This window comes from Ovis aries, chromosome 5 (genome assembly GCF_016772045.2).
Source record: "Ovis aries strain OAR_USU_Benz2616 breed Rambouillet chromosome 5, ARS-UI_Ramb_v3.0, whole genome shotgun sequence".
In the NCBI taxonomy this organism is placed as follows: Eukaryota; Metazoa; Chordata; class Mammalia; order Artiodactyla; family Bovidae; genus Ovis; species Ovis aries.
The window spans coordinates 23779928-24068285 of NC_056058.1; the positions used below are offsets into that span (position 1 = coordinate 23779928).

General features: G+C 39.4%; 2 protein-coding genes across 6 annotated transcripts; both read right to left on the minus strand.

Annotated features, from left to right (window-relative positions):
* Positions 1-6764: 6764 nt before the first annotated feature.
* CCDC192 (coiled-coil domain containing 192) lies at positions 6765-218562 on the minus strand. 3 transcript variants are annotated; one of them, XM_027969970.3, is made up of 7 exons: positions 218504-218562; positions 209306-209357; positions 182860-182967; positions 152684-152815; positions 151741-151797; positions 66685-66817; positions 6765-7103 (listed from the first exon to the last, which is right to left on the minus strand). In XM_027969970.3, exons 1-7 carry the CDS (start codon positions 218506-218508, stop codon positions 6817-6819), a joined length of 774 nt encoding a protein of 257 aa, XP_027825771.1. In that variant the 5' UTR covers positions 218509-218562; the 3' UTR covers positions 6765-6816. The 3 variants fall into 3 exon arrangements, with proteins under 3 accessions (XP_027825771.1, XP_027825769.2, XP_060272325.1); XM_027969968.2 differs by lacking the exon at positions 218504-218562 and having other exon boundaries at positions 209306-209457; XM_060416342.1 differs by lacking the exons at positions 209306-209357; positions 218504-218562 and adding an exon at positions 183594-183598.
* A 42877-nt stretch (positions 218563-261439) lies between these two features.
* CTXN3 (cortexin 3) lies at positions 261440-276378 on the minus strand. Of its 3 annotated transcripts, XR_009600830.1 has the most exons (6): positions 276285-276378; positions 275192-275244; positions 273749-275092; positions 271124-271339; positions 270708-270800; positions 261440-262638 (listed from the first exon to the last, which is right to left on the minus strand). XR_009600830.1 is itself a non-coding variant. In XM_060416344.1 (4 exons), exon 4 carries the CDS (start codon positions 262546-262548, stop codon positions 262303-262305), a length of 246 nt encoding a protein of 81 aa, XP_060272327.1. In that variant the 5' UTR covers positions 262549-262638; positions 270708-270800; positions 271124-271339; positions 273749-274019; the 3' UTR covers positions 261440-262302. The 3 variants fall into 3 exon arrangements, 2 of the variants coding, with proteins under 2 accessions (XP_060272327.1, XP_027825774.1); XM_060416344.1 differs by lacking the exons at positions 275192-275244; positions 276285-276378 and having other exon boundaries at positions 273749-274019; XM_027969973.2 differs by lacking the exons at positions 273749-275092; positions 275192-275244; positions 276285-276378 and adding an exon at positions 272228-272302.
* Positions 276379-288358: the final 11980 nt, after the last annotated feature.

Genomic DNA, 288358 nt, shown 5'->3' on the forward strand with positions numbered 1-288358 from the left:
AAAATCATTCTGTTAGAGGATAATAAAAGGCATGTGCATTTATTTTTTAGTCATGGCCTGTTGAGATGGGGGGACCCCCTGAGTAACACAGTTTCCTTAGGATGCTGAGTTGTGAACAAATCTGTGTAAAAATGTCTGTACTGTGATCGCTAGGAGAAGTCGAATTGGGAGTAAGAACATCACAGTCAAGCCTAATTCTAAAACTTACTAGTTGTATGACTTCAAGCAATTCATTTGATATGCTCTAAACAAGGAGTCAGCAAATTTTTTTCTGCGAAGGCCCAGATACTTAGACTTGCTCGCTGTTGGTCTCTGTCACAGCTACTCAACTCTACAACCATAGGCAAGAAACCAGCCCAGGGACACCTTTATGGCTAAGCATGGATGTGTTCCAATAATATTTACCTTATAGACAGTGAAAATTGAATTTCAAATAATTTTTGTGTTATGAATATGATTTTTTTTGTTCAACCATTTAAAAATGTAAAAAGTTTTTTGTTCAACCATCCTAAGTTCACCAGTCATGCAAAAATAGGTAGCCAGTAGGATTTGGCTTTGTAGCCTTAGTGTGCTGACCCCTGTTCTGAATTGAATCTAGCTCTAATATTTACAGCTTAGTTTTCCGGTCTATAAATGCTAAATATAGATGTCCCTTAATTGTTCATTTTTGCTTCTCTGTGTGAAACTGAGAACTGATGCCACTGGTTGCAAAGGAGAGTTTGTAAATGAAATAAGTAGAACATCTATAGATGGGCTTTCTCCCTTTAGAAAATACCAGTTCTGGTAGTCATCATTTACCTACTTACCTGAGATTTGTTGTGTGGGTCAAATGACTTTATGCTATCAGAATTTCATTCTGCACAGCACACACATACAAAAAAGAAAAATTCAGAAACTGTTCTGAGCTGATGAGGAAGCTGCAATGAACTCCTGGTTACTTCCTTTGGGTCTTTTTTTGTGCTGTCTCTGTCCTGCGTGTGGAAATATGCATTACCTCTGAATGTAAAATGAAAGTTGAATACAAATCTATCTGAAAATGTTTTAAGTAACTGAAGGTAAGATGTGCTTCTGCACAACAAAGGAAAATATAAGCAAGGTGAAAAGACAGCCTTCTGAATGGGAGAAAATAATAGCAAATGAAGCAACTGACAAACAACTCATCTCAAAAATATACAAGCAACTTCTGCAGCTCAACTCCAGAAAAATAAACGACCCTATCAAAAAATGGGCCAAAGAACTAAATAGACATTTCTCCAAAGAAGACATACGGATGGCTAACAAACACATGAAAAGATACTCAACATCACTCATTATTAGAGAAATGCAAATCAAAACCACAATGAGGTACCACTTCACACCAGTCAGAATGTCTGCGATCCAAAAATCTGCAAGCAATAAATGCTGGAGAGGGTGTGGAGAAAGGGAACCCTCCTACACTGTTGGTGGGAATGCAAACTAGTACAGCCACTATGGAGAACAGTGTGGAGATTCCTTAAAAAATTGCAAATAGAACTACCTTATGACCCAGCAATCCCACTGCTGGGCATACACACCGAGGAAACCAGAATTGAAAGAGACACATGTACCCCAATGTTCATCGCAGCACTGTTTATAATAGCCAGGACATGGAAACAACCTAGATGTCCATCAGCAGATGAATGGATAAGAAAGCTGTGGTACATATACACAATGGAGTATTACTCAGTGGTTAAAAAGAATTCATTTGAATCAGTTCTGATGAGATGGATGAAACTGGAGCCGATTATACAGAGTGAAGTAAGCCAGAAAGAAAAACACCAATACAGTATACTAACACATATATGGAATTTAGGAAGATGGCAATGACGACTCTGTATGCAAGACAGGGAAAGAGACACAGATGTGTATAACGGACTTTTGGACCCAGAGGGAGAGGGAGAGGGTGGGATGATTTGGGAGAATGACATTCTAACATGTATACTATCATGTGAATTGAATCGCCAGTCTATGTCTGACGCAGGATGCAGCATGCTTGGGGCTGGTGCATGGGGATGACCCAGAAAGATGTTATGGGGAGGGAGGTGGGAGGGGGTTCATGTTTGGGAATGCATGTAAGAATTAAAGTTTTTAAAATTTAAAAAATAAAAACTAAAAAAAAAAAATATTAGACTATAAATCAAAAGCCCAAACATTGAAATTTATGGTGACAATATACAAAATTGGACCTGGTGTACACATTGTATTTCAGGCAGGGATTCCAGACCATTTATTCACAGGGCAGTTGAGATCAGTGTCTTAAGCAGCCTGCTTTAAGACAGAAGGAAATAGTGGGGCCCAGGGCAAACGGTACAGTGCATCTTCACTCTTCTTAAAAGTATTTACTTTAAAACAAAACACTCTGGGCAAACAAAAGCTAAAACAGAGTTCTGACCAAACCAATAAATTGATCAGTTGAATCTGGACAGGTTTTTGACTCCTCTTATGGAATAAGTTGGAGAAAGAAGGTGCCCATGGAAAATTGTTTTTCCTGTGAATGGAAATGAGGGCTGACCTGAGAAAGAGGTGGAGACAATGAATATCTTTGTTACGTAACTGCGTAGAGGTGCTGAGTGTTGTGAAAGTTGTACTGGCCTGGAGGCCTGGTTCTGGCATTTCCTACTTATAAACTTGGGATTAATTACTTAACTAAAACCTACCTCATGAAAATAATCTATTTGAAAATGTTTGACTAATCATAAATTGATATGTAAATATTAGTTATGCTCCTATGTATGTAACTGTTGGCTAGTAAATGCGGGTCCCTAGCAAGATAATATGGCATCCACTCTAGCTATTTATTGTTTCTTTCACCATCACCATACCAACTTCATTCAAATAGGAGCTGGGCAATAAGGCACACCTTTTTATTACAGGGCCAAGGATTATATTATCAGCTTTTCTCTTTTCACTAGAACTCACTGTTTGAACCCCATATGACAAAGAGCTCATGGAAGTCTAGCTCTTTCTCTCTCATTCAGCTGTCATCCTTTGCCTGTGATTATATCATTCTTTGAAAAGGTGACATCAGACAATAAACTCTTATTTAAGCTTATTTGTGGTTTTTAAGAAAATCAATTAAAGGATTATTAGACAATACATTCTGTGATATTTTCCATCCAAAAACAAGGGATTGGGTATTACTGGATTTGAGCACTAAGGGTTGTTCTTTGTTAAATAAAGAACAAATTTAAACATTTGGAACGGAAATGGTTAGACATGAATTAAATGTCATCTTGCCACAGGTTCATGTTATTGGGAATGTACTGAGTATCTAACTTAGATGCTTAATTTCTCTGGGAACCTGGAAATCAAAGCTGTTTTTAGTTTTGTTTTACTGTAAAAGTCCTAATTTCATTAGGTATGGGAAATCTCACGGCCGACCCTATCTTTTGCCATGAACTTTGTCCCAGTGTACTAGTACTTTTATTTTAAAAAGATTATTTCCTACTTGAACTTGACTTTCCTCTGTGAGTGAGAACATTTTCTTGTGTATGGAAAATCCTAACAAGATTGTGTTGTAGTGGCAGGGGAGAAATTATAGTAATCATTAATTCTTTACAATTTACTTTTTCTTTTTTTGTCTAGTTTTCAAACTATGAGAGTCAAACTTTTGAATCTCAAGCATTTTAGTTTCCAAGTCCTTTAAATATGTTTGTTTTCTTATGTCTGTTGGAAATAGTTTTGTCTCTGCAGTCCCTATACTTGATAATTGCCAGATAAATATTATTTTGACTTAGGCCTGCAACATTCATCCGCACTTCTCTACTTATTAAAGCAAAAATTCTTTACTTGAGAGTAATGTAGAAGGCAATGACAGGGTTTGGGGGTAAGCAGAGAGCATAAGAGATAACTGACACTTGACTGAATTCATTCTTTCCCAGAAATGTTTTTGTCAAAAATACTATCGTGTCTTTGCTTTTTCATGAACTTCATTAAATCCTAGGGCATCTCCTTCACATTTCTGGGTTGGTTTCTCTGATAACTTGCTTTCCTATTAGTCTTTAATAAGTCTGTTACTATGATTTCATCTTGCCATGCACATAATAATGAAATTAAATTGTTAAAAAAAAATAGAGCATTTGTTTAAGTTGATGAGTCATACCACATGTTCAATTTAACTTCCTGAGTATAGTTAATGACTGGTGAAAAAGTAGAATTAAAACTCCACCTATATTTCTACAAATGTTAAAGAATGGCTATACTTACTTGTTAATTAGTTTACTTTTTAAGATTTCCAATTAGTTTGAACCGGATACCTGAATGGTTTCCTAAATTTTCTTTAAGAACAAGGTCATGAGCATACTAACTGCCTTGTGATATTTACACCAAATATTTTAAAAGTCGGTAGACTATTTCAACAATCCAACTGGCTTCTAAGAAAATGAGACTTTGGCTTACAGGGTGCACTATAATCTGATTTTTGGTTTGTCTGAACTAGCTATTTGGCACAACCTGAAGTTTACGACCCAATTATCTGGAGGAATGGCAGAAAATGGAAATGAACTTTGAGGAGTATACAATGGCATAAATGTTCAGTAAGGACTGTGAAATTTTGTACTTATAAGTGTCTCAGAGGCCAGAGACCAGTAACACCTCTTCTCATCTTACCCCCTCCTCATAAAACTTGGATATTTAAAGAATTCTTATTACCAAGGTGTCATTAACAAAGATTAGTCTCTTTACCTTTGTACCAAATCTCTTCTCCACTTCTGATTTGGGGATAACCTAGACCCGAGTCAAGATCAGTTTCTTGTAAAGACGGGTTTGCAGGGTAATAAGACTCTTGATGATTTCTTCGTCAGTGACTGGCCCCTTAGATATGTAGAGGTGACAGGCTCCATTAATTATTAACAGCAGCTCCAGCTGTGCCTGTTACTTTATCTCCCCTGTCAGGCTACTTTCATGCTGAGGGCCAGCCATGACATCAATGAGGGGAAACTGATCTAGAAGCGAATACGCTCCTTTTTGGGATGTGATAGTTCTTTTTTTTTTTTTCTCCCCCCTCTCCGTATTTGTCATCTTAGCCTCAGGATCCCATGAGATTAAGACAATCTAGTAAAATAAAGAAATGGAGACTTGATTATCAAAATAACACATTAAAGTTGCAGAGATGATAGTTTCTCTTGGAGATAGTCCACTCAACTAATTGAAACATTTAAAGATTTCTCACAGTAATACACAGGAAAGACATGGCAATGTTCAGTCTGACTATGGTGTCAGACGCAACTGGCAGAACCTCAGGACTGGACCAGGGAGCCCTCTTTGGTACTGGAGAAGCAGAAAAGACAGTGGGGATCAAAAAGTTTGAAGAAGTACGAAGGAGGTACCAGAGAGAAGCGATTTCTGAAATGAAGGACTTAAGTAAACTTCATGGAAAAGCTTCTCTCGGAGCTGTGGGAAAGTGCTTTTCGAGTCACCCTCTGGGATAGTTGTGTATTTATAATCATGAAACTTTAAGTTGGTTTCATTTCTGATAATGGGCTACAACTGTGTGTACTGCTGACATTTCAGCTGAAAATCTGAGGTTATAAAACAAATATGGGAAGATTCTTGCTATATATGATCATAGCACCCACCGGCAGAACCAGTGGTTTTATTTTGTAGTGAACCTCGAGTCAACGTTGCAGTTATTATGAATCCAAAACCCAATACTTCCTTTAAAAAGTCAGGTTTTTAAAAGTTTAAAAACTTTGTTTTAGTTTAAACAAAGTTTAAAACTTTAAGGAGACTCTTAACTGTGTGAACTCCTGAATGATTTGTAAAGTTCTGATTTTCATGTTTGCTACAATATTGCTAGTATCTAATTATTGTACCTGAAGAATTTTGATGAGTATTTGTTGAATTGATTGAGTTAAATTGAGAAGTAGCAACAGTCAGACTCATGGAAGAGCTATAGCTGTGTGCCTGAGTCATGCTGTACCAAAAGAATAAGAATTAAGCACCAAGGTCTTAAAGTTAGTACGCAGCTGCTCTCTTTGGATGGGAAATGGTTCATCTGAAGGGAATGTGTGGAAGAGGAATGTATATGACATCTTCTATTCCATTAATTACAGGGTAGCTTTCATTTGCTTATACTCTATTTTTTAATTATTTTTATGCTGTCCACAGCTCATTGATATTTTGCTTTGGTCTTAGTGTTGCTTGTAAGGGAAAAGCGAGTGTAACCCATTTTCCCAGGGAGATGTTGTCCCAGGACACTTTTCCCAAAGGACTGCAGCTCTGATTCATCCATTCTTTTGATTGCTTTGGTTTTACTTCATTTCTACCCTTGCTAAATGCTAATGAAATACATGCGATAGAGAAATGTGTTCTAGAGGTTACAAAAGGACAGAAGTCATGGCTGTTTACTCTGCTGACAATGATTATGCTTTCAGTACCCCAACATTCCCCAGCTTGAAACTTGCCCTCCGCAATACCTTTCTGTTCACAGTTGAGCTGCATACCAGAATGGGATTTGTCCCACCCCTCCCTTGCAGTGTGACAAACCTCTGGTAAGAGGATGATGCTAAGTTCTTTGACCATCTGTCTAGTTTTGTGCTTTTCCCTCTTCCTCTGATATCAGAAATGTCTAAAAACGTAGTATTCTACTGCTGTGTGGATTATATGACAAATGTCTAAAGGATTCAGTGTTTGCATTTGAGGACCTCCCTTTGTTTTCTTTCCTTCCAATATGAACCTTATAGGATAGTCAGACCCATGAACTTGAGTTTGAGTTTACCAATGAGGAGATTGCTTGGGCTCTGGTCTTTACCTTGATGACAGTTAATAAACTTTTATTGTTTTTTTTACTGGGTATCTTTACAAATCCTCATCATAGACCACAGGAGAGGCATTATTATTAGAGAAAATTGGGGTTTCTTGTAAACATTCTGGAGAGTCCTTGACCTCTGGGAAACAATGGGCCTCCCGCTCAGCTTCCAGCTGCTGAATCTTCCTTTCCTTTTCCTCTAAAACTTCTTCCAGCTGAGTGATCTTCTCATTCTGAAGGGAAACCTGAGTCGACAACTCCATAATCAGGCTGATTTTTCGGTTACCTTCTTCCACAGGTGGGAGACCGCCACAGGACTCTTCCAGTGAGCTGTCTTCTAAGGCAAACAAGAAAAGGAAAACCTGAGCAGTTTTAATTAGATTTCCCAGAACTCAAAGAGAGGGAAGATGAAAAAGCTTCATTTCTCATGTTCTTAAAGGAGAACACAGATGTTGCATCATCTGGTCAGATATACTGAGAAAGGAATCTGAATTGAGTGTGGGGAAAGACTCTCGGTGCTCGTGAAAAAAATCTTAGAAGCCTCTGGAGAGAGAGGAGAATCAGGTTTTGCCAACTCTTTTTTTATACGCATTTAACTTTCAATTAACCATGGGAATGAGCTGTCCTTAAAAACGCAATAAACAGCAATAGCCTTTTCCTTAAGAATTTTTCACAATCTGGTAGAAATATACTTCAATGTAAATTATAATTTGACTGAAAAAAAAGTTGCCATTGCCCCTTTTGGGTAAAATAATAATGAAAAAATACAAGTTTCTTAACCCAACTTTAGAGTTGGCAAGGGTTTAATCTGAGGTGATCAGGGAAACTCTATAGCATGGTATACAGATCAATTTCTTTAGGTCTGAAGACTTTTCAGTATGTCTTAATAAAATCATATACCTCCTGAATGTAAAAGTTGTCTTTAATTTCTATCATCTAACCCCGCCGATAAGGATAAAGGCCTGAGTAAGGAAGGAGAGAGAGAGATTCCAACAAAGAGATAAAATATTAGTGGCTGGCAGCAGGAAATCCTTGAAAGTAAATATCATGAGGCCATCAGAAGTTTTAGCTATTAAAAGGAAATCTCATTCCACTAGATTTTAGCAGTATTCTCCCCCACTCCAACCGCTCTTATCCAGAAATTTCTACCATTAAAATAACCTCTAAGTTGTATAAAAGGCAGACTTCAGCTATAAGAAGCAAGGCATGTCAAGGGCTTGGGTGTCTTTGTTGGATTAATTGAACCAATAGCATATGAATGAACCTGGCACATGGTGTTGATGGTTAATTGCTATAATTGAAGGTCCAGACATTACTCAAAGCCCAGTGAAAACACACCGCACAGCTGCACCTGAAAGAAACAGAAGGTGAAGTCCAGGATACAAAAGCCTGCTACTATTGTGTCCCTACATACCTTCTAAAATGGGGCAGCTTTATCGCGATAGTCCATGCAGGCAGGGAACCATCCATCTCTCAGCAAACGAAACTAATTTGCAGCCGTCATTTTCTCAAGATCATAGAGGGAAAGCTTTGAACACCACTTTGCACAGAGAACATGATGCTCTGGCTTTACAAAGTTAGAGATCAGGCTATTCTCCCCTCACAGAAATTATTACCAGCACTGTACTATGCTTCAAGAATCTACGGAAAAATTTTATTGTACACTTGAAATCCTAACAGTAATGTTTAAGAAGATGGTAGTTTGAGCACCTTTCTTAAAAAGCAATGAAAAAAGTCCATCTCAAAGGAGCATTTAATGCGTTCCCTCTTCAATAGGTCCAGAGAAGGCAATGGCACCCCACTCCAGTACTCTTGCCTGGAAAATCCCATGGACGGAGGAGCCTGGTAGGCTGCAGTCCATGGGGTCGCGAAGAGTCGGGCACGACTGAGTGACTTCACTGTCATGCATTGGAGAAGGAAATGGCAACCCACTCCAGTGTTCTTGCCTGGAGAATACCAGGGATGGGGGAGCCTGATGGGCTGCCATCTATGGGTCGCACAGAGTCAGACATGACTGAAGTGACTTAGCAGCAGCTTCAATAAGTCTGTGCTTTCAGGCCCAGAAGAGGGTGATCATGGAGTGGGGACGGGGAGGGGGCTTTCTCATTTGCTGACTTGCCAGGCCTCACCTTTTCTCTCACTGCAGCTGTGCTACCCAAATACAGTAGCCTCTTGCCCCATGTTGTTATTAGGCAACTGGATGTGGCTGGTGTGAATGGAGACATTCTGCTGCTGCTGCTAAATCACTTCAGTCGTGTCCTACTCTCTGCACCCCCATAGAAGGCAGCCCACCAGGCTCCTCTGTCCCTGGGATTCTCCAGGCAAGAACACTGGAGTGGGTTGCCATTTTCTCCTCCAATGCCTGAAAGTGAAAAGTGAAGTCCCTCAGTCATGTCCGACTCTTAGTGACCCCATGGACTGTAGCCCACAAGGCTCCTCCGTCCATGGGATTTTCCAGGCAAGAGTACTGGAGTGGGGTGCCATTGCCTTCTCCAGGAGACATGCTATGGGTATAAAATACATATTTGATTTGGAAGATAGTTTGAAAAGAATGTAAAATGTCTCATTCAAATTTTAAAAACAGTATTAAAATGACTTTGTGTTTGTTTCACTAAAATATATTTTTAAAATCAATTTTACTCCTTTGTTTTTGCTTTTTAAAAATGTGGCTACTAGAGAATTGGAAGTATCGTATCAGCTTGCATTTGTGACTCTCATTATATTTCTCCTGTATAGCGCTGAACTGAAGTTTGCTTTTGGCTGAGTGCTCTTTGAAACGCACGTGGTTGTGTTTCCTACAGTCGGCTCTAGTTAATAGGTACAATTGCTATTTTAGGAGGGAGTCTTGCTGGTCTTCAACCATTAGCACATGAATCATTTTTCTGTTACTCCAGAAGGTGAAAGTGTTAGTTGCTCAGTTGTGTCCAACTCTTTGTGACCCCATGAGCCTGCCAAGCTGCTCTGTCCATGGAATTCTCCAGGCAAGAACACTGGAGTAGGTAGTCATTGTCTTCTCTGGGGAATCTTCTGATCCAGACAGAGATTGAACCTGGGTCTTCTGCACTGCAGGCAGATTCTTTACTGTCTGAGCCACCAGGGCCAGGGAAGCCACTCCAGAAGATGGAGGCATGGAAATCTTGGCTTGGGAGAATAGGTTCTTAGGGATTGAAATGAGTTTCAACAGGAAATGGAAGAATAGATGGGAAGTGGCAGCAAGAAGCTTTGGGAAGGTGTGACGGAAGGAATGGCAGGCAAGATGGAGAGGGCTGGGCATCATGAGGCTCAGGGACGGTGAGGAGGCATCAGAAGCATCTCTCCTTGTCCGTGCCTGTCATCTTCTTTCTCTTTGACCTCTCCTTCAGTCTATTCCAAGATTTTCCTATCTTTTCAGGAGAAGTTATTTTCTACCAATTGCACAATAAAGAAAGGAGTTTAGTGCCATTCCCAAAGGCAGACTAGTCAAAACTATTTTTTTAATGTTTTTGTAACATTTTGCAATATAGGTAGGACACTTTGTTCACTGAATTCTAATGAGAAAGGGGCAAAAATGCAGCAGTGTGGCGTCTTATAGGCTATCAGTTACTCGGTCATTTCCTCGCTCTCTGCCCTCCTGGTAGAGTGTAGTAGACGAGAAGATAGACAAAGAGAAAAAGAGCCAGGGTGTCTCGGTAGCTCAGGCTGCTGCAGCACAATGCCACAGGCTGCATGTCTTAAGGAAGATTTGTTAAATGAATTTCGTCACAGATCTAGAGTTTAGAAGTCCAGGATTAGGGTGCCAGTGAGATTAGGTTCTGTTGAGGGCACTCTGCCTGCTTTGTGGACAGCTGCTTTCTTGCTGAGTCTGCACATGGTAGAGAAGGAGATCACAAGTTCTCTGATATTTCTTCTTACAAGGGAACTAACGTCATTCCGAGGGTCCTGCCTTCATGACCTTGTCTATTAATGATTACCTCCCAAAGGCACCGTCTCTAAATACGATTACATTGGGGATTATGGCTTCTGCATATGGGTTTGGCGGGGGAAACAGTTCCATCTGTAACACAGGGAGAAGGCGGTTGGAAAAGGAGCAGAGAAGGAACATGAAGCTGAAAAGAAGGGAGAGATGGCAGGAGGCCTGTGATTCCTACTGTAATGTTTCCATGTATTAAATGAGAATGCTGATAGGGAGACAAAGAAGAGATTTCTCATGCAAGTTTATTTTTACTATTAAATGACTTCTTTACACATATAACAAAAATATTTTTGTTCCGTTTCTAAACACACGATGAGTAACAAAAGTGCTTTAAACTTTTCAGCAAAGTGAGGAACTCCAGGACTCACATCCTATTTGTATTGGAAATAGCCCAAGGCCACCCCAGTGAATTTTTCAGACTCGACCACTTCCCTGGTGGGAAGGAGTCTGCCTGCAATGCAGCAGGCCCAGGTTCAACCCCTGAGTCAGGAAGATCCCCTACAGAAGGAAACGGCAACCCACTCCAGTATTGTTGCCTGGGAAATCCCATGGACAGAGGAGCCTGGTGAGCTACCAGTCCATGGAGTCGAAAAGAGATGGACACAACTGAGTGACTTTCACTTCACTTCACCTCACCCCAGTGAGTTTTTCAGACTCTACCACTAGTCTTCCCATGATCTGGTCTACACTGCTCTTCTCCACTCTAGGCTCCCTCATCTGTAATAGGAAGAGATGTGTGTCCCTAAAAAGTCTTAACAACTCAACCTGCCCCCAAATCTCAAACACCTGTGGCCTTCTGTGGCCTTTGCTTCAAGCTTAGGCAGTCTTGCCAAGGCCATGGCTGCCTGAGGCATGGGGGATTCTGTTTACTGACTAGATAATCTCAGTTTAACCTCATAACCAGAGGTAAGACAGATTCTTTTCTGTGTCAGAGAGAGTAAACCTGATTAGCAACTGTCAAAATATGATGTCATCACAATTGCTCCTATTGTAGAGGTTTTTACAAGCATACATCATTTTTCAGGATTTACCACATTTCTGCCTTAAAAAGGTGGGAAGTAGAAGTGAGGCTGTGGGTCTAGGATCACGGCAAAGAGGAGGGAGGAGAAAGGGTGGTAAAAATTGTCTAGATTTAGAGGGCAGACAACAGGAGCCTTCTGCTTCCAGCTGGGCCAGGCTATGTTCACATTTCTAAGTCACCTTTGAAAGACAATGCTATTTAAAAAATAAAAACTAAAATTAAAAAAAAAAAAAAGACAATGCTTTTGGCCATTTCCAGCTCCCCGTTCTTTTCAAAATTCATTTGTTCATTTCTTCTGGCTCTGCTGGGCCTTCGCTGCTGCACAGCTTCGCTCTCGTTGCGGTGTAGGGGCTGCTCGCTAGCTACTCTCGTGTTGGCCTCCCTTCTGGAGCACAGGCTCTAGGGCGTGTGGGCTGAGCAGTTGCGGCTCCGGGCTCTAGAGACCAGTCTCAGTCGTTGCGGTGCAGCGGTTTAGTTGCTCCGTGGCCTGCGGGATCTTCCCCAATCAGGCGTGGAACCTGCGTCTCCTGCCTTGGCAGGCAGATTCTTTACCAGTGAGCCACCAGCCAGCTTCCCATTCTCAATACCCTCGAAAACTTCATGCTCTTAGCAAAGTGTCACATGAGAATCATGTCAAAAATGACAAAATAGACAACAGAGGTAATTGTAGTTTGAGTAGCTCAGAGACTTGACAGTTGGAATGTACATTTTGGGGGTGCCCAGACCTCACCTGTAGAGGAATTATTTCTGCAGCATCCCTAAATGATGATTTTCTGAGTAAACTCTTTCTGGGTCAGCTGCCAATGTAATGAACCAATGAAATTTTCATTTTGACATGAGTGCAGCTGCCTGTTGTTCCAGAACTGTCTGTCAGGTGGAAGGCTGGAGGAGGGCAGGGTACAATTTGTAACTAACCAGAGGAAAGAAATGTGTGAAGGGTGGCCAGTGAATGGCTAGAAAGACATTTTTAAAAACCTTATAAACTTTTTTTTCTCAAAAGGAGAGTTCACATTTTGATCCCTTTACTGATGTCACCACCCAAATGTGTTCATTGAACAGAGAAATGCTGAGAACCACTGATTGAGCATCTGAGTCTAATACCTCTAGCAATGGGGAAACACCCTGTTCCTAGTAATGGGAAAGCACCCTGTACCCCATTAGGGGAAGATCTTAAGTTAGGTCTTAAGCATCTTTCATGGCCCTCTTATTTATTCATTCAGAAATTAGTTCAACAACTGGGACCCTGCACACAGAGAATAAATCAGGTTTATTCATAGTTCCACCGTTGGGTAGGAGAGGCAACACTGAGTTAGGACATATAAGACTTAGCTTAAACAAGCACCTCCGCTGGGTACTCATCCATGGACATTTATTTTCTTTTTGACTTTCAAGCTGATGACCGAGGCTGCCAAGTATTTTCTCAATTAGAAAGACTCCCACCAGTGAGGTGATTACATACCTCACTCTCTCAGAGCCACCCAGGATTACTGTTTGGCCTCAAAGACTATGTCAGCTTCCTCCTCTGTACAAATGCCTGTCAGTCTGACTCACCTTCATGCTGGTCTTGAAAGCTGTATATATTTCCCAGTAACCACAAGGGAGTCCAGGTTCATATGTTGCCATAGTTAAGTTTGAAATTTGGCACATCCTTGTAAATATATCCCTTTTGCTACTTGGATAAGATCCAAAATGACAACAAAAACCTTCCTAATTTTCTATCCTTCTCTATACTTTTACAATGAATGTTTGCGGATGATAGTTCTTGGCGATGAAATGATTCACTTGTATTTTGCATTCTTGTAACACAAATGTTTTACCTCTTGAAAATCAGGTTTATCTTACTTCCTGCAGACTCTTGTATCCTCCTGCCCCAATGTTTTTATTTGAGCACAGAATACATTTGAAGTTGGTATTTGTCAATTTGGAAAAGCAACAACAGCCAAGCAGCATCCTAAGAACTGATTTTAGCTATCAAATAGTATTGGCCAGCTAAAATCTGTAAACTATAGTCTGTTATTTGCTAGGAGATTTTTATATGTATCATAAAACTCCCCATATCATAATGATAACCTGTCCTATGAAAAGATTGTGTGTTTCAGAGGAAAAATTTGAGGTGTGATTGTAGACAAGCAAATAAGCATTTTCACCCAGCAACATCCCAACAGTTCCATACCTAAGAGCTTAAAACTGTTTTAATAAGTGCTTTGGAAGGACAATATATTTAGTTGAAACCTTGATGGAAAGGCTGAAGCTCTGATGACATAGAAAGGTGCTTCAGAAAGCCTATAGAACATTCGTTGAAAAGGAAAACACTCAGGAAAAGCAAGGAGTGCTAGAGACTCTATAGGAGGCAAGTTCACTGGGCCTCAGGCAGATGCTGTGCTTGTGCCAGTCCCTGAGCCAGCGTGCAGGCTCTGGCGGATGTGGATGCTCTGAGGACTTGTTTAGTGTTTGGGTACCAGGTAGGATGAGAAGCACCAGCATCGCTCCTGTGTTGGTACGATGTTCTCACCGTGAGTCACGGGAGCCAAGCAGACTGAGGGATCTGCGGATTCCCAGCCTCCGGCCTGTGTATACTCCACAGCATAAATGCACTGTGATATGCCCATGCTTAGCCTTTAGGGAAGTGCTAAATGCACAGCACATGTAGTTGACCTATTGCTATAACTTCATATCTGGCCACACTACTTCTGCTACTGTCCTTTCAAGCTGGTTTCAATTCTGCCCAGAGAGGTGACATTAAAACATAGGTTGGGTCTTGACACTCTCTTGTCCAAAACCCTTCAGTAATTTTTTAAATTTCATGTAGACTAAAAACCCAGGTGCTTACACTGACCTTTGATTTGCTCCCCCTGTGTGTTACTGACACACTTCCTATTCCCTCATTCACCCTGCTAAATTCCTACCAATCTCTTCGCCATTCCTACCAGACCCAGTGCTTTCCCACCCCAGGGCCTTTGCATTCTCTTTCCTCTGCCTGATAATTATAACTCTGATTTATGCATGGCTTACTTCCTTCAGGTCTTTTCCTGTCCAAGGTCACATTCGCACAATGAAGCCTTCCTTGGCCATCCTGCCTGAAATTTCAACGCAACCCCCATTGCTGAACACACCGAATCCCTGTTCCTTACTTTGGTTTTCCTAACTTGCTACATCTGACTACTTTATATTTTGTTCTGTCACTAGTCTCTCTCCTCCACTAGAATAAAAGCTCTAAGAGGGCAGAATAGCTTCACTACCATATCTTCTGTTCCTAAAACAGTCTTGACATGTAGTAGGTACTCATTGTTAAGTGAATAAGTGAATGAAAGTTAAGTGCGTAAATGATACAAACCTGCCATGGTCATGACTAGGCAAGAGGTTTCAACTGGTATATCATTAAGCTGATCCCCAAGTTTTTTCATATTTTTTTCCAAACAAAGCTTTTCTCTACTGTATTTTAAACAGATAAGAAACTGTTGTGATTGCACAACATTGCACTTCACATCTCTGCATTTTTTTTTAAAATAGAAAAATGGGAAAGTTAGATTGTTTCCAGATTCATTGACTTAGATTCTCGAAGCTGTGAAAATGGTTTTCCAAGTTGGCACCTGACAAACCATACCAATATGGAGAATCTAGGTTCCTCACTGCTGACATTCTGCTCAAGCGAATCGAGGAGGACATCTGGGAATTTATTTTTCTGTGAAGTTTTTGGGGGGTGATTCTGATGATCAGCCAGGCATTTGCACTTGAATTTCTGCTGACCTACAGTAAACATGGTGATCCAAGTTTTTGGCAAAACCCTAAGGGGCAGGTCAGAAATGCTCTAGGCAAGCCTCTTCTCAACAAGGCTGCAGAGCACACAGCTGGAGGAGGGATGAGGTCTGTTACAGTCTGGGCACACTATAGTGCCGTGTACCATCTGCACATGCCAGTAGGGCAGAGGTTTTACTTGGGTGAGCGGAGGACAGCGTGTGTTAACGTACCCCGTCACTCCTTTTCAGGGCAAAGTTCCTTCCCACACACTTCAGGTGCTTTGACAAAGCACTTTTTGTGCCTCCCCGTGGTTACCCAGAAGGGCTCTGCCTGTAAATGTGACCAGCTGCCCGAATTCATCCATGGTCCTTACAGCCTTGCTTTTGCTCTGTCTTAAATCTCCTCTTGCCGGTTCTAACATGGCAAAGTTATCTCCAGAATACCAGAGAAAATGCTGAGTGTTTGGGAGTTTGTTTTTGCTTCTATTTCCCAGGGGCAAGGATGAATCCATTTCCTCACAGGCTGACCTGGGGAGGAGTCTCTCTCTTCCTTCCCGTGAGGACTGAGTGGAAGAGGAAATGAGCCAGAGGAAGGGAAGGGAGAGATCACGCCTTGGGGTGGAAGCTTGGCCACTCCCCAGCTTCCATAGGAATTTAACAGCCATCATAGGGGACAAGGGAATCCCCTCTGCAGATCTGAATCCAGGGTTTTCTTCTTGGAGCTTGCTGGAGTCAGGTGATGGGTCCAAGAAGACTGATAAGAACATTGTCAGAGAAAGACATGTGACAGTAGCTTGGGAGGAGGGCTGTCTGTATGGGGAAGCAAGTGAGGATGTCTCGACGATGGTGCCACAAAAATGCACATAGCTGGGACATGGTGGAGGGGGGAACCTCGGTGGGCAGACTATAGTGTTGTGTGCCATCTCCTACCCACACCAGTAGGGCAGAGGTTTTACTTGGGTGAGGGGAGGACAGCATATGTTAATTTACCCTGTCACTCCTTTTCAGGGCAAGGTTCCTTCCCACCCATTTAAGGGTCTCAGATTATAGCAGATTATTCTGCAGAGAGGTGCTTTGACAAGGGACCGGAGCACTGTCTGTGTTACTGCACCTGAGTTGTGCCAAGAGGAAATCAATTTAAGCAGAAGAAAGGTTTTGGGGAACCTCTCTTACCTCTTCCTATAAGCAGAGTGGAAGTCCCCTCCCATAGATCTGGCTCCTTGGAAGAGAATAATGGTTGAATGCAATGACTGACGGCCTGGCCAGAGGCTGAAAGATAGAAATGGACCCTGGCGGAAGAACAGAAAATTCTAGGGAGAGGGAGAGCCAGGAGATCGGGAGAAAGGAAGAACAAGAAACAATAGATGAAGGCTCGTTTCTACGCTTCTCTGAAGTGGAATCTGTATGGATGCAAAGTCACTCAGAGGAATAAAGAAAGAAAGTGAAAGTCGCTCAGTCATGTCTGACTCTTTGCGACCCCATGGACTATACGGAGGAATACAAGTAAAGATATTCCATCATTTGGAACATGTCTTGCACTAGGGTGACCGGCAGTGAGAATTTCTACTTCTCTTCCTGGGTAACTCAGAGGTTACCTGAGCCAAAGTTTTTATGAAATGAGGAGTACCAATTAACTTTGTGTTAATTTTCAAAAGATAATACAGTTTCTAGTGTTGGATGGTATTGAGAAATAGAATGACACTCTAGTAATAATAGTATTGGCAGGATTATTTTTCGATCATGAGAAGGACCTCTGGAGAAAGATGGGGTAAAGGAGTCGTCATTTTTGTTGACCACAACTTTGTTTAAACTTTGTAGGGGAATGGGATTTGTGGAGAGGGGGTAGAAATCATTTTAGTTTTGCTGACTTGACACTGTCTTTAAATGTCTGTGACAACAGGGCCCTTGGGTCCCATCATTTTCCGATGCAAAATGTTGACTGACTTGAGCATCTGTTTCACAACACACAGCCGCCTTTGTTCCCTCTCACCTGGCCCCTCGTTTTCTTCCTTTTGACTGATTAGCCCTGGGATGACTGTGATAACACCACTGAATTTTCCCAGCCCGCTAGATTACACTGCTAGATCTGACTCAGTGCTTCTTGGCTGGAGTTAAGGAATCCATGCATAGATGTCAGAAATTGCAAGAAAAAAATATATACACTAGTGACCAAGACTCTCTCCTTGACCAAATTTTAGTCAGACTACTCTGACTCATGTTCTTGACTAGCCTGATCCTGGACGCTTGTCCTCAAGAGGCTGGATGCAACAAGAATCCTGCTAAGTTACTTTAGCAAGAATCTCCCATCCTTGGCGTCTGATCAGTCTCAATTTCTGATCAAATATCCTCCTCCTCCACCCCAGGGTGGTGAGTAATGAGGAAAAATCTATCCATGATAGGGGCCCAGAAGCTGTTTATTATCCATGATAGGGGCCCAGAAGCTGCTTAGCCCATCAACTTGGTCTCAACTGAGAGAAACTCGGGATTTCCCAAGGGATAGAGGTCTGGATTCCAGACTCTCCTGCATCCTATGGAATCTTATTCCATTGTTGGTGCCTTCTCCTTGTAAATGTTAACCTTTTGACTGGCTCCAAGCAAGCAGCATTTAAATATACTCAGTTGCTATTAACTTGAAAAGGAAATAAAATCTCTTCACCATCTGAAGCCTCTTCAGTGTTGTGCGTCCACTGTATGACCCTTCACAGGTGTGTCTCTCTGAAGGGCTGTCTCTACTCTCTTCCCTTTCCACACACCTTCCTCCTGTTAACCCATTGCATTCTAACTTTTTGCATTTAGTGACAGTCCTCAACTTGGCTTCGCCCAGGTTACTAATGTCACCGGATTCAGTGCACATGATTCAGTGTTTATCCTGAATGACCTCTGAACGTTTGCCACTGTTGACAGCGCCTCTTCAAACCCCCTTCACTTCTCTGTTTCCTTCCAAACTTTCTGAAGAGTCCTTTAGTCTCAGTCTGTGGGCTCCTCCTCAGCACAGTTATTGCAGGGAGATCTTTACATTCCTGGCCTTAAACTTCCATCTGCAGATGATTTCATTTACTCCTTGTGGCCGTGACTGTAAACTATTTGTGGGAATGATACCCAAATTTGCAACATCAGGGCAAACCTGAGCTCTCGCACCTAGACTCCTCCCTTGAGACATCTCATAAACATCTCAGGTAAAATATATCCCAACTTGAACTCACATCCAAAATTGATTTCCTTCTGGTATTTTCTAGCTGAGTAAAACGGCATCATCATGCATCTGCCTGCTAAAGTCAGAAATCTGAGTTACCTTAATTTCTCCTTGACTCCCATGCTCTTCCTCCACCTTGTCACAAAGTCCTGTTGATTCAAACCTCTGAATGATGCTTAATTGTCTAATTGTCTCCATGAGGTCAGGCAACACACTCCTGCAACATCCCTCACATCCATGGCCTTACTATTCTTCATCAAAAATTATTTTTAAAATCTCTGTGGGATACTATTTTATCGGGGACTTTTCCAAGCTGTACAACTTGTTCCTCAGTTTTAGTCCTTTATGGTCAAAGGGCCTAAGAAGCTGGTGGGGACCGCTTATCAGATGATACAAATGGGCTTTATAGTGGCACATCTGAGCTGGAATCTACGGGATTCAATTACGACCAAGTAAAGAGTATATTTTTGGAAAGGAAACCTGAAAGTGGTTTGAGGGCATGAGAAGCAATAGCAGAGTTGAAATGGATAAGAAAATGTCAAAGGAGGGAGGCCCTGGTATCGTTAGGAGGAATAGCTCACAGAAACAAATACTGCTTATTAGTCTTACCTCCTATACAGGTAATCATATCTGCCTTTAGTTTCATAAACTCTTTCTTTCACTTTTATTTTATGCAACTGGTGTTAGTTTAAATTTCACAGTAGTAAGACAGTCGTGAGTTGTTAGCTGTTAACATTAACTGACTCGGGTGGGTGGGGACCAGGGGTATCTCTGCTGAACTACATTGGCAGCATAAAAATGCCCTGTTCCTGAGGACAGCCCAGGGAGCATGATTCTTTCAATTCCTTCTCCCAGTGGAATGTCACTGCAATTTTATCAGCTTGGTTTTATTTTATTTTTTTAATTTCAAGATGTAATTTCATCTTGAAATTACCAAAGATAATTCAACAGTGATGGAGAAATTCCCCAAGAGGGAACTCAAACAAACTATTCTTTATTTAAGAAATCTTCTGATATTTGATGCAAGTTCATAGATGTTTTCCCATTAGTTACCTATGCTGTCATGTAAATTATATGCCTTGGAAACATGATCAAAACTAATGGTAAACGAGTTATTTTCAGGTTGGGCTTAAACCCAAGGCACTTCAGAGAAACACAAAAAATTTTCTAAGAGACTAGTGAAACACTTAGCAAAATGCTTCCATTCTGATTCTGGAAAGTTTTGTATATATTTTGGATATATTGTGCACAAATTTGGAAAAAAAAGAATATTTATAACTTTTAGAGATGTCAAAGAACTTCCAAAATTATGATTCACTTTTTTTTTTTTCCATAGCCCCCTCCTCCATACTTGGAAAAGGAAGAAAAGAGGGGAGTGAAAAAGGAAGTGGGGAAAAAATGAACATTTACAGAGCTCTTACTTTATGTCATTTTACTAAGCATTTGTTTAGCAATCACAACAGAGCAGAGGAAATGTTTATGTTTAGTTTCTATAATTAGGACTGATGCCACTAGAGGCCTTACATGCGTGTTAGTCACTTAGTCATGTCCAACCCTTTGTGGCTGTAGCCCGCCAGGCTTCTCTGTCTATGAAATGCTCCAAGCAAGAGTACTGGAGTGGGTTTCCATTTCCTACTCCTCCCAGGGGATCTTCCAGACCCAGAGATTGAACCCTGGTCTACTGTGTTGCGGCAGATGCTTTACCATCTGAGCCACTGGAGAAACCCTAGAATCCTTATACAGGACCAGAAATATGTGGGCCACTTTCCAGCTTCATCACCACCACCCCCACCTCTGCTGTCAGACATTCATGTAAGTCCACATAAGCCTTGTCCCTTTAGCACACCCTTCTTATCTGGGATCGCAGCATCTCCATGGGGGCATTTTCTGAGTACTTCTCAATTGCTTACATGATATTTCTGGCTTTACAAGAATAAAACAACAAGCCAGGTGTCTCTTTTTTTTGTTTTCATCTGTTCTTAATTTCTGATCTGAAAAATGTTAAGATGGTAGGAATCCTAGGAACTGGCAATAGGATTGCCGTTAAGACTTACGGGCATTTGTCCTGGCAACCTTCCAAGATGACCCTCCCAGCGTCTCTGGGTTCTAACCACCTGGATAAACAAAAACTTAGTGATACGTTGGTGTTTAGCAGGCCAAATTCTCATTTTGTCTCTGGTTTGAGATATAGAAATGATCTAATTTGTATTATGTATGAACCGATCACTTCAAGTCTTTAAACTACTTTAAGTTGAACCTTCAAATGAGAAAGTATGCCTAAAATTGTAAAATATCCATTTTTGATAGAAAACAGACATCCTCAGTTAAAAAATCTAGACTTTAACAATCAAATCATAACAGGAAAAGTGATCTATTGGAGTCATATATAGTATATATAAATTTTATGTATTGCTTATATGTAGGTCTATCATAAGTATTTTCATGTATTTACAAAAATTTTGTTATTATAATTAACATCCAGAAAAAAAACCCAGAAAAACTTATAGGGAGATAAGGAGGAGGGAAATAGACTCATATGGTACCAGGGTCTTCCAAAAAAAAAAAAGAGTCAGGTTGGATTTAATCAATCATGTATGGTGATTTTTACTTGAGATTAGCCTCAAAGAATCAATATTTTCTGTGAATATATCAGCCAGAGTGATTTCAGCTCCAAATAACAGACCTGTGACTCTCAGCAACTTAAACAATGGGGAGTTTATTACTGCATGTAAGGCTAAATCTGGGGAATTCCAAGGTTAGCTCATTCTGTGGCTCAAGGAAGCCAGGTCGGTTTCTCCTGAATTCTCTGATTTCTCCCTATATGCAAGGTGGTTGTTCCTTTCACGGCATTGTCTAAAAGTTGGAAGACAAAGAAAGTCTTATCTTTTTAAGCATGAGGAAATCTCCCATGATGCGCATAACAGATCTGATCATATCACATTCCTAAAGCAGTCCTTGACAAGGATATAGAATCCCCATGACTGGTTAAGTCTAATAAACACTGAAATTCTAGGGTGGATGGGGAAGACCCTTGAAACACATTATCTGCCTAAACTTCTAATAAATTGGGAATCTGTTAAGGAAAAATAGTGACTTTTGTGTAGGTGACCAATAATGTCTGCCATAGTGAATAAAACTGTCACAGAAATGCCAATAGTAGTATGACATTCAGTACTGCTTTTGTTGCAAGAAAACCCTGAAAGCCCAATTCTAACTGGCTTAAGTGAATAAAAAGAATATATTGAGATAGGACTGGTTTCAGGCAAAATTTGAACCGTCCCCAAAATGCAACTGGAGGCACTTTGGCCTCTCTGCCCTTTCTTTATGTCAGTTTCTTCCCAAGCTTGATAGCCCGGTGATTAATAGTGTCTTCCAGGGATAGCCCTCATTCTTTCCATCTAATGGCAAAGAGAGTGTCTACCTATAATAACACAGAAAAATAGGAAGCTTTTCTTTCCCATAAGCCTCAGCACATATCCCTCAGTGGCTCGTATTAGATTGCAAGCTCATCTCTGAACCAGTGGATGGGCTATTCAACTGATGTTTAAGCTTCTAACATTGTAATGCATTTAAAGCAACACAGTTATGACAGTGATTTTCTGACAGAAGAGAAAGGAAGTTAGGCAGACAAGCAAATGAACGAATGAATAATGAGGAAATAAAGACCTTTCCCAGTTATTATGAGTTTCATATTGCAGTTATTTCCCTAGTAAGAGTGTCAATGGATTAAATAATTACTGTCTGGAAGACAGCTTAGTGAAAAGTATTGGTTGCTCAGTTGTGTCCATTTCTTTGCAACCCCATGGACTATAGCCCAGCAGGCTCCTCTGTCCACGGAATTCTCCAGGCAAGAATACTGGAGTGGGTAGCTCTTTCCTTCTCCAGGGGCTCTTCCTACTCAGGGATCAAATCCAAGTCTCCTGCATTGCAGGCAGATTCTTTACCATATGAACCGCAGCTTAAGATAAAGCAAACCATAAAAATAAAACTTATAGGAAACAACTAGTAATCTCCACACCAGTGTTAAAATTTTAGCAGAATAAGAAACTGGTTGTTTTGGATGCAGTGTATTGGTTTTGAAAAATATAAAGAAGTTATTCACAGTGACTTTTTGTTATTAGGGCAATTAAATATTTTTTGGCTAAAGAACTCAGGCAGAATTAGTTTAGGTTCAAATTTGGCTTTGATATTTGTTTATCATTTGAAGAGACTTTAAAATCTAAGTAAGAAGAAATATTTTTAGTGGTATGTACTTTTAAATACATAGTGATTTTTAATGTTAGGAATCTCAACATGTCTAAAATGTCTACTATTAACATATACATCATGAGGTAAAAAACATATTTGTACATTCTAAAATATACTCTTGGATACATTAATAATGAATAAGAGCCAACAAGTAAATTACATGATTCAGTATAGAAAAAGAGGGCAGCTACCAAAAGATGCAAAGAGAGGGGGAAGGGTTTCAGGGCCTACACTACATGGGAGGCCACTGAAGTAATTTCCTAAAATCCTGAACAAATCAGCATCTCTGTTTTTCAGCCTCTTCATTTATAAGACAAAAATGTCAATGTATATAATCAATGAAAAATTGTCCTGACTTTAGAACTCTATGTTAGGGACTTTGGAATTCTGGGCATATATTCTAAACTATTTTGGGACTTAATGTGTTGTTAGTTTACAAGCCAGCATTTAAGCCGTGTCTGACTGTTTGAAATCCCAGGCACTGCAACACGCCAGGCTTCCCTGTCCTTCACCCTCTCCCAGAGCTTGCTCAAACTCATGACCATTGAGTCAGTGATGCCATCCAACCATCTTGTCCTTTGTTATCCCTTTCTCCTCCTGCCTTTAATGTTTCCCAGCATCAAGGTCTTTTCCAAAGAGTTGGCTCTTCACATCAGGTGACTGAAGTATTGGAGCTTCAGCTTCAGTCCTTCCAATGAATATTCTGGGTTAATTTTCTCTAGGATGGACTGGTTTGATCTCCTTGCTGCCCAAGGGACTCTCAAGAGTCTCCTCCAGCACCACAATTTGAAAACACCAATTCTTTGGTGCTCAGCCTTCGTGGTCCAGCTCTCACATACAAGATTCTTATACTTGGTATAACAGCCCATTCTGCTGCATGTCTCAGTAGCATGTGTATAGTAAGTGCCAAAGCTTGTATCAAACTGGAGGCAGTTAGTATCTCCTCAATTAATTAATATCCCCCCAAACTACTTGTCGATCACTTGTTAATAGAAAAACAGCCAAAAGATGAGCAGAAATAGCATGGTTAACACATCTTTAGCTTTTTCAAGCTTCCTAGAATTTATTAATTCTGTTGATGATAAACCAGAAAATTACATCCTTGTATATGGATATGAGTCTCCCATATGGAGAAAGTAAGAAAAGCGGGAATTTCAATTTTAAAAATTGAAAAATAAATTCTTAAAATTGATGCTGTGTTAATGGCTGGTTTAACACATGCTTGTAAAGCCAATAGGATAACTTAAATCCTTGAATTATCATCTCTCGGCAGGGGTGATATAGGAGTGCCAGTGTGTATCTCTGCATGTGTATGCGTATATCTTTGTGGTCCAAGAATGTCCAGAGAAGGAGTAGATAATGTGACATAGGAAAAAATAGGGTAAATGACTGCTTTTCAGTGGGGAGTCCTTCGTCTGGACTTACCCCCTTGAAAGCTGCATTCTGTCAAAATAGCCCATCCAACCCCTGCAGAACAGAACTGATAGAAGTACAGAGGAACAAAGAGGAGGGGGGAGAGGGAGACTTCGCATGGCAGTGTAGCAGAGGGCAAAGCCATAAGAATGAGCAGTTACTGGGCAATTTTGCAGAGGATGATTTGGAATAATGGCACTCTCTAAAGAGCCAGAACTGTTGTATACAATAGCAAAGTAGAATCTGTTGTCAACCTCAGTGAAAATACTTTTTGCTTTGAGAGAGAACTTTGAACGACTGCTGTTAGACAAGAGAATTCTCTGTGTGAGTGTAGAAGCCCTGAAAAAAGGGAGTGATTCTCGCATTTAAGTCGGAAAGTAGGACTGTGAAAGCAGAATGGCAACGGGGCAAGATATGCACAGGATGAGGGAGGCGGTTTTTCATCCACAAATTCCTTAATGAATAGGATAGGAAGTTAAAATGAGAAACTGCAGTCTGCTCAAGGCAAATGTAGAGAACTGGAGATAGTATGGATTATAAGATGGTTTCTGGCATTCCCAATCCTTTCATCTTGACAAAGTTCTGAGTCAAAGAGCTCTTCAGATACTGTCAGAGAGGCCTGGGAATCAGGTGGAAGCACCTGCCTGTAGCAATCCAGTGTTTGGAGTGGTGAAACTGGTTAGGCAACATCATTTCCCAAGGGCTGCTGGTGAGCCTGATGCTATCAGGATGCGTCACACATTCCATGTATTTACACTGTAAATACACATGCATATCAGCATGGCCAGGAATCAGAGGAGCCCAGCTAAAATAATACATTTGGCCAAATGCAAAGTGGTTAAGCTCCCATCCATTTCCTACCAGGATATAAAAACCAATCAACATAAAATTTTGATCTCAAATTCTAAGAATTCAACATCAACAAAGAGAAAAATGCAAATAAATGGAATAATACAAATTAGTATTTGACTGGGACTGACTTGTTTTGGGAGATTTTGGAGATTTGAACTCATTTATTCATCTAGCAAAGTAGCTATTATACAGAAACCTCTAAGTGCGGCCTTGTGGATAAAACAGTGGCCAGAGATCAGTCTCCTCTCTCAAGGAAAAATGTGAATGCTTAATTCTTTTTTATTATTTACACTAAACTTGTTTGTGTCAATAATTGTTAATTGGCTCAGTTTCAAGATAAAGAATTAAGAATGCCAGAATGTAAAAGACATTTCATGATGAAGGCAAGCATCTTGAGAAATATTATAGTACATTTAAATAAAAAATACACCCCTTTGTTTCCTATTGGTAAGAGGAATATGAATATGACATATAAGAACTGTCTTTGTGTAGAACAAAATTGAAGTATAAACATTGAAAGAAGGGAGTGTTCTGTGTTAAGATTAGGGTCCCTCTGATCAATTGCTCCGTGTGCTCTGCAGGGCAAAACTTTTCGTCATCTGTGACTAGGTCTATCAATATATCAACATAGTATCTCATCAAATTATAAGAGGCTTACATGACTTAATTCATGCTAAAGTCTTATAATAATGCCTGGCACATAATAACTGTGCAAGAAATGTTAACTATATCATTATTACTGTCTCCCTACTGTTTTTAAGCATAGTCTTCAAATCAACGCTCACCATCTTCCTGTAAATCACTTGATGTTTCTGTTTAGCAGCAGGGTCAAGTAGAAGTTTTCATTTGTATAGTTTCATAATCCTATAGCTCTATTTCCAAAATCCTAAAATCTCTGGAAAATGAAAGTTTTCATAGTTTATCTGGTGGCAAAATCTGATCTGACCCGATCTGAATTCATATGGCAGCAAAATCTGATCTGAACTGATAGGAAGCTATTTTTAGTATTTATACATCCCACTCAATGTAAATAATATTTTTGAGTATAGATTATTATCCCAACCCTGTTTGAATTATCTTTCAAATTTGACAAATTCTCCTTTCTGAAAGATATTTGGCCCTAAAATTTTACATAAATTATAAAGCTGGGCTTCCTTGGTGGCTCAGATGGTATAGAATCTGCCTGTAATGCAGGAGACTAGGGTTCGCTCCCTAGGTTGGGAAGATCCCCTGGAGGAGAGCGTGACAACTCACTCCACTATTCTTGTCTGGAGAATCCCCGTGGACAGAGGAGCCTGGCAGGCTACTGTCCATGGGGTCACAAAGAATCAGACACGACTGAGCATGTAAGCACAGCACTAGTCAAGAGAGAGAGTGTAGAGGAAATTTCTATCTCTGGCTCTCTAAGGCAAGATTTATTAAGTGAGATGTGAGTTTCTCCAACTATAAACATCCTGAACCAATCAGCGCTCCAGATCCAAAACATGTGAAACTCGTTTCCTCCCTGACATTCATTATCACCAGATCAATCTTCCCTGTTACTCATTATATCTGCTACAATTTCCAAGAAGTTGTTATTTTGGTTTGGAAACATTTATCAAGATATTATAATTCTACCCCCTCCTCCAATTATTTTAAACTCTTATCCCTGTATCCACATTCATACAAACATACCATCAAATGGAGGTCAAAATAAACTCAGATTTTTGCCTGTGTCCCTTCAACCCATTCTTAATGGCGTTTCCATTTTCTTCCACCTGGGGTAAGTCAAGCAATCAGGAATGATGTCTTACCAAGCCTCTAAACTTCGTTTTTCCCTCCAGAACATGTGCTATTATGGTGAACCGTGTAAGTCTCCTATAATTCTGTCAAGTCTTTAGGCAATTTGTCTGGTTTTGTCTCAGGAAGTTGGCAGTAGATCTCAATCTAAAAGGCCTACTGTCCTTGTTAACAGCTCCTAAGATCTACAGAGTTGTCTAGGAGAAAATTCTAAGAGCCCTTCCTCTGTTTCTCCAGGGAGTCTAAAGTCATGTGCTTTAAAATTCTCCAAAAAAGGCTTAATCTCCACATCAGATTTAACCACAGTAACCACAGCTGGGTTTAAAGAAATCTGCTGTCACTCACATCACTAACAGAAAGCAGCAGTCTAGGTAGAAGTGAACCAGAAAATCTCTTTTCCAGTGCCCTTACGAAGTTTTCTTTCCCTTTTGTGGTCAAAGAGGCCTCAAGATGTAGAACTACTTAAGTCACTAAGGAGGCCAACAGTAAAGAGGTAAATGCAGGTTTATAACAGACATTAATCCAAACAAGTGGAACATTCCTGCCCCAGTGAGGTAAAGAGCCACTTTTGAAGGAAATACGGTAAAGTGGCATCTGCATTTGAATTCTCTCTGGGCTATTTACTCACTGTGTGTCCTATTTTAGCTTCTTTGGGCTTCATTTTCATGATCAGTACCATCAGCACCATTACATCTGCTTTTGCAGAATTACCCCAGGTCTTGGAAGAAAATGTACTAAACTGGGATTCAAAGTTATACCCGTTTTGATGCTAAAAACACTGATCTTATCCTTGCATCATGTGGCCTCTAGAAAGTTCGTGAACAAAACACAACACCCCATCTGCTGCTAAACAACCACGGCGAGCTGTTATTATCACATGAGAGAACATTTGGGCTGTTTAACTTGTGAGGATGGAACCTGGTATTGATCAGGGCATGGCTGCAGTGTTAAAGTTAAAACACTACCTTGGCCTAAGTAACAGAATGTCAGGAAGGGCAACCTGGAGCTGGCTGGGGTTCTTCTATGGCTGGAGGTAGATCTGGTTACATGGAACCATGTAGCAAACCTTAAGAAGTCCCACGAAAGCATCTGGAGCTCACTGACAGCTGAAGACAAGAGAAGAAACCTTTACAGACTGACTGCCCACAAGCCTTTCCAGCAGGCTTTCATGACCTAAGAGCTAGTTTTCTCCAGCTACGTATATAAACGAAGAAGCCCTCGGCTTCCTGAGATGCTTATGTTTCAAAATCTTGTTGGTATCACCTTTAAACCACACTTAGAAGAGAAAAGGAAACAACAAGGTCCTACTGTATACCTCAGGGAAATATATTCAATGTCCTATAATAAATCATAATGGAAAGAATTTTAAGAAGAATGTATACATATGTATAGCTGAATCACTTTGCTGTGTAGCAGAAATTAACATTGTAAATCAACTGTACTTCAATAAAAAGAAAAAGTAAAATACCACTTATTTTTTTCCCCTAAACCCAGGAGCTTATCTGCACTGGAGATGACAGGAAAACAGCTTTATAAACCATTGTTATATGCTGGTAAGGAGGATGCGCGATTTACACTTCAAAAGGAGGCTCCTGGAAGAACAGCCCCAAGACTGTCTCAGGTCAGTGACACTTCCTGCTGGATGCTGTTTCCTCACAAAAACATTTTTGTTGAGAGGTTGAGGTGGGGGGTAACTAAGTGGGTATAGGTCTTAAAATAAATAGCTGTGCTTATACTTAGTCCCTCAGTTGTGTCCGCTCTTTGCAACCCCATGGACTGTAGCTTGGCCAGGCTTCTCTGTCCACGGGGATTCTCCAGGCAAGAATACTGGAGTGGGTTGCCATGCCTTCCTCCAGGGAATCTTCCCAACCCAAGGATGGAACCCAGGTCTCTTGCATTGCAGGTGGATTCTTTACCCTCTGAGTCACCAGGGAAGTCCGCAAAAAGGGCTTAAAATAAGGCAAAAATAGGTAACTGGTATTAATTTCCTGTCTTTCTCAATTTTACTGTATGTTATCATCCCCCCTGTGGATCTAGAAGAAAAAAAGTCTCTCTATATCTCTATTAATAAACATATAAATTATGGAGCTCATCAATTTACAGCGCTGAGAGGAAGACATTATGTTCTGCTTTAGTTCCCCTTGGTCAGTTTATAGAAGATGGCATAGATTTAGGGTCCATCTGGGTTATAAACAAGTGATAACAGGTCCAGAATTGTGAGCACTTCCGAAATTTATACAGTAGCAAGGATTTCAACAGCCACCAGCACAGGTCAGTTACTGTCCGTGTCTGCCCTTCTAAGTCTCTGATCCCTCCTCTGGCGTGTGAACTCCCTGGGGACTGAGACAGAGCTTGCACTGTGACATGGCCTGCAGCAGTGCCCTGCAAATGTGGGCACTCCTAGCAGTGTCGTATGACTCAGGGTATGCCTTGTGAAATTTAAGAACGTGGTCTCTGCTCCTCAATCTGGTGACAGAACCGACTCTGAAGGGAAATTGTCGGGAGCTGTTCTGTGTTCTTATTGGGTGATGTGCATATACAGCTTGAAAGTCACATTTTACATAAAAATAAATATTTCAGTTGACTAACATAAGTCATTGATGGCAAGTTTGTTTCTGTCTAATAAAATTATACAACGCATGAAGCTACAGGAAGCTCACATTCCGCCTATCTTCATTTTCCAGCTAAATTAAGCTCCAGGAAAGGAAATAGGCTTCTCTCTCACAGCCAGCCACTTTTAAACAATCTCAAAGGTCTATTCCCTATGGGTTAAACTTTGGCAGAACACTGCTATTAGCCTGTATATGGGGTCATGTGAAATACTGTGATCAGACAGTCCGTGGTCCCCTGTTTTCTATTAGATACCCCCTTTCTTGTACGTCCTGCCTGGGAAAAGAACTCCCCATGGGTAATGCAATAGGAAAACAATGGGAATGGTTGAAAGTGTTGTGCTATGTACAACTATTGAAACTGTATAGTTATTCGGTTCCAAACAATTACTAGTTCAACCCTGGGAGTTTACTATTGTCTGGATTTCCCAATCACACACCCAATCATTCAGAAACGCAGCTGGAAGTTTCCTTTTCTATTGCCTCATTCTACATCAATCGCTCTCTAATAAAGATGGATACATTAACCAAGAGACCTGAGAAAGACAGAGCATTGGTTCCATTCAAGCATGAATGTTTTGTTATTTAGGAAGCCTGTACAAAGTGGTGCCACCCGTTCTTGCCCACTGAGCCTCTGCATTTTCTGTTAGTGAGCACGCCAAAGGCTTTGAGGGAGTGGGTATGCAGTAATCCAGTTTGAAGGCAGATAAAGGATTGCATCATACATCACGTGGAAAGCCCTAAAGGCATATATCATTTTGCAGATGTACAAACAAGGCAGGGAGGATCTCTCCAGCCCCTAACCTCAGGCAGAAGATGCAGATCCGAGATGACTTTGAAGCTTTGGAGACTTAGGAAGATCGACTTTTCCTTGTAACACATTCTGATTATTTTCATCTTATGGGCACTCCCTCTGACTTGTAAATTTGACATATGTCTCTTTCACACAGGCTCTTAACTTGGCAGACACAGAGGAAATGAGGAAACTGTGCCAAATTAAAATGAACACATTTTGAAAACACTGAAATTTTGGTAATGGTAGTGATGCTTTTTTGTAGGAGAGGCAAAAAAAAAAAAAGTTGAATTGAGATTCTGATCTTCTCTAAGAAGTGAACAAGTATATATTAACTATTCTATCAGGCTCTGAACTTTTCTTTTTCTCTATCTTGACCAGAAAACTTCTTAAAAAGCCATTTACCAATTAGTTCAGTAAATTTTAGTACGTTGTTGTCTTAGCATTTTGCCACGAAAACAAAAAGCTTTTCTTTATTAAAAAGAGACCAGGTGTCAGAAAATACAACTGTTGCTTCTAGTTCTTTCCTTAACTAACCAGTGACAATAGGCAAATTGTTTAACTTTATAGCTTTTATAGCTGTTGAAATTGGGACCATTATACACTAAGGGCACAAAGACTGCAAATTAGGTCGCAAATTTAAAGTTACAAAGGTTAAAAATAGAAAAAAAAATTGTTTCCTAAATGCAAACCACTTCAAAAAAAAATTGCTTATCTCAATTAGTGTGGCATACCTCAAAATTTAATTGATTTCTTCTTTCAACTGGTTTCTTATTTTCCTTTGTCGCACGGGGAAGAGATGAACTTGAACTTGCTCACTCAAGGTGACTATGTCTTTGCAGTTTAAGACAGTTTCTTTCTATCCTAACAGGATTTCAGTTACTCAGCTCTGGGGTCTTTTCACCCACTTTCTCGTATAATTTTCCATGGTTGTCTTTAAGAAGTTCAATCACTATACTACCAGGGATTGACAGAAAGAGGCCTCACACTTGTGTAGTCCTGCTGTGGTTTGCCCATGTTTTTGCTGATGGTCGTCTGTTGAACTATGTCTGGTTTCACCTGCTTTTTAGATGTTGCTTTGTAACTGGACACTGGAGGCCCTAGTCTCTGACAGAGCCCATCTTCTCTAGATCTTACTGCCATCTCCTTATACCAACCCTAGACCTCTTCTGGTCTCAGCTCTTTTGCACCTCATCCCTTACCCCAGGTCAGGACACAAAGTAACTTGTGGATTTCCTTGATGGCATGTATGAGTGATGCCTGGCAAGTGCTCTTACTTCTGGCCAGTAAGGATGGGCTCTCTCAAAGGGCCAACTCCTCTGGCTCTTGCTTCTCTCTATATAACAGGCTCTAGGTTCATCCACCTCGCTATAACTGACTCAAATCCATTCCTTTTTGTGGCTGAATAATATTGCCTTATATATATGTAGCACATCTTTATGTCTATTCATCTGTCAGTGGACATCTAGGTTGCTTCCATGTGCTGGCTATTGTAAATAGTGCTGGCAGGTGGATTCTTAACCACTAGACCATCACGGAAGTCTCAGGCTTGAGCTTTAGATTCACATTGTAGGTGGAATGATCATAAATTCCCATTTTTGTAGGTCAAACTGGTTAAATATTAGGAATTTCATGTGATTCAATATACAAAAATATGATTTTGAAAGTCTGACAAAATTCTCCTCTCTTATGAAAGCCTGATTTTCAAAACTACTATCTCCCTGTGAAACTTAAAGATCTCAGTACACTTAAACTGTTGTTCTTTGTACTGTACGCTTGCTACTTTGCCCTGTCCTGAGGAGTAACCCTCCGTCTCAGGGTTTACTCTTAATGGCAAAAAGAAAGTCAAGGGAGAAACAAAAATAAAGGTAAATTACTGAGACTAGAATTTATATCAGAGGGTGTTTCAAAAATTATTTTTCTACTACTACAAAAATTGAGATCAGGACCTGATGTTATAGTTCTAAGTTCACCTTAAGAAAGGGACATAAGCACATTGATGTGCCAAATTGTATCAGAAAGAAATGATGTTAAAATTGATTTCTGAGCTGATTTAGTTGAAGTTTTTTGGGAAAGTGAAAGATGAGACTAGAATGACTGGCACTATAGTTTTAAGAATAATGTTTCTTTATATTTCTGTAAATATTAAGATTTTTAAAACCTTTCATAAAAACTTTATTTCATTTAGTTCTTGGTAAAAAAAAAAAAAATACCCTGTAGACCTCTAAGTTTTTAACAGAGAAACTGGTTTGGCCCAAGTTAAAGAGCTGTTAAGTTACATGACCAGGGGAAATGAGTGGGCTTCGACTGTTAGTATGTCTTGAGTATTTCCCTCCTCAAAATAATCATCCGTCCTGGGAAAGAGCCATAATAGTCATGTGTCTGAGAGCTGAATGAGCTGTGAGATGTGTATAGTCAATGTGTATATAAGTTGAGGTAGTCAATGTGTGACTCTTCTACAGGAGAGCGAAATCATGGCCTATTATCTCTCTCCCATTGGCTAGAGACATAAATTACTTAATTTTTATAGTCCTCAATTTGCTCTTCTATCAAATGAAGGAGAAAAATTGGGTAATCTCTGGCTCTTCTCAAGTTGCTATTATCACCTTGGATGATTAGATGGAAAATATTCTCTTACTCTCTTTAAAATAGATTATGCTTTTGGTTTACTTTTTTTGCATTCCAGTTCTCTTAGGAAAGCTTTACAGGCTGTGAGTTTACTTTTCTTTGTCTCTTGTACCTTTTGATGGCTATAAGAATGCTGTTTTACTAAGGTCATATCTTGGCAAGTGTCTTAAATGTAAAATATTGATAGAAAAAGCAATTTTCATCATATAACTACAAGTTTCCATCATATAAACTTGACATGAAGGCATAATATTTGCATTATCGTTACCAGTTAATGGAAGAAAATAAAAAAATACTATTTCTTAACAAAATATGAAGCATTTTTATTTTCTAAATTAAAGTTCACTATTGTATTATATAAACAGCAGAAATAAAGGGAGTAGTCATTTATGTGGCTTTCCTGGTGGCTGAGATGGTGAAGAATCCGCCTGCAATGCAAGAGACCTGGATGCTTTAGGAAAGAACCCATTTCTTTTTTCACTTTGCAGAGGCTGCCCACATTCCTTGGTTCCCGGTGTCCTTCCTCTGTCTTCATCTTCAAAGCAGTAACGTTACATTTCTCTGTCCCTTTCTCATGATTGCATCATCTGACCATAGTCAGACAAGGTTCTCCAGTTTTGGGGTCTGTTTTTCTTTTAAATGTATTTGACTATGCCAGGTCTTAGTCACGGCATGTGAGATCTTTGTTGCGGCATGTGGGGTCTAGTTCCCTGACCAGGGATGGAACCTGGGCCCTCTGAATTGGAAGGACCATTGGACTACCAGGAGAAGTCCCAAGCTTTTCCACTGTTAAGGACTCCTGTGATCATGTTAGGTCAACCTGGGTAATCCAAGATAGTCTCCGCATTTCAGGGTTCTTAACATTAGATGCATCTGCACAGTCTCTTTTTCTATGTAAGATAATATTCACAGGTTCTAGGGTTTAGGATGAGAACTTATAGTGGGGTTACTATTCTACCTATCATAGCCACTTTTTATCATGATGAAATTCACTCATTTACATTTAATATTAATGACTAACTGCCTTCTTAGAATAAAACAGGTTTCTTTTTTGTTGGTGGTGTTTTTATTTTTCGCTCCTTTTCTTGCAAGGATTTTGCTACTCTATTTTTCAATTGAAATATAATAGACATACAATATTATATTAGTTTCAGATGTACTGCACAGTGATTTGACACTTGCATGTATTATGAAATGATCTCCATGATAAGTCTAGTAACCATCTGTCCCCATACAAAGTTATTACAATATGATTGACCATATCCCTATACTGTATGTTACACCCCTTTGCAAAACAGTTTTCAATAGAAGTTTCTATGTTTTTGGATTTTAGTTCTCTTAACAGCTATTGGTTTATAATTTAGTCACATAAGACCAAACTTGAGACCAAGTTTTTAGCATTTTTTTCTTTGGCCACACAGTGTAGCATGTAGAATCTTAGTTCCATGACTAGCGATCAAACCCATGCCCCTTGCCTTGAGAGTGTGGAGTCTTAACTGCTGGATTACCAAAGAAGTTCTTTAAAATATATAGAGAGTTTTCAGCATTTTTATTTGTAGTGGACAGCTATTTTTGTCTGTTTCTACCATGTAGTCCTATTCTTAGTAATATCATCCCAATTATCTTTGGGAAATCTCCCATTTTTGCTCTCAGGCTATATGACTTGGGTGGAGCTGACCCTACTCAAGGCTCCATTGGTGCCCGCATGAATCAAACATTTCCATCCACAACTTGACATCACTCAGTCACAAGGATTCATTCACAAAATTCCAAGAGAGTAAACTGCAGAACTTTCTCTAAGAGTCCTTGTCCCACTGGGTAGCTTACAGTGTAAGTTTGGAACCGCTGGTGTCCATCTTAATCTAGCAAGGGAAAGAACATGCCTGAGCATGAACCCAAGGGTTAGAAGACAAGAGACAGAGAATCCTGGTTCCCATCAACATTATCCAAGAATCTATAACTAGTCATACCTCAGATGTTTATTACAAAAGTCTACACGTTCCCTTTTTTGTCTAAGCAAGTATAATTTGTGCTCTTGACAGTTGCTACCACATAAGTCTTAACCGAAGAGGCCATAGACTTAAATACAGGTAATAAACCCACCTGCTTTAGAACAACTTCAGGTGAGGAAGAATTCTGACACACACTCTCACATTACATCACTGAAGCACTATGGTACTTCACCGGCTTGGCCTGCCCAGAATAACTGGTGTCATCATTTATAAAAATACGACTGCTGATGGCCTAGTAGATTATTCCCTCTGTGATGTCACATAAACCCGGAGAATTGTCTATAGCTGTGGCAGGTAGCAATTCTTGCAAAGTGTTGAATGCTCAGCTGAAGACCAGTCCAGCAATGCAGACGTCACTTGACTTTTCTCTGCCAAGTATGATATATGTTTCATGAATACATATGGATAGGAGGTATGTGAAAACTGGGGGTGATGAGCTAATAAGGAATGTTTGTGAAAGTAAATTGCAGAGTATTGAATAAACCGGTTGAATGAAGACAGGAAGTTTTTTAACAACCTTGTTGTGAATGTCAGGACCCAGATCCAAGAATGGAAAAAACTGTTTTATAGCTTCCTGCTGTTATGTTCTTTCTAGGTTATTTGTTTATTATTGCTAAAGATTTATATTCCTCAGCAATTATTCTCTCTCTCTCTCTCTCTCTTTTTTTTTTTTTTTTGGTAGTGGTGCACCACTGGGAAAATGGTTCTTATATATACAATTTATTCATCATTTTGGATCCCCATACTAATGAAATTGGAAAAAATCTTATTAAAATAGCAGGACATAAAAATAAAGCAATTGTATCATAAAATATGTATGTGTATAAATTCATTTATGTAGAAAGAGAAATAATATGAAAAAATATTATGTTGAAGCAATCAGATTACGGCTAATTTTTATCTTGCTTAAATTTTTGGTTAAGGTTATTAATAAAAGGTTAGGTACTATGTTTTTGGTAGGGATAATAGTCAGTTTATATGTAAGAATGTTTGTTAAACTATTCTCTGACTATGTGGCATACGGAGCAGTTTTTTTGTGGGTCATCAACTTAAAGTAGACTATTGTTAATTTTCAAGCAAATGCTGCCTTACTCCTGTGACATTTTCACCCCTGACTTCTGTTTCCCAAGGGTCAGAATTAACAGTCTTGGGAAACTGTCCTAGTTTTGGCTCTTAAATTCCCCCATGACTCATCAGCAGCTATAGAAGAGGTGACATAAAGATATTTTGTATTGACGCCTTTGTTCAGCCACCAAACAAGGACCAGGCTCTGGGAATCAGTTCTTGGACCGCTCAGTGACAGTGCTTTGGTGTGCTTAGAAGGGCCATATGCTTTCCCCAAGTTCCGAGAGACTGAAAGCAGCCATCTGCCCTATTAGAGCTGCTACGTTTCTAACTTGAATTTTTTTCTGAACTGAAGTAGACGAAGCAGAAGAGTTTTCCAGAAACGTTTCTTAGCAAGTCTGACTTTTCAGAGGCAGCTGCTCCTCCCTCATCACAAAACCCAGAAGGCTTTCAACCAGGGGTTAAAACATAAATTCCTACATGGGCCATTCAGGTAAACATGAGTGAGTGAAGGGGGTTAGTGAGGATTGTCGTGAACTCTGGCACTCACAGCCCATGGATAGGAAGCAGCCACACAGCTGTAACCATTTCTCACTGTGCATGAAAGGAGCCCTGTGCACAAGGAAGCCAAAAATCTGAAAACTGCTTGGAAACTTGTGAAACCTGTGAACTCTGGGACCACCCTAGATGCTCTACTTCATCTGATTGGGGGGTAGGCTCAGTATTCTGAATTTGTGTCTCTTACCCAAAGTAATTTTGATATAGAAGATCCCAGCATCATTCTTTGAAAAATGCTCTTAAAAGACAGTGAGTGGATGACTGAACAGAAAATGGCAGCTAGTGAAAGGGATCAGAAAATGTCACCCCAAAATATACTACTTTGGCCTGTTGACTATTCTGAGCTGAAGGGAACCGAGAAATAGCAGATGCTGGAAGGGCTCTCTACCCTTCCCCTTTCTGTCTAAAAGCAAAGCATACATTTCCTATGAGAGAGGTGTCCTCCCCACACTGCTCTTATCACTGGAGACAGGGAGTTGATGCTGAGATGAATCTGTACCAACAGATTTTACCAGGTGACCCTTATCTTCCATTAATTTCACCCATATATTTACCTTCCCACAATTTGTCACCTCCAAAAAACCCAACTCCTTTGTTCAAATGGTATATAAACTCTCAGGCCTAGCCAGTTCTTTGAGGTTTTTCTTCTTTCCTATGTTGTTCAGTCACTCAGTTGTGTCCAACTCTTTGCAACCCCATGGACTGCAGCGCACCAGGCTTCTTTCTCCTTCACCATCTCCCGGAACTTGTTGAAATTCATGTCCATCGAGTCGGTGATGCCATCCAGCCATCTCATCCTTTGTCATCTCCTTCTCCTCCTGCCTTCAGTCTTTCCCAGGATCAGGGTCTTTTCTAATGAGTTGGCTCTTCGGATCAGGTAGCCAAAGTATTGGAGCTTCAGCATCAATCCTTCCTGTGAATATTTAGGGTTGATCTCCTTTAGGATTGACTGATTTGATCTTCTTGCAGTCCAAGGGACTCTAAAAAGTCTTCTCCAACACTACAGTTCAAAAGCATCAGTTCTTTGGCACTCAGCCTTCTTTATGATACAACTCTCACATCCATACACGACTGCTGGAAAAATCATAGCTTTAACTAAACGGACTTTTGTCAGCAAATAATGTCTCTACTTTTTAGTACACTGTCTAGGTTTGTCATAGCTTTTCTTCCAAGGAACAAATGTCTTTTAATCTCATGCCTGCAGTCACCATCTGCAGTGATTTTGGAGACCATGAAAATAATATCTGTCACTATTTCCATTGTTTCCCCTCTATTTGCCATGAAGTGATGGGACTGGATGCCATGATCTTAGTTTTGTGAATGTTGAGTTTTAATCTAGCTTTTCCACTCTCCTCTTTCACCTTCATTAAGAGGCTCTCTAGTTCCTCTTCAGTCTCTGCCACAAGGGTGGTGTCATCTGCGTATCTGAGGTTATTGATATTCTTCTGGCAATCTGTGGATTCCAGCTTGGGCTTCATCCAGTCTGGCATTTCGCGTTATGTACTCTTCATAGAAGTTAATTAAGCAGGGTGACCATATACAGCCTTGACATACTCCTTTCCTAATTTGCAACCAGTCCATTGTTCCATGTCTGGTTCTGATTGTTGCTTCTTGACCTGCAGACAGGTTTCACAGGAGGCAGGTAAGGTGGTCCCATCTCTTTAAGAATTTTCCACAGTTTGATGTGACCCACACAGTCAAAGGCTTTAGCATAGTTAATGAAGCAGAAGTAAATGTTTTTCTGGAATGCTCTTGCTTTTTCTATAATCCAGCAGACATTGGAAATTTGATCTCTGGTTCCCCTGCCTTTTCTAAATCCATCTTGAACATCTAGGAATTCTCGGTTTATGTACTGTTGAAGCCTAGCTTAGAGAATTTTGAGTATTACTTTGCTAGCATGTGAAATGAGTGTAATTGTGTGGTAGTTTGAACATTCTTTGGCATTGCCCTTCTTTGGGAATGAAATGAAAATTTCCAATAAAGCTCCTTAATTTGTATTTTGTTGGTTTAATTTGCAGACTCCATTAACTGAACATAAGAGCATAGAGCAAAGCTTTTCTTTCCCTGCACTAGTCCTCACCTAGTTGAAGAGTAGATTATCTGCCGGTTCCCTCGCTCCCTCGCCTAAACCATGTAAGACTATTATCTGCCTGTGCTGTAGCACTAGGCCTCAAACACCCCTGGTCAAGGTGCATGAAGAGAGAGGTAAGAGAAAACTAAGGGTTTCTGGACTAAGTTTAGGGATGTGCCTAGTTAGTTTGCTTGAGACATTGGCCTTACTGCAAGAACGTGCTCCAATGACCTTTATAAAAAGAATACCTTGAAGGAATTTCACCGATTTTATCTTGCTCACCCTGATACTCTCATTGGTACCTCGTTTCACTTGCCATTTTTTCATGTTAAGAAAACAAAGTCACTCATTTCTCCTTTGACTCTCTGTTGTTGACCAACTGGTCCTGAAGGTGGACTCATTAGTTGGTTTGACAAAGCTTATAAATATGACAATACGGAAATTGTAAAAAATAAACATAATCAAGGGCCCTCATGGGAAGGAAGCACACAGTCTGGGCTAGGGTAGATCAGTAAGGGACTAAGTTAAAATAGGACTGGGATGTTGCAGTAGCTACAGGGTGGTGGGGGATGGGATGAACCAACAACAATGCATGGAATGGGGACAGATAAAGGTAGCAAAGGCCTGACTGATGCGGGGCACTGAGGGAGATTCTCAGAGAGCATGCTCTTCTCCTGAGTTTTCTCTGCAGCTGGCACAAAAACAACCTTCTGTCAGTCTGTCAAATATTTTTGTTTTAGTTTTGCTTGTGTTTACTTTTTGTATCTAAACTAAATGACTCTTCAGTTTTCTTTATTAATTTTCAGGCCTTTTATATTCACTTTTCTAATCAGTCAAATTCATAGGGAAAATAGTTTAAAAGATTCCCATTACCTCATATATATATATATATATATATGTATACATGCTGCTGCTAAGTCACTTCAGTCGTGTCCAACCCTTTGTGACCCCATAGATGGCAGCCCACCAGGCTCCCCCGTCCCCGGGATTCTCCAGGCAAAAACACTGGAGTGGGTTGCCATTTCCTTCTCCAATGCATGAAAGTGAAACTGAAGTCACTCAGTCGTGTCTGACTCTCAGCGACCCCATGGACCGCAGCCCACCAGGCTCCTCCGTCCATAGGATTTTCCAGGCAAGAGTACTGGAGTAGGGTGCCATTGCCTTCTCCATATATATATATATATATATATACACACACACATAATTTTTAAAAATCTTTCAATTTTGTGTTCAGTTCAGTCACTCAGTCGTGTCCGACTCTTTGCGACCCCATGAATCACAGCATGCCAGGCCTCCCTGTCCATCACCAACTCCCGGAGTTCACTCAGACTCACGTCCATTGAGTCAGTGATGCCATCCAGCCATCTCATCCTCTGTCATCCCCTTCTCCTCCTGCCCCCAATCCCTCCCAGCATCAGAGTCTTTTCCAGTGAGTCAACTCTTTGCATGAGGTGCCCAAAAAGTACTAGAGTTTCAACTTTAGCATCATTCCTTCCAAAGAAATCGCAGGGCTGATCTCCTTCAGAATGGACTGGTTGGATCTCCTTGCAGTCCAAGGGACTCTCAAGAGTCTTCTCCAACACCACAGTTCAAAAGCATCAATTCTTCGGCACTCAGCTTTCTCACATCCATACATGACTACTGGAAAAACCATAGCCTTGACTAGATTGGGTATAGCCAATTAACAATGTGTGATAAGCTCAGGTGGATGGTGAAGGGACTCAGCCATATACATATGTGTATCCACTCTCCCCCAAAACTCCCCTCCATGCAGGCTGCCACATAACATTGAGCAGAGTTCTATGTGCTATACAGTAGGTCCTTGTTTGTTATCCATTTTCAATATATGGGCTTTTAATATTTTAGATAGAGCAGTGTGTGCTATATTTAAAATAGCACACTCATTTCTCCTTTGACTCTCTGTTGTTGACCTTCCCCCCTGACAACCGTAAGTTCATTCTTTAAGTCTGTGAGTCTGCTTCTGTTTTGTAAATAAGTTCATTTGTCTGATTTCTTTTTAGATTTCACGTGTAAGAGGATGTTACAGAATGGTTTTGGTTCTCTTTTCAGCTCACTTCACTTAGGACAATCTCTAGGTTCTTCCATGGTGCTGCAAATGGCATTGTTTCATTTTTTTAATGGCCCTGTAATATTCCACTGTATATATGTACCACATCTTCTTTATCCATTCCTCTGTCAATGGACATTGAGGTCACTTCCATATCTTGGCTGTTGTAAACAGTGCTTCAGTGAACATTGGGGTGAACATATCCATTCTGACCATTTTTTTCTCTGGGTATATGCCCGGGAGACCTCACACACATATTTTTATCATCAGCAAAAACTCTTGCTAATCATTAGTACAAATACAAATGAGAGACAGTCGTGGGAATAACCACCTAAGCATTCCTTCTCTGACCTAGATTTATCCAAAATAACCACACATCACTGATGATTATTCATGCCATCATGATTTTTGTAATAGAATAAACATAATTCCACTGTGCTTGTGCATCTGAGTTTAGGGTGTCGCCTTTCTAAAAGGAACAGACACCTTCAAGAAAAAGAAGGGAAGGAAAGCTGATGATGCAGGAGCTTTCAGATGCTCTTTTCAACAAAATCCTACAACACTATTCCAGTGTGAGAGCAATGAAGAAACCAAGACACAGCCAAATCCTAGGATTAGCAGAGCTGGGAGTCGGATGCCAGTTTTTCCGTTTCTCTCCACTCTCTGCTCTTTCTCCTGAGAACTGGATCTTCAAGGCAGATGTTAAAATGTCTCTGACAAATAATGGATACACCAACATGTTACACTAAACATCTGTGGATGTAGGTGATGTTTGGAACTGCTGGGGAGTTTTCACTGGGGATCAGAAGCCATTACTTAAGTGTCCGTGGAAACATGACCTTGAGGATAATCACCAAGGAGACCTACCCACACAGTTCAGAGCTCATGCCCCTTTTATGCCTGGTCTCATTCTATGGGACATCCACACAACTAGGGAGTTTCAGTAAATATTCAAGGATAAACATGCAGACTGTCTTGAGAATTTTCTGTATTTTTTAAAACACTATGAATAGGAAGTCTGGTCCTGCAAGGTCAAGATCAGGCCTGAGTCTTTAACCTGAGCCCAACCCCGCTCCCAAGCTCACAAGTGAGAGGCGAGCAGCTACTTGCTGGGTGGGTTTGAAAGGATACTACTTTAAGGCTCCATTTTTCTATTGACCCTTTTTCTCATTCTTTGTGTGTGCATCTGTGTGTTGTGTGATCACCTTTTACAGTTATGGCTGCCAGCTGAGAGGCTGTATTTATATTCTTTAAGATTAGGAACAGGCCCTTGTCTATTTGACACTGCAGCTTGCTGACTAAGCTGGCACCGTTGTCACCCCAGAAACTCTCTCTGAAAGGTTCCTCTCCTGTGAACATCGTGTTTCCTGAGGGGGCCTGGTCAGCAGCCTCCGAGCAGGATCTGTTTTGCTGCTTCTGAAGACACCTTAAACCTTCCACCAGTCTCCTTGCACCCTCCTCTCCTCGGGCAAATGTCTCTTTGAAAGGTTGCTTTGCGGTCCTCTGTTCATCTGTGTGGCTTCCCAGGTGGTGCTAGTGGTAAGAACCCTCCTGCCAATGCAGGAGATGCAAGAGACAAGGGTTCAGTCCCTAGGTGGGGAAGATCCCCTGGAGGAGGGCATGGCAACCCACACCAGTATTCTTGCCTAGAGAATCCCATGGACAGAGGAGCCTGGTGGGCTATAGAGTCCACAGGGTTGCACAGAGTTGGACACAACTGAAACGACTTAGCATGCACGCAAGCATTCACCTGTGTATGAAACATTTCTTTTGTTTCATTGGGAAGAAGAAGTCTCTCTATGCCCTGCAAATACAGAAGAGACAAAAACATAATTCCTAACTTTTACTCTGGAGTTTGAAACTACCAGCATTCTATTACTCTTGGAAGCAAATTTCAAAACATGTCTATGACTCATTCCTCATTCACAAACTTTGTATTTTCTTCCTAAAAAGCTTGTTGACTCTGAAGAGCTTACTCCCCACTGCCCTGGAATCCAGAAGGCACCGCAGATAAAGCCAAACTGAGTTGGGGACCCGCTGCTCACAGTGCAGATTTGCCCTTGTTATGTATGATCCACATGGCCTAGAGTCACAGCGGGGATTAGAAAACCATAATTCTGTCCTATGTACTGAAGGGCTACAGAGGACGCTGGCTGCATTTCAGTCAGGGTGGCTTCTATCTTCCTACTTGCCCTCCCTGACCTTGTCCGCAGGATGGAGGGTTCTGCACAGAGCTGGGAATGGGTCCTGAACAAGGCCAGTACTTCCACAGCCTGGGCGTTTCATAACTCAAACAGTCTCGCTTGCTCGGCTGTGTTCAAGCCCATCTCCTCTCTCTCTGCCATATTGCCCCTTGTTCTTCCACCTCCCTCATTCCTGCAAAGCAGGCTACTTACCACTGCCTAAAGTAGGGCATGATTTCAGAGTTTTTCGCCCCTCCAATTACTGCATGTATAAGCAAACTATTATAAAGGGAACTCTGAATCAAGTAACTAACTCATCTCTCCCCTATTAACTGATATTTGGACCATGTTAGAAACTCTTGCAGGCCATTAAAACATTCTCTAACATATTTTAAAGCTATCCAATTCCTAAATTCCTGTGTTAATGACGAAGTTGACATTAACTCTTGTAAGCCATTACTGTTATATTGTTATACTACCCTGAATGTTAAGATCCTCCTTGATATCAAGGAGAGTCTTTTTAAGAAGTTTTATTTTATTGGAGTATAGTTGACTTACAATGTTGTGTTTGTTTCAGGTGTACAGCAAAGTGATTCATATATATATATATTGTCGTATATATTTTCATAGTTCAGTCGCTCAGTCGTGTCTGACTCTTTGCGACCCCATGAATTGCAGCATGCCAGGCCTCCCTGTCCATCACCAATTCCCGGAGTTCACTCAGATTCACGTCCACCAAGTCAGTGATGCCATCCAGCCATCTCATCCTCGGTCGTCCCCTTCTCCTGCCCTCAATCCCTCCCAGCATCAGGGTCTTTTCCAATGAGTCAACTCTTCGCATGAGGTAGCCAAACTACTGGAGTTTCAACTTTAGCATCATTCCTTCCAAAGAAATCCCAGGGCTGATCTCCTTCAGAATGGACTGGTTGGATCTCCTTGCAGTCCGAGGGACTCTCAAGAGTCTTCTCCAACACCACAGTTCAAAAGCATCAATTCTTCGGTGCTCAGCCTTCTTCACAGTCCAACTCTCACATCCATACATGACTACTGGAAAAACCATAGCCTCGACTAGACAGACCTTAGTCAGCAAAGTGATGTCTCTGCTTTTGAATATGCTATCTAGGTTGGTTATAACTTTTCTTCCAAGGAGTAAGCATCTTTTAATTTCATGGCTGCAGTCACCATCTGCAGTGATTTTGGAGCCCCCCAAAATAAAGTCTGACACTGTTTCCCCATCTATTTGCCATGAAGTGATGGGACCAGATGCCATGATCTTCGTTTTCTGAATGTTGAGCTTTAAGCCAACTTTTTCACTCTCTTCTTTCACTTTCATCAAGAGGCTTTTTCGTTCCTCTTCACTTTCTGCCATAAGGGTGGTGTCATTTGCATATCTGAGATTATTGATATTTCTCCCAGCAACCTTGATTCCAGCTTGTTTTTCTTCCAGCCCAGCGTTTCTCATGATGTACTCTGCATATAAGTTAAATAAGCAGGGTGACCATATACAGCCTTGATGTGCTCCTTTTCCTATTTGGAACCAGTCTGTTGTTCCATGTCCAGTTCTCCTATTATAGTTTGTTACAGGATATTGAATATTGTTCCCTGTGTTTACATAGGTCTTTGCTTGGTTATCTGTCTTATATATAGTAGTTCAGTTCAGTTGCTCAGTTGTGTCCAATTCTTTGCGACCCCATGAACTGCAGCACGCCAGGCCTCCCTGTCTATCACCAACTCCCAGAGTTCACCCAAACACATGTCCATTGAGCTGATGATGCCATCCAACCATCTCATTCTTTGTCGTCCCCTTCTCCTCCTGCCCTCAATCTTTCCCAGCATCAGGGTCTTTTCCAGTGAGTCAGCTCTTCACATGAGGTGGCCAAAGTATTGGAGTTTCTGCTTCAGCACCAGTTCTTCTGATGAATACACAGGACTGATCTCCTTTAGGATGGACTGGTTGGATCTCCTTGCAGTCCAAGGGACTCTCAAGAGTCTTCTCCAACACCATAGTTCAAAAGCATCAATTCTTCGGCACTCAGCATTCTTCACAGTCCAACTCTCACATCCATACATGACCACTGGAAAAACCATAGCCTTGACTAGACGGACCTTTGCTGACAAAGTAATGTCTCTGCTTTTCAATATGCTGTCTAGGTTGGTCATAACTTTCCTTCCAAAGAGTAAGTGTCTTAATTTCATGGCTACAGTCACATCTGCAGTGATTTTGAAGCCCAGAAAAATAAAGTCAGCCACTGTTTCCACTGTTTCCCCATCTATTTGCCATGAAGTGATGGGACCAGATGCCATGATCTTTGTTTTCTGAATGTTGAGCTTTAAGCCAACTTTTTCACTTTCCTTTTCACTTTCATCAAGAGGCTCTTTAGTTCTTCTTCACTTTGTGCCATAAGGGTGGTGTCATCTGCATATCTGAGGTTTTTTATATTTCTCCCAGCAATCTTGATTCCAGCCTGTGCTTCCTTCACCCCAGCATTTGTGTATGTTAATTCCAAGCTCCTGCCTTAGCCCTCTCTGATTTGTTTCCCCTTTGGTAATGATAAGTTTGTTTTTAAAGTCTTCGAGAGTCTGTTTTTATTATGTGAATAGGAAGGTCTTAATTACTAGATAGACTCAAATCAATTAATTCCTTCTGAAGCCCAGTAACTTGTGTTCCACTGTAAAAAAGAATACTTTTGAAATAAAATACATTAAATATTTTTACATCCTCAAATGGTTTTTTAAAAAGTACTGTCATAAAGTAGGACACCCATTCTAATGGAAAAGTTTGAAAGATAATAAAGGAATGAGAAAATTTCCCAAAGGCTAATCCCAGGAAAAAAAACTGACCAAAGAAAACACTGCATATGCCCTTTTTCTAAAACTGTATTATTCCATGTATATAGGAGTTTAGTTCCCGCGTGTGTGTGCTAAGTCACTTCAGTTGTAACTCTTTGTGACCCTACGGATTATACTCTGCCAGGCTCCTCTGTCCGTGGGATTCTCCAGGCAAGAATACTGGAGTGGGTTGCCATGCCCTCTTCCAGGGGATCTTCCCAACCCAGGGATTGAACCCTTGTCTCTTGTGTCTCCTGCATTGGCAAGAGAGTTCTTTACCACAGTGCCACCTGGGAAGGCTAACAGAGAATATTAAAAATCCTCCAAGGTCTTATCTCTTCTCACAAGAGTGGCCTGATGAGATGTACCAGCTTTTATATCAAGAATTGCTCTATTGTAAGTCCTCATCACCTGAGAGCCTTAACACATTCAAAACTATCCTACTGGGAATTCAGCTCAGTGCTTTGATGAAGTCTTTCTTTACTGTCTTTAATGTGGTGTTACTTCTGTAGAGTTTCCATATAGATTAATTGTGAACAGACGTCATATTCGTTTTTGGCGATCTCTTCCCTCGAAGAAACTAATTTTTTTTTTTTAATGTTTTGAACTGAATGTAGAATTTTTCTCTTTAAAATTTCTTTAAATCTGATAAATGGATTCTGATATAATACAGCACATGAGTTCCAGTTCCATTAAGTGAAAACAAATAATGCTCACATGTAATGGAACTACTGTGAAACAGTGTTTATCTTGTTTGATTATATTAAACATCTGCCTAAAATGTATAGAAGGTAAAGTATAAAACCTTGAAAGAACACAGGTTTTAGGGGGGGGGGAAAAAAGAAGTTGACTTGAAGTTTGAAAGTAAAGTTATTAAGTCTTCTGCTAGACTTGGTTCAAAAAGGAAAAAAAAATTCAATTTGAGTTGAATCTTTTAATTTTTTCCAATTCAAAGAAACCATTCTTTGGAAAGAAGAGCAGTAGAGTGGGTAGCAGATATTATATATTAGTAACCTAGTCACCGTGTTGAAAACATTCAGATTGAGCAGTTGCGTTTAGGTAATTACATTTAGAGCCCCTGTACTGCCATCCATCACGATGTCTTCTTCAGATCTGTTTGTCTGATGGTCTTGATTTGTTTTTCTTTTTATCTCCCACAAATCACAAAGCAGAGAACACAGAAAAAGAGAGAGAGGAATCAGCGACCACAGGAAATTTCTGGTTTCTGATGGAAGGGGAACAGAATACCATGATTAAGGTCTAAAGCTTAAGGGAAGAAGTGAAAGTCTGAGGAGTCACTGTAGTAAGTCACCTGTGCTATCATAAACAGATGTAAATTTCTGCATCTCAGGACAGACATACTAAATCAGAATGTCTTTAAAAAGGATCTAGGAATTTAAATTCCACTAATTCTCCAGGTAATTTTTTGTATGCTAATATTTGAAATCCAAATGAAGCCAATTTAGAGATTCTTATTCAAAAACACATACAACACCTGAATGATTAGGCCTTATTCTAAGAATATGCTTGTAACTTAAGATCAAGCTAAGTAGCAACTGATAATCAGTAATATTTTGTCTGAGTTGGCACTGCTTTTTACCTAAGTATTTCATTTCTCATGAATCTTGCTAAATATTATGTTTTTGTGTTTATTCATCTTTTAGGAAGTGCTTAACTAATACTCATTAAAGACTTTCTCAAATGGAGAGGCATAGTTGACCAGAACATCTGGGTTCTGAAGCTAGCTAGCTTCAGTATTTTGACTGCTCTGGGCTTTGGTTTTTCTCTTCTGTCAAATATCAGTTTAGACTAAATTAGGAGCTGTGAAGTTAAGGACAGTGGGTGCAACTGGCCTGGCTAATGCTTGAGGAGTGACAGGAGGTGTGGCTACTGAAAAGGGGCTGGCACTCTGCAGCTCTAACCACAGGCTGCCAAGAAAGAATTCAAACTCAGCATTGCCTGCGTGTCCAGCTTTTCAAGAGATGTTGGAAATCCTGCTTGTAAGATGAAATCTGATTGTCAAATGGTTGCTACTCATGTAACATATCTAACATAGCACAGGCCAATACTTTAAAGAACAATGCAAACACTTTGGTTGGCTAGATTTAACCTGTAGGCTAATTCATGCCCTTGTTAAGATCCTTTCTAGTTCCCAAATCCTGTATATCTTCTGTTTCACAGCTTTTCATATTGCCCAATCTAGGCACCTGGAGATAACCTAAGTATTTACTAAGAGAAGCTAGTTGCAGTGTGTTTATTTATAGGCTAAATTCTGCTTCAGTGTAGGACATTTATATTCGTTTCAAAGGGATGATGCTCACAAGGTATTTAGCAAAGCAGATGCCTGATTGTAGAAACTTAAATTGTCCGTCCTCATTTAACATGTCATGGCTAACGACTATGTCTATGTAATTGAGTCAAGATTAGATAGGACTACAGAGGGTGAGCAATCAGATTGCCTGTAGTTTTCAAGTCTATCATGTAAGTGGTAGGGCCTATGTTTCCATGTCATGTACATATACAGTGAAGATAGCTACTTAGGATGAATAAACATTTCTGCTATCTCTTTTACAAATCAAAGTCTTCAGGAATTTCTATTTACCTCTCTATATAATTCATTCAGCCTTTGAAGATTTGGGTTTTTTATCTTAAATGTTAGGTAAGTCTAATGCATTTTGTTGAATTTAAAAAACTAGACTATTAAATAAAAACTACAATGAGGTACCACCTCATACCAGTCAAAATGGCCATCATCAAAAAGTCTACAAATAACAAACGCTGGAGGTGGTGCAGAAGAAAGGAAATCCTGTTACGCTGTTGGTGAGAATGTAAATTGGTACAACCAATTACCTTAGTGGTACAACCACTAAGGAGAATAGTATGGAGTTTCCTCAAAAAACTAAAAACAGAACTACTGTTTGATCCATCAATCCCACTCCTGGGCACATATCCAGAGAAAACCATAATTCAAAAATATACATGCATCCCAATGTTTATTATAGCACTGTTTGCAATAACCTAGACATGGAAGCCACCTATATGTCCATCAACAGATGAATGGATAAAGAAGACGTGGTACATCGTATATATACACAATGGTACATATATGCTTAGCCATAAAAAGAATGAAATAATGTCATTTGCAGCAACATGGACAGATGTAGACATTATCATACTAACTGAAGTAAGTCAGGCAAATATCATATGATATCACTTATATGTGGAAACTGAAAAAGTAATATTAATAAACTTACAAAACAAACAGAGTCACAGACATAGAAAACAAACACAGTTATCAAAGAGGAAGGGAGGGATAAATTAGGAGTATGGGATTAACAGACATACACCACTGTCATATAAAATAGATAAACAGCAAGGATTTATTGTATAGCACAGGAAACTGTATTCAATATCTTGTGACAGTCTATAAGGGAAAGGAATGTGAAGCTGGACATCTGACACACAATGTTGTAAATCAGTGATAGTTAAATTTTAAAAGTCTATTGTATAATTTCCAAAACCTATTTTAGCATACGTATCTACAATATTGACATCCCATTCCCACACATGTTTAAGTATAAAGTTCAGAAAAATTCCTTCAGTTGTATTTAGTGGTGCTTTCCCAAAGTTATTAAATTTTTACCCCTTGTGTTGAACTATCCTGTTGCTATACTGAAGTCCTGGAAAATTTTAGAAGTTCCATTTGGCATTGTACTTAATACGAACTGACTCATTTGATATTTCCAGATTATTAAAGGTCTGAATATTTATAGAAGGGTTACCACCCTCTCTGCTCATTCACTCATTTTCTTTTTTTGAGAACTTTACTGACTAGGGGAAACTTTCAAGGTACATTGAAGACATACTTGGGTTGAGATGGGCATCCTTGTTCTGCCATGAACCCTAGGATTTGGGTAATAAGACCTGGCATTTGTTGATTCTCTCTGTGCCAGATGCTTTTTGAACATTAATCATAACCTGACAACCATCCTGCATTATAGCTATTCCTGTATTACAAGTCAGGAGATTGAAGCTCAGAGATAGTAAGGACTTGTCTGAGTGATCAAACTGGGATCTGAACCTAATTCTGTATGGCTCCGATGTTCATATGCTGTGCATTACTTCCTGGTGCCTCCCAGTATTGCAGAGTGGAGAGAGGGTTTCCTGGGCCCCAGGTTTCTCATCTGTAAAATACGGGAGTTGAACAATGTAATTACTGAGGTCTGTTTCACTTTTAACATCCTATGCTGATATTTCAGGGCTTTCTGTTACAGAGAGTATGACTCATTCTTAGGCGAAACCCCCTTTGGATGTTTTCAGATACCTCAGATCCTGGCTGAGATTTTCAAACAGGATGTTGACAGATATACTTAATATTAATCTTGTCTCCTGTGGTATTTGGATTCCTGCCAATTCTTTGTCACTCAAAACAATGGAGAGCATTATTTTCTCTGTTCTTCTGTTTTTGCATAAGCCTGCTCTATACTGTTTCTCTTCCTAGTCCTGAGCCATGGTTTTATATTTAACCAGACCTTTGACTTAAAAAAAAAAACAACAAACTTTATTTGCTCATTTGTACAACTATAATACAGATTTCCAAGCCTTTTTTAAAATCCACAATAATCTAGGTTTTCTTTAAAACATCATGTGAAACGATGGCACGTATTTCTAAAACTGGACAAAAGTGATAAGGTGATGTCAGAGGATCACATTGCTAGTTGCCAAGTGAACTAGCAGAGTTAGGGGAGATAAAATTTAAATTCTCTCCATATTACCTACGAATCTGAAATAGATATACACACTTGCAAGTAACAATACTTCTGATTTTATAGGGATACTTTTTGAGCTCACATAGATTAAAGTATTTGGAATTCTAAGCTGCATATCAACTAATGTCTGCGTCTTAGATACTAAGCCAATTTGTATAAAAGCTAGAAATATATGGATAGAACTGTCCTTGCTACTTCTCCCCTGGGATTAATCTATCTAATGATTAGGCTTACATAGTAACAAAACAGAACAATGACAACAAAAAATAGCTCCTTGATTATCTCAGGACTGTCTAGCTTTTCTTTTGAGATAGTAAGGTTCTAAGATTTATTCTGTAACTTAGAGGCTTTCTCTATTTTCTCTGAAAATGTAATGACATCAGATAATCGTACAACTTAATTTTGAAAAAAAGAACTTAAAAATCTTCAAATCATAATTATTGTAACCAACATTCTTTATGGTTTGTTTCAGCCTTAGTAATTTACACAACATCCTTTATTCTCATTCCTGATGATGATGGTCTGTTGAAAACCAACATTTGTTGAGTTTTCTTTATGCATGACAACAGCACTAGATATTGTGGGAAGACACAGATATGCTAAAGCTGTAATATATGCTCTCAAAGAGCTTATGGTATGGTAGGGAGGGAATGAAGCAAAATTGTTAGACAAGCTGAAAGATGATAAATACCATTAAAAGAGCATAAATAAGTGCTTAAGGGGAATCTGAAGAGCTGGGCCTTTCACCTTGGATTTGAAGATCAGGAAACATTTTGAAAGGGACATCAGGAATTAGAGGAGAGTGTTCCAGGGAAAAGAAACAAAACCAAGATCTTCATGACTTTTGTCATTTGGTCCATTCTTTTTAAATTTACTTCTGCATCCACCCCCTCTCATGCATAACTCTCACCATGGTTAACTCACATTTATCATTTAAGACTGATGGGGCCTCATCCGTCACGATTCCTCCTTTACCCAGTAGGTTAAGGATTCTAATTCAGTTCGATTGAGATAAAGTCCTCTCAAGTCCTTCTCAAGTCTTCCTCATTTTATTAAATTAATCTCCTGCCACTTATTTTCACAAGTTAGAATCCTATGTTACCTTCATCTCCTTCCTTCACCCCCAAATCCAGTTCGTCTCCATGTCTAATTCTACTTCCAAAATAACGGTTAAATCTATTTTAGAATCAGAAAAGATATATGAATATACATATGACATCATAGCAACAAATCTAATATCCCTGAAGTGGAGTAAGTAAATGAAGAGGAAAGTGGGAGGGGGTGAGTGTGTAAAGATACACAGGGGCTAGATGAAAAGTAATATTTCAATAGTCCAGGTGAGAGGAGTCGGTAGTGTGGCCCACGAAAATAGAGCTGACAATGGAATACTGTTCAACTGTAAAAAGGAATGGAATTTTAATGTGTGTGGCAACATGTGTGGAGCTTAAAAATTTATATTTTGTGAAATAAGCCAGAAACAGAAGGATAAAACTTATAAGAAGGACCTATAATGGACAGATTCACAAAAACAAAGTAGTATATAGATTACTAGGGCCTGAAAGAAAAGGGGAGTTATTATTTAATGGGAACAAAATTTTTGTTGAAGATGGTGAAAAAGTTTTAGATATCTATAGTGCTGATAGTTACTCAACATTGTAAATGCGTTAAATGCCACTGAACTGTGTACCTACAAATGGTCAGCATGATAAATAGCCCAGTATGTGTATTAGACTGCAACAGTTTTAATTTTTTTCCAGCCACCCTGTGCAATGTGCAGGATCTTAGTTCCCCAACCAGGGCTCGAATCCCTGCCCCCTGCACTGAGGGTGCAGAGTCTTAGCCACTGGACTACCAAGGAAGTCCCTACAAGAGCTATTGTAAATTAAATCCATTTTCTCCAGTTCTGTTTTCGTGGGCGACACTACCGATTCCTCTCACCTGGACAACTGAAATATTACTTTTCATCTAGTCCCTCTGTGTCTTTACACACTCACCCCCTGCCACTTTCCTCTTCATTTACTTACTTCACTTCAAGGATATTAGATTTGTTACTATTATGAAAATGCATCAAACTGTTTCCCTAAAACATCCCTATACATGCTATTTTTTTTTAATGTGCTCATCCTCTTCCTTTCTATATGCTTGACTGCTACTCATAGTTCACATTTCAGTTGAAATATCATCTCCTTCTTAGAAGGATTTTGCTGATCTACCTCGTCAGAATTCTCTCTACTCCAAAATTTATTTTATGTCATACAATTCCATTTAAATTCTTCACTGCACTTATCCTAATTTGTAACTTTTTATTTAGCTTGAGTAACAGGGAAGATGGTGGTGCACTGCCTAAGATGGGAGAATATAGGGCAAGGCCACGTTTGCAGCACGGTTAGGTTGAAAGAGAAAATATAAAATTAACCTGCAAACAAATGAATCTGGAGTTAAAGGGAGAGACTTGGAGATGCACATTTAGAAATTACTATACTAGAGGTGATATTTAAGGCCATGAGAGTAAATGAGATAATCTAGGGGAAAACTAAAGATTCATAGGAAGAAGGGCCTCTGGAGCAGGTTTAGAAGGTCTTCAAAGGGTCCATAGAGTAGAATTCAACAAATTAGAGAAGTAACCAATATGGAAGAAGAAAAACCAGGACTCTGTGATTTGACATAAGCCAAGAGTGGGAGGGAGGTGAGGAAGTGAAGACACTGCGGTTGTTTACTTTGGAATAAGAGTGGGAAAGTGGCACCAAGTGATGAGGAATCAAAGGAAGCAGAGATGTGACATGCCAACATGTTCCTATGCAGATAGGAATGAGTTGGTAAAGAGGAGTGTATGATGCAAGTGTGAGATAAGGTAAATAAGTGATGTACCTAGAAAGGTGAGAACCACGGGGTCTGGAGCACTAGGAGGAGGATAGCATCCTGAATGAGGGGAGCAACACTTTCTCCACTGCTGACAGAAGGCAACCAGAAGAACACGGGTGACAATATGCAGCAAGAATTTAGATTTGGTTGGTAGTGGAAAGGTGAGCATCGCCATTTGATGACCTGTGTATACTCAGGGAGTTACAGGTGAGGTCATCAGCTGGCTGTAAGTGTGGAGGAGGGAAGAAAGTCTGAGAAGAGACAGGAAGGGACGGAGCACTTGTCTTGGAGAGGGAGAAAGCTACCTACTGAGCAAAGATCATAGCTGTTCTGCTGGGAAAAGTTAAATGCTCATCTGAGGTCTGTAATCATACAAAGTGAAGTCACAATCAGGCGAGCTTTGTTATTTTGTCAGCAGATATGAAGAACAGAGATAGAGAACTTCTACCAGATATTTTGTCAGGTGCTGAAGAGAGCGAAGATGAATAGATAAACAGAGGTTTAAGAAATAAATCTAGGAAGATATCCTGAGGCCAGTTCATGGAGGACTGAATGTTGGGTTAAGAAATATGACCTTTATTTTACAGACGATGAGAAGCCATTGAACTATTTCTCACTATGAAAGTGACATTACCTAAATTATACTGCTGTATAACTAACCTTCCTTTAATGTAAAGCACTGAGATGGTTAACAACAGCAACAAAAAACAACCCAATATGACCACTTGTGAAGGATCAGGATTAGATAATCAAGATCTAAATGAAAGTAAGCAACAGTTGACTTGAACCAGACCACTGAAGGTTAAATTCTTAAGAGATCTTGGTGTCTTTGGGAACCAAACCAACTGGATGGGAATATCAGGCTACAGGGGAGGGAATCCTACAAGCTGAACTGGGGTGAGGCAGGATATTACTTAAAGTACTTGGCAACAGCTGTACATCAAGGGACATATTGATCAAGCACAGAATGAGTGAGAACCCAAGAGTCACCTTGCATATTGGGACCAAATAAATAATCATAAAGTTTTTGGTCATTGATAGGGCCAGAGGAGGTTAGGAAGTGTTCACGAAGTAATATGCATGATGGGCGGTGAGTACCTCAAGGCATAGACGGGCCAACACAAGGATGCTGGGTGGTAGCCTAAAGTGCTAAGTAGGACCAGGAGGCCAGCCAGTTTATAGTGTAGATCAGAAAGGACTTTGGAACTAATGTTCAGTTCAGTTTTATAGGATGGGCCATTTTAATGATAATGTTTGAATGTGAACCCTGAGTGCTAGATTTTACGCCATCTAAACATGTGTGTTTACCGTCAGTGTGTGTTAAAAAGGTGAAAAGTCATAAAATAACATAGTTGGAGATAAATCAATATCATCTTGTTAAAATATGGTATAGAGGAATCAGAATATTTTTTAAAACAATTCTTATTAAAAAATATTTTTTTATTTATGGCACATGGGATCCTAGTTCCATAAACATGGATTGAATCCATGCTCCCTGCAGTGGAAGCGTGGAGTCTGAACCACTGGATCACCAGGGAAGTCACCTGGTAATACTTGAAATCAGTCTTAGGATGTGATACTCTCCTCCTACCAGGGAGCTGGGAGCTGTGCTAGTGGTCCTACAGATATTACTGGCAATCTGAAAGTACAATCTGTTTCCTGGTAAATCTGTCACTCGGGTTGGTTTTAAATTTTTAATTTTATAAGCAAACTTTTTCCAGTGCCTAGCAGTTCATAACCATATTAAGCAACAGAGCACTAGGAATTCCATTAAGTTTTATTCAGTGTCCATCCATCCAACAGTTTATGGCCATCAAGTATCAGACACTGTGTAGGCTGTAGATACAAAGAAAAAACAAAATGCATTTCTGTTTCTCTTCAGGGAGCCCCTGGGTCTATTTGTAAAGATAAATTTATATAATAGATGTTATGATATGGTGTGCACAGAGTTTATGGGTGCATAATTCATGGAAAGGCTAGTGAGTGGGTAGGAAGATGGTAGTGGTGACGGAAGTGGTCCCAAAACACTTTCTGAAGAAGGATCAAAAGACAAGAAGGGGACACTTTAGGGGAAATTTCTAGTAGTTGCACATGGCTATAACATTTCAGTTAGGTTTGGACCTCATTTGTTTCATGCGGACTATTTTTCTTAATTTGAAATTCAATCAGTATTTTGTTTTTACTCTTGCTTAATGTTCATAAGCAATGTGTTTAATATAATGGATGTATGTAAATAAATTCAGAAATAATACATAAGATTTCACTAAAATAGAAATATATGTGTGAAATCAGTCATTTAAAAAGGATAAGAATATTAATTTATTGCCTTAAATTAAGCAAGAAGAACATTGATGTAAGTGATGCAATAAGAGACTAGTAAGTCTTTCATTTTTCTTTGGGAGTGTTTTTAAAGTAGGATCTAAGACTTTTTACGTAATATTAATTAGAATGATCATATGCTGATAATGAAGGAAAAAAGAAAACTTCAAGCAGTTTCCATTTCCTTAGAAATACCTTAGAAAGTTCCCTAAGAATTTATTCTGAAGTGAATTTTTAGCTTCTTGATGCTGCTTTATTGACAAAGAAATTAAGGTACTTAATTTTGTTTGCCAATATTCCCATATATACATTTTTGTTTAGAACCCACAGTATCTGCTAAATAAATTACTTCCCTTTGGCTTTAGATCAGAAGCAACCTCAAAAGGACAGCTTTTCTCAAATTCAATTACTGACTCTTGGGACTTACCCGGAAAAGTTATGGTTGTAAAAAAGAAAAGATTAGCCACTTGCATCTGAGACTGTTTATAGCATTCAGATGGATTATGCCAAGGTCTGCTTCTAATATTTTCTCTTCTGTGATACAATTTTCAAAGATAAGCCCTGATTCTTACTTTCAGAGTAGTCAGCTCTGTATTTCCCTCATGGTCTCCCAACATTTCTCTTGGATTTGTGGTATTAATTATATTCCACTAACCTTCATTTCTAAGATTCTAAGACTCTTATCTGCTAAGATCCACAAATAACATTAGGTAAATATGCCATTTTCACTATCTCATGCAATCCTATTTAAACTATAAATATTCTGAAAATACATTTAGGATTCTGTAGTACGGTCCTGGTTTCAAACATTTTGGGATATGAATGTAAATTTTTATTTTAATAAATGTTTTGATTTTTAGTTCTGATAATACAATCGCTATAAATATAAGACATTAAAACTTTGAAATAAGAAGCATTCTGCTTTTAAAACTCCAGGTAATCTTTTTAAAAGGTTATATATGAATTAATTAGCACTATGTATAACTACAAATAAAAATGAATAGTGTCTGGTTGTGGCATACATCACAAAAAGTAAAAGCATATGGAAATTAACTATCTTTGTCAGAAATTTAGTTAGCTATGTAGCGTAGGATGAGAGGCCTTAACACTCATCTTGGGTTAGAAAACCTACTCCCCCTAAAGAGCTATCAAAAGTGTTACTCTGGCTTGAAAGGGACTATGTTAAAAAGCTGAAGTCAGAATCCTGTCATAGATAGTTCAGTGTGATAAAAATGTTGCTATCCAATAACCTAATAAATATTAAAAATAAAATAAGATCGTGGCATCTGGCTCCATCACTTCCTGGCAAGTAGAGGGGGGGAAGGAGGAAACAGTGACAGATTTCCTCTTCCTGGGCTCTGAAATCACTGCAGATGGTGACTGCAGCCATGAAATCAGAAGACGACTGCTTCTTGGCAGGGGAGCTATGACAAACCTAGACAATGTGTTGAAAAGCAGAGACACCTCTCTGCTGACTAAGGTCCATATAGTCAAGGCTATGGTCTTCCCAGTGGTCACATACTATGGTGAGAGCTGGACCATGAAGAAGGCAGAGTGAAAAAGAACTGATGCCTTCAAACTGTGTTGCTGGAGAAGATTGCTGAGAGTCCCTTGGATTGGAAGGAGATCAAACCAGTCAATCTTAAGGGAAATCAACCCTGAAGACTGATGCTGAAGCTGACTGTAGTATTTTGGTCATCTGATGTGAATAGCCAAGTCATTGGAAAAGTCCCTGATGCTGGGAAAGATTGAGGGCAGAAGGAAAAGAAGGCATCAGAGGTTGAGATGGCTGGATAGCCTCACCGATGCAATGGACATGAACTTTGGCAAACTTTGGGAGATGGTAAGGGACAGGAAGGCCTGGACGCTGCAGTCCAGGGGGTTTCAAAGAGTTGGACATGACTGGGTGACTGATCAACAACCTTATAAATTTAGGATCTTTTAAGATTTAAGATCATGCTGGGTTTCTATAGAATGAAATAAATTTTATCCTATTGACCCAAGTCTTGTAATGCTTGTTCTGCTTTTGAGGACTCCTAAGAATTCTTGTTTTCATCCATGCATGAAACATACATGTATCTCTCTACCGTCTCTCCTGCGTTCTTTTATTTCCTCGACCTCAGAGATTCGCCTCAGAGTTATAATTGATCACTACCTGAAGATACAAATTCTATTTGTGGCTGAGAGCATTTCTCTTTTCTGTTTGACAAGTTCTATTCAGAATTCCCTGAAACAGGAAGAGGGCTCCTCTTTTACTCACTAGAAATTGCTCAGAAAAAAAAGGGATCTTGTATAATGTTGAGGCTGTCATCTTTGTGGGGCAGATGTTCTAACAGTGTGTCCAGGTTGAAATGACAGCTTGTCACGGCAGGACTTCAGGTCTTACTGGAAAATCACAGTGACATTCTCTGATCATTTCTGGGATTAAGGAAAGCATCTGCAAAAGAGCAGTGATGTTTTCAGATCTTGTGGGCACTGATTAGTATGCCAGCATGATGAACACTCTTCTCCTGGATCCAATCCATATTAAACAAATCAGGAATAATGTTGTTCCTTTTTCTTTACCTCTTTGTTTTCTCTTAGTTCTGTGTTCTTTGTCCAGTATTGAATTGTGGCTTAATTTGATTGGAAAAAATTAAAGGTGTAATAGGGTAATAATCTGTTCCAAGGCAGTATATCTTTAAAAACAAATATTCTTCCAGACTACCACATTGCATGTAGGTATCTAATGTATGCATACGAGCATAAACCTAACACAGTCCCACTGACCAGAAAGAAATCCCATGTCTTCAAACAGAAGTTTCCCACCTGTCTGGTATAGTCTGGTCCTATGCATCCTTTCTAAATTTGATTTGAAGAGGTCAAGCTCCCCTACACCCCTCATTCCTCCAAATTTAAACATGTGACTGATGTAGCCAGCCTAAAACTTCACCCTCCTATCAGGAAACATTGAGTCATTAAATAAAATAGCATTGTGGTTTCTGGGGAATACAGGAGAGAACATTTTTCACTTTTTCTACTTTGGCACCAAGAATTTTTTGTAACAGGAACAGCTGCACCAGTGTCTATAGCTGACTGACAATTGTTTGCAACCTCAAGCTCTCCAATTCATCTTGTGTTGACAAATCTCCATCTGCTTTGTTTGACAAAGGAGTGCTCAAAATTTCTCTGTACATTTCTCATTTCTTGGAAGGACGTATCTTCCTTCTCCGCTCTGGTCTGGGTTTTCTTTTTTTTTTTTTTAACCAGTATTTCCAAAACAGCACATTCTCTTCTGGTGATCATAACAGTTTCCAAGGTTAACTAGGAAACCTTTGAAATTGATCAAGCTCTAATTCCCATGTGCCTTGTCTGACATTTAGCTGGTGCTTGCCCTTTCATCCAAACTCTCTGGATACAGGAGCCAGGAGACTTAAAAAAATAATAATAATAAAGCTATTCCTAAGGGATGGACAGAAGGAAGGGAGCACCATTTCCTGATAATAGTATAATTCCAAAATTAGTCTCAGAAACAAAGGAGGGAGGGGGCCTTGACATCATTGAATTCCCACAGCTGGTATAGCTAGCAAATACTGGCTGTCACCCAAAAATTTCAGAATGGATCTTCTTACCCTTTGTTAATTATAAAACAAATAGGTTTCCAGACTTTTTGTAAGGGAGGGCTTAAATATGCAGTTTGAAAATGATAGGGAGAGAAAGAAGAGAAATTTTGTACTTTCCTCACAAGATAAAACTGATCTTCAGTTCACTTGGCTATCTTCGCCAAGTTTATGAACTTTACCTAAAATAGATTAAAGGGGACAGTGAGAGGTTTGTTGTTTTGTTTTGGTCTTCTGTCCAGAAACTTTTTGCATCTTCTCTCTGGTAATATCCTCTAGCCCTTGACCTTTGGCACATGACCCAGCTGTGGCCTCTGATAAAATCCTGTTGTCTTAGGCACAACAGGTGATGCATGGATAAGAATGTGGGACAACTATAGTCAATCACATATCTTCCTTGAGATCTCTGTATCAAATCTGTGAGAAATAAGTTATATTCCCTTTGTCATCAGTTAGTTGCTTAGTCGTGTTCGACTCTGCAACCCCATGGACTGTCGCCCACCAGGCTCCTCTGTCCTTGGACTGTCGCCCACCAGGCTCCTCTGTCCTTGGGGTTTCCCAGGCAAGATTACTGGAGTGGGTTGCCATTCCCTCCTCCAGGGGATCTTCCTGACCCAGGGATTGAACTCAGGTCTCCTGTGTTGGCAGGCGAGTTCTTTACCACTGAGTGAGGAAGACCTCTGTTGCCTTTAGTTCAGTACAAATTAAGGTTCTTTGGTTGCAAGTATTATAAGCCTAAGCAGACTGCTTTAAGCAAAAGAGAAGCTTATAGGAAGGATATGAGAACGCTCTCAAATGTTGAAGGAATGCTTAACAACCCAACCTTGTGAAGTTTGTCAGATATCAGAAGTTCAGAGACAATTTCTTCAGGGGGCAGGGCCAGACCTACAGGATGAATTAGCTCTAGATTTTTTCTGCCCTTCTTCATTCAACTCAGCTCAAGATTCACCTTCCTGAAAAAGCGACTGTGATCGGCTCAGTTTGTCACAGGCCGTTTCCTGAGTCAAGTAGGAAAGGGACAGTGTGACTGACAGTCCCAACAGACCAGAGAACAGGAGAGGCATAGTTCCCCAAAGGAAAACCATGCTTCTGTTACTAAAAGAAAGGGATGTTGTTCCGAGCAGGCAGAAACTGATGTTCACTAAAGATTGACAAGTCAAGGCAGCCCGAGGATCTTTCCTGATCCGTGCCTGCAAGAGGTCAGATGGGGTCAAAGAAGAGTCCAGAAACTGTGCTCAGCCTCACTGCCAGCCTTAGCAGCTCATACATTTCTTTTGTGCTTAAACTAGTTGCATTTTGGTTTCTGTCACTTGCAACCAACAAAGTCCTGAGTGACGCCTAGTTTTCACATGAGTTATTTTTAGTCCTATGGGTCTCAACAATGTCCTTTTGAAAATTAGAACCACTCCAGATTTGTACATAAGGAATAAGAAGGATTTTTAGGGATCTTTGTGCAATAAGATCTCTAAGCTTTTCAGGGACGCCTAGGAAGTTGTTTATCCTTGAGGGAACTTCTGAAATCAATGAGAAGGCATTGGCTTTGGGGTTCTATTCCAGGAAGTGGCTTCATTTCAGGAAGAACTCAGTGGACAAAGGAAGAGGCAACCTGAGAGGTAATCTCTACATGAGACAAGGGATTATAAAGATAAATATAAGCTATTTCCATGAGGTAAATACAAAAAAGCCTGAGGAACTTGTTACACTTAGAAAGCACACCTTGAAGTTATTATTCCTATTCTCTCATGGTCCCCACTGTTAATTTTTGGTGGTTATTGTTCTAGATGTAAAATACCCCACCAAGGAATAGCTTCTTTAGGAATTTGGTAGGAGTGCTTAAAAGAAAGTTTCTTTCTGCAAATGTAGGGAAAATTATGTGGGTGGGGAAATCTCCACCTTTTGTTTCCCTGAGCTCTTGTCCCTTTCCAGCAAGGCAGTAACACCCTTGGCAACAATAGGGAAGTGCAGGCTGCCTCTTTGTGTTTGACCAAATATCAAACCAAGCTTCATGCAGTCTGATGCCATGGGTGGTGAGCAGAGCTTATAACAAAGTCCCAATGGTTCAAACTGTGAGAGCCCAGAGTCCTCCTTGTTACTGTTTTAAGAAATTCTAGGTAGACTGGTAATTAAAAAATCTGTGTTCAGTGGTGAAAGCAGTGTGTGCAGAACTGTTGGTCAAGTAATTGACTCCTAGTCTGAGGAACACCAGCCTTTCAGAGAGCTGAGAGACAGTAGAAGAGGAGAAGGATGGCATTGTTTAAAAAACTAGACACAAATGGACAGCTATTCAAGACTAGTCTTCCTCCAATAAACAGTAACATGACTGGCTCTCTGAAAGCTTGGAATTCTACCAAGGCAAGATTTTATTTAGGCCCAAAGCATTCTCATTAAAACATACTTACACTTGACAGGGTGTTACATCCTTGCAAGGATTGTTTTAATCACTGTGTTTTCCTAACTGAGATAAAAGTCTCATAACATGAAGTTCACCATGCTAAACATTTTCAAGTGTACCATTCGGCGGTCCTCCTATACTGACAGTGTTGTACAAGTGTTGTCGCTACCTTATTCCAGAACATTTTTACCACCCTCAAATCCCATTTTTCTTAACATCTAGTTGCAATAGCAGTTTTTGTCCCAAGAAGGTTTGGAAAAGGAGTAATAAAAAGGAGAGGGGGTTTGGGTTGTGTGCCTGGGGATGGACATCGTGATAAAAGATACTCTTTAGAATGCTGGTTAGAGTTGGCTCTGGGCTTTTGTCAAAGAGATATATCTCCTGGCTTTCATGATGGTATAGGGCAGCAAGTCCTATGCTTAAAATTAATGAGATAGTGTTTAAAAGTAATTTTATGTCACTGAAAAGTCAATCCTGGGACTAGCCTCCGTCAAAACTGTCTGGCTCTGCTCAGACCCTGAGTCCTCGATAAGCTTGCCCTGGGATGTACCTGTACTACCTGGGAGTGTCATTGTCTCCTTGTTTGACTTGTTCTTTTGTTATTAATTAATTTTCGTTGCAGTATAGTTGTCTTACAATGTTGTGTTGGTTTCTACAGTACAGCAAAGTGAATCAGCTGTACGTATACGTGTATCCCCTCTCTTTTTGCCTTTATTTCCCATTAGGACACCACAGAGCACTGAGTAGAGTTCCCTGAGCTATACAGCAGGTTCTCAGTTTTATACATAGTTGTATACATAGAGTATATATGTCAATCCAAATATCCCAATTCATCCTACCACCCTCACACTTCCCGCTTGGTGTCCATACATTTGTTCTCCACGTCTGTGTCTCTATTTCTGTTTTGCAAATAAGATCATTAGATTCCACATATATGCATTAATATGTGATGTTTGGTTTGGGGGAGTGTCTTCTTAATGAGAGTAAAACCAAGAAATGACTTAACGTTGACACGGCTTTCAGTGGGACATTGGGAACTGGCCTGTAGGATAGAGACATACCTTATTTGATATACCAGCTGTGCATATTAAGAGAAAAGAGTTAAAAGGGAAAAAAAATCCAGAGGAGTGCATTCCCTTTAGTGTGCTAGCTTGAAATCTACAAACCAGGTCCTGAATGTTCTGGTCAAGGATTCAAGCTTTCATCGTAGCAGGTGACTTGATGCTGATGTGCTAGGACTCAACTCACTCAGGTCCTTTACAAAGTAATTTTCTGCTCCAAAACCAAAGGAGGCAGATTGTTTTGAAATCTAGCCTTAGATTCCTGCATACTAATGTTTACCAAAAGATGAACTCAAGCTTTGAATGGGTACAATAGGCATTTCACTGAATTCTGTGAGTAAATTAAGCACTTCAGGTGCCAGCTGTGGGAAAGAGGCAAGGAATCAGCCCTGGACTGTGATTATCTGCACAAAGTGAAAATCAACAAACAACACTCAGACTGTAAGTAAGTTTCCTGCTGTGCCAGTTTTATAATAAAGGTGTTTTTCTTTTCAGTTGAACTTTCCATTGACTTAAATCATTTATTTCCTTGGAGGTTATTTAAGTATGAAACCAGTGAAATCATTTTTATGTGTTTACATGTTTAAAAAAAAAGTTTGGTAGCTCACTGCTCCATCAAATTTGAACCTGCTTAAAAGTATCCTTAGTATTCTACGGCGTTCCTCTGATCAGAAGAGTTGAATGGCAACCTTTTATATAGTCTTACTTAGAAAATGAACCAAACTGAAAAATTGTGCACATTTGCATAGAAAGAGATTCTAATTTATTTGAATCCATCTCATTAATCTGCTTATTATAACTGTAGGCACTGACTTGTAACTAGAGAAGAGAAGTAGCTTTGTGTTAATCCAGATAACATGTAATTTAGTCAGCCCTTTTCCCCTCTTGCAATTTCACTTGTTACCATAAAACTGAACTTCAGAGTTGGCAACTACAGTCTCACATGATGAAGGCTGCAAGGAGTCTCCTTTCCCAAAGTGGTTTACTCTATTACGGAGACTGAAGTTTTACCATTGGACATTAATTTCTTGAATCATGAAGGTCTTTTGTTCATCAAGAATAATCCACTTAAAAAGTGCAAATACTCGTGGATGGGTGATTTTTTAAGCATATTATGATATTTTAGCTTGATCACTAGCTGAGAGTAGGTTGGACATGTTTCTTTCCTGCAGCAGGCTACCCCTTCCTGTAAGACAGTGACCCAGTGTCTTCTCCCAGTCCAACCTTGTACTTCTGGGATCCAGCAGTCACAACATCCTCCTATCCCACCCTTAGTTCCTTCTGCCCCTTCATCCAATGGTTGGTGCATAACCAAGCTTGTCCAACCATACTTCCCCACCTCCAGCTACAAAGATAGACTCACGGGCTCAAATAAGCACCCAAGCCAAGCCAAGACTAAGTACCTTCTCATACTTTTCCTAACTAAAGCTGGTGGGAAAACACTTTTTTTTTTTCTTCTCTGGAGAAGAAATAAGTAGGGCAACCCTTGGTTGCTTGTGGCTATGTTTTCAGTGTCTCCTGACATCCCTCTTGAGGAAATGAAAGTCTCACTGCAGAGAGAAGCAGAGAGACACAGAATTCCCTGATGGGATTTGAGTCCCTGAATCTATGAGACTCTAAGGCTGAGCGTGCCCTTTCTTAGTTTGTTTGTGTTTGTGCCAATAAATCACCCTTTCTTATAATCACCCAATCATAAGCTATTATGATTGAGGGTATCTGTCATTTGCAAACAGAGGTCTGAAAACCAAAAACAAACATTTTATTAAAGGACACAAGATTAAGCAGGGAAGGAGTGGTGTTCTGGTTAAGGAATGTGTGTGGGAGGTGGGTCAACCTTAATTGTTCGTGGTTAAATGGGAGCCATTGTGTGTTAAAGTTACCTACATCTTTTCAGACTTTACTTTCAAATCAATTGAGAGGTAGGGCATGGTGACCAAAGTCTCTGAGAATAAGAGCTCATGTTACTCTGGGGCCACAAGAGCCTTGATAATAATTTTCTGGGCTGTTGAACACAGGGTTAGGCTGTTTGGAACCCATAGGAGAGTAAAACTGTGCAAATAGACGGTTTAAGAGCTTCAGGCTATATGTCTATCTACTGACCCAGTTTCTCCAACAAATAAGAAAAGCAATACATAGTTTCTATAGGGAGTCAGGGCTTTCATCCGTAATTAACCTTGGAATACTTGACTTTATTTAAATTTATATCTGTTCATAATACTTCAGGTTTTTTTGTTCTTTTTTCCTGCACAGGTAATTTTTCCCTGCTTTAGACAGAAATACAGAGACAAAAGTGGACAAAGAAGCAAAGGTGGAATTTAATGTTTTCTAACATACCCCACAATTGTTTTAGTCCTGGTAACCCAGTAGTATCCTAATTTTTGACCTATCAAAATATCAAAGGGACGAAATCATCCTTAGATAGCAAAGGACATTATTTTTGTCAAAATGAGAGTAACGAATCAGATAGCTTGCAACAAAATCCTTTTTCCCCTAGATTCAAAGTACAGTTGAGAAATTGAGAACTTTTCTCAGATGACCAGGAAAATTTTCTCCAGCATCCTGTGCAATCATTGTCAGCTTCCTATCATGCAGCTGATTTGAAATCTGGCTATGATGCCTTAGAATAAAGACTTTTAAATAGATAATATTCTCTAATGGGTTTTACTCATTTAGGTTTCATGGTGGTAAAAGCAAATTAAGCTATATTGTTCTGTGGAAAGAGAAAACCATGTGTTTCAAGGTGATGGTGTCACATACCATTTCCATCTAGAGAAAGTGCTATTCAAAACTGAAAATTAAAGCCAAACTCATATTAAACGCTTTCCCGTACTGTCGGGATGCTGGGAGTGTCTCACTTTCTACAGCCACGACATCATCTCCTTCCTCCTCCTCCTCTATTTCCACGTTCCTCCTCTTTTTCCATAATTATTTATGAGTAATAGAGGAAGTGAGAGTAAGAACAATTGCCTGTTCCCGGCTTTGCAAGAGTGCCACACATCAAAGGAAGACATTTGTCCCAGGGAACCATAGTTTTGCAGGGATCCACCAGGCAGAGTGAGATCTACTCTTGCTGCAGAGAAATTGCCTCACTGCACCAAAGCTGTATAAGCACCCTGGGGTGACTGCCCAGGCGTGGCCACACACGTCTAGCCTGGGGCCAGGTAGCTTGCGCTTATTCTTGTAGAATCCGTAAATGTACTAATACCTGCTTCAGAGGTTATTCTGAGAATTAAATACACGTGAAATGCTTAACAAAATGCCTGGTGTGTCCTATCAAATGTTAATTTATATTATTGATGATGATGACAATTTGAGGGTCCCTGCCCTCCCCCTCCTCAAGTGTGTTTATCATCTCTGGGAGAAGCCTTGTTAAAACATCCATACCAGAGTGGCTATTAACTTTTTCGGAACCACCCTCAGCCCGTCTTCCCTGCTTATTTCTGGCTGGTTAGCCTGTTGTTAAAAGAGATTTCTTTTCCTTCCCATGCCCGTCTTGGTCTATCAGCCTGTCTACACTTTCAGACAAGCCCTTCTCCTTGCCCCACTTCAGAGACCCACCCCTGGGAGCCTTGGGTCTTCCTCCCTGGGCTCTCTATTTTCCTAACTGCCACCCAGCAAGACACTGATCAGATGTTTCACTCTATTCTTCAGCCCCCAGAGACTTTCCTTGAAGGAACTGCTTATTCATTCCCTGCTTTTCTCACGGCGGAAGCACACCCCGCCTGGAGCTCACAGTTTGTGTATGTCTCTAATCAAGCAGAATGGAGATCAGGCCCGGCCAGCATGCCTCTGGCCTGGTACGCTGCCTGGCACTGTGGCCTTGCTCTCTGCTTTGTTGCCAGTGAAGCTATATGCATCACCCAGGGCCCAGGGCCTGTGTGTAGCTGTCACGTGGTAATACTGACCTCTAGGGGCTAGCTTTCCTTCACAGAGAGTCTTGATCTTCTCATTGAGTTCCAGGACTGTGATAGCAGCCTCTTGCTTAGTTGTTGCCAAATCAGTTAGTAGCTTTTTCAGTTTCCTTTTGTGCTTTAGTTTCTTGGAAAAAAAAAAAAAAAAGAGTTTCCATCACTAGAGACAGATGCATCAAAGGAAGAAAAAGAACTAATGATGTCTGAGCAAACGTAGGCTTTAAAGGCCAGCTAAAAGAAAGAGCTCCGTGTTCACCTAGACCAAGTCCTGTTTGAGGTCCGTGCTCTCCTGTCAGAGCACTGAAACCACCAACAGTAAAAGTCTGCTCTCTGCATCATAATATCTTTCACCCTACTGAAGGGTTTTTATCTGGATCTGAACCTTGTGTATTGGCTGCTTATGTATAGAGGCAGTTAGAAAAGAACTCTAGCTAGCAGTCTGTATTTTGCCATTGAAGTACCAGTACCAAAAGCACCTGATTTTTTTTTCTTCCTGGTCTGTAAGTAGCCTCACAGGAAATAGTTATAGCCTTGTTTCTCTTGTCATTTTCGCCTTAGAGTTTGCATCCAAATAAACTCTAAAGCATTTCCATGAAATGCTGATGTTTATAGATATTTATTATGGTATCTATATAGAGAAAGTGGTCAGGGGTAAGAATATTTTTCAAGAAATTGAAATAGCAAGGACAGGAATTCCTTACTATAAAATAATCTGATTTGTGACATTGAAACCTTTGAAGGAGCTATAACCAAAGGATTCCCGTTGAGACTGTATGACTAGGAAACTCCACTTAGGGGTCTCAGAATGGATTTGTCAAAATTGCATTTCTCTGCAACTACAGAGAATCTGTTGTGAAAAGTGCTGTGTTGGCATTTTTGTGGTGCTGCCTTTCCAGTGAAAAGCTCACCTTGCCAAGTCTTTGTGGGCTGGTAATTAGGAAGCCCAGAAAATAAATGGCTAACATTTCTTATCGGCCATAAATCTTGAGATAGTGAGAGGAATGGTTTTTGCTCATCAGGGAAGACAGTGTTCCCGGATCTTTAAAAAGAGTAGACTCAAGCAGCAGGAGATCACTCTTTGTTTTGAGAGTAAAGCCAATAAAATCAGTTTATCAAAGACAGGATTAGATAGTCATAGACCTCAAGATTAGGACTTCCTGAGAGCTTAATGAATGGCATATGAACTGATAAAAGAAAATGCATCATTCAAAGGAGAATGGTGGTCTTGAAACTTCACTGAAGAGTGGACGTGGACGTGGGCAAAGTTCACTCAGCCTGTCCAGGGGAGAGGTGCCCTGAGCCACAGCCATTCTACTAGAGGGGTAGTTAGCATTCATGTGCTCATTTCATAATGCACTAGTTATGAAGCATCCTTTTGGTGTAGGACACGGTGCTGGCCAGCTGTTAAAAAGTGCTGATAAGATCTCTGCTCCATGTCACTAAGACCTTACTGTCTTTCTGTGACTCTGTTCACCCAAACCCTTCATAATTTGCGTATTATGCAGCTTAGTTCAGGGAGAAATCGAGCTGATGAAGCAATGCAGGTGCCTAAGTATTTGATAGCTGTGTTTTTCACAGTAAATTCAGTTGCTTTGAGACTCTATACCTCCCTCTCTTGTAAGTTGGTTTCCATCAGCTTATTCAGAGAACCTTGTCTCTCCCAAGTCTATGGTGCTCACACCTATGGAGGGACCTTTCCTGATGCTGCTTCAAGACCAGTTCCATGCTCAGATTTTTCACATTTTCTTTTACCATTTAGAACTTTGGGGGATGGCAAGTGGGAGGAAGTGTATAGAAAGGAAGTTTTCTTTTCTGTAAGAAAAGAAAGTGGAAAGAAAGAGGGAAAGAATGGTAAGAGGAATTCAGAAAAGAGTGCTAATGAAAAGTAGCAAAAAAGAACTGAATAATATACATGCTCAAGTGTTAGGAATTCAGTGTACTGATGAACACTGTTTACACTTAAATGTGTAAGAAAGTAAGATGGGTTGATGGATGGATCAAGAAACTGATGATAAGTGATAAATAGAAGACAAAGTGTCAATTGTAGTGTCTAGCTATGAAGAATATGGGTGTTTACTATAAAATTACATCAGCTGTTCTGTATGCTTGGAATTTTACATAATAAAACTTGGGGAGGAGAAATAACTAAGGATTCAGTTTCCTTACATTGTCCCTCACTTAATTCTTAATAGATGGCATTCAAATTCTGAAATTATGCCACAACTATTCATAGGCAGATAAGTATCCTTCCAGAACCTTTTCTCAAAGTGGGCATTGACACTAAATAAACAAAGCAAAAATAAATGCAAGTTAGTGAGAACTGATGGCTGATCACTAGGAGCTGGTATGGTGTCACCAAGAAAAAGCCTTGGCAAGCTACATTTCCATTCTAACGAGATGGCTTGATGGAGAGCATGCAGGAACTCAGTGAAAAGCGACAGTTCTCAAAATCACTTAAAATTTTCAGTTTTCCAGTTAGACAACTCTTTAAAAACAATTCATTTCCAGACCACCTTTTTGTCATTCTCTTATGATAATTATATATTTTCTGTCTCTTATTATTGTTATAATGTCTGTATATTTTCCTTATGATCTGAGAAACTGAGGATATTTACTTTGGAGAAGACCATATATCAGGGGATTATGATGGTTGACTTCCGTTATCTAAGGGGCTATTCAAGATGAGAGGAAGTTGAGTCAAACACTATTGTTCCAGAGACAGTGTGCAGAACAACGAATAGAAAACATGAGCAGGCAGATTTTGGCACAGTATGAGAAAGCACCCTCCAACAGTTAGAGCTTATATCCATAGCAAGATAGGATATGTTCTAGCAAAGGCCTCCTGCTCAGGGCACGATCAAGCAGAATCAGGATGAACATCTTCAGGCAGGCCCATAGTAACCTCTGGGGCCTGGGTCAAGAGGTAATCGGAGGTCTGACTCAGCCCCAGCTCCATCCACCCCTAGCTGCCACCAGTCCTCCTGGGGCACAGCACTTGAATGAATGGACACCTCGGCCTTTGTAAGTCTCTAAGGTGAATATAGCTGTCAGGGACACTTTAGAGATAATTCTGGTATTTGTGAGATGTTGGTTAAGAAGGCTGGTAGGTCCCCCAGAATTCAAGAATCATGGGACTCAAAGCATGTAACATGATTATTTAGCTGAAAAAGAAAGGGAAGAGGGAATTTCAATTAAAAGTTGAATAAAGGACCCAGATTGGTTGCTCAAGATTTCTCCTGGAATCTTTTGGTTATTCAGATAAATTTTTAAATGGTTTAGGGTTGTTGTCTTTTTTTCTTTTATCCAGACAGAACTACTGTATGCTATTAATTCATAGCTTCAACTAAGCCCTTTGGGCATTTCTGAAAATTCAGTTTGCCAACATGTTTTTATTAGTCATAGACATCAAATGATTTCAGTAACAATAATATTTTCCTTTGCTTTTTTGGCATTCTCTAGCCAGGCAACCCGAGTGTTGTACTTGAATCTCCTGCACTCTTGTTATGGTCTCCCTAGTAACTAGGTGCTCCCCTCAGTGATTACTGAAAGGATAGGAAGGCTTTATAGCTTAGAGGTAAATTCCTATTACCTTGCTCTTTTCCTACTTCTCCTACAGGGTGGACAGAGGGAGGAAATCATGTATTTGTGCAGTGTTTTGAAAAGGAAATATTTATCCATATCACATTGCTGAATAGCTTACATTATACCAAGTCAATGGGATTTAGGAATAATCAGGGAACTATTTATAGAAGAGTTACAACACAGAGTTGCCAGCATGGTTTAAAATTTCTTAGTCTTTCCACACACTTCGAATCATGGCCTCAAATTCTAAAGCTGGACCTTGTCAATTCTTGGCCATGAGAAATTAGGCCAGACATGACATCGCCAGACCTTAGATGCCATTTCACAGAGTTGGTGGGGATTAAATGACATAACACATAGATGACAGTACCCAATGCTATGCTTGTAATGAAGTGGAATGTCTGTCTGGTTTTTGTCATTATTCCTTGAAACATACCAAGGATAGTCTAAACTGGCCACTAAAACGCTAAGGATCTTCTCTAAAGAAGATCCTTCTCTGTCACACTTTACAAAAACTGTACTTCAGTGAAAGCAAGACTTGTGTCTTTTCTTTCTTCTCTTCCTTTTTCTCCCTCTAAATTAAGTTTTCTGCATGATTGCATTGATCTCTTCCTCACCTGTATGGGTAGACAAAACTTAATGCCCTGAAACAGACATGCAGATAGCTTTGATCCAATCTCCTGCCAGAGCTGGCCTGATGCCTAGGCATAGTAGGTGGCTGCCTTCCTGGAACGATATGAGGGTACTCTGAAGCCTGACCTCTTGCTTCCCATGGAATCTCTATCTTTGGCCTGCCAGAGCATAGCTTCTTCCCACTTTGAAATCTACCCCATCCAACCCACCTTCATTCACTTAGAGAGCAGATGTAACAGATGGGTTTTATCTTCAGGTGGCCACTAAAAAAATGCTTGCTACCAAGAATATATAAGAGAATGATCTGAAAGCAGAAGTATAGATAGGTTTCTCTTTTCATTTCTCTTCTAACAACCCATCATTAATAATGCAACTCTTACAAGTGATAATAGCATGTGGATATAACTCAGTTTAAAAATCATTTTCACATGTCTTATTTTGTTTTGTATTTATACTTCCTCCGGTGAGTATTTTAAAAGTTCAGGAGTGATAAATCTGTGCCATGTATGTTTCTTCCTACTCTATGGCAAGCCTTTGACTTGGGGATTCTTTCACATTGGCTTGCGTATATGGCTTCTTAATCCTTAACCTGCACTTCCAACAGCACTGCTCATTGATGAAACCTAATTGTCAGCTGTATTAGTGTCTCTGCTTTGTAGGTGAGAAAGCTGAGGTCCCAGAGAGCTTGAGTAGAGCTAATCATGCCCTCTTAGTAAGGAAGTAGCTAAATTGACTAGAACCGAGGTCTTTTGATTCCAGAGGCTGATTTTCCTTTTCAATGCTAATATGAAGCTTCACTAATCAAGAGCACCGTGGATTTGTTAGGTTTGTAAAGGTGACCTTAGATAGTCCCAGTGAGCAGAAGAAGAAAGGCGGTATAACAGACTTGGTAATGAAAGAGTAGCACTGAAGTGCGATGGCAAGGCCTTTATGGCATGGGTTGTCATGGTGTCTTTTGAGAACCTTGTGAAATAAAGGAAAGATTTGATGAACCCTACTAAGGACTGTCTGTGCTAGATGTTGTTCTTAGCCCTCCTAGTGATTCTCATCAGTGTATCCTAAACTGACCCTGAAGATTGTGATCATTATGTTCTGTTGATTTATCTGAAGTGACAAAGAGGGAATCAGATGAATCTTTCTTACAAAATACTTTTAATGAAAGATAAATCACAACTGCAAAATGTAAGTTAGTCTCATTTCATTTGCAGGGGAACTAGCTTATGCACAAACCCTTAGGCCTCATTACAAACTTGACCAAGACCCGGGCCCCATGTGACCACCTTTATAAAAAGTCAAGAGAGTCAGACTTCAGAAATCACAGCTGATACTTTTCAGTTCTTTGTAGTGTCTCTCCTTTCTAAGTAGCTTATTTTATGTTATAACATGCTTAGGAATACATTTTTTGTTTCCCATACCCAGAGGGTTTGGAATGTCTAATAAAAAGAAAACAAAACCCCAGTAATTAGATAAAAATCTTGACTCACTACTGGGGAAGAGTTTACCTACAGTTTTAGCCAAGTCTCATTTCTTTCCCTCTAAAAAATTATTAGAGACAAAGATGGAATTTGCCAGTAGATGTCCTAGTTTCCAGAAATGCTGGAATAAGTGTTTATGTAAGAGAAGGTAAACATAAATACCAAATAGAGAAAAACTTTGTCTTGGCATAAATTCCAATGATAAGGTAGAAATTTTTAACAATAAAATTATCCAAAAGTTGGGATTTGTTTCCCTAAAAGATAGTAAGCTATCCTTCATGTAGTTTAAGGGTCATTGTCAAGAATGCGCCAGAGAAAAGCTAACACTTACTGATCACCTATAATATGATACCATGATCAAGTGGGATTTATTCCAGAGATGCAAGGGTGGTTCCAAATTTGCAAGTCAATCAATGTAATACATCACATTAACCAAAGGAAGGATAAAAATCACAAGATCATCTCAATAGACACAGAAAAAGTATTTGGCAAAACAATGGCACCCCACTCCAGTACTCTTGCCTGGAAAATCCCATGGACGGAGGAGCCTGGTAGGCTGCAGTCCATGAGAACGCAGAGTCAGACACGACTGAGAGACTTCACTTTCACTTTTCACTTTCATGCACTGGAGAAGGAAATGGCAACCCACTCCAGTATTCTTGCCTGGAAAATCCCAGGGACAGAGGAGCCTGGTGGGCTGCTGTCTATGGGGTTGCACAGAGTCGGACACGACTGAAGCGACTTAGCAGCAGCAACATTCATTCATGATAAAAGCTTTCATCCAAGTGGGTACAGATGAAATATATCTCAAAATAGTAAAGGCCATTTATGACAAACTCACAGATGACATCATACTCAACGGTGAAAAGCTGAAAGCCTTTCCTCTAAAATCAGGAACAAGACAAGGATGCCCATTCTCACCATTTAGAATTTCTTAAAGCGAGAAGTGTCTAACTTCTGATCTTGAAGATTTGAGCCATTGGCTCACCCTCAGTACAATTAAGGAAATCAGGTAGAATCACTGAAACTTAGATGACACAGATTTGAGTGCAATAGTTGAAAACAAATGACCCACTTCTAGCATTTTATAATTACATAAGTAGAAGCAGAGTAAAAGGACATAATTTGCCCAAAGTCACAGCTAATAAAATAGAAAAAATCAAGACTCCAGGCCAGGTTTTCACACTTTCCATCTCACTGTTTTTTCCTACTCTATCATGTCTTTTTTTTTTTTTTTGGCTGTAAGAGCTGAAGGGCCAGGGAATGGGTGTATGATTGGAACCTGGAACAATAACCAAGATCCCCAAGTCCTCAGGTCCCATTGTCAAAAATAGCAGTCATCATATAGGTAAACTTCCCTTAAAAGCCTCTTTATACAGAAACACAAAGTACTGGAATCATGCCATTTTACATGATATATGAGGGTCATTGTAGATGATATGAGAGTTACATTTGATAGGAAGAATTTTTAGGTACTTGAGATCCTGCTAACTTCAAAGAAAGAAGCTAGACTAATCAACTTGCTTTCATATAGCATCAGGCTATGTGTACTCAAACAAATCCATTTCTGAGATTAACGAGTACTGCTGGTACGTTCTTTCTTTATGTGAGTCTAACCCTGGCTTGACATTCTTACCCAGTAAACATTAATCAGGCTGACAACTGAGATTTTTGAGGAAGAACCTACGGTGCAATAAATAAGTTTTCATTAGCTGAGCACAGCACAGAACAAAATTGAGTGTTCAGTAGATATCATGAAAAGAAAAAGTAGCCAGTGCTTGCTCAAGACAAATCTACTTTTGGGGCTTACCATCCCAAATCACACCCTGAGAACAGAGGGAAAAGCGTGTCGTCACACCTAACAGAGCCTGCTAGGAAGCTGTTTTTCAGTCCAACCCTCTCTGGAGACAGAGAAAGCCCAAGAGGCCAAAGCTGTATATGAAGCAATTTCAGCTTGTCAGCCCCACCTCTATAAGTGTTGGTAACATTGGCAAAGAGGCATAATGGAAGAGCCCAGAAGCCAGAGGACAGAAAATACAGGTGGTGAAAAAATTCCTATAACTGCTTTATGACAGTGCTGCTAATCTCCTCCAACATGCTTATAAAAATAATGAACAGCTTTTCCTCTGCAGTGACTTTGTAACTGGGCAGATACTTGTTTTGTTTTCTTGTGCTCAGCACTCCTTTTGAATTGACTAAGGCTGCCTTCTGGGAAAAAATTGGTAGCTATTGGCCATCTGTGACTTATCTTGAATCATAATGCAAAGGCCTGTGTTTATGGACTAGAAAATTAAGTTCCTGAAGCACCCAATTGCTTATATCATCTTGAAGGGTTTTCCTGTGTGGTAAAGAACCGAATTAAGTTAACCTTCCCAAGAAACATCTGTTTCTTTCAGAAACCCCACTCTTCTCTAAGAGCGGTGAAATTACAGGGAATATAGGCTCCGTGAGGATAACTTAACACATCATGAGGAAATCTAAGTAGAGAAGATGAAATTATCATCAGAGGAGAAATGGTTCTCATATAACATGAAATAACTTTGTACAATGTTTAAGAGAAATTAGAGAACACGCCACAGTGGGAAGATCTTTGTGATGTGTATTTTCTCCCCATGAAATACAATGTTTTAAAAAACCGTTGCTTTCTTAATGCAAAATTGAAACAGCTTTACGGCAGAAATTTAAGGTGAAGTGGATTTGACCTCATATAAAAATGTATTAATATTTATAATGTGAAAAGTAAGTGTATGGGTGAATGTTTGTAAATTGCCTAGTGGCATTGTATTGACAGTGCTCTGATTATTTTAGGATCTTCATTCTTTATAAGTAGAACCTCTGAGATGGTGATCCTTGTCAATGAATTATCAAGCAAAGGGCTTTACAGTGATATCTATTGGTTGCATATTCTATGGGTGCAATTAAATAAGCAATTTGTCTAGTCTTTAATTTTTAAATTACTTTAATCTGGTATATGTCTGGAAACAAAAATAATTTCATAAACAGTAAGAATCTGAAGTCAAATTTCTCCCAAAGAAAATCTAAAATTTCCAGTGAGGCTTATCGCAAGCCACGTTTGACAGTTAATTTGACTATGGGCATGTAAATGCATATGGGGAAATCACCAGGAATTAAAGCATCAGTCGAGCTTGACTCCTAGCACAAGGTGTGGTTTGTCTTTTTAACTCTGTCACTTGAAATGGAAGAGTCTCTTGAATGTTAAATTGGTCAGACAACACAAATTCAAGTGGAGAGAATAAAGTAATGAAGCAGTTGTTAGGACATGACAACAGAATCAGGGATCTTCGTTCACATTTGCTGAGACTAAAAGGTCTAAAACCTAAGGCAGTGTCTAATAGTTCAGTAATTATTGCTCCCTGAGCATTCTCTTTTCTTGATTTTCCTCTTCTCAGTTCCTTCTTAGCTATCCACGATAAGAAAGAGGAAGTCACATGTAAGACAGACTCAAAGAGGATACCAGGAGCCACTAAAATTGTGTCCTAGCCTTCAGTTAGAAAAGTCGAGTTCCTCACGAGGCTGTAGGTATGTACAGTTGATGTACATATTCAGTTGCTCCGTCGTGTCTGACTCTTTGTGACCCTTTGGACTGTAGCCCGCCAGGCTCCTCTGTCTATGGGTCTTCCCAGGCAAGAATACTGAAGTGGGTTGCCATTTCCTTCTCCAAAAGATCTTCTTGACTCAGGGATTGAACCCATGTCTCCTGTGTCTCCTGCATTGCAGGCAGATTCTTTACCTACTGAGCCATGAGGAAGAGCAATAATATGGTAAAGACTGGTTTGGAGACCATTTGAGGAGTTGGATATTTTGAGCCAGCTTAATATAGCAATGTTGGGATAAGATTTTTTTTTTTTTTGCCACACTGTGTGGCATGTGGAATCTTAGTTACCTGACTAGGGATTGAACCTGTGTCCCCCACATTGGAAGTATGGAGTCTTATCCACTGGACCACCAGGGAAGTCCCTAAACAGTTGATATTCAAATAAATTTCAACCATACTATCTTGATAACTGCAGATATAACCCAATGATCAAAACTGAAGTGATTTAGAGTTCATTTGTCCAAGAGATGCAATGCAAGGTCACTTTGAGGGTATCTTTGCAAAGACATTTTATAGTCCCCTCCTCAATTCTGTTCATATTCTTGATATCTTGTGAATGTGTACTGATGATGCATGTGTGATAGGTGACCTTTCCTCTAGTATTGGTGACACTGTAGTCTGTGTATTTGATGACAAGAAAACCCATGCTTCCAATACTGCAATAGAAATTTTCTTTGCTTTCTTTAGCTAAAACTTTTCAATTTGAGATCATCAGCTTAGTTTCTCCCTTAGGGTTTTTGTGCAGTTTCTGTTCTTGACCACCAGGGCACCCTATCTCATAAACCTTTAAAGAGGACCCCCAAGAAATAGCACTGGTTTGCCACACCAGAAAACTTCCATACTAAAAGGTGTCAGTCTTGCTCTGTGAAGGTGACTCAAAATTTGGAAAAACATTAGGCAATATTTGTAACCTAAATTTAGTTCCACTCCTTATATTCTAGCTGTAATTTTAGTTAAACTTTTTTGGTCTTGTCCTCTATTATTTAGACAAGCTATCTCGTTCATGTCATGAAACCACATGTCACAGATGGTGAGATAGGCTATTTGATTCATGTAGAGTTACTTTCAATAGTCCTTAAAACAAAAGTTTAATTTCAAAATCTGATGTATATGAATCGACTTTTATGCATGCAACATGATGTTGCAAAGGCATAACCCACTGAAAGAGGCATTGTGAATAATTATGCAAAGACTCAAGGCGGGGGTTCAGGGGGGGAAGGTGTGGCGGTGATGGGAACTTTTGCTATGTAGATATTTGCAAGTTTCAGGCTGCATACTGTAACAAGTTTAGACAAATGTCTCTGCTATAAGACAAGTCATCAGGTACGGACTGTTCCTTGGTTTTGTTGGACTCAAGAGTTTGTCTCTCTCATTTCACTCTCTAGCAAGGTACTTTCTCTAATTCCATTAAGAAAGCTAGCAGTGAAAAGATTTCACATGAATCTAAACTTCCAAACAGCATCTTTAATTCGTCTTGGAGTCCTGTCTGGTACACCTCTAAGCCTGCTCCCATCAACACACCCTTGTCTGTGAGATAGGTAAGGATAATGAATAGGGAGGGAAATGGGTAAACTGGGCTTAAAGCTACTTGCCTCATCTTTTTGTAGAAATCTGTGGTGTCATACTTTCCAGAGTCTGAGATTGATTGTAAGATTTAGAAATAATCAGATGAGATGTTCATCAGCAACAGGTTAAGATTTCTCAAGTTAGACAAATGGTGAGTTGTCTATTCTGGTCCTGACCCAGAAAAACCCACAGGAGCCATATTAGACTTGAACTTCCGGGTCATCCTTAGTAATAATGGGGACAACATTGGCTTCATGGAAGATCACCGGATCTGGAAATGTCATGGCCCCAGAAATGCACTCTTGGGACACCTTGGACTGAATCTGATCCCCTGCCCCCAGCTCCCAGTTAAGAATGAATACCAGTCAAGGTTCTGTGAAGCTGAAGTTCAGGAGATACGCAACAAGTAAATACTTCTTGACAATCTAAAAGAATGAATAAGGCCTTCCCTGGTGGTCCAGTGGTTAGCACTTGGTGCTTTCAAGGCTAAGGATCAGGGTTCAATCCCTGGTCTGGGAACTAAGATCCCACAAGCTGAGTGGTGTGGCCTAAACAGAAAAAGAATGAGTAGATTGAATAATATGCTCTAGTTTTGCTCAAATATCATGTGTAGAAGTGAAAACTGACATCTGCTTTCTCCAATTTCAACTCTATATGCCTTTTCTAAACTAACAGTATCAATTATTGAGTCACAGATGCACCTGGCTTTTCAACTGAAGGTATTTTTTTCCTTTTAATTGTGGAAAACACACGTGGCATAAAATTTATTATAACCATTCTAGACGTGCAGCTCAGTACTGCTAAATATATGTATATTGCTGTGCAACCAATCTCCAGAACCTTTTTATTTAGCAAAACTGAGACTCTTACAACCATTTTCCCCTCCTACTTTCTGTTCCTATGAATTTGACTACTCTCATACCCTCATATAAGTGGAATTATACAATATTTGTCTTTTTCTTACTGACTTATTTCACTTAGCATACGTCCTCACGGTTCATCCATGTTGTAGCATGTGTCAGAATTCCCATCCTCTTAAAGACTGAATAATATTCCCTAGTATATCTGTATTTGATTTTGTCCATTCATCCACTGAAAAACACGTGTTGCTGGCATCTCTTGACTCTTATGTGGAAGACATTTCTTGAAATAGCAATCATAGTAGTACAGTAATTACACTGCTTGTCTTTCCTAGATAAGCTGAAACTTTTAATTATGAATTGCATTTTCATTTATCAAAAATGTTTACTGTTTGTTGTCAACCAAGAACATTGGTGCCAAAGTAACAATTCATTTAGAAGTTATCTCATCTATTCTTTTTTAAAAATTTTATTTGCTAATTACTTCATAATATTGTATATATTCTGAAATGGTAAGACAATTTGTCTTTGGTAAGACAATTTCTATCACAGAAGTCTAAATTAGGCATTTCTTTTATGTCAGACATAGGGCCTTCATCCTTTTTTTTATGCAAGGGAAAGATCGCTAGTACTGCCAGTATGACTTAAAACTGTTAGAAAATGCAAAACCCCACTGACAATAGAGGCCTGGGATCACCAAGCTGATATAACTCAAGAATGCAGTAACCTAAGAAACAGGTACATTTTGATAGGAATTGTTGGAAAAGAAGTTCAGAGGAACAGATGCTTATCAGACAAGCTAATTTAGTGATGAGCCTCTGTTTCATCTGCCCTTTTGGAAAGGGGCTGTTAGGACTTCTCCTTCTGCCCTATAGGTTGACATCTACATATCATAATTAGCTGAGGCGCTTTCAAAAAAGTACATCAGCTCAAACCTCTCTCCACTTCCACTCAATCAGAATGGGAGAGAGTGTGGGTGTGAGGTTGGTAATCTGGTTTTTAAGCCTTCTGGTTGCTTCTGATGGTAACATCTTTAAGATGGTTTTGGATTGACCAAAGGAGAATCTAAGACAGGAGCCAGATGCTGGCCGCAAAGACAGTATGAGTGTCCTGTGGACAGTTTTTGCTCATATTCCTGAGGCCAGGCAGTAATGTGAGTTGGGGAATTGGGACAGCCCCAACTACTGTAAGCTGAAGATGGGAAGGTTTCCATGGGGTTCAGTCCACATAACATCTGCTATTTTTTTTTGTTTTTCGGTTGACTAGTTTCAGCTGTAGAAAGAAAGGGACTAGTCCCAACCAATTGGAACAAAGGAGTGTCTGGTTTTGGAGATCATGCTACCCTATGGCACTTCACTTAGGGAATTTATGAAGTGCATTGGCTTCCTTTCTTGGGGTAAATGTGAAGAGACAGGAAAGTACCAAAGACGCCAAGCCATTCAGCACTCCGGCACTCCCTCCTGCCAGACTTGGGAAAAAAACGCCCCAGTTCTTTGGGTTTCTGAGCTCCCTTGAAACTCTTCGCAAGTTATAAATGCTAAGGAAAATTCCTGTACCTGCTTTCACACTCATTGCATTGTTCAAAGTTATTTCATCAACTTTCATAAGCCTCAAAGAAATCTTACAGGAAAATTCTAAGTTCTGTTCCTAAGTCTGTTAACAACACACTAATCTGAGGCGAGTGCCTTGATACTCATACTCTAATGACAAACGGAATTTTAAAAATCACCTCAGGGTTTACATGTGGATGAATTAACTCATCCTGATTAAGTGCTTTGAGCCTCAAATGTTCGCCGTGAGCTAGGGAACAGATGCTATGAAAAGGACACTCTATGAAAATCTCCTTTTTTTCAGTTTAAAAGTTATAATTTATTTTTCTTTTTTAAAAAGTCATTCAAGATTTTTTTTTAAAGGAAATCGTGCTTCTTAAATCCCTTGATAATCCCAGTGTGCACTTAACACACACACACACACACACACACATACACACACACGCACGCACGCACACACACGGCAGAAAAAAAAAGAAACGTCATTTTTGTGGCACAAAATGCATCAAAAGTCTTGCTGGCTAGCCTAATTTTTGTGCATTAAGGCGGGTGATACCATATGTGACCTCAAAGTAATTCAGTGAATTCCAGTATATGAAAAGGAGGAATCTTAAACCATCTAAAAAAGGCTTAATGTGCGGTGTAGTTAACAGTCTTTCATCCTTTGTATTGCTTCTGTTTATTTTTTTCTGTCTGAAACTGGAGTCACACTGTGCATAATTTTAAGGAGAGAAAAAAAGATAACTAGTTGCTTCTCTATTCTTTTCTCAATCTCTTTATTTTCCAATGTGATTGTAATTACTATCATCTTCTGTGATAGAGTAAATGAGGGGAAAAACTGTAAATTAGATAAGAAATTATACAAGAGGTGGCATTTCTATCAACCTGGGAGAGCCAAAGAGCCTATCAACAAGGGTTGAATGTTTCTCATGGACTAATCCCAATTTTCCAAGTGCATAAGCTACTGGAAAACTTTTTGGTCTAAGACTTTGGAGAACATATTTTTCTGACCAGGTTAAATGTTCCAAAGTAGATAAAAGTTTAAGAAAGAATGAAGCTCATTAGAAAAGGCTGGATTTCTGAGATCATCAATAATAATTTAGTTCAACAAACATTATCTACTAAGTACTAGTCTAAACCAGACGCTATAGGTGCAAAGATGAAACATCATCTCCTCTCTTCAGAAGCTCATGTCTTATGAGAGAAGCATATACAACAAATTTCAATGTTTGTGACAGAGTATGTATAGGATCCTTTGGGAGCACAGAGGAGGGACCCTTAAGCCTGCCTGGAGGGTCAAAGAAAGTTGCCTAGAAGATATATTGCCTTAACTGAATCTTTAAAACATGAATAGGAATGAGATAAGTTAGGAAGAAAGGGGTACATAGACAAGGTCATTCCATTATTTACAAGACTGAGGTTCATAAACATTGTCTATGTAGAAATCCTCATGAAGTCAAGCTCAAGATATCAAGTTAAAAGCATGAACGATAGACTGGATTATGGATAATCTGTTATGTAGTTCTGGGAAATGTTGGTTTTATCTTCCAAAGAATGGAAGAATTTTAGGCTTGGACAAATGTAAGCTATAGATCACCCTCATGGCCTGAGGTGAGTAGAATTTTAAGGGAGAATGTGTAGATACAGGGATTTCAGTAGGAAAGCATTTCAGTGGCCCAAATGAACTAAGGAGTAATAGGAAGACAAAAATATTTAGGAAGCAATACTTCAAGTGATTGGCTTTGTGTTTGTGGGGTGGTTTAGGGTGGGGGCATTGGTAGAAATGGAAGTATCAAATTCCATAATGCAGTGACTCAGATGTAATGTCTGATTCTCAAACTTTAGTGTTGGTAAGAATTGCCTACTGAGCTTGTTAAAATAGCAATCCAGACTGGATCAAGATGACCGATTGAATTGGGGACACGTTCTTGCCGCTCAAGTCATAGGGTAACCCAGAAAAATACATTACAGATATAAAAACATATATAGAAAGTTCCAAATCAGAAAAGTGAAATATCTGGGTCTGAAAAATGCAGTGGGAAGTCAAAGCCACTAATCTTGAACAGGGGTGGAGATGAAAGTTGTCACTGTCAGTTAGAAATAGTCAAACCTTGTAACTCTTATGCACAATAAGGAGCTGGAATGGGGCTCTTCTTCCCTTAAGCTAGAAGGGGCTTTTCAGTTGGGAAAAAATGGCTAAAGCTACACACCTACCAGCTCAGGGATAATGCAAACATGTAGGAAACGGGTGGCAAAGAGACAGTCTGGAGAAATATGAGCCTCAAATCCAGCATCCATGTAGGCTGTGTGATTGTGATTCACACTTATCTTCTCAAACAGAAGCTGTTAGCCAAAAATATTTTGTAAATGGTTCAGAAATAATGAGTTCCAAGAGGCCAACTTGAAACTGAGTGTTTGCAGCTCCCATGGAAGTCATTCCCACTGAAGCTGGGATGTTCACAGGTGAAATCACAAAGCACAAAAGCTGACTTACTGCAATGACAGAGAGGACGTCAGTGTACCCAACAAATAGAACTCATGCCCAGGAATTTTTTTTTTTTCCTACTAGAAGATTTATTTATTTATTTTGTTGGTTTTTATTTTTTAAATTTTAAAATCTTTAATTCTTACATGTGTTCCCAAACATGAACCCCCCTCCCACCTCCCTCCCCACAACGTCTCTCTGGGTCATCCCCATGCACCAGCCCCAAGCATGCTGCACCCTGCGTCAGACATAGACTGGCGATTCGATTCTTACATGATAGTATACATGTTAGAATGCCATTCTTCCAAATCATCCCACCCTCTCCCTCTCCCTCTGAGTCCAAAAGTCCGTTATACACATCTGTGTCTTTTTTCCTGTCTTGCATACAGGGTCGTCATTGCCATCTTCCTAAATTCCATATATATGTGTTAGTATACTGTATTGGTGTTTTTCTTTCTGGCTTACTTCACTCTGTATAATTGGCTCCAGTTTCATCCATCTCATCAGAACTGATTCAAATGAATTCTTTTTAATGGCTGAGTAATATGCCCAGGAATTTTTGATAATAGAGGAATCAAACAGGGAGGCCTGGCGTGCTGCAATGCATGGAGTCGCAAAGAGTCGGACATGACTGAGTGACTGAACTGACTGAATGTTCAAAAATAAGCTTGAAAATCTTATGACAAGAATAAGCCCTTATAGAGAAAAAGAAAAAAGTATACCAGAGAACCAAGCAAACATTTGCAAATAAAAACTATGATCATTGAAAAACGTGTAGGTTATAACTATAGAACAGATACAGCAGATAAGAGACTTAGTACATTGAAAGACAATCTTGGGATTCTTGAAAACTTACAGAAAGGAAGGGATGGGAAATATAGAAGAAAGCTTAAGAAGCATAGTGATTTGTGCCTTGTGATTTTGGTCTATGAGCTTGTCTTCAATGAGAATAGCTTCCACAAGAGCTCCAGACACTCGGCTCCAAGTTTGCCTCTTCTGGAACCCCTTGTCTCTCATCATTTCTTCTCGAATGTAAGTCTAACATGTTCTCCAGAAAGAAAGAAGAGAGAATGAAGGAGAAGCAGTACCTGAGGTAAAAATGGTGGAAAAATTTCCAGAAATTAAGATGCAAGTTTTTAGACGTAATTACTTTGAGTTCTGGTATGAAAAGTTTAAAATGGGCATCTTGGGTCCTATTCCTAGAGATTCTAATTCACCAAATGCTTATTGTTGATACTATAAATATTTACAACCTTCAGAATCTCCTGACAAACCTAGAACCTGTTCCTGGGACGGAAAGTTCTCTGGCCTCCTGATTGGTGAGATGTAGCAATAGCTACCCAGGCATGTGGGCTCAGGGCAAACCATTTTCTATAACCGGGAGCTATGTGATCATATTGAAATGTTGACAGGAAGGATTTAGTGAGAGGGCAAGTTTAAATATACAAGGGAAGTGAGTAGTTGAGATTCTGAGATGCTGGGAGAGAATTGGATCCAAAACCAGATGAGTGTTTAACCCAGAAGTAGGTACACCTATATGTGTGGTGGTAGGAAGGCGAGGAGTCTGATAACCTTTCTAGAATAATTTTTAACTCTAAAAGATGGGAAATACAAGAATCGAAGCACTCCCGAGTGCTAATCCCTATGTATAGGTCTTATTTGCAAACCACTAAGACCAATTTAAATACAAAAAGAGTTTCCTGCCAAGAAACTTGGAGAATTAAATTGGGAAACAGACTGGACACAAGGGAGACTTTGCAGCAGCCAGAACCGCAACCAAATACTTGACAGAAGTAGTTCAGAGGATGCTCCATACAGCTTCTGCTCCTCTGCCTATGCTGCTTTGGAAATCAGAATTTGCTCCTGCCTCTAGGAACCATCCCTGGTCTTCTCTGCGCATCTCCAGCTCCCAGTTGACAGTGCAGAGAACGCATCTGGTTGGTCATTCCTGCACTCCGGCTGCACGTGAGCCTGGAAAGTCATCTGGCCTGCTTGGCCCAATGGCTCTGCTTTTCTTTTCTTTCATTTTTTTTTTTAAATTTTACTTACTCATTCATTCATTTGGCTGTGTCGGGTCTTAGTTGCCGCCCTGGGGATCTTCACTGGGTCAAGCGGAGTCATTCATTGCTGTGAACAGGCTCCAGAGCGTATGGGCTGTTGGTTGCCATGCATTGGCTTAGTTGCTCGGTGGCAACTGGGATCTTAATTCCCTGACAGGAGTCAACCCTGCATTGTAAGGCAGATTGTTAATCACTGCACCACCAGGGAAGTCCCCTGCTTTTCCTGAAGACCTTCCTACATAATGGAGAATTCCCTCAGCTTCAGTAAAGGCATTGGAGCTCTGGGCAGCTCAAAAATGCCCACCGAGATTGCTGTTGCACCCTAAGGAGCACCTTTGTAGGAATTAGTAAAAGGCGCCCCACGGAGACAGTGGCATCTTTACGTTAGCCATGAGAGTATTCTTTTGAGATAATTTTTAAAGTATCCTTTCCTGAGTCGAGGTGCTCAGCTAGGTGAGCAGGATGTATCTGGATACTAGTCCACACTTCCCCTCAGCTGGAAGTCCTTGTTCACAGAATAACCTGCCCAACTACACAAAATGTTCCTGATGGCTCTACACCTGCTGGAGATAAGGGGATTTAATGCGATCATGAAACTACATCACAGAAGAGGCAGACGTGGGCAGTAATATTGATACTACACTGTATAATCCAAAGGCTTTTATTTTACAACCAGCCTTAAAGCCATAAACTTTCACTTCACAGTCAGTTGGCGAATGTTATCAGAAAAGGTGGATAAAAATCCCTTTTCTTCTCTCCAGTTGTTGCTGTTTTCTGAGTAAGTGCAGATGTCTGGCCAACTGTAAAAAGTTCAGGTGATCTTATTTTGATTCAAGATTTGAAGGGTCTTATTTGGGTTTTGGGAATCCTGTCTTGAGATATTCTTCACAAGAAAATTTTCTTAGCTGAGAAAATCCTTAGCTGTCAGCCTTGATTCAGGGTAGGGAATAGGACTGACTTTAGGAAAATGAATTACTGAGGAGATGAAGATACGTTTCCTCTCCCTCCACCTTGTCTCTCTTCCACCTCTCCTGGGTCTTGTGTATCTCTAACCCAAGTCATAAATTAATCATTTGGTGATTTGATTTTTACAAGCTGAAGAAACTTAAGGCCAAGAAGATGAATCTTTAATGATGGAAATTAGGTACTGCTCAGCAGAAGAGAAAGGTTCTCTCGGGGCTAGTGAAATCACAACTTCCCAGGAAAACCAGTTCTTTCTGTATTGTCGTATCCCTGAGGCTGACTGTCTTTCATAAAGTCTCCAGAACAGAGGTGAGCCGGGGCTGTGACTGCCTAGGTCAGAGTGGACCCCTAGTAATAAGCCAAATGCAGTCAGCGTCCAGCCCCTGTGGTTGGACTGTGGGCTGTGGCCAGGCCGGGAGTGACATGAAGGTGAAATAGTAGGTAGAAATTCTGGCTCAGATGCTAGGCACAATAAGGCAATCTGTACTTACTACTTCCAAATAAATTCAAGGTAAGAGATAAATAAGTATTTTCAATGTTTACATAGAAGCTCTTATCTCAGAGTAGGCTGTGAGTTGCTCTAATGTACGTTCCAGCTTCCATGTGAAATTTATGTAACTAAAGTTTTCCTAGTTTCCACAATGGACACTGCCTTTCTTCCCCAAATGAACTGTCTCTGAAGTCATGCTGAGAGTTGACTCTTCTTTGGTGTTTTCTCCATGGGAGGCACTATTCTAAGCACTTTACACATATTAACTTCTGAGAATCTTGTAAGAATTCTACATGGTAGGGACTCTTATTAACATCCTTATTTTGCAGTTGAGGAAGCAAAAAATTGGCCAAGGTGAATGACAGAGTTTAGGGAAGAGGACATACCTATTAAGTGGTAAAGATAGATTTTGAATCCCAGAGGCTGGCTCCGGTTTGGGCTCTTAGTGTCTATGCCACCATGGCTCCAGAAAGGAAAGTGACCCAGACCATCCAGAGAAAAAGGATGAAGGCCAGAGAGGCAGGGTCAGATATGAACAGCCAAAGGAGGAGTTGAATGTAGATTGAGACAGGAAAAATATGGATATGGAAACAGACTCAGAAAACCAGGGAATTCAGATTTCACTCCCAAGTTGGACAAAGGCTGAACTCCTCTGTATTCCATCTATTATGAAGTTCTTTCATGACCCTAGGAAAAAAGAACTGAGAGTATATGACTATGTTGAGGGTTTACTGCAGACCAATTCAAGGAGGATGCAGGAATGCTTGTTAGACTGTAACCATGAGAAAGAGCCAATGTCTTGCTTAGGAGCAAGAAAACAGCTGTCACTCTACAGGTTTTTTTTTTTTTTAATTAATTAATAATTAATTTTACTTTACAATATTGTATTGGTTTTGCCATACATTGACATGAATCCGCCACGGGTGTACACATGTTCCCCATCCTGAACCCCTCTCCCTCCTCCCTCCCCGTACCATCCCTCTGGGTCATCCCAGTGCACCATCCACGAGCATCCTGTATCCTGTATCAAACCTGGACTGGCGATTCATTTCATATATGATATTATAAATGTTTCAAATGCCATTCTCCCAAATCATCCCACCCTCTCCCTCTCCCACAGAGTCCAAAAGACTGTACTATACATCTGTGTCTCTTTTGCTGTCTCTCATACAGGGTTATCGTTGCCTTCTTTCTAAATTCCATATATATGCATTAGTATACTGTATTGGTGTTTTTCTTCCTGGCTTACTTCACTCTGTGTAATAGGCTCCAGTTTCATCCACTGCATTAGAACTGATTCAAATGTATTCTTTTTAATGGCTGAGTAATATTCCATTGTGTATATGTACCACAGCTTTCTTATCCATTCATCTGCTGATGGACATCTAGGTTGCGTTCATGTCCTGGTTATTATAAACAGTGCTGCGATGAACATTGGGGTACATGTGTCTCTTTCAATTCTGGTTTGCTCGGTGTGTATGCCCAGCAGTGGGATTGCTGGGTCATAAGGCAGTTCTATTTGCAGTTTTTTAAGGAATCTCCACACTGTTCTCCATAGTGGCTGTACTAGTTTGCATTCCCACCAACAGTGTAAGAGGGTTCCCTTTTCTCCACACCCTCTCCAGCATTTATTGCTTGTAGACTTTTGGATCGCAGCCATTCTGACTGGCGTGAAATGATACCTCATTGTGGTTTTGTGTGCATTTCTCTAGTAATGAGTGATGTTGAGCATCTTTTCATGTGTTTGTTAGCCATCTGTATGTCTTCTTTGGAAAAATGTCTGTTCAGTTCTTTGGCCTACTTTTTGATTGGGTCTTTTATTTTTCTGGAATTGAGCTGCAGGAGTTGCTTGTATATTTTTGAGATTAATTCTTTGTCTGTTGGTTCATTTGCTATTATTTTCTCCCATTCAGAAGGCTGTCTTTTCGCCTTGCATATAGTTTCCTTTGTTGTGCAGAAGCTTTTAATTTTAATTAGGTCCCATTTGTTTATTTTTGCTTTTATTTCCAATCTTCACTCAACAGTTTGACCATCCAATATATGGAAAAGGAAAATCAATTTAAAATGAAAAAGAATAAATTTGTTGGTTTAATGTGATTATTAAAAACCAATTACAGGTGTATGTTGTCCTCTTCAAGTTAAAAATAAAACACAACTCAAAAGGCCAGATCTCCCTCACTCACTTCTTATTCAGTTCAGTTCAGTCCCTCAGTCATGCCTGCCTCTTTGCGACCCCATGAATTGCAGCAAACCAGGCCTCCCTGTCCATCACCAACTCCCGGAGTCTACTCAAACTCAAGTCCATAGAGTCAGTGATGCCATCCAGCCATCTCATCCCCTGTCGTCCCCTTCTCCTCCTGTCCCCAATCCCTCCCAATATCGGGGTCTTTTCCAATGAGTCAACTCTTCGCATGAGGTGGCCAAAGTATTGGAGTTTCAGCTTCAATATCAGTCCTTCCAGTGAACACCCAGGACTAATCTCCTTTAGAATGGACTGGTTGGATCTCCTTGCAGTCCAAGAGACTCTACTTCCTATGATTTGATCCTCCCGTGATATTAGAGATGTAACACTCAGGTCTTAATTAGCCTCAGTAGTGGCTCCAGAATTTCTAGATAAGAGGCTTTGGGGCAAGTAAGCCAGCTGGCAGGGTGGGGCCAGGGCACTGGTTTAGACCTGTGTTTGCATGGAAAGCACACTGTGTTAAGTTAGCTCATATTTTCATCTGGGTGGCTTGGCGGGGTGAGGGAACTTTGCTCTCCAAGCTTCCCTTTGCTGCTGTCACTGATAAGCAGACTGCAGAAGAAATGTTCCTAGCCTCCCAACCACTTTCTTCAAATCTTCTCTAGTAAGTTCAGAACATACGTATAAACGCATGTTGCCCGAAGACAAATACTGTTTCACATTTCCTGAGCAGCCTTTCCAAATCCTCCGGCTGTAGACAGCTTGTTCACTTGAACCCTTAATGAGATTTTTTTTTCTTTGATTTTTTCCAGAAACACAAAACACATTGTCCAGAAGAAACACATTCATGGCACAAAACCAAAATGAACAAGATTTATGTATTTAAGTATATATCCATTCCTATTAGGATCCTACTGCTGTTTGAATGTCAATGGGAAAATGAAAATGGAGACAGTTGAAGAGTTAGAGAGACCCACAAAAGAAACAGTCTTGTCAATGCCAACTGGCACCTGTCTTTACAAATGTGGAAGAGCCCCTGTTTGAGTTCCCTGAGTCATACAGCAGATTCCCATTAGCTATCTATTTGACACATGATAGTGTATATGTTTCCCAGTTACTCTCTCCGTTTGTCCCCCCTTCTCCTTCCTCCCACACCCCGTGTCCATAAATCTCTCTATGTGTGCATCTTCATTGCTGCCCTGCAGACAGATTCATCAGTACCATCCTTCATATATGTGCATTACTATTCGATATTTGTTTTTCTCTTTCTGACTTATTGACTCTACATAATAGGTTCCAAGTTCATTCACCTCATTAGAACTGACTCACATGCATTCCTTTTTATGGCTGAGTAATATTCCATTGTACATATGTAGTACAGCCTCTTTATCCGTTCACCTGTTGATGGACATCTAGGTTGCTTCTATGTCCTAGCTACTGTAAATAATGCTGCAGTGAACATTAGGATACATGCATTGTTTTCGATTTTGGTTTCCTCAGGGTATATGCCTAGTAGTGGAATTGCTGGGTCATATGATACCTTTATTCCTAGTTTTTAAAGGAATCTCCATACAATCTTCCATAGTGGGGCTATCAATTTATATTCTCACCAACAGTGCAAGAGGGTTCCTTTTCTCCACACCCTCTCCAGCATGTATTGTTTGTAGATTTTTTGATGATGGCCATTCTGACCAGTGTGAGGTGATATCTCACTGTAGTTTTGATTTGTATTTCTCTAATAATGAGCGATGTTGAAAGATTTTATCACAAAAGGTGTACCAACTCAGTCTCAGAAGGTATTTGAGTGCTTATTGCCCAGCCTATCCTATTTTTTAAAATCAAGCTTTTATATTTTGCCAACCAGAAAGGTACATAAAAATCTCATAGTTATATAGACTTGTTTTAATCTAATTACAAGGGTACATAAAAATCTCAGTTTTTTAGACTTACTTTAATTACAAGGGAAGTAAAAGATTTTACTTTTTTATATTTTATGTCTATTATTATATAATGTTTAAATATTAATTTAATTTTGCTACTGCTGCTACTGCTAAGTCGCTTCAGTCGTGTCCGACTCTGTGCGACCCCATAGATGGCAGCCCACCAGGCTCCCCGTTCCTGAGATTCTCCAGGCAAGAACACTAGTTTCTATGAAACTCATATCACTAATGTTGTTCTGTATCTTTTTAAGATTGGAGGGTGTTTTTGAGAAATACTATTAGCAAAGATGTTGCTTAGTCACCATTTTAATTTCAAGTGAAGAAACTCATTGGAAGATGTGTTAATAATAGAAGAAAATGAGAAGGATAATTATGATTTTATGAGATGGGCTAGGAAGCAAGAGTTTCTAAGCAGAAGCATGAGAAAAAGCATAAAATTAAAAGTATGGGTTGGAGAGTTGAACCTAAATTTTAGTCCAGAAAGAGTCAGGAGGGTCTACTCTACCTGGATTTAAAAGAGGAAAGTTAGAGTAGCCCATAAGCTCTGTGGTAGGAGAATTTTGGGACATCTATATGAGGAAAGACTGGGTTAAAAAAAAAAAAAGTATTGGACCCATCCTGAGTGGCAAATGTGCAAAGTGGAAAGAGACAGAACCCCAAGCCTAGCAAGGGATAAGATTGTGAAACTCTTAAAGGCCATGCAAAGGAAATTTATTCAGAAGAAAATAATGGGTCATATTTTTAGCCAGTGGATGGACATTTAGAAATAACACTGGACCGCTGGGAGGGAAATTTGGGTCAGGGAACCTAAATAGAGAACCAACACAATAACTTAGTTGAGAAATGAGAAGACGTGCATAGTGCAAGACTGCAGGAATGATGAGAGGGGAAAACACGGATCCAACTTTTTCCAAGACAGAAGTGACAGGATATGGGCGCCAACTCGTCTTAGAAATGGAGATGAGGGAGGGATCATAGCTGATTCCCTGGTTTTTCACTCTGATGTCTAGGTAGATGGAAACATCTTTAACTGGAGCAGGCAATGCAAAGGGAGATCCCATTCTTTTGTGGAGATGGGAGCATGTGGGGTGAGAATGGGCACAAATTTAATCCAATTTTGACTTAAAGGTGTTGTAAAGAGGTCAAGGGGAAGAGTCAGCCCCATTTAATGTATTCAATTTTTTCAACAAATATTATTGAATACCTCCTCATCCAGGTACTGTTCTGGTTGTGGGGATACCATTGTAAGAAAGACAAAATTCTGATTCTTACAGAGGTTATATTCTAGGGAAAGTAGCTAGAACATTAATCAGAACAAATTTATGATGCATAAGAATTAAATTTTATTCCTTGGGTACACTGAGTTATATGAAAGCCTTTCGTAAAGTTAATATGCATAACACATATATGGTCCCATTGACTCAGCATAATTTTGGTCTATTAAAATATAAAGATTTATAGTTTTATTTTCTCTTATTACATACTGTTGTGTCTGTTTATCCATTTGAAGCCAAGGTTTTGCCCCACCATCAAATCCTCATTTATTACAAAGTTCATATGGGTAACTAGGAAATACATTGCGACGATTTGTTTGTTGACATAGTCATCAGAAAAATCAGTGTTAAGCATAGCTTCCCTGAGCCTGTTTCCTTGCTTGTTAACTGTGCGAGGTTGTGTGAATGATGCCAGCTCCACGAGGCCAGTCAGTTCTGTCCACTGTGACTGCGTGGTCCTGTCGCTTCACCTGTCTTCTCAGTATCCCGCACAGTGTTCCTTCATCACCCTTGCCACCTCCTGCACCAGGCTTCCCTTGGTCCTTGTCCCTCTGGACCCAACAATGATGGGACTGAATTCTGTGCGAGAAAATTCTCAAAATTGCGCTTCTCATGGCACTGTATTGTCTTGTATCGAGGTCTAAACTGAGTTTTCGAAGGGCCTTGCAATTCTTCTGTGCTCCTTTTGCCGTTTCCTCTCCTTCCTGGCGGTGGCCTGTCAGTCCCAGATAACAGAACTCACTCAGGTACACAGCTGAGACCAGAGCTCCTCAGACTCCGAGCCTGAAGGGCACAGAGTCACTAGCTTTGGCCTCTGCCCTGCTCTCCATCCCTTGCTGTCACAATGGAAGAAGTGCCCCCTTCTGCACACGGCTTGCCCCTCCCTTTTGCCCTTCTATGATCTGGGTTTTGTTTTTGCCTACCTTGCCAGGACTTTCCCTGCTGATCATATCATCGGATCTTCCGTGTCTTCATACACCTTGGTGCTCATTCTTAACAGCTACAGATGTGCATAAGCCTTGCTTATAAACAAATTGACAAAGAAACTACCTTATTCATCCCCCAGCCCCCTCCAGCTATCACCCTCAACTTACATTCACAATCAGATCTTTTTTTTTCCTGAGTATAGTTGATCCGCAACATTGTGCCAGTTCCAGGTGTACAGCAAAATGACTTAGAGATAGATTGATAGATTCTTTTTCAGCTTCTGTCCATTATAGATTGTTATAAGATGATACAGTTCCCTAGTCTGTATATTATACGATAGGTCTCTATTGTCCATCCATTTGACATTAGTAGAGTGTATCTGTCAATTCCAAACTCCCAATCTATCCTTCCCTCTCCCCTCCCCAGGCAACCACAAATCTGCTCTCCAAGTCTGTGAATCTCTCTCTGTTTTGTAAATAAGTTCTTTTAATCATATTTTTTTAGATTCCACATATAAGTGATATCATGTGATATTTGTCTTTCTCTGTTTGATTTATTTCACTTAGTATGATAATCTCTAGGTTCATCCATGTTGCTGCATGATTTCATTCTTTTTTACATCTGTGTAATATTCCATTGTATATATGTGCGTGTGAGTGTATATATACCCCACATCTTCTATGTCTCGGCTATTGTAAATAGTGCTGCTGTGAACACAGGGATGCATGCATCTTTTTGGATTAGAGTTTTCATCTTTTCTGGGTATATGCACAGGAGTGAGATCACTGGATCATGTGATAGCTCCATTTTTAGTTTTTTAAATAATCTCCAGACTGTTGTCTGCCATGGCTGCACCAGCTGGCATTCCTACTAACAGTATGGAAGGGCTTGCTTTTCTCTACACCTTCTGTAGCAATTACTTATAGACTTTTTAATGATGGCTATTCTGACCTGTGTGTGGTGATATACTTCACTGTAGTTTTGGTTTGCATTTCTCTAATAATTACCAATGATAAGCATCTTTTCATGTGCCTGTTGGCCATCTGTATGTCTTCTTTGGAGAAATGTCTATTACAGGACTGGTGCTGAAGCTGAAACTCCAATACTTTGGCCACCTGATACGAAGAACTGACTCATTTGAAAAGACCCTGGTGCTGGGAAAGATTAAGGCAGGAAGAGAAGGAGATGACAGAGAATGAGATGGCTGGATGGCATCACTGACTCAATGGACATGAGTTTGAGTAAACTCCGGGAGTTAGCAATGGACAGGGAAGCCTTGCATACTGCAGTCCATGGGGTCACAAAGAGTCGGACATGACTGAGCAATTGAACTGAACTGCTTATTTTTTTGATTGTGCTATTTTTGGAATATTGAGATGCATGGGCTGTTTGTATCACAACCAGACTTCTTGAAGGGGTTGCCCACTATCACTGTTCTCCAGGGTCATCTCCCAGTCACTCCTCAGCTCTCTCCAGAATGGCTCTAGTCGGTATGTCTGATCCAAAGGTGTTTAGTAAATAAAAATACGTTAGACTGATGGATGGAGTGAAATTAAATATCCCAGGGCACACTCAGATTGGTAAGAATGTACATTAAGAAGGTTTTCAATGTGAAGTATATAAAACATCAAGCTTTGGGGGGAATGATTTACATTGGGTAAGTCATTCTGAACACTTGATATTCTTTTGATCTAAAGCATTTCTTCTCTCAGAACTGATCATTTCAGTGAAGTCAAGAGGGAAAAAGGAAATGCCATTCTTTGATAGACCAAGTTCTGACTGAAAAAATGACTCTTCCACAGACCCAATATTTTAAAGTTAATTTGGAGATGGAGTTGGACTGTGGTTGATTGAAACTGCTCTATCTTCGAGCTATCACCTCCTGAGACGCCCCTGCCTGTCATTGATGTGCCCGCAGGGTACTCTTATTTGGAGCCTACAGTATTTTCCTCTAACAGAAGAAGGCTGAAACGTGTAGGAAAATAGGAAGAGTTGGCTGGTCATGTACACAATGACTTAGCTCTGCTTATTGGAGCCAGATCCTGAATGTAGTCTTTCTCGCTGAATGCCTGTGAACACCATGCATCATTGAAGAATAACACACTGGATACACCAACATATCCTACACGCATCACATAGTTTCTTTGGATGATAGCCGCTCTTTCTTCAAATGAAAACCCCATCTTCCCTGCTTCGCTTGGACTGTGGCATTCCCTGGTTTTGGTACAACTGTGGCTGTTTCAAGTCAGTCCAGCTCCCTCCTATTATCTTGGGGTTATTTATCTTTCACATATGATCCTTCTTAAGAGCAGAGGAAAGCAATGGCATCTGGCTGTCTTCAAAGAACCACAGAGAAAGGGCGGCACCCTTTGGTTTAAAAATAATAAACAAGTAACAGAAGCCAATACCCTGTGGACTGGTGGCACGAGGCCCTCTGTGGCTGCAAACGTTGCTTCCTCCTGTCTTCCCAGGGCCACTGGATATTTTAGGGGCACCTGTTGGTGGTATCAGCTGCCAGAGCACTGCTGGCACCAAAGGGTATGAAACAACAAAGGAGCAAACCCAGGGCACTGTGGGCCCAACAGCCCGGCAGGCTGCCATCGTGAAGGCATGGCAAGCAGGTACGCCATCCACATCCAACTGCGTCCCCAAAACATCACACTTGTCTGCCACCCGTCCTTCCCTCTCCAGCCTTTGTCTCCGCAAGAGTGAAATCCAGTCCAGTCTCACCCTGGGTGTGATAGATCAACTAACCACTTGGAGCGACCTAGAGAAGGACAGACACCCTTGCAAGGGAGGGTGAGCATTCCAAAAAACAAAAAAACAAAACAAAAAAAACCCTGCTTAAATTAAAACAAACCCTTAACTAGATGGGACTAAGGCTCCATTATTTCCAAGGCACAGGTTATTTGCTTTTGACATTTTCTTCTGTTGTCTGTCAAATCCACTCCTATTAACACCTGTCTTATCGTCACAGTATCTTTCAATTAAGTTGTATCCAAATCCTACTACTCCATTAAGTTTAATTGACTCTGAAAATGAGACTTTGAGGAGCGGAGGAATGCAATGATTATATAAGAGCTTCAGGTATAAAATTTCACTATTAGAAATGTAATATCGTGGCTAGCTCCAGGATCTGTGAAAGCACATTTTCAGTTATTGATGACCACCAGAGTTCTCTGAGGCCACAGGTTGCCAAAGAACAGGGCAGAGAACAGAAATGTGGGCAGAAAGGCAAACAGATATGAACTAGGGCTCTTGAAGAGACTATTTTTTATTTCACATTCTTTAAAAAATGGAGGTAAGTACAACACAATATTGTGCGCTTAGTCTCTCAGTCGTGTCCAACTCTTTGCAACCCCATGGACTGCAGCACACCAGGCTCCTCTGTCCCTGGGATTTTTCAGGCAAGAATACTGAAGTAGGTTGCTGTTTCCTTCTCCAGGGGATCTTCCCAACCCAGGGATAAAATCCAGGTCTCTTTACCATCTGAGCCACCGGAGAACCACAACACAAAAGTAAATATCTTAAAAATAGCCAGTCCTTACAATGTCTTATAACCCCAAAATGCATACTTTTCTAATATGCTAAAGATTAAGGAGATTTAAGCACTCATGTTAGAATATGATTACACATTTGTACACACTATTTTTTCCCTTCTTATATCATATAACATGTTACTAAAGGGGGCATCTTGGGAAAAAGGAGGAAAGAAAGAAATGGTTCACATAAAAGACGGGTGGGATCTGATAATGTAGTTCCTACAGTTGGCCAGGCCATAGCAATGTACAGATCCCCGACTAGGTCAACGGATGGTTGTTTTTTGTTGTTCAGTTGCTAAGCCGTGAGTAACACGTGAGTCATGTCCCACCCTTTACAACCCCGTGGACTTCAGTCACCAGCCTTCCCTGTCCTTCACTGTCTCCCCGAGTCTGTTCAAACTCAAGTCCTTTGAGTCAGTGATGCCATCCAACCATCTCATTCAAGAGATAGTACTCAGATAATTACTGTGTAAATCGTAATAAATCAACAGTGGTTTATAATCACTGGGGAAAATAAATATAAGTCACAAAAAGATGAAAGAAACTTTCTTGGCAGATCCATCATCCACAAAATTAAAATGATGAGGCAGAAAGCACACACTGTCACAGATGCCATAAAACTCAGATTCCTCATTTGGGGAGTACGTGCAGCAACAGCTGCTCCTCACAGGCCCAGTGTAGCAGGTGCTATATGTGAAAGCCAGTGTTCCTGTTTTTATTTCTTGTGACTCTTCCCTCATTCGGAGAATAAGGGGATTGGCCAAGTTGCAGCAAAGAGCTCACAGCTCCAAGTTTTAAGCTTCCAGGATATTCACTGAGATGATCCACAGGGTTGAAATGTGTTGCCTGTTCTTAGGCCAGTTAGCTTGCAATTGTGTACCGTTCACTACATTTTAAAATTTGAACTCATTGACAGTATTTAAAAATGGGAATGTATCACAGAAAAGTGTAGATGCACAGTATCTTTTGAAAACAAGACTGGCTATATCATTTGGGGAGTCTAATACAAAAGGAAAATGCAGCCACCCTTGTTCAAAAACGATTACGAATTTTATGACAGTGACAACAGAGCCTGAGAGCAAGTGTGGGCCCGTCTAAGCACAGACCTGATGTGCCTCCACACCCAACCTGCCCAAGAAGGTAAGTAGCCCATGAAAATCCAGAGGCGCCGGCCCCCCAGGCCTGTGTTCCTCAGATAGCAATCGGGGCAGCCAAATGCCAGCTACCCCTCTAAAATGGAGCCTGCTGCGCAGTCATCACAGCCTCCTTTGTTTCCTTTAGCTCCTACAATGAAGTCAAGCGTCAGTCAATATTCACCACTGCACTTGCTCAGTTGGTGTTTTTTCTTTCACCTTGACTTCACTGAACCATATATACCACTTGATGGGTAAAGTACAAGTTTGTGCCCTCTGGTCCAAAGGATATAACTGCCCATAGAAAGACATGCTTACTGTTCCCCTCTGGGGACACTGACCCACTGCAAGGCTCTTCTTAGTGCTCATTGAAAGCAGAAGTCACCCACACACAGGTTGGACAACCTTTTTTGTTCTAAGACAATACAGATAAAGAAGTAGCTTGGCATGACCTCAACCTGTCTCGCCTCTTCCAGAAGGATTACAAGGGCCAGAGCAAGACAGGAAGATGAATGAAGCCCCTTCCACTCTAGAAGTCAAGAACTCTTTAATTTTTTGAAAACCAAAAAGATTTTGTTCTAAAAGCTAAAACAAAAAATGACAACCGCAAATGCTACTTTAAAAAAGTCACTCTTTTAAAATTAATGCTTATGCATAGTGTTAGCTATCAGTCACTCTGTTTGACCCCGCCTGATGTACTTTGATGAGTCTTTCTTCTGAAAAGAATAAATCATGCTCTTTGGAGGATGAATCTAACAGGTTTTGCTCTTCCTGAATAATAATGTATTCCATAGGGATGTGCTTTGTTCTCTTGAGTTTCAGAATTTATAAGCTTGACGTTTACTACAGACTCTACAACAGCACTGTTCTGTACTCTGAAACTGATTTGCCTGCTGAGACTGCATAAAATCTAAAGGAAAATCTGTCAACAGTTCCTTTTCCCTTTGCTTGACCTCCATGCATTTCTGGGCACCATAGAGTATTTCATTTTTCAGGACCGTTTCCAAGCCAAGTCTGCTTCTACTCAAGATTTGTTCTACGCTAAACCTGAAGAGGCTCATTGGCCAGGGTCTGGCTGACTCGTTCCACTGGATTTCCCCACTTGGTCTACATTCTTTACTTCACTCCCTAGCCATAGCCTTTGCCAGTACTTTCGCATTCATCTAACTTAAGCACCCATGTAGTAAATATTTGGTGAGTACTCTATACATGAATAAATAAAAACATAATAGATTTATTCTTTAAGTGACCAATATGATAAAATGCATTGCTTTGTAATGCTTTTAATAACTCTCTTTTATTACTGTTGCTCTTAAGCAAAGATAAATATGCATGCTTTATGTTCAGTCACAATAGGTCTTTCATAAAAAGCACTTGAAGAAAAACATTAATTTCCTCCAGCCTTGTTGCAGTTCAGGAAATGTGAAATAATTTAATGATACTTTGTATTAGCATGCCCACCTTTTGCGTTTATCTTTATTCAGTTCTAGTATAATTCATACACACTGTTGTAGGCATGCACATTGCAAATACCGCTGCATGTGTGTCTTTATTTCGTTCTCTTGTTCGAAAAGTCTTTAAAAGAGACTGCAAATGTGGCTTTTCCTTGTGACTCCATCTCCACTGTTGTGTCTGACTCTGTGCAACCCCATAGACGGCAGCCCACGAGGCTCCCCCATCCCTGGGATTCTCTAGGCAAGAACACTGGAGTAACTCTAGGGTTCTTTGCGTCCTGTGGTTACTCAGTAGACATTAGAGATAAATGAGACCGTTTGATGACTGTAATACTGAAGCGACTCAACCTCAAACTTTCTTCCTCTTCCTCTTTTTCTCTCCTCAGCCCTCAACATTTAACTTCTTACTCAGTTACTTGAGGATTTCACATTTTACGACCCTATGTAATATTGATTTCTAAAACAATGGCTCTATTTTCTTTTTTATTGATTTGTTTACTTGCTGAAGTATAGTTGATTTATAATATTGTGTTAGTTTCTGGTACATAGCATAGTGATTGAATTTTTTTTTTTCCTCAGATTCTGCTCCATTATAGGTTATTACAAGATAATGGGTATAGTTCCCTGTGCTATGCAGTATATATCCTTGTTGCTTAGCTATTATATATATAGCAATTGTTAATCCCAAACCCCTAGTTTGTCCCTCCCCTTCTTCCATCTTACCTTTGGTAAATATAAGCTTGTTTTCTATATCTATAAGTCTGTTTCACATATACATTTATTTGTATTTTTTTAGATTCCTTATGTTATATAGTATTTGTCTTTGTCTGACTTATTACACTAAACATAATATTCTCTAGGTTTATCTACATTCTTGCAAATGGCAATATTTCATTCTTTTTTATAGCTGAGTAATATTCCAGTGTGTGTGTGTGTGTGTCTCACATTTCCTTAATTCAATTGTTCATTGATAGAAATAGAACTTCTATGAAGATTGGAGTGCATATATCTTTCCAAATTAGTGTTTTCATTTTTTCTGGACTTTTTTCCCTAGAAGTGAAATTGCTGGATCATATGGTCTTAAGTTAACAGATCAATTTTTTAAGGATACTCCATACTGTTTCCCATAGTGGCTGTAGCAATTTACATCCTACCAGCAGCGTATGAAGGTTCCGTTTGTCTATATTTTCACAAATGTTTGCCTTTTGTAGGCTTTTTCTACCCAAGGCTCTCATACTTAGTTGAGAAACAACAGGATGGCCTCAGGTCTCCATGACTAGAGTCGCTCTTCCCCACCTTCACTCTTGTTCTAAATGTCCATTGACATACCCTCCTCAGGCCTCTCAGACTGAAATCTCCACCTTCACCCTCAGGGTTTGTCTTAGCCATCTCAAGTGACTCTGCCATAATGTTAAGCATTTATTAAGGGTTATGGACTTTTCCAAGAACTTAGACTATTTTCTTCAGTCTTTACGAAAGCTAATGAAGGTAGGTACAATTATTACCATAATTCAGCAATTCTCTGACTTGTTTATTTCACTTTCTGAAATAGAATGTGTTTTAAAACCAAGTATTGGCAGCACTTGAAGATCTTATTGGCACACAAAATGAGGGTGTGGTGAGGTGAAGTCACTCAGTCGTGTCCGACTCTTTACGACCCCTTGGACTGTAACCTACTAGGCTTCTCCGTCCATGGGATTCTCCAGGCAAGAATACTGGAGTGGATTGCCATTTCCTTCTCCAGGTGATCTTCCCGATCCAGGGATGGAACCCAGGTCTCCCGCATTGGAGGCAGACGCTTTAACCTCTGAGCCACCAGGGAAGCCCACACAAAATGAAGATGTATGTATTTTACAATCTGTGGAATCTTAGATTTGAAGAAATATAGTATCCGCATCCGACTACATGAAAACACAAGCTTAGAGAAGTTAATTTAAGACCATGAATCCATGCAGTGTTACTCCAAAGCCCAATCTTTTAATTACTACACTGCAACTCAGGGCAATGATCCTTGATATTTCTTTTCTTCGTCATTTCCTTTTAATAGTCAGATTTAAATGTATATTTAAAAAAAACCAAACCAATGGTTATTTTCATTTTGTGATTTAAAAGTGAACACATATTCATTGTAAAACTTTAAAGAGCATAAAATTTAAGGACAAGAAAGACATCGCCATGAATATTAAAAGATAGTCATATTGCCAACATGTTGGTATATTTCTTCCTGGTTTTTGGCGCCTAATGCACATTCACATATTGATCCTTAATCAACCTGTAGGTTAGTGGCGCTGACCTTCTGTGCAGTCAAAAATCTGTGTGTGATTTATAGTTGGTCCTCAGTATCTCCAGTTCCCTTGTATCTCTGGTTCTTCATCAGGGTTCGACCAATCACTACTATTACTATTGTACTAATTATTGAAAAATACCTGTGTAGAAGTAGCCCAGCACAGTTCAAACCCATGCTGTTCAAGGATCAACTACATATGTATAGCACTGGCCACATACCATTGATGTAGTTTTGCATCCCTCTGTTTTAGCACTATGCAGTGAGCATCTCCCCATGGTACATCCCCATGGTACATCCATTCATGCTAAGTTGCGTCCAGCTCTTTGTGATCCTATGGACTGTAGCCTGCCAGGTTCCTCTGTACATGGGGTTCTCTAGGCAAGAATGCTGGAATGGGTTGCCATGCCCTCCTCCAGGGGATCTTTCCAAACCAGGGATCAAACCCGAGTGTCTCCTGCATTAGTAGATGGGTTCTTAACCACTAGCACCATCTGGGAAGCCCCCTTCCCCATGGTTTTATATGTTTTATAAGCACAAGACTTTCAACAATCATCTAACTTTTGTTGTAGTGTTGAACTATAATTGAACACTTGTATTTTTGCCGAGTTTGACTCAGACCGTAAAGAATCTGCCTGCAATGCAGGAGACCTAGGATCAATTCCTGGGTCAGGAAGGTTCCCTGGAGAAGGGAATGGCTACCCACTCCAGTATTCTTGCCTGGAGAATTCCATAGACAGAGGAGCCTGATGGGCTACAGTCCATGGGGTGACAAAGACTCAGACATGACTGAACAACTAACACTTTAAGTACATGTGATGGGCAACCTTATTACTATCTAAAAATTCCAAAACCTGTTTATACTTCTTTTTGAGTTATAATGGTTTCCTTAGCTTATCAATAGAGTTAAAAACGTATGTGCCTCCCACACAGAAGAAGAGCTGTGAGCATGAAGTAGCTGAAAAATCCAGAGCTCAGATGGGAGACATTTCCCTAAAAAGAACACCAGTGACTTCCTCTGGAGCTACTTGGCATATTCAGCCTCTCTGGGAGAGGATTTTATCCTTGCTAAAAAAGCCCCAGGGGGCTTCTCTGGAGGCTTAGCAGTAAAGAATCTGCTTGCAATTCAGGAGCCTCAGGACACATGGGTTTGATCGCTGGGTCGGGAAGATCCCTTGGAGGAGAGGGCGAGGCAACGCACTCCAGTATTCTTGCCTGGAAAATCCCATGGACAGAGGAGCCTGGCAAGCTATAGTCCATAGGATTGCGAAGAGTCAGACGTGACTGAACCAACTTAGCAGCAGCAGTAGAAAAGGCCCAGAGGGTCAGTGTTTGAAGCTGAGTTACCGTAGCAATAGGATATTTGTGCTATACAGATTCTCGTCACATCATTGAGGTGGAGGCTGCAACATGAACATTGCTTTCACAGTGCTGGATGGTAGGGTTTGGGACACAAAGAAACAGTGTTTATGGGAATTGGAAACTAAGAAATCTAGTCTTAACACTTTTAGGGCTCCTTTTCTTAGTCTCATTTTCTTTTTACCTCTTCTCACTACTGACAAGAGAAAGGGAAAATCAGCAAGTAATTAATACAGCAGAGTTTAGTCTTTAGAGAAGGTCACAGGGAACCATAGAAAGGAAGTTTTAAGAGAGCCCTTGGGAAGACTTCAGATTTCTGACAGCTCATCCACTAATCCCCAGAAGGCAACTTTGTACGTATTCCCAGTTTCAAAAAAGAACTACTGTCAACTGGATTTTATTTCCTGGATATGTTTATGTTTACTATTGTGATTAGAATGTTTCTTGAAAATTAATGTCTTCTGATGACTGAGGGATATTTTCTCAGCATCCTCAAAGTCTTCAGTAAGATCTTTTGATTTTCAATTAAACAATCTAGAACCCTTTAAGTAATCATTTCAATGGCTCAGCAGGTAAAGAATCTGCCTGCAGTTCTGGAGACAATAGGAGATGCAGGTTTGATCCCAGGGTTGGGATGATCCCCTGGAGAAGGAAATGGCAACCCATTCCAGGATTCTTGCCTAAAAAATTCCATGGACAGAGGAGCCTGGTGGGCTACAGTCCACTGGGTCACAAAGAGTTGGACACAGCTGAGGGACCAAGCACACAGAACTCTCTAATCATAATTTTTTCCAAGTGAAAGTAAAGCACCCTACTGTCTGGCTGTTCTGTGCTCGTCAGTACCTGCTACCTGTCAACTATGTGTGTGACAATCTGTAAGGTGTTCTAGGGACAACCAAGTGCAAACACTGCTTTCTCTGTGCTATCAACTGAGGAAAAGTGTGACAGTCTGTTAGGTGTCAGGGAGATGAAACAGAAGAGTGAAAGTTGGGGTGACTCAAGTAGATAACATATTTGTATAACACTTTTCTAGAGTTCAATTTCAGAAATTCAGTATGAATTCTGGTCTAATTCTTATTATTCAGTATTAAATAATGAGTATTTGTTTTGATAGTAATGGGTGCCATTTTTCAGGGTGACTCTTAAAACAGAGCTAAAGCATAATCCCTGTGCACAGAGCATTTGCCTTCAAATAAGGGAGAAAAATATTTCTCTAGAATCCCCATAACCTGGGGCATTAACTGAGGAGAGTCATAAGAAGATCCAGCATTCAAAGGAAGGGAAAGCTGTTCGGTGAACAGCATTCAACTGGGGACTTGACTAAAGTTGATTAGGAATTTAGCCATAGAAATTGGGCAAAAGGAATTTTATGAGAAGAAGCTTCAAAGGGAAACTATTAGAGTGAATTTGGGAAACTTTGTGGATTCTAGGTTGACAGCTGAAAAATGTGAGCTACTTCTTGGTATATGGGATTAATTTTCTCATCATTTTTCAGTTTAAGTAATTATGCTACCTACTTGAGAATCCCCCTGAATTTCTTATTAAATGAGATGGGATGTGTGTGTACCCAGTAGACATGTATGTGCGCTGGGTACACATACATCCCAGGGCATGGCAACCCACTCCAGTATTCTTGCCTGGAGAATCCCATGGACAGAGGAGCCTGGCATTGTACAGTCCATGACTTCACAAAGAGTCAGACATGACTAAAGTGACTTAGCCCACAGGCATGGATGTATGTGTATCCAGTACATACCACAGAACAAATAGAAACAACTAAGCTTGTCTTTAAAATCATACCTCTTAGCTTAATTTAAAGACATGACCATTATTTTTCATCTTTCCTCTCAGGTTGCATGTACTTTCTGAGACAGTTGGCAGAATTTGGCTGACAAGAGAGCAAATTTTTTGGAACAATGTAGTTTTTAATTTTTATACCAATTTTCCAATAATTTAAACTCTGTTTTTCTCTGTTTTGTGAAAGGAAAATATACATTGGCCCTTGTAGGCTCCTGGAGCACTGACTGAACAACACATTAACCCTCATTTTGTTATTGTGCAATCACATTTTCTTCACTCATTAGATGATAATGTTTTTATTGGTCCAAGACACTCGCAGCTGTATTACCTTCACTGCAGGCTTAAGCAATTAGTAGGCAGCCCTGAGGGACAGGATTGCTTGACTCTACCCAGGAGAGCTAGCTGTTTGAACAAAACAGTTGCTCCCTTTAAAAAAATTCTCCTCGTGATGATTTTAGATTGCTTTTCAATTTGAAATATTTGCCTGAAAAGATGCTATGATTACGTGTTACAATATAAAACAAATTCACATGATTTATAAAGTTCATTTAAGCACTATAGTAAAACCATATTAACATTTCACTTTTTGTTCCTGTGATTTTCCTTCTCTTCACTTGATCTCAAATTACTTCTTTTGGATGGATAGTAAAATATGTGTAAGTTTTTTGGTGTGTGATCAAAGAGAAAGTTTCAAGGTCTCTGTCTTGGTTGGAAAGATGAAGAAAGTTCCCGAGAGACAAAGAACTCAATATAATTGTTTTTATACAGCTTATTCGAACACTACTATGCCCAGCTACAGTAATACAATCTTGCTTAGCTAGAATATTTGCTTTTTTATTACAAAGGTTTATTCTAGGAACACAAGCAATAGGTTATCTGCAAAAAGAATACTAGTTTCAAGCGCTGGAAGTCTCTGAAGGTTCATAGAGAGTTTTGCTTTGGTAAGGAAAAATATATTTAAAATATTCTTCTTAATCATTTGAGCAATACAAAGTAATTCCTATAGATAAATAAGTAAGGAATAGTAAAATGTATAAGCAGAATACAGAGAAGATAATACTCCTGCTTTCAAGAAGTTTACTATTTTATCTTTATGATGTAGTATAAACAGAGACTGGAAGAAATAAATCAAAATTCAAATCATTATATATTTATTGAGCACTGAATGTGCCAGAATTGGAAACTAGAACAGTGAACTAGAAGCTTAAATAATTTTGAAACTGATGCTCACTTAAAATAATTTTAACACAATACAATTTTAATATAATAATTCAGATACTGAAACTGCTAGAATAGAGATATAAATTGTGTGCTATCAGAGAATTGATTAACTGATTATCGGCTGTCAACCCATCATTGAATGTGAACGAGGCAAGACTATGAAATGAAAGAAAAGGACAGGCCACCTGAATGTTAACACTTGAATTTTACTCCAAGAGTATTGTCTGAGTAAGAACTATATTGGGGACAACCAAAAAATAAGATTTGCTCTTAAAAAGAGGGCCAAGCCTTTCTAATGTGGCCATAATTTAAAAATTCCCTCAATTTCTATCAGCTTGCAGAATCACCCCTTTGGCTAAGGTGAGAATAATTACTTAAAAAGATTGGCTATTTTGGCTACCATTTCAACTATCAGGAGGTTCAAGCCCCACAAGAGTCCACAGTAGCTTGGCACAGTTAAGGACCTACTGGCACAATTAAGATGCCACATGTGTGCGCCAAGATAATTCACAGATTCCCAGGCTCTGAGGTACTCTCATTTCCTTTGGTTTTATCTAGAAAACAACAAGATATAAATATGTAGTTTGGTTTTGGTTGACTTCGTTCAGAGGCAGCATAAATTACTATCCTGTTGAATTAGTAATCCAATTTCAAATTACTAATAAGTTTGAAAGCCACTTTGTTCCAACCCCCAATTCTGTTTCCCAAATTTCTTTTCTCCCTACAAGCAACTGCTATTTTGAATTTTTGAGTGATTCTTTCAGGTTAAAATTTGTTTATTAGTCTATTTTGTTCTGTAGATTCTTTTACATGTATTTTTACTATAGATATGTTTTTATGCCTTCATTGTTTCATACATATTTTTAAAATTTTACATTAATGCTGTCATACCATCTATAGTAGCATTTTGTTGTTTAGTCACTAAGTCATGTCTGACTCTTTGCAACACCATGAACTGCAGTACACCAGGCTTCTCTGTCCTTCACTATCTCCCAGTGTGCTCAAACTCATGTCCATTGATTCAGTGATGCCATCCAACCACCTCATCCTCTGATTCCCCCTTCTTCTCCTGCCCTCAATCTTTTCCAGCATCAGGGTCTTTTCCAATGAGTCAGTTCTTTGCATTAGGTGGTCACAGTGTTGGAGCTTCAGCTTCAGCCTCAGTCCTTCCAATGAATATTCAGAGTGGATTTTCTTCAGGCTTGGCTGGCTTGGATCTCCTTGCTGTCCAAAGTACTCCCAAGAGTCTTCTCCAGTACCATGATTCAAAAGCATCAATTCTTTGGGGCTCAGCCTTCTTTAGGGTCCAATTTTTACATCCATACATGAATACTGGAAAAACTATAGCTTTGAATGTATGGACCTTTGTTCGCAAAATGACATCTCTGCTTTTTATATGCTGTCTAGGTTTGTCATGGCTTTCCTTCCATAGAAATATATTTATATAATAGCATATAGATAATATATATAATAGCATATAGATAATGTATACGATAGCATATCTATGTCTATATCTGTAATAGTCTTCAGTGATTATCCTGGTACAGTAGTTTCTTCAGGGAAAATACTGAAACGTGGATTATAGGGATATAGGACAGTGCATTTTCAGCTGTAGTAGGTGTTTCCTGATGGCTCTAGAGTTAATATGCTAATAAACAACTCATGCCAGCATTTTGTAAGACCTTCCATTTCTCATATAGTCTCCAATATTTGATGCTTCTTTGATTTTTTCCAATCAAATAACATTGTATCCTTGTATTAATTTCTATTTTTCTGTTTAGTAGTAAGATTAAAGATATTTTCATATATTTATTGGACATTTGTTTCACTTGTGAGTACTACTTTTTCATGCTTTTATTTTTCATATCTTGCTGATTTTGTCTGTTTTAAAAAAAACAATATATAAAAGTTCATATGTTTCCATTTATTTCACTACTATTTATTTGAATTTAATCTTTGATTCTTTATTTAGCATTTTAAAATTAGCATTTCTTTAATAATGGCTGATAGCATCTTTTCATGTGCCTACTGGCCGTCTGAATTTCTTCTGGAGAAATGTCTATTTAGGTTTTCTGCCCATTTTTCGATTGGGCTGTTTGTTTTTTTTGTTGTTGAGTAGTATAGCTGTTTGTATATTTTGAAAATTAAGCCCTTGTCAGTGTCATTGCTTGCAAATATTTTTGCCCGTTTTCTAGCTCGTCTTCTCATTTTGTTTATTACAGTTTCTTTGCTGTGCGAAAGCTTGTAAGTTTTATTAGGTACCATTTGTTTATTTTTGTTTTTGTTTCTAGTGCCTTGGGAGAATGACCCAAGAAAACATTGATACGATTGATGTCAGAGAATGTTTTGACTATATCTCTTCTAGGAGTTTTATACTGTCATGTCTTATGTTTGTCTTTAAGCCATTTTGAGTTTGTGTTTGTGTACAGTGAGAGGGGCTGTTCTAACTTCATTGATTTACATGTGACTGTCCAACTTTCTCCACACCACTTGGTGAAGAGACTTTTTCCCATTATTGCCTCCTTTGTTGAAGACTGAACATTAAAAAAAAAAATTTAACTCAGATCTCCCTCCAGTGTCTACAGCCTTACATGTTCAGGATGTATAAAATGATAATTGCATCTAAGTTTACTCCATCATCAATATTTTTATTTTGACAAGCATCAACCCTAAAAAAAGTTGAAAGATGAGTACAATAAGCACCATATACCCTTCATTTAGATTCAGAAATTGTTATCTTTTTGCTACTTTTGCTTTATCTCTCTCTTAACTATGTTGCTAATATGGCATAGAACTCCTACATACAGGCCTCTTTTATTGTGCTTTGCTTTATTGCACATCACAGATGTGCATATTTTTAGATTAATTTTTATTGGGGTATAGTTGATTCATAATGTTTTATGCATTTTTATTTATAAACTGAGATTTTGACAATCGTGTGTCAAGCAAACCTATCAGTGCCATTTTTCCAACAGTATTTACTTATTTCACCTCTCTGCGTCACATGTTGGTAATTCTCAAACTATTTCAAACTCTTTTATTTCTATATTTGTTATAGTGACCTGCAATCAGTGATCTTGATGTTATTCTTGTCATTGTTTTGAGATGCCACTAACTGTGCCCATATACCCTTATAAGACAGTAAACTTGGTATATGTTGTATGTGTTCTGAATGGCCCTCTGACTGGCCATTCTCCCATCTCTCTCACTCTTCTTGGGCCTCCCTATTCTATGAGACACAACAATATTGAAATTAGGCCAATGAATAACTCTACAATCTCCTCTAAGTGAAAGGCCTTCAAATGAAAGGAAGAGGCACATATCTCTCATTTTAAATCAGAAGCTGTCAGTGATTTAGTGTGGAAACCACATGGAAAATTGAGGTGGACAAAAAGGTAGGCCTCTTGTGCCAAACTCTTAGCCAAGTTGTGAATGCAAAGGAAATATTCTTGAAGGAAATTAAAAGTACTACTCCAGTGAACACACTAATGATAAGAAAATGAAACAGCCTTATTAAGGATCGTAGTGAAAGTTTTAGTGATCCGTATAGAAAAACAAACCAGCCATAATATTCCTTTAAGTTAAAGCCTAACCAGAGCAAGATCCTAACTCTCTGCAGTTTTATAAAGGCTCAGAGAGGTGAGGAAGATGCAGAAGAAAACTCTGAGGCTAGTAGAGGCTGGTTCATGAGATTTAAGGAAAAGGAAAGACGTTGTCTCCATAACATCAAAGTGCATGATGAAGCAGCAAGTGCTGATGTTGAAGCTGCAGCAAGTTATCCAGAAGATCTAGCTAAGTTAATGAATGAAGGTGGCTACATTACACAGCTTATTTTGGGGGTAAACAAAACAGCTTTCTGTTGGAAGATGTCATCTAGGACTTTCAGAGCTAGAGAGGAAAAGTCACTGCCTGGCTTCAAAGGACAGGCTGATACTCATATTAAAGGCTAATGCAGATGGCAACTTGAAATTGAAGGCAGTGCTCATTTACCATTCTGAAAATCCTAGGGTCCTTAAGAATTATGCTAACTCTATCCTACTGTACTTTAGAAATGGAACAACAAAGCCCAATGACTAAACATCTATTTACATCATTGTTAACTGAATATTTTGAGCCTACTGTTGGGACCTACTGCTCAAAAAAAAAAAAAAAAAAAGATTCCTTTCAAAATATTACTACTCCTTGACCATGTACCTGGTCACCTAAGAGCTCTGATGGAGATAAACATGAATTTCAGGTTGTTTTCATGCCTGTAAACACAATATACAGTCTGTAGTCCATGGATCAAGGGGTCATTTTGACTTTCAAGTCTTATTATTTAAGAAATTTCATAAATTTATACATGCCATATATATAGTGATTCCTCTTATGAATCCAGACAAAGTCAATTGAAAACCTTCCAGAAAGGATTCACCATTCTAGATGTCACTAAGAACATTTAGATAAGCAGATGATACCACTCTAATGGCAGAAAGTGAAGAGGAACTAAAGAGCCTCTTGATGAGGGTAAGAGAGGAGAGTGAAAAAGCTTCCTTAAAACTCAGCATTGAGGAAAACAAAATTGTGGCATTTGGTCCCATCACTTCATGGCAAATAGATGAGGAAAAAGTGGAAACAGTGACATTTTTGGGGGGCTCCAAAATCACTGTGGATGGTGATTGCAGCCATGAAATTAAAAGATGCATGTTCCTTCAGTTCAGTTCAGTCGCTCAGTCATGTCCGACTCCTTGAAACCCCATGAATCGCAGCACGCCAGGCCTCCCTGTTCATCACCAACTCCCGGAGTTCACTCAGACTCACATCCATCGAGCCCGTGATGCCATCCAGCCATCTCATCCTCGGTCATCCCTTTCTCCTACTGCCCCCAATCCCTCTCAGCATCAGAGTCTTTTCCAATGAGTCAACTCTTCGCATGAGGTGGCCAACGTACTGGAGTTTCAGCTTCAGCATCATTCCCTCCAAAGAAATCCCAGGGTTGATCTCCTTCAGAATGGACTGGTTGGATCTCCTTGCAGTCCAAGGGACTCTCAAGAGTCTTCTCCAACACCACAGTTCAAAAGCACAGCATGCTCCTTAGAAGGAAAGATATGATAAACCTAGATAGCATATTAAAAATCAGAGATATCACTTTGCTGACAAAGGTCTATATAGTCAAAGGTATGGTTTTTCCAGTAGTCATATACAGATATGAGAGTTGGACCATGAAGAAAGCTTAGCACCAAAGAATTGATGTTTTTGAATTGTGGTGCTGGAGAAGACTCTTGAGAGTCCCTTGGACTGCAAGGAGATCAAACTAGTCAAGCCTAAAAGAAGTCAACCCTGAATATTCATTGGAATGACTGAGGTTGAAGCTGAAGCTCCAATACTTTGACCACCTGAGGCAAAGATCCAACTAAACGGAAAAGATGCTGATGCTGGAAAAGATTGAGGGCAGGAGGAAAAGAGGGCAACAGAGGATGACATGGTTGGATAGCATCACTGACTCAATGGACACGAGTTTGAGCACACTGGTAGAGAGTAAAGTACAGGGACGCCTGGTACGTTGCAGTCCATGGGATTGTAAGGAGTCGGACATAACTTAGTAACTGAACAACAACAAAAAGAACATTCATGATTCATGGAAAGAGGTCCAAATATCACCATCAGCAGGAATTTGGAAGAAGTTAATTCCAACCCTCATCAATGACTTTGAGGGGTTTAAGACTTCAGGGGAGGAAGTAACTGCAAGTGTAGTGAAAATAGCAAGAGAGCTCAAAGTGGAGCCTGAATATGTGACTGAATTGCTGCAATCTCACGATAAACTTGTAACAGATGAAGAGTGGCTTCTTACGGATGAGCAAAGAAACTGGTATCTTGAGATGGAATCTACTGCTGGTGGAGATACTGTGAATGTTGTTGTTGAAATGACAACAAAGGATTTAGAAATATTGCCTGAACTTAGTTGATAAAGCAGCAGCATGGTTTGAGAAGGCTGATTCCAATTTTGAGAAAAGTTCTACAGTGGGTAAAATGCTGTCAAACAGCATTGGATACTATGGAGAACTTGTTTGTAAAAGGAAGAGCCAATTGATGTGGCAAGCTTCATTGTTGTCTTATTTTAAGAATTTGCCACATTCACCCCATCCTTCAATAATGACCATTCTGATCAAGCAGCAGCCATCAAAATGGAGGCAAGAACCTCTACCAGTAAAAAAGACTGACTTGCTCATTACGCTCAGATGATGGTTAGTATTTTTTTAGCAATAAAGTATTTTTTTAAATTAAGGTGTGTACATTGTTTTTTAATAGACTACAGTATATAACTTTTGTCTGCACCAAGAAATCAAAAAGTACACGTGACTCACTTTATTTTGATATTTGATTTATTGATATGGTCTGGAACCAGATTCACAGTATCTGTGAGGTATGCCTATACTTTGGCAAGCATCCTCTAAGAAAACATGATTCTTCTCTATGACCACAATGCCTTTTGTACACTTCCAGAATTCATATTCATGCAAGAATATTACCTAATAGCCAGTCTACATTTCAATTTCTTCAATGGCTCTGAAAATAGCCCTTGTATATTTTTCAAGTTCACATCATTCCAAGGATTATATGCCCACTGCCTTTTGTTATCATGTTTCTTTACTTTAATCTGGATAAGTCACTGCCTTTTATTTTCTTTCATAATCGTATTTTTGAAGAGTTCAGCATAAGTTGTCTTGTAAAATGTCTGACAGCCTGGATTCATTCAACAATTTTTTTTTTCACATAACTAGGTTAAACCTTTTAGACCAGAAGACTATATAGATTGTTTTATACCTCTTATCAGAAGGCATATAATAACATGTTGTCCTGTTAATGTCCTAATAATGCTAGGCTGGATCACTTGACCAGGGTGGTGTTTTCAAGATAGCAGCATTGTAAATCTCATTTTCCCCCATTCCTAATTAATAAATAATCTGGGGCACCTGTCCTTTAGCTTAGTTTTTTTTTTTTTTTTTTGCTGGTTTTTGCAGCATAGTATGTGCAGAAAAGCATACATATATCATTAGTGTGTTGCTCAGTGAAGTTTCGCAAACTGGATACATCCATGTAAATAATCAGCCTCTAGCTTGAGATATATATCATCAGCACTCTAGAAACTCACCTTGTACCTTCTTTCTGGCTATGTCTGACATCATAAATTGATTCTTATTTTATACTGTAACTATACCTAATCACACAGGATGTACCTTTTCATGACTTGCTTATTTCACTCAAGATTATGTTTGTGAGGCTCATGCGTATCATTGTGTGGTGGCTTAATTTTGCTCATTATTCTTGTTGTTAATATTTTGTTGTATGAATATATAAATGATTTTATCCATTCTCTTATGGATTTGGGGTTTGTTTACATTGGAGATATTATAAATAGAGATTGTGTGAGCACTCTAGTATATTTCTTCTGGTTAAATTTTCGTTTATGTTGGAAATGTTCCAACAGAATAGAATAGCTAGGTGACAAATATGCCCAAGTTAAGTTTTCAGAGTTATTGTGTTAACTTCCCTGCCCACACAAGTGGTTAAGTGTTCTAGTTGCTACTTACCCTTGCCAATACCTAATATCATTAATTGCTTCCATTTTAGGCATCCTGGGGAGGGTATAGTGGAATCTTACCTCACTTTTAAAGCTCTCTAAATGAATCTATTTAAAAACATTTCAAAATAGTCAACACTAAATTATATTTGCTGAAATCTGTTACTTATTTTTTTGCTTGCCACTTATTTTTTGTATCCAGCTACTATTTTATATTGGTTCAATTTCCTGCTTGATGACGAATACTAGAAATTCTTTCCATGAGAAGACAGTATAATCTTTCTGGCTCCATTTATCTAATTATTTTGCTCTACTTTGATCTGAGTGATAGTTTAGCTGTGTATGGAATTTGGGGATGAATATTACTGTCTCAGCCCTAGGAAGATTCTTTCCCATTGTCTCTTGCCAATACTCACTGTTGATGAGAAGTCTGCTATCAGTTTGTTTCTTTACAGGCATACATCTTTTCTCTCTGGTGGATTTTTAAGATTTTCTGTTTTTTTTGGCATTGATTGTCGTAAGGTCACATTATTACTTTTTTAAAAAGAATTTTTTATTTTTTAATTGAAGGATAGTTGCTTTACAGAATTTTGTTGTTATATTATTACTGTTTGACATTTTACTACAATGTACCTATATGTGAATTTACTTACATTTTTTCTACTGGGAACTTGATGAAATTTTTCTTATCTTTCTATGCTTCTTATCTACAAGAATATTCACATTCATTATTTGAATATTTCTTCTCCTCTATTCTCTTGTTGGTATTCTGAGATCTTCTCATTCTTTTTTTCCATATGTCTTAAATTCTCTTCCATATTTTTTATTTATCCCTCTGTGCTGGATTCTGTGTGATCCAAGAGAATCTTGTCTCTTCCAATTCACTTATTCTCTCTGTTAGTCTAATGTTAAATTTGTTCTTTTAAGCTTTTAAAAATTTTAATTACTATATATTTTCTTTCTAGAATTTCTCTTAGGTAATTTTTCAGATCTTATTCTTTTTCATACCACTTTGCCTTTGCTTTATGTTTTCCTTCCTTTCCTTTTTGAACATTGTGAATAATTTGAAGTCCTTTTAAAATTACTTCATTATCTCCATTCCCAGTATGCTATGCAAATCCTCCATTTGCTTGCCAACTCACTCTTATGGTGGTTACTTTATTCAGCGTGGTCATCATGTTATAATCTCTTTCTTGCAGTTTATCTCTGTGGTAGTACCATTTGCGCTAGTCTTTGATGGATTTTTAATGTTAATTTCCCAGCTTGGGGATATAGGGCTTTGTGTATCACACATAGTCAGACCTCTATCCATGAACAGAGCAAGCTTAGGTTTTCAATTTCTGTGGCTGATTATATTTCAACATACAATGGTGGATAGAAATTCTAACATGTATACTATCATGTAAGATTTGAATCGCCAGTCTATGTCTGACACAGGATACAGCATGCTTGGGGCTGGTGCATGGGGATGACCCACAGAGATGTTATGGGGAGGGAGGTGGGAGGGGGGTTCATGTTTGGGAACGCCTGTAAGAATGAAAGATTTTAAAATTAAAAAAATAAATAACTAAAAAAAAATCATAAAAAAAAATAAAAAGAAGAGGCATTACTTTGAAACAAAAAAAAAAAAGAAACTTCCTCCTAGTTATTCCAGAAATTTCTTGTTTCCGTTTCATTTGTGAAACAGACTTTCCTGGCCCCTAGCTTCACACATGAAGGTTCAGTTCTAGCTCTTTGCTCCCAGAGTCCTATGGTCTAGTTTATCTTCTGCAAGTAATCCAAGTCCTCAACCATGTACTGATTACTTGTTCCTAATTTCTATTGAGCTTATTGGGATCAACTTCAGCTCAGCACTTTCACTTTGAGTTATACTGCACACCTGACATCTGAAAATTTCCTCTTTTTTTTTTTTTCCAGTTCCAGTTTGGACTATATATTCAAGGTTTTTAAAAATGGGATGGGGGGATTGTTGTAACCCAACATTTCAACATCTTCACAGCAGCTTGGGAGATTTCCTGCATCTGATATGTCTTCTTTAAAGGTGCAGAGTCCTGAGTCATCGTCATTTGTTTCCACTTCCAGTTAACTTCTTTACCCAAAAGTCTGCTAAGGGAGTTCTAAGGTGGAATAAGTTTCTTCTTATTTGATAATGCCCATTTTTACTACTTCAATCTTTTTATTCTAAATGAAGACAAATCTTCAAAAAAAAAGCAAACTTGAAGTTTGACAGTGTCACTGTCTGAGAAAGAATATCAAGGATATAGTTTCTACCATTATGTCATAATATTTGAAATTCTACCATTAGGAATTACTTTTATATAGTTACTATTTTATTTCTAAGACTCCTGAAAATCAGTATGTTACATTCAGTGATTAAGACCTCAAGAAATCACTTCCTTTTTGGCATTATCTGATTTCCTAATAACAACTATCTGAAAAAAACCCATGCATACAATATGAGTGTTGATTTTGATGGTAGTAAAGTTATGTGAGAAAACTCAGACCCTATAAAAATATGTCACATGCAATGTTTGCTAATTCTATAATTGGAGTTGTATTAATTATGTATACATAAGCATATATGTGTGAATACATACACATACAATATTCTAAAGCATGATTCATTTTTATAATTACAGATTTGATTTTAAATTCATTTCTTTTTTTTTACTACAGTTAGTGCTAAATGCTTATGAACTTTAAAAAATACAGTATTAATTTTTGACAGCATAAATACAAAAGCTTTGCGATAGAAGAAATAATTGAGGTTTTAGGGGGAAAACATTTATTTTGCCATTAGGATTTATTTTCCAAACTGTCGAATTAGATTTAGAAAACCTCTAGCCCTTTTACAAAAAAGAAAAAAAAAAGCACGCATGTCAGCTTGTACAAATTTAGACGTGGCATCCCTCAGAATTAATTGTAAACAACTCAGCAGCCCTGGAGGTTTTGCCTCTGAGCCAGGCTTGCTAGGTGAGTTAAAAACAGTGGATTAACAGATACTCAATTATGATTTCTGTGGGTTGCCAAACTACATTCTTAAACTATCATTTAGCATTCTATATTTAGATAACTTAAAGTTTTTACTTTTCCATAAAGAATAATTTTTTTAAGTTCATTTGTGGATTATAAAGTCATAGGAGTAGGAAGAAACAGTGTCCGTTTCCTTTGCCTCCCAAACCCTCTGACCCTATGAATGTGAGCATTGGTATTGGCTGAATTGTCTCTCCCCCGCAGTTCATATTTTCATGTCTTAACCCTCAGTGTGTAACCTTCTATATTTGGAGATAAGGTCTTTAAAGAGGTAATGAAGGTAAAATGAGATTTTTGGTGTGGCCACTAACTCTGTCTGACTGATGTCCTTAGAACAACATGCGCTCATAAAAAAGAAGAGCCACAAAGACAGCAAGAAGGTAGCTGTCTTCGAGCCAGGAAGATCTCAAGAGAAAGCAACCCTGCCAACACCTTGATTTTGGACTTTTAGCCTCCAGTAGTATGAGAAAATACATTTCTGTTATCTGAGCCACCCAGTCCGAAGTATTTTGTTATGGCAACCTTAGCAAACTAATACCAGAGTAATAATTCCTTTTCTCAGTCTCCACAGCTTAATTACTGTGAATTAATTAATTACTGGAAATCTCTGCCAGAGTTCAGTTTCATTCCTAGTTTTTGAGGCCTGGGAAGGACAAGAATGTATCCACTGACAAAAAATTAACAAGACAAAGCACACCTGCACACTAGAGGAAACCTTTGTTTTCTAGAGGCTGAAAAGGCAAATGAATATCTCTTGGATGTGAGCATTTTGCTATTTTTATTTCTTTGCTATCTAGATTATAAAAAAAAATCTGAGAGATAAATTTGGAATGAATAAAAGGTAGGTAAGAAATAGGAGTACATCATGAGAAACGCTGGACTGGAAGAAACGCAAGCTGGAATCAAGATTGCCAGGAGAAATATCAATAACCTCAGATATGCAGATGACACTACCCTAATGGCAGAAAGTGAAGAGGAGCTAAAAAGCCTCTTGATGAAAGTGAAAGAGGAGAGCGAAAAAGTTGGCTTAAAGCTCAACATTCAGAAAACGAAGATCGTGGCATCTGGTCCCATCACTTCATGGGAAATAGATGGGGAAACAGTAGAAACAGTGTCAGACTTTATTTGGGGGGGCTCCAAAATCACTGCAGATGGTGATTGCAGCCATGAAATTAAAAGATGCTTACTCCTTGGAAGAAAAGTTATGACCAACCTAGATAGTATACTCAAACGCAGAGACATTACTTTGCCGACTAAGGTCCGTCTAGTCAAGGCTATGGTTTTCCCAGTGGTCATGTGTCGATATGAGAGTTGGACTGTGAAGAAGGCTGAGTGCCGAAGAATTGATGCTTTTGCACTGTGGTGTTGGAGAAAACTCTCGAGAGCCCCTTGGACTGCAAGGAGATCCAACCAGTCCATTCTGAAGGAGATCAGCCCTGTGATTTCTTTGGAAGGAATGATGCTAAAGCTGAAACTCCAGTACTTTGGCCACCTCGTGCGAAGAGTTGACTCATTGGAAAAGACTTTGATGCTGGGAGGGATTGAGGGCAGGAGGAGAAGGGGACGACCGAGGATGAGATGGCTGGATGGCATCACTGACTCGATGGACGTGAGTCTGAGTGAACTCCAGGAGTTGGTGATGGACAGGGAGGCCTGGTGTGCTGCGATTCATGGGGTCGCAAAGAGTCGGACACGACTGAGCGACTGAACTGAACTGAAGTGAAGAAATAGGAATTCCCGGGTTTTTTTTGTTGTTCCACTTCAGATTTTTTTTCCAGGGAAATGGATAATCTGTTGCAAAAATGTACGCTTTTTTCTCTTCCTGCCTGGTAAAACCACCAGTATGTTTTCTCACTTGTCAGAGATCCTTGTCTATGTCTATTTTGCTATCAGTATACAGTTGTGGGGGTTACAGCTGGGGAAACCATACTGCAACTATATTCAAGAATATTTAATGTGTCTATAGAAATCAGTGGAGCCTGGCAGGCCCCAGTCCACGGGGTCGCAAACACTCAGACATGACTTAGCAATTGAACAATGACAACAGCAACAACAACATAGAAATCAACAAAGATACAAAGCCCTGATTCTGGAAATTATTTATCTGAGAAGTAACATAACCTTAAAAAAAAACCTAAAAATAAAAACCCAATAAAACATTGTATTTATAAAGAAATAACCTAATTTTTATTGCAGATATTTTAAGAAATTAGACAATTTTTACTTTGATAATTTAAAAAATACATTTCATGGTGTTCGCTATTCTTCACCTAGCTCCTCCTCCAGCAATTTCTTTTGTTCCTTCCTGTCTCTTCTTTTTGGTTTCCAGCAATGATGTTAAAAATAAACAAATGCTTTAGGAATTGTAGTGCTGTCACACATATTTGAAGGACAATGGTGGGAGGTAGTTTGTTTTCTTCTTTGCAGACTCCAGAAAATGTTTATGAAGTTAGCTACCATAAAACAATTCTGAAAAAAAAAAAAAAAACAAAACCCCGCACAGGAGAATCTAAGTTTCCTATTTTATTCGCTTGATTTGCACATGAGACTTTTCCAACCTACCCTTCTCTCACTTTTGACTTCAGATCTGCAGTTTCGACTTACTTCTAACCAAGTGTATTTATCATGCCCCATAGGCAAATCAAAGGCAGTGTGTTCAAAATGAAATTGATTCTCTTTCCCCCACCTGTTCTTCAATAGCTTCCTCCCTCTGGGAATGTCACTCACCTTCCACTCCATCCTCAAGCTTTTGCATCTGATGGGGTTCTCCCCGTTCCCTCTGCATGTCACAGTTCTCACAGTCGACCTTCTTTTTTCCTTCCCTGTTGTCTCCATCCACAGAAAGCCATCACCTCTGACCCAGGTTCCTGCAGTACGTATCCTGGGTCTATCCTCTCCAGTTCATTTTCTACATTGCCCTCAGTTTGACATTTCTAAAAAATATCAACCTGATTATATCTACAACCATTCAGTGGCTACCATCTGCTCTTAGCCATACTTACCTCGTTAGACTTATTTCTGGATATCTTTCTATTCCAAAATATGCCTATGTTCATTTTTGAAGAAATGAACATTACTTCCCTTTGCTTGATAGTCTCGCTCACCTGTACTCTTATGTGTATTTTGGGTCTCAATTTATATGTCATTTCTTCTAGGAAAACCCCTCACCTTCTCCCAGCCTCAGTTAAGGACTCTTGTCAGGTGTTGTCACGAAGAGGTGTATTTACCCCTACCTTCGCACTCTTCATACTGCTTTGCAAATGCCTTTTAACTTGATTCAGTCGTCCACCAGTCCAACAGTGCCAGAGGACAGAGGCAATCTTTATGCTGTTCACTCTTCTGTGAACGCAGAGCCTGGCGCATAACTAATGATGAATAGGTATTTATTAGATGCACAGATAAGAAGTAATTAGAAAACAAAATTCACACTATTTCTGACGGACCCCTTGTTTTGTCTTTTCGTTTGTTAGACGTGTAACAGATTACTCAAATGTGCTTGAAAAATCCAGAGGTTACCTTATGTGAAGTGGAAGTGTTAATCACTCAGTTCTGTCCAACTGTTTGTGACCCCACGGACTGGGGCCTGCCAAGCTCTTCTGTCCAGAGAATTCTCCAGGCAAGAATACTGGAGTGGATTGCCATTCCCTTTTTCAGGGGATCTTCTCAGCCTAGGGATTGAACCTTGGTCTCCCACATTGCAGGCAGATTCTTTATCATCTGAGCCACCAGGGAAGCAAAGGAACATTTATCATATTACCTTATGAGGATTAAGGTATTCCCATAAGGAGTCTTATTCCTTATTATTCCTTCTTCCTCATACAAGTCTCAAGGACAGTGTGATGACAGGGAAGAAAGTTAAAGGGTTCTGATTCCAAACGGATCACAACATTGCCTCTTTTATCCATTCCTGTTACTTAATAATAGAACAATAAGTAAGCGCCATGATGCACTGCTCTTCTCAAGTGTAATGCATTCTTCCCAATGGTTTCTAATTATTCAAGAGAAGTCTAGCTTTTTCCCCCAGAGTACATGCATCAAAAGTGAAGAGTAAATTTCTTTAAAACACTGGATGAAGATTTTTAAAATAATGAATCTGACCTGCAAATTGTTATCAAATAATGGGAAATCCTTGAGCTTGGTCAAAGATTTTATACAGGGAGAATCCAGGTATAGGTATGCCTCTTGTTTTTCTTTTCCAGGAACTATTAGGACTACTCCAAAGGAGTGGGAAGTTACTATCCGGCAGATTAGATCAAGTTGGGGGAAAGAGTTCCTTTATTGTTTTGACATTTATACATTGGTCCAGTATTTCAATAAAGCCCTTGTACATTGCACAGCTGTGGCCGGTGCAGGCGAGGCTTGCCAGTGTTGATGACAGCAGCACAAAGAATTCTTCTGCTGACCGTGCCTAATACTTTTATACTGATTAAATATTTAAGAACCTAAAGGTTCCGTATTTAAAGACAATAAACCATGCCAGTGTAAATCAACGTTTTAAAATGTCAGACAGCTCTAAGACTTCGGGCTAATCATTCACCATGAGAATGATCAAAATTTTCTGAACTGAAACTGAGTTTTTCTATGCTGCCATCAAGCATATCTAAAGTGGGGGAGACTGCAGGGCAACATTCTTCTTCTAGGATTTATTCCCAAAGGACACAGTGAATGTTATATCTCACCCCACCCTCCCAAAAGAGTAGGTGTTAGAAGAGAGTGCTCAAAACTGCCTTTGAAGTTTACTACCAAGATTCAGAGTCTTGACAGACCAAATGGGTATTTGGTGCTTGCGGAAAAACCTGTACTCCTTTTACTCTTCCTAGAAGGAATGAAGACACAGTTCAAGTGTTCTAGAAAGGGCTCTGCATTCTGGGAATTTTCATGGCTTAATTTGGAAAGCCTGCCCAGTCCTTCTCATATGTTGCTTCTTCCACTGCCAACACCTTGGAACACAGGCCTTGGACAGCCAATCTAAGTGGCGTAATTCATCCACTTCACTGATGTGCTATTCAGCATTTCTGTTTTCTCTTGTTCTATCATATTTTAAAAATAAGTATAAATGTTTTAACAGTTGACTTCAAATTATCTGTAGAAAGGTATACTGGTAAAAAAAAAAACATGATTCTTTTAAAAAATTATTAAAATTATCAGCACAATGTCATGAGGACACTTGGAGGTAGAAAAACCTGAGAGGTGGTCTTTATTCTTGTTTTCTAGTAAAACATACTTAGTTCTAAGTGCATTACAAAATTTATTTCAAGATCATGATGGGTCAAAACTCAGCAAGGAGAAGAATGACTAGGTTTAAACCACAGAAGAATCAGAGACAGTTGTCTTTTGAAGACACAAATGCCAGATTTTCTTGAAGCCAAATTTTGGCTAAAGTCTTAAAGCACTCCTAAAAGATAAACAGACAGTCTATTTTATCTGTGGTTCAGAAACACACACACTGGACATGGGACAGCCAGAAGGAGATAAGAATTTGTCCCTTGTTTAGTTTCATCTATGCTAAAACTGTTTCTTTGGCGAATCAGCTGTGTCCCCAGTAAAAAATAAAAGGCTCATGTTTATACCGTTCTGACTTTAGTGCATTTCAGAGTATGTTGTGATTTAAAGCACTGGTTCTTACATTTTTTAAAAAATCATAAACCATTTCAGTGAAGGGTGATGGAGAGAGCCAAAATCTCTAGTCCATCTACTTATTTATTTCTCCTTTTCAATTAAAAAGAACTCAGTGATAACAAAGAGGGAAAAAAGAAACAATCTGTAGTCTGAGCTTATACACATGTGCTCTGAACAGTGCCCTCCACACCAAAAAATAATACATGTATTTTTATCACACTTATCTTGATAGTGTGTTATACCTCACTTAGTCTGCACAAATTCAATTAGCACACCTACCAACAGGGTGCATGTAATTAGCCATTTCATGGAGGTGGATTGAGATGGTGACATGCGGGTCATATATATTTTCTCTAGCGTTAGTGACTTGGGTGATTCCTATTTAAACTTCAATATGTGCATATTCTAATAAGTAGTTCTTTGAAAGATATAAGGTAATAATGCAAATATTCACTAACAATAACCAAGTAAGCTTTAACCAAAGGATCCTCAGGAACCAGAAAATCCTCAATAAATTAAATGGAAAACTATGAAGATAAACCGACATTAATTTGTAATTACAAAGCAAAGATAAGTCGCGAGGTTAATGAAGCCCTGAAAGCACAGCGCACTGGTTGTTGACATGCGTTCCACTAGCTCTCCAGCACTGCAGACTTTGTCGCAGACTGACTGCTTATAAAATACCTTCTTCCTGAAATCCTAACATGTGCTGAGTTTAGTTCATGAACCTCAAATATCAGTCATGCGTACTAACCTATCTTCTATTTAACTATTAGAAAAATCTTTAGTTTTTCATAAAAGCGAAAGTGTGTGTGGAATTGTGTATCTTTGGCAATAAATAGAAGAAAGGACTTGTATTTTTGGATTGGTTGAAGGCCTTCAGGAGGCCTTCAAAAGAACCAGGGACTGTGGGCTATTCCTTTGGAAACCTAGGTATAACAAACCTAGAAGAGCTGTGGCCTCCTGAGCTGTAACTTGAAAGGCTGGTGAACCACTGAGAGCCAGAAACGTGCCTGATGGGGTATAGCTGGCCATCCTTCAAGGACTGGGATGCTGCTGAGACATTTCAGCTGCGTATGGGCTTTGAACCAGATGGCCTCCAAGGGTCCTGCTGACATTGGGAGTCACTATTTATGGCAGATGAGATGACCACATGTTTCTGCTCAGAGCTTTATTTGCTATGCCATTTATTTCACAGACAGTACTCTTCATGTTCTGGAGAGATACCACACATAAGACCTGCTGGCTTCTGGGCTATGTCTCAGAACTGTTCCTCTGATGCTATTGTGGATAACTTGTTTTTAAACTCATGGTAAATTGGGAATGAGTCTTAACAGATAAAACAGAAGCAGTACTATTAGCAATCCCTTTCTAAGTGACCATGCATTCTTAGTCCTTCGCATGGCTCTTCAGGCAAACACTTAATGAATCTTTAGTTTTATAAGAGTATTAAAATTTGGTCAAAGAGCAGGACCATTCTATTGTGGTATTCCTGTCTGGATATCCAGATTCTCTTAAAGGCCATGGACTTGAAAACTACCCAGTTTGTCCTCTCCCATTTAAAGCCTTTTAATGAAAACTTGCATTGTTTGTCTTGAAACAAGTATGTTTGAGTTCAAAGATTTGGCACCAAAGCAGCCTTGTTTATTATAACTTAGGTGGTGAAAAAATAGCTACTTTGTAAGAAGCTGTGTGACTTCCTGAACGTTCTCTTTTCCAGGAGAGGGTGGCCCTGACTGGAGGACAACATCTCCCGTGGGGCAGGAGGAGAGAAGGTGGGTGAGTTACGCAGTGACCCTGCTTTCTATAGAGCGCTCAGAGCTCCCGTCTCCATGAATCACAATTGATTTTTTAACACAGACAGATTTCATCTTGATCGATCTTAGACAATGTTGAAATTAACGCTCTCTAAAATCTAGGCAACTGTATCTTTGTCCTTGCGTCTGTGAAATTCCATGAGAAAAGTGTTCAGAAAGAACTTCATTCAGTGAAAGATGTGGAGAGTTTTGGAAATGCTCAAACAAAACCTGTTGAATTTCTATGAACCCCCAGTGAGGAAAACATGAAGAACAGGGGTTTCGAAAGAAAATTTTTCCACATTATTTCACAGGTCCTCCTTCCTTTCTGAAAGTTGCTTGTTTGCTTTCCTAAATAATACTTTCTCCAGCTGGCACACTTAAACAGGATCCATTGAAATAAATTTCATGGGACATTGAGCAATTCCAGTCCTTTTCTCAATCAAAACTAAAGGTTATATTATTTGTTCTGTCCTTCCCTTTGGAGTGGCTAGGAAAGAAGTTGTTGATATTATTGTTAATGTTTCAAAGAAACCTACAGCAGCTAAGTTTTTTTTCTTAAGTGAAGCACAGCTTTCCACCTTGGTCATGTCCCTGAAGACAGGCGCTTTAAGGTGTTACAGTTTCTCAAAGAGCAAGAGGTGGTAATGGACATCTCAATTCTTCCATTGGCTTGCTCTCATTCGTCTCCTGAATATGTTCGTGGTTAGGAATGTTGCTGTTGGCTGGAAGCGCATGCTGATGTGACCACCTCGTTGGTCTGGTGTGCCAGGTGGCATGAGGACTGAGCATTTTGGAAATGCCCATGATTTCCATCAGCATAGAAAAAATTGACTAGTTGGCAATTAGAGCAGATCAATAATGATTCTTTTGTGAGGGCAAAGATGGAACAGAAAGCCTTTCACCAGTTTTAATAAAAACTCTGAAACACGATTGTAAAGGAGCATTGGGGAAAATCCTATGACCTCTTTGGAACATATAAGAAGGACTCTAAGGGTGACCGTAGAGGTCAGAGGCAAATAGCACTTTGGGGATGGCTCTTTCCAAAGAGAGCATTGTGTTCTCACTGGCTGCTTTAGAAGTAAGGCAGAGACCTCAACAAGGCTTGAGAATAGAGTTTATTGGCCAACATGGGGAAAAGCTGGCCCAGTGTAGCTTTGTGGCCTTTAACCCATGTGATGGAGGGAGGGCGGTTCACTAGCAAAATAATCTTTAGGGTGGGGAACTGAACTGGGAAAATAAGTAGAGAGAGGAGCGGAACATATGTAACATTTAGTAGTAGTTAGTAGTTTGTCGCTCAGTCGTGTCCGACTCTTTGTGACCCCATGGACTGTAGCCTGCCAGGCTCCTCCCTCCGTGGGATTCTCCAGGCAAGAGTACTGGAGTGGGGTGCCATTTCCTTCTAACGTGAATTCTAACAAGGAGGCATATGGAAGCTTCTGGACTCTTTCAAGGGCATATGGGTCAAACGCGCTCAGTGATAAAAAGTGAGGGCGTCTTTCTGACAGAGGTAGACCTGGCAGATGGTAGGGGAAAGAGGTGTGGTTACAAACAGCCCCAGGCTTTGTCAATATCAACTGTACCTGCAGATGTGAAAAGGCGAACTTTCCTCATACAAAGTGTGGGAGAAACACCTGTGCGGTGGGATTACCCTCTGCACCAGCACTGTGGTAACAATTCAGAGCACAAGTACAAAAACCACCAAATGCCCTCATAGGCACCATTAGGGGAGGGGCAGTTTTGCTTGGAATTTTGCAGAGCCGATAGGCAAGATATTTTTCTGGGTTTGGGTACTTTGTGAAGAGCACTGAGTGATACTGGTTCCTTTTCTCCCTGGACATCTTGCCTTGAGGCCTGGCACCAAGGATGGCATCTAGGCCGCAACACAGACATAGTCTAACCCTGAAGCCAGGTGTCACTCACTGTGCCTCAGGGCCCTGGGCACTTGGTGTAGTGTCTAACCCTGTAGCAGCCCCTTGTGCTTGAGGGCCATCTTGCTGCTTCAGAGCTCTTCATCTGCAGAAATCTGTGCTCTGAAACCAGGTATGTGGGCTTTGCTTTTCCCAGAGCTCTGGGGGAATGTCCTTCCCCAGACATTGCCAGAGGTCATTCCCTCACTCCCTCTCATTTCTGCTTTGATATCATCTTACAGTGAGACCTTTCCCTATCACTCTGTATAAAATAACCCCCTCTCCTAGGATCCACCCGATCCCCTTACTCCCCTTTTGTCATAAACCATTTTGCACCATGTGACATTTTAAACATTTACTAGTGTGTTTTTTTTTTTGCCTTTATCACTCCACTACAATATTAGTTCCATGAAGGGATTTAGTCTGTTTTGTTGACTGCTATTTCTTACCATAAGCATCCTTTTGAATACTTGGGAAATAAATGAGTGAGGTCTTAAGCAGAACTTTTAACTCTTGATTTCTCTCAGTTTCCTCAGACTCATAGGCAGTTTGGGCATCAAGGGAATGACAGATGGGAAAAGCTTTTTTTTTTTTTTTTTTTCTTTGCAGGTGATGTAACCTGAATGAGGCCAGGGTATAAGTTAAACAGTGTACCCAAGGAACAAAGTGAAAGCCTTTTCACTCTGAGAAGGAAATAAGCTGTTTGCAGTGTTTCTTAATTAGGTGATATTTGGTGATAAGTGAGGGGTCCTACCGTGCTTTCGATATTGTCCTTGGAGTGGCACTGGCAATTTTCTTATCCTTAGGGGAAAAGCATCAGGACAAGTGATTCAAATGTGGTTTAGAAAATGCCAGAGTCCAGTAGGGATTGACTTGTCTCTAGATTTCAATTTATTTAAGTCTTCCCTTAACCATCCCCTTGATTTACATTTTTGAAACCAAGCTAGCCAGTAGAGCTTGGGAAATACGTATAGTTGTTTCAAAATTAAGTTCTATAGTATGATTCATAATTGACTGAATTTTGTGCTAGCCCACCTGCTCCGTGGTTTCTGGGCACCATCTTGCATGTGAAACCTCTTACGGCAGTTATCCTCTTGCTGCCATGGAGGAAATAGCCATTAGGAAAGCTTCTTTAAACACCAGAGGGCTTAAGGACTGTGTAAGAGGTACCTAATCTTTCTAGTTCCCTTCTTGTCTATCACTCTGAATTCCAGATGCCAGGTACAGTAGGTTCTGAAGTAGGCTTTGTGACTTCCTACAGGATACATGGATAAAATTTTAGCGCCAACATTGGTAAAATGGAACTAAACCCATAAAGTCCGTGAAAACCTGGTTGCCCAGTCCCACACTAAATATCCTTATGGAGTTTAGAAGAGGTGCATGGAAACCTTAGAAAGATGAGTTCCCTAACCTCCTATAGAACTGGATCAAGAAAAGGGGCTAAGAAGATTTTTGGATTTCTTAAGAGGCTGGTCCTTAGAGGAGGGTCTCTACTAGCCTCAGGTTGCCCTACAGAAGTTCCAGCACCATCTTCTGTTAGCACCGTGGCCATGTCAGTGGCAATCTGGAGCCAGCTCATACAGGCTTGAGAGAGCAAGTTGTTAAATTTCAGCATAAAAGGGCCAAGGAGGGTGGGAATACTTACTTAAAACACTGAAATAGGCAAACACTATAAATTGGGGTTCTCCCCCTCTCCCAAGAGCTGTTAGGTAAACATTCACCAGTACACCACTAGCCTTTAGTCATCACTTAATGTTACTGTGAGCACTTTGCCTGCTTGGACTTTGTGCGTGTATAGACACATGTAATGTACTTGTATTATAGGGATGAGAGGATAAAAGGATGTTTGAAAGAATGTCAGCCATATGGTGACCAGAGGGCATGAGAAGTATAATATGAAAGCTAGTGATAAAAAAATAAATGAATAAATAAAAATAAAAAGTAAAAAAATTTTTTAAAAAAGCTAATGAGACATTTTAATGTTAAATATATTTAGATTAAAATATTTCTTGTTGAAAAATTCAGTGGTTTAAGAGTGTATCATTAAAAAAATATATAAAGATGCCTATGATTTATTGATAAGGGGAGAAAGGTGTACATATAATTGGAAAATGATACATATTAAAATCATATTTTTGTAAAAACAAACAACCATCCCAACTCTGAACAGTGTATATGTGTACATGTGTTTTTCTATGTTACAGTCTATAGCAATTAAGTGCTATTGACATAAGTAATGAAAAGGTAGGAAAAAAAAGAAGGAAATTTTAAAATTCATATACTTTTGTATTATTGACCTTTGGCCAAGTATTTGTTGTGGAGTTATAGAGCAAGGACCAAGCAGAATGACTTTGAAAGAATGGCTTATTTAAAAATGTAACATGAATGAAATGTCATAAATGTACATGACAATTTTTGAGGTAAATAATCTTCATTCAGTTCCACACACAACATTTGCAGCATTAGATACTCAAAATAGGAAAAAATTAAAATAATACAAATCAGTTAGTGTATGATTGTATATGAAATGTTGAGGTTAAATGAAAGATACTACAGAGGGTGTGTATATGCTTGTGTGTGCTTTAAAATACTTTGTGAGAACAAAAAAGGATAAAGCCATCCCAAAAATGGAGAACAAGACTGTTTGGACAAATACAGACACTGTGCAGACAATGGACTATTCATTTGTGCCGAGGAAGTGGAGCCTAAGCGTCTTCCCACCTGTTCCAAGTAAGACACAATGACTCTAACCTCGAACCAGTTCTCGAATCTCCCTATAAATCTCCCAGGGAGAAAGTAAACTTCTTTGTGAGAAGATCTCAGAAGCTACGCTGCAGTGTATGCAACTTGGCAGTAGAGATATGTAAAAAGAAAAACCATCAGAAGGCCTGGCCCCTGTGCAAACATGCACTGGGGTATTAAACCTTTGCTGAGATGGAAGCTCTTTTCAGATCTTTATAGACGTGATCATTCAGACTCAATAGACGATAACATATACTATCATATCACTGACTCCACCACATCAGATAAAGACCATCACCCTACAGCCTCAAATATTCCTCTGGAAATAACACACAGATTGTTTACCAGAGAGCCACCTGTGCTTGTCGTAATCAGACTTTAAAGATAATAGGAGTACAGGGCTAGGAGCCCAAAGCAGGGTCTGTTGACATAAGTAGGTGGTAACTATCCAACGCCCAGAGTTCTATTAGGGATAAGAGAGAAATAGGCACCTCTTGCTCCATAAGAAAATTCCTGTTTAGTTTGTTTCCTAGCAGTTGTCTAGTGTGTGTCCTCCCTGATGTTCAGTGACTACTTAATTGAGGGATGACAGAAGATCTTTATCTGGGACATGGGCTTTAACACTCCGGGGAAAAATCACTCTGCAGTTGATGTGAGTAAACATGTATAAACCCTTTACAAAACTGACAACTCAAGGATCCACTTGAGTAGCTAATAACTGTGCCAGAAAAGCCCAGCACAGCTGAATTCTACTGTGAGTCCCTGATGCAGGGTATGAGGAAACTGCTGCCTTTCCTCAAATGCAAGAAAGGAAGGTGCCAGGATGGTGTTGTTCACGGGGAGTATAATTGGAAGAACTGTGAATTCTATGAGTACTTCTGCAGTGTTATCGTTTAGGAGTTATACGTGTAACATATGCTCAGGTATAAAGTTTCTTGAAGTGTGGGTCATAGGCCAGCTGCCTCCAAATTAAAAATACATTTCCAGACTCCATTCCAGACCTACATTTAGATTATCTGGCAAAAAATTGAGAAATATCCTTGCATCTTTCCTCTCTTCATTGAAATTAATACTATATTAACCCTTTTGAAATGTTCAATTAGTGGTTTTTAGTATATCACAAAACTGTACAACTCTCATCGCTATCTAATTACAGGAAACGTTCACCAACAGAAAAAGAAGCCTCTTCGCATTAGTACCCATTCTCCATCCACCCCCGACCACTCTCTCAGGCCAATAGCGACCAGTAATCTACTTTCTTAGCCTCCAAAATCACTGCAGATGGTGACTGCAGCCATGAAATTACAAGACGCTTGCTCCTTGGAAGAAATGCTATGACTAACCTAGACAGCATATTAAAAAACAGAGACATTACTTTGCCAACAAAGGTCCATCTAGTCGAAGCTATGGTTTTTCCAGTAGTCATGTATGGATGTGAGAATTGGATGATAAAGAAAACTGAGCACTGAAGAATTGATGTTTTTGAACTGTAATGTTGGAGAAGACTTTTGAGAGTCCCTGGGACTGCAAGGAGATCCAACCAGTAAATCCTAAAGGAAATCAGTACTGAATGTTCATTGGAAGGACTGGTGCTGAAGCTCCAATACTTTGGCCGCCTGATGTGAAGAACTGACTCATTGGAAAAGACCCTGATGCTGGGCAAGACTGAAGGCAGGAGGAGAAGGGGATGACAGAGGATGAGATGGTTGGATGGCATCACCAACTCGATGGACATGAGTTTGAGCAAGCTCTGGGAGTTGGTGATGGACAGGGAGGCTTGGCATGCTGCAGTCCATGTGGTCACAAAGCCAGACATGACTGAGTGACTGAACTGAATCTACTTTCTGTCTCGGATTTTGCCTACTCTGAACATTTCATATCAGTGGAATCACACAATATGTGATCATTCATAAATAAAAAGATAACTACTAAATTAGTATAAAATAGTATAAATATTAGTAACAATATCCAGGAGATGGCGAGGACTGGGAAGCCTGGAGTACTGCAGTCCCTGGGGTCACAAAGAGTCTGACATGACTGAACAACAACAATATCACATTATTGCCTTCATTTGACACATCAAACCCAGATATAGTAAAGAACAAAATGTAAAGAAACAAATAGCTAGGAGGAAGTCAATCATTATGAACTCTAGTACTCTCCTAGGCTACAGTTAAATTTGCCTTGATTTATTTTTGTCTGAAAACCAGGAGGTTACCTGATGAGGCTCGCCACAGATTCTGAGTTTGATGGGTGTGGTGGAAATATGCCATTCTTTTTGCCTTCCAAGCATTTTGAGCACTTTTCCTAAACTTGGAGATTTCCCCACCTACAAGTCATTAGTTTCTCAAGGTAGGCACCTAAAATTCACTTCTACCTCCCTTGCATCCTCAAGTGCTTGCTTGAGCCCTGCTCTCCACCAGTCAAAACCATCTATGCCAGAATTCAGATCAAAACATGTTTGGGGTGCACTCCACTCAGAGCAGAAACACCTTGCACACAGGCAGATGTTCCAGAGGAATCTTCAGGACTAGAATCAGAGGTACTAGTTGGGGCAAAATAGTGGTGGCGGGCAGATGGTTCTTCTGGGACAGTTCTGAGTAATTTGAGCATCATTCATAGCTTAAGTTTCCAAGTGTGGCCCTCTGACCCTCCTAGAGAGTTTGGAAGTCGCTCATGAATCTTCATTTAATTCCTGTCCTGCTTAAATTTGTTGGGATGTATTTCTGTTAAACAAGAATACAATTGCTAACACAGGACTCTACCTTAGAGGCCCCACTAATGCTGAACTGTCAGTAGCTTGCCCCAAATTCACCTGTGAGCTTTAGAGCCCTGGCAAATCTCTTTTTCAGAACAGCCCTCCTTTTTAGGTTCAATTGGGCAAATCCTTTCTACCACTCAGAGTGTAAGAAGTTTCACTGATACAATATGAACCCTTTGTGATATCTGACACTACTATGTTGATTTCTAAGGTACTCTCTGTAGAACACTACCTTGGAATCATTATCTCTTTCCAAGTCCATCAGTCTAAGGGTTTAGGTGGTCTTATGAATCAACCTCCCTGCCCTACTACTTTCTTTGACATATATTAATGTACAACAACAGCTTTAAAGTTCAATGTCTAATAGCTTTATCTAATCATCAAGGATGAATGAAAAGTTTGAAGGAAAAATATGAATTTGTGATTTTTGAACTTTGTATGTACATGTTGTATGCTTAATGTCTAATCAATAACATAGTCAACCATTGCTTTCAACAAATCCCTTCTTATACTTTCTGGTATAAAGAGACTCCTTAGACGCTAGTGGGCCATCTGAGAGACCTATGAGAGGATGGTTTCTGTGATGTTGAAGATAAATTCTAGGCAATAAGCTGTGAATATTCTTAAATGTATCACTTATGTTAAATCTGATTCTTTCCCTGACACCCTTCATCCTCAATAGGTTACTGCACATAATGAAGAGACTGAGTTTTGAGTTTCTTAAATCACTCTGAAATGAAATCTAGAAGCAGTGCTTCAGTTGATGTTTTGACATTTTATCTACTCTGTTTGGTTTGCTCTAGCATGTGGGCATCCACAGAAAATGTCACAAATATCAGTTGATACTTTGTAAAATATATTGAAGTTGATGCCTACAATAGCTCCCAAGGCACACAGTGTATGCATACACCGTATAGGCCTATGAATATATCTGTGAACCTTCAATTTCAGACTGAGAAACACCAGCCTGGAGTCTTACTACTGTGCATTTTTCAGGCAACACATAGTCATTACAAAACGAGGGACCTTGCTCACATAAAGTTTGTCCACGAGGGCTGTATAGAATTATATTTTAGGATAGAAAATTTTCCCAGAACATATGATCTTGAAAATAAAAATAAAAACCCATCCATGAAAACTAATTACAGAGTATACTAAGAAAATGAATTTGGTATATTTAAAGATTATTGAATACAATCATTTATTCTCAACAATGTTTAAGACAATGCAGATATACAAGACCTGAATGGGGGAGCAGTGAGAGCCTCGAGGCATATAATTTCATTGGTGTGAATTCCCAGAGGAATCACACTTGAAACTGACCAGCAAAAGATCCATTTGCTAGGAAATCATCTTGAAATTTAAATTCATATCCTGAGATCGATGGCTGAAAGGCAAAGTAAACACCCCAGGCAACACACTTTTGGAGAAGTCATGGAACTATCCTTAACTGAGTCTTCCTCTGACTAAACTTGAACTATTCCAATATACTAAAAATTTGCACATTTATGAGCATTTAACATGCTCGTGGTTAGGCTGAATTCCACCTCAATCCTAGGTTTCTATCCAGTGTAACTTTCCATTACAGCAATGACTAGCTGAACATTGCAGCCTTTTAAGGGTTACTGTGCTATAGCTCCTTAATTACTTTTGCTCCCTCATGAGCTCTGTCTCTGGGGATGGGTATGTTTCAGGAGTGGAAGAGTGTTCAGGGGGAAACATTCCCATGAGCTCAAGCTGGACATAACTTGTTTTTAAGGCTTACCTTAAATATCTGGCAGTATACTCATTAGCAATTCCATAAAGCAGCATAATGCCTCTTATTCTCATTTCCGCCTAGTCCCTCTTCTGAACTTGGCAGTCTGACTGTTTGCATTGTTTTTGTGCCCACCCCCCGCCTGGTGCACCAGGCATTCTCCCCTCCTCCAGCAGCAGCCTCTCTGTTTGATCACCAGGCTTCCTCCTCCTGCTCCTCCTCTTGACACTTCCTCCTAGCTAGTTCTTCCATGAAGACAGACAATAACAATTCACAATCAAATCTCCCCGCACCCAATAAGCCTGGAGGATGAGAGCCTGGCTTGTTAGGATCAGCACAAATAGTTGAAGAATGAACAATTAATAAGGATGTCTTTTGGGTTTGTATTCCTTAGCCTCTTCCTGGAATCTTGTGAATGATTTCTATCCTTTCTGTGAGAAGCTCAAGTTCTTAGTCCCGGCCACACAATATTGCCATACATTTTTAATGAAATAAGTTTAAAAGGTGTGGAGTTATTATTTTAGGCTTTCTTCATTTTTAAGGTGACTCATATCTAAAGCATCTGTCGACTCTCTGACTGGTTACCCTCCTTTGAGAAATCACACCCGTCTAAACAAGTCTGTTTAAACCATTTATGTTGTATGGTTGCTGATTATTATTGTAGGTTCTGAGGCTATGACAGTGCCTTTTCATTTATTAAGGCTCAAGAGAACTCTCCCAACCCTTCTGTCTCCCTAAAGTCTTCCAGTAAAGTTTATGTCAGTTCTCAATAAATAGGACTTAAGAGGAAGAGATTGGGTAAAAAAATAAGATGATTTATGTTTGAAACACTACAAATGATAAATATCTGCACTTAAGCAGTTACTGAAATTAACATTTAAAATTAGAAACAACTTCCCTTTTCCATTTTGCAAAAGAGGAGATTGACATCTTCAATGATTTCTAGGAAAAGATATGAAAATATATTTGCTTAAAAAGTAAATTCTTGACCGTTCTGAAGTTCCCTGGTGGATTCAATTGAGGGCCATCTATGGGGTCGCACAGAGTCGGACATGACTGAAGCGACTTAGCAGCAGCAGCAGCAGCAGCATCTATTCTAGAGGGGTTCCTGATGGTGTTTGGGAATGCAGAGGCTGAAGCAGGAGGCCAGAAGAACAAAATAGGGACATGGAAAGGTGTATGCAGCTGACCCTGCAGTGGCTCCCTAACCACAGGCACACTGATGTTTCCAGAAATGTGCATCCAAAAAAGAATTTCAAAGAAACTTTGGCTAAATCAGCTGCATTTCATTTAGCACTACGCAGGGGGAATATGAGTCATCAGACCTCCCAGTTGGGATGTTTGTTTACAGGGTCAAGCAAGAATCAGAATCAGGTAGGATAACTTTCTCCAAGGGGGTCAAGGAGATAAAGGTTAGGAAGGCAAACTTTGAGGGACAGGAATGTGGTCAGAACTGCCTCTTAGCAACAAAGATGATCTTTTCCAGTTACAAAACTCCTAGTTTTCCATTTCCCACAGCATTGACAGCTGCCTAATGCAATCACGTATTCTTACTCAGGTGACTTGGAGCAAAAATACCCATGTTATTCCTCTGTGTCTCCTTTGGCAGATGTAGACAGTGTTCTTCATGCTCTCCTTGTGTGCAAAAAGAATAAGTACTTATAACAATAAGCACTTTTTTTAGGTTCAACAGGGACATATATTTATTGTGAAGACAGGGAGTAATTAAGAGTCAAACTCAATAAAAGGCAGTCTAATACTGAAAACTAGATGCTTTCACACTGTTAGAAAAATGTCCAAGCATTTATTACAAATGATGATCAAGATAAGGTAGCAACAGTGAAATTAATGTCAAGATTAATGAGGGTTGGCTTTGTCCCAAGCACTGTCTTCTTTACCTGTGTCATCCCTACTGGTCCTCACAATAGCCCTACTGAGGTAGGTTCTAGGATTATACTATTTCACAGATAACCATGAGGCAGAATTCTCAGAGCATTCTCTTACCAAGGATGCTATTAAAGTTAGCAGTGAACAAAGTTGTAGGGATGTCTGCTGGGTTTGTTGTTGTTGTTTTGTTCTATTAGATAGCTAACACTTAGCTAAATGTACTGTGTGCACGTACTGATCTAAGAACTTGGTAAGTGTTAACTCATTTAATCCTCATGGCACCCGTGTGAGCTAGATACACATTATCACCATTTTGAAGTTGTAGAACTTGAGCCTCAGAAAATCAGTCTGCTCAAGGTCACCCAGCTCATGAGCCAGGAGAGCAGGCCTCTCACCCCACTGTGTATCTAGAATGTTCAGAGGGAAAAATGTCATATACAAGCAGTTGATGTTCAAGCATTTCTTAAACATTTAGTCAACTTGCCCAGTTTGCTGGGGCAGGGGTGGATGTGTGGGTATTGTGAAGAAGAGATTGAGGCAGGGCGAGAGGTCTTTTCCCCCATCTCTTTCCTTCTTCTCAGACCTTGACAATGACTCTTATACTGTATGATCACTGGTGTGAGAGCTCACATTTCCTCTTATGAATGTTACTGCCTACTGTAAACTGGTAGTGATGATAGACTGATCATTGGGGATTAGAAGCTATCTAACATATGACTGGTCAAAATCAATTTCAATGCTAATTCAGCTAAAGTTAACAGCTTAGGTTTTATTTTACTTAATAATTTTAGTGCTTCACATTTAACAACAAAATAAACTTCAAAATATATCCTATTTTTCCTCAACTATCAAAGCACACATTTCTACCTCACTTGTTAGGTAGTCCCTTAAATTTCAAACAAATCCAAACTGGAAACTTCACCATCATGAAGGGCAGTTGCCTCTACTTCAGCACTGACACCACCCACTTGCGCTGTCATGCAAGGAGAGGAAATTAACATTTGCTGATGGAGTGTTGAGTATCTGGAAAGCCTGTCTGTGGTTGACAGTCCTGGCCTCACTAACATAAGAACCTAAAAATAAGTAGTGGGGTGGCGCGTGCATTGTCTTGGGAAGGAAAAGAATGTAAACAAACTCAAGGGGAGGAAGCTGGCTCGTTCAAAATAAAGAGGATGGGGTACTGGGGGTTCTTCAGATGGCAGGGACCATACTCCATTTCTACCCAAGTTCTTTGGTTAGTAAGACATAGGAATGTATGTTAAAAGAGGCTAAATTTTGATTGCTTTATATAGACCAGAAGCTCCCACAAATCTTATGGTAAGGCTTAGCACTGAACGAAAAGGGCCACTGGTCCTTGAAGGGCCAATAGTCATGGGTGTGGAGGAGAGGGAACAGCAGCCACACTTAACTAGAAAATTGTGCCCCCCAATCTTGGGATGGTAAAACCCCTGAGGGTCCTATGCAGACTCTGAGCAGGAAAGACCAGTCTTCCTGCCGAATGCCTGAGACCAAGTTTCCTGCTAACAATGACAAAAGGAGGCCTTGGCAGATATAGATATATATATATATAGATAGATAGATATAGATATAGATATATATATATTTTTTTTAATTTTAAGCAATTTGATCTTTTATCCATTGAATGTCATGGAACTAGATGTGGAGGGATAATTATGTTCTCTTTCATACCTTTTGATTTTCTGGAATTTATTGCATAAATTTTAATCTCAAGTTTTACTTGGTTTAATAAAAATCATCATCATGATAATTTTTATAAACCAATTTCTAATGTCACTGACTCTAGCATCATGTTCTGGATACCTATAGATATAAGATGAGATGAATGATTTAAATTACTAGTGCAGCAGAATCTAATATCCCTTCATCAAAATCCACTCTCCCCTCTTCTTGCATGCACAGTTAAACTACCTTTCCCAGAATTCCTTGCAGTTAGTGTGGCCCCATGACTCAGTTCTAGGCAACGGAATACAAGCAGAGGTTAGGTTCTCCACTTCCAGATATGGCCTGTTATAAACCTTTCAAGCAAACACATCAACAATCTCTTCTCTGTCAATGGAAATAGAGAGGATCCCAAAGGAACTGGAAATCTACATGTCAAAGATGACAGAGGTGCCTTCAGTCTTGAATGACGCTGAGTTACGATGAATGATCATGGAAAATAGATGGGGAAACAGTGGAAACAGTGTCAGACTTTATTTTTGGGGGCTCCAAAATCACTGTAGATGGTGACTGCAGCCATGAAATTAAAAGATGCTTACTCCTTGGAAGAAAAGTTATGATCAACCTAGATAGCATATTCAAAAGCAGAGATATTACTTTGCCAACAAAGGTCCGTCTAGTCAAGGCTATGGTTTTTCCAGTAGTCATGTATGGATGTGAGAGTTGGACTGTGAAGAAAGCTGAGTGCCGAAGAACTGATGCTTTTGAACTGTGGTGTTGGAGAAGACTCTTGAGAGTCCCCTGGACTGCAAGGAGATCCAACCAGTCCATTCTAAAGGAGATCAGCCGCAGGTGTTCTTTGGAGGGAGTGATGCTAAAGCTGAAACTCCAGTACTTTGGCCACCTCATGCAAAGAGTTGACTCATTGGAAAAGACTCCGCTGCTGGGAGGGATTGGGGGCAGGAGGAAAAGGGGACGACAGAGGATGGCATCACCGACTCGATGGACATGAATTTGAGTGAACTCCGGGAGTTGGTGATGGACGACAGGGAGGCCTGGCATGCTGCGATTCATGGGGTTGCATAGAGTTAGACACAAGTGAGCGACTCAACTAAGCTGAACTGATGATGAATGAACAGAACCTGCCCACCAACAAGAACTTTCAAAATAGACTATCACTAGAATGAGCAGGGAATAAACTTCTGTTGTGTTAAGTCACCAAAATTCTGGGATCTCTTTTACAATATTAGTTGTATCCTAAGTAATAAAATAAAAGTAACTTAAACAGCAACCATAAAAACAAGCTAACTCCCCTCATGTGTAATCACACAGTCATGTCCTCTGTAATAAACACTTCAAAGTTATAGGATAGAAGTAATGAAATAGCTGTCTAAATTTAAAATTCACTATCAAGTTCTTATTTAGGATGCCTATAAATGTGCTTTGCCATACAGAGCATTCTAGTTTATTTGAAATAATTGCCTAAATTTACGAAAAAATTTTCACTAAAAATTTGGATTTTCATCTTCTGAAAAATTGGATAATTTGGCCAACTTGGGCTTTATTCTCACTTTTATGTAAGTAATGCACTTTCCAGATTCATATGACTTGTCCTGGCCATCTTCCCTCTCTTGCATTACTTACTTGGCCTTTGAATGCAGTTGAATTTGCTTTTTGTGTTATTATAAATAGCTGGGGATTAAACAAATATGCAATCCAACCAGCTATAGTTACAATGAGTAAAGATTAACTATTTGCATGTTATGCCCTTGGCTTCTTTTAATGGAAATTATAGAAACAGTCATATAAAATCTATTACTGTACTTGCTGATCTGATATTTTTGATGGGTTTTTCCCTTTCACTATATCTCTCCATATCCCCTATATGAAATCCAACAAAAACTCATTTCAGAATTAACTCATTAGAAAATAAGTAATAACCTCTCCTCCCCTTAATATGATAATAACTATTTGATTATTTTCTGTGTTTTGCCTTTGGCCATCCAGAAGACCAAAGCTATATATCTGTTTCAACTACGCTGTGAGGAAATTCATGACTTAAACATGAATACTCTATTTTTTCTTCTTTTATTGCTATTTTATTTCAATATATATTTTCTCAATTATGGTTATTTATATGCTTTTAAAAATTCAACTATTTCATCCTTGCATTTTTATAGGCCATCTCAAATTCTTTGTGAAATTAGAGTATAAATAAATAAGTATGGTTAAATTAAACATTATAGTTAATGTTTAATAACAGTATAAATTATATCAAGAGAAGAGATAAAGTTGAATATTCATAAAATGCAAGGCTATATTCATTTAAGATATAAATTTTTATTTGATGATTGTTTTTCCCTTTTGAAAATAGAATAAAGTTATAAAGAATGTCTTGATATTTCTAGATGATTTGCTGTAGAGGGACATGATTTGTTGTTTCATTTTTAAAAATTAACATTAAAAAGCAGCCATCATCTACAGACAGATATTTCTCTCATTTACTTGTCTAATCACTCCACAAGGCATCTGTTGAACAGCTTTTTGTGTCAAGAACCATGTGTGAATAAAGTCAAGCTCTAGAACTTGAGGACTCAGCTAATGGAGTAGGATAAAGGTTAAAAGATAGCCGTAGAATGTAGACTAGAGGGAAGGTGAGTTTCTGTCTGAGGAGTCAGGAGAGGTTCTCACCCGGGGACATCTGCAAACCTTGTTGAAAGACCAGTATAGGTTGAAGTAGGGGCAAGGGCCTAAGTTGTGAAGAGATGGAGGCCTGAACCTGTAGATAAACTCAGTGAATTCCAAACCCTCAAATCAGCACTGTCTTTGAGTGTCAACTGGCAGGAGGGGATGGAGGAATAGGTCAGGAGATGAAGTTGGCAAAGGGAAAATTGTAGGGACCTGCCTGAGGTCCTTACTTGCCTTGATAGCTATTTACTCTGTTGTAGTCAATGAGCAGCCTGTGAGAGTTGTAAGTAAAACTCATGTAACAGATTCTGTAGTCCATGCAACCAGTTCTGAAAAAACTGCCCAGGATGCTTTTATGGAATCAATCTTATTAATTCTCTTAAGGCTTCTTTTTAAAACTTTTATTGGAGTATAGTTGATTTACAATATTGTGTTAATTTCTGCTGTACAGCAACATGAATCAGTTATACCTATACACATAACCACTCTTTTTTAAGATTCTTTTCACATATTGGTCATTACCGTGTAGGGAGAGTAGAGTTCCCTGTGCTGTGAATAAATAGATAATTTATATATACAGTAGTGTGTATATGTCATTCTCAGTCTCCCAATGTAACCCTCCCTGCTTTCCCCCTTGGTAACCAAGAGTTTGTTTTCTACATCTGTGACTATATTTGTTTTGTAAATAAGCTCATTTATACTGTATTTTTTTTCAGATTCTACATATAAGCTATATCATGTGATATTTGTCTGTCTCAGTGACTTCACTCTAGCTCCATCCTTGTTGTTGCAAATGGCATTATTTTGTTCTTTTATGGCTGAGTAATATTCTATTGTATATATGTACCACATCTTCTTTTTTTATTCTTTCACATTTTAGAAAGTTTATCTTTGTGCGTGTGTTGGTTTCTGCCAAACTTCAACGTGAATCAACCATGGTATACATAGGTCCCCTCTCTCTTGAACCTCCCACCCTCTTCCCTCCCCATCCCACCCCTCTAGGTTGTTACAGAGCCTTGGTTTGAGCAAAGGCTCAAACTTCATACAGCAAATTCCCATTGGCTATCTATTTTACAGATGGAACATAAGTTTCCATGTTACTCTTTCCACACATCCCATCCTCTCCTTCTCCCTACTCACATGTCCATAAGTCTGTTCTCTATGTCTGTATTTCCATTGCTGCCCTGCAAATAATTTCATCAGTACCATCTTTCTAGATTCCATATATATGCATTAATATGTATTTGTTTTTTCCTTTCTGACATACTTCACTCTGTATAATAGGCTCTAGGTTCATCCACCTCGTTAGGAATGATTCGATTGTGTTCCTTTTAATGGCTGAGAAATATTCCATTGTATATATGTACCATGTCTTCTTTATCCATTCTGCCCATTTGATGGGCATTTAGGTTACTTCTATGTCGCGGGTGTTGTAAATAGTGCTGCAGTGAACATTGAGATTGCATGTTGAGATTTATGCCCAGGAATGGGATTGCTGGTTCATACGGTGTTCTATATTAACTTTTTTAAGGAACCTCCCTACTGTTTTCCAGAGTGGCTGCACCAGTCTACTTTCTTACCAACAGTGTAGGAGGGTCCCCTTTTCTCCACATCCTCTTCAGCATCCCTTGTTTGTTGATCTTTTTATGATGACCATTCTGACTAGTGTGAGGTGATAAGTCACTGTGGTTTTGATTTGCATTTCCCTCATAGTTAGTGATGTTGAGCATCTTTTCATGTGCTTTTTGGCCATTTGTATGTCTTCTATGGAGAAATGTCATGTCTATTTAGATCTTCTGCCCACTTTTGGATTTGATTTTTTTTTTTTTTGTTGTTGTTGTTGTTGTTTTTTGGACGTAGAATTGCACGAGCTGTTGTAGATTTTGGAGAACAATCTCTTGTCAGTCACTGTCTTTGCAAATATTTTCTTCTCTTCCATGGGTTGTCTTTTGGTTTGTTTATGGTTTTCTTTGCTGTGCAAAAGCTTTTAAGTTTAACTAGGTCCCATTTGCTTGTTTTTGTTTCTGTTTTCATTACTATAAGAAGTGGATTGATAAAAGATATTTCTGTGATTTATGTCAGAGAGTATTCTGCCTACATTTTCCTCTAAGCATTTTATAGTATTCAGCCTTACATTTAAGACTTTAATTCATATTGAGTTTATTTTGTGAACAGTGTTGGAAAATGCTCTAATTTCATTTATTTACATGTGGCTGTCCAGTTTTCCTAGCACCACGTACTGAAGAGACTGTCTCTTCTCCACTGTATATTCTTGCCTCCTTTGTCATATATCAGTTGACCATAGGTCAGTTCAGTTCAGTCAGTCAGTCGTGTCCGACTCTTTGTGACCCCATGAACTGCAGTACGCCAAACCTCCTTGTCCATCACCAACTCCCAGAGTCCACCCAAACCCACGTCCATTGTGACTACCCAACCAGTGATGCCATCCAGCCATCTCATCCTCTGTCATCCCCTTCTCCTCCTGCCCTCAATCTTTCCCAGCATCAGGGTCTTTTTAAATGGGTCAGCTCTCCACATAAGGTGGCCAAAGTATTGGAGTTTTAGCTTCAACATCAGTCCTTCCAATGAACACCCAGGACCATAGGTGCATGGGTTTATCTCTGGACTTTATGTCCTGTTACACTGATCTGTATTTGTTAGTGTGCCAGTACCAAACTGTTTTGATTACTGTAGCTTTGTAGGATAGCTGGAAGCCTGATTCCTCTAGCTGCATTTTTAATACTGCTTTGGCTATTTGGGGGCTTTTGGGTTTCCATACAAATTGTTACATTGTTCTAATTCTATGAAAAATGCCATTGGTAATTTGATAGGCATTGCATTCCACCTATAAATTGCTTTGGGTAGTATAGTAATTTTGACAATATTGATTCTTCCAGTCTATGGTATATCTCTATATTGGTTCCATAGTCAGTGGAACCAATTCTGGGAGAACTGCACACAGCACTTTTATAGAATCAGTTTTATTATTAATACTTTTCTGATGATTTGTTGTTTAATTTGATATTGATGCATTTCAGAAAGAATTTAGGGTGGGTTGAAAAGGTAAATAAATTGAACTAGAAGTCACTAAAATAAAAACTTGAAAGATACATTAAGAAGGAGTTAAGGGTAATGAAGCAGGTGTGAAGGTCGGTTCACAAAGCTCATGCCCTGACATCCTGCATTATCACTTTCTAGAGCCAAGGTATAGAGGACTTGGCTCCAGCCTTTCTGATAGTCAGAATAACTATTAATAGAAGCACAGAATCCATGGAGTAAAAGCAAGTCCAATGCTCAGTGGAAGTGCCAATATTCCTGTTACAGAAATTACAGAAAGACATATTCTCTAGTAAAATAATAAATGTCTTTAACAATAATCTGACAGTGAATATACTGAAAAACTCCATAGGGCAATTTTTTTTTTTAAATAAAATCTTCCCAAACTAAGTCATTAGCATCATGCCATACTACCTTCCTCTCATTCAATAAAAGCAGTTCTAGGACAACTTGATGCAGTCTAAAGTGTGACTTTTTGCTAATCTCACTTAATTCAGGAAGGATTTTAGGGTATCTATCTGAAAGGGAAAAGTGGACCTTATTTCAGGCACTCTTCTGTGATATGCTTCCTTTCATCCCAGCTTTTTAAAGCTAAATATTGAGCTCAAATATCACTCTTGGAGCGCAGTTAAGCACAGAACTCTCTGGTAGAAATGGTCAGCTGGGTTGGAGCTAGAACTAACATCTAGTTTTAGAAATTGTGGAGCCTGAAATAACTCTCTTAAATTAAAAGGCTGCTCACCTTCCTTCACTCAGTCACTCGCTGATTAACTGATTCATTCATTTTTTTTTTTTAAACAAATATTTGTTGAGAACCTACTACTGGGCAGACACCATGAATCAGAAACTTACAATCTATCAGAGATAAAGACAGACACACAATTAAATCAAAAGGAGACAGTTCTACAAAAGGCTTCAGAAGACATTCTCCAAGAGGAGAAATAAGCTAAGGAAGTACTAAAGAATGCAGGAGTCTCCTCAGAAATTAATTTTGAGTCTTTGATTAATCAGCTTCCTAGCACTCTCTATAAACAAACTGGCAGCTAAAATGAAGTACTTCATTCCAACAGATTATTTGTGACAACCCCATAAAACTGTGGAACTGTTACTGAAACAGTCCATTTTGGAATAACTGTTAATATCTTTTTTGAACCTTGGTAGGTGTCAGGCACACTGCCAACTACTTCACAGGCATTACCTCACTTCGCCAGTTTACGTATCTTCCATGGTACCCTATGAGGCTAAAGAATGCTATTAGCTTCTTTACCCAAATGGGAAGAGAAGAACTTTAGTAACCCTTGTCAGTCATGCAGCTGGGGTAGCAGGGCTAAGTCACTAACCCAGCAACTAGCTCTCCATTACTGCTCTTATAAAGGCAGGAATTAGGTTTTCCCAGGCAAGAATATTGGAGTGGGTTGCCATTTCCTTCCCCGGGGAGCTTCCCAGCCCAGTGATTGAACCTGGGTCTCCTGCACTGTGGGGAGACTCTATACCAACTGAGCCACTAGGGAAGCCCCAGTACCAGGGCCAGTGGCCTTTACAAAACTGTTATGATTCATATCTATAGCTTATCTCTCTATTCTTCATAACGGAAAGGTATGACTCTCACTCATCTTAAAGTGATTTCAATTATTAAGGGAACAAATAAAACATGATTTCTAGTAGCTGCTGATAATAACAGTATAGAGTGAGTTCTGTGCGAGCATTAATGGCTGGTAGTTTATACAGATTAATGCAGCTCAGGAGCAAAGAGGAAAGTGCTGGGAACAATCTTGTGTTGTCTCCACCTGATTTTTTGACAAGCAATTAGAGAGTATACCAAAAATCTATGAATAGATTGAAATGCTTGGGCCTCTAAACTCTGTATATTCTGAGAGGATGTCGGTATAAGTCCAAGCTTATCAAGTAAATGAAATATATGTTTGAAGAAGTGCATAGTCAGCTAATAGGTATTCACAGAATAAGTGGATTCGATTATGTGTCCAAGTAGGTGGCTAACAAAGATCAAACACATGCCATGATTCTAAAGTCGCTGGATAGACAAGGATTATCCTTGGGGGCTTGTTCCTGTTGAACTTATTCATCATCTATGGAGAGTGAGCAGACAGGCTCCATATCGAGTTAGAGAAGGGGAAATGAGCCTCCTGGCTATCAGCCAGAATCCAGGCTTGCTTGTTCTGAGTGACCAAACTCAGGCCTCAGGTCCCTGCATTCTCAATCTGCCTTCACTAGTAGAGGATCCTACAGCTGGTATTAGTGGCTCTCACAGCAACATATTGGGCCTTAGTTTTCTGAGGCCAAAAAAAAAAAAAAAAAAAAGAGACAGAGAGAGAAAGAGAAAAAGAGAGAAAACGGTAATTTTAATTAAATAAGGTCCTGGTAGCACTCCAAAGTTTTATACTGAATATTGCTTCATCCATGTGCTATTAGTTATTTAACCACTTCTTGCTGGGCAGGAGCCATGTAATGGCTCATAATTCAGAGGGTACTGCCTTCAGAGATTATGAGCAACCTGCTGATGTGAAGTGAGAGCTCAGACTCTCCCCTTCCAAGCTCCCTGAGAGGTTTGGCAGCAACACTCACCAATGGGATTGGAAAGCCTCTGTCATCCTTCAGCGACTTGTCACCTCTCCAGTGCAAGCACGTAGGAGATGCACCACGGCATAACCACATAAAGGGTTAAGATGAAGGTTCAAAATAGTATTAAGCCCAGATAACCTAATTACGAAGGTAGGATGTAGAGAGGGTTAACTATAACCAACTAGAGCAATAAAAATATTTCTGAGATTTATCCCTCATGCAGCCATTTAGTACCAATGGGTTCTGTTCATAAACAATCACTGAAGAATTTTCCATTTGGATTAACGTCTGGCTCAAAAGGAAAGACCCACAGGGGAGGAATTTCCCCATTCCTCATTGGCCCCAGGTAGGACTCTATCAGATCCCGTTAACAAAGTCTCCCAGGCTGATTCACTCTGACATGAGGTCTGTAGAGGATACTAAAGTTAAAAGATCTAAAAATTAATTTACTGATACAACCAGCATGTGTGTTGGCATATATATTTAGCAAAAAGTTTCAAATGAAAGTGAAATCATGCTTATGAAACAGGGGCCCCGGAGTCCGAATATCTACACTCAGGTCTTTGCTTTGTTCCATGTAAGCTGTTTTCTGTGAGCAGGCTTCTTTGATTCACTTCCCTCATCTGATAAAGGTGGAGTACTCCCTGCCTCAAGGACTGTTGTGAAAAACAGATGACGTAATCTGGATGGGAGCATTTAGAAAAGTGTAGGTTGTTGTATGACTCTAAGCTATTAATTACTGTCACATTATCCTAAAATTAGTCATGACAAGCTGCAGGAACAAGGTAATACTTCTAGAGTACATAGAAGTGTGAGCTTTAGAGGGCAAGGAGCAGGAAGACCATTCTCCTTTGGTTTGTCAGTTGGACAAACGTGTCCCACGGGCCATGGTCCTGGCTTGCTGTACTAAGAGTGAGGCCTGGAGATGCTTTTCTGAGGCAGGGGTTATGAGGGTGACAGCGAGATACTGGTCAGGGACAATGGTACTGGGGAGAGCGGAGAGTCTAGGCTGAAAGAGATGGGGATTGTGCTGGATGGTGCAGTGCGTCTCAGACACAAGCCATCATGAGACTCACTGGAGGACTTGGGAAGCGTACTACTGGATCCCGCTCCCAGAGCTTCTGATTCAGAAGGTGTGCGATGAGACCTCAAGACTTGCATTTCAAGCCCCAGGTGACTCTCATGCTTCTGGTCCCAGGGCCATACTTTTGAGAACAATCTGGATGGTATAAGAATTACCGCATCTCAGCTGTAAATAAACAATCAAATCTGATTCTGATGAGGATACAGAAAAAGGGAATTTTCTTCAAGCTAGTTAGGATTATTTGGTGGTTCCTAAAATGGACAGGAGTCAGATTCAGAAACGGACAGGAGATAGAGCAGCTCAAGCTCCGGTGCCGTGATGCCTGGGTGTCACTGGTAGGGTATATCAGTTCCATGTGTTTTTCCTCTCTTGCTTCCCCTGAGTTAATATTCAGAGTCCAGTTGGGCACATGCCCATTCTCAGCTAGCAGCTGACAGGGTACTTTGAATTATATGCCTTCCAAGACTGCACATTGAGAGAGACATATTTGGGAAGGATATCGAGGTACCGCCGAGGAGGGAGTGTTAATGAATGCTTAGGCAGCCAAAACATGGCAACAACAAAAGTCGCCCATGTTCTCTATCATAGCAGGAAAAGCCTGATCAGTAGAGGGCCTGGAATTCTAGGGGAGGGGAGTCTGCACTGGATCTAAACTGGTGGCTCTTGCGGATCCTTACTTTGGAAAGTAAAATGGGAATTGGTAGCTTCTTTAGAGAAGGAAAGGAGGCAATTGAACCAATTCTTTGGGAAAATTCTGTCATGGTACTCAAGGTGGTCCTTCCGTGCCCTCTGCTCCTGACTCTGAGTATCAGGACTGTTGCTTCCAGGTCTTCAGAAACTTTGGAAAGGTCAGGAGCTTCTGATTTGAAAGTCACACATATCTAAACTACAGCTTGAAGCACCCTGTATAATTTACTGGAAGGGTTTCTTCTTCTGGATATTTGTGACTGTTTATTATGAATTATTTCAAGCATATAAGATGAATAAAGAACAGCGTTACACTCAAGCATCTATCATCCAGTTGCTTAGACTTCTCTTTTGGAATAATTCTATGGAATATTATAGACCTTTGGGCTCTGGTCAGTCTTGGTGGTAGCTCGACCAAGAGGTGAACTAGCCATTGGGATGGAGGTGAGGGGTGAGGGGAGGCAAACCTCTGGACTACTGCAGATAATCACATTGTCGATGGCAGAGTGAATGAACAAGGATGAGTAATTATATTTCCCAAATACTACAAGTAGGCAAGCAATGAACTCAACAATTTGGAAGGCATTCATTTTAAAAGGATTTTATCCCTCCTCCTTTAAGACTCATAGTCCTGATTTAAATTGCCCTAATATGGGCAATAATATTTAAGTTATTATAAGCACTCAGTTGAAATATTTGTTTAATCCCATATAGGTCTCTTAAGTAGATAAACTCAGGCAGACTGGAGTAACGAAAATGCCCAGGGCAAGTTAGTCCTGTGGGTGGCTCAAGTGGGTGTCCATGTGTGTGCTGAGAGGGGCAGTTCTTGGCAATCTTTTAAAAGTGTAAGCTGTGACAAGACTTCCTAAAGTTCATGGGATGAGATTTTAATCTTCAAAATATTGGCAGTGACAGTTTTACTCTGAAATGTTGTACCTTTTTCACATTTCATAGCTATCAATTTAATTATATAATAATATAATTTGACTATTGGTTTCTAGGAGAGTGAATCCTGAGTAAAAAGAAACTAAGACCTTGGATTGTTAATTTTCATGTTAAGACTATAGTGTCCTTCAGCTGCTCTTCTTACTTCTTCTGAAATTGAGGTTTCTTACAAATTTTTCTTTCTCAGCTATTTTTTCCTTTTATTTTCACTCTAAGGAATCATTACCTTTTTGTCCCTTCCATGTTATACCTTGAAAGTATCAATTTCAGATTAAAGTAATGCCTTATGTAACTGGCATTTCTAAGGAATAACATTTCATAAAATAACTTTCCCAGAGATTTAAAGTAGGCTATTATAAATTCCAAAATAAGCTTATATTAAATTTATCCATTTTAGCAATTCATTTCAATGAAATATGTAGAAAGCATTGAACCAGATACTGTGAGGGGCATAAAGAATAACAAACTTGCTCCCTATCCTTGAAGTGCTCACAGTCTTGGGGAAGAGCTGGGCCATCAAATAATTCTGTTGTGGGTCATAGTGTGATAAAGGACAGAAGATAGGTGCAGAGGAGGGCTGTGAAAGTACCAAGGAAGGAGAGATCACTTCCAGTTTGATGGTCAGACAAAACTGTCTGGAAGGAACAATCTTGATAAAGCATGGGGAAAATCTGGTGAACACAACGATGGGGACATATTCCAGTTGCAAATGAGCAAAGGTCCCAGGGCAGGAATTCATGGCCTTACTCAGGGATCACAGATGTGTGATGGAGAGGGGACAGGAGAAGGGATTGACCCCTCATTTTCAGTGGGATAAAAGCCATAGTCAGGAGGTTGGGCTTTATACTGGGAAAATGGGCAACTGTGATAGCTCTTGGCATTGGAACAGGGGAAATGACATGATCAGGGTAAAATTCAGTTAAGCAACATATATTGATTGGTTTGCAATGAGCCCACACATTCTTGGTGCAGCTCTCAATGTTCTTCATGTCCAGCGGTGGACAGAGGTGTAAACAGAGAGCATCAGTAAAATGTGAGCAGAAAGTAACAAAACTATTGAGCAACTGTGAAAGTGAAAGTCACTCAATTGTCTTTGACTCTTTGCGACCTCTTGGACTATAGTCCATGAAATTCTCCAAGCCAGAATACTGGAGTGGGAAGCCTTTCCCTTCTCCAGGGGACCTTCCCAACCCAGGGATTGAACCCAGGTCTCCCACTTTGTGGGCGGATTCTTTACCAGCTGAGCCACAAGGGAAGTCCAAGAATACTGGAGTGGGTAGCCTATCCCTTCTCCAGCGGATCTTCCTAACCCAGGAATTGAACCATTGTCTCCTGCATTGCAGGTGGATTCTTTACCAACTGAGCTATGAGGGAAGCGATAGAGCAACTATACCCCAATAAAAATAAATAGATAAAATGCAGTGTTTCAAGCTAAAATAGATGAAGTACAGGAGGTTAGGGAGCCCAGAGAAGATACTCTGGGAGCTAAGGGAAAGGTTAGTCCTTGATACAAGTCTTACAGACAGAGTAACATTTATTTGGAAAAAGGAGGAGAGAGAAGGACAGCCTGGACCGCGAGAGCGCAGAGAGCAAAGTCCCAGGGCACCGACAGACTCTGGCTGTGTAGAGAAAGATGACAGCTCTATTTTACTAGCCTACTGGACTGAGGCAGAGAAAGGGGTGAGTGAGAACAGGGAAATGAAGGCCAGAGATGGGACAGTCCTGTGGAAAACTTTCCAGAGTGGCAGGGAAGCCGGGAGAGCCTGGCGGTAGTCACATCCTGCAGCAGGGTTACACTGGGGAGGCACAGCCAGACAGAAATTCTAGACTCTACACGTGACTCTCACATACTGTAGGTGGTGTAAGTCCAAACTGCTTGAAAAACTCACTAATACTCTCAGTTGCTTCCTAACCTTGAATGTTCCAGCACTCCCAGGAGCCTTCTGATGTCCTGTCTCCTCACCGCATTCTCAGGGCTCCACTCCCACACCTTGGTCCATTCATCCCCCTTCTCTTCTCTGAGCCCCCAGGACATTTCATTCTCCCATGAGTGTTAACCTCCAGCTCTTTTTGGTTTTCTGCCCCCACAGCAAATCTTACACACAGTTTTTTATCCTTTCTCTCTTCTGCAAACAGGGCTTGATGGTGTGAGAGCCAGTGGGCTACATTGTGATTGGGTGAGGCGGTAGGCAGGGGTAGTGGGGGCTCTGAACTTGAATATGTTGATAATTTGGGGCTAGTAGCAATAACTGAGAACTATGATGGTCAAAAAGAGCTAGGGATTGGCAGGACAATAGAATTAAAGACATGGAAGTGAGATAATTTGTAAAAGTATACTCAGAGGCAACAAGTAGCAAAATATGAGATACAAGCAGAAACAGGTGGGATTTTAATACTGTTTTAAGTTTGGATCTACAGTATGTAATAACATTGTGATATTATTCACCATGCCTGGGGAACACAAATGAACACACTGAAGAGATAAGAATAAAAAATGATAAATTTGACTTCATATGTGCTGAACCTAGGATATCCACGAGATATTCAGGTCATATTTAGCAAACCTAGAGTTTTAATTCAGTGCAGTATACCAGCAGGATCCAAGGTAGTATGCTTAAAATGTCATTCAAGGACAAACACCACTGGGAAATTACATACTCTGGCCCTTTTTTGGAGATTGATAAATCCTGCAGTAAATGAACATATTTAATTTAACTTTATTTCCAATGCCCTGCTCATATTTTTTTTTTCAGAATACCTATTAACATAATTTAAAATTTTTTCCCCAGGAACAGTGTTTTAAGAAATGCTCATTACAGCGCTGAGGAGCTGTGATCAGATTATTAAGATCGAACTTGGTAGAGGAGGAGGCTATGCTTACTTGCATGGAAGGGTTGAAGAGTTATGAACTGATTAATCACTCAGAGTAGACAGAGAAAAGAGACTAGAGATAGAAGCTTTATCAACATGTTTGACGCTTCCAGTGGTGTGTGGGAAATACAGTTTAGAGAGGTAGCACGTTGAGAGAGCAAAAGCATGGATTTCACAATCAACATGGTGTGTGACAAATGGTCTAATTTCTAAGGCTCAGTTTTCATATCTGAAAAATAATGCTCACCTTTTTGAATTGTATTGAGAAGTAAAATAGGTAATGCATAAAGCACCTATCACCTAGGAAACACATAGTCCACTTCAGTAAACATTATTATTATTATTATTTTCATTTAAATATTCTTGATGAGTAAGCAAAACTTTAATGATTAATCTGCTATGTTATGAGCTGAACATTGACAATTACACAGGAGAAATCTCGTTGGTTGGTATCAATACCCTAACACAAGGGAGCACTCCCAGTTCCGACACACCTGGGGCAGGAACAGCATGGAACAGGAATCGACTGCAGAAGCCAAACAGTGGAAGAAGACACTGCAGGAATTTCCCGAAGGCTCCCATGACCATGATTTTTCATCAGTTTTTCATGAAGAGATGCTGGAAGCTAATAACTGAACCTTAGCAAATCTCTCTCCTTAAACCATTCTGAGCTACAAACTCCCTGGGTGAAGGGCTGTAGGGATCCAGCTGGCATGAGGTGACATCCTCTGACATTAGTCCTTACCCAGTACCCTGAAAGGCAGGCCAGCGGAGGGGCATCGGGGAGAGAACGCTCGGCTACGAGAGAGGTTTCTCTCTGAGTCGGTCACAGTGTCAGCAGTGCAGGCCTGAGTCACGTTCAGTCTCGGTCAGTTGAGCACACAAGGCCAGAAAAGAATCTAGATTTAGTCTAAATCTCTGCTAACTGCCACTGCAGATTAGCTTCTGTCTACCCCAGGACAAAAAATGGGGCAACTATTGTGGTTTTTATCCAGATCAGATCATCGCAAACCTCAAAGGGCTGGTGACCAGAATATATTCTTCTGCGGTCTTTTCTCTAGGACTTCTGGGCTGCAGTCTCTCAGACTGGTCTGAGTTTGTTGTTCAGACTGGCCACTCTTGTTAATCAGTAAGTCATTCCCTAGCACGCAGGATGTGGTTGGAGGAGATAACTGAGAGGAGGCGAGTGACTCTTTGAGGAAACACTCCTGGCATTCTCAGATCCTTAGAAGGGGCAGTGGCAGGACCACAGCCACTGGTCTATGCACATGGATCCACAAGGCTGTTGTGGCAGGAGACGCTCATTAAGCTGTTCTCTAAGTGAAGATAGGGAATGTATAAATGAAATTTCCCCTGGAACTTCAGAGGGTCTCTCTTTCTCTCTCTCGGGGAAGACTTGTAGCAGAAAATGGGCAGTTCATTATCTGATTTGTTCATATGGTCATTAGCCTAAAAACCAGAAGACTGGGGCAAAATAAATATATATAAAATAATGCTGCTCAAAATATGGTCTAAAGATGGGCGGCAGCAGCATCTGAATCCAGCATTCCCTAGAAGCACATATTCTCAGGTCCTATCCTAGGCGTACAGAAAACTGTTCCGAAAAGTTTTCCAGATACTTCTCCATATACAAAAGTTTAAGAAGAACTGTCCTAGGCCTATAGGGGAGGTGTCTAAAGTTTCCACTTCTGTTCACTCACAACTAGCCCAGCTTGCTTGTTTTTCTACCCTTAGTTTCCAGTTCTCTTATCCTGATCATATCTGATTAGGTCATCTGGTTATATATAAGAACTCAGTCTTGCAATTTTTATCATCAGTGTAAATCAGAATTCTATTTATGGAAAACAACTCTATAGAGGCAGTAAAAATGCTGGTTCTTAGCCCTATGATTGGTTTGCAGTGGAGAGACTATAGTTGCAACTTTTGAAACATTTCTGTTCATTCGCACAATAACAATGATATAAAATAAAGGGTGAAAAAAGGCAGAAGACACTTACATGGGCTGCAAGTTGCTCCTGGGAAGCTTTTACTTCAGCTTGTAATTTCTCAATGCACTGAAAAGGGGTAGAGTTTAGAAACAAAGTGTGTAACTCTTCCTTTTACATATTCAAAGTGTTCCAGATGTAAATATGTACTGGTTCTCATATTTTACAAATGGCAGCATTATCTCAGCTAGATGTTTTGAATATCATCATTAAATAGATCATCGCTCCCATCTCTCTCTTCCACTCCATGGAAGAACCCATCAACAAAGTATATCAATATAGTAAAAACTAGGTCATGATTGGGAAAAATAATGTTTGCTTGATGTACTGCAGATAAAGTTAACCTATCTTATATCACATCATGTATACATACATGTGGGACCAAATGAATTGGTATCTGCCTTTGGAATATATGGACATGTTTTAATGTAAAGATATATATACCTATATATAGATATAGATTATCTGTCTATCCATCCCTCTATCACAAAAGCAGATAGAAAACGACAAGAGATAAATTTACATAATGACACATATATAAATGTCCTGAGATTCAGAGATTGGTGACTTCTCATAAAGTAATTTATTAAAAGTCTATGAAAAATGTTTTGATCAACTTCTTTCACTACCCAGAAAGAAGCTATTGCTTGATTAAGTTCAATTGAAAACTAAGAAATATTTGTATAGTCAATATCACTTATAAAATAAATAGAATATTCCCTTAATATGATTCAAAAGAATACATATCAAACTTAAAAATATCACCAAGAAAGTTTGTTTTTTATGTGAATATTCTATCAGAAAATACAGTTACATTGAGCAAATACAAAAACTGTGATTCACCATCTTGAACTTAAATATGAACTTCCAGCCCAGCCAGAAATAACTATAGGATTTTCAGCTCATATGTTTAGGTAGCTTTTAAAATAAAGATTATTCTTCTTCCATGACATACCTGGTCTTTTGCAAGAACCATTTTTTTGTATGGTTCTCCACTGTCTTCCCTATAGTCCAGAGCTTCTAGCTTTTTCTCCAGCCAGGAAACTTGCTCAAGCAGCTTTGATTTTGTTCCTTCTGAGACTGCAAGCTGAAGAAATGTGCTTGTAAGGGCATGGAAGTACAATGACTTTTTTAAAGCTTATTTTATTAAAGTCCAATTTACAAATGAATTGCCTTCCATCAATATCTCTTAAATATGAAAATGGCTTTTGAAACATTCTCATAGATGACAAATGATTAGTAAAGAGAGATAAGGAAATTATTTTTATTTCATTTATTTTTAATAATAAAGATCTTTCTGGGCAAGAGATGAGACCATGTAGTTACAGCAGGCAGAGAGATGTCTAGTACAACAGTCTCAACACTCATCTTTATTATGTTTCAACATTGTATTTTATTTGTACAGCTGAATCTGAAATCTGTATTGTGGTTTAGATAGGGTTCTTGAAACTTAACTCTTTGGAGGCTACGGGCTCAGTCACTCAGTCATGTCTGACCCTTTGTGACCCCATGGACTGTAGCCTTCCCACCAGGCTCCTCTGTCCTTGGGATTTTCCAGGTAAGAACACTGAAGTGGTTTCCATTTCCTACTCCAGGGGATCTTCCTGATCCAGGGATAGAACCCACATCTCCTGCATTGGCAGGTGGATTCTTTACCTCTGTGCCTGGGAAACCCCCAAAATACTAGCTAGTTATGCATGCGTGCTCACTCACTCAGTCATGTCTGACCCTTTGTGACCCCACGGGAGGCCGCAGCTCTCTAGAAAGGGGAGGAATTCTGACTCCCTCCCTTGAATTTTTAGTGCAGCTGTAAAGAATCTGCCTGCAGTACAGGAGCAGTAGGAGATGCAGGTTCGATACCTGGGTTGGGAACGTCTCCTGGAGGAGGGCCTGGCAACCGTCAGCAGTATTCTTGCCTGGAGAATCCCATGGACAGAGGAGCCTGGTAAGCTATAGTCCATGGGATCGCAAACAGTCGGACGCAACTCAAGCGACTTAGCAGCAGCACCAGGATAGAAGGAGCTGAAGGGAAATGCAGGAATTTCTAGTTAAAATCAGATGATCAAGGGCTTTCGTTATTGTCATTTAGTCACTAAATCCTGTCCCAGGCTTTGTGACCCTATGGACTGTAGCCCACCAGGCTTCCTTATCCATAGGATTTCCCAGGCAAGAATCCTGGAGTGGGTTGCATTTTCTTCTCCAGGAGAGGTCTGTGCTAACCATAACCATAAAATGTATCAAGATGAGTGTTTTCCTGTTTGTAGACTTCTGAGGAGAGTGGTACTTGGATAATCCCTAGTCCCTTAGCCTTCTTAGAGAGTCCCTTGTGATTTTTCTTTCTAGCTCAGCAACAATTCTGAAAGAGTCCCTGGAAAGGGACATACAACCTTGTATTCATTCCAGATCTCGAGCCCTGAGGCTTGGCTTATCTCTAAGTATCTTTTTCATATTATTCCAAGAATTATTGCAAAGCATACCATCTCATCTTGAAAAGGGCAGCAAATATTTAGAGACATTTACCAACTTGAGAGGCATTGAGAGGTTAGTCTGCCATGGAAATAAGTTGGGTACATCACGTACGCTGGTATCCATCCATCTATCCATGCACGCATCCATGCACTCAACAAGTATTTGTCTAGTTGGCTCTCTATGCAGTCATTGTGTCATATGCAGGGAATGATGAAAGCACAACAGGAGGGTCAGAAAGTGAAAGCGAAAGTCACTCAGTCGTGTCCAACTCTTTGCAACGCCATGGAATTCTCCAGGCCAGAATAACGGAGTGGGTAGCCTTTCCCTTCTCCAGGGTATCTTCCCAACCTGGGGATCGAATCCAGGTCTCCCACATTGCAGGAGGACTTTTTAGCAGCTGAGCCACAGGGTAGCCCAAGAATACTGGAGTGGGTAGCCTTTCCCTTCTCCAGGGGATCTTCCCAACCCAGGGATCGAACCCAGGTCTCCCGCGTGGCAGGCAGATTCTTGACCAGCTGAGTCACAAGGGAAGCCCACAAGGGAGGGTCAGAGGGAGCACATGTGCCATGAACTGTTGTCTTTGCCTTTCAGCTCTCAGTGGCCTGAGAGGCCTGAGGAGCTCTGCATGAGTACTAATACATCTAACTCTTGGGGTGCATGATGGTTTGGAAATGTAATCTGAGTTCTCTGAGCACCCTTCCATTTCATCATAGTAGAGTGTAATGGCTGAAGACACAGACTCTGAGACTTTGGGTAAAAGTCTCAGTTTGCTACTTGCTATCTTTGTGATTTGGACAAATTGCTCAGACTCTCTGGGCTTGACTTTCCCACCTGTAAATAGGAATGAGGATAAAAAGAATGGTACTTATCTTATGCATTTGTTTTGAGGTTTATACATGAGTCTACACAAGAGAAACACTTAGAACAATGCCTGGAATACATCAAACACTCAGTAGTTCCTATTATTATTTCATCTACATCCTCTCGACGGCAGTAAGCATTCACATAGGTTTTATCCAAATATTCATTATTTATCGAATTATAAAATTAAGTGTCTGAAGATGTCACAGCCTCTGTGAGCTGGTTACCCTAAACTCAATTTATATTTGGTTTGCTCGCTTCCTGTAACCACTCTAGTCTTCAGGGAAAAGTCCTCTCTAAGTCTGATGTATTTTTTTAGTCTCAAATATATTCTTTCTCAGTCTGTCCCATTTTGTTCCCATATCCTGAATGATTGATCCAGTCACCATTTGGTTATCTTTCTTTTAAATCTATCTCCTATTGTTTTTAGGCCTTTATTCATTTACTCAACAGATATTCATGTATTCACTCATTGCTAAAGAAATATGTTGGATCTTTATTATATGTAAGCTTTGGAGGTAAAAAATAAAGGTGATATTGTTTGCATTTTCACAATTTACTCAGAAAAGCAGACGATTTAAAAACTATTCCATAATGTGAAAGTGTATAGATGAATAATATTAGTACTACTTAATGCTTACCAGGTACTTAGTACATATCAGATATTCTGAGAACCTTTTGTTTTCATATTTATTTCAGTTTAGCTTCATATTCATTTTACAGATAAGGAAATTCAATAAGGTTGCATAACTTGTCTAAGGACATAGATAGTAAATATTGGAACCCAAGTTTTCAGTAGTGGGCATTAGGTGTGACTCCCAAAGCCCAAGTCTGACCCCAGAAATGGGGCCCTAATAATCATGACAATCCCATTCTCTTTCCTTCCATCCATTTTCCTCCCATTGGTTTAGGAATCAAGGCCTCAACCAATCAGATCCTGGATCTTCTCTGGCAACAATTAATGTGTAGGAAATATGACCTAGTTTGCACCACCCACGCTGGCCAGGAGGAACTCTGATGATTTGGAGAAGCACTTTCTCTTATCCACAGACAAGAATGCTACCATAGCCATCCTACAAACATCCAGGCAGCCTGTTCTATGACAAAGCCACTCTCTGGCTGGACGTGTGGACGACAGAGCAAACCTGGCTCTTGTTGACACTACTGAAATGTTTTTCCAACTAATTTTGAAGCATCTCCTACCTTGGAACTTACCTTTAGTGAGTTTATAAGTTTCCTTATTGATTAGACATTGAGTTTTCTTTTATTTGCTGCCATAAGCATTCTGCTGATAAATTGTCTGACTCTAAAATTGCATAATCGTGACCATAAGTGAGTAAGATCTATGGAAAAATAGCAACTAACATTTGTTTGGTAGCTACAGCATACCACACATTTTATTTTGTTGCTGTTGTGACTCTTTTAAAGATTGGAAGTCAGGTGCTTTTAGGGGCTTTCCCAGAGCTAATAAGGACAGGTTAGATTGGGATCTACATTGGTCTGTTTCCCACTTTGGGTTCTATAGTATATCCAAAGCCTAACTCTGAGACTGCCTACAAAGATGAGATCTATGATTTCCCCTGATCATGTGGCTTTCGGCACTTTTTCTCTGTGTGTTCACTTATTTACCTGAAGAAAAGTTATTTTCCTTTTTTCTAAGACTTGAGAAAAGTCTGTCCTGCCATCTCAGTCCCTTTTTATATACACACCAATCCCATCTCTTTGCTCTCCTCTTATAATAAATTTCTGTCTGAATATCCCTTTGGCTCAAATATATTTAGCTCAGATTCAGCTTATCTCTAAGAAATCTTGACATGGAATCACAATATCTGTATTTTAGACCTGACCTCACAACCCTCTGATGTTATGACCTATGAGCCCATAATAAAATTTTACTATGTCGCTTTGCTATGTTTTTACGGGGTAGTTCTCCAATCATGTGTATTCTAACTAGGTTGTAAATTTCCCAGAAGGTTGGATAGGGAGAGTTCTGTCAAAACTTATAACAAAATTCAGTCAGATTGGCCAGAAATAATATTTGCTAAAAACATTTCATTTATTCACTTTTTAAATGATATTTTCATTGTCATATGTTTCAAAATCTCACAAAAGCAGGATAAAGGGATCTTACTATCTCTGCCTCCTGTGGATACATTGAAGCAAGAACTAATGTTGGATTGCATTATATAATGATGAAACTGTTTATTAGCATAAGACTACTGATATTGCCCCAGCCCTTTTGAAAATGACCTATCAGATAAGACTGATAATCCAAAAGGAAAGAACAGAAAAAATGAAAGAAAATAAAATGAAATAACATAATTATATATCTAAGTATTTTTAAAGTACTGAATAAAAGAATATGCTCTATTGCTGGGTTGCAAGATAATAGCTACCATTTTGAATTCACTCCATTGTTTTGATTGGAGTTTTAGAACTTTTCAAAATTTAATTTTCAATTCAGGAAGCTCTTAGGAATGCTGCTTAAATTCAAATTCAAATTATAGGATAGAAAACAAGGTATCAAAGAAAGTAAGAGGAAACCTAAGTTAGTAAGCTGCAAGATATCCCAGTTGAATTTAAAAGCTCTAGGGGCCTTGGGCACCACTTCCTTTTTATTGCTTTTTTTTGTTTGTTTTTCATAGGAACTGCTTAGTTTTATAGTTACTCGTTTGAAAGAGAATAAAGATAAAAGCTCAGTCCAACTTAGTATCAGATATCTGCTTATAAGAGAGAGTAGAAATGCATTATTCTTTAAGTAATCAGTTTCTATGTTTCCTAACCAGCTATCTGTGCTGGAACATATGGTTCACATGATGTTGGGAGGCTGATATTCTCCCTTTGATTTTTGAAGAGTCGGCACCTTCCCCTCTGCCTGATTCTAACAAATTTAGGGGGAGGAGATGATTTTAAAAGCACGAACAACATTTGTCGTAAGAATTACGTAAAACAAAGGAACAATTTTCATATTATACATTTGAGGCTGTATAAATCCACTAAAATATTCAACTTTAATATATACCTCGGTATTCAATAGAAGGTCATCATAAATGTAATGCAATATCATTAAAAGTCAAAGGAAGATAAACTGTATTCATTGCACAGCTTGTTGATGCAGTCAAGAAAGTATATTGATACATTTCATATTAATATTCAAGATGAAAGTAAAAAAAGTGACTTGCACTTCAAAATGATGGCAGATTAAGAAGCTCTAGGAATTGGTTCTCCCGCTTAAATAATTTTTGAGCTGGCAAGAACTGTCAGAACTAACCATTTATTACCTCTGGATTCTAGTGGAATGCTTTCAGTATCCAGGAAAGTGCATGATGAACAAAGATGCTGGCATTTAAGGAAATCTCTGTAAGGTCATTGGCTAACTACAGAGGCAATGGAATAGGAGACTTTAGTAACCACACAAGACAAAAATTATGGTCTCTGCAAAATTACTTTGGAAAAGTAACCAAACATACAAACTGTAGAGGAGGGAAGAATTGTATATGGTCTTGGGGAGGTAGAAAGAATCTGATTTCCAGAGTTACTGTATTATAATATTCAAAATGTCTGGTTCTCAACAAATAAGTACAAAGATCACAAAGCAAAGTATGACTCATTTATTGGAAAATTAATTGATAAAAACTATCCATGAAGAAGTGTAGGCATTGAACTTTTGGACTTAATTAATGAATACTTTAAAATTTCCTCAAAGAGCTGAAAGAAACCACGGACAAAGAAGTAAAGGAAATAAGAATGATACATATACAGATAGAAAATATATGAATGGATAAAAATTATAAAAAGAAACTAAGTAGAAATTCTGAAGTTAGGAAACAAAATAGTTGAAAAAATTACTGAAATGGTTCAGTAGCAGATATAAGCTAGAAGATGACAGAATCAAGAAAACTTGAAGACAGGACAACTGAAATTACCTGATGTAAGGAGCAGGAAGAAAAAGGTATACAGAGAAGTGATCAGAGCCTAAGAGATTTATGGACACTATAGAAAGCTACCAAGTATACTGACATATACATTATAGGAGCAAATAACTAAAGATGATGCAGAAAAGGAAAAGGGAATTAAAATGGTACACAAAAATCAAGCACACAAGAAAGCAGCATGGACGAAGTGAGTAACAAATAGATGTAAAATACAGAGAAAACAAATAGCAAAATGGCAGAATTATGGCCTTTATTATCAGTAGTATTTTAAAAGTAACTGGATTAGACCCAGCAAATAAAAGACAGTGACTAGAAAAAAGAATTAAGAAATGTGATCCAAGTATACACCACTTATAATAGAGTAACTTCCGCCTCTAAGAAACAAATAGTGAAAGGAAAAAAAGATATTCCATGTGCATAGGAGCCAAAAGAGAGCTGACATAGCTATACTAATATCAGAGAACATCAAATAGACGCCAAGTCAAATTTTTACAGAATACACGGATATAATATATTGATAAAAGGGTTAGTTTATCAAAATTATACATCAAACTACAGACCCTCCCCCATATATGAAACCATTAACAGAATTTAAGGGAGAAATAAATAGTAATAAATAGTTATAGAGTAGAGACTTCAATATCCTACTTTTAATAATGGGTAGAATATGTACGCAAAAGATCAAGGGCAAATAGAATTCATCAACACTATGGACGAGGTGGATCTAACGGATATGTTCAGGATAATCCATCCAACAATAGAATACACAGTCTTCTCAAGTGCGCCCAGGGCACATTCTCCAGGATAGACCATATATGTTAGGCCACAAAATAATTCTACATACGTTTAAAAGGACTGAAATTATGCAAAGTACCTTCTCCAATCACAATGGAATAAATCTAGAAGTTAAAGACGAAAGGAAAACTGAGAAATTTGAAAATAAATGGAAATAGCACATTCTTACAGAAACAATGGGTCAAAGAAAAAAAATCACAAGGGAAATTAAGTATCTGGAGATAAAAAGAAAAACAGAACAACACACTGAGACAGAGGATGCGGTGAAGACAGGGCCAGAGGGAAACCTATAGATGGAACATGTACATTAAAAGAGGAGAACTATGTCAAATCAGCAACCTAACTTCATACCTTGAAGTTAGAACTTGAAGAAAAAGAGAACACTAAACCCAGAGTCAATAGGAGGAAATAATAAATACTAAGTCAGAGATTAAACAGAATACAAAAGCATCAATGAAACCAAAAAGTTGGTTCTTGGAAGTGATCAACAAAGTTGACAAATCTTTAATTATATTAACAAAAAATAAAGAAAAGAAAAAAATAACTAAAAATAAGGAAAACTAGGGAAATTACTACCAGCCTTAAAGAAATTTGAAAGATTATGAGTGAATACTATGAATAATTGGATGCAAACCAACTATATTATCTAGATGAAATGAACAAATTCCTAGGAAGACATAAATTGCCAAAACTGATTCAAGAAAATTTGAAACTCTCAATAGACCTGTAGCAAGTAAAGAGACTGAGTCTTTAATCAACATCTTTCAACCAAGTCCAAGATCAGACGGCTTCACTGTGGATTCATCAAACATTTTAAGGACAGTAAACACTAATTTCACACAAACTCATTTAAAAAACAGAAAAGGTGACTACTTCTGCATACATTACCCTAATATCAAAGTCACACGAAGATACTGTTAAAAAAAGTATAAACCCACATTACCTAAGAAAAGAGATGCAAAACTCCTCAGCAAAATAATAGCAAACTGGATCCAGAAGGATATTCATTACAAAGAGTATGCATCAAGAATGAGTGGAATTTATCACAGGGATGCTAGGGCAGACCAACATTTAAAAACCCACAATTAACATAACACATTAATAGAATAAAGGAAAAATACAATATGTTCATCTCAATAGATGCAGAAAATTATTTGACAGAATTCATGATATGATAGAAGCACTCAGCAAACTAGGAATAGAAGAAAGCCTTCTCAATGTGATAAAGAGTGTTTATGAAAAAAGCCACAACTAACATCATATTCAGTGCTGAAAAATGGAAAGCTTTCCCCTTAAGATCAAGACAAGACAAGAATGCCTGCTTTCTCCACTGCTTATTCAACTTTGTATTGAGAGCTCTACTCAGATCAAATAAGCTAGAAAAAGAAAAAAAAAATCTAAACTGTAAATTAGAAATAAAATATTTCCACATGAAGATGACATGATTCTATATACAGAAAATTTCAAACAATCCCCAGGAAAAACTACTCAATTCAGTTCAGTTCAGTTCAGTCGCTCAGTCGTGTCCGACACTTTGCGACCCCATGAATCACAGCACGCCAGGCCTCCCTGTCCATCACCAACTCCTGGAGTTCACTCAGACTCACATCCATCGAGTCAGTGATGCCATCCAGCCATCTCATCCTCTGTCATCCCCTTCTCCTCCTGCCCCCAATCCCTCTCAGCATCAGAGTCTTTTCCAATGAGTCAACTCTTCACATGAGGTGGCCAAAGTACTGGAGTTTCAGCTTTAGCATCATTCCTTCCAAAGAAATCACAGGGCTGATCTCCTTCAGAATGGACTGGTTGGATCTCCTTGCACTCCAAGGGACTCTCAAGAGTCTTCTCCAACACCACAGTTCAAAAGCATCAATTCTTCAGCACTCAGCCTTCTTCACAGTCCAACTCTCACATCCATGCATGACTACTGGAAAAACCATAGCCTTGACTAGACGGACCTTAGTCAGCAAAGAAATGTCTCTGCTTTTGAATATACTATCTAGGTTGGTCATAACTTTTCTTCCAAGGAGCTAGTAAATGAATCTAGTAGAGTTTCAGGGTATAAGATAAACACATAAAAATTAATTTGGGTTGTTATACACCTATGTTTTAAAATGTAGACTAATTATTATTCAGGTGTAGTGAGGTTAACAGATCTGGAGTTGATTATCATTGGAAAGATAGTTTGTTACAGTCCCCAAGAGGAGGGGCATGACACACCATGAGGAGGGTAATGATATGGAGGGGACATATATGAACTAAAGGGTCAGTCAGGAGTAGAGGAAGCAAGGGGAGAATGTGGGCAGGAACATTTATTGCAGCTTCCATGGGAAGGAACACGTGAGTAAAGATAATCAGGGTGAGGATTAGCTAGTTTGGATAATTTCAGTGGGCTCCGGAACATCGAGATGGTCCCTGCTTGTATGGTACCTGTACCTGGGGTGGTTAGAGCAGAGGAACAGTGGGCCTGTGTTTTGTTGGTCAGTTGTATATGAAAGGCACATTTACAGAGAAGTCCTTCACTATTTCTAGGAATTGATTGGCAAGCATTGTGAGTGTGGGGGCAGTCCCTCCAGGGTCAGCAAGGCCCTGGATATCAAATCATCTGAATGTTTTTTAAAGGCATTATTAATACAACCAGAAATGAGCAATCCAAAACAGAAATACAACAGTTCCATTCACAGTGGTATCCAGAAGAATAAGCTACCAAGAAATAAACTTTTTATTGAGGAAGTGAAAGAGTGATACACTGAAAATTACGCAACATTGCTGAAAGAAATTAAAGAAAACCTAAATGAAAATATGTTATGTTTGCATGTTGCAAAATCTAATATTGTTAAGATGATAAAACTCCCCAAAACTAACTACAGATTCAGTGCAATCACTGCTAAAACTTATTAGCTTTCTTTGCAAAAATGGAAAAGCCAGTTCTCAAATTCATACATAATCTCAAGGACCCAGAATAGCCAAAACAATCAATCAATAATAAAAAACAAATTGGAGGACTCACACTTCCCAATTTAAAAATGTACTACAAAGCTATAGTAATTAAAAACAGTGTCAATGTTGGTATAAAGATACGTAAATAGAACAATGGAATAGAACTGAGAATTCAGAAATAAACCCAAACATCTACAGCCAGTCAGTTTTCAACAGGAGTGCAAAGACCATATCATAGGTAAAGAAGAGTTTCTTCACAAATGGTGCTGGGACAACTGTATAGACACGTGCAAAAGAGATGAAACTCCACCCCTTCCTCACTCCATAAACAAAAATTGACTAAACATGGATCTAAATAGAAGAGGAAAACTATAAAATTTTCAGAAGAAATCAGGAGAAAATCTTCAAGATCTTGGATTTGAAAATGGATTATTTGATACTGAAAGCAGGAGCAACAAAATACAGAATAGTTAAATTGGACTTCATCAGAATTAAACATTTTTGTGCAGGAAAGAACATTATCAAGAAAGTGAAAAAATAACCTAAAGCATGAGAAAAAAAATTTATAAATCATATGTCTGATACAGATTTAGTATGAAGAATGTACAATATAAAGAACTCTTACAACCCAACCAAAAAAAGATACAAATGACCCAATTAAAAATGGGCAAAGGACTTCAACAGACATTTCTCCAAAGATGACACACAAATGGCCAATAGACACAAGAAAAGATGTTTAAAAGTATACCTAGTACCATGTATACAGGAAAATCATAGCATCTCTCCAAGGAACTGTGGCAGAGTGCATCTGCTCTAGCCCATCCACGAGGACAACAATGTCCAGTTGGTCTGAGGACACTACAAAGGTCAGCAAATCACCAAAGTAGTCCAGGGGTTCAGGGAAAAAAAAGTAGGTTCTACATTGATCAGAAGGCAAATGACACTACTGTTTATGGATATTCACCAGAGCAAGGTAGTTTCCAACAGAGTTAAACCAAAGACCAAGAAAAAAATTCTTGTACACAAAGCCATATCTGAATTAGTTCAGAAAGGGAAAAAAATAACTATAAGGAATAACTTATTGTGAAAATGAAAAAATAAAACAACCTGTTGTGAAACCATGGTTTAACTGAAGATGTTTAGCTTAGTGTGTATTTCTTTGCAGTTTTACAAGATGTCTCTAATATTTCATTTCCTTCCCATTTTGTTATTGATATGTAGCACTATAAATCTGCTTTTGCAGTTGTGATTAATGATTGTGTGAATAAAATAGGGCACTTCCTAATTTAAAAAAACTCAATATAATCAATCACTAATTAAGGAAATGCAGATAAAAACCACAATGAGATTTCACTTCACAGCCACTATTATGGCTATTTAAAAAAAAAATTTATATTGGAGTATTTGATCAACAATGCTGTGTTAGTTTCAGGTGTACAGCAAAGTGATTCAGTTATACATATACATGCATCTATTCTTTTTCAAGTTCTTTTCCCATTTAGGTTATTATAGGATATTGGGCAGAGTTCTCTGTATGGAAGGTCCTTGTTGCTTATCTGTTTCAAATATAGCATGCATATAGGTCTGTGATTTAAAAGATAGAAAGTACTGGTAAAGATGTAGAGAAATAAGAATCCTTGTATGATGGTGTAGATGTTGTGGGAAACAGTTTTGTGATTCCACAAAGAGCTAAAAATAGAATTACTATTATATGGATTGTATGGTCCAACAATTTCACTCCTAGGGTATGTATGTACCAAAGAGAAATGAAAGCATATATCCACACAGAAACTTGTATATAGATGTTCATAGCAGCATTATTTTTAATAGCTGAAAGGTATTGTGACCCCATGGACTGTAGCCCACCAGGCTCCTCCATCCATGGGATTTTCTAGGCAGGAATACTGGAGTAGGTTGCCATTTCCTTCTCCAAGCTAAAAGGTAGAAACCAAATATCTGTTAACAAATGAATAAACAAATTGTGTTGTGTACATACAATGAAAAATATTATTCAATCATAAAAAGGATTGCATTATTGATACTTGCTACAACTTGAATGAATATTGAAAAGATTTTGCTAACAGGAGGAAACCAGACACAAAAGATCACATGTTGCATGATTCCTTTTGTCAGAAATACCCAGAATAGATAAACCCATAGAGACAGAAGATTAGTGGTTGGTTGTCAGGGAATGGGTAGAAGGGATTATGGGGAATCATTACTTACTGGGTAGGAAGTAATTCTTCTTCTGGGATGGAGAAAAATGTTGAAACTCAAGACAGGTTGTGATTATACAACATTGTGAACACACTAAATGCTGCTGTATCCATTTAAAAATGGTTAATTGTATTTATGTGAATTTCACCTCCTTTAAAAGAAAATGACTTTCTAGTTAGCTCTCAATGGTTAAGAAAATTGTCATCATTATTTCCATTTCACTAGATGTTATTAGGAAAAAAAATTGGTTTAATTTTAGATGAACGAACTCAAAGTTCACATAGGTACTCAATACTCCTCTGACATCAAAATACTATATTTTCCTATTGGGAAATATGCATTCTTCCTCTCTGAGAAAGCTATTTATTGTTCTCTGCTCTTTCCTCAAATATCATTTCATTCTTTCTTATAAAAATTCCACCTTTATCCCAAATGATCACCTCATCAATAATTCACTGAAAAAAATAGAGGCTGCCAGATGGTTATTCCCTCACTTTCTCATCAGCCAATATATAAACCTTCCTGCAGCAGACTCTACTAATCTCTTTCCCAGTGACCGTTTCCCCATTTATCCCTTTCTACCAGACACCCAATTTGGATCAGCCAGCTGCCATGTGTTTAGGGAAGCTTGGTCTTGTCCATTTCCAGCAAATGAATCACTGTTGCTCAGCCAGCCCTGTTGGGCTCCATTCCCAGGTATAAAAGATTATTTTAGGCATGAGCCTGCAATCAAGTAGAGGCCCCTGGAGCCTTGAGGAAAAGGCTCTTTACCAGATTTTTTTTAAAGATACACAGGAGGAAGAACATCTCTTTTTTTGCAGGACGTTCTGACTGCACATAATGCTTGGAATTGTTGCAGTTACTGTGTAAGACAGTCAACACTGAGGATGGGAGAGCAAAGGATGGGTAACACCTGTGTTTTTGTTGACATTCTTGAGCTGTTGAATTAGCAAATGCTGGAACTGCTCCATCTCTGGACTTACTCTTATGTGTGATGATAGCCGGCCTTAACATATTACTTTAATTGGGTTTCTGTTGAAGGAAAAAGCACCCTTACTTAACAAATGGAGAACCTTTCTTCTATCAAAGGCCAGCCTTTTTACTCGGCTTTGAATCTCATCTCCTCTAATCTGTCAAAAGCCTTTGCTCCTGTAATTTCCAGAGCCCCCCAGTCCCCTTCCATTTCTGCATTCTATTCTCTCTCTTACCCTTTCTGGATGATTCTGCTCAGCATATAAACATGTCATAGTAATTGTGATAAACAAAAGCTGTCTGTTGGACTCTCCCCCACCCCCTCCTCTAATCATCATCCCATTTCTATGCTGCTTTTCCCACTCAAACTTCTTAAAATGATTGTCTGCCCACACCATTGTCTCTTACAGTCATCTCACTCTTTTTTTATTTTCTGAAGGAAAAAAAAAATTATTGGCTTATATAACTGGGGAATCAGAAGTAGATTTCTGTTTCACTCACAACTAGATTCCACAGACCCCGAAGAAATCATAGTATTCTCCTTTTACCTCTGCATCTTGACACTGTTCCTATGTGTTGGCTTCATGATTTCCAGTGCAGACAAGCCTTCTTCACACACTGGGGAAGATGCTACCTGTCACCTTCCAGGTTCAGGTCCTCAATAGTAAAACAGTGTGTCCTCCAATAACAAGTTGGAAAAGAACTGTATTTGCCCCACCTGTGTTCATAGGCCCACTCCTGGGTTGATCTTTATGGTCAGGAAAATGGGATATCCTAATTGATTGGACCTAGGTCATGTGCTTCAATCCCATTCCTTCTAGTAAGGAATATTGTGGTTGATGGTCCCAGGATTATTAAAAGATTGGAGCCTGAAGGAACTATTCTCCAGAAAAGGTAAACATAAAACAGAAGCCAATTAAAATTCACCCTCCATGTTCAGCACAATTACATCCTCATGGTCATGAGGATGTGCTTCCCCCTAAGTGTTCTGCCTGATACCGTGTGTCTATTCGACATTAATCCAAAATGCACTTTCCCTCTTGAAAGGAGACAACGAACAGTCATGTCAAGTTCCTACATCTGGCTTCACATTTTGTGTATATCTCTCTGAATCAAATCCAGATGAGCCTCATCATGATACAGACATGAGACAATTTTTAATGTACCCTCCCTAATAAAATACAGGGAAAACAGGATAATCACAGTACTATTCTCCTTTAAAGGAGGGGGAAAGGGAAACAATTTACAGTTGTCATAGGCCATTGCAAGCATCACATTCTCTCAGTCAGCAATAATAAGGCCTATCCTGGTGATGCACGGAGTGGAGGTGGAGGTTTCTGGTCTGTTTGACTCTGTTTCTAACCTCTGGGAGCCTTCTTTGTCCTTTTCTTCCATGGTCACCATCAAGAAAAAGGCTAGAAGGCATGCCTTTGGTAGGGGGTGTACTATGTTTTAGTTTTGGGTGTATCACTAACTCCTCTACTTGTCAAGACCATTTTCAGTTACATTACAGAAAACTAATGCAAATTGGTTTCCATTAAAAAGATAATTAATTGGTTCATTTAACTGAAAAGTAGAGGCACCCTTAAATTCTGAGTCTTAAATTAGATTCTCAGAATTCCCTTCCTCCCTCCCTCTCTCTCTCCTAACCTCTCTCCCTTTTATGCTACAGGGAAAAAATTCCCCGGGGCTGTGAAGAGGGCTACCCTGGATTATTTCCCTCTCCTAATCTCTGTTCTTCGCCTCTGCCCCTTGCCCCCACTACTCTACTGAAACTGATTGTGCCTAGGTTGCCTATGAGTCTCATTTTTCCAAATGCAGTGGACACATTTTGGGCCATCTTTTTCAATTGCCCAGTAAATTATTACACATTTGAGGATGCCATGCCTCATGAAACACTCTTCTTACTGCTTCCAGAATACGAGTCTCTGGATTTCTTCCTGATTCTTAGTTCCCTTGGCTAGATTTTCATCTTCTTCCACTCCTCTAAATATCAAAATCTGACAGTCCTAGCAGATCTCATTAGGTGCCATGGTTGAAACACTAGTCATACACCTGTTTATGGCTCCCAATTTCTCTGCATATACCACTTAGCTTACATATCCAACAACCTACTTAATATTGTCACTTGAATACTTACTAGGCAACCAACAACTAATGCCTTCATCAAAAAAGAATGAAATAATGCCATTTTCAGCAACATGGATGCATCTAGAGATTATTATACTAAGTCAGAAAGACAGATACCATGTAACGTCACTTATATGTGGAATCTAAACTATGACAGAAGTCCACTTATCTACAAGACAGAAACAGACTCACAGACATAGAGACAGACCTGTGGCTGCCAAAGGGGAGAAGGGGTGAGGGAGGGATGGATTGGGAGTTTGGGGTTAGCGGATGCAAAGTATTACATATAGAATGGACCAACAATAAGGTCCTTCTGTGTTGCATAGGGGACTATGTTCAATATCCTAGAATACTATAATGGAAAGGAATATGGAGAGAATATACATATATATCTGAATCATATTGTATAGCAGAAATTAACACAACATTGTAAATCAACTATACTTCAATAAAATAAATTTTAAGAAAGGATGAATATATTCAAAATTAACTCCTCATATTCTATAGCTTCCCAGGACTTCCCTCTTCTTAATAAGTGGAACCAGTCATCCATATGTTTAAGCCACAAGTACATTCAAAACTCTTTCTTTCACCATCTACCCAATCCTTCATAGAGGAGAATTCTTAAAACCACCTCATAGTAATGTGAATTGTTATGTTTATCTCCTCTTGTTGGTTCTTTTAGATCATCTCCTCCACAATCCACACCCACATACACAGCAATTAATATTGTAGAAGAGGTTTCCAGTGTCACTCAAAAACCACTCAAAAGCAAATTGAGTCTTGGCAACCCTTGCAGAACTCACACTACAGAGAGGAGTGACTATTTAAAAACACAGGCTTCCCTTGTGCTAAAAGTTTTGCAAGCTGAGTTGGACTAGTACTACAAGCTACTAAATTCCTTGGCAATAAATAACTGAGGCAAGCACTGTAAAAATTACCTATCCTACCTGTGGAATGGGCAAGAACCCCTGTGTCTGAAGATACTTTCAGGTCACAGAACTTGTTTGGTCTCTTTTCAGTTTTACAGCTAAAAACAAACAACAAATTCTTCATCCTACCCCCCATCTTAGACAAAACAGACTTTTACATTTATTAACATTTCTGCTTTTAACAAGTTATTTCTAGCCATTCCTAGGTTTATGTACATCTTAAAATAGACTTCCTAAGTCTATAATTTAGAAGCATGGTTACCCCCAGTTTTAGTTTGCTGGGGCTGCTTTTAGAGAACCACAGACTGAGTGGCTTAAATATACATTTATTATCTCACTGCCTTGGAGGCCAAAAGTTCAAAACCAAGGGTCAGCAGGGTTAGCTCTCTCTAGGGGCTCTGATAAGGCATCTCCTCTGTGACTCTTTTCTGGCTCCTGGCACTCTTTGATGTTCCTCGCCTTCTGGAAGCATGCCTTTGGTGTCTACAGCTTCATCTTTGCATGACTTCTCCCTGTATGTTTGTGTCCAAATTTCCACTTTTATAAGAATGCAGCCTTATTGGATTAGGAGCCTATCCTACTCCAACATGTCCTCATTTTAACTAACTACATCTGCAAAAACCATATTGCCAAATAAATTTGTGTTCTAAGATACTAGGAGTTAGACCTTCAACATTTGAAATTGGAAGGGACCAAATTTAACCGAAATACCACCAAGTTGGGGTAGGGCAAAGCAGGGAACTCTGAGGAGTGAAGAAACATTTCTTTAAACTCTGAATGAAAATACAAATATTCACCAAAAAGTCAGTTCATAGTTAAAATATAAAGTTAGGGATCCAGGCAGAGATTCCTAAGATCCATTTAATCTCCAAATATGTCCTCTGGGTCATATGAATATATAACTTTTCAATGTCTATGAGTTTATTTCTGTTTTTCAAATAAGTTTATTTGCATCATTTTAAAAAAATATTCTAAGTGATATCACATGATATTTTTTTCTCTGCCCAGCTTATTTAACTTAGCAGGACAATCTCTAGGTCCATTCATGTTGCTGCAGACGGCATTATTTCATTCTGCTCTATGGCTGAGTAATGTTCCTGTGCATGTGTGTGTTTGTGTGTATGTGTGTTAATCACATCTTCTTTATCCATCCATCTGTCAATGGGCATTTAGGTTGCTTCCATGTATTGGCTATTGGAACTATTGCTGCTATGAACACGGGAGTGCATGTACATTTTCAAACTAAAGTTTTTGTTTTTCCCAGATACATGCCCAGGAATAAGATTATTGGATCATATGGCAACTTTGTTTTTAGTTTTTTAAGGAACCTTCATTCTGTTCTCCATAGTGGTTGTACCAACTTGCATTCCCACCAACAGTTTGAGAGCGTTCTCTTTTCTCCACATCCTCCCCTCGCCAGCATTTATTATTTGCAGACTTTTTGATAATGCCCATTCTGATTGGTGTGATGCCTCATTGTATTTTTGACTTGTATTTCTCTAATCATGAACACTGTTGACCGTCTTTTCATGTACCTGTTGCCCAGCTGTATATCTTCCTTGGAGAAATGTCTTCTTAGGTCTTTCATTCATTTTTTTTTAAATTGGATTATTTGTTTTTTTGATGTTGAGCTCTGTGACCTTTTGTATATTTTGGAAATTAATCTTGTCTTACTTTTGGACCTTTAATCTATTTTGCATTTAATTTTGTATATGGTATTAGAGAATACTTTAATTTTAATCTTTTATGTGTAGCTGTCCAGTTTTCCCAGCACCACTACTTGAAGAGACTATCTTTTTCCATTGTATATTCTTGCTTCCTTTGTTATAGATTATTTGACCATAAGTGCATGGGTTTATTTCTAAGCTTTCTATCCTGTTCCGCTGATCTATATGTTTGTTTTTGTGTTTTGATTACTGTAGCTTTTAAGTATAGTCTGAAGTGAGGGAAGCATGAATCCTATAGCTCCGTTTTTCTTTCTTAAGATTGTTTTGCCTATTGGGGACCTTTTGTGTTTCCATACAAATTAGAATTTGTTTCTAGTTCTGTGATAAATGCCATGGGTAATTTGATAGGGATGGCATTGAATCAGTCTCATCAAGGCTATGGTTCTTCCAGAAATGTGTGGATGTGAGAGGTGGACTATAAAGAAAGCTGAGCACCAAAGAATTGATGCTTTTGAACTGTGGTGTTGGAGAAGACTTTTGAGAGTCCCTTGGACTGCAAGGAGATCCAGTCTATCCTAAAGGAAATCAGTCCTGAATTTTCATTGGAAGGACTGATGCTGAAGCAGAAACTCCAATACTTTGGCCACCTGATGCAAAGAACTGACTCATTTGAAAAGACCCCAATGCTGGGAAAGATTGAAGGTGGGAGGAGAAGGGGATGACAGAGGATGAGATGGTTGTATGACATCACCGACTCAACGGACATGAGTTTGAGTAAACTCCAGGAGTTGATGGTGGACAGGGAGGACTGGCATGCTGCAGTCCATGGGGTCTCAGAGTCAGACACGACTGAGTGACTGACCTGACCGAACACTGAATCTGTAGATTATCTTTGATAGTATCATTTTAATAATATTGACTCTTCTAATCCAACATGTTAAATCTTTCCATCTGTTTTTTTTTTTTTTTTTTCCAGTCAGTGTCAGAGTTTTCAGAGTACAGGTCTATTGCCTTCTTAGGGTTTTTTTTTTTTTTTTTTTTTTCTGATGCAATGGTTGGGATCAGTCTTGAATACTACTTTCCCTTTTAATTAATCACCAAACCATCTCACAAATATTTCTCGTCTATTTCTTCTCTTCACTACTAATAGGTACTTATCATCTCTTACGTGGATTTTTGCAAGAGCCTATACACTGATATGGAGAAGGCAATGGCACCCCACTCCAGTACTCTTGCCTGGAAAATCCCATGGACGGAGGAGCCTGGTGGGCTGCAGTCTGTGGGGTCGCGAAGTTGGACACGACTTCACTTTCACTTTCACTTTTCACTTTCATGCATTGGAGAAGGAAATGGCAACCTGCTCCAGTGTTCTTGCCTGGAGAATCCCAGGGACAGGGGAGCCTGGTGGGCTGACGTCTATGGGGTCGCACAGAGTTGAACACGACTGAAGCGACGCAGCAGCAGCAGCAGCAGCATACACTGAAATATCTGACTCTGGCCTTCTAATAAATCTGTTCTTCTCAGTAGACTCTGAGTTTTCTCTCTGAGGGCAAATCTGAATACTGTTCAAACCCTTTAATGTCTCCTTTTTGCCTATAGGTCAATTCTGAATGTTTTGATGGAAAGAGCATGAGCTTTGACATCAGAGAGACAAATGGATAGATTCTAACTTGATTTGAGACCTTAGGGAAGTCACTGTCTGTACTTCTATTTCATGTGGTGTGGTGGAAGATACAGACAAATAGTTCCAACTGACAGAGGTGGGCGTGGTAAAATGGGAGAAGGATTATGAGAGCACCTAGTAAGGACATCTAACTCAAACTTGAAAGAGGAAGAAAAATATTTTGGAGTAAGTGACCATCTATTTGAAGACCCAAAAGGAGAAATTTGTTGAATTTTGTTGGATAACAGAAAAGAGAATGAAAGGATGCAATGGGAACAGAGCAGAGCAATTCTCTGCAGAAGCAGAAGGAAAGGGATGAATTAATTAATACTTGGCTGTAAGGAACAAGGGGCTTCCCAGGGGACGCTAGTTCAATCTCTAGGTTGGGAAAATCCCCCTGAAGTAGGAAATGGTTACCCACTCCAGTATTGGTGCCTGGAGAATCCCATAGATAGAGGAGCCGGTGAACTACAGTTCATGGGGTCACAAAGGAGGAAAACACGGATGTGCACAAGGAACAAAGCCTTTTTTTTTTTTTTAATAGATGAGACAGGTAATAGAGAATATACTACTTTTTAAGAAATTGAAAGTGGTGTAATAGTAATATACTGGGAGTGGTGTAACATAAAACTGGAGAAACAAACAGGGGATTAGACCACAGATGATTGTAAAATTTGTTAAGAAGTATATGTTTGATCCTGAGAGTAAATTGGGGCTAATTTAGGATCTAAGTAAGGAAACATATGAGGTCTGTGTTGCAGAATCTTCCCTGTGGCTGTAGTGTTGAGCCATCAATACACACCACAATGAAAGTAAAGTAGGGGGAAGTTTCTGGAGTTGGTGGCTTGGACAAGGGCAGTGGCGATAGAGATGGAGAAAAGAAGATGAACCGAAGAACTCTTTGAGAGGCATCATTGGTAGTCCTTAGCATTTGGATGTGTAGGGTGTGGAGAGGAGAGAATCAAAGCAGCACAGATTTCGGATATAGCCACAAGAGAACTGTTGGCAGCTATCCTTGGTTTAGGGGATGTGAGAGCAGGAACAGATTTGGGACAGGAAGCTAACAGACAGGTAGAGCTTGAGTTGCCTCTTAGAGCTTTGGTGGACCTATCAGTAGGCAGTTAGAAGTTCAGACATGGGATCAGGAGGAAGACTTGGTTCTTTTTGATAGGTTGTGCGCTCTGAAGGCAAGTCATCAAGGGAGAATGTCTAGAAAAAGCATACAAGCAGACTGCAATCCCACAAAAGGCTTCTCATCATTTGCAAAATGGGAATACACATTTCCAGGGCCAGTGGGAGAAATACAGGAGGCTAACATATATAGGGGAGAAGGCAATGGCAACCCACTCCAGTACTCTTGCCTGGAAAATCCCGTGGATGGAAGAGCCTGGTAGGCTGCAGTCCAGGGGGTCGCACAGAGTCGGACACGACTGAAGCGACTTAGCAGCAGCAGCAACATATATATATAGGAGTACCTTGCAGAGTGCTTAGCTCACAGTTAAGAGTTCAACAAATATTTTATTGAAAGAGTAAATGAATAATTAAACAAAATTATACACCTGATTTACTAATTTCCTTGTAGAGATTAACAAAGTGAAAGTTAGCTTGCCATCACTGAGACAGTCTTAAGAAGAAAATGAAGGTTATGTCCATGCAAAAAAGACACCTGCACTTATCAGCAGAGCCAAGACTTATAAGGGAGAGAGGATTTTGTTTTTTTGTTTAGACAAGAAAGTCACATTTATTAGTACTCGGTCAGCTATTTAAAACTGACCTCAGTTTGATCTTGACATTTACAAGCAAAAGGAAGTCTTTAGTTATGTAATAGGCCAGAAATCCATGCGTCCCTCCTATAACAACGACAACAGAAGCCCATTTGTCATTGTGCTTGATTCTACTCAAAACAACACATCTCTTCACCAGCTTGTAGTCTTTTCTTACTTTCTCTGAGGTTCCCAGTCACTGTGCAACAATTCAGTAAGGAGGCTAAAATTAATGACTGCTTAGGTACAAGGGTGTGTGTGTGTGTGTATGTGTCTGTTAAGGGGGAAATCTTCTGTAATAAAATAAACTAGAACCAAATTTTCATTGTGCTTGATTCTACTCAAAACAACACATCTCTTCCCCAGCTTGTAGTCTTTTCTTACTTTCTCTGAGGTTCCCAGTCAATGTGCAACAATTCAGTAAGGGGGTTAAAATTAATGATTGGTTAGATACAAGGGTGTGTGTGTGTGTGTGTGTGTCTGTTAAGGGGGAAATCTTCTGTAATAAAATAAACTAGAACCAAATTGTTTAACAAAATTCTCAATTACTAGGTTTCATGGTGATTAGGAAAGACTTTCCAAGTTAAACAAGCTGTTTGTGATTTTGTGGCATTAAAGTAGACTTCCAAACAGACTGGAAAACAAAAACTCATTCACAAAAACTCATGATTTCGGCTTGGCATATCAAGCATAATTTCTGAGCATTTGCAGAAATGAATACTCCTACCAAGGGCACATTACTTATTTCAAATAAACTTGACATCAAGGGATCCACTGTTGCATTTAAACAATGGAAAAAGAACCAGAACATTTTTGAGACAATCTCAGTATGCATCAAATCACTTTTAGCTAGTCATACACATAATCGGCATCTAAAAATTTGCTGGAGATCTATGTTCTTTCTGTAGCTAAATGTAAAGTAAACAGATTGAACACTAAGAAGCAAACAATGGAGTTTACTTTACAGCCTGAGATACACAGTGATGAATAAATTTCAGTTATTAGAGTCTTTGTCTTTCTATTGGTTTGCTTACTTTGCTCAGTGTTAAAGGTAAAAAGATCAGTTAGATGGCTCACTCAATCCCCAGAAACCAGTGCATAAGTCAGAGGGGTTTATGATCGTCCTTACACTAAAAGAGAGTATTGGTAAAGGACCGAGAAGACTGAATCTAACTCCAGCTCAAAAATTTACCTGGGATTTACAACCAGAAGTACCTGCTGAAAGTCACAGTGTTACAGAGCGTTTGAATTGAATTGAGAGTCCACAGAGTCCTGCATTTATGAATGGCTGATTTTTGACAAGGCTGTCAAGACCATTCAGTGGGGAAACATTGTCTCTTCAACAAATGGGGAAACCAGATCTTCACATGCAAAAGAACATTGAAGTTATCAGGACAAAGGAACAGAATTGTCAAGGGGTTGGATAAGCAAAGGACATATTTGGCAGCCTAATATCCATTCTCCTCTTCTTTTTTTTTTTTTTTTTACTTTTTTTTTTTTAGTTTTTTATTTTTTAAATTTTAAAATCTTTAATTCTTACATGCATTCCCAAACATGAACCCCCCCTCCCACCTCCCTCCCCATAACATCTTTCTGGGTCATCCCCATGCACCAGCCCCAAGCATGCTGCATCCTGTGTCAGACATAGACTGGGGATTCAATTCACATGATAGTATACATGTTAGAATGTCAGTAAAACTGTCTTCATGCTCTTGGGGTGACAATGTACCCACCTAAAATCCTATATTTCCTAGCCCCCATGGTAAAAACTGTGGTCAAGCATAAGTAAGAAGTCATTAGGGAAGTATTAGAGAAAAGCTCTTCAAAGAGGCTGCTCAGTTGTCCATGTCTGGTTTGCACTTGGTCTTTCCATCTTCACGCTGCTTGGCTCTATGTATGTCTGCAGGTGCCTCTTGGACCCTGAGGATGGAAGCCACGTTTGAATGCATGGAGACCAAGCTCAGGCCTCTGAGGGCTGCAGAGCTACTGAGCCTGTTCTGGGCTGCATGTGTCCAGACTTACTCTGTTACTTGTTTCGGCCACTCTTATTTGGGTTGTTTGTTTCATGCATCCCAGACTAATCTTAACTGATTCATTTAGTTACTGTGCAGCTGGGGGACACAGAACAGGAGTGACAGCTTCACTTTGGCTTGTGTTTAGGGCTGAAGCTTCAGTGTAGAGTGGAAACTTGTTACAAATGCACATTCTTGACCCCCATGCCAGGTGAACATATCAGATACTCTGGGGGTGGGACCCCACAATCTGTCTAACAAGCTTTCTCGGTTCTAGTTTGGGAATCAAGGTGAGTTCTTTCTGTCCAGTGCTGCTTGAGTAAGAAACTTCTTTACATGGCTTTGATCTATGATCACACGTTCTTAAGAACAGTCTTTGGATTTTAAAAATATTCATGTTCTAATATCAGCCTCACTGCTTATTAACTGCACAGTGGTGAGAAAATCACATGCTTTTCAGTCTCAATTTTCTTCACAGGGATTATAATAGTGCCCCTCCTAAGGTTCTTATGTGGGGCAGATGAAATGTCTATCAGTCTAAGCACAGTACTTGAAACACTATAGGTGCTTAGTAAATGTTAGTTCTTCCACTCTCTGCCTACCATTGGTAATACTTGGCAGAGGTCTGGGACCAGGCCTGCACCCCTGTAGGATAAGAACCAGACACCACCCCCCAATTGTACCCTCTTTCAAACGTTGCCTCCATTGTTGCTTCTAATGTTCTTTAAGATCGAGGATAACCTCAGGCAGGGAGATCCCAGGTGAAAAAAGTGAAGAAACTGCCTTTGAACATAACATGATTGACCAAGTTCAGTAAAGAGTGAGAATATAGCAAGTTGCTATTATTAATTTTATTTTGAGCTTTCATAAATGTTTCTCTCATTGGGTAAAGGAAAAATTAACTGGCATGTTAGTTATTACTAAGTACGAAAAAGGATCCCATGTGCTTTATTTCAAAAGTTGAGAAATGAAACTACCATATTCTTCTCCTTTGAAATTTCTCTGCATTTTGAGTATTACCAATAAATCTCTCTCTATGAAAACAAAAGGGGCAAAATTATTTCTATGCTCCAAAAGGTCATTAAGGGCCCCTTCCTGTATCTTGTGTATATCCTTTTCCTACCTGGAAAAAACAATAGGAAAAAAGGTCCATTCTCCATCAAGCCTCCCACCTCCAAGCTCTTGCTTCAAAGCATGACATTTCTTTCCCAATATTTTTTTTTTTATGCCACACACCACATGTAACTAATATTTTGCTAAGTATGGTATCCAAAAGATGCCTAAAGCTAATTCTGACTACATAATTATTACTGGATTCACCTCCTTGATAAGAAAATGATCACAAATTTTCTCCACTCCTGAGTTTTCTGTCCCTGAAACCCCAGAAAGTCCAGGTACCAGCACTGTCCATTCAGCTTCCCATCTGGGCAAAACCATATATTAATGGAAGAAAATCATAAATCATATTGAGAATGGACAGAATGAAGCAGAAGGAAAGAAGGTTAAAGTAATAGAGAAGTCCCTTTACCAAATGAGGAGCTGAGGAAGAGGGGGAAAGAAAGCGAGGCAGTGAAAAAGCCAATAGGACAAAGGAGCTGGGGTGGGGATGGAGTCTTTCCTGGTTGAAAGACTCTGATATTCTTAAGCAACCAATGTGTTGTGATTTGTGTATCTTTCAAACATTTTGAGAGACACCAATAAAAAAGCAAACTTACACACACACACACATTAGCCCATGACTCAGAGGTTCACACCGTTCTGTTATGACCACTATGAGGAGCAGAGATAATTCACACTTACTGAGAACCTACTCAAAGCTCACAACAGCCCTATGAAACCAGTGTGCTTACCCTCTTCTATAGAAGATAGCTTTGACTCAGAGAGACTAAGTGAACTGCCCAAGGTTATAAAGCTAGCAAGTAGTGGAGCAGAAGCAAACCCCGAACTCTCCTGGGTCTGCTGCTGGGAGCCGGGAACCAGAGACTGATGATGAGTGAAGACTCAGGACCAGCGCTGTCTCCAGAGGAAGCAGCTCAGGAGCTGGCCGGAGGTATCCCTCTGTGCTCTGGGATCTCTGGATCTGTGCTCCCTGTGAAACTGTGGCTTTTCCTGACAATTTCTTAGCATAGAAGCTGTGGGCTTTCTTTCCTCCTGTGTGGTTGTAAATTGCAGCCCATGAGCCCTTTCCTTTGTCCCTCCTCCCATGTGCATTGCTGATAGAAACCAGCACACAGGCAAAACCTGCTCTTTTATGAGTTTTCCCTGAAAACTTTATACTCTTCTTTTCTCCTCCTTAACTCCTTTCCTTCATTCCCATTCCTCCTTCTAGTCTTTAATCTACTACCTAATTTCCAGAACTTTCCTCTCACTGATCATAATCTATGGGAAATTTAAGTGTTTTCTTTAGCAAAATTTAGTTATGTTTTGAATTACTTACCATTATTACCCAGGACAAGAGATGGAATCTTATGTCCCTTTCTACCTCTGGCCTGCTGACTTGCTGAAAACTTATTTCTGAGAGCTATGAACAGCCCAGATTAAAAGTCTAATTGTAAATTATCCTGATCTCATATTTCTTTTGACACTAGTGACATGACTACAGAGAAATAAAGAATAATTGTTAGCTAAGGGAAACCAACAAAGAAGTCTGTTCACGGTGTGACCTCACAGGAGAAGTGCCACGAACTCCTTTCTTCCTTACTATTTCTAAGTTTCTCCTTTTGCATAGTGAACCAGCAGAGGTCTTACCGGAAGAGACCCTAGGAAGGTTAAGTTTAAGTAACCTGGGACCCAGGACCTACAAGTGCTTAGTGTAGATGAATTTCGAGGCATCTGTCTGGGTTGGTTCTATGCGCATCACTAAGAGCATTAAACTATAATAACATCAACATTTACCCTATTCTCAGAGGCAGGACCCAGTGGTTGACAGTTCACTCCTTAGTTTCAGCACAAATTTTTATCCTCAACATTTCCTCTCCTCTCCCCACTTGTTTCTAGCCCATCAGGCCAGCCCATCTGGCCAGTGTCCAACCACAGGGCTGACAAAATGATCTGAATTACCAATGAAAGCTAGCTAGCATTCCCGCCCTCCTTGTGACAAATCCTAAATTCAGTTGAGTTCAGTAGCTCAGTCGTGTCCTTCTCTTTGCGACCCCATGAATCACAGCATGCCAGGCCTCCCTGTCCATCCAACTCCCGGAGTTCACTCAAACTCACGTCCATTGAGTCGGTGATGCCATCCAGTCATCTCATCCTCTGTCATCCCCTTCTCCTCCTACCCTCAATCCCTCCCAGCATCAGAGTCTTTTCCAATGAGTCAACCCTTTGCGTGAGGTGGCCAAAGTACTGGAGTTTCAGCTTTAGCATCATTCCTTCCAAAGAAATCCCAGGGCTGATCTCCTTCAGAATGGACTTGTTGGATCTCCTTGCAGTCCAAGGGACTCTCAAGAGTCTTCTCCAACACTGCAGTTCAAAAGCATCAGTTCTTCGGCACTCAGCTTTCTTCACAGTCCAAATCTCACATCCATACATGACCACTGGAAAAACCATAGCCTTGACTAGACGGATCTTTGTTGGCAAAGCAATGTCTGCTTTTGAATATGCTATCTAGGTTGGTCATAACTTTCCTTCCAAGGTATAAGCTTCTTTTAATTTCATGGCTGCAGTCACCATCTGCAGTGATTTTGGAGCCCCCCAAAAATAGTCTGACACTGTTTCCACTGTTTCCCCATCTATTTGCCATGAAGTGATGGGACCAGATGCCATGATCTTCGTTTTCTGAATGTTGAGCTTTAAGCCAACTTTTTGACTCTCCTCTTTCACTTTCATCAAGAGGCTTTTTAGTTCCGCTTCACTTTCTGCCATAAGGGTGGTGTCATCTGCATATCTGAGGTTATTGATATTTCTCCTGGCAATCTTAATTCCAGCTTGTGTTTCTTCCAGTCCAGTGTTTCTCATGATGTACTCTGCATAGAAGTTAAATAAGCAGGGTGACAATATACAGCCTTGACGTACTCCTTTTCCTATTTGGAACCAGTCTGTTGTCCCATATCCTAAATTAATGGTATTTAAAAGAAAACTTAACATGTATACATGCAAACAGGAAAAATATACTCCACATACATACACACACACACACACACACTGTCTGGACCACTAAAGACACTTTCTCTTTTTACAACCACAAAGTGGCCTAGCCTGGTAAGGAAGACAGTGGCACCCAGTGGACAAATGTTTGATTGTTTGAGACAGGTGCCCCATTCAGAAATCTCCTCCTGTCTCAACTATAAGGTGCCCTTACCTTTCCCTGTCCTTCTGTCATCCCACTTTTAAAACATCTACTGAATTTAAAAATAGGGGGGAAGCAACTGTTGTTACAGTTTTAACTCATCAAGAATAAGAGTAAACTGAAACACTGAAGAAAGCAAAACTTTCAGGAGTAAATCCTCTGAGACTAGTGTCTGCACTTGATTAACCTGTTTCAACAGTAACAGTGGAGACAGCCAAATCTAATAAAATACTCAACTTAATTAAAAATGTAATATTAAAAATGCCTGTAATGGGCTTTTTTTCACATGTAATGTTCTCCTTTGCCTCACACCATTGCCAACTTCCAATTAAATTCCCTTGGTTGTATACAAATTTGGCAACTCCAGGGGCAATACTTCAGGAAAATAACACATACAGATCCTGCATATTAATGCTGTTTTGCAGTCTATGTGGGAGCCAGACAAACACCTATTTTCACTCTCCAGCCCTTACTGTGATTCTTTTGGTGTGAGCTACTTGGGTAGAAAAGCTTTGCATATCTTTCTTTCCCCAAACAGCTAACTGGTATCTTACTCATGGTAGTTACAAAGAAATGGTGAAATCCAGTTTCCATTTTATACAATTAATCTGCTAAACACTGAACAGAAGTATCTGAGTGTTATATGTTACATAAAGGGATCATCTAGTTAAGAATCTTAAATATTAAAGACTAGTTGTATTGGATAAAGATATTTTATAAAGAACAAAAGGGATGAGGATTTTCATGGGTGAGTTGAATTTTACTGATTTAAATTATTGAAAGCATTAAAAGACATTCAATTACAAAGTAAAAATACATCTTCTTAGTGAAACCTAATACCAGCAAGGGTGCCCTCAGTTCACCATTACCAGTTTCTTCCAGGTTTGCATGCTCTGAAATCCTTGGTTTTTATGCTGTGGAATCATACCTCATGTTTAGCACTATAAAAAAATCTTTGTAATTCAGATTTTGCCACAATTTGAAGCTTGCTTTTCACTGTTTAGTAGCTAAGTTGTGTCCGACTCTTTTGACCCCATGGACTGTAGCCTGCCAGGCTCCTCTGTCCAAGAGATTCTCCAGGCAAGAATACTGAAGTGGATTGCTGTTTCATTCTCCATTGATTTTTATGGGTGGTTTAAAAAAGAAGACCAGTTGGCAAGCCAGGTTAAGGCATGTGAGTGAGATGGAATCTCCCCAGTGGGACTGGGCCTAGGGATACCACTGTTTCATTAATTGATGGATGGCTCCTGTGACCCGTTGCATATGTCACATTTAGGCAGCCAGCAGTAAACACATTCCAAAGTAAGAGAGTACATTTTGGGTATGTAGAAAAAAAATGGAGGCTATTTATGCACGTATCCCTACATTACCTATGTTCCCTGGTAGCTCAAAAGGTAAAGAATCTGTCTGCAATGCAACAGACCCAGGTTCGATCCCTGGGGGGAAGATCCCCTGCAGAAGAGAATGACTACACACTCCAGTATTCTTGCCTGAAAAATCCTGTGGACTGAGAAGCCTGACAGGCTGCAGTTCATGGGGTCGCAAAAGAGTTGGACATGACTTAGCCACTAGCATTCCACTTCACTTTCTACATTACATATTAATTGTATTTAGCACATTTCTCCCCTAGTCTCTGCAAAAATTCTTGTAAAATTCTATTGTACTCAACTTTTGCTGTATAGACCCTTGTTATTAAAAACTCAAAATTGTTTTTTTTTATTTTTACTTAATTTTTTTGGGAAAGTTTCTAAAAATTTACTAGCAAAATGGCTCAATCCATGATAAATCAATGTAACATTTCAAGGTCTCTGTCCTTTTTATTCTATTGACTGCCACCAACAGTGAGCACCAGAGCCCTGTAGAAGGACCCAGACTCTTGGCCAAGTGCCCTCTCCCCAGGGGAAGGGCTACAGTAACAGTAGGATTTGTGCCATGTACACTATACTGTTTGCAAAGCGTCACGGTGTCAGGAAATGGTCTGAGCTTTACTGATAGTCACGCTCAGTGTCTCTGAAATAGACCTGGTGTGTGTGCTGATGACCTACCTGACTGCCCAGATGAAGCTATGCTTCACCTGTTACCTGTTTTGCCTCTGTGAGTTTCAAAACCCAAGAGGGATGCCAATATTTGAAAACCTCTCTTTCTTCACATAACTGGAAAGAGTTGCTCCTGTGGGTTTCCTATAGGTTTTATCTGTTTATAATACAAATATGTTTCCCTTATTTCAGAAGTCTACTTGCTTAAAGATGGCTTCCCTAGCTCATGGGCTGTGGTGAATGAAAACAAAATACAAAAATGTAAGAGAAGTTTTAAAGGCTCAAAAGGTCCATACAGATTGAAGTGATTATTGTAATAACTGAACTGAATGAAATGCTGTGTGTATGTGTGTGTATCCGTAGGTACAGAGATTGAAACACATATTTAGATTTTCTTCGCTCTATTGCACACTGAGGAACATATATTTCCAGTCCCAGTGACAAGTATTACCTGTTCAGATAAGACTTTAGCCTTTTCTTCTGCTTCCTTCAGGCAAATCTCCAAGGTCTCGAGTCGTGCCAAAGTAAACACCATCTGTTCGGGTTCCAGGGACTCTTTCTTTAAAACAATAACCAAGTATTACTTTTTGACATGGGTAGTTTCCTGCATGCATCTCAAACAACTCTGTGGACTAAGGACAGGCTTAATAAACTCACATATATCATTTCCTTTTCTTCTTCAACATAGCAATAAAATAGTGAAATGTGACAAAGACAATAGTTTTATTTAACAGTTTAGAGTCTAAAGGCAGAGTTAAAAAGTGCATGTTAATGAACAATGAACAACTTTACAAAGGTAGAATAAAATATCCATGTTGAAATTTGGTTAATGTACAACTTTTATTTCTGATATAAATATTTTTCAAGAGGTTAGAGCCAAATTTCACATTCCCAGTAAGAGATGTCACCTAGTATGCCTACATTTTTTTTAAAAAAACATTCAACTATCTTAGTCATTTCAACTCAGGGAAACTTTTGTTTCCTTTGATTGTCACCTTCTTATCACAAGTTCCATTAAAGCAAAGATACCACATGGTTTAGAATCAGAGTATACATCCCCAGAATATTGCTAATATGACTCAAATCACCAGATGTGTAGACTTCGCCTTTCAAAATTGTTCTGAAGTTGCTGTTTTTCATGTACAAGCAAAGAGTACACAAAATTGGCATGGAATTATCACTTACTAGCACTTTCACTTTTCGCTTTCACACATGAGAAGGAAATTGCAACCCACTCCAGAGTTCTTGCCTGGAGAATCCCAGGGGTGGGGGAGCCTGATGGGCTGCCGTCTGTAGGATCGCACAGAGTCAGACACGACTGAAGCGACTTAGCGGCAGCAGCAGCAGCATTACTAAGGCTAGGGCACTTCCTGACTACTCTTTGGCCATTGAGACAATTAATTAATAAATACATAGCAATGCGGAAATGTCAAAGGAAAACCCCATTGGTGTTAGGATTCTGATGTTCCTATATCCTTGGGTATGTCCTGTTTTCTTGTGAATATGCAGGCTGCTGCAGCTGCTTCCAATTAACTCCAGGGGAAGGAAAGAATTGTGTTCCTACATTTAAAAAAAAAAAAACAACTGCTGCTTTATTTTCCCTTTGGTCTAGGAGCCCACCAATTTTACACATATGTGCATTTCCTGACGATACAATAGAGCCATCTGGTGGTAAATGGAACCAGCCATAAAAATAAGGCATTCATTCAGTTTCTACAATTGTTCATACCATTCTCCGAACCTTAAAGTCTTGCCATGGACCTCTGATAAAACTGAACCTACATGGGATGAGGGGCAAAAAAATGTTCTGTCTCAAAAAGAGCATGGCTCCTAAGTCACACAAGACTGTATACTTTTCCCCCAGGTCAGCCTTTGGTGGGTGAACATTTTGGGTGAGAACAGTGATATTCTAATAGATGAACAGTGATATTATCTATTCAGGGATGAACCAATAACTTTCAGTCTCCCATACATGATTCTAATAATTTCAAGAATCAGTCTAAAACATCTCATGTTAAACATGAGCTGCAAAACAAAATAGTTGTGTATTTATATTTTTAGGTAGGTTATCTAGCAAAACATTTTATGCCTAAAGGGGAAATTGTTGAGAGTCCAGACTATTAAAAAACAAACAACAACAACTAAGGGTCCCTGATCTAGGTCACTATTTCTAAGGAGAATCTTCTTGTCTAGTATTTGACCTCAAGAGGAAGTTTTAAAAATCCTTGTGAGTAAACCCAGCAAGATCATCTAATCTACTTTTCTAGGTCTTTTTCTCCAAACATCCCTAATTTTCCCTGCCAGAAAGGACAACCATTTCCAGTAAAACAAAAGAATTACAAGTCAAAGCCAAATGAAACAGGCTTGACTGGGGACTGATATTAAATATCATAGGGCTTTTTGTACAGGTAGATTTAAGAGAGCATTGTATGTCATAGAACAGGGAGCGTCCTGAGCAGACTGTGAGGAGTGCAAAGAGTGTCTTCTGTACCTTTATCCCAGTCGCCACTCCCCATTCCCTGAACTGCCTTCCTGCCCCCTCTCCTTTAAGGGAAAGAGCCATGAATGTGTTTACTTTGGAGTAAAAATGTCTTATACAAAGTCAAGCACTTTTTAATAGGAAACAACCTCCATTAACCAAACAAAAGACTACAGATTAAATCAAGAATAATCTCAGAAATAGGGCTTTCCAGGTGGCTCAGTGGTAAAGAATCCACCTGCCAAAGCAGGAGACATGGGTTTGATCCCTGGGTCAGGAAGATCCCATGGAAGAGGACATGGCAACCCACTCCAATATTCTTGCCTGGAGAATCCCATGGACAGAGGAGCCTGACAGGCTATAGTCCATGAAATTGCAAAGAGTCGGACAGGACTGAGCATGCACACAGGGAATCTCAGAAATAAGTAAATACCTGGGGTTGGAAGTTTTGGAGGTTGGTGTCTATTTTCAGGGAGTGTAAACACGTGTAGTTGGTCATTGTCCCTATTTTGCAGGGTGCAATGATATAAGAGCAGAAAGGTGGGATTTACATCATTAAATTTATTCTCCTCAGGTACATGTGGACACACTGTATATAAAGCAATTTATGTTTCTTATGAACACAAAACTGTCTTGGTGATTAACATGATTTCCTCATCAACTACTTTAATCAAAAGTAAAAATGTATGATATATATAGGTGATTGGGAATTGAGTCTATGTCTGTAGATTTTCAAATGGTGAACTCCAGCACGGTTTCTACTCTTTGTCCTAAAAATTTCTACCTAAATATCTATCAGTAATATAAGTACATATGCCTAAAATAATCAGGATGGTCAAAGTAAAAGAATATTCAGTTCAGTTCAGTCACTTAGTCGTGTCCGACTCTTTGCGACCCCATGAATCGTAGCACACCAGGCCTCTCTGTCCATCACCAACTCCCATAGTTCATCCAGACTCGCGTTCATTGAGTCCGTGATGCCATCCAGCTATCTCATCCTCTGTCGTCCCCTTCTCCTCCTGCCCCCAATCCCTCCCAGCATCAGTCTTTTCCAATGAGTCAACTCTTCACATGAGGTGGCCAAAGTACTGGAGTTTCAGCTTCAGCATCATTCTCTCCAAAGAAATCCCAGGGCTGATCTCCTTCAGAATGGACTGGTTGGATCTCCTTGCACTCCAAGGGACTCTCAAGAGTCTTCTCCAACACCACACTTCAAAAGCATCAATTCTTCGGCGCTCAGCCTTCTTCATGGTCCAACTCTCACATCCATACATGACCACAGGAAAAACCATAGCCTTGACTAGACGGACCTTTGTTGGCAAAGTAATGTCTCTGCTTTTGAATATGCTATCTAGGTTGGTCATAACTTTCCTTCCAAGGAGGAAGCGTCTTTTAATTTCATGGCTGCAGTCACCGTCTGCAGTGATTTTGGAGCCCAAATATTACAGAATACTAAAAATTCTGTGAGCTTTTGGTTATAGTCAAGACATTTGATTATTACACTCTTGTGTTAAAGTGGACAGTGTACTGGATGATGAACCTTCTGCAACACTGTGAGAGTAGATTTCCTTTTTAGCTACAAATGTTCCTCATTTAAGAATTTGGAGGAAAATCTATTCTTTGTTCTAATTTAATTTTTCTAACCCAACTCAGTACCTTTCCATTGTTCCCTTCCCTATTTCTGAGTCATTATGTTTCTGTCTTACAATGACCTTGCTCTTCCTCAGCCATACAGACCCCTTTCACCCTTCAGCACTGGTTCAAGATCTCTGATTCCCTGAAATCTTTCACCTGCCTCTGAATCCACGTGCAGCACTTAGAAAGACACCCACCTGCAGCAGCCAGATAGCACTGCCCTGAGCATTTACTAGGAGCTCAGTAAAGAGTTGTTGATTGACTGAAGGCTCAGCAGTCAGAGGTGACCGCACCAGATGGAGCAGTCCTTCATGCTGAGAGGCTGTAACAGTGACTCCTTTGAGCAATACTTTCCAAGTATCCAGCTTAGAACACTGACTAGGATGAGAGCCCCAGATCAAGTCTGCGTGCCAAGGTCGGGGCCAGACGTAAGGCAGTGGGTGTGGGTTGGGTGATGATGGCAGGGTCGATGTGAGGATTAAATGACATAAATCAGGTAACTGCTTGGACGGATGAAGTACTCAATTAATATTCTTAGTGCTGATTGTATTCTCCTAATTCCTCTAGAGAGAATCATTTGATGTTAAAAACTTTCTAACTAATTTTTAAACCCTAGTAAAAGAAAGTTCCCATTAAGACACTTCTGTAACAGCAAATGATTAAGCCACAGCAGTGGGAAATTCAGTCAAGTATGCAATTAGAACAAAGTTAATATATTAAATATGTGGGTGCATTTCTTTAAAATCAAGGTTGCTAAATAAAGATGCGGTTATGGGTTTCTGCCTTTACAGAAGAGCATTTTGCAGTGAGTCAGTTTAAGACAATTAAATGTTTCTAGCAGTCTGGAGCAACTAACGTCCAGGGCTCCAGCAGCAGCCCCTGCCTAGTGGTCAGTAACTTCCTGCCAGATAAAACATGCTTTCAACACATTCTGCAACAGTCATGCTTCCTGCTTGATGTCTTGTGTGTTTATTACTGTGGCCCTACTCCTCTTTCCCCCAGCTTGACAAGCAACAAGCTCCCTAAACTGCCTTACCCTTCTAGGACCTGCTTGTATTTCTCACGTATATTAAAGTATTCCCTCAGCCCCCCAACTCAGCCCTTTACCTCCAGGCAGATTTTTTCCACTCCTCCCTCAATCTCTAGTCATCAGAATTCATTTTACAGTGGAAAGCTGGTCCCTCTCATGCCCTTCTGTGCTTAGCTTTTGCGATAGCTTCTTAGGCTAAATTGCCAGTTTCTATTTAGGCAACCATTTAACAATTTAGTTTTCCTGATTCCAACTAGAAAGTGAAAACAGTATTTCTCTGTGGTTGAGGTTGTGTCATTAATCACTAAATAAAATATTTATATTTGAAACATGAACCAACTACATCTATTGTCCAAGCCTGGTGGAAAGAGTTTCTAGAAAGTGCTCATCTCTGTGACCTAAGAGGAGATGGTCAAGGGAGGATGACGGATGAGCACTGACTAAGGGGAACTCTGCTTGGAATCTGGAAGGTCACACTGGAGTTGTAGACCTAACCTGATTCACTGTGTGACCCAGGCTATATGACTCTGGGGCTTCACTTCTGTAGTTGCTAAGTCATGTCCAACTTTTTGCGATGTCGTGGACTGTAGACCACCAGGTTCCTCTCTCCATGGGATTTCCAGGCAAGAATACTGGAGTGGGTTGCCATTTCCTTCTCCAGGGCATCTTCCTGACTCAGGGTCTCCACCAGAGAAGCCCATTCTCGAGGCTTTAGTTTTTTCATCTCTAAGTGCATTGGTCGGTTTTCAGAAGGAAACATAGTTAAAGAGATCGAAGGCAGTTTGATGAAAAGAATGGTGAGAGTACAGGTAAGGGTGTCAACCAAGGATGGAAAGACAGCCCCTCCACCCACCGCCCACCTGCCCTTAACCAGATGCGAAGAGACTCTTTGTTTTACCTTGACCTGAAGAATAGGGGAAGAGGTATTGTAGGAATGTTGTCACAGGATCTAGAAAGAGAGCTTGCAGGGAGGGCCATCCTATACACTGAGGTCTTGGGCAGAGAAATACAGCTGCTGCCAACCTGTGTCCAGGCAGTGGTGGTGGGTGGACCAGTGGAATAAATAGCCTGACCCTCCTCTCCTCTCACCTGCTGTACTTCTATCTAGATGTTCCTTGGGCTGAACCCAGTGAGAAACCAGAGGGCAAGAAAACCTCAACAGCAAGCCCAGAGAGACCAGCTCCCTGGAAAGAGCAAGCGGGGGAAGGGTGGAGAGTGGATATGGAGCAAGCAGCAAAGAACTCTCAGGCCGAAAGGGTCTAATTCTGTTAGCGGTTCCCCAATGCCAGCCCATACATCAGTGTTGATTTGTGACAACATTTTTACCAGTCAGCAAGAAAAGGATGAAAGCAAACTTTTGAAAAGGACATTGTGAATTTTTCATGAAGCCAAGTTTATTCTATTTAGAGGACTGTCCTTTATTCTGAGATTATGATCATTCATATATGTTTGTGTTAAGAAGATGTATCTTTAACAAATGGCAGTGATAGTACATGGGAATTACTGTGTTTTACTGTTTTTTTTTTTTTTTGTCTTGAAAAAACTGAAAAATTGGCAGTCCTACAAGAACTAAGCAATTATTTTTTGATGGAAATTCTTACTGGTTTATAAAATCTAAAAGCATAGAGACCTTCTATCTAAGTGACCTCTGATAAATTATACATTGAATGTTTTGTCAGGTGGCCATTCCAGAACTATGTTCCCTGAATTCCCCTGGACTAAGTCCAAGATGGACTTGAATTCAATATCAAGTCACTTTAGCACAGTTCCAAGATACTGTTATTCTGGACAAAACCCCACACTTGTAAAGGTCGACCTTTTACAAGATCGACCTTTACAACCTGTGAAAGGTTAACGCCTTTTCCATTTCCATAGCATCACCGATAGAGCAGAAAAAAAAGGTATTAGAAAGGAATCGTTGATTCAGGTTTTAATTTGTAAAAAGATTGTTGGCACGAAAGTTAAAGAGAAATGGCTGTATAACATATGATAGCTTCATAAATATAACTTTAAATAATGGCTTACCTAAAACTCTTAATAGGCCAGCTAATTTTAGTTCAACTGAAAGTGATTCAATTCATTTAAGTTCAAAAAATATTTACTGAGGGCTCACCATTTGCCAGGTACTGTGCTAAGCAATGGGGAAATAGGTTGTAACCAGACATTCAGGATTAACACCCTCACCAGATACTCAGTTTAGAATTTCTCTCCAATACAAAAGTCCTGGATTTAGTTTTATGTGAAAATGAATGTCAAAATTTTGGTTAATTGAACATTTTTATGCTCACTCACAATATATTACTCTGTGCTTTGGGGCCTGTTCTTTTCTCCTTGATGAGGATTCTAGTAGATGTTAGAAGGAGGTAACAGAAGTTCTAACCTATTTTCAAATACCCCAGGTCTATCTCAGGCAATACTGCTTGATAAGTTCTCACAGACTGTGAACGGATAGTATTAGAGGACAAAAGGGACCTAGTAAATAGTCTGTTTCTTTCATCATTTAAATTAAAGTTAGCAGTAAAACAGATTCTGGGTTACAGGAGACCTGGATTTGGGTTCATGTTATATTACAGAATGTGTTCTGTGACTTAAAATAGCCCTCTGGCATTTTGATTTTCGTGGGTGGATTTCTTAAAACTTTGGGTATTACAGACCTCTTTGACTAACAAATGATACCTGTCAGTTTCCTTACCAGAAAAAAAAAAAGCCTTTGTACATGCTTGCACACACACACACACACACACACACACACACACGATAAGAACACAATTTCGCTTTTACTTTCAACTTGCTTAAATGTTTTTTCTCAGTGCTACTTGTGTAATCCAAATTATAAATTCTTTGTTTAGAGGAAATAGTGTATTCCAGCACCTTTACTTTATATTCTAAAATAAAATACCAAATGTTAATGAACGAGGGTATGAATATGTTATTGTTGCCTCTATTGTAAATCATGCAGATGAACACGCGAATAATCTGCTGTTCCTAGAGACATGCCCCAGACTCAAAAAAATTGGGATGGCTCTTCTCTTTGGACAGTAGAGCAAGTAAAATACACTCCCAGGGAAGCCTGGTTCTTGTAACTGAGCCACACTAGTATACCTGTCATGCTGACTGTGAAGTAAAGATTTTAATAATGAGAATATATTTCTTTCACAACAGAAAAAGAGAAAGGATGTAGCAAGGTGATTTGCTGTTAAACGTGATTTTTTTTCCTGTATACATCATGATTATGTCTTGGACTCAAGTTCATTATAAACAACCAAATAAATATTTTATCAGCAAGGAAGAGGTGATAAGAGAGGTTGGGTAGGCAGTTAATAGGGTCTGCCACGAACAGCAAACATAACTGATAAACTTTTTCAGTTTTTTTGCCATTGATGTGAATTTCTTTGTTCTGGGAATAAGTAAGTTTTCATAGAGCTTTCGTGTGATTTATCTTATATTTATAATGGCTTTTCTTTCCAGTTCTTTTACTGTCAGAGGGAAAAAGCATTTTTTCAACATCAGAGATGAAACCAGCTGTTAAGCATTAATAATGAGTTCATGTCTTCAGATGAGATAGTATCTTTGAAACCCTAGGGCTAAAGTCAACAGCTTTGTGTACATTGTCTTATTTTGTCTTTTTTTGCACGAGCAAGGTGGGCCAGTGCACATTGTACCTTCTGCTTGCCAAACATCTGCTGATTGATCTTCCCCAATAAATCAATTTAGACTGGGTTTGTTCTGAAATCACTGGGAGCAGGGAGAGTAATTCTGAATTAGTGTAAGATGTTGCTGAAAGAAAAACAAGGAGCACTGGGTATTTTCTGTGAATCTTGGTTAATAATCAAGGTATATAGGAAATATCTTGAGAACTGTAACCTTTGATTATTCCTCATTCATTAGCACTTGCTAATGAGAATGATTGAAAGTATTTCTGATGTTTGTAGGTATTAAAACATTATGTATTATGTAGTTTTATGAACAATTTGTCTTGAGTTTTATCCATGCCATAAGCATCTACCAAAACATTCAGTTCAGTTCAGTCACTAATCGTGTCCGACTCTTTGTGACCCCATGAATCACAGCACGCCAGGCCTCCCTGTCCATCACCAACTCCCGGAGTTCACTCAGACTCACGTCCATCAAATCCGTGATGCCATCCAGCCATCTCATCCTCTGTCATCCCCTTCTCCTCCTGCCCCCAGTCCCTCCCAGCATCAGAGTCTTTTCCAATGACTCAACTCTTCGCATGAGGTGGCCAAAGTACTGGAGTTTCAGCTTCAGCATCATTCCTTCCAAAGAAATCCCAGGGTTGATCTCCTTCAGAATGGACTTGTTGGATCTCCTTGCAGTCCAAGGGACTCTCAAGAGTCTTCTCCAACACCACAGTTCAAAAGCATCAATTCTTCAGCGCTCAGCCTTCTTCACAGTCCAACTCTCACATCATGTCCAGTTCTAGCTGTTGCTTCCTGACCTGCATACAGATTTCTCAAGGGGAAGGTTAGCTGATCTGGTATTCCCATCTGTTTCAGAATTTTCCACAGTTGATTGTGATCCACACAGTCAAAGGCTTTGGCTTAGTCAATAAAGAAGAAATAGACGTTTTTCTGGAACTCTCTTGCTTTTTCGATGATCCAGCGATGTTGGCAATTTGATATCTGGTTCCTCTGCCTTTTCTAAAACCAGCTTGAACATCAGGGAGTTCATGGTTCACATATTGCTGAAGCCTGGCTTGGAGAATTTTGAGCATTACTTTACTAGCATGTGAGATGAGTGCAATTGTGCGGTAGTTTGAGCATTCTTTGGCATTGCCTTTCTTTGGGATTGGAATGAAAACTGACCTTTTCCAGTCCTGTGGCCACTGTTGAGTTTTCCAAATTTGCTGGCATATTGAGTGCAGCACTTTCACAGCATCATCTTTCAGGATTTGAAACAGCTCAACTGGAATTCTACCAAAACATTAGTAGAATGTTTTCAGAGACTTTAAAACATAATTTCCCCCTCTGTCTATGGATACCCTGACCCATTTTTCAAATTGCTTCAATGTTTATAACATTTGCTGATATCTTTTTTTACTAATTAATTTTTACTAGAGTATTGTTTTGGAGAAGGCAATGGCACCCCACTCCAGTACTCTTGCCTGGAAAAAACCCATGGACAGAAGAGCCTGGTAGGCTGCAGTCCATGGAGTTGCAAAGAGTCGGAGACAACTGAGCGACTTTCACTTTTCACTTTCCTGCACTGGAGAAGGAAATGGCAACCCACTCTAGTGTTCTTGCCTAGAGAATCCCAGGGATGGCGGAGCCTGGTGGGCTGCCATCTCTGGGGTCACACAGGGTCGGAAACAACTGAAGCGACTTAGCAGCAGCAGCAGAGTATAGTTTATTCACAATACTGTGTAAGTTTTGGGTGTACAGTAAAATGAATCAGTTTTACATACATCCACTCTTTTTTAAGTTCTTTTCCCATATAGGTCACTGCAGAGTACTGAGAAGAGTTCCCTGTGCTGTACAGCAGATCCTTATTAGTTGTCTATTTTGCATATGGCAGTGTATATACGGCAGCACCAGGTTCCCAGTTCATCCCACCCCTGACTTCCCTTCTTGGTAATCATAAATGTGTTTCACTTATACCCTTTTTCAGATTCCACGTAGAACTGATATCATATGCTCTTTTTCTCCCTCTGACTCTCTTTACTCAATATGACGGTTGTGAAGTCTATCATGTTGCTGCAAATGGGTACTTTTTTCTTTTTTACGGCTGAGGAGTATTCCATTGTATATATCTAGCCCATCTTCTCTAGCCATTCGTCTGCTGATGAACTTGAAGGTTGCAATGAACATCGGGGTGTATGTTATCTTTTCTAACTATGGTTTCTCTGGATATATGCCCAGGAGTGGCATGGCTGGATCATATGGTAGCTCTTCTTTTAGTTTTTTTAAGGAGCCTCCACATTGTTCTCTGTAGTGGCTGTACCGATTTACATTCCCACCAAGGAGATTTCCCTTTTCTCCACACTATATCCAGCATTTGTGACTTGTGTTTTTGATAATGGCCATTCTGACTGGTATGAGGTGATACCTCATTATAGTTTTGACCTGCATTTCTTTAGTAATTAATGATGCTGAACATCTTTTCATGTGCTTTTTGGCTACCTGTATGTCTTCTTTGGAGACATGTCTATTTAGATCGTCTGCCCATTTTTTTGATTGAATGGTTTGTTTCTTTGATATTAAGCTGCATAAGCTGTTTGTACATTTTGGAGATTAATCCCTTATTGATTGCTTCATTTATAAATATTTTCTCCCATTCTGCGGGCTGTGTTTTCATTTTGTTTGTGTTTTCCTTTGCTGTGAAAAAGTTTTTAAGTTTGATTAGGTTCCAAAAAAATGATTTTAATTTTTTTAAAAAATAAAGGAGAGGATGAAATGAGGAATTGCTATTTAATAGGTAGGTATAGAGTTTTGGATTTGCAAAATTAAAAGTTCTGCATATCATTTGCACAAAAACATGAACATGCCTTACACTACTTAACTGTAAATTAATAATGCTTAAAATGATCAATTCTATGTTATTTATATATTTATCACAGATAAAATTTTAAATAACATAAAACAAATGTATAGAGCAGATAAGTTATGGCATGAAGGAATTAGTATTAATTGTGATTAATATTGTTGTGACAAAGAACTGCAAAAAAGATTGCACATAATAAAAACTGAAATTTAAGAAAAGGAAAAAGCATAGCAAAATACTCTCGTGAAGGAAAAGATTTGATTCCTTTAGTTTAAAACATTTACCAAATATTATTTGTCTTAAATTTTGATTTAGTGGGACATTTAATAATGCAAATACTTCCCTTGTTTGTAAGGATAATGCTTTGTACAACTTAGTTTTTAGTGACAGGCTTATTTATTTTCTCAGACATCGTTTCCAACTGGATTTTGAATATTTAGGTGTGTTGGCCAACAATGTTTTCATCCTCCCAGTGTATCCCAGCGTTTCATTAAATGTAAATGCCTGAAGAAGGATTTTCAGCTCAGCTTATGTGGAAGGTGATAGAATTTTATTGCCCAGATTGAAGTTTTTCAAATTTAGTTTTGTGAATAAATTTTTTCTACTCTCTATATAGTCAACCACAAATGATTTATGATTGACATTGTTCAAAGTGAAGGTAATCTTTTGTCTAGCAGTGAATTTTAGACTCCAAATAAGTAAACTTTTAGAAAAAATTTTTAAAAGTTAACTTTCAGTGATTAAAAACTTGAAGTCTCTAATGATGCTGTTTCCAAAACCTAGCAAAGAAATCCTTAGCTGAACTTGATGTTCCATGAGAAACCTTTTCCATGATCAGGCTCCCCCTCCTTCAACCCAGCCTGGCATTTGCTCAGACTCCCCTCTTTACCAAGATCTGAAGGAGAAATGTGTTATGCATCCTTTTGGATCAGATAAAAGTGTAGCCACAATTTCCATAGTACATTCCATTGTGATAAGAAAAGCAGAGGACAGATGAGAGAGCTCTCTTTTGCTGTAAATTTCCACTTCTTTTAAGGTCTCCCAGTCAAAATATTACTAAGAGGCATGGCCAGATATCAAAGAAGATGGCAGAGCTTGCTCAGTGGGACTCAGTTGCTTGTGAAATGATGAGATCATTACATCTAATTCACCTTGCACTCTGCAGTGGCCATTTGTCATGCCATGTCTTTCTTTGTTTGAAGTATTTCCCACGTCATGAACCCCATCTCCCCAAAGAATAAGCCAGGAGCTCCCTCTCCAGCTTCCTTTGCCCCTCCATGCCCCATTGTAGGCATGTGACTTAGGCTCCCCAAATCTGACACAGCAGCTTGAGGATTCAGCATAAACGAGAGTGATGTGAAAGGTACCAAACAGAATGGAATCTGGCTGGGTGAGCAGGGTCGTTCTGTTTTTGGAGGCTGCAGTGACAGGAGACTTAGGAGCAACATCTCAGGGACTTCCCTAGCAGTCCAGTGGTTAAGAACTTCACTTTCCAATTCAGGAAGTGCAGATTTGATTCCAGGTAGGGGAGCTAACGTCCCACATGCCTCGCAGCCAAAAAGCCAAAACAAAACAGAAACAATATTGTAACAAATTCAGTAAAGATATTTAAAAATGGTGCACATCAAAAAAATCTTAAAAAAAAAAAAAGTAACATCTTAGAGGAAGTAGGAGGGGCTGTGGGGCCTTTGCCCAGTGGCAGCAGTAATAGGTTCTCTACCAGAATCTGACAGGGAAGTTGGGTGTAGTCTCCGAGACCGATTCTCTGACTCTCCTCAGTTCCCCTCAGTTCAGTCTCTCAGTCATGTCCGACTCTTTGCTACCCCATGAATTGCAGCACACCAGGCCTCCCTGTCCATCACCAACTCCCGGAGTTCACTCAGACTCACGTCCATCGAGTCCATGATGCCATCCAGCCATCTCATCCTCTGTCGTCCTCTTCTCCTCCTGCCCCCAGTCCCTCCCAGCATCAGAGTCTTTTCCAATGAGTCAACTCTTTGCATGAGGTGGCCCAAGTATTGGAGTTTCAGCTTTAGCATCATTCCTTCCAAAGAAATCCCAGGGCTGATCTCCTTCAGAATGGACTGGTTGGATCTCCACTCTCGTAGGCATCCTCTGAAATCCGTTTTCTCCTGAATACTAACTGGAATGGGTTCTGTTGGTTTCAAGTGTGAATCTGACTGATTACTTGTTTGTTTGACTTTAAGTAAGTAATTTAATTATCCTGAGCCTCCACTTCCTCCTCTGTAAAAAAAATGGAGGAAATGCTAACTCACTGAGGGCTGCCATGGTGATTAAATGTGGTCATGTGGAAAAATGCTTAGCATAATGCTTGACCCATAGAGGGAAGTTGCTTTGTTTTATTATTATTTTTTTAATCATCTTTTTAAGCTCTAGATTTTATGTTTCTGTGGTATAGCTCCTGGGAACTTACAACTAAGGAAAGAGCCTGAGCTCTTGACCATAAGGATCAGAAACTCTTAGTATTAGTGGTGGCATTAGCATCATGTAGCTGCCTCTTCCCTGGTGGCTCAGCCAGTAAAGAATCTACCTACAACACAGGAGACTGCCTGCAATGCAGGGGACCTGGCTGTGGGTTGCCATTTCCATTTTATTTCAACCCACTTCCATCCATTCCATTGCCATTTTCTTCTCCAGGGACCTTCCGACCCAGAGATTGAAACTTCATCTCCCACATCTCCTCCACTGTAGGCAGATTCTTTACCACTAAGCCCCTGGGGAAGCCCTAGAGAAGATATCGTATTACAGTTTATTTACCTTTTTATTTAAGAACTTTAATGTGGCTACTAGAAAATTTTAAATTAGATATTTGACTTTTAAATTATATATTTCTGTAAGACAATGCAGCTCTAAGTGGTGGAATCAATCACGTAAGTGAAACAGACTAAGCATCTTTAGATCATGATTTCCGAGAGACGTAGGTGAACGTCCTCGGTCATGAATCAGTAAATGAAACACACACCTCTAAAGACAAAAAAGGAGATTCTCACACAGGACAGGCTATATCATACAGAATTTTGCGACAGAACTTGGACTTCCCTACTTTGTTAAGGAAATGTGTGACAGTATTCTGCTGTATTTTATAACAGTGATGTGTCAAAAGTTTTACTTGGTAATAGGTAGATTTGCTGTGTTTAAATTCTGATTAAAATTTCTGATGAGATTCATTTTTTTCAACCTATGCCTTTATTCTTCTGTCAATGATTTGAAAATAATTTTAAAAATGAAAAAACTTTAGATGAGTTTATATAATTCAAATGGTCAGTAATGATGATTATTTTCCTAGTATACTGAGGGTTAAGAACTTGAGTAATTTGAAAGTTACCTTATGGGTACTAGACTGTTTGCTTGTTTTTGCCACAAAGCAGTTCTGAAATTGGACCATTCAGATCTCAGCATTACATGTTAAGCAGTCACAAAGAAAGTTATTATGGGAGACTTTTTGTAGATTTTCAGAACATAATTGTCAGAAAAGAATGTAAGAACACATTTGAAGGCAAAAGGCCAAATGCAGCTTTACTCAGAATTAGAAAAATTAATAAGATTCAGAATATAGTTACCACCACGGACATAGATGTTTCTATTTTAAGAAAGATTCCAAGTAGAAATAGCCCCTAGGGAAAGCAGACTGTTCTAGAATTTATAGCATTTTCCTTAGGCATTTGAGGCAGGCAAAACAGGACTTACTTTTTTCCAAAGAATGTTTCTGAACTCCATCTAATTTTAAAATATCTTAAAGTTTAATTTTCCTTTGCATTAAATATATGATTCAAGAACATTTTCTTCCCTAACTGAAAAATGTGACCAGCTATTCAATAACAAACACATGAGAATCATTCGTGTATTGACTAACTGCCATTGATAGGTAAGGTCCAGAGCTAAAGCCTAGAGATAAAGCCGAATTCATCAAATTTTCTACCCTCCAGGAGCTCATAATGTGAAAAAAGTTGAGAAAGGGAGGACAGATACTCAGATAAGTGGACTCCAATATTACAGAGATGAGAAATGAGACAGGAAAAAGACAGGTATTGAGTGACATCACTGAGCCATGAATTTTCAATATACTATGTCCCCCAAATTTACATAATATAAAAGATATAAAAATGAAAGTGAAAATCATCCAGAATTTTACCACCCAGAAGTTGCCACATTTTATTATGAACTGAAGGTGTATGTTCCAGGCTCCCTCAAATTCATATGTTGAAGCTCAAACACCCAGTGTAACAGTATTAGGACATAGGTCCTCTGGGAGGTCATTAGATTTCAATGAAGTCATCAGAGTGGTGTCCTTATGATGTGATTAGTGCCCTTGTAAGATGAAATCAGAGAACTCCCTCTTTCTGTTACCTTCTCTCCCTTCCTTCCCCTTTTCACCCATGTGAGGATATAGCAACAAGGCAACTGTTTGCAAGCTAGTACCCAACCAAGCTTTTGAATATACTATCTAGGTTGGTCATAACTTTTCTTCCAAGGAGTAAGCGTCTTTTAATTTCATGGCTGCAGTCACTATCTGCAGTGATTTTGGAGCCCAAAAAAATAAAGTCTGACACTGTTTCCACATCTATTTCCCATGGAGTGATGGGACCAGATGCCATGATCTTCGTTTTCTGAATGTTGAGCTTTAAGCCAACTTTTTGACTCTCCTCTTTCACTTTCATCAAGAGGCTTTTTAGTTCCTTTTCACTTTCTGCCATAAGGGTGGTGTCATCTACATATCTGAGGTTATTGGTATTTCTCCCGGCAATCTTAATTCCAGCTTGTGTTTCTTCCAGTCCAGTGTTTCTCATGATGTACTCTGCATAGAAGTTAAATAAGCAGGGTGACAATATACAGCCTTGATGGACTCCTTTTCCTATTTGGAACCAGTCTGTTGTTCCATGTCCAGTTCTAACTGTTGTTTCCTGACCTGCATACAGATTTCTCAAGAGGCAGGTCAGGTGGTCTGTATTTCCATCTCTTTCAGAATTTTCCACAGTTTATTGTGATCCACACAGTCAGAGGCATTGGCTTAGTCAATAAAGAAGAAATAGATGTTTTTCTGGAACTCTCTTGCTTTTCCATGATCCAGCGGATGTTGGCAATTTGATCTCTGGGTCCTCTGCCTTTTCTAAAACCAGCTTGAACATCTGGAAGTTCATGCGTCATGTATTGCTGAAGCCTGGCTTGGAGAATTTTGAGCATTACTTTGCTAGCATATGAGATGAGCGCAATTGTGCAGTAGTTTGAGCATTCTTTGGCATTGCCTTTCTTTGGGATTGGAATGAAAACTGACCTTTTCCAGTCCTGTGGCCACTGCTGAATTTTCCAAATTTTCTGGCATATTGAGTGAAGCACTTTCACAGCATCATCTTTCAGGATTTGAAATAGCTCCACTGGAATTCCATCACCTCCACTAGCTTTGTTTGTAGTGATGCTTTCTAAGGCCCACTTGACTTCACATTCCAGGATGTCTGGCTCTAGATGAGTGATCACACCATTGTGATTATCTGGGTCATGAAGATCTTTTTTGTACAGTTGTCCTGTGTATTCTTGCCACCTCTTCTTAATATCTTCTGCTTCTGTTAGGTCCAGACCATTTCTGTCCTTTATTGAGCCCATCTTTGCATGAAATGTTCCCTTGGTAGCTCTCATTTTCTTGAAGAGATCTCTAGTCTTTCCCACTCTGTTGTTTTCCTTTATTTCTTTTCATTGATCGCTGAAGAAGGCCCAACCATGCTAGTACCTTCATCCCTGACTTTCCAGCCTCTAGGATTGTGAGAAATCAGTGTCTGTGTTTGAAGCCACCCAGGCTGTGGTATTTTGTTATGGCAGCCTGAGCAGACTTAGACACCGCTGCTGCTGCTGCTGCTGCTGCTGCTGCTGCTGCTGCTGCTAAGTCACTTCAGTTGTGTCTGACTCTGTGCGACCCAATAGACGGCAGCCCACCAGGCTCCCCCGTCCCTGGGATTCTCCAGGCAAGAACACTGGAGTGAGTTGCCATTTCCTTCTCCAGTGCATCAAAGTGAAAGTGAAGTCACTCAGTCGTGTCGGACTCTTAGCGACCCTATGGACTGCAGCCTACCAGGCTCCTCCATCCATGGGATTTTCCAGGCAAGAGTACTGGAGTGGGGTGCCACTGCCTTCTCCTTAGACACCGTATTTGGTGTATACTCTTCTAGGCTTGTGTGTGTGTGTACCTGAAGACGAATAACATATAAACTTTCATACTACACATGGTTATACGTGGTTAAATTCCTATCATTTTAAGTTAATAGAATTTCATAGGTATCTATATTTGAATAATAATGTCATTTCCCTCAAATTTTAACTTTAAAAGCTATCGTAACTTTGAACATTCACAATAAATTTTACTATGTGCACAGGCAGTTTTCCCCACTATTCGTCAAACCTGTAATAAGCATATATGTGTATCTTTGTGACCTTGTTTTTCTAATAGTATAAAGAGAAAAAGTGGTTACTGGATTTTAAAGATTATATACTTGACACATATTTAAGATTACATCCTCCAATTTCATCCTCCCACCTGTGACATGAGAATCAGAGTTTTCTTACACCCTTGACAATATGATATTTTCAATACTTTCTATGTCTGTCAAACTTACAGGTAAACATGATATCTAAATTCAGATGTTTTTATTTTTGTCTCCGTTTGGATATCTTGTTGGGTATTTGTATGTCTTCTTTATAAATTAGAAATTTTGTCCTTTGTCCATTTTCAATTTAAGGGCTAATCTTTTCCTCATTGATTTATATGAGACCTTAATATATGCAGGATATTATATTGTAATAGATGCTACAAATATGTACTAATACTTATTTTGAATATTTATAAATTCTTCTTATGTGGGTTAGAATAGTGGTACAGTTTCTTATGAGATATAGAATTTCTGGAGACTCAATTACCTTTTCATCTTTGTGCATTAATGCGTAACTTTGAGAGGAGAGTGAAGTTTTTGCAGAAGCAAAATCTAATCAAAACTTAGAGAAACATTCCATTTCTCTGAACCTCATTAAGTACAGATAATACATCACTTTGATTCAAATTATTAGACATATTTTGAAATAACTGATTCACTCTGATACCTTACCTAAATTAAACAGCTCAGCTATTGACATGATGACCTGGAGCTATTATTCCCAGCAGCAAATTTCAGTTTACAAAACCATCAAAACAAATTAAGCTGATGTTATCCAACTTTCCTGATGAGACTGAGGGCAGCCAGAGGCCAGACTTTATCCCTGAGAGCCTGCATCCTTATGCTTCTCATCCCCGGGTCACCCCACTCCCTGCCAATTTCTCTCCAAGCATCCAAAGTCAGCCTCCCAAAGGGAGACTGATTCCTAGATTGAATAACTGACTTGAACCCTTCAGGGGATAGTCTCTCTCAAGGAAATCTAGAAATTTGGGGAAGTATTTTTCTTCAGATGACAGCAGTTGAAGTGTGCTCTCATAGTCAGACTGATTAATTCCACGGTCCCCAGAGCACATTTTCCCCTTGCCCTGTCTTCCTCTGATCTGAACATTCAGTCAGAAAATGAGCAAATTATACATGAAACTTGGGCTTTCTAGGTGGCACAGTGGTAAAGAATCTGCCTGCAGGAAACACAAGAGACATGGGTTCTATCCCTGGGTGAGGAAGATCCTCTAGAGGAAGAAATTTCAACCCACTCCAGTATTCTTGCCTGGAAAATTCCATTGACTGAGGAGCCTGGGGGGCTACAGTCCATGGGATCACAAAGAGTCAAACACGATTGAGGACACATACATGAAACTTGAGTTTATCCAGAGTATTTATTCAGAGTAATCCTTAAATTCAACTAATATATTTAACCTTTATATAGTCATATATATATATTTAATTTCTGTCCCCTTTCTACATTTCAAAACTTCCTGTTGTGTGTATACACATACTCCTTAACATTTCCACTCTCAGAGAAAAAAAAAAAAAAGTCAGCACAAATTACCATGTTTTCTCCCAAAATAATGCCTGTTGTTTGGAACTTTTTGCCATTTGAAGAAGCCAAATAGAGAAAAAAATGTCATGGGCATCTGATGAAACAAATTTGCAGACACTCAAATACTTCAGTTTACAGAGGTCCTTTGCGCCACTGATGCTTCTTGAGGACATTCTGGAAAACAGTCTATCTGTAAACAATCTGTTTCAGTGCCACGTGTTTGGTAAATTTCTTTGCCTGTTGACATTTTTTAAAAGGAACACATTTGCATGCAAAAACAGGACCTTTTGTTTCTTATACATTTACTCTGTTAGAAAAATTAAAAACAAAACAGGTTGTCTTGCCTAACTGCTTATGAAAGAGAATTTTGTAAAGGACACTTCCTAGTTCTTTGGCCAATCTTATTTTAAACTACTCTTTTTTAACTCTCTCTATTAACCCTTCAGTTGGATAGAACTTATTATTAAAATGAAAAGTTCTGGAGGTAATGTTTTATTTTGTATCTAACTATAGCATTTCCTTTCTTAGGTTTAATTATTTTCTTATTTATGTCTAGCTTTATATTGCTATGATTTGTTTGTGTGTTTTGGGCTGCCTCAGTTCTTAGTTATGGCCCACGGGCCCTTCTTTTTGGTGCATGGGCTTCTCTAGGCATGAGGTTCAGTAATTTGGCTCCTGGGCTTAGTTGCCCCTCAGAATGTGAGACCTTAGTTCCCCTACCTGGGACTGAACTCGTGTCTCTTGCATTGGAAGGTGGATTCTTAACCGCTGGACCACCAGGGAAGTCCCCAGTATTGCTCTAATTTTTGTCCACCAAAATATTTCTGAAAATTCTTCTCGCACACGACATGATTTCACTTGCCCAGTCCTTGGAGTTGTTTCTGGCCATGTAACTTCTCTGGCTAATGAAGTAGGAGGAGACATGGTGTGTCTGCACTTTGGGCTGAGCACTTGCTGCACACTCTCCTCCCAATGCCGCCCGCCTGGATCGCAGGAGGGCGCTCCCAGGCAAGGCTCCCATCCAGAGGCCCCTCAGTATCAACGATCAACAGTGTCCCTCTGCCTCCCAGTGTGGATGGCTATTGTGAAGAAGAAATGAATCATTCAGATAAATATAATATGAAGATAAGCCATTAGCCAATTGCAGCTAATATCCTTCCAAAACTTTAATGAAGTTTTGATATTTCTTGATAGTAGTCAAGGAAACAGAAATATATTTCTCACCAATGATGCCATTGCTACCACCTCTCCATGTACTGTTTGACCTGAACACTCTGTTGAAGTTGTTACCTGTAGAATTTAGGTTATTAAACTAGCTGAACTTTGAGATGATTATATAGGGACAACTGTGGGAGAGGAGAGGGAAAGCCTGACCTGGATCAGTGCCTCATTTCTTGTAAGATATCGATATAAAAGTGAGGCATGAGAGGTTGAACAGTATGTAGAAACTCAGACTAACACCTCGTGTTCCAGCATCTGGGGAGCTAACATTACCTGTCCAGATATAGTAATGTTGGTAATATTGGATACTATCTAGGTAAACTGGCAGATGTCCCTAGAAATAAAGTTTTGATTTCTATACTCTTCATTATGGAGGAAAAAAGCCAATTGTTAGTTTGAAACCATGGAAATTGCCATGCTTTTAAAAGCTTATTTACTTTTGGCCGTGTTTGGGTCTTTGTTGCGGCAATGGGGGGCTACCCTCTAGCTGCAGTGCATGAGCTTCTCATTGCAGTGGCTTCTCTCGTGGAGTACAGACTCTAGCCCACTCTGTGGGCTCAGTAGCTGTGGCTCCTGGGCTCTAGAGCATGGGCTCAGTAGTTGTGGCACACCAGCTTTAGTTGCTCCGAGGCATGTGAGATCTTCCCTGATTAGGGATAAAACCCATGTGTCCTGTATTGACAGGTGGATCCATTTACCACTAAGCCACCAGAGAAGCTCTACCATGCTTTATTAAATGTTTTACTTAAAGTTTGCAGATTTTCATTAAGTCTCTCATGTCAAGAAAGATTTGTCTGAAGGACTATGAAAGTTAGAGAGTTTCTATTCATATCTTTTGTCTTGCTGCTTTGCATTTCTTGTGAATTTCCATTCACAAAACCTCATTCATTCAGCTAGACTTATTCTGGTTGTGTTATTCTATGGGGTTAGAGTTCCAGGGTTACAGACTCTCAGAGATTTGGCTACAGAGGGCTTATTGGAGATGGCTCTTATAAGCAACACGTATAACGGAAGAAAAGAAGCAGAAATGCAACAGTGGCCTGAGCTGATTCCATTAGCGAGTTGGCCCAGCCCTTCAGGATTGCCCTCAAAAAAAGGGACCCAGGTCTTGCAGCCCTGCATCAACCAGTCACTGGACGCAGGTTGACCCATGAATGGGGATGACTTTGGAGCAATGGAGTGCCTTCAAGTAAAATTCCTGGTGATAGACTCAGCTGCTGGTCATCTCAGGCAAAATTAACTCAAAGTAAATTACAGATCCAAATGTGAAACCTAAAACTATAAATCTTCTGGTAGAAAAAAGAAAATATTTGTGACCTTGGGCAAAGATTTCTTAAATCAGATAGCAAAAGCATGATCCTTGACAGTACAAATTGATAGATTAGACTTCATCAAAATTAATACCTTCTGCTCTTCTAAGGACATTGCTAAGGGAATGAGAAGACTAACCATAGACTGAAGAAAATACCTGCAAAACACACATCAGAAAAATTACATGTATCTAGACTCCCAGGGACGCGGGAGCCTGGTGGGCTGCCATCTATGGGGTCGCACAGAGTCGGACACGACTGAAGCGACTTAGCAGCAGCAGCAGCAGAATGTATAAAGAACTTTCAAAACCCAATGATAAGAAACAAACAACACAACTTAAAAATTTGTGTTGGACAAAACATTTCAATAGTTATGTCACCAAATGAGATAGAAGGATGGCAAATAGATGAAAAGGTGCTCAAACACCATTAGTTATTAAGGAAATGAACATTAAAACCACAATGAGATACTATCTCACCTGTTAGAATGGTTGAACTTAATAACTTTACCAGAATCAGAGAGAATATGAATAAACTAAAACTTTCACACACTGCTAGTGGGAATGTTAAATGATACTACAAATTTGAAAAGTAGTTTGAGAGTTGTTAAGGAAGCTAAAAATACAGCTTACCATGTGATTCAACCATTTCACTCTTAGGGATTTACCCAAGAAGAAAGAAAGCATATGTCCATACAAAGATTTGTACATGAACATTCATAGCAGCTTTATTTGTAAAAAGTCAAAAGCTGGAAATAATCTAAATGCCAGTCAGTGGGTGAAGGCATGAGCAAACTGGTGCATTCAGTGCAGTGGAATACTATTTAGCAATAAAAATTAATTATTAATGCACACTAAAAGGTGGATGAAGTTCAAGACAATTTTGCTGAGTGAAAGAAGTCAGTAAAAAGTTGCATATTGTATGACTTTATTTATAGAAAGCTCAAGGAAATGTAAAACAATACATAACAACATGAAATGCACTTTCTTGGAAATAAGGTGGGAAGGAATGAGTAAGAGGGATTACAAAGGAGCATGAGAAAGTTCTGGGAGTGATGGAAAGATCGTCATCTTGACTGTGATGGTGGTTTCCCATGTGTATACATATGGTAAAACTCATCAACTTGTACACATTATATTTGTCAAGTTTGCTTAAGGAAAAAAGAAAAAGGAAGAAAGAAGAAAGGAAAAAATAAAAGGAAAAGAAAGGAAACAAAATCTAAAACAGTTCTGAGATATCATTTCTTACATATTGGAGTGGTAAAATAACCTATTTCTTATAACACCATAAACCTTTATATTTAAATATACATAGAAATGCAATTCTATATTGATCTCATTTCAAGATAAGTAGGAATGTCTCCTTTAAATCATTTGAAATGCTCATTTAAAATACCAGCAATATTTAACAACTGTAATTCATTAGTGATTTGAAAGTTTGCTTAAGAATCTTTTGAAAGCAATTTCAGAATGCTAAAATTTAGAAATATCAGAAATGTGATGCTTCCTGCAAAAATAATGCTATCCTAATACTAATACTAGAAGAATAGAAGTTATACAATTTGACACAATTTAAGGCATTCTTGTCTTTCCCGGTTTGTCAAATGTAGGATTTTAAAAGCTAATTTAAGCTTGTTTTATAAAGTTGACTTCCTATATAGTGTGCTATGAACTTGACCTTATGAATTAAAAAATTTTTAAGTGCTTTAATATTTTTGGCTCTTAATAATTATTTAATGAAGTCATCACTGAATTATAATTTGAACCCTAAATGGCTTATGAGGTTTTATAATAAGCCTAGTTTTGTAAAATGAGTGAAATAGTTCATATATATTCTAGCATTAATGAATTCATAGCCACACTCTCATTTTTGGATGAACCACTCTATATAACCAAAGGTCACGTGATGTTTTTACATTGTTCGTTTCTATGTATCACAGTTTTCAGAAATAGTTCACGGGGAGAAACCCTGAGTCAGGTATCTGGTTCAGGTCACGCCTCCTTGCAGTAGAACATTTATTTCCTAAACAATTTCAAATGAGATGATTTATAAGCACTAGCTGTTCTTTGTCAGAGGATGTTAAAATGGAGCAAAGGCAACAATTCCAAATAACATTCTAATATGGTCCAGATAAACAGGGGTAACCTGGCACCTGAAAAGTGAATCTATGTAAATTCTCACTGGATTATACCATAATGTTCTTGCTCTGCAGTTAACATATGACTCATCAATCACTCAACAGCTGGACTCTCCCTCAATCTCCTTGACTCTAAATTTCTTAATTTCTAAGGGGATAATAACAATATTCATGGAAGAGGAGGAGAAGAAAAGTACAATAGTGATGATTCTAAAAAAACCACCCCCATCTGCTGCTGTAACAATTCAGAGAGACAGCCATCTGTCAGTCTCCTAGTGCTTTGCCTGGAACTCAGTCCAGTCCTTCTGTTTCAGATGGTATTGAGTGAATGCCGTTTGGTATCACAAACTTTCTCTCAGGGACACAGAGATGCATGGGTCTTCCCAGGTGGTGCTAGTGGTAAAGAAACCGCAGGAAACATAAGAGACAAGGGTTTGATCCCTAGGTTGGGAAGATCCCCTGAAGGAGGGCATGGCAACCCACTCCAGGATTCTTGCCTGGAGAATCCTCGGACAGAGGAGCCTGGTGGGCTACGGTCCATAGCGTCGCACAGAGTCAGATACGACTGAAGCCACTTAGTTGCAGAGATGAATAAAGACTCTAAGAATGCACAGTTTTCCAGGAAAGTCAAGATGTTAAAGTACTGTTCAGAGGCCAGGTGCGCCACAAAGGTAGAGTGTGTTTCATTCTGCTTTGGTGCTTAAGATACCTTTACAGAATTAAAGACATTTTTATCCTTCATCCATGTGTTCTCTACCACAGCTAACCACAACTATTCAAAAGAGGCATCTGAGATCCACCTACAGCGTGGTTCCTTGTGGTACAGAGCAGAATCTGATCTGCTAAATAATCATCCTTTGAGTTCCAAGATTTGAAGGGGGCTGTGCATTGAGGAGGCAGCACCAATTGTGACCATCCAATGGCCTTCAAGTCTCTAATCCTAACCTCTACCTCAAGCTAAATGTATTCTTTTAGGAATGTAAAAATTCAGTAACTAAAGCCGAAGCAGTTACTTCAAGCCCCCAGGGCTCTCAACTATGTGAAATGTAAATTAAAAGAAGATAGATTCTGAACTCCAGGAAGCTAATTGGGAGCCCTAGGCAGAAATCCTAAATGTAGTAATTGGCACCTTGTCCTTTTCAGCGTCTTAGGCAGCCAGTGAGAGGGTTACCTCTAGGGTGTTAACTGATTAGCATTGTTAGAGAAAAGGCAGTCAACAGAGATTGGTAGGCTGAAGTCTCCCATTTCCAAAACTCCAATTAAACTACTAGCTCAAGGGTTACAACTAACCAGAGAGAAAATGTTTTCATATAGTGCCAGTGAGGGATACTCTTCCTTTGGATAACAAAACCGTAAATAGCTCTTCAATGATAACTAGAGGTAGAAAAATTCTTCATTAAAATCTTATTCTACTAATCTAAGTTAGTTTCCCTTTGACTTCTAGTTCTTCAACAAAAACCCACCTCCTGAAAATTTCTGTGGGTTTGAGACGTATGTCCAGTCTGTCTGGGGCCAGAATCAATGAATTCTTAGATGTTAACACTGAACAAAAATAATTGTGTGGAAGTAAGGTTCTGAATATGTACCTCACTAGATCACATGTTCTTAGCTGATGATGCCGGGGTGGGTCATGAGTAGAAAAGAAGACTGCTGAATCCAGAAAGAAATAGAGAAACCAAAGGGCAAGGTCCCACGGTGCACAGAGTAGTCTGTTTGACATGAATCTATTCCTAACAGCTATACCACTGTACACTTGCAGATAGCCCAACCATCTTATATCAAATAGACTATAAAGTCTCATCATCCTCATTTGACAGATGAAAAACAAGGCTTGGAGAGTTTAAGTGACTTGGGGTATCATTACAGCCTAATTCCTAGTCCGGCAATCTTTCTTCTCTACCACACTGCCTTTACATTAGAGCTGGAAAGGTTGTTCCAGAAATGTCTGTGGGTAGAGTCTAGGGGATCCTTACTAAAATTGAGTCAAAGGTCTACAGATAGCTCATTCTTTTTCTTTTTTAAGGGAAATCCTCAAACTTGCATAAAAATAGAAAGCTAGTATAATGAGGCTCCGTGAACTCATCACAGCTGTAACACCGACCTACCCAATTGTCACTGAGGCCTCTAGGGGGACTAGGTAGAAAGGACCCAGCTGCCCCAGAATGACTTGAAAGGGAATGAACTGAGAATATCGGGAAGAGACTGTGATTTAAACCCAAACCCCAACAAACCAAGTAAGATGAGTTACCCAATCTGTTTCATGTCTAAATTCCAGAGTTTCCTCGTATACAAGCAAATACTTTGAAGTAACCCAGGATGTCTATGCTTGTGCAGGACCCCAGAGAGCAGTGTGAGATCACAAGGAAAGTGCGATCACAGCCACTGCATACCAACCTCCCTCCTGCCCAGCAGCATCCTTTCATTGGTACCCTGCCCACTTTAACACATTCTACTTGAAAAAGTACATGTTTTATTTTTTTAAGTGTTTACTAGTAAAATATCAAAGACAAACTATGTTAGAAAAATCTCTACATTAATCAAAGAAGTTACAGTTTCATGAACTGTAATGCTTTAAAAAGAGAAACTCATGCAAACCTCTTTTCTTACCGGTTTTGTGTTTCTTTGTTGTGTATTTGACGCTGAATTTCCAGATGTGGTGCTGAAATAAAGTAAGAGTTCAGAATTGCAAAATTTTCTCTCAGACATGCACACACTCATACACACACATACACACCCCACATCTAATAGATCTTTATGCTGTAACACTGAAGATGGATCTTTTAAAATATTTCCTCCCAATGTCATTTTCTGAACATTTTTAAAGGAAGTCAAAACTAGGGAATGTAAACTTTACTTGAAGAAGATAAAATAGCCTTTAAAGGTCCTCTTGAGAATAAGCAGTCTGAACAGTACAATCTGTTCTGAAAACCTGCAAAATATCTTATTTCAACTAAAAAAAAAAAAAGAGAGAGGAAAAACATATCCTATGAAACAGCAGACTTTGAGAATTCTTTGTCTCCTACACTGCTTCTCAATCAATTTCTCTTTGTCCACTGGATTATTTCCAATAGTTTACAAACATGCTGTTATTTGTTGCATCTTGAGCCCTCTTAACCCTTTAGTTTCTGCTTGATTACTCTGATCCCCATTAGAGCAAAACTATATTGTCACTGTCTCTAATTCCTTTCTTCCTATTTTTTGTTAAAGCCACTCCATTCAGACTCTCGGAACTATTATTCCACAGAAACTGCTCTTACTGAATTCACTGATGAGTCCACATTACTGTAACCAGTGGTCATGTGTCACAGTTCATCTTAACAACTTTTGGCATGATTCAAGATTCCCTCCTTGAAATGCATTCTTCACTTGGCTCCCAGGACATTCTAAGGTCCCAGACTTTCTTCCCATTCCATCCACTGCTCCTTTTCAGGCTCCTTTGATGGTTGTTTCTTCTTTCTCTCAACTCTCAACATTGGCCTGTTCTCTTCTCTGCTCACATTCACTCCCTTGGTGAGCTGCTCCAGCTTCGGGGATTTAAATATTAATATGCTGGGGCTTCCCTGGTGGCTCAGACAGTAAAAGAATCTGCTTGCAATGAAGGAGACCTGGATTCAACCCCTGAGTCAGGAAGATCCCCTGGAGAAGGGAATGGCAACCCTCTCCAGTATTCTTGCCTGGAGAATTCCATGGACAGAGGAGCCTAGCAGACTACAGCCCATGGGGTCGCAAAAAGTTGGACATGACTGAGCAACTAACACAATATGCTGACCACTCCCCAGTACATATTTCCAGTGCAGACTTCTCCCTTGAAATCCAGATTCATTCATTCAATTGCCTTCTTGACATCTCCACCAGGATGTCTAATAGACATCTCACTTTCAACATTTCTAAAACCTAACTCCTAATTCCTACTCCCAAATCTGCTCTACTTGCAGGCTTCTCCATCTCAGTTGCTGATGACATTATCTTTCCAGTTGCTCAGGCCAAAACTTTAACTTTTCTTTTTGTCATGGAAACCAGTCCAACCCAACAGGAAATTTTGGGATCTACCGTCATACCATATCCGGTACCTGGCCAGTTTTCACTATCTGAATTGCTAACGACCTGGTTTAAACCTCAAGCTACATTCGATCTTACCTGGACCGTTGCATTAACCTCCAAAACAGCTCTCTCTGGTTTCACCTTTGCCCCCTACCTTCAGTTTTCAATACACATCAACGGTAAAAATATTATTTCACTCCTCTGATAAAAACAAACAAAAATCTCCAATAAATGATTCTGTTTCACTTAGAATAAAAGCCAAAGGCCATGTAATGACCTACAAGCTCCTAAAAATGTCTTTGCCATTCAACCTTTCCACCTACTGTAGGATTCCATTTCATTCCCTTCTTCTCCTCCCAAACACACCCCCCCTTTACCTGTCTGAATTCATCACATATTCCTCTTCTCAACTCCTCCCTTTTGAGTCACACTGGCTTTCTTACTGTTCGTCCATCACTTATGCCAGGAAGTTTTCATCTATACTTGTCCACCGGGCTTTTTACTAATTCTTTCTTTCCTTTGCTCAGATATCCTTTCTCAGGCAAGCCTACCACATGTACTTCATTTAGAATTAGGCTCCTCACTCCTCTGTCCATCCAAATTACTGTGATTGATTTTTCTCTGCAGTGTTTACCACCTTCTAACACTTTATGTACTTGCGTGTTTATTATATCCATTGTGTTTCCTCTCAGCTGAACATATACATTCCTTAAAGATAGGGAATTTTTTGTGCTGTTATTTTGTAACTCTATCCCTAACATCTTCAAGATGGCTAGGATGGTCAGTAAATACTTGTTGAACAAACAAATGAATGAATGGTTGAGTTAAGAAACCTCCAATCTTATTAAGTCATTCTGTTGTTACCAGCCAGCAAGCCTTATTTTACAATACTGGGGCACTTTTATTATTTTCTATCCTACTATCTCCCTAATGAGTGTGTTATTTTATTCCCATATTTCTGTGCATATCTCTTACTTTAAAAAGTCAAACCGTTTAAAATGTTCACAGAGTAATCAGTGACTATTGAACAAAATTAATTAAATTCCCACTTAGTGAAGGACCCACCAGGGTCCTGAGAGAGATAATTGTTTTTCTTGCATCATACCTAAATCAGCTTTCTACTTGACGGTACCTCTTTATCATGAAATGGAAAACACACTTTTGATCATCACAGTTGCTGGGCAAAACAGCAAACCATTTGAAGGACCTTAATAAGCTGGCCCCTCTTGCCTTTTAACTAATTTTACTTTCTATCAATCTAGCTCACAAAAACTGGTGTTTTTGCCAAACTTGATTTTTACTACTCTGTAGTTCCAGGGCACGTGTTTGTCTTTTTCTTAGATTGTTTCCTCATGCTCTCATCTCTGTTTGTTAAAATTGTACCTATTCTTCATGACAATGAAAAGTAAAAGTGCTAGTTGCTCAGTCCTGTCTGACTCTTTGCGACCCCAGAGACAGTAGGCCGCCAGGCTCCTCTATCCATGGGATTCACTAGGCAAGAATATTGGAGTAGGTTGCCAATCTCATTCCTTATACAACTCGAATGCTGCTCCCTGCCCTCCCCCACCCCCCGCCAAGCCTCTTCAGTTCTGCTGGTCAGAACCATTTCTTGCCTCTGTGTCCTCAAGGAGATTTTGGATGTCTGTCTTTTATAATTTTTATTTCATTTCATGATGTTGTAGAGCTATTTGTCTACCTGTATTTTTGCATTTCTCAATGACACTTCCCAGAAGACAAGGACTGTGCTTAATCAAGAAATTAATATTTGGTCACTGAATGAAGCCAACCCCCCCCCCAAAAAAATTGAGTCCAATACATGTGCATATTCAGATGTGACACAGATATGCAAGAAAAAGCACTGTTTGAAGATAATTTCTTTTAGTAATGCCTGAAACAAAACTACTGGTTTAAAAGGCAACTCTGGCTGCCTGACAATAATATTTAAAGGTCATGAGTCATGGCCTCAGGGTAACCATAGTAACTCGGCATACACAGGACACGTCATATTGTACCATAATTAAGGGAACAAAAGCTTTAGAAAGCCTATTAGCCTGGAGAGAAAACAAATTAGAATTAACAAATATATTTATGAAGCTTGTTTTTATTGCAGTGATTTCTTACTTCAGGGTTCATAGAAGAGCTGAAAAAATATCTGCAAATTTCTTTTGGCAGGAAGTAATAATATGACATATAGGCCTTATAGTTGCTTTTTCCAGTACTTAATAAGGACATAAATATTTCATTCCTTTCAGTGAAAAAAATCTTTATATCTGTTCTCCCAACTTTTTACCTCCTTTTTTTCACCAATTGGTCCAAGTAGATAAATATTTTAATAAAATTCATTCAGAAATACACCTATTGACCACCTCATCTCTTCTAGGAGAGGATAAAGAGCTTTGTTTCATTCCCGAGGTTAATTGCATCCAGTGCCTAACCATCCCTGGCTTAGACAACATAGGTGCAAGTTCCCATTTGGTTTAAACTATATACACTGTGGAGCAGGTCTGTCTCAAGGGCCTGGGAAGAGGAGGGGAGAGAAATTAAGGCAAGCAGATATATGGGGCCAGTTTGTTCCTGCTTAGAAGTGAAAGAGCTGAATTGCACTGTTCTAAAGGTGAAGAAATATCAATAACCTCAGATATACAGATGACACCACCCTTATGGCAGAAAGTGAAGAGGAACCAAAAGCCTCTTGATGAAAGTGAAAGAGGAGAGTCAAAAAGTTGGCTTAAAGCTCAACATTCAGAAAACGAAGATCATGGCATCTGGTCCCATCACTTCATGAGAAATAGATGGGGAAACAGTGGAAACAGTGTCAGACTTTATTTTGGGGGGCTCCAAAATCACTGTAGATAGTGATTGAAGCCATGAAATTAAAAAACACTTACTCCTTGGAAGGAAAGTTATGACCAACCTAGATAGCATATGGAAAAGCAGAGACATTACTTTGCCAACCAAGATCCATCTAGTCAAGGCTATGGTTTTTACAGTGGTCATGTATGGATGTGAGAGTTGGACCGTGAAGAAAGCTGAGCACCGAAGAATTGATGCTTTTGAACTGCGGTGTTGGAGAAGACTCTTGAGAGTCCCTTGGACTGCAAGGATATCCAACCAGTCCATCCTAAAGGAGATCAGTCCTGGGTGTTCATTGGAAGGACTGATGCTGAAGCTGAAATTCCAATACTTTGGCCACCTCATGCAAAGAGTTGACTCATTGGAAAAGACTCTGATGCTGGGAGGGATTGGGGGCAGGAGGAGAAGGGGACAACAGAGGATGAGATGGCTGGCTGGCATCACCAAGTCAATGGACATGAGTTTGAGTGAACTCCGGGAGTTGGTGATGGACAGGGAGGCCTGGCGTGCTGCAATTCATGGGGTCACAAAGAGTCGGACACGACTGAGCGACTGAACTGAACTGAAAGGTGAAGTGGAATTTCATGGTCGTCCACTGTCTTCTTCATCAGAGCCCTGCTCCATGCTTGCACAGAAGACTCTGTTCCATATATCAAGAGAACAGACATACCACTGATGATTTACAGTGAGAGCAAAGCCCTGCTTTCCACTTGACTTCCCTGCTTATGGTACCCTGGGCTGTTCCTTTCAAAGTTGTTGTTGTTTTTATCATAGGCCACTTTTCCCTCCATTTGGTAACATTGCATGCACCTCTCCAATTGTCAGCGCATTGACATGTCATCTTGAAATTGCCGTGTTCAGAGAAATGAAAACAAGTGTTTGCTAGATTTTTATTTTCTTTAACAGAAACTACCTTCAAAAAACTTCCTTCCCCCAAAAGATTGTTAATCTTTTGAGAGTCACAGACTCCTCTGCACATAGAAATGTTTCTCACAACCAGGAGAATTTGTGAATTTCTCATTTCATTTATGGACCATAAACATAGGTTAAAAGGAAATAAAAGCAAGGCTCACACATTTCATGTTGAAGAAGGAAATGGCAACCCACTCCAGTATTCTTGCCTGAAAATTTCCACCGGAGGGCTGTAGTCCAAGGGATTGCAAAGACTCAGATACAACTGAGCAAGTAAGCACACACTTCATATAATGAAAATACATTTTAAATCTTAATAAATCAGGACTAGAGTTACATGTGTACATATCACAAGGACATCATTTTCTAGGATATAGCTCTGTCTATAGAAAAGTTCTGGTCATTTCTCATACAAGGTTTAAAAGAAAATTCTAAGTGGAAGCTATATTTACATTTTAAGGGAAAGGAGCATTGTGTCAACATGCAGATTTCCTAATGATTAACTATAGATTGATTGTAGCAGGGAACCATACTTCCATATTTATAGCCAGAGTTGGTTTGGATTTCTGTTTGAGTATGGTTGGAATGACCTAACTTCTTTTGTGTACATCTTTTGACAGCGGAGCAGCAAAGATGACATTTCATTCCAGTGATTCTAAAAAAGGGCTACCTCAACTTCCCCTTCTCACACCAGTGTAGCGTCTGGAGTGAGTATGTGATTTCGAGAAGAATGAGTGAGGAACATTTTCTTCATTCAACAAATATTTACCAAACACCTTCTGCATATCAGATCCTGCCCTGTGATCTGAGAAGCCATCCGTGTTCAAAGAAAGGGATCATTCTCCAGGAAAGGAGAAAAAGTCTGTCTGATGTTTTTCCCCAGACCATGAAGGAAAGGTTTTCTTTGAAACGCCAAGTGAAGGCTACTTTATCTATAAATTCCCATGAATTCTTTTGGAATGGGAGTAGTTAGGAACTCACCTGCTTCTCCCTGGGGTTTCACACCCTGAGGCCACAGATGCCCTGCTGTAACATTCTCCCATCTCAAATCGGGCTCCCTGAGGTACCCTGTCCGTGAGTCAGACATCGACTATCCCCATTCCTTAGACATTTAGAATCCCTGTTACTACTCTGCTGTCCCTGTTACTAGGCAACCACAATGGCTGAGGAAAGGACCGTTAGCTTCCCAGAGAAAAAGTTTCAATTACAAAGCCACAGTAACCTCTAAAAACATCTCACAAATCAGATCCAGGCAGGAGGGTAGATGAAAATCACTATGTATTCATCATTTCTGGAAAATGCACTCAAAGTGGGCCACAAGCAATGGTTTTTGTGCTCAAACCATGACATGTTTACATTTAGAGCCAATGCTAAGGAAACAGTCACACTGTTTGTCTGAGTGTGTGTAGGTAGTCACAGAAATGGATTGGTTCACAGGCTGCCGATAGTTTTCATCACAAACCACCTCCCCCTGTGATAATATTCCTTTCCTGGGACCCATAGGCCCCAAGCAGAAAACTGCACCTGGCCACATCCTAATTAAGGCTTCTATCCTGATTTAGGATTGCAGAAGTGATAAACTATGCCGATTAGCTGGTGATCTGCTCACTGTCACAAATCATCTGTAGCCACTGCTCCTTCTTCCTTGTTGTTTGTCCAAAAAAACACGGCCACTTTCTCCAGCCAGTTGCTACATCTCTCCCTGGATGCATTTGTGGACCCAGGACAACTTGTATTCACTCCACTCCCTGCTCTGGCAGGAAGTACATATAGGACCTTTTCAGTCGAGAGACAGAATCACTCCTGGGCTTTAAACTCTCATGTTCTGGGCTCACACAAACCTAATCACACAGTGCATCCAAAATAAATTGGATTGGTAGGAGAGAAATTGTTCTAATCACAGAGTTTATTTCTAGGGATGGAGCATACACTACAAGAGTACTGAAATCAGTTCAGTTCAGTTCAGTCACTCAGTCATGTCTGACTCTTTGCGGCCCCATGGACTGCAGCATACCAGGCATCCCTGTCTTTCACCAACTCCCAGAGCTGGCTCAAATTCATGTCCATCAGGTCGGAGATGCCATCCAACCATCTCATCCTCTGTCATCCCCTTCTCCTCCTGCCTTCAATCTTTCCCAGCATCAGGGTCTTTTCAAATGAGTCAATTCTTCGCATCAGGTGGCCAAAGTATTAGAGTTTCAGCTTCAGCATCAGTCCTTCCAATGAATATTCAGGACTGATTTCCTTTAGGATGGACTGTTTGGATCTCCTTGCTCTCCAAGGAATTCTCAAGAGTCTTCTCCAACACCACAGTTCAAAAACATCAATTCTTTGGTGCTCATCTTTCTTTATAGTCCAACTCTCACATCCATACATGACTACTGGAAAAAACATAGCTTTGAGACGGACCTTTGTTGGCAAAATAACATGAAATCAGTGGTAGCTTATCAACTAAAGAGTATGATAAGCATTTACTTCTCCAACAGAACTTTGTCACCCAGATTCCTGGTAAAAACAAATGCTACAACTAAAGTTGTGAACCAATGGGCAGCTGGTGTTCTAGGAGGAAAACTCAACACTAATTAGGTAGATCTGGAAAGATAAAAACTGGGGTATTGGCCTTGCCTCTAGTTAGCAGTCTGCGTGAAATTCAGAAAATCATCTTACCTGTTTATGACTTTTTTTATATGAAAGACTCAACTTGAGTTGTTTCTGTCACCCTTCCAGCTTTAACATTCTGTTCTGTTTCCCTAGCCCATCTTATTAAAAAACCCACAGAGTGGATTACACTTTACTGCCTTTTAGAGGAATGTGCAGATATTCACTGCGTGGTTGGTTCATACCAGTTTTTGGAAGGAAGGTCATCTCAGTAATGGCTGGTGAAAGGCACTGTAAGCACTAATTATTTATAATGCATATTAATCTTATCTTACATCTCATGATCAAAAAGAGGTGAGGAGATATGGCTGGTACAAAAACAGACTTTCAAAAAGTCCTTGAAAAACAAAGTGATCTTTCCACTATTACTTCCCCTTAAATGAATGCTACAGGGAAGGATTTCAGAAGGAAGTGGTGAAGAAACTAGCAGGTTTATTGAAGACATATTAGTCTACAGAATTTTTGACTGAACAGGCAAAATAATGAAATAAATGATTGTATCCTTTTGTGGTTAAGTTGAAGGAAAAAACTTATTAATGAAAGTCATTGAAATGAACTAATTTTTTAAAGATGGACTAAATCTTGAGGATAAATAACAAAATTTCCCTCTAGCCTAAAGGAAAAGGGGGAATTTTTAAATTTTCTAGAAATAAATATGCATCTTCGGCACTTTCTCCATTAACAGCATTAAAAAAAAAAAAATCATAAGCTCATCAGGCCTCTTAAAGACCACTCTGCATAATCTGAAAACTTACTTGTCTGTCAGGAGTACATCTTATTTTAGAATCAGAAATCACATATGTATATATAACAAAGAAGAATCCTAAGGAGTATACATAATTTATGTGCTCTCATCCTAATACTTATCAAGATTTCTTGTTAAACTTATGTCAGAGAAGAAATGAGATAAAAAATAAGACCAGAAAAGAAGGTAGAGGAAGAAACATACAGTGAGCAGAGAGCAAGACAGAACAGACAGTAGATCACAATGAATTAGAATGGCTGAGGAGAGAAGACAAAGCTGCAGTGGAGGTTTTGAGAGTTTCTGCTAGGGAAAGAGCCCTTTGGCTTTTATCTGTCCACTCACTTTCAATTCGCTAGCTCACCAAACGTTGAAGACCCATTGCGCACTAAGCATGGTGTAAGGCATAAATAAAATCAATACTGGTCCCCATTCCCTCGGAACCGATCATTTTATCAGGCTGTCATTCTAATGGCCATGAATGTTCTATTAGAAAAAGAGGAAATGAAGAAAGTGTTGGATGTTCCAAAGGGTGTCCTGGCTTAACAGATCCCAAGCACCAAAAGAAAGAATAAATGAATTAAAACAAACAGAAGTACCTCATAGATATTCCCCCTGGGGAGGCACAGTTCTGTGGAGGCTGATGACTGCTTTTCACAGAGTTGACCTAGGGAGGTTAACTATGTCTTCATTGTAATAGACGTAAGGTAACAGTGCCCATGGCTGGGAGTCAGGGTGTGTCTGACCTGGGGGAGGACAGGAAGAGGGGGTAAAGGGGACAGAAACCATAGTAACATTTCACAAACAAGTACATGGACTGTTCAGTCCATGAGCTGCTAACAACCCAAACATCTCTCAGTTGATTGCAACAGCTTTCCTTGTGTTTCTCTCAAGAATTAGCCAGCTCTCTTGTCATTGTTTTTTGTGACCTCTTCCCTGTGTTGCTGATTGCTTGACACAGTGGGTCTAATTATCTCCAGGCTTCCAGCATGCTTTAATGAAGAGGGTTGTTTATCTGGGTGAGCAGAGAGGCTTGCCTACCCCTTGGTCCTAAAGTCTTTCCTCAGAAAACAGGAATAAAATTAAAAGCTGTTAGCTGATGAGCAGGAATGTCAACTTTTCTTCTCTGGCTTTTTTTAATGGAAGAAAGTCAATATTCTTTTTCCTTCCCGACAATTCTATATTACATGAATATTTGTCATACTAGGAATCCCAAATAGTCTCTTAATGCCCCTATAAGAATTGTCTCTGTCCTTTGGGTTCAGTTTTAGAGAGGCAATAAATTCATGTACTCGGCACTCACTGTATAACCCAAGGAGGGACAAATACTATGCAGACAAAGGACTGCATAGCCTCTGAACTTGGCTGTTCAGCAACTGGATCCTGGGACTTAGAATCTCAAACAAGTGATATAAGAATCAAATAAGCAGTTGAAGTTCTAGTTATCCATATGCTCATTTATTTTTTCCCACAAACGCTTACTGAGGCTCTGCTGCATGACAGGGATTTTTCTAGATGCTGGTGATCTAGTGATAAAAAGCAAGATAAAGTTGCTACCCTCATAAATTTCATACTTTATTTGGTGGAATCAATAAAAAAAATTACAGAAGATAATTTCAGATAGAAACAAGTGCTATAGAAAGAATAGAACAAGAATGCACAACTAGGAACAGGAGACAGCATAGAACTGAAACACAAAGGATGGGAAAGAAGCAGCCTAAGGGCCTTCGCAAGGAAGAGTGTTCCGGCAGTCGTTCAGTCCTATCCCATTGTCAGAGAAACACGCTAAGTAGTGCTTTAAAGCCTGTCTGGCCTCGTGTCTTGCTGTGCTCCCCTTCACAGAAAAATTCATCCAAAAAGTTGCTTATTTTTCCATCTCTCTTCAGTCTTCTCCAACTATCCATAGTATCCACTGGAATGGCTTTCATTCAGGCCACAAACAACCTTCACTTTGTCATCTCCCTTACATAGCTGCATCCTGACCTAAAGTTTCCCTATTATGAGCCCTGCTTCTTAGTCTCTGGAATGGCCTTGGTTGCTGTCCATTCCTAAAGCAACTCAAACTCTGCTGATTTCATGAGCCCTGATAGACTGCCAGGTAGTTCCATTTTTCTTTTCTTAGCCCAGATTGGTTTCTGTTGCTTCGAACCCAACTCTAATTCATGCACTTCAATTTTTCATATTCCTATTGATTTTTATTCAGGAAACCCAGTTGTTCAACCTACAGCCCAGTCCTCATTCATGAGTTTGCTTACATTCATTGCTTTCTTTTAACTGTTACATTGTCTTGTTGAGGACATATTTGTGTTCCTTCTATGACTGACAAACTGTGCTTTTATAGTTATTTATTTCTTGAGAGTAAATCACTCATTCATTTAAAAATGTTTGTTATCATGTATGTTCCTATCACTGTGTAAGATACTGGAGTTAGACATAGGAGAAAACAGTAATGGTTCCAAGAAATTTCTCTTTTGGGTTAATATATTTTAAAATATTTTTCCTGTTTTTCCAAATACTTTGCTACACTAGGTTCTATTGAATCTATTTAGAGTCTCTAATTGTATCTCTATTAAAATTTCTTATAGATTAGCTGTGAAATTAAATGTAATTTATTTAAATATTATATTTTCATCTCTAATTATTTTTTTTTTACTTCTAATAAAGAATCTAGACTCAAATAAGTAAAACCAAACTAAATGACAGTAGAGAATCTTAAGAAGTTATTTCTCAGGAAAATCATCTCTCCTAGAATTTTTTCATGGCTCATGGCCAAATAAATGAACATGTTTTGATGGACATTGTATTGTGAAGAATACTTTCAGTTACAATTTACAGGAAAGGCAACTCATAGCAGTTAACTCATAAGGGAGTTTGCTGGCTCATGCAAGTAGAAGGTTAAGAGATTAAAAGTACCTCAAGGTCAGCCAGAGATGGTATCAGAACACAGTATCTTTCCATCTTGCCATTCTTCTATTACCAGCATTGGCTTCTTCTGATGACTTACTTTCCTCATGGGCATAGAATGGCTGCCAGTGGTAAATGTGATTCCAGGTGACTTTGTTCACGGCTAGAGATAGAGAAAGAGGGTTGCTTTCCCTAATATTAGACAAAAGTCATATGTTTTGTTCTAATTGAATGGTCCTAAGTAGCTGAGTTCCATTGACTTGGAAAATGTTATTAGCTTAAAGCTGAAATATATGTCCACCATAAAACCAATTATTGTGGCAACAGGAAAGGACCTGGGAGAACCCACCCTTTAGGACTAAGCGTGGGGTATCAATGCCATTCCAATCCCATGGCTGCTACATAGTGAGGGAGGATGAAATACATTCGGGAAGCTTTAACCATCCAATGCCGGAGAAGGCAATGGCACCCCACTCCAGTACTCTTGCCTGGAAAATCCCATGGACGGAGGAGCCTGGTGGGCTGCAGTCCATGGGGTCGCGAAGAGTCGGACACGACTGAGTGACTTCACTTTCACTTCTCACTTTCATGCGTTGGAGAAGGAACTGGCAACCCACTCCAGTGTTCTTGCCTGGAGAATCCCAAGGATGGGGGACCCTGGTGGGCTGCCATCCATGGGGTCGCACAGAGTCGGACACGACTGAAACAACTTAGCAGCAGCAGAATACTCTCCCTAAAGTGCCTAGAACACTGAAGGAGAGATCAGAAGATTCAGAGTTGGGATAAAAGACAGGAGAGAACAGCAATATGAGAGAAGTACACACATTTCCCTTATAAAAAGATAAACATCAGGCCACTGAGTAGCAGGAAAGAGGTCTCAGCTCCAACTATGAGAATCTGAATATGACTGACAAGTCACCTCTTTAACCTGGAAGTCACATCTTCATCATTATCCTTCACCAAGAAGACAACACTTTGGAACTTGATGTGAATGTGAGTTGAAAGTAAATGACAAATAGGAAAGACAATTGGCACCATCTGTACTCATTCAAAGCAGGGGATGTTTTGCCATTCTAGAAGCATTCATCATCATAAGCTATCAGTGTGGTAGAGAAACAATTCCTCTTAGAATCTGCCCTTTTCAGCACAGGACAGTATTTGTGTTTCACAGAAAACATACAGAAATTATTCAAAAATCAGCTACTCTGAACAACTAAAAAGCATTGAGAATGTTTTAGTTATTGTTTTAATTTTAGGGAAGAAATTAATTATTAACTGCAATCTGAGGAAAAGAAAACAAATTTGACCTTGGAATGGTTTATGTGTGGCAGGTCAAAAATAAGGGAAAAAGTTTAAATAGAGTAACTTAAAAAGGCAAGCTATTTTGTCAGAGTTCTAAATTTTAAGAACACTCAACCTATACCACACAGGGAGAAAAAATGCTCACAGTCTACCAGATGCACCTCAGCCAGTGAATTATTATTTGTCCCGATAAGCCTTTATTATTATTTTATGAAAATGTTTGTGAGATGCTTACTGAATCTGAAATACATTAAATAAGAGTGTGAAGGCCTAGAAACTGGTAAAATGGAGCTACCTTCCCACTTTCAAGGTATTGCATTTATTATTCATCATTCAAAGGATTACTTTGGCCATTTGGAGTTGCATTAGTAAAAGAAGTTACGTGAACTGTAAATCCCAAGGTTGGGTAGAAACTATAGTTAATTTATTATATTACAGGTAGAGAATATAGATTAAGAAAATAATTCAAGAGAATAAAAAGCACAATTAAGTGCCTTAACAAATGTCACTCTTAATTTTAGCTACAATTAGTAAACAATTATTTACTTTCACCTAAAGACTCTAGTAAAAACATAGTAACTTCTAAATTGGTTTCTAAATTTTAATTACTAAATGAATTTTGGTGAACTATACCACAAGTCTGAAACTTAAAAATGAAAAGAGTAGAGAACTAGCAGTGCCATTCCCATGTCCGCTTTTTCAGAAGTATATTGTTTTATACATTTTATAAGATTAAAATGTCATATGCACTATTATAAGAATTTTCTGTTTGTAATTAATGAGATGACTGTGCTCAGCCTTCCAGGAGCCATCTTTCAATCTGTGCTGCTGGAAACAGGCAATAAACAAATATTTACAATAAAATATGTGTTGATGATAAGGCAACTTTGTCAAGAGAACACCATTCTCTAGGTAGTAGACATCAGCTGTTCCTTTAATCAAGACACGGTTTAATAAAAGGCAGGCTTTCTGAGGCTGCGACAAGAACAAATGTATCCTCATGATAGAATGGTTCCCAAAATAAGCTGTCATGTTTGGCTGCTTTCTGTGGGTAGATTGAATTTCATGAATGACCCTCCTGTCATTTCACACATGGCAGATTCAGCAGAGCAACAGCCAAACAAAACTCCTGCCAGTGGAGGTGGTTGCTCAGTCACAACTACGGGAACTGCTTTCCTTTGGCTCTTGATTTACCTAATGGCAATTTTTTTTTTTTAAAAAAAAGCAAACATAAATCTCACATTGAGGTTTCATGAGTTTTGCTTACGAAATAAAAATATACAATCAGACTCCCTTCGTTGAAGTTGGAGATGCAAAGGAGATCAAAAGCACAAATGAGATGATATTACAGGTTATCTTAGGCTAACAATCTCTCCTTAAACTAACGTTTCTCCATTTAATTGACAACTTCAGAAATGACATTTTAAAGGCTAACTAGTAGTTACAGTGTATGTCCTCAAGACTTTTTATATCTTTTAAAATTTATCTTTAAACATATATCCTATTTACATTATTCATTTTAACACTGTGATGGTGATCGTTGTTATTGCTGTTTCCCATATAAAGAAAGTAAGACTTGGAAAAGTTAAATAATTTACCCAAGATCTCATGGCTATGAATTAGAGAGCCTGAAATTCATATACATGTCTTTTTGTTACTAAGATCCATACTTTCCATCACTGTGCTATATGTATTTTCTGCAGCCCACCACCACTCAAAATGTTCATTTTAGTTCAGTTCAGTTGCTCAGTCATGTCTGACTCTTTGCAACCCCATGGACTGCAGCAAGCCAGGTCTCCCTGTCTGTTACCAACTCCTGGAGCTTGTTCAAACTCATGTCCATCGAGTAGGAGATGTCATCCAACCATCTCATCCTCTGTCATCCCTTTCTACTCCTGCCTTCAATCTTTCCCAGCATCAGGGTCTTTTCAAATGACTCAGTTCTTCGTATCAGGTGGCCAAAGTATTGGAGTTTCAGTTTCAGCATCAGTCCTTCCAATGAACATTTAGGACTGGTTTCCTTTAGGATGGACTGTTTGGATTTCCTTGCAGTCCAAGGGACGCTCAAGAGCCTTCTCCAACACCACGGTTCAAAAGCATCAATTCTTTGGCACTCACCTTTCTTTATAGTCCAACTCACATTCATACATGACTAGTGGAAAACCATAGCTTTGACTTGACAGACCTTTGTTGGCAAAGTAATATCTCTGCTTCTTAATATGCTGTCTAGGCAGGTCAAAAATGTTACCATGGATATTTATAAGTCATGAAGTAGAGTGCTCAAATTCATCCACTGAATATTTAATCAAAGGCCTAGCAACTACAGGTACTTCTGGAAACTGAAAAAGTTTTCCCTCTCTGCCATCTCAGTGCCTCACATATTTTCAAGAACAAAAATTAGTTAGCATAATCTCCAGCTTCACTTTTTTTGCATCCACTTTCTATTGAATGCAAAAAGGCATGGCAACTTAATTTAAGGATTGGTTTCTTTTAAAACTCTTGTCAGAAAGGGTTATTATTTATATAAATGGCTGGCTAGACTTACTTTGTGTGTGTGTGTGTGTGTGGTAGAATTTAAAATATATACACTTTTAGAAATTAGTTGAATTATTTTCGTTTTAAAAATATACATAATGAACCTCAAAGATATCTTTTTATGTCTACTAAGAGAACTTCCCAGGGATCCTTTGTTCCAGGCATATCATTGGATGGATCCTAACAGAACAGAATGAAGACTTGAATCTTTCATGCTGCTTATGAGTGGCAATTATATTACTGTCATAACATCTGTGTTTAAATAAGTCATGCTGCTTCTCTTGGAATGTTCTGGAATTTATACACACCTATAGCAATAAAAATCATGAGTGTAACGTGTAGAACAACATAGCCCACACTTTTTATTTCAATGAACTTCTGAACAACTTGATGAGATTGTTGCTGATGAGGAAACTGAGGTTTAAAGAATGTGATGACTTGCTCACATAGCTGGAAGTACTGAGTGGACTCCAAGTGTTCTGATTCCAAATCCTGTCCTGTCTCTCTGTCACACTGTATGGCTTATCTGTCATTCTGAAAGTCTCCACATGCAGAAGGTAGAGGTGGAACCCTGAGGAAGTGTCACCCGGAGATACTAATCACTCCTTGGACAAAATGATGTAAGGTGTTTCTCTTAGGCTGAATTTCATTTTAGTTGCTAAGTTGTGTCTGACTCTTTTGCAACCCCATGGACTATAGCATGCCAGGCTCCTCTGTCCATGGGATTTCCCAGGCAAGGATACTGGAGTGGGTTGCCATTTCCTTCTCCAGGGGATCTTCCCAACCCAGGGATTGAACCTGCCTCTCCTGCTTGGTAGGCAGATTCTTTACCCCTGAGCCACCTGGGAAGTCCTGTGTTGAGTTACTGCCTTATTGTTCAAGTGCCCTGTGAATAGTACTAGAGCTGTTCCTAGTGGATCAGTTCTCATCTTCCTACTAATATGTGTATGAACTTTCCATTGACAACAATCTTTCCCTTTGTACTTGTAAACTGAAGTCTGGAAGTAAAACAGCCTCTCAGCTCTTTTATGGGAGGCATCATGAATTTTATTTCTTGTGAATTGCCAAGGTTGGGAACTCTCTGAACTTTTAACATAGATTTCTTGACTTCCCTTAACTGATCAAATTCAGACAATAAAAGCTGATAATAAGAAAACAAACTCTGACTTTGGGCAGAAGGGGAAGCAACTACTCAGTTTTGTTTAAAACAGAATGTGTAGTGGTCACTCAAAGATAACTCAACCAGGGTAATATTACAAGTGAGGTGGTAGGCTTCCCTTCTCCTTCACTCCTCTATTCTGGCCTTTCTCTCCAGCCTATTTAGTCTGCATCTAACTCTGATGTCGTCACCTTCCTTTGTATGAGAAAGAAAGACTTGATAGATAAGAACATAGACATATTTTGTGCACTGCTGAATTACTCATTCTGTGAAAATCTCTCCTTAGTGAATGTGTAAATAGAATCTCTATATGGAATTATTAAAATTTTCCTCTAATTATCATAATAATAAACATTTAAATGAGTAGAAGTAAGTCATGTTACCCTCATCTCTATCAGAGGACTCTCCTGAGGTGGGATTTAAAGTGATAAAGGCAAAGTCAAGGAGACAGAAGCAAGGTAGAAAGGGAAGAGAGGCCTTCCTTATTCCCCTAAATGACAATTTGTGGCTCTCTGGCCATGCCTCGTAAGCAGGGAGCCAAATGAGACATTCTTAGACAAACGACTTACATTAGCAAAATGCTCTCAAGTTTTTGAACACTTTCACTCACATTAACACAGAAATGCTAAGTAGCAAACATTATTCTAGAAGAGGCAACTGAGGTGTCCTCTCATCTCCATAAGCAGAATGAATGTGCCTTTGTACAATACCGAGCTCTCCACACTAAACATTTTCTAAGGAAAAATGCATCCCAGTGTCAACAGGAAGATATTTATTTTATTTATCTTTCACAGAATCTAGACAAGCCTGGACATACATAAGCAGGTGCTCAAATCTATATAAGTACAAGTACATGTAAGTAAATTGGCATAGAATTTCCAGTCTTTACTGGGAAGGCAAAGCAGAGGAGTATCCTTAAGAATGCCGCTACTAATTGAAGGGTAAAATGTTGAGTAAGTAGCCAGTAAGATCTTGAACAAGAATAACAAGCACAAATACTAGAGCTGTTGTCAACTTTGTGTGTCAACAGTGAATAAATCCTGAGGTCAAATTTCCTTTCGGCTGTTCTAAAATCTACTAACTGCCATATAGTATATGATAACCCATTTATCCTGGAATCTCAAAATAAACATTGGATCTCTGTACTATAAAATATAGTACATTGAAGACACAGTTCTGTATATTCGAAAGGCTCTGTTGTAAACTTTGGAGATAGAATATGCCACAGAGGGCATTTCATTGCAAGACAGTATAATGCAATAAAATGGCTACAAGCAAGGCTGTGATCAGGATGTCAGGCAGGCCTAGGGTCTCATCTGAAGATGCAGCTGGGGAAAGACGCACTCAAGCCTGCATGGCTGTTGGTAGCACCCACCTCCTCATGGGCTTATGGACTGAGGATCAGTTCCTTGCTGGATCTTGGCCAGAGCCTTGTCAAGGTTCCTTGTCAGGTGGGCTCTCCAGCATGGCAGCTTATTTTATTTCTTCAAAGTGTGCAGTTGAGACAGCAATAGGAGAATCTGCTCACAAGTAGAAGTCACAGAGTTTTATAGCCTGATCTTGGAAATGACATCCCATCTCCTTTACTATATTCTCTTGAAAATACAAAAAGGGGACTCACAAGGACAGTGCACACTCAAAGGGGGAGGGGATTTCAGGGCGTTACGAATACCAGGTGGCTGGGACCATTGGGGGCCATCCTAGCCTAGAGGCTGCCTGTCATACTAACACAGCCTTCTAGAAATTATTTAAATAAGGATTTCAATATTTATAAGGGGTAAGAAATACACTTTTGGACAAAAAAGTAAGAGGAAATAACACCTAAGAGCCATTCAAACAACCTCATCTTAAAATACTTTTTAAAACTCCGAAGAAAAAATAAAATGTAAAATAGCTATACAAAAAAGAGCAAATTAAAACAATATATTGCTTTTCATGTGCCAACTTTGAAAATATTAAATATTTAATAATACCCATTTTGGGTAAGGATAAGCAGGTACTTTACAATCTGTTTATGGGGGTAAACATTTCTGGTGGCAGTCTGGTAATATCAAGATTTGCATATCAAATTATCAATAGTAGTTCTAGGTATTTACTATACAGAAATAATTAAGCCAAAGTATAAGGATCTATACACCAGGATATTTATTTTGGTGGTATGTACACTTCTAGAAAAATTAAAGATCGTTTAAATAGTCATCAAAAAGGATTGGATAAATAAAATATGTTACTAGGACCACATGATAAAACATATTGCAGCTATTAAAAATAACTCCATATAGAATTATCTATATCTTTCACTTTCACTTTTCTATTTCTGTGATTACTGTTGCTGTTGTTCAGTCGCTCAGTCATGTCTGACTCTTTGTGACCCCATGGACTGCAGCATGTTAAGCTTCCCTGTCCTTTACCATGTCTATTGGGTCAGTGATGCCTTCCAACCATCCCATCCTCTGTCATCACCTTCTCCTACCTTCAGTTCATTTTGATCATGGTGTCTGCCAAGATCCTCCATTGTGAAGTATTCTTTTTCCCTTTGAAATTAACAAATATTTTATAGGAAGGTAATTTGAGACTATGTAAATATCTCACTTCTTACCAAACTTTAAATTTATTTCTGTATAGTAAATATATCAATATAGGTTCATAATTTTCTATTTTAATTCACTGTTTTATAATATACTACTATCATTATTTATTTCAATACTTAAGCTTCTTAAAGCTGGCTTTGCTTTAGTGTTATTTTGACAAGTCCTCTCTATTCTTTGATCACCTTGTTACTTTCTGACAGCAAGGTATTTGAGGCTCATCTTGTTCTTTCCCTCTCCAGTCCTGGAACTGGCCATTTTTCCAGGGAGTTCTGGTTTCGGTTACTGAAACAGAGTCTTTAGAAACCAAGAATCAAACCCTTAGTGTTGCTGCTGCTTCCAATCACATTAGGCTTTCTTTAACTTTTCCAGAGCATCATGTTCTTTCCTGCCCAAGGCTTTTGTATGTTAATCCCTCTACCTAGAATGCTCTTCCCTCTTCTTCACATAGTGAAATCTTCTTACTCACCCTTCAGGTCTCAGCTTAAACCTTGCTTCCTCAAGGAGGCCTTTCATTGGTGCCCAGAGTAGGTGAGGTCTCCCATCATAATCGTAAATTCCTTTAAAGAAGTTTATAGTATAGTCATCATTTGGTAACATGTTTTCTTCTTGCTTTGAAGGACAAAGGCTGAGTTTGATTGAGAGTATCACCAGTGCCTAGCATAGTGCCTAGTACATAGTAATTTCTAACATGTATTTGTGGAAAGAATGAGTGATGGAAGTGAGTAAATGAATAAACAAATTAATGAAAAAAACTGGAACCAGAGATCTCAGTACTTTCCCAGTTAGTCCACTATGTCTGATATTTAGTTACTAAGTCGTACCTGACTCCTTTGCAACCCCGGGGACTGTAGCCCTTCAGGCTACTCTGTCCATGGGGTTTCCCAAGCAAGAATACTGGAGTGGGCTGCCATTTCCTACTCCAGGGGATCTTCCCAAACCAGGGATTGAACCCATGTCTCCTGCTTGGCAGGCAGATTCCCTATTACTGAGCCACCTGGGAAGCTAGTCCACAGTGGACACTTAAAACTTTTAAAAGTAAAGAACTCACTGAAATAGTACTCTCTAAATCCTCAGACATAAAGGCACAATTTTAACCTTTCTAACCAAATCCTAAATTTTTGACACTGGATCAAATGATTTTCCACGTTATTTCTGAAGTTAGTTCTTCTTGGAATGGATTCAAGCAAAAATGGAAAACCAAGTACCCTCTGAAAAGGTCATAGAATTTGCCACTATTGATTAATCACTTGGTTTTATTCTCCATTGGATTTATTATATCCTGAGTAACTTTGCTAAGTTGTTGAGAAAACAGAAAGCTTCAGAAGAATATTTAATTTGATTGCATAATGCTAAATCTTTGCCACCTCCTGGGTCCCTAATTAAATCTTTTTACATAGCACCTTGTCCTTGAATGTCGGTTTCTCTAGGAGTCTCAGGAAGGGAATTTATGGTAGATAAAGTCCAGAAACTTGATTTGAGACCTTGTGGAAGCCTAATAGAACTACCATTGTCATTATAGGAAAAATGGTTGTCTGAGGAGACCTTACAAATAGCTGAGAAAAGAAGAGAAACTAAAGGCAAAGGAGAAAAGTAGAGATATACCCATTTGAATGCAGAGTTCCAAAGAATAGCATGGAGAGATAAGAAAGTCTTCCTCAGTGATCAGTGCAAAGAAATAGAGGAAAATAACAAAATGGAAAAGACTAGAGATCTCTTCAAGAAAATTAGAGATACCAACATTTCATGCAAAGATGGGCACAAAAAAGGACAGAAATGGTATGGAACTAACAGAAGCAGAAGAAATTAAGAAGATGTGGCACAGAAGAATTATTCAAAAAAGACCTTCATGACCCGTAAGACCACAGTGGTGTGATCACTCACCTTGAGCCAGACATCCTGGAATGTGAAGTCAAGCGGGCATTAGGAAACACCACTGTGGACAAAGCTAGTGGAGGTGATGGGATTCCAGTTGAGCTGTTTCAAATCCTAAAAGATGATGCTGTGAAAGTGCTGCACTCAATACGCCAGCAAATTTGGAAAACTCAGCATTGGCCACAGGACTGAAAAAGGTCAGTTTTCATTCCAATCACAAAGGCAATGCCAAAGAATGTTCAAACTACCACACAATTACACTCATCTCACACACCAGCAAAGTAATGCTCAGAATTCTCTAAGCCAGGCTTCAATAGTACATGAACTCTGAACTTCCAGATGTTCAAGCTGGATTAAGAAAAGGCAGAGGAACCAGAGATCAAACTGCCAACATCCATTGGATCATGGAAAAAGCAAGAATGTTCTAGAAAAGCATCTATTTCTGCTTTATTGACTATGCCAAAGCCTTTGACTGTGTGGATCACAACAAACTGTGGAAAATTCTTAAAGAGATGGAAATACCAGGCCACCTTTCCTGCCTCCTGAGAAATCTGTATGCAGGTCAGGAAGCAATAGTTAGAACTGGACATGGTACAATAGACTGGTTCCAAATCAGGAAAGGAATACGTCAAGGCTATATACTGTCACCCTGCTTGTTTAACTTATATGTAGAGCGCAACATACAAAATGCTGGACTGGATAAAACATGAGCTGAAATCAAGATTGCCAGGAGAAATATCAATAACCTCAGATACACAGATGATACCACCCTATGGCAGAAAGTGAAGAACTTAAGAGCCTCTTAATGACAGTGAAAGAGGAGAGGGAAAAGTTAGCTTAAAACTCAACATTCAGAAAACTAAGATCATGGCATCTGGTCCCATCACTTCATGGCAAATACATGGGGAAACAGTGGCTAACTTTATTTTTTTGGTCTCCAAAATCACTGTAGATGGTGATTGCAGCCATGAAATTAAAAGACACTTGCTCCTTGGAAGAAAAGTTATGACAAACCTATACAGTATATTAAGAAGCAGAGACATTACTCTGCCAACAAAGGTCTGTCTAGTCAAAGCTGTGGTTTTTCCAGTTGTCATGTATGGATGTGAGAACTGGACTATAAAGAAAGCTGAGCACCGAAGAATTGATGGTTTTGAATTGTGGTGTTGGAGAAGACTCTTGAGAGTCCCTTGGACTGCAAGGAGATTCAACCAGTCCATCCCAAAGGAAATCAGCCCTGAATATTCATTGGAAGGAGTGATGCTGAAGCTGAAACTCCAATACTTTGGCCACCTGATGTGAAGAACTGCTTATTTGAGAAGATCCTGATGCTGGGAAAGATTGAAGGCGGGAGGAGAAGGGGACGACAGAGGATGAGATGGTTGGATAACATCACCGACTCAATGGACATGAGATTGAGCAAGTTTCTGGAGTTGGTGATGGACAGGGAAGCCTGGTGGACTGCAGTCCATGGGGTCACAGAGAGTCGGACTCAACTGAGTAACTGAACTGAACTGTCTCTATAGGAAGGACAAACATTCAATTGTCTTTTTTGCTTGATGCTTTTATGACTTTCCTCTGGTTTTGAATCAAATCTAGACTCAACAAAGATGCACCTAAAGTTTCTGCCTTCCCTTAGCAGTAATTCCAACCATTTCCTTGTGAATTATGTCAGACCTTTTGCCATCTTTCGAAGCATTTGATTATTGAATTCTGTTGACTCACTAGAAGGAAAGGGGGATCAGAAGGGCAGACCTAAAATAGCTATAGTTCTTCCAGTCCTGAGAGATACATTAGGCAAGTTTTCAAGTGGCTTTTTAAAAATTTTACATTTTCTGAGATCCTTGGCAATTTCTCTTCCATTCATTTTATGTTATGTGGTGTCTATTATAAAAACAGAGAATCTCAGAACAACTTACACAATGGAAAATGATTATTCAGCTACTTTTTTCTTTTTTCTGACTTACATTGTGGTTTTCTCCCATGTGAAAAAGTGGTTTTTCTTTCACTTTTGGCAAAAGTGAAGACCTGGGTGATAAAAATTACCTGTGTTTCCATTCAGATCAGATGAGAAATTCAGAACACCCCCACCCCATGTGAATTAGGCTTCTGTAACTTGATATTATAATACTCTCTACCAGAGAACCTAACTGGTATTTATGAATAAAAATCCCTCTATCCTTTAGACCCCTTCCAGTGGTAAATTTTCCTTACTTGGTCATGTTTCAAGTGGTTTAGCCTTCACTCATGGCCCATTTAATGTAGTTTTTAAAAGGAACAGTTATTAGTATATCACATCTCAAACAGTAATTGAAATGGATGCAATTGATTGATGTGATTTAATTAACTAGAACTTTTTACCTACACGGCAAAAATCCTAATGTGGGCTTTACTAAACAAACTAAAGTAACCCTACCAGGAACCAACCGAGCATTCAAAGAATCAAAGCAAGCTTACAAAAATCTCCTCTAAAGAGAACGCTGTTTCAAAATACATTGTTCAGCTTTGAAGTAAAAAAAAAGCTGAGCAACTAGGCTCTAATATTTTCTAAACAGAGATACATTTTAATTGTTAGATTACTTTTGAATTTTAGAAGGGAGATTGGTAATTTATGTGCCATTTCTAGCAAAGGAAAAAGAAATGTAATTGGGATTCTGTGCACCATGCTTTCAATGCTGGCCCAGAAGATGGAACAGAAAATGGTCCGTTCTTCCCTCCAGGACTGTATTTCATTTTCAAAATGAATATGGAGCTTTGAGTCATTCCTAATATTCAGCACACTCTCCTGGGCCAGCAAAGCACCACAGACATTAGCAGAACACAGCATAGTGACAAGAACAGAGATGCTGATGATATTGTAGTTTTGTCAAGCGACAGCCTCTGGCCATGAAGAATGTTCGGTAGGGCTATATTAAATTATCCAGAGTTATTAGATACCTGGTATGTTTGTCTGTACCCTCTTTCACATCCTACTGAAAGCTATCTAAAGGAAAATAATATCCGACAAATGTCATATTCCTGGGGAGAATAAATAGAGTGGCTATTTATCTACCAAAGCAGATAAGTGGCGGTGATGTTATGATGGTACGCATGTTTATTTCTGGCACAGATGTTTACTTGGCTCTGCTTCTCAGCAGTTTTGTTTCTTTCTGTCCACCCACTCAAAGTCAGATAATATCCAGTGAACACCACCATCTTTGGTCACTGCTAGTGTTTATCTTCTAAGTGCTAATATAAAACAAACCTCTTGATTCAGACAATAGTGAGCCTGGCTTTCTGAGCATCTTTTCTTCTGTTGAAGAAAGTGTTAGTTGCTTAGTCATGTCCGACCCTTTGCAACCCTATGGATTGTAGCCCGTCAGGTTCCTCTAACCATGGAATTCTCCAGGCAAGAATATTGGAGTGGGTTACCATTCCCTTCTCCAGGGGATCTTCCTGGCGGAGAGATCGAACCTGGGTCTCCTGTTATTGTGGGCAGACTCTTTACCATCTGAGCCACAAAGAAAGCTCTTCTCTCATAAAGTCTCCCATAAAGGCAGTTACCTTTGAAAAGTATAGGTCCTTGTGCTGTCTCTTTCAATACAAATCACAAGCATTTTGTTGACCAGAAGTTAAAAAGCAAATACATATTTTAAATCAAAATTTGGAATAGTCGTGTATTTAGAAAATTTTATTGCTGTTTTAGCTTTTAAACATATTCATGAATTATTTTAAAAATTTCTAAAACTGTTCACAAAAATAATGCTGGTTAGGGAGTTTATAAGATGCTACCAGTCCATTCTGAAGGAGATCAGCCCTGGGATTTCTTTGGAGGGAATGATGCTAAAGTTGAAGCTCCAGTACTTTGGCCACCTCATGCGAAGAGTTGACTCATTGCAAAAGACTGATGCTGGGAAGGATTGGGGGCAGGAGGAGAAGGGGACGACCGAGGATGAGATGGCTGGATGGCATCACGGACTCGATGGACGTGAGTCTGAGTGAACTCCGGGAGTTGGGGATGGACAGGGAGGCCTGGCGTGCTGCGATTCATGGGATCGCAAAGAGTCGGACATGACTGAGTGACTGAACGGAACTGAAGATGCTTGAGAAGAGTTCTTTCTATTTGCTTGCTCTCTGTCTTCGGCTGTGCTGGGTCTTTGTTGCTGCGCGGGCTTTTCTCTAGCTGCAGCGAGCTGGGGCTGTTCTTTCTACTCGTGGTGCACAGGCTTCCCGCTGCAGTGGCTTCCCTTGTTGCAAGTCACAGGCTCCAGAGCATTCGGGCTCAGTAGCTGCAGCTCTGGGCTCTAGTGCGCAGGCTCAGTAGTTGCGGCACATGGGCTTAATTGCTTTACTGCATGTAAGATCTTCCTAGACGAGGGATTGCACATGTGTCTCCTGCACTGGTAGGCAGATCCTTTACCACTGAGGCACCAGGGAAACCCTCTTTTTTGAAAAAATTATTATTTATATATTTGGCTGTGCAAAGGACCTTTAGTTGAGGGATGCAAACTCTTTGTTGGTGGCATGTGGGATCTAGATCCCTGACCAGGAATCGAACTGGGCCCCCAGCACTGGGAACATAGTGCTTTAGCCACTAGACCACCAGATAAATCCCCTTGAAAAAAATCTAATTTCAATTATAGTTCTTTCTAACATAGAAAATTAAATTGGTAAATAGAATTAGGAACTACAGTTTTAAGTTATTTGATAGTAAAGACTATTGTAACCTCAATACCTAGCAAGTAGTGCTTAATAATCATTTGTTGAATGAATGAATAGATGGATGGAATACTGACAAAACCAAATCTTATTAGTAAGACAAAAATAATAATAATAGAATAATATATAATTATTTAGTTAACTTTATAAATGAACATAGTTCTGATCTATTCATTGGAATTTTTAGTTAATTTGTTTTTATCTACAAGACATTCTGAGAAATTATTATTGTAGTTGATAGTAATAATATATCTAATCATTCCTCTAATATTTATATTCATGGTGTACTGGTCTTTCTTTGCTTTATTAACATATTTTTCTATCCATGCCTTTTAAAGAGACCTTTAAAATGGCAAGGACAGCTGCCTCAGAAAACAGCATAACATGATGAAAAAAAGTAATCACAAATATACAGAAGCAAACCAGACTGTTTCCTCAGAAAATTTAAAAACCTTTCATATCTATGATCAATATTTAATTATAAATCATTTGGTAAAAATTTAGGAACTTAGGTTTATTCAGTTTTGCTTTTTCAGAAACCTTTTGTGTGTCCAGGAAACACAAACCAAACTGTTGCTGAAACTTAGAAAACAATTTATAACATTGCTTAAACTTTCATGTTTCTTTTTAAACCAGTGTAGAACAATGAATCAGTATTTAGCACTACCATGTACTAATGACATGATAAACAATTCATAGCATGTAAATAGAGTATGTGGCATGATCATTACATTCAAGTGACATATTCTTGTAGAAGGAGAAAATGTAACGATCATGAAACAAATCCTAAACAAATGGAAACAGAAGGAATTAAGTTTTAGCTCCTCAAAGAAGATATATGCTTTTCCCAAAGAAGACTCTTTGGGAAAGAGTCTTACGACAGTTGAAATTGGCCTTATGTCTGAGGGAGAAGAACCAGGAAAGTGAAGGGAAGGTTGGACTAGCCTGTGAGACCACAGGGAGCCTGATAACAGAGAGTGGAATGCATGCGGAATGAATGAGATCAGAATACCCCTCCAAGGAGAATTGGTGGTGCTCTATCAGGAGAGTGTATGAGATGCTAGAATGCTTTTTTAGGGTGCTCTACAAGCTACTATTAGCAGAGGCGTGAGTAGAAGGAATTCTATGAGAAGCCACATTAGACCTGAACAACATTTATTTGTCAGGATAATCATTTGATACCAATTCATCTTTTCCTCCTGTGCTCATTCCATGATAGGTCTTGAGATATGGGGCTCCCATTCACCTAGAATCTCTTCTCTGTTAGGACTGGGGAGCGAAAACTCTAGATTCTTGGCTCCTGGTTTTGAAAGCGTTAATGTGGGCGGAGAAAAGGCAGAGGAACCAGAGATCAAAGTGCCAACATCCGCTGCATCATCGAAAAAGCAAGAGAGTTCCAGAAAAACATCTATTTCTGCTTTATTGACTATGCCAAAGCCTTTGACTGTGTGGATCACAATAAACTGTGGAAAATTCTGAAAGAGATGGGAATACCAGACCACCTGATCTGCCTCCTGAGAAATCTGTATGCAGGTCAGGAAGCAACAGTTAGAATTGGACATGGAACAACAGACTGGTTCCAAATAGGAAAAGGAGTACGTCAAGGCTGTATATTGTCACCCTGCTTATTTAACTTATATGCAGAGTACATTATGAGAAATGCTGGGCTGGAAGAAGTACAACCTGGAATCAAGAATGCTGGGAGAAACATCAATCACCTCAGATATGCAGATGACACCACCCTTATGGCAGAAAGTGAAGAGGAACTAAAAAGCCTCTTGATGAAAGTGAAAGCTGCTGCTCCTAAGTCGCTTCAGTCGTGTCCAACTCTGTGCGACCCCATAGATGGCAGCCCATCAGGCTCCACCGTCCCTGGGATTCTCCAGGCAAGAACACTGGAGTGGGTTGCCATTTCCTTCTCCAATGCATGAAAGTGAAAAGTGAAAGTGAAGTCGCTCAGTCATGTCCGACTCTTAGTGACCCCATGGACTGCAGCCTACCAGGCTCCTCTGTCCACAGGATTTTCCAGGCAAGAGTACTGGATTGAGCTATGCTAGAAAAAAGAAGATTTGGAAGAGAAGCAAGAACCAACCAACCACAGAAACAAACAAAAAAAGCAAGACTAAAGAATTTTGTCCATTTCTGTGTCCTGCTCCTGCCCCTCCCCATCTCTCACCTGACACCGGAAGATGGAGAAAAAAAACAATGGAATTGTCCCTTAAATTTTGTTTTCTGATAACAGAAAGGACATATCTTTTGCATTCTGGGTGAGTCTCACTGCCTGGTGGAGTTCCTGGTACCATTACAATAGAAAAGAATACTTCACCCGTGCAGTCTGAACTTCAGGAACAGACACCAAGCCAATGTCCTTAATGAGAACAGAGTGTGCAGATAACAGAGCAGAGATGAGTCAGAAACGGTGTTAGGGATGGAGTGAGAGCCTCTGAGCATCCCTGAACCCTGAATCTCAAGATGGGGAGAATAATCTGGACATGGAAAGGGAAACCAAGAGAATACTGGAAGTTGGGCCAGGGAAAACGCAGTGTCATAACCAGAGACCGTGACAGCATCACAAATTTTAAATAGATAAACCCTGGGTAGAGTCTAACAATCGAACATTGACTAAAAATCATGCATTTTGGCAGATGGTAAGCCATGAGATGTGCCTGAAAATTAAAGCAGGCAAGTTATAGCTCAAAGGACATCTGCATAGGGTCAGAACACAGCAGGACTAAGAAGCAAATGGCTCCCTTCCCAACAATATTGCATGGATTTGGAGCAAAATTTCTTTATCAACCCACTCATTCTTAGATTCAAATCCAGGGATAAAAGCCAAAAAGGAAGCTCTATCCAGAATGTTTCTGCATTATCGACTAAGAGTGCCTGAGAAACTACCATATTTTCATTGAGTTTACCTAAAATAAATTATGTTTGTATGCATGAACCCAAATGAAGGCTCAACGTCAGAAGATATATTTTAATTGTAGAAAATAGCATAATATTTTTGAACTTCAGTTCATGCATATGAAATGAAAGCCTGATAAATTCATTTTCAGGATCCCTTAATTTCCAGTTACTGAATTCTCCCCACCTACCCACTCTTCAGGGGACCGGGTTCAGAATTATCTTATCCAAGATATTATTAGTGCTTCTTTAAGACATGCTGCTATAGCTGAATTATCTTCATTTCCTGAGCAATAAAATGAACGTATTAGTTCCACTTCCACCTATGGGCAGAGAGGCCAGAAATAGTCTTTCTGGATTAAGTCACAGATCTGTAGTATCTAAGTGGAACCCTGAAACTTGCAAGGCTTATTTAGCTATCACTTTTGCCTTAGCTCATGGAATATGAGCAAATGGTCATGAAAGTTCTTTCTGTTTTTCCCCTTGTATCTGGTTTGTTATCCAGTGTCTTTGTGGGACACTTCTCCCCAAAATATTAGTCTGCTTAGATGTGGCTTAACATCACCAGGACATAAATGAAGGCTGCCAAATGATGAATGCTTGCTGTGCCATGTTCTTGATCTATGCATTTCTTTAATTAGTGTGCACAGTAACACTTGTGAGGTAGGGCGTGCTATACTGAAACCAACGATCAGAACTGATTATCATTCCAAACCTCATGTCACCGGGAAAGGGCAGCAACAGAAACTATGATGATAAAAAACTGTGCAAATGACTACTCTATACTCTATACATGTCTACCCTTTTTCATTGACTATTATTCTCTTGGAATTATCTTAATCATATAGCATTTCTTTCCTGCTTGGCTTGGATATGAGTCAATATTGCTCTAACCCATATGATATGACTTCAGTTTTGAATCAGGACTGTCTAGTGAGGCCTTTGGTTTTGCAAACTTGCCAGTTTGGAGATGAATATATCCCTGAATGTCAGCACAAACTGAAACTATGCCTCAGTGTCATTCTTGAGGCAAACTTAAATTATGCCTCAGTGTCTCCACCCACATGGTACACAAGTTTTCATTTCCAGTGGCCCTGGAATAACCAGTCCTAAGCTTGGATTTGTGGCCCTGACTCCAGATAATGGACATTCTTTGTTTTACTTTGTCTTATTTCTTGTAAGACTGTGATACTAACATTCCACTAACGTAACAGCATTCCAGCATGCAAACCTATAGGGATAAGACTTTTTCTGCTATACCGTCACTGCTTATTTGAGTATGTACTATTATATACTTATTGGTTTGTTATTTAATAGCTATGAAGATAAATGATTCACAAATGTGTAATTTATTGAATTGACATTAAATGATGGAATGGAAAAGATTTCTATTTTGTATCTTTACATTTCTATTATAAAACATAAATAAAATGAGCAAAATCAACATAGATGTTCAATGTTCAACACAGATCAAATTTTCCTGACCATAATCAGTTTAATATGGAGGCCTCAAACTTGAAATAGTTGGAAATGCCAAAGTAATGTGTTTTGCCTGTTGGCTCATTTTTCTGACAATTCCCCTGCAACTACTTCCTAGTGTACGCTCTTAAAATTCACATCTTTTCTGTATAACTGCTCCTTGGTAAATTATTTAAAGCTTTAACAAAGCTTATTATTTTGAATATCACAGTTACAAAAAAATGTTTTTAAAATAATATTGTACTATGGCTGTACACTTTCATGTAGCTTCCTTAAATTACTATTGAGCAATCTACATATTTTGTTCAGATTTTGCCAAGTTTCCCCTAATGTCCACTTTCTGTACTGGAATCCAGTCTAGGACCCCATGCTGTATTTAGCTGTCACACCCTTTCATCTCTTTTAATCACATACCTTTTGTCTCCTTTAATCTGAGATGGTCCCTTAGGCTCTCTGCATCTGTCATGACGTTGACTCTTTTGAAGAATACCGGTTAGTTATTTTGAAGAATGCCTCTCAATTTGGGTTTGTCTGATGTTCCCTCATGATTAAATTCAGTTGTGCATTTTTGGCAAAAATACCAGGGACATAATATTATGCTGTTGGTCTAGAGATAAAGCTGAGGGTATGACAGCAAAATCTTTTGTTAAGACCTCAGCAAGATGAAAGGTAGGGCCTCAGAGAATTATTCAGTCATAATAAAAGGCTCTTTGAGATTAAAGATGTACCATGCCACCTTGGGTTGAAAAGGAAAGAGACAGCATAAAAGTACAAAGAGGCAAATGGATCCCCCAAGATATCAGAAAGTAGGCTGGGAAAAGTACTCATGGGCAAATGTGATATCTTTCATGAAATAGGAAGGATGAGTCAGGAGGCTGAATTAAGAACCTGTTATGAACTAAATTGAATCTCTCAAAATTTGTATGTTGAAACCCTAACCCTCAATGAGACTATACTTGGATATAGGGCCTTCAAGGAGCCCTGGAGGCTTAAAGGAGGTCATGAGAGTAGAGCCCTAATTGGACAAGACCAACATCTTTTTGAGGGAAGAGACCTCAGATCTCTCTTTCTCTCATCGGATCTGCACAGGGGAAAGGCCATGTGAGGACATGGTAAGAAGGTGGCTATCTGCTGTCTGGAGAGGCTTCACCAGACGTCAACACTGCTGGCCCATTGACACAGGACTTCTGGCCTCCAGAACTGTGAGAAAATAAATTTCAGTTGTTTAAGCCACTCTAGCCTGTGGTATTGCTATGCAGACCAAGTCAACCAATTTAAGGCCAGAGGGCATCGTTAAAAGCCATGAAGAATGATGGCTGGAACCAATCAGGGGATTTCCAACATTTTCCCAGTTAGATTTCAGAATTCCTACTCACCAGATTCTCCTTGGTGGCTCCCATTTTTTGCTTTTTCTGATTAGGAATGTTTATAATGGCTATCTTATAGGCCTATTGATTTCACCATTATATATTGAGTATGTAAGGAGCAGATTACCTGGATCTTTAGTTTCACAGATCTGCATGCTGAGGAAAACTGTGCACAAAAAGCTATATTTAAGAAACTATACCTGAGAAATATCATCCATGCCTGGACCTAATTTAGATGATAAAAATCTGGACTTTGAGCTGATGCTGTAAAGGAATGGGACCCTAAGGACCTAGGAAGGGAGAGTGTGTATTTTGAATGTGAATCATCAGGGCCTAAAGACTGTGTAGTAGACAGCCTCCTTCATGTCCCCCAAAGATCCTCACCTCCTGGTATTCTAGCATTATGTCATCCTCTCCCTTCTGGACTAGATTTGCTGACATGCCTCTAACAGACAGAATGTAGCAGAAGCAATGGCATGTCATCTGAAACTGGGAGATGAAAGACTGTGGCTGCCAGCTTAAATTTGTCTCTTAATCACTCTCTGGGCTTCCCAGGTGGTACTACTGGTAAAGAATCTGCCTGCCAGTGCAGGGGATGCAAGAGATTCAGGTTTGATCCTTGAGTTGGGAAGATGCCCTGAAATAGGAAATGGCAAACCCATTCCAGGATTCTTGCCTGGAGCATTCCATGGGCAGAGAGGCCTGGCAGGGCACAGTCCATGGGGTCGCAAAGAGTCAGACATGACTGAGCACGTGTGTGCACACACACACATACACACAGACACACACAGACACACAAAAGACACACACACACAGACACACAAAAGACACACACACACACACACACACACACAGACACACACACACACCCTCTAAAGAAACCACTGCTATGTTGTGGAGCTACCCAGTGGAGAGACACACATGGGCAAGGAACCCTGGCCAACAGTCAGTGAGGGTCTGGGACCTGCCTAGGGCAACATAAATGAGTTTGGAAACAGATACTTACCTAGTCAAGCCTTGGAATGACTTAAGTTCTGATCATCAACTTGCTTGCAGCTGTGTGAGAGCTTGATCCAAAGACATCCATCTAAGCCATGGTCAGATTCCTGACCCACAGGACTTTGGGATAATGAATATTTGTTGTTGCTGTCCACTAAATTTGTCATAATCTCTTGTGCACTGAAAGATAACTAATACAGTTGTTATCCATACACCTCTTCTTAAAATATTTCTAACGTGTCTTTTACATTTTATTTAGTTATTTTTGGCTGTGCTGGATCTTCGTTGCTGTGCAGGCTGCGCTTTAGCTGCAGAGAGCAAGGGCTACTCTCTGATTGAGGCGGCAGTGGCTTCTCTTGCTCTCCTGTTGTGGAGCACAGGCTCAATAGTTGCAGTGCACAGAATTAGTTGTTCCACCACATGTGGGATCTTCCCTGATCAGGGATGGAACCCATGTCTTTGGTATTGGCAGGTGGATTCTTTACCACTGAGCCACAAAGGAACCTGTCTAGTGTGCTTTTTTAATTTTTTTAAATTTTATATTGGCGTATAATTGATTTACAATGTTGTATTAGTTTAAGTGATTCAGGTATACATATATTTTTTTCAGATTCTTTTCCCATCTAAGTTATTACAGAACATTGAGTAGAGTTCTTATACTGTATTTGTAGTCTTTGTTGATTATCTATTTTATATACAGTAGTGTGTATATTTTAACCTCAACGTCCTAACCTATCCCTCCTGCCCACCTTTCCCCTTTGGTAACCATAAGGTTGTTTTCTAAATCTGTGGGTCTGTTCCCGCTTTGTAAATAAGTATATTTGTATCTTTTTTTTTTTTTTAGATTCCACATATCAGTGATATTATATGATATCTGTTTTTCTCTGACTTTCTTAGTATGATGATCTCTGTCCATTTATGTTGTTGCAAATGGCATTATTTCATCCTCCTTTATGGCTGAATAATATTTCACAGTATATATGTACCGTGTTTTCTTTATCCATTGCTCTGTCAGTGGGCATTTAGGTTGACTGCATGTCTTGGCTATTGTACATAATGTTGCTGTGAACATTGGGGTACATGTATCTTTTCAAATTATGGCTTTCTTCAGATATATGTCCAGGAGAGGGATTGCTGGATCATATGATAGTCCTATTTTTCATTTTTTAAGGAACCTCCATACTGTTCTCCACAGTGGATGCACCAATTTACATTTCCACCAACAAAATAGAAGGGTTCCCTTTTCCACACCCTCTCCAGCATTTATTGTTTGAAGACTTTTTGATGATGGTCATCCTGACCAGTGTGAGGTGATACTCACTGAGGTTCTGAGTTGCACTTTCAATTAATGATGTTGAGCATATTCTCATGTGCTTTGTGGCCATTTGAGAAACATCTATTTAGATCTTCTGCTCATTTTTAAATTTTTTTCTATTCAGCTATTTGAGCTGTTTGTATATTTTGTAGATTAAGCCCTTGTAAGTCACATCATTTGCAAATATTTTCTCCTACTCTGTGGGTTGTCTTCTTTCGAATATGGTTTCCATTGCTATGCAAAAGCTTTTAAGTTTAATTAGGTCTCATTTTTAATTCTTGTTTTTATTTTCATTACTCTCAGGATACAGATCCAGAAAGATGTGCTGTGCTTTACGTCAAGGAGTGTTGTGCCTCTAAGAGTTTTACGTGACCTTAGATTTAGGTCTTTAATCCATTTTGAGTTTATTTTTGTGTATGGTGTTATGTTCTAATTTCATTCTCTTATGTGTAGGTGTCCAGTTTTCCCAGCCCTTAAAGAGACTGTCTTTTCTATGTTGTATATTCTTGCCCCCTTTTTCATGTATTAACTGACCATTGGTGTGTGGCTTTATTTCTGGGCTTTCTATCCTGTTCTATTGGCCTATATTTCTGTTCTTATGCTAGTATCATACTGTTTTGATTACTGTAGCTTTATAATATAGCCTGAAGTCAGGGAGCCTGATTATTCCAGCTCTTATTTTTCTTTCTCAAGATTGCTTTGGCTATTTAGGGTCTTTTGTATTTCCGTATAAATTTTAAGATTTTTGTGTTCTAATTATATGAAAAATGCCATTGGTAATTTGATAGGGATTGTATGGGCTTCCATCTATGGGGCTGCACAGAGTTGAACACAACTGAAGCCACTTAGCAGCAGCAGCAGCAGCATTGAATCTGTAGATTGCCTTTCAACAGTCATTTTGAAAATATGATTCTTCCAGTCCATGAACATGGTATATCTTTCCATCTGTTTGTGTCATCTTCAATTTCTGTCATCAACATCTTATAGTTTTCTAAGTACAAATCTTTTGCCTCCTTCAGTTCAGTTCAGTCGCTAAGTCGTGTCCAACTCTTCACGACCCCATGAACTGCAGCACGCCAGGCCTCCCTGTCCATCACCCACTCCTGGAGTTCACCCAAACTCATGTCCATCAAGTTGGTGATGCCATCCAACCATCTCATCCTCTGTTTGCCTGCTTAGGTAGATTTATTTCTGGGTATTTTATTCTTTTTTATGTGATGGTAAATGGCATTGTTTCCTTAATTTCTCTTTTTGATTTTTCATTGTTAGTGTGTAGAAATGCAACAGACTTTGATGTATTAATTTTGTATCCTGTAACTTTACTGAATTTACTGATAAGTTCTAGTGGTTTTCTGGTAGCAAGTTTAAGATTTTCTTTGTATAGTATCATGTCATCTGCAAACATTTCTACTTCTTTTCCACTTTGGATTCCTTTTATTTCTTTTTTCCCCTCTGGTCACCTTCGAGGACTTCTAAAATTTCTAGGACTTCTAGAATTATGTTGAATAAAAGTGGTCAGAGTGGGCACCCAACTCTCATTGCTGGTATTATAGGAAATGCTTTCAGCTATTCACCCTTGAGAATATTATCTGCGGGCTTGTCATACAAGACCTTTATTATGTTGAGATATGTTCTGTCTGTGCCCACTTTCTGAAGAATTTGTCGTAAGTGGATGTTGAATTTTGTCAAAAGCTTTTTCTACATCTATTAAGAGAGTCACATGGTTTAAATCTTTAATTTGTTAATGTGGTCTATCATACCAATCAACTTGTGAATATCAAAGAACTCTCCCATCTATCTGTTCAATAAATCCCACTTGATTCTGTGCATGATGCTTTTCAATGTACTGTTAAATTTATTTTGCTAGTATTTTGTTGACTATTTTTGAATCTATATTTATTAGTAATATTGGTTTGCAATTTTCTTTTTTGTGATATTTTTCTTTGGTTGTGGTATCAGGGTGATGGTGGCCTCGTAGAGTGAGTTTGGGAATGATCCTTCCTCTGTGATTTTAAAAAATAGTTTCAGAATGATAGATGTTACCTCTTTTCTAGATATTTCATAGAATCCACCTGGGGAGCCGTCTAATTTGGACTTTTGTTTGTTGGAATTATTTATTTATTAACTTTATTATTGGAGTATAATTGCTTTACGATGTTGTGTTAGTTTCTTCTCTACAACAAAGTCAATGTATACATACATCCCTTCCCTCTTGGGGGAACTTCCCTTCTTGGAGTAATCAGATATATTCTAGAATTCTGGAGTCACTTTTCCTTTAATATTTAAGTAAAAAGTTCATTGATTAACTAACATAAATTATACAGTATATATTTATATATACTTATACATATGTATATATTTATATATACTTATACATATGTATATATTTATATATACTTATACATATGTATATATTTATATATACTTATACATATATATATATATCAGGTAGAAAAACATCAGCTTGTTATTATAAGATATTTTAAATATAAACAAAAGTAAAGTGAAAAGCATAATGGACCTCATGTATCCATCATCCAACTTCACCAGCCATGATCAATACTGACATAACAGAGCAATACTGATGTAACAACTTACTGTCGCCATTGTTTCATGTCTACTTCTGCCTATAAATCTCCCCCAGATTATTTTGCAACAACCCCAAGATGCATCATTTCTTCTATAATATTTTCAGCATATATTACTCTTTAGGAAAACATTTTAAGTGTACAAGTTAACCACATAAATAATATCAAGGATTGTGTTGATGATGAAGATTGGGTCTTCAGAGCAGAGGCTAGTAGTAACCATACTTATAAATATTCTTCTATAACTTGATGATATACATAAACTATTCTAGAGAAGAAGTGAACAGGAATTTTGTGATTAAGGATTAGCAAGCTGAAGAGAGAGAGAAATAGCTGAAGCAAGAGAGAGGAACCCAACAATATGACAGTAGATTGCAGCCAAAGTCAAGTTAACCAGTAGAAATTAACTCAAAAAGAATGATCGAGTTTAAGAACAAGACTAACACTGAAAGTCAGTCTGTCAAATAGACTGCATTTTATATAACTCTTCTTTAGCACTCCAAGTCCTTCAGGAAAATCTGATAGACACATAGCCTGTATTCAAAGGATTGTGCTAGTAGAGAGATTCAGATGGTATAAAGCAGTGCAGAAAATGGCCTAACAGTGAGTGAAAGGCTGAGAAGAGATTGAGAATTCAATAGAACAAGAACTAGAAAGCAGAAGTCATCAGGGAAAATGTAAAGCGATATTGCTTACCAACAAAACCCCAACAACAGCAACAAAACCAATGTAGTTACTGAAAAATATTCTAGGTTTGCAACAATATATGAAAAGAGGAATCAATGAACTTTTTACTTAAATATTAAAGGAAAAGTGACTCCAGAATTCTAGAATATATCTGATTACTCCAAGAAGCTAGTGTCTTGGTTACATACATGGGCACAAAATCTCATACACAGATAGACCTCCTCTTGATGGAATCAGAAATAATGCTGCTGCTGATGCCTTTTATCACATCTATGAGTTCATGATGGGTTTTGTAAAATAAAAGAAGAGAGGATTGATTTTGCCCCTGGTTATCCTGTGTCAGTGAACTTACAGATATGATAGTGTCTAAATAGCACTGACCCAGTTGAGTACATCTGCAGAACACAGACATGGCTACTGCTCCAGAAACTGCTTGTGGAAGTTGGTAAAAATACAATACTACAACAAGAATATCATACTCAGTGGACGCTGGAAAAGATAGCTTTTAAGTCCTAGTCTGTGAATTATAGAAATTTTCAGTTAAAAACAAAGCAATATATTTTTACCAGTTGTAAAAATCCTGTGACCAGTCCAGTCCAATTTACTATGTCTCAAAATTAAGACAGAAGTGTTGGTCCCTTTGTTTTATATAATCAAGATAGCAGAGGATATTGTGAATTTTATATAAGAATTCCTTATCCTGGTCTTATGAAACTATTTGTTTTGGTAATATTACCCATGATTCACAACTTTACTTCAACCCATAACACTGAATTTTCATCTCTGTCACCTAACTCACTGTACTGGAGGAATATTTTATTTTTCTTAGATTTTATTGTTGAACTCAGAGGTATAATATTACAGAGCAATTTTCTCTCTATTGCCCATAGCAATGATAAACCAAAAATGTGTACAGGTAAGAGTGAAATACGGTGTCAATCAAAAAACAATCAATTTCGCCAAATAAAGAGTTCTCTTTTAATAAAAATATCTCCCTGATGTAGGTGTTGACCTGCCCCTGATTTCTGAAAGGAGGATATTTTTGTTGGATTTAGTCAGGGGCAGCCAATACCTCATTTCTTTCTCATACCCTCTGATTTTACAGGTTAGGTGTAAAAGGCAGGTGTAAAAATTACAGATTGTCATCTCCCAGCAACCTATCATGCTTGTGAGTTTCTCAAAAACATTTTAAGACTGGTGGAAGATGAATATTATTTGGAAGTAAACCTATGTGTATTCACCTACATACACATGCACAGTGCCACACGCATGGCTGCATGATGTATGAATGTGAAGGCGTAGCAGAGAGGGAGTAGAGGGAAAAGATGAAGAAGATGGAGAGCGGGGCATGAAGAGAAGAAACCATTGCACCGTGTTTGCTCCTCTCCCTGAGCTCCCACTTGTCTTTTTTTAAAACAGATTTTATTTTTTAGAGCAGTTTTAGGTACACAGAAAAACTGAGCAAATGCTAACACTTGAAACAACCAGGATGTTCTATAGTTGGTAAGTGGATAAATAAACTGTGGTACACCCAGATGGTGGAATATTATTTCAGATGCTAAATAGCTTCCATTTATCTTCACCTTGATCTTCTTGACAGGTATGGCCTTCTAGCTCCGCATCCAGCTTCTTCCTATCATTTAAGATCCTTTGTGACTCCTCCCTAGCCCACCAGTCCTCTGAATTCCCCCTCTTCCTGCCTATCTAGTGGACAGTTTTATGCACCATTCGACTTAATATTTAACTGCATCCTTTTAGTGCTCTCTGAATGTTCTGTGCATCAGTTTTGTCTTCCCAACTAGATTATAGCTAATTCAAGGGCAAGAACTCTTTATTATAATTATGCAGGACCATGTCTTCCATTGCTATGCTGTATCATGGATGCTAAGTAAATGAGCATTGATATAATGAAAAGACAGAATCTCCAATTAGCTTGTGATTTTGATTAAGAAATTGTAATTGGTTCTTAAATTGCAGCCTAAACTTTTTAGAATGTTTCTATGCATTCCAGATACCCATTTCCTCTATTTGAAATATAATAGGGGTTAAAGCCACGCTGTCTTTGAATCCTGCTCTCCAATTTATTTATTGTGTGATCTTGAACAAGTAACATAAATGTCCTCTGCCTAGCCTTACTCTATAAGGTAGAGATAATAACAGCATCTAACTCACAGAGTCTGGGGATAATCACAAGAATTTATTCACAGTCATCATATAGAATACCTGGTACATAGATAGCATTCTACATATGCTGACTACTTTGCTATGGCTGAATGAAAATCATTGCTTATATTTCCAAATTAGCAACTTGCACAAAAAGTTGGTTATTATTCATTTGAAATGAGCCAATGCCATTTTTAGGCCCAGTTTTTTGAAGATCAATAATCTGTTTAAGATTATAAGGGAAGGCAGGATCTCGAATTAAATCACAGGTTTATGCCAAACACAAGGCAGGAATAATCAGGGTTAACCTGTACCAGAAGTCTAAAATGTAATGTCTTTCTCCTGTCTTAGATATATTTTAGATCTCTGACCAAAGAGTGTGTGTGTGTGTGTGTGCGTGTGTGTGTGTGTGTGCGTGCGTGTGTGCATGCATGCACACTTAGTTATATCCAACTCTTTGTGAACCCATGGACTGCAGCTCACCGTCCTACTCTGTCCATTGGATTCTCCCAGTAACAATACTGGAAGAGAGTGCCATTTCTTCCTCCAGGGGATCTTCCCAACCCAGGGATCCAACTTGCATCTCTTATGTCTCCTGAATTGGCAGGCAGATTCTTTAAAGAGACTTTAGACCTAATTAGTACATCAAAGTTGACTTCAGGATCAACCCTCATATAACTTGGTGTTTGGGGGGCAATGTGACTAACAGCCAAAGAAAATATGTTTTTAAACTGAAATAAGCAGTGTTTCTTGGGGGAAGGATAAAAAGTATATGTATGTACATGATTGCCGGGAGAAATATCAATAACCTCAGATATGCAGATGACACCACCCTTATGGCAGAAAGTGAAGAGGAACTAAAAAGCCTCTTGATGAAAGTGAAAGAGGAGAGTGAAAAAGTTGGCTTAAAGCTCAACATTCAGAAAACGAAGATCATGGCATCCGGTCCCATCACTTCATGGGAAATAGATGGGGAAACAGTGGAAACAGTGTCAGACTTTGTTTTTGGGGTTCCAAAATCACTGCAGATGGTGACTGCAGCCATGAAATTAAAAGGTGCTTACTCCTTGGAAGAAAAGTTATGACCAACCTAGACAGCATATTCAAAAGCAGAGACATTACTTTGCCAACTAAGGTCCGTCTAGTCAAGGCTATGGTTTTTCCTGTGGTTATGTGTGGATGTGAGAGTTGGACTGTGAAGAAAGCTGAGCGCCGAAGAATTGATACTTTTGAAGTGTGGTGTTGGAGAAGACTCTTGAGAGTCCCTTGGACTGCAAGGAGATCCAACCAGTCCATTCTGAAGGAGATCAGCCCTGGGATTTCTTTGGAAGGAATGATGCTAAAGCTGAAACTCCAGTCCTTTGACCACCTCATGCAGAGTTGACTCATTGGAAAAGACTCTGATGCTGGGAGGGATTGGGGGCAGGAGGAGAAGGGGATGACCGAGGATGAGATGGCTGGATGGCATCACTGACTCGATGGACGTGAGTCTGAGTGAACTCCAGGAGATGGTGATGGACAGGGAGGCCTGGTATGCTGTGATTCATGGGGTCGCAAAGAGTCGGACATGACTGAACGACTGAACTGAACTGAACTGAGAATATAGAGCTGGAAAGGAAGGTGGAGATCACCTGACATAGTTCTTCATTTTACAAATGAAGACCGGATGTCCTAGAGCCCCTGAAGGGAATTTCTGGATGTTTCCAGAACCCAACTCCTCCACTTTCCAATCTTTTACCTTTTATACCCCCTCATTCATCCTTCCTCTTTCTCCTGATTTTGCATATAGAAATTCCATCTATTCTTTAAGACCTAAGATAAACGTCACCTCCTTCATTATGACCAAACAGCAGAGACATCCTTCTGTGCCCACACTCAGTCTGAAATCTGATGTATATTTGTGACCCTTAGCTTCTTTATTGGATTTTAAATATTTCAAAGCCAATGATGCTATCTGATTCAGTGTATATCCAGTAGAATGCCATCCACGTAGGAAACTCTTCATGTATTCTTGTCAAATAGATGACTGAACAAAGGAAAATGACATAGTAACTTGAAACCTTGGCTATTAATAAGAAAAATGGATGCATGAAAATGTAAAAAAAAAAAAATGTATAAGCCATAATGCAGTGCCTTTGGTCTCCTTTAACAAAAGGCTCCACATTAATTTCAAAATTTGTTATTGATTTAAAAAACAATAACGACAATAATTTCATCCCTCCTTGTTAAACCTTTCCTTTCATTAGAACAAGCAGAAGGGAATTAGTGAGTTATAGCAGAAACCAAGCTATTAGGGATTTAAAGATTAAGTTTGAAAATCCATGTGTCTCTTTAAAATATGAAGACTGCCAGTTCAGCTGAGTACAGAAAGGCTGCCAGCCAAAAAGATCCAGTCAAGTTAAATTGAAGAAGAGTTGGTTAGTTTTTGCTAGTGGCTGTTTAAATGTATGATAATCCATCACCCAATTCTTCTATCCTGGTATGTTTCTTAAGTAAATGTTTATCATGCTAAATTCCGTTTCAAACTGTGGTTACAGGGTATCTTTTAAAAAGCAGAAATTTCATATAATATGGGTTTAGCTTTAAAAGAGACAAAATCACCAAAATATTTCTACTTTTAAGTATATTCTTTACATGGGGTTCAAAGGATGGTTAGAAAGTAAAACTTATTCCCCAAATAAGTCAGCCCTAAGGAAAATTCCTACATACACACACACACGACTCCTTCACAGAGGACCTACTAGAAATGTTTTTAATGGGGCAAAAAAGGAAAACACAGTAACTGGCCTTTCATGTTTTTGAACTTAAGAGTCAGAGTATAGATATCAAGAGTCAGAATATGGAAGTTTATCTCAGACAGTATTCAGTGGCCACAGGGAAAAGTAGATATTCAGGCACTTAACCTCAATTAAATTAGCTTCTATGTGACAAATAATTATTAAGTATTCATTATATCTAAAGCAGTATGCTGACTAGGAAATATGCAGGAAATAAAGATGATTATAAATAATTACTATCATCCGATTAACCAGAGTTTTCAGGCACTGTGGATACTATTTTTCTATCAGCTGATCAGAGTATCAACCCTCTCCTCATTTACAGACTTTAGCACTGGTTCTTAGGGGAGAAAAGGTCTTAATTACCTGGAGAATTCTTTCTATTCACCATTCAACTGATTTAATTTGATTTCCCAGAACTTAGGGTTCATCATTTTGCCTAAATCCAAGTGTTTTCTTAAATCTATCTTAAGGACATTTCAAAAAAAGAAAACATTGGGTAGTCCTAGGATCTGAGGATGTCATTTAAGACATTTATATATTTCAATAACATTTACTCATTTATCATATTTTATTGAATTCTCTGAAGCATTTTAAAATTATATTCATTTAAAAACTAATGGGAAATAATACTGTTTCTAGCAGGTAAATGGAAACAAATCAAACTTTAAGGGCATCTTGGGCAAAATTTTATCAGAATGTTAGCTTCTTCAAAAGTTAAGTAATAGATAGGAGTTTAACCTTTTTTCTGCTTCCCAACTAGCATGTCTACTCCTCAAGAGTAGGTATATGTATATACCTCTGTAAACTTAATGAGGGCCCAGTACAGTGCCTGATAGCCATTAGGTACTCAGTAATGTACATGCATGAATGAATTAATTGATTAATGCAAAATGTGATCTCACAGCATTTGGAAACTTTCACTCCTTAAATTTAAATCCCCCAGAAAGATAAGCAAAGGTAGAGAATGACTCAGCAATGTAGAACAATCCAAGAAAGCAGGTAGGGGTTTCCTAGGGCACAAGGGGGAAGTTACATTTTGAGAAAAGTCTCTGGGGGAGGATCATAGCTGACCACAGGGGCTATTCTATTCAATCCCCCAATGACATCCTCTAGGATGCACCAATTACAGATTTCTCCCCAGAGGTGTTTGCCCCATAGAAACCTCACCACCAAAAGCTGTAGCCAATAACCTGATATTTGGAAAACGGTCCAATGTACTAAGCAGACCTATCCAATTCCAAAGAGTCAACGAGATTTATTGCCAAGAATTTCTTTGCAAAAGTTTGAGGACGTATCATTCTCATGTTTTGCCCTCCTTGGTGAGATATTTAAATAAACACACAGTTTCATTCCTGGACTAGCTAGCTGGGTATTCTTTGAAACTTCAGTCACAGACCCCTCAGAGGAACAGAGTGACCTCCATGAAAGCTCAGTCTTGGAACTCTTTGAGGAGGGTAATCACAAGATTAATGTTTTCCCTATTTAAAACTAATTTAAAACTAAAAATAGCTGCAAAAGCCTTTACTTATCCTAGACGGGGTGGCAGACTGGCAAGGGGCAGGGATTATACTGCTAGAGAACATCCACAGTAAATTCTCCAATATTTCAGGATTAAATACATTACTTGGGGACTATGAAGTAGCATTTATAACATTTGCCATTTATCTTGTTTTATCAATAAAGTCTGTGCTTAATCTATTTCTTTTGGGGGGCACACAAAAATTCATTATTTTCAAATATTCGTATTTTTATATTTAATAGTTTGGCAAGATTTTGCACACTTAAAAGATCATTGATTTATTTGCTTCATAGTCCCATCTGTTACTTCCATTTTATGGAGAAAGTGAAGGAACTCAATTGACTTTATCAAGGTCACCAGCAAAGCAATGATAAGAAACCTAAGAGTGAATCCTTTCTGTTTCCAAATATTTTGAAAGTTGGCTCATGTAAAGAAAAAAATCTGTATGATGAAAGAGCACTTCTGGGAATGAAAAAAGAGAAACCTTGTCTCTCGATGCCTAGAGGTCTGAACTAGTTCCAAAGATAAAGCTTTTAAGTACTGAGCTCAAATCAATCATTACTTTAAAACTGGATATTTTCTTCCTTATATCCTGAATGTAGGAACACGAACTAATCCCAAAGTACAATTTTACAAAATTTGCCCTTAATAGCCTAATTTTTAAAGGTAGAGTCTTGTGTTTGGGGTACATATTCAAATAATTTGGTGTCTCAGTGAGGTGCATATGTAAAATATCCCTCCTTCATTGTAACAGCTATCGAGTCAGTGTTTGTCAAAAGCTTGTTGATCAGATACTAGTCTCATTTAGTTCTTGAAAAAAGGCATGTGGGGAGAATGCTATTAATAGCATGCCCATTTTACAGTTGAGAAATGAGGTATAACAGTTAAGTCATTTTCCCCAGGTCACAAAATGAATGAGGATTGGAGGCTGAATGTAAACAAGCTGAATATCCATAACAAAACAAAACTAAGTATGTTAAGTCAACCTCACAGCCCTGTGAAAGGCTTACTTGTTAGCCCATAAAATCTCTTTTCCAGGTAGTTTCTTAAAAATAACAACAACAAAAGTGTCAGCAGAATGTCGATTCAATTTAGTATTTCTAGAAAACCATTTCTGCTTTTAGAGTTTTTGCTCTTTTCAGAGTTTTTGCTGTTGGTTCTGTTGCTAGTGCTGTTTGGCAGATAGTGTGTGCTGAGCTGAGACGGCATCCGTAGGGTCGACGGTTTGTGACCCTATGGACTGTAGCTTGCCAGGCTCTTCTGTCTCCAGGGGATTCTCCAGGCAAGAGTACTGGAGTGGATTTCCATGCCCTCCTCCAGGGGATCTTCCCAGCCCAGGGATCGAACCGCTGTCTCCTGCACTGTAGGCAGATTCTTTACTCACTGTGCCACCTACATTCAAATTCTCGTGTAACCTCACACTAGCCATGTGATCTGAGACATACTAAGTTTTTCAGATCTCTTTCATGTTGGTGTTCAGTAAATGGTTCCCAAGTTCTAGCTATAAATGCTTTTTTAGGAAGAGAAAAAAGGTACTTAGGTACTTAGAGATTAACTAGTCCATATATCTCAGTTTACAAGAAAAGAAAATGAGGCCCTGAGGAATTAAGGGGCTTGTACAAAGCCTTTCAGCTAGTTCCTGGCAGAACCAGTGAAGATTCAAGCTGCCTGAGCGCCCAGTGTGTGCTCCTTCGCTGATCCATGCTATTATCTAATATTTGCTTCCTCAAGTGGATTAGTATATGCTTGATGATCTCTGCCACTAGGAGGAGTTTTCTCCAGCAGATAGTGTGAGATTGTTTTCATGTGTAACCAGAGTCACAATGCTGGACAGAGAGCTAGGTAGAGCTAACAATCTTTTCACTGCCTATGAGTTTGAAGCTCTAGCAAAAGTGGATAGAGGCTCTTTTTGCCATTTGTGTGACTTCCATTTGCCAATTTGGATCCATAACATTTCAGCTGAGTTTGGAAAGTTGTACGACCATCACTTTGGTGGTTTCCCTGTCTTCTGGAACTTTGCTGCAGACTTGCATGAGTCATCGTGCTTCCTAGGTTTCCTCTTGGTTAAACGTCTCCATGGAGTGTCTATCTCCATGGAGTTTCCTGTGGGGAACATTTGCTTACAATTACGTCTGCCAACAGACTCCTTAAATGCATTGAGATCTCTGTGGCATGACCCAGGGCTCTGTACTTGGCTCTGATATGTTTGAAGTTTTGCCATTAATGTAGAAAAAAAAATATGGATGGCTTGCTGAGCCAATGTACTGATGACACAAAGATGGTGAGCCCAATGAATATGATAAGGAGGGAATCAGATTATAAAAAGCCTAAACTGACGAACTAAACTAAATGGAATACAATGAAATAAAAAAAGAGAAATTTTAAATTCTTAGGCTGGGATGCAAAATTGTAAAACTGTACCAGAAGAAGATGGGATTTTATGTTTGACATAACATTTGGCATTACATAGTATAGGTAAATTTCTACCTTGGTATACATAAAAATACCACAGAGTTTCAGCTGCCTGTGATGCCTTTTGAATGGCTTGCTATGAACAGTAATGTGGCTGCAAAATAAAAGATCATTTCCTCTTGGGCTGCATCTTGTAACATGTGCGTCTCAGAACAAAATAAATCAGAATTTGGTTCCACTTGTTTTAGTCAGCCATATAGGGGTTATTATTTTCCTTTCTCTGCAGCAGGGACATAGCTAAACTGAAGAGCGTCCAGAATGTTTGATAAGAACAAGAGATGATTCAAAACATATGACACTATAGGGTGGCGGAAGGAACTGGAGTATTTTTATCCTGGGGGAATAATGATAACTGTCAAGAAATCTGAAGGAGCTGAGATTTGACCATTCTTGCAAGCTGATCTGTTAGCCTGACACAGTTTCATGGATGCTGGTAGAAAGCACAAGACTCAGAGCCAGAGACAAGTTCATTACTCACAACAATCAGAGGACCCAGAGTATCAGCATTTCCCTGTGTCAGCTCCTTATCCCAGTTCGCACAGGGCAATGCAAACTGGAGGAGATGATGCTTGTGCACACGATAGGTGGCATTACAAGAGAGGAATCCCAAGCTCAGTAAATCCCACTCTTTTATTATAGGCTACCTGCAGTGGACATGAACTTGGGCAAATTTCGAGGGATGGTAAGGGACAAAGAGGCCTGGTGTGCTGCAGTCCATGGGGTCACAGAGTCGGACATGACTGGGCAACTGAACAACAAGCAAATCTGCCCAACCATCTACCAAGAGAGATACTATCTCTAAACAAAGAGCTTTCAAGGGAATTAAACTCTGTCAGTGCCTCGGCTAGAAGGACGTACAAAAAGGAGGAAGGAGCCATGAAGAACTGTCTTTCAACAACAGGTACATCTCAAGGGTGGTCCTATTAAAGAATATCAGAAATCTGCCACTTCAGAAGAAAACAATGGTGTCCACCTGGCAAAAATGGCCAAAATACAAGTTTACAGTAGGTTACACTTCTGTCCTGTAAAACAGAATGAGCTCAAGATGGAATGGACTCCTTGAGAAGTTAGACATGTTTAGGCAGGACTCAGGCAGCCATTTGTTGTGACTGTTGAAGAAATATTTATCTACCAGAGCAGTACTGAATTTAATGTTGTTTTCAGCTTCTTCCAGCACTCCACTTATCAGAAAAGAGAGGATAAGAAATAAGTGAGGTAACTAGGAAAAAATGCATGACAGAAAAGGATAAAGGGTACTTTCAAACTTGAAATACTTTGTTGTATAACTTCTGAAGCTCTAGTTCTGTCCTAAGAGGATCCAGACATCTCTTTGATAACCCAGAGATAGGGCTGTATCCAAAACCTTTATGAACTTTATGTTGTAATCTCCCTTGGCGGGCCTCTTCAGCTGAGAAAAACAGCTCAAAGATCTATTTGGAATTAAACTCTGAAGCCTTATCCTAGATTGATTATCCTGTGTCTAGAGAACCAGAATCTTTGCTAAGGGATCCTTTATAATTTACCTGGAAATACCTCTTATTGTCCAGACACCTAAACCGAAGCTTGGGAATATCCCTAAGGAAAAGATCCTGTTCATAGGGTTGTTTTTAAGAAATACAACACATCTTCCCCCCACCACCGCTCCCCCACTGCCAAAAAAAGGAGACTGTTTTAAGAGTAACTCTCATGACAGTTAACAAAAGGACATTTTTCACTTTGCAGATTTATTAGCTGTTCATTCTGTTTGAATTCATGTGGACACACACCACATATGTAAGATGATACAACTGTAACTAGTGGGTGGAGATGCGACTATGGGCATGCCGTTCGACCTCTTTGTCTTCCTATTTCTTTCCATCAAAAGTGAGGGGGTTGAAATAGATGATAGCAGTGTTTCTTTCCAGCTTTGCAAACTCCAGAGAATCCGGGAAGAGCTGCCTTCTTAAAAGCTGCCTAGTATTTGGAGCTCTAAGAATATAATAGGGCTTAAAAGAAAATAATGGGAAGCTTAGAAGGGAAAAGAAAATGGAAATCCCCTTTGAAAAATGGTTTAAGGAAATCTCTCGCAGGCTAAAGCATAGACACATCAATCAGGATATTGGGGAAGTCTATGGGATGGAATTATATAGGAATATCTTGTGGTGCTTTGTGACAAGATGTGAGTACACTTTATGGCAGGAAACTGGAAGCAAAACTTCAACTGTATTCTAAATTCAGCAGGGAATCCTATTCTAAAAAGTTGACCTTGGTAAGAGCCCCAGACTGGCTGAAGTGTTGGGTGCTGACTCATCAGGCCAGAGCAAGCTGTAAGGGTAGGGAGGATTTGCTTCTAAAGAGGTAGACACCTCTCTGGAAATAATTCATTTATTCTTTTAAGTAACAGGAGAGACAAAGCTTAAATGGTTGTCCTTCTTTTGCATCTCAAAACAAGCAAATAACTAAACTCTTCTGGCTTGGGCCAGTTTGATCCCACCCTGAATATGCACATATAGAGAACTGAACACATTTTCTGGAGATCACAGCTCTCTACAACTTTGTGATGAATCAGTAATTGAGGCACCCCTCTTTGTATGCTTTATCTCGGAAGACATACATCTCAGATCTCACAAATCACATCTCAGGATTTATTCAGTGCTTTGGAGCTTAAAATATTTTTTTTGAAAATAATTATGTTTCCATATGGTTTATACATCAGTTCTGAAAGTTGACATCTTGAAACTATGAGATTTCTTTCAATGATTTCATCAGATAAAATTTGTCATCAAGTAAAATTTGTCATCACACCGAATTTATCAACATAATATAAAAATTTCAGTGTTTCAATAAAACAATGGAACTTGAATGGGTACTTTTTTCCCCTGTAAACATCCACCTTAATTTCTGCCTCCTAAAACTGTTGCTTTATTTTGTTTCAGCTTTAACCCTTAAAAATAGTAAAAGAACAATCTTACTTGGAATGTTCATTAGTTTAACAGCAGGAGTCAAATTAATCTCCTTCAAACCCCATATGAGACTTACTTTCCAGGGTTTAAGATGTTTTTAAAAAGAGGTCTTTTGGAAGAAGCCGTGTTGGTCTAGAACTTGGAGTCTCTTGGGAGCACAGAGCTCAGACTGAGAATGAGTCTGCCACATTTTCTGAATCAAAAGTCAGCTCTATTCTAGCATGACCTTGGGAAAGTAATTTTTGTCATCCTAGGATACAGATATACATGATAGAGGGCAGCTGCACTCATTATAAATATCTTGTAAGGTAGGCAAAATGCTGCACTATAACTCCTGTAGCCAGAAAGCCAGGAGAGAGAGGGCTTTTGTGACCTTTCAAGAATAGGCTGTTCACCCCAAGGAGTCCTGAGTAATTAAAAAAGAGGGTTAGCACTTCTCACTGGAGGGATCAATTTACTCTGAACACCCCAAAGCGTTTTATCACTTGTTCTGGTCGCTGGCTCTGGACAAGGGAGGGTGGAGCGTGGGAGACCCATATTCAGGGTGGGATCAAACTAGCCCAACCAGTGAGGGGGTGGTTGAAGAAGGAGCGGTAATCTGAGAAGGAAAAACAAAAATAGAGTGGGGGATAAAGTGAGGAGAGAAAGAAGAGCAGGCTCTGGGAGGCCCCGTGGCACTTACTGGCAATCCCATGTTCCAAGGCCTCGTGGAGGGCAGATGGCTATTTACGTCTGTCCTGTTTTAGTAGCAGATCTTAGCGTGGCCCCAAGGGAGGGTGCAGACACTGGCCTTGACCACCACTCCCCATGTCAGTTTCTTTCTCAAGAATCTGCAGTGACTCTCACCCTTCATTTTGCCTTTTCCGACTTTCGGATGTTCAGCTCCACCCTTATCCTTCCCATAAGAGTTCCAACTCTCCCTCCAACTATATTGTCCAGACAGGCTGCTCTCCTTCCTCTAAGCCCCACATCCTCACCCCCTTTCCTCTTCTACAACTTTTCCTCTTCTCTTCCAATGAACATATCTAAAACACGCCTGTCATCTTAGGTCAAGACATAATTCATTTCAGAATAGCAACTTAGATTGCATAAAGTTTTATACCATGCACTTAAACACACTATCCTCACCTGACTCACTGTTTCCCGGGACGGTTCCATGACTATCTTGGCCCTCAGCCATCTCTCCCATATTCTATCTCCTAGAGCATCTGTTTGCTGACCCACCTCTACAGAATTGCTCTGTAGGGAGGGAAGGCTGTAGGAATCTACATTTTCAACAAGCTCCCCCAGAGGAACTAAGGAGCTGGAATGAACTAAGGAGGCAGAATTTTAACTTTGACTGTTTATTTTATATCTTTCCATATTGTTTCTACATTTTTACCATGGTCATATACACCTTTTATAATAAAAATTAGTGGGGGTGCATATATATTTGTTAAGCTCTCAGAGGATTCTGATGGTGTAGGAACCATAGGTTCCCACAGTTGTTTGAACAATGATGCAGACACACGCCTTCTTTCATTTCTCAGCTCTTCAGTGAGGTTGACAGTTACTCAAGAGCAAGAACTAGTTTTATGATTTTCCTCTTTCTAGTGCTAGAAATGCCAGGCTCAAAGCACTCAATAAGTACCTGAATGGATGCCCAATAAAACAGGAGAAAAATTAAATAAGGATACACATGACATGGTACATTTGAAGAAAAAAGAAACTTTACAATGAGTAGGTTAAAGAAAGATGCAATAGTATTTCAGAAAAAAAGATACTTAGGTGACTTAATAGACCACAGGATGACCATAGATAGCATCGGTGTTGTGTTTTTGGAACTAGAAATGTAGGATCTCTGAAGGCATCAATTAACTTGTAGCATGATGAAACCAAGAGGTGGTTATCTTTTTAATCTGGCTCATTCTTATAAGTGATCACAGTTATGAATTCTATAGCTAAAGAAAGCTGAGTCGTTGGGAAGAGTTTAGAATCAAAATTTACATACTTTGCTAGTGGAAATACAAACTAATACAGCTGCTTTAGGAAACAGTCTCACAGTTCTTCAAAAAGTTAAACACAGCGTTAGCATATGGGCTAGCAAATCCACTCACAGGAATTTACTCAAGGGAACTGAAAACACATATCCACGCAAAATCTTGTACCAGTGTGTTCATAGCAGCATTCCTTTTAGACTGGCCAATGAATAGCCATGATAAATGAATAATGGCTCAGATGGTAAAGAATCTGCCTTCAATGTGGGAGGCCCGGGTTCGATCCATGGGTCGAGAAGATCCCCTGGAGAAGGGAATGGCAACGCACTCCAGTATTCTTGCCTGGAGAATTCAATGGATAGAGGGGCCTGGTGGGCCACAGTCCATGGGGTTGCAAAGAGTCGGACATGACAGAGAGACTAATACAACACAGTCTAGCCAAACAACAGGATATTATTTGGCCATACAAAGATATAGAATACAGATCATGCTACAACACAGGTGAATCTGTCTTAAAAACATGCTATGTGAAAGGAGCCAGACGCAAAAGACCATGTGCTCCTAGGCTCCATTAGTATGAAATGTCCAGAACTGGCAAATCCATAGAGACAGAAGCTGGATTAGATATTACTGGATCTGAGAAGAAAGAGGGATGGGACATGACTGGTACTGGGTATAGAATTCTGGAATTAGATAGTGATGATGGTCACATAATTCTGTGAATATATTAAAGACCAGTGAATTGTTTACTTTAGAAGGCTAAATTTTGTGGTATGTAAATTACATTTTAATAGAGCTATTATTTTTTAAATGAAAATAAATCAAGAGGGAATACGGGGGACAAGGGAAAGCTGAGCAGAAGAATCTCCAAAAAGTTACAAAAGAAAGGATAAGACAAGGGAGAAGTTTTACTAAAGGCTGCCTTTTTAGGCATAGTTCCTTTTTTAAACTTTTTTTTGTTTTTTAAGGCTAATTGAGGAGAAAATTAGAAGACATAGACTTTAAATGCAGCCTTAAGGAGTTTAGTTTAGATGAAAGATTTTCCTATCCGTACGGAGCTGAAATAAGAGGTTTTCATATCTCTCTTTTTGGGAGACTTAAACAGTGCTTAGAATAGGTCCCATGTGTCAATCTGAGGAAGCTCTTCCTGAAATGGGAGAGGGATGAATTAGATGACCTTTTATGGTCTTTGGTCTTTTTCTCTTTCTCAGAACAATTAGTCCTCAGCAGTTGATACAACACACTGCCTCCAGAGCGCTGAAATAAGAGAGAGGAGACACTTCTGTTTCTTGAAAAGTTTTATTTGGTTTCTATATCAGTCATAAGCATACATTCTTCTTAAGACTATAAATGTCTTCTCCTCCAAACAGTTAGCTTTTTATTGAAAAAAAAAAAAAAAAAGCACAACTTGAAATAGCCACCTATTATTTCGATCAGTTGTGCAAAGAAAGTAAATTCAGATTATGTATCACTACCTCTACTCATGTTATTAATATGAATACATAGAATGCACTTAGCCTAGTAAATAGTTTGCAAACCTCCACAAGCCTTTGAATTCATTTTATTTGAAAAGTAAAATAACATCATCCTCACTCATATTTCCCAGGGATCAATCACTTCTTCTAAGCATTCCCAATTGCCTCCCATTGTTCTTAGCTTTAGGAGACAACAAGTACCTGCTGTGGGTCCATCCACTCAGCAGCATCCTCCTCATTCTCTGCCCAGGACCCAGATTCCCATGAAAATAAAACAAGCTGGGGGACAAAATTAGAGCAAGGAAGTCTGTTCTGGCTCTGCCTTCAGATTCAAACCAGGTCTGTCTTCCTGGTGACCTAGTCCGGCCCCCCAGGTCCAGTAGGGCCTCATTTCAGGCAAAGTCACTATTGGTACTCTTGACTTCATCATCACACACATTCAAGAATATTCATTCATTGAGTAAATGTCGAAACTGAAACTTTCCTATTTTGCATTGGTAATAGAAACCTCCATTTCCAATGTCCTCAAATGTTTACTGAATAAATGGATTGTGGTTCTAGAATCAGATAGGGTGAAGACTTTGAGTTGCTGAGAACGGTGACTAAAGGAAACCTCTCACTGAGACACAAAGCACTTCTCTTCCTCAGGATGGACTCCTGCTTCTATCCTGCTAAGCAAGGGCATGGTCAAACTGCCCTTTCTCCAGGCCTTCAAGTCCGTCAGCCCAGGTCGAGGTTGGCATGCTCCGATATGGGTCCAAAAGAATCCGGAAGCACCTGACGATGAGGATGCCCAAGAAAATAAACAACAAAATCACAAAAACAAATGTGGTTTTCTGCTCCAGAGACATGCTAGAATCTGATGACACGTTCCCAAGGGGCAACAGAGGAGAAGGGACTGGCTGTCCTCCATCCATTGTCCAGGGATGCTGGAGCACAGGTTCTCCCGGCTTCTTTCTCTTCCATCATCAGCCTGCCGAGATCATGGTGGCTGCACCTTGGAGAGCCTTCAGAGAGAAAGGAAGGGAAGGAGAGGGAGTAAACATCAAAGGGCAACTTTATTTCTAGGCTCACCATCCTGTTTTTCAGAGAGAAGAAGCATTCGCAAAGCTTTTTCAACAGGCATGCTTAATTACATATAACTATGGGGAAGAATATGTTACTCTTGCATGAAATTACCAGACTGTTCTCAGGGTAGCCACCTGGGGCCAGGAGGGATGGGCAGGGAGGGCAACCAGAGTAGAGAAGATGAGAAATGTACAAGGTAATGTTGACCTCAGATGTGTTGCCAACTTGACATCCAAACCAAGCCTCCCTGCCAAGTCTCTTCCAGATTCCCTCCAATAATAATACTCTCATATCATTCTTATAATGAGACCATTGACTGGATACCAGCTGTGTGCCAGGACTGTAGCTAAACACAACAGAAGATAGCCATTCTATCACAGGCTCCATGAAAGCAGGGATCTCTGTAGCACGAGGAAACTGAGGCTGGAAAAGTGTTAGTCACTCTGCTGCTAAGACGCTTCAGTCGTGTCCGACTCTGTGTGACCCCATAGACAGCAGCCCACCAGGCTCCCCCGTCCCTGGGATTCTCCAGGCAAGAACACTGGAGTGGGTTGCCATTTCCTTCTCCAATGCATGAAAGTGAAAAGTGAAAGTGAAGGTGCTCAGTTGTGTCCAACTCTCAGCGACCCCATGGACTGCAGCCCACCAGGATCCTCTGTCCATGGGATTCTCCAGGCCAGAATATTGGAGTGGGTTTCCATTCCCTTCTGCAGGGGATCTTCCCGACCCAGGGATCAAACCTGGGTGTCCTGCATTGCAGGCTGATTCTTCATTGTCTGAGCCAGGCTGGAAAAGGTGCTTAACATAGAAACTCTCTCAAGGAGCACTGGGTTTGGGTCCTGAGTCTCTAGCCTCCATGGTACTGTGTGTGGGACCTTGAAGAGGTCCCTAAGTTGGAAAGATGAGAAGTAGAAATGGCTGCATGCTATCTCACGGTGCTATCATGAAGATGAATGTCAGGGAAAACCTTTGAAAAGCATACAAAGATGAAAAGCAAAGGAAACTAAGTGTTGCTTCACTGAAGACAGGACTAAGGAAGCTACCATGCTTCTTCTCTGCTCTCTCTCACCTCGCCTAGGCCAAGGGAGAAGGGAGGACTCTCAGACTCCCAACCATCAAACTCCTGCTGCTTTTTCTCTTTTCATCAAAAAACAAAAACATGGTTCAATACTTGATCCTGGAAAGGACCTAGAGAACCGAGCTAGGGAAAAGAAATTGATTGCATTTTTTAAAAGCCTTACAGCAGCTTCCTACTGTTTATTTAAGACCATTTGGTGAGAGGAAGAGAAAGAAAGAAATGTTATCACTATTTCCATTTTGCTAGTAGAAAAACTAAGGTGTGTGGATATTACTGTTTGTCTTTAAAGGCATATTGAAGTAGCCATTGAGGCCAGTGAAAGCTTCATATATTGAACTAAACCCATTTAAATCAAATTTGATAAAGAAAAGTACTTACATCAGACATTACTATATAGGTAAATCATAGGACATATTTATGAATCTATCTGTAAAAAAATTACATAGTCATCTATGGAAATTACCATGAATTCAAAAGAAATTATGCTCAATGAAAATAAGCAACCAAATAAAAATAGAATTATGGCCTAAAGGATTAACACAGTATTTCTTCAGTTAACTTATTAATCATTGTGTTGAGGTATAGAATTAGTGAGCATAACAACAGTTTGTGTATATGTTGACACTTCAAAGTTTATAAAATCACAGTTTAAAAATAGTTTATAAGGGAACTACAACTGGTATCTGGGAGGAAGGAGTGACCAGTTTAGGGGAAATATTTTGCAGCTCCTTGACTCTGAATATTTTCAAGGTTGGAATAGTTGCAGTAGATTGATTTATGATTCATTTTTATTTTAAAATATGATTGGAAGAAAATTTGACTGTTTTTTAAAAACATCTCCTTAGGCGTATAGAGGATATTCATGGATTGGGCTTGGTTTGCTTGTTTTTAAGTACCCTGCCCGTCTTGGGTGCTAATCTTAATAGGAACTGAAGAGGGGACAGGAAAGGTAGCCAAGCCAGCTCTCCCTGGTGCTTCTAAGGACATCCATACCCAACCAAATACCCAAACTGGACTTAATCATACCAAACAAAAAATTCCCCAAAACCTGGGTTAAAAGAAAGCTTCGTGGTGATAGAAGAATAGATGTCTAAGCTGTGCTGTGCTCAGCTGTGTCTGACTCTTGCGACCCCGCAGACCGTAGCTTGCCAGGCTCCTCTGTTCATGGGATTTTTCAGGCAAGAATACTAGAGTGGGTTCCCATTTCCTCCTTCAGAGTAACTTCCCAATCCAGGGACCGAACTCTCATCTCTTGTATCTCCTGCATTGGCAGGAGAGTTCTTTACCACTGAGACCCACTATGTTGCCTCTTGTCTTTCCATGTCCTTCTGATCCCTGGCCTTCCCATGGCTTACTAAAATCCATTTTACTATGTCCATTTTCCCTCTGGCCCAAGTGAAGCCAGAGCCACTTTCTTCATCTGTTCTTTAACACAGCCAAGACAGGTCTGCATTTTTAGGAATTTTTTTTTTTTTTTAATGAAAACATTACATAATCCGAAAGGGAAATAGAAGAAAAAAGAGGACCATTAACTGGGTAAATTTACAACACAAAGTTTGCTAGATCTGTGAAGTTCAATGACAACAGTGGAGAAGTGGATATAGAACCTTTTGAAACTGTGTTAATGATACCTTTAGCCATGAGCTGTCTGACTAATGTAGCAATGCTTTTCCAGTCCCTCCCTTCCCACCCCTGGTCTTCACTTTACTATCATGATGAGCACCATCATGACACCCTGGACCAGTCTTCTCCAGCCTTGTCCTTTGTACAAGGCAAAGTATCAAGTCCTTTTGTCTTAGCTAAGCATCCTATAATTCCTAGGCTTATTCCACAACTCAGGTTTTAGAACTGGTACACCATTCATTTGGGGGATGCAGTGATGGGCAACCTTTACAAGAAGCCCCAGTAAACAACCTAGTCATCTCAATTCAGATTATCAGCAACATCTCTCTATACATGAGTCTGGAGCCTCACTTCTTCACAGGGAAGCCAACTATTAGAATGTCTTAACACTCAGTTTTAATTTGCAATTTTACCATGCTATGCTGATTAAAAGGCAGATCTAAGGATATAGTTAACCCTCTTTGCAACCTGATCTTTGCAACCTCTTTGCAACCCTCTTTGCAACCTGATATTTTAGCGGGTTTTGAGAAGCCTGCTAAAATAAAAATGTATATATTCTTGTTCTCTGAGCCTTTCACCACCAACCCCTTTTAGATAAACCAAACTGAGGAGACAAGAGAGATGAAAGCATTTTGAGAACTCTACAGATCTTTACAGATTGTAAGCCTCTCCCCTCCCAGCATACTATGATGCCCAAGTTCCTATTAGTATCACTTCATTTGGTCAAATCATCACAGATCTCTATTAAAGTGCAGTATTCTACCAGGGAAAATGAAACATTAACACATTAGCGGGGGTTTGTCTTCGAATACTGTTCCTGTTTGGAGGAGGGGGAAAAGAGGTAGATAAAAAGGAAATTGAAGGAAGATCCTGCTGGGAGCAAGGAGCTGCTAGAGGGGCTTGCGGTAACCAGACGTGGGGGCTATGAGTTGATGGTCCAGAGGGAGAGTCCTGGGGAAGGATGAGGGAAAGTGGGTAGAGATGAGAAGAGGAGATGGTTATGAAGGGAGATGGAGATCCAGAGATTCAGAAAGAAATGCCAATTATTTTCCAGTTTTGCCTGGAACTGCTTGAAATCCCTAGAAGAGCCTGCTTGTTTTTAAAACTGCAATCAACTAATCAATAATTTACAAATTTGGAAAGCTCAACAGCATGTTTAAGCTAAAGGAAGCATCAGTGTAAGATGCAGAAATAGAAATAAATATAATCACTTGGCCACCACAGTACAAGAATATTCAAAGGCATCCAAATTTTGTAAGTGCCTGAGAGTAAAGTGTCCCGTTTTGGGTAGAAATGATTCTTAGGGAATGGTCATAATTGCTTTTACCTAAACAATGAAATGCTCCTTTCAGATGAATAATGGAATGTGGGCAAGTAAATTATTTTGAAAGATTTTGATGCAACCATTATCAGCATTAATAACAACAAAAGGCAGTTATTTTAAGAAGGACCAGAGTCACTCACAGCAGTATTTTAATCCTGACTGGCTTTCCCTATCACGCAGCACACCTGTCTTCCCTTTGCTTGGTCCATTTGTATGTGGAAATAAAGTCTAATTTTAACATGGACCAAGGAAACCTTAATTGAAAGCTGCCATTTTCAAAAGTCATGTAATACATCCCTTTTCTCAAACTAAGCTCCTTGGACTCTAAGTTCACAAAGTGCAAACACCCTGAATTAGTCACAAAGCCCCGTGTGAGGAGTCCATCTCACCCATAGCCATTCTCACTGGCAGCCACTCACTTTAGTCCGTTTGCAGAGAAACCCTCTCTTTCTTACCCCATTCTTCCTCTATACTGCGTCATGATTCATCTTTCTAAGCTCAAATTTACCATTCCTCCCCTCAGAAAACCCTTGTACTCCAATATCCAAGACCCCTCACTAACCCCTTAAACCTCATGTGGACCTAATACACCTGTTTTCTGGACCACAAATTAGATGGCAATCTGTCAGTGGAATTTTTCTGAGGTATTACTGTATTTTCAAAGGAAGTTCAGAAAGGAACAAAGATCAAATCACATTTGGTTTTGAGCAAAATGACCAGTGGACAAGAACAAACTTACATGTAATTGATCTGCAGTCACCTAGGGAGAGAGTCCCAACTCTGGCCGTTCAGCAGCTCCACCTCACACCTGGTATCCTTTGAACACCTCCAGGTTTCCCACCTCTGAGCTTTGAGTCATGATGCTGTCCGCCAGATGCTCTCCTCCTCGCCCTCTTCCCACCTGCGGCTTTCTCTCCCTCCACCCCGCCCCCCGCACCGGTCCACGCCAAAGTCCTCCTCCCCAGCAGGTCCTCGGTCCTCCCTTCAGCCAAGGCACCGACGCTTCCTGCGTTCTGTCCCTGGGAACAGTTCACCTACGTTCTGCAGCGGCACCTATTACAGGATGTATCTCCTGAGGATGTGCTCCTCACCGTCCCCTTTTTAAACAACAGGCTCCTTGACAAATTCCTTGCTGCTTTGGGATCATTGCCTCTCTAAATAGAGGTTGAAACAAACCTCTGGCCCCTTAGAGTTCAGGGAACTGAATTCAAGCTTGGAGGTGCTGGGTGGTACAGAGAAGGGGTGAAAAAAAGAACATGTCATCCATCCTAACTGGGATGTTAGACCATTGTGGTTGAAATAGATCTTGTTTCAAAGAATCACAAATAGTCTGAGTCACAGTGACATTTTAATAGTCACAGAGCTCATGATTTAAGAAGCAGTTGTTTGTTTTTTTTTACATTTTCTTTGGCCTCGCTGCTGATGGGTAGGGTCTGAAATATAGAAATCAGCTGGAATTAAGCACTCTCCCTTCTGTTTAAGGGGTCAATCCTTTCTTACCTAGATTGCTTTTGGATGGAGAAGGGTAGCCATTTAAAATATCCTGAATTGTATTGTCTTACATGGGAACTATCAATGTCAACACATATCCTTCTCAAGCTTGGAACCTTTGGGCTGTTCATCTCATTATAAAATTTCACAGTAAGAAAAAATATTTTGTCTGGAGAGAACTATCTTAAAGTAATGATATATTTCTGACTTTTCAAGGGACAGCCACAGAGTTCATTCATTGCATTTGGCCCCTTGTCCTGGGAAAGCACACACAGGCATTTGATTTCACCGTCTCACTTTTGTGGTCGTCCCTCTTGCGATGGGTTGCAATAACAGCCGCAGTAGGTGCAGTGTGTGTATAGTCCCGCCTGGCACATTGTGAGCTGTTCAAAAACTAGGTGATGAGGAAGGAGTGTTTTCTCTTTATCTCGTTGTTGTGCAAAATGAGATTTATTGCTCTTTTCCCACGCAGGAATGGAGATTGTTAAATAAACCACCCCAAATCAAAAAACTCAAGAGTAGCCCCCTTCAAAGGTCATCATCCTTCAACTGCTAATGCTCTGCAGGGTGCTGTGAAACAATGCAGTCTGTATTTTAAGTACTCCGAAACCATATAATTGCTGTACCTAATTTTTAAAACTTGTAGGCCACAAACCTAGTTATGTGACTTGATGTGTTTTCAAAAGCCGATGTAAAAACAGTTCAACCATCAAGCAAGAACACTCACAGGCTTGTCCAGTTTACACTCACATGTGATGGACAGGACACCTTGTCCCACAAAGACGTCCTGTGTACCTTGCTTATATTTATCTAGCAGCCTAGTGAGACCAATCTGTAGACTATGAAATAGGGAGGGAGTTGGCTAGGTAGGCAGGACTGAATTTGCAACAACTGACAGGAACAAACTTCCTCAAAGTGCTGCATTATCCTGTAATAGTGCTGAAGCTCGGCTGTTGAGATGTGAACATGTCTTGTAAAAATGGAAGGAATAATATATCCTGAAAGTGAGGCAGAATAGAATCACTCTCTACTTTTTTGAGCTTAAGGAAGCCTCAACTGCATTGCTGTCTGTATAGCTGGAGTGTCTGGAGGTATATCGTCCATCCCAGCCACCCACCCCTGACATGTAAACACCCCAGTCAACCCTGTTACACATTTCCCACCACAACTGTGAGCCCACCACCAAAGCTACCTCATTTCTCATAGAAATGTTGTGTATGAATCCAGCGAAGAACAACTTGCATTCCAGGATATACATGCAAAGATGCAAAATGTTTCCTATAAATTCAAAGAATACATGGCCCTTTTGGTGCCCAGCCAAGATCTCGAGGTAGAGATTTCCTGACTCTAAGTGCTTCAGGCATTTTAACCACCCTCTCCCCATTTTTCTGGCTCACAGAAATGCATGGCAACTTCCATGTTCCTCTTTTTCAACACCGCTCCTATTCTGATACAATAGCCCTGATGATTCCAAATTCACAGGATGGTTAGGAGTAAATATTAATTTATACACTCGAAAATTAGATGCATGGCTAATAGAAAGCCCATAGACAACAATTTTAAAGACAAGCGAATGTGGTCAGCTACAAATTTCAACAGGCAGTTTCAGAACTGTTGCTAGACCTCACTGCTGCACAGGAGGTCGGCTTCCTCTGCTCATCTCTGCAAAGTCAGCCTGCAGACACATCTGCTGCTTGGTTTGGGGAGTGAACCCTGTTGTAGCCAGTTTACCATGCTGGTCAGCAGGGGACCTTTATCTTCAGCCTGAGCCCTGACCTCAGCTTTGCTTCCTCCCTATTTTCACCTTCCTCCTAACATCTGCTTTACCAGTTTTAAAGGGACTGCAGGGCAAGACTGCAGCTTTGCTGAGAACATCAGAAAAATAGCCTGTGAGTGCCCAGTCAGTAAACGGGGGTGTCAAAAGGCACCATGAGCAAACTGGAACTTTAAAGTCCAAACAATAACCTTACTGTTCAACTCAGTTTTCCTTCTCTTTCCTTGTGTGTTTCCTAGTGAAAGAGAGTGCTTGCTGATACCTCAAAAGGCTAGAGCTGCACACTGCCCAGGGACAACAGGGACAGTCAGCACTATCATTATGAGTTGTTTGGGTCATGATCCAAATTAGAATATCCTTGTTACATTTTGGAAGGTTGCATGTTTTAGGCGAATAGAAAATAATGTAATGGGCAAAGAGCTTTCAAGAATAATTTACTGCAGCTTAGCAAAGAAAAAAGCCTGTTTTACTATTCTCTTATCCAGTATCTGTAGCATTATAAACTTAAGCATGCTTTAAAAATACAGGCATCATTACATTTCACCCCCGTGCATTAACTTTACCTAGCAACTATTTAATTAGACTTTATCTGACAGCTCGATCTAAATTCAGAACTTGGATCCAAAAGGCATCCATGCGATCATGGCTCATGCATATATTTAAAGTTAGAGGAAAGCATTTAATTAGCCCACCATAGACACAGATTTTGGTCAAATACCTGGAGCTGGCTGAACAAACACTTGATCCATTTCCTGGTGGAACAGTTACAGGTAGTTACAAGCCTCCTTAGTTTCCATTCTTCCCGACCAGGCTGTGAGAAAGCAGTAGGCAGTGGTAGCTGCAAGCAGCTGATGGCACACCCCAGAGCTAAAGCTGTTGTTTCAGGCTTAGAAACTTCCCATTAAAACCCCGAGTTAAAGGAGCATCGTCTTTCTGTGTGAGGCATCATTAGCGGCCAATACAGCTGCTTCTCTGAGGCGAGCCATGATTTCGGTTCTGCCTCAGCAACTCTTCAGAGAATTCTGCTTCAGTGAGTAGAGGCAGTATCCTAGCAGTGTGTCTGAAATCATCTTCAAGAAAGCATTAACATTCAAAAGGAGTACGGGGGGAAAACATCACAGGGCATTCCCATACCTTTTCAAAAATCAAAGCCATGAGTCTACCAGTGTCCTGCTCTTCTCTATTGATTGTTGACACTATTCCTCTTTGGGGATGTCAATTAGCACCTTGCAGCAACCAGCCTCCATATCGATCATGGTTTATGACCTTCAGGCCAACTTAATTAATGGAAAGACTTCTAGGGAAGGGCATCAACTTAGCATTTAGGAGATGAAGGAAAGACTCCTTTTCCTAAAAAAAAACAAAGTTGACCTTTTAGAAAAGCAACGATTATGGGAGGCATTGAGGAAAGAACAAGTACAAAAGAAAATCCTTGTTTCACCACCTGTTTGTAAATTTACTAGGTGGTGGGTTGCCAGGTCCACTCTCCTCTGGGCAGCCTGCATGATTGTGACCTTGGCAGGTACCCCACCCCACACAGGCCATCTGAGCCCACTTGGTGAATAAAGATAGACCTTCACTGAGAAAAAGTTGTACTAATTCTAAAGATTCTGGTTACATGGCATAACACATATACTGTTTTCCTTGGACAAAGTACCCGAATAAATTGGAAAAATATTATAGGATAAAATTCATCTTAAAAAAAAGTGCTTCTCTTGAAAGCATTCAGCCTAATCCTTAAGATGGAACATCCTTGATTTTTCGTAACTCACCACTTTCTTTATTGAAATGGAAGAACAATTAGCAACAACACCCACCCACCAGATAATAGGGTGCTAGGTATTTAAAGCTAACTCTCGCTGTGCCTGTCAGCTCTGCTGTCTCTTCGGCTCCCCTGAGAAGCTGGCCATGACCCAGTAGCTCTAGGGGACTAGAATGGAGCTCATTCTCTAAGAGGAAACCCCCACCTGCTAGCAAGAGGCAACAATCCTGGATAAGCCTCAGATCCAAGGAAATTCAAATGCTAAAGGTTGGAGTCTAACATCAGAATCAAATGCTTCACAAGGACATGAAGGTATTTTCCCCGGATGTTTTCCAGACTTTTTAACCGAATCTCCTTTCCAATTAGTGTAACTTCCTATATTTTTTCTCTCCCTCACACTCATACACAAAGACACACAGACACACAAAACAATGGAACAAATAAAATCCAACAGAGCGCTGTCATTCAATACTAACTGGTATCCATGCCTTTCAGCCGACGGTGCTGGTGGACGGAGCACCCTGCTCGGTAATGCTAACAGAGTGTGGTTCAGGGAACAATGACCCCACCCTCACTTATATACTTATCATTCCATGGGGTGAAAAAGGACTCTAGTTAGAAATGAGCCAGGTTACCACCAGTTCCCTGCCCAGAGGCCCCTCAGATATTGTTGTCAACTATAGACAGTAGAGGTAGCAGGGAACACGAGAGGGCTGTGGCTGTCCTCTAGCTACTGTGCAGCCTGAGCCCGTCCCAGGGAGATGAGTGCCTGGCCTATTTTTAAAACTCTCCAGAGAAGTAGATTCCAAAGCCCCCTCTGACAACCTCTGTTTACACTAACTCCTCCGTGTAGTCAGCGTCTCAGTGAGTCAGCGCATTTTTCTCTTCTATCCCCTCTGTGGTCATTAACCACCGCAAGCTTCTGTTAGAATGCTCTTCCACAAAGGAAGCTGAACTAGGTAAGGCAAAGAACATTTGATGAAGATATGCTGCTACAAAGATCTTCAGGCCAAGTCTGGATATTTCTTTTATAAGATAATTATCATTGGAATGATCAGTATCAGCCCTTCTCCCCTGCAGTTACATTATGACAGTCGTCATGAGCTGAAACAGTGAAGAGGACTTACAAAAAGTTTATCTCTTTGAACATTTCATAGGAGGTTCCAGTCCTTTTGTTTTTGATAATCTTTATAGTTGTTTGAATTCCTCCCCAAATTTCTGCTTTCTAGTCCAGCTTTAAACAGGAACATATAAGGCTACACAGAGATGTTTCATGTTTCAGACTAACATGAAATTTGGTGAAATAGGATGATTTCATAGATTATATATACAATGCTTCTCTGATCCCAGGGTTATTCCTGAATGTTAATTCAGTTTTTTTACCACATGATACCCTGAGTTAGTATTGTTAGAAATCTATTTTAAGAACTTTTCCTACCTTCTAATTTCATCTCACTTTTAACGTTCTTTAGGTTACAGTTCTTTCCTAAATTTCTTATACTGCACTTTTCCATAAAGAAGTAGGCAATGAATATGAGGAAAAGTTCATGAGCTGCCAAGCTTTATGTCAACACAAGGCTGTACTATTATTAATTATCATTGTTTCTTTCTGACTCTACCTAATTCTCAAAATCTAATTGAATTGATTCTTGGTGTAATTTTCAAAACAGAAACATGATTTTCTTTTTATTTTCATCACTAGATTAGTGGTTAAAAAAATCTTTTCTTCCTTCTTTTAGGTAAATTTTTCTTTGACGCTATTCAAGAACCATTAAGTTCATTCATTGCGCATCAGATATGTTCTGTGTTAAGTGTGCTCAGAATAAAAACTATAGGTACTACGCCCCTGCTTGAGTTTCTTCAGGTTGTGTACTGCACAAGGCTAGGAGGCTTCCTAGTAAGAACCCTAGGAGCTTACCTTCCGGCCATGGTTGCTAAGCTTCAGATAAGCCCACCACCACTATTCCCCACTTCCTCCCCTTCCCTTCGCTACTCACCCAGCAGGCATCTGAATCATGTTCTTACAGGACCTGATTTCACAAGGTCATTTGTAGCTTTTAATTGCCTAAACCAAAATAAATAAATAAATAAATAACTCTTTAGCATTAATCTTTCTTGTTCTTTGTGACGACATTGGACATAGCTGACCACTCTTTTCAAGGAAGGAATGGGGAATAGAATACACAGAGTAAGATGGATGGGGTGGCAAGAATGGACATGACAGCTCTTAGAGCCCCTGTCCTTTGTTAACTTCTGCCTTCAGAGGTTCTCTTTAGCCTTCCAAGGCTAAAGCCAAGTGTAACTTATGTGACTAGCAGCAAATGTGAAATTGAGGATGTGAAAACAGGCTGGGATATGCACTGATGACTCTACCACTTTCGATTCATTAAAAGAGAATTGGAAGTCAGTTTAAGTGTGTCTTTTTTAAATGTCTTCTTACTTAAAAAAAAAATCAATGCATCATGTAACGTAAAGTTAAAAAAAAATCAAAATGAGCTCTAATAGCCCTCTGATTTTCCAGGTCTAAGTACAAGCTTATTTATCCACTTGGCTATCTTCACAGGTCAGTGAACATTCAAAGCTCAAGGGAATAGTTGGAAAGATTTAATAATATTTATACCAAGCCTATAAATAAGGATCTATACTCAAGAATTATTAAAAAGCAAGCAGGTTAAAGTCCAACTGCAATTGGCAGCCTCCTGGTTTAATCTTTTCTTGAATGCATTTCTGTACCATCACATCTGTTGTGTGGTGAATGCTCAATTAGTAGTCGATGAAGCTGGAACACAGAGAAATATAAAAATGAAAATGAGAGACAAGCAATGTGCAACTCAGTGGAATTATATCTGAAAGAAAGAAAACACTAATAGAATTTCATACTTGTCAGGATTACAGATTGCCCTAAAAATTATCGAGTTTATTTCTTCCTAAATCAAAAACAGTAAAACATATAGGAATGAAACGCATCATGCTCATAAAAAAGCTGATGTCCAATCCTAAAAGGGAACAACTTCACAAAACATATCATATTAATTCTATTTAGAGATAATATTTGCAAAATTTTAGTTATTAATTCTAATTACAGCATGAAAATAAAAGAACATCACTATGGCTTATTCACTGCTCAAAGGAAATTCACACTGAGTAGTTAACATCCTGGTGGGTAAATTTATTCTTTTAAAATGACTCGTACAATAATAACCATTTGCTTAATGACTTTGAAATACTTAATGCCTTTAAAATGTCATATAAAGTACCAATTAGGGTTTTATACAAACCATCCCTCTAAATTTTTATGCTGTCATTTTGGCAGGGTTCTTTCTTTCTGTTCAACAGCTGCACTGTAGAAGAGAAGATACATGGAAAACTTGAGGATTAAGCAGCTTAGAACATTAAGATGATTTATAAAATGAAACAGAATGTATCTGAGAATTACTGACCTTTTAGCCTGACTTTAATACCTGACAAATTTCTGGAACTAAAAATCTCGCCACTGAAAAATCAATATGAAAACACTCAGAGGAGAGAAAAATCATATGAAGCAGTTAAAAAATCCTTGTTAAAAATATAGTGAAAAACCAGTCTCGGTTCCTGATATTTAAAGTTGTAGAAATTACTGAAAGAAGGCTGAGGAAAATAGTAATAAATAGCAGTTATGATGTGTGATCACTGAATATAAACTTCAGCTGATTCAACACTGCATTTTATGAGTAACATAATTAGTTGCTGATTGAAAAAATGTTCAAGTTTACAATCATGTCAATGAGATCAGTCAGTTCTAGTCATATAGCATATTATTTTAAAAGGCAGATATTAAGGGTATATATTTCTCTTTTGATTCTACACCCAAAGTTTGTAAGAGGCCTGCCATCTATAATTTTTCCTTTAAATAATATATATGAAATGTTTATGTATGCTGCTGCTAAGTCATTTCAGTCATATCCGACTCTGTGCAACCCTATAGACAGCAGCCCACCGGGCTCCTCAGTCCCTGGGATTCTCTAGGCAAGAACACTGGAGTGGGTTGCCATTTCCTTCTCCCATGTTTATGTATAGCAAGTACTTAAATGTTATAAATCACCTGTGTTTCTGTTATTAATATTAAATTACATCCATTTAATTTATAAATAAAATAGCATTAGTATTACATTTTATCACAAGCTTATTAAGCTTGCAGATTTAAGAGGTGGGCCCTGGCCCAGAGTATTTAATTAAATCAGGCCAAGAATCTATATTTCAAATAAGAAACCAATATGATTAATGAGGTAGAGTGTCTGACGTCTACACTTAGCAAGTAATATAGTTAAATTTTTTTCCTCTCGGTGAATATTTGGCCATATTAGGCATTTTAACTCTATGAGGAAAGAACCTTAAGCTTAAAATCATGTACCTCTTTGAAAAAATGGATTGAATGCCTGAACCAATCATTAGAAAAATGCATACTGCCTGCTTTGAAAAACTCTAACTGGAATGCCCATTCAGAACACATGCATCTCCTCTCTTTTTTCCTTCCCCCCTTGCTCCCCTTCTTACCTCTTGCTAAAGTGGGAGTAAACAGTGACAGGAATAGAAGCCCATGGCGATAAAGACACCGTAGTGCAACAAGAGGCAGACAGAAACTATTTCTGAGAGAGGAGTGTGCACGGAGAAGCACTGCCTAGTGATGCTGAGCTTTGGAAACACACACAGGAGGCTGCAGCTTTGTAAGGGGGGACTGTGTGCCAGGGAAGACCGGGGTCGAGAAGAAAACAGGGGCTACAAAGAAGAAGTGGAAGGCCTGTGGACAAATGAGCGACCCCACTGCCTTCCAAGATTGTAGAGGTAACTAACTGGTAGGCCAGAATCCTGATGTAACTATCAAGATGGGTGGTGGTGGGGACCGAGTGAGGTCATCCCTTTGATAGAAGGAACAGCACAGACGTCACTGTTGACCAAACAGGGAAGAGTGGGTCACTTTGTTAATAAGAAAATATCAAGAGAACTAAAAGGAGGAACTGTTAAAATTTCATTCTCCCTGAGGTTAGCCATGAGAGATGAGTACTGCACAGAGTAGCTATAGTATAAGCCTTTCTTTCTACGTAATTTGACTATTTGCAATTTCACTTTGCAAAGACGGTCAGTGTAGTATGAGCCAAATATTAAGAAGTAAATAAAAATCCTGCCTGAAACCCCTTGAGTCTCTTTACAGGATCATCCTGAGGACCATCAGTGAATGGCTGGATAATTCTTTGAGAACAGAGAATTATCACACTCCCAGAATCACCCCTCAAGGGCTGTGGTCCATTCTGCATGCAAGTAAACAGATCGTTCTCTGTCTTCCTCAAACATCTTGTGTACACTTAAAATCTGGTTTCTTGTAATCACACGCAGTGCCCTAAAATCTAAACTATTGCCCTGGTTTTCCCATATCACTCTTACAACCACTATTTTTTATGTGTTATCTATTCACTTATGTTTCTAACTTCTGTTTAATTATTTATCCATTTATTTGCGTGTATACATTTATTTCCCATTAAACTTCAGAACGTTTGAAGAAAGCTATGAAATACAATAGGTTATATGTTATTAGTGGTAGCAGACACATAAAAAATTTTATTATGTATCTGATGAATTTTCCCATTGCTAGGAAAGGTTTGGTGTACTTGTTCTCAAGTTTTGAAGGATAAAATCATTTTAAAATGGTTGTTTGGCTGAAACACTAGATAACATATTTAACTTAAAAACAAAAACTAGGTATTTTATAAACTTTATTTTGTAGCAACTGTACATAAACAAAAGCAATAGCATATACTTAAGTTTATTCAGTGTATATTACTACCACAAAAGTGAAAATACTGCTCAGTAATTTAATAGGGACTGAATGGGAAATAGATGGGGGAACAGTGGAAACAGTGTCAGATTTTATTTGGGGGGCTCCAAAATCACTGCAGATGGTGACTGCAGCCATGAAATTAAAAGACGCTTACTCCTTGGAAGAAAAGTTATGACCAACCTAGATAGCATATTCAAAAGCAGAGACATTATTTTGTTGACTAAGGTCCGTCTAGTCAAGGCTATGGTTTTTCCTGTGGTCATGTATGGATGTGAGAGTTGGACTGTGAAGAAGGCTGAGCACCGAAGAATTGATGCTTTTGAACTGTGGTGTTGGAGAAGACTCTTGAGGGTCCCTTAGACTGCAAGGAGATCCAACCAGTCCATTCTGAAGGAGATCAGTCCTGGGATTTCTTTGGAGGGAATGATGCTAAAGCTGAAACTCCAGTACTTTGGCCACCTCATGCGAAGAGGTGACTCATTGGAAAAGACTCTGATGCTGGGAGGGATTGGGGGCAGGAGGAGAAGGGGGCGACCGAGGATGAGATGGCTGGATGGCATCACTGACTCTATGGATGTGAGTCTGAGTGAACTCCGGGAGATGGTGACGGACAGGGAGGCCTGGCGTGCTGTGATTCATGGGGTCGCAAAGTGTCAGAAACGACTGAGAGACTGAACTGAACTGAACTAAATACAATTCAGTAACAGTTTTCAGAGAGCTTGTGAAAAAGTCAGCTCTTCATTTGAAATGCTCAAGAACAACACTTTAAAGTGACTGAGACAGAGCAGATATCAGCCCGGTCTGCCTTCCATTCGCTTTTGTCCTCATGAGAATGCCCTTCAGCATTAGTTTCAGTAAGAGGCCTGGTTTTGTTCTCAACATTTTTCTTAATTCAAAAGTAGATGTGGGGTCAATTGAGAAAAATGAACATTTCGTGTTCCCAGTAGCCCCATAATCAGTGTTGCATATCACGAATATGGTTAGGGGTTTGGGTCAAATGCCAATACAATATTCAGTGGACTATGAATTACTAATGTGTAAGCCAAGAAAAGCTGTGTTTGCAAATGCAAAAAGGATGAAGAAAAATCTCTGCATGGTTCCCTGCACATGCCCACATTTGCAGGCCAAGTCAGGGGGGCAGAATGGGACATTCGCCCTTAGCAGAGACCCCTTCCCTGGTCCAGCCTTTAAGGATTAGCCTCTATGAGCCAAGATGAGTCCTCGCTGGCTCCTGAGTCTCCTCTGTCTTCATTGCCCTCTAGGGATGGAGTCCATGTTTTGTGTGGCTACCTACCTGATTAGAGTCACTTGCATCTTTTTGTTTTTCAGTCCTTTCTCTTTCTGTAGTCTTATCATTACAAAACCACCACGCTTCCTATTCCTAAGCCATCTATTTATTGAAAATAATAAATTACCTTTCTTCCCTCAAGTATCGTCCATTCAAAGGCTCAGGATACTAAATAGGACAAATCAGAATAATGGCATTTATATTTTCAACTCCTGTCAACAACTACTCGTTTTATCATCTTAATATCTAACACCACAAAAGCAACAGTAAAATAATGATGGTGATAATCAGAATAACAACACATTTCAGCAAGCTTGTACCTTTGGTCTCCTTTGACTTTTGACTTTTACAGTGGCAAGACTTGAACCCTTTTACATGTTTTTATCTATCAAAATGTATGTGTATGTGTGAGTATGAATTTGTTACGGTTTTCTGATTAGACTGTAAGGTACTTGAGAATAAAGAAAGCTGAGTCTCTTATTAATGTATTTTTCACTTGACTGGCTATACTATTAGCAGAGGTAATAATTTATCCACAGACTTCACTCTTTGTTGCAGATCTTCCTAAATAAACATTGTAGTGGTATTTTTCCTCGTTATTTTCCCTTGCAACATCATTGTAGTACTTTGCCTGTCATATTAAAATAAGTCCAATGAGGCATAATCATTAATTACTGCCTTCCAACCAGTAATCTTCATTCGTATCAGTCAAAAGCAGCTAGATAATTCTGTGATTTTGAAAAAAAAGAACTTCAGTGGAAAAAAATAAGAAAAATTTTTTTCTTGCTACACATTCATTAAGGGTCATGTGGGGACTCCACTCCGATGTCATTACCCTCATCCCAAGATTCAGACAGCGGGGCTGGCCTCTACCAGATATGAAGGTAGAGAGAAGAGAGAGCATGGCATGTATGTGCTAGTTCTTAAGACCTCTGCCAAGTGGCTTCAGTTTCATTGGGCAAAGCAAATATCACGGCCACATCTGAATTTAATAGGCTGAGTAGTATAATCCTTCCCTAGATAGGAACACAGAACACCAAGTGACATAGTCTACCACTACAGTTAACCAGAGTTTTACCCTTTACAGAGTGACTTCCCATAGATACCCATCTACCTGAGTCACTCAGCTGTGTCTGACTCTTTGTGACCCCCATGGACTGTTGCCCACCAGGCTCCTCTGTCCATGGAATTCTCCAGGCAAGAATACTGGAGTGGGTTGGTATTTCCTTCTCCAGGGGATCTTCCCACCCCAGGGATTGAATGCACGCTCTTCTGCATTGCAGGCAGATTCTTTATCTCCTAAGCAACCAGGGAAGCACACCCTCCCTCCCCCGTCCATAGATTATGTTCCCACAATAACCTTTCTTTGGCATCTCAGGATTCTTGAGCTTTAATCTTCTTCAAACTATCTCCCACCCAGCCCCACCTCATACAGATCAGATCTCCTGCTTACCCCCCTTTGCTTCCCCTTTTCTTCTAAGTCTCCACTTGGATTCTGATGTCTAGGTTCGTTTGCTTTCTTTAGCCTCTGATCTGTTGGGTCCTCTTCTGGGTTACATCTTATTTCCTTTCTAGCTGGGTGCCACAAGGCAGTCTTTTGAACATGTTGTCTTTCTGATTCAATCCCAGAATATTTTGGCTCTTTCACAATGGGTTTCCACAGCCTGACATTTCTCGATTTACTCCCATACCCTGGCTCCAGCCTAATGGATCATGCATCATACCTGGTTCCTCCCAGGGACCATACTATCCCAGCATACAAAATATTTGTATTATCTTATATCTATGCAGACATTGGAAAAGCCCCTGATGCTGGGAAAGATTGAAGGCAGGAGGAGAAGGGGACAACAGAGAATGAGATGGTTGGATGGCATCACCAACTCAATGGACATGAGTTTGAGCAAGCTCTGGGTGTTGGTGATGGACAGGGAAGCCTGGCATCCTGCAGTCCATGGGGTTGCAAAGAGTCAGACGCGACTGAGTGACTGAACTGAACTGAACTGATGTAGGCATGGTTTGAGGAAGTGAAGTGGTTTTCTCAGGAACACAACAATCACATTTAAAATATTTTTGCCTATCTCTAACTTTTCTGCAGGGCCTAAGATAAATAGACAAGGTAGTGTCTTAAAAGATACATGGTAGTATCTGAGTTTGATAGAGGCCTTTGGGAAAACAGTGATATTCATTTCTTAGTGGGCAGGGAAGGTGGATGTAAACACTACATGAGATTGCATCCAATCTGAATTTTAAGCATTGCCCCTCTGGTCTGCAGGAATGTCTTGTTCCAGCAAATTGAGAAACAGCATGGCCTGGGTGAATCTGAGGGGCGTACGGGTGGGAGGGAGCTGGATCTCCACAATAAGGCAGCCAACCATTTCTTGGGTTTGATATCCTTAGGGGAATGTAGGTGCCTCTTTTCATCATTCTGACCTACTTGCAATGTTTCAAAAATAATTTTTTTGCTAATTAGAGATTATTCATATTTGTCTTACTTATTCTCCTGTGCCATCTTTTGTTGTTCTACTGGTTTTTTCCAACTATACAGAATCTCTAAAATCTTTCTTATAACCACCCTGACCTTGACCAACCCCTCTCCCAGATCCATGTAGAATCAGAATTTTAAAAGCATGGCATCATTTCAAATAAGGTAGAAGTGATCATTTAGACTAGAACTCCTCAAGGCATAAACATTGTCTAATGGATTTTGCTTCTTTGCAGTCCTCTGAGGAGAACATAAGCCTGAGGCCTTTGTGAGTGCAGAGGCAAAAAGCTCCTCAGAGCAAAAAGAAAAGAAAAGGGGGAAAAACCCACCCTCTTACCTGAAGTTCATGTTCTTAATGGGGATGGACCCACTTAGCTTCCTGCATGGATTTTGAGTTTTGAGGTTAACACAGATCTTGAAGTAGCCGCCGTGAATATAGCAAGACTGCTAACCCAACTAGGGGGCAGCTGAGATCTCTTGGTCTTTTGCTGCCTGCCTCACCTCTTATATTTAGACAGTTAAATTTGCCCTTGAGTTAAATTCTACATTACAAGTGGCTCCAAACTGGTCATAGCACTGGATCTGGGGGGATAGATGGTCTAACTTATAGTTGCACGTAATCACACATAAATTATTATAACTTGATTTAAAGCAGAAATATTCATCAATACTTTATGTTCATGTGTTATATTATAAAATCATTTCTCAACACTGTCCTCTAATTAGTGGCTTGGAACCAAAAGTGAGCCCCACACTCCATCTCTAGGATGTTTTACTGTAGGAAGTATCAATAAATATGGCAATCAATGTTCTGCTACTCTAAGAATATTGAGTTCCTTTATTTTAGGGAAAATGGTTTTGAGTCTCAGGCTATATATTATAATTAGAATGCAAACAAACTATAGTTTGAGGGAATTTTATATCATTTTGGACATAACACATTCAGAACAGTGTAATCTGCTGAGAAAAGAGCATGAAGAGTTACCTAACACTCCTGGCCCTTTGGATTGTGACACGGGGGAGGCAAAGACAGATTTGTACTCTTACAACGGCTGTGGGACCAAGTCATCTTCAACTCTGGCGTCCCACACTCCCCAGCTATTAAGAAGGTTATAACCAGACCTAAAATTCTAGATTCTCCATCTATCACATGCCCAGAAGAAAAAAGTCACCACTGTTTTCCCATGCTTGGAAGAGCTTCAGTTCAGTCACTCAGTTGTGTCCAGCTCTTTGCAACCCCATGGACCATAGCACACCAGGCTTCCCTGTCCATCACCAACTCCTGGACCTTGCTCAAACTCATGTCCATTGAGTTGGTGATGCCATCCAACCATCTCATCCTCTGTCATCTCCTTCTCCTGCCTTCAATCTTTCCCAGCATCAGAGTCTTTTCCATTGAATCAGTTCTTCGCATCAGGTGGCCAAAGTATCAGAGTTTCAGCTTCAGCATCAGTACTTCCAATGAATATTCAAGACTGATTTCCTTCAGGATTGATTGGTTGGATCTCCTTGCAGTCCAAGGGACTCTCAAGAGTCTTCTCCAACACCGCAGTTCAAAAGCATCAATTGGAAGAGCTTACCAGAATACTTATCACCTCCATCAGGATAACTGGAGGTAGTACAAGCCCTTCTACCTCTTCAGGGTAGAATGGGCCACCAGTGCTGCAGGAGAAAATTTTCATCTGGAGGATGAGAGAGATTTCTTGCATTTTCTCACATGACTTTCAGAAAAGTAGCTTGCAATATTGCCTTATAGACTGCTTCATTCGTAGACAGAAGGAATGGAGGAACTCTACATTACTATTTGCTTAGAGTCTTCACCTGCAGAGTCAGAAGTCAGCTATTGGAAGCTAAGGACTTAAGGCTCTGAAGTGTAGTGAGATGTGGGAAGCTCCTCTTCCTTTTTCAGGAAACTCTATCCAGCTCTAACGTATATGCAGGCCATTCTCTGGGGCAGAAGAGAAAAGCGAGTCTATTGCAGATAAAGCACGGCAGCAACTTCAATACACAATCCTACCTTTAAAATTGAAAATATCAGATATCTAGAAGCATTTTCCACAATCTGTTAGAGTACCAAATAGTTCAATGTTGCCTGTAAACCCCCCATCATGGGGAATTATGCTGTTACTCTGAAATGCTTGCTCTTTCTTCTCACAGATGAATGATGGAAAAGAAAAATTCAGTTCCACAAGCACATTTTCATAAACACAAAGAAAACTAATTCAAATCCATCATGATTTGAGTAATTGGTTCAATTCAACCGAGTGGCTGATAATAGCATGGACTCTGTTCCTTTCAAAGGTTACTGTTTATAATAAGGAAATAAATTCAATGGATTTCAAGCAGAAGCATATTCTAAAAAGACCTAACTAAAGAGTCATTTCAGAGAATAGTTAGAAATCATGAACCTTTTATTGGTACTTCCAACAGAAAGCTTCTTGGAACTATTTGCTAGATGAGATTTTGCCATTAGGATTTCTTCATAAAACAATTGACTAAGTACCTATATTCAGCATCCTTACCACTTTGGAATCTGGTCATATTAAACCAGAATGTTATTTCAAAATTATTTCTATTGTTAGCAATTGTCATTCGTGTTGGCTTCTCCAGTTTTCTGACCCATCTGTAAATGATCCTCAGAAACTTCCCATCCACTACAGTTCAGTTCCTCGGTCAGCTTGGCCTTGTACTCAAATGACTCTCCTCCGTGGGATCAGCAAAATCTTATATAAATAATTCATAAATTAAACGTCACTTTAAAAATTAAACGAACAGATTATAAACATAGAAAAGAATGACAGCTAATGAAAAGTTCAGAGTTCATAGTTACCATCCACATAAGACAAAAAAAGCAATTTAAATGGTGGCCTTGTTTTTCTTTTTTCTCAGTTTCTCTCTGCCTATATTCCATGTATATAATGTGGGGCTAATCATAGTACTTACCAATCTCCTAGCATTGTTGTAAGGATTAAGCAAATTAAGTTTACATAAGAGTGCTTAGAATGGTTTCTGGGACATAAAAGTATATGCTTTTATATAAGTACAAGCTAGTATATAATCATAAATTTTACTTTTTTCTCTTCTGATTGTACCAATGATAATGACACATCTTCCCATGATAAAAGTATATTATAATTTTTCATTGCAGCATAAATCCAACAAATTCAAATAGTTTTATGATTTTAAAATCTACTACCTATCCTTCAATTGGAATTGAAACCCTAAAGATATATCGAATTCTATTCTGGAACATTAACATGTATGTTACAGTCATTTTTATTAAATTTCACTATGTATCAAACACCTTAAATGTGCTTTACATGTGATGGTTTATTTAATGCTCAGAAATTAGATATTGTTATCCTAATTTTGCAACTGAAACACAAACTGTTTTCTTGGCTTGCCCAATATCACACAGATAGAAAAGTGATGAATGAGGAATTTAAGTGGAGGCACTTGGCCTCAAGAGACCACTGGATTAACCTATACACTCTTTCTTTATATGGATGGAAAATTCCTCATTTACGTCCTGAGCTAACAGCTACTATTATGCAATAATGGATAAGTCAGTATATAACTATAACTATTGCCATCTATAAATCAGAGGAGCTGCCCAAGTTCAGATTCTTTACAAGGGACACAATTTTATTTAATGAGCAAACTGTCACATCATAGATGTCCCATCTCCCTCATTATACTTTAACCTCCATGAGCAGCTTCTTATCCTCCAGAGAGTCCTGTCTGGATGAAGTCAGCCCTTCATAAATACCAGGACTGCTGTGATCCCTTCCCACCTGATGGTAAACATTACAGAATTCCATTTGAGTGAGGCGATGTTTCCACTCCTGATTTAAGACTGGTTTTCCCTGCCAGCACTTCTTCCCTATACCACACATCTGGTCAAGTCAGCCCTGAGTTATCTGGAGGGCCCCACCTGGCAAGGCTTTCTCTTCATTCTTCTGTGAGCCATCTGCATCTATCTTGCTTTTACAGGAAAGCTATCATTCAGGCCTTGATGTAAATATGGGGCTCTCGAGACAATATAAGCTTAAGAGCCGATGTTGTCAGGTATAGGGCTTCAGGGACTTCTAAGGAGCCCTGGGTTGGGTGATACAGATCATATGATGGGTCTCGGGATTTTCTTTCAGATATATAATGTGCTGCTGCTGCTGCTGCTAAGTCGCGTCAGTCGTGTCCAACTCTGTGTGACCCCATAGATGGCAGCCCACCAGGCTCCTCTGTCCCTGGGATTCTCCAGGCAAGAACACTGGAGTGGGTTGCCATTTCCTTCTCCAATGTATGAAAGTGAAAAGTGAAAGGGAAGTCACTCAGTCGTGTCCGACTCTTAGCGCCCCCATGGACTGTAGCCTACCAGGCTCCTCCGTCCATGGGATTTCCCAGGCAAGTATAATGTGCTAAGTTAACATATTTAAACCATGTCCAACAAAGACAGCTATATCTAGCCCTGTAGCTTTCACTATATCCCATAACAGGGGCATAGCTGTGATCAAGCGGAAGGAATGCAACGTTTCCACTCAATGGTACATACTCCAGTTCTCCCACTTCTCAAACTCTATAAACTCGGGTAATTCACTAACCTTTTCAAGACTCAGTTTCCTTGGATGTCAAATTGGGAGACATGTGCTAGCCCTCTCCATTTGCTGTCCATGAGTGTGTTTTTGCTCTTTAATTAATTCCAGGGAGCAATTTAACAGCTGAATGTGTCTTTTAAAAGACTTACTGTGTAAGGAGATAATAATGAATCAAGATCATCATTCTTTTTTGGTTGGTTTGTTTTTTTTGTTTTTATTGAAGAATGGTTGATTTATAACATTATATTAGTTTCAGCGCACATCATAGTGATTCTATATTTTATAGATCACGCTCTGTTAAAAGTTATTACAAAATAATGGTTATAATTTCTTGTGCTGTACAAGGTATCCGTGTTGCTTATCTATTTTATGCATGGTCATTTCTATCTCATCCTTCACTCCTTTTTTGCCCCTCCCCACTTCCCTCTCACTACCAGTAACTGCTAGCTTGTTTTCTACATCTGTGGGTCTGTTTTTCTTTTGCTATATACATTCATTTTCTTTTCTAGATTTCACATATAAATGATATCAAACAGTATTTGTCTTTCTCTCTCTGACTTATTTCACTAAGCATAATATTCTCTAGGCCTAACATCCACGCTGCTGCAAATGGCGGAATTTCATTTGTTTTATGGCTAAATAACATTCCACTGTAGGGCTTCCCTGATAGCTCAGTTGGTAAAGAATTCACCTGCAATGCAAGAGACCCTGGTTCGATTCCTGGGTCGGGAAGATCCGCAGGAGAAGGGATAGGCTACCCACTCCAGTATTCTTGAGCTTCCCTTGTGGCTCAGATGGTACAGAATCCTCCTGCAATGCAGGAGACCTGGGTTCAATCCCTGGGTTGGGAAGATGCCCTGGAGAAGGGAAAGGCTACCCACTCCAGTGTTCTGGCCTGGAGAATTCTATGGACTGTGTAGTCCATGGGGTCTCAAAGAGTCGGACACAACTGAACAACTTTCACTTCACAACATTCCATTGTATATATGGAATGTCACATCTTTATCCATGCATCTGTTGAAGGACATTTGTGTTGCTTTCTTATCTTGGCTGTTGTAAATAGTGCTGCCTTGAACATTGGGGTTCATGTATCTTTTAGAATTAATGTTTTTGTTTTTTCCGAATATATACCCAGGAGGGGAATTTCTAGATCACGTGGTAGTTCTCTTTTTAGTTTGTTTTTAAGAACTTCCATACTGTTTTCCATAGTAGCTGCACCAATTTACATTCCCACCAGCAGTGTACAAGAGTTACCTTTTCCCCACAGGCTCTCCAACATTTGTTACTTGTAGACTTTTTGATGTTAGCCATTCTGACAGGTGTGAATTTATATCTCATTGTGGTTTTGATTTGCATTTCTCTAACATTTAATGATGTTCATGTGCCTGTTGGCCATCTGTACGTCTTCTTTGGAAAATACCTATTTAGATCTTCTGCCAAGTTTTTTTCATTAGATTGTTTGTTCTTCTGATATTAGATTGTCTGGGCTATTTATATAATGTGAATAATAACCACTTATCAGTCATATCATTTGCTAATATTTTCTCCTATCCCGTAGCTTACTATTTGTTTTGTTAATGGGTTCCTTTGCTCTGCAAAAGCTTTTAAATTTAATTATGTCCCAGTTTGTTTATTTTTGCCTTTATTTCTTTTGCCTTAGGAGACAGATCCAAAAAAGCACATTGCTACAATTTATGTCAGAGTGCTCTGCCTATGTTCTCTTCTAGGAGTTTTATGGTTTCAGGTCCTACATTTAGATCTTTAATTCATTTTGAGGTTTGTTGGTTTGTTTTTTTGTATGATATTAAAGAATGTTCTAATTTCATTCTTTTACTTGTAGCTGTACAGTCTTCCTAACACCACTTATTGAAGAGACTTGTCTTATCTCCATTGGATATTCTTGCCTCCTTTGTTCCAGATTAATTGACCACGCAGGTGGATGGATTTATGTCTAGGCTCACTATTCTATTCCCATTGAGCTGTGTGTCTTTTTTTGTGCCAGTATCATGCTGCTTTGATTACTATAGATTTGTAAGGATCATTCTTGAAAACTAGTTCTTTCTTCCCTCTTCCTCCCATTTTCCCTCTCTTTAAGACATTAATTAATAGACATGATACTCAGAAACTTTTCAGAGGAATGCAATATTGAAAATGTCCTTCAAAAACATGTACCCAGTTAAATAATGATCAGAACCCGACAAATGAAAACATGAAATAGGATTGAGAGTTGTAAGTCTCCTAAACTTCAAAGGTAAGGCATTAACCCATTTTGAACCCAAAATGGCTAACTAGGCAGCGGGGAAGAGATTGAGAATTTCGAAATCAGCTATGTGGGAGAATCTTGAGGAAGCATCTCTTCTATGCCCATCATTCTTTCATACATTAAACTCTAGGCCTGGATTCTTTTTCAGCCATAGACCAGCCAAGGCCATA

What these genes read in the sequence shown, in the direction of transcription:
- CCDC192 (XM_027969968.2), bottom strand. Translation starts at nt 209,416, where the DNA reads ATGAGTGTGTGCATGTCTGAGAGAAAATTTTGCAATTCTGAACTCTTA. An exon ending in TGGTTCTTGCAAAAGACCAG is followed by an intron (nt 151,798 to 152,683) that starts GTATGTCATGGA and finishes ACCCCTTTTCAG; the next exon opens with TGCATTGAGAAATTACAAGC. An exon ending in AGGAGCAACTTGCAGCCCAT is followed by an intron (nt 66,818 to 151,740) that starts GTAAGTGTCTTC and finishes TTTTTTTCCAAG; the next exon opens with AAACTAAAGCACAAAAGGAA.
- CTXN3 (XM_060416344.1), bottom strand. Translation starts at nt 262,548, where the DNA reads ATGGATGGAGGACAGCCAGTCCCTTCTCCTCTGTTGCCCCTTGGGAAC.